The sequence below is a fragment of the Ursus americanus genome, chromosome 33, assembly GCF_024610735.1.
Source record: "Ursus americanus isolate L20-20 chromosome 33, mUrsAme1.1.p, whole genome shotgun sequence".
Lineage (NCBI taxonomy): Eukaryota > Metazoa > Chordata > Mammalia > Carnivora > Ursidae > Ursus > Ursus americanus.
This window is the reverse complement of record NC_142159.1, coordinates 21,066,220-21,345,528: the sequence shown is the minus strand read 5'-3', so window position 1 is coordinate 21,345,528 and position 279,309 is coordinate 21,066,220. Positions and strand designations below refer to the sequence as shown.

Sequence of the window (279,309 nt, the reverse complement as noted above, 5' to 3'; positions counted from 1 at the left end):
GTTCCAGTGCCTCCACCTCTCTGGACCCCCTGTGTCCCATCTGTAGAATGTGAAAGGGTAATAAACATGATACTGGCAGGAGATTTCCCTCCTTGGGGAAACTTCCCCTCAGCCAAACTCCCCCTCCCACCCAGCTTCTTTCAGAAATGGTTGAGAGGTCCCCACAGAGCCACCATGAGATTGTCCTGCTGCTGGGCTATTTCGGTCCAAATACTCTGGAATTGATAAGCTCCCAGTGAGCCAAAATAACCCAGGGAACAGCTGTTGGGCAACAGGCCACCAGAGACCCTGTCCCGGTCCCTGGCCCCTTTATAGACTGGTGGAGGCTTAGATTCTAAAGCCATAAGAGCTAAGCCCCAGCCTTTTTCCGAAGGTACATGCAGTCTTGATGCCTTCCGATGGATCAAAAACCTGAGCCTCTGGGACAGAGTCAACAGCTCAACGGATGACAAGTGTTTGCAGAAGAGCGGTGTGGGTGAAGGGGGGTTGGTTACAGAGTTCCAGGCAACAGCTCTTGGGGTCCTGCAGCTCTTTCCCTGCTTATGCTCCAAGCCACGATGCCAGACCTCCGGAATCCTCTGTCCGTGTCCCTACTTTCCCAGGCTCCCCCACTTGCCTTTATCATCCCCAGGTGCAGGGGTTCAGCCCCCGCTCTGGCATCATCCCCTTGAAGAAGCACATGCAGGGCCGGGAGGGGGGGAGCGGGAATAATCTAAATCCTCCTAGAGTGGGTGAGAGTACCCCAGGCTGCATAAATGATGTATTACTGCAGCGTCAAAGCACAAGCAGGTGGCAGAATAAACAGGTCCCCCTATTGCAACTCTCCAGGAACGCCCTGAACCCATCTGTGACATCCTCCACCTTTCCAGTCTCAGGCTGGGTTCTTGCTGCTCACTCCAGTATGCAGGAGAGCCCGTTTATCACTGGTTTGCGCCCTCAGCATCATTGCTTCGGGACATCTGTGTTTGGTTAGGCTCCCATCTCATATGCGCGTACCCATGCGCCTGTGTGTCTCAGTGTGCACCAGCCCTTCCTGCCAAGGAGTCTGGTTGGCTGTGGCCCTGGCCTGGGAGTCAGGCTCCTGGACCTGGTCCTGGCCCCACCGCTAGTCACAGAAACTTTCACAGGCCACCTGATCTCTCTGGGAAAGCACTTCTTAGCCTGGGGTCCTTGGGCCCCTTGGTGATGAACTCTTTTCAGAATTCAACAAAATCTGGTGAAAACCCAACCTTTACCTGCGAGGAGGCCACCCAGAGTAAATGTGGTGGACTTGATGGTAGCCCTAGTTCTTCTGAGCTGAGCAGAAGCTTGCACTCACGGATGACTTTGAGTAATGAAAACAGAGATGCATTTCTACGTAATAAATGCGGAGTCTTTGGGAAGGGCTATCAAAATGGGGGTGCTTGGTGGTAAAATAATGAAAGGGGTTCCTGCTAATGAAAATGTGGAGAAATACCATTCCTGGCCTGGATTTTTCTCATCTTGCAACTTGGGAGAAAATACCGGCTCTCTCCTCTTCCATAGACTATGTAAGGCCCATGTGGAGAAATACTGGTAGGGAACATGATCTTAAGAGTATTTAGAGAAACACTGCATATAAAAGTGGCCGTAAGTCTTGCTACTGTAGGAACTCCTTGTTTCTTGCTTTCAGTGTCCCCCAAAGTCCCTTGAATCTAAATCTCAGCATTTTTCATTAATATCAGCAGGAGAAGACTCGGTTGGGGTTCATGGGGAGCAGGGAGGGGCCCCCGATGTTCCAGGACTCCTATCCCTTGGGAAAATGAAAACTTCGCCACCTCTGATTTTCCCCAGGCAAGGAAAACATAGCTCTGACCTCAGCAAGGTCACACCATGAGTCAGTGATAGCTGCTGGAAATAGAACTCAGGCATCCTGACTCCCCAGCTGCTCCACTCACCCTGCTCCCCCCCACACACCCCCCCCCCAGGAAGGGGGTCTCTTACAGCAGGATGGGAAAATGTTGCAGGTGACAGGGACAGACCTTCAGAGACTGTTTGTCAGCACCTTCTTTGTGATTCCCATTCAAGAGGCTCAGAACCTGGTGTGGCAAATACCCAGGGTATTCTGATGTTTTCAAAACCCAGTGTCACACCTTCCCCAACTCGCCAAGCAGAGCTCCGCACGCCTCCTGTGCTCCCAGGCTAAAGCTCTGTAGCCCTTCCTGTCTTGTTTCATCAGTGGCCTATCTCCCTGAGAAGTTGGATCTTGGGAAGCTATGTGGACAGTGGCCCCCAGGAAATCCCCTATGTGGGGCCTGCTCCCTAAACACAGAAGCAATCCTTAGTCATGAGGTTTTTCTCCCTTTGGTTAGCAGACTGACCTCTAAATTAGCCCAAATCCTAGGCCCTACATTGTAAACAAGATGATGCCAGTATGGTATATGCAGAAGTCAGCATTGGGGAGCAGATGCTCAGTTTGAGTGATGAGCGTGGCTGGTGTTTGGTGATGTCATTTGGGTTACTGGTGTGTATTGCCTCTGATGAGCCCCTGGCTGACCTGGGCAGGAGGCAGGAGGACACCCCAAGGGCCCCAGGAAAGGAGACACATTCTGGCCCTTTGCCTGGGACAGCCGGACTCCATGGAACCAGCTCTCTGCTCCATGGACACTGCTGTGACTGTGTCCCCCCAATTAACGGGCCAACTCCAAGCTCCTCTGTGTTCTCACCCATGGCCCTTTCTCACGACCACCACCACCACCAGGGGGCATTATCTGCTGCCCGCACTGGTGAGAGCCAAACCCAACTCCATCTCTCCTAACCACTAGGTCTAGGGGTGACAAGAGCTCTGTCTGGCAAGCCTGGACCCACTTAGAAGAAAAGCTCCTGCCCCTAGTTTCATCCTTGGAACCAGAATTCGAATCTTCAACCAGCCTAAATGAGAGGCAGTGAGGTGGCGGTGGTTAGGAATGTGGGTTTGGAGTCAGACAGACCCGGATCAAATCCTGGCTTTCCTGTTCATGGGCTCTGTCACCTTGGGTAGGTTGCTTAACTTCTTGAAGCCTCAGTTTTCCCATCTGTGAAATGGAATAATCCTAGTGCCCTGGGTTATGAGGATTAAATGAGGAATCTATCAAGTGCTTAGCAGCGAGACTATCACAGCAAATGGCAGCCACATAATTATCTACTTCTCTATCTTTCACCCAGGGAGGTGGTATTCTTCAGGTAAAGTATTTAAGTGCTTGTTTATCTGTAACTTATTTGTTCGGAATGCCCTTAAATTCTGGAGTCAGTTTTCAGAAGTCTCCCTTCCCTGAACCATATTCCCCACTCCAGCTGAGAGACGGACAGACACGTAGGCGCGCACACACGCATGCACACACGGGTGCACAACTTCACTCTCTCCAGCTCGGGCTGATTTTGAGCACGGTTATAGGTGAGTGGTTCCCCAACCACATCCCCAGTTCACTGGCTTGCTTGGCCTGAGCGTGGGCAGACTAAGAAGACTGAGGACGTGGGGTCAGTCCCTCAGCCCAGCACAAGGGAACATCTGTTCTCTCCTCTCGGCCAGCGCTCCTAATGCAGGCTAGCCATCCAGCAACTGTGTGACCTTGGGAAGAGCCAGAGGACGATGGGGATAGTGCCACCCCGTCTTTCCCAGGAGGAGAAAAATGCAGAGCACATGTTCCCTGAGTCAAAGGCACCCTCATGCCATGATGTCACAGCTAACTCAGAGGAGTCATCCCCAGGTCCTCTTCACTTGTCCCCATCCCCTCCTATCCATTGGCAAGGCATCCTTGACTGTCCTTCTCTGCCTCTCCACTGTTACCTCCTTAGTCCAAACCAGCATCATCTTGTACAGATGTCCCCACCGGCCTTCCTGCTTTCGCTCTTGCCCAACGCCCGCCCATACTCCCAGTACTCAAGAAAGCTGAAGGGGGGGCGCCTGGGTGGCACAGCGGTTAAACATCTGCCTTCGGCTCAGGGCGTGATCCCAGCGTTATGGGATCGAGCCCCACATCAGGCTCCTCCCTGTGAGCCTGCTTCTTCCTCTCCCACTCCCCCTGCTTGTGTTCCCTCTCTCGCTGGCTGTCTCTATCTCTGTCAAATAAATAAATAAAATCTTTAAAAAAAAAAAAAAAGAAAGCTGAAGGGATCCTTTGAAGATACACCTCAGATCATCTCATCTTCCTGTTTAGACATCGCCAATGGCTTCCTGTGTGTGGTAAACAGACTTTTAAAATGACACTCCCTCCTGGTATTCCCCCCCCCCGGTATTTTTTGACTTGGGGCAAGGCCTGTGACTTACATCTAATGAATAGAATATGGTGATAGATGCCATTTCTAAGATTCTGTTACAAAAGACGATGCCTTCTGTCTTGCTACCAGACTCTCTCTGCTCCCTCTTTGGCTTGGGTGCTCTGATGAAGCCAGCTGCTGCATGCAAGTGGCCCGCAGGGTAAGGAAGTGAGGACTGATGCCGATCATTAGCCTGGGAGGAACTGAATCTTACCAACAACCACCTGATCTTCAAGCCACCCCACGAACCCAACCAACAGCTTGAAGGCAGCCTGTGAAAGCCCTGAAGTAGAGGACACAGTGAAGGCATGCCCAGATTCCTGACCCACAGAAACTGTGAGATAAAAAATGTGTTCTGTTTTAAACCACTCCATGTTGAGGTAATTTGTTACACAGCAATAGCTAGCTAGTACACGGAAGCACTTGGAATAAAACCCGACCAGACCCTGTGCCATCTGGCCCCACATGCCTCTCCCACCCCGTTTGGGACCACTCACCCCTTGGCTCACCACCCTCCAGCCACTCTGGTCCTTTGTACCTCTAATTTGTCATGTTCATTTCCACCCCTGGACTTTGCACATTCTGTGCGCTCTGGCTGAAACACTGCCTCAGTTCTTACCATGGTTGGTGCAATGTGGTCGTCAGGTGTTCTTTTTATTTTTTTTTTAGAGAAAGAGAGAGAGAGAAAGAGAGAGCTCATGTGCATGCACCTGAGCGGGGGTTAGGCAGGGGCAGGGAGAGTGAGAGAGAGAATCTCAAGCAGGCTCCATGCCCAGCATGGAGCCAGACTCAGGGCTCCATCCCGTGACCCTGAGATCATGACCTGAACCAAAATCAAGTCGGACGCTTAACTGATTGAGCCACCCAGGCATCCCAGTCATCAGGTTTACTCAGCGCAACTGTCACTTACTTAGACTGGCCTTCACTGACCTCCCTCTCTCCCCAGTTACTCTCTATGCTACCATTTTGTTTTATTTTCTTCCAAGTGTTTATTACCCCTTGACATTACCTAGCTTACTTGTTAGTCTACTTATTGACTCTAACTTCTGTCACTAAATGGAACTACTATGAGGGCCATAATGTTGATCCAGTTCCTAGAATCAGCCCCAGAACATAGGAGGCACTCAATAAATGTTAAATTAAGTTAATTGCAACCTGCAAGTGACGCTTCTCAACTAGCCTACCAGTTTCTCAATAGCTTCCAGTGGTGTCTCACCTGAAGATGTCCACCCAGCTCTTCTGGGGGAGCAAGGGCCTTCTGGGGGAGCAAGGGCCAAAGCTGGCCTCAGCTATGGTCTCGTGGAGGGAAAGACATCTGTGTGTGGAGCACAAAGTGCTCCAGCGACACCCCTAAAGTAGCCTGGGAGTTTGGGACTCCTCCAAACACATTACTAGTTCCTCTCCACTCCATCAAAAGCATGCAGCACCCCACAAATGGATTTATCCCATCTACCTTCAAGCCTTCACAATACCCTCTTTCTGCCTTGGCTCTCACCAGCTTCCAAGTTTGGCTCAAAGAAACTTGGCCTCCTCCAGGGAGTCCTTGCAGAATTGTCCTGGACAATTCCCTGGTCCCCTTATTCTCCACCCTGAAACAACAGGTGCCATGCTGGGTATGGGGATACAAAGATGGAGCAGGCACATCTCTATGCTTAAGGAGCCCATGGTTTAGGAAAGAGCCATGATAAGAAATAACCACAATTTGATTAGAGCTCATGACTTACATGTCGATCTATAAAACTCCAAGTCATACTGTTTTATTAGGTGCACCAAATAGGGACAGTAAAGTTGGGTAGAGTCAGAGCTAAAAGCATTGGCCCCTGGGCCAGTCAGTCTGCATTCAAATCCTTGTTCATCATTTTTAGGCTGTGTCTCTTCTGCAAGTAATCTCAGTAAATGTCAGTTTCTTTGTCTGTAAAATGGGGACTCATAGCAGCCACCTCGTAGGGTTATTGGGAAGATTAAATGAGATAGTGTAGAAAGCAGCACGCAGCACACCATCTCAAAAGTAGCGGGGTTCTGACACTGTCATCCATTTGGACACTTCCTGCAACAAACGTCTGTTGCCTGCCTAATACTCACAGGAAAGGCACCGACCTGGGTCCTAGAGAGACAAAGATGGAGTAGACAACGTCCATTCTCAGAAGACTCACAGACTCCTTGAAGAGACGGGACACAGCAGCAGCAGACAGCAAACAGTTCAAGCACTCACTGTCTATGGTAACCGCCAAGCAAATCTCATGGTTTCATAAATGTCACAGGCATTTGGAAGAGTCAGGGACGCCTGCGCTGGCGTGAGTGGGGAAGGGTACGTCTTGACACTGTTGGCCATGTTTTCCAAATCAGATCTTGGAGCACATGGCCGTGTGGCTTCATGCTTCTGTACCCTGGCACACAGCATTCCCTCTGCCGGCCCACCTGGCAGACTCCTGCTCACCCTTGAAGACACCATGCATTCTTCCAAGTGGCCTTGACCTTCCCAGGTGCTGCCAAATATTTCCTCCTCTGCATCTCTTTCTCTCCGGGCTTCTATTATTGTTCCTTGCGTGCAATGTGACATTTATTGATGACAGGCTTGTCTCCCCTGCTGGATGGTTAGTGAGCTCTGGTGTGAGAAGAAAAGCGGTCCTTGTGAGCAAGGACAGCAGAAAAAGGTCATTGTGAGCAAAGATCGTGTCTGTTCCATCTTTAAATCTTGGAACCCAACATAGGGTAGGGCCCTGCCTTGGACACCAAACCCAGCTCAGTGTCTTTTCCAAATGAGTGAACGAGTGGACACATGAATGAATGGATGATTCTGCCATATGGACTGATAATTGGACAAAGTATTTGAAGTTTGAACTGCTTTGGAAAGCTTGAGAGGTACGGGTCTCTGTAATCATGCTACCAAATTCTTTGTTCAAGCCCACAAATCCTGCAGCATGCTCGGTGGCCCCGTAGCTTCTGCTCCTTGCTCACACCGTCCCTCACGAGAATAAGCATGGTGATCCCAAGCACTCTCATTAACCATTTATAAGACTGCAAAGCCCCTTATACCCACGATCTCAGTTGGCCCTTAAAGCAATTGTCAGGTGCACAGGCCATGGGTCATTGTGTCCGGTTTACAGAAATCAAGACTCAGATGGCTCCTCTTTTCACAGCTGGTGAGCTCTTTCAAACCAGGAAAGGCTTCCTGTGCTCCTTTTGCGCCTCCCATGTCCTCGAGTGTGGTTCTGTAATAATGGGAGATGAGTCCGTGGTTGCCGAGTGGAGGCACTGATTGCATGCAGGCCCTCAGAGCCTGGTATTTCAAAGTTTATTTTGGACCAGCCACGCATCTCTGATTGCACAGCAGTATTTAAGCTGTCCTCACTAGCCTCCCTACCCTCCCCCCACCGTAGGGCACACAGCCTTGCGCGTGACCCACGTGCCCCCTCCACGTGCTTGTACACTCGCTCGTCCCTCCTTCCAGGTGTGTCTTTCTGAGACAAATAGTATAAAGCCTCCAGAATTCTTTCTAGTAAATGCGGAGGCGCACAGGAGGCTATTTTTATGTGAAATTTGTACGTGATTTGCATAAATCTGCATGTATTTCCCAAAGCCATCACACTGAGCTCATGAAGCAAACCATTAATGGGTGAATCTGCTTCATTCATGCCAGCCAATGGCAGAAGTAGGTACATCTGCTGTCATAACTGCCCTGGCTATTTTTTTCCCTGAAATGTCTTAATTTAACATGAAATCATTTTCAGGGGCCGCCTGGGTGGCTCAGTCAGTTGGGCGCCTGCCTTTGGCTTGGGTTATGATCCCAGGGTCCTGGGATCAAGCCCCATGTCGGGCTCCCAGCTCGGCTGGGAGTCTGCTTCTCCCTCTCCCCCCAGTCGTGCTCTCTCTCTCGCTATCTCTCTCTCTCAAATAAATAAAATCTTAAAAAAAAAAAAAAGAAAAGAGGGGCACCTGGGTGGCACAGCGGTTAAGCGTCTGCCTTCGGCTCAGGGTGTGATCCTGGCGTTATGGGATCGAGCCCCACATCAGGCTCCTCCGCTAGGAGCCTGCTTCTTCCTCTCCCACTCCCCCTGCTTGTGTTCCCTCTCTCGCTGGCTGTCTCTACCTCTGTCGAATAAATAAAATAAAATCTTTAAAAAAAAAAGAAAAGAAAAGAAATCGTTTTCAGTATTACTGAAGACCTCAAAGGGTGGAGAAAACATGTCATTTATATAATGATAATAATTAATAATAATAGTCTTTAACACGGAAGATAAGATAAGAGGGACTGGGGAACGGGGTCTGTCCGGCGGCCAAGGAGGACGGGACAATGGATCTGGGTGGGCAACCAGCAGCCTTTGCCACAGCACGACATTCCCCAGGCAAATAACTCTATTGGATGATGTCACCCAGTGATAAGGGCAAATGAAGAAAGACGAAAGAGGGGAAGGGGCTGGAGGGTGATGGGGACAGATTGTCAACAGTCATGAGTTCTTAATCACCGTGCTAAACTGACCCCCAACCACACCCATGTTCACAGCGATGGTGCTGCAGGCTTAGGAGAGCTCCCAAGCACTTCCTGAGCCAAATAAGGCCAAGTCATGTCCCGCTGAGTAGCCAGAGGCTCTGGCCAAGCCACAGGTTACTGGACTTGACCTTTAGGCAGTCTCTCGTGCCTTTTTTCCGAGGTATTTTTATTTCTTAGCCAGGTTATTCTCATTTCAAAAATTCCTTACGGGGGTGCCTGGGTGGCTCAGTCATTAAGCGTCTGCCTTCGGCTCAGGGCGTGATCCTGGCGTTCTGGGATCGAGCCCCACATCAGGCTTCTCCACTAGGAGCCTGCTTCTTCCTCTCCCACTCCCCCTGCTTGTGTTCCCTCTCTCGCTAGCTGTCTCTCTCTGTCAAATAAATAAATAAAATCTTTTAAAAAAACAAAAAACAAACAAAAAAAATTCCTTACAGTGTCTAGAGCAAGTGTAGTCGTTCTCCTTTGACAATGGGGGAACTTGAAGCTTGAGAGTGTTCAGTTCAGTTAAAAAATAAACTGTATCCAGCTCCAGTGTGCCAAGGAACTGGGAAAAGAAGGCAAATGGGATGTAGTCTCTCCCCAGATGCCATGACAGGTGGCTTGGTGTGGCATACAGACATGTAAGCAAATAATTTCTAAAACATACCACAATCAAAATGTGTACAAAATACAGTGGCACAGAAGAGGAAAGGAATGATAACTCTTTGCGGATGGGCGGGATCAGGCCAGGCATCACCAAAGACGTGATGGCTGACCAAGTTTTTGAAGGATGAGTAGGAGTTCTTCAAGCAGGTGGGGCATCTGTTCTAGGTAAGAAAAAGATGTTCCAGAGGGAACTGTGTATGTGAAGGCACAGAGATCTTACAAAATCTCTCAGAATGTGGCATCAATGCTTGAGAAGGGCTCACTAAACTTCTAAAGTCAACGCTGGGGGAAAGTAACCCAGGCCTCCTGATGCCTAGTCCATGCAAGTATTTGACTTTTAGCAGCTGTCCCCGTGGCGCAATGCCTGGGCGTTGAGTAAGTATTTGGAAAGCTCTGATCAGGGGGCTATTAGTCCCATGCATTCATCCAATAATAGTGACAGCGCCTTCTAAAGGGACTTGAATGCTGGGGATACGATGACATCCCTGGGCTGGCCTGATCCCCATTGTGAGAGGGTGACTCGAGAGGGCCTGGTGGGTTACACCAGGGAGGCCACTGCAACATTTCGAGGTCAGGACGTCTGGACTTTGTTCTAAGCTCTTGCAAGGTTTTATGCCGACAAAAGACAGAACTGAGTGTGCCTTTCGGAGAGATGACTATGGGGATAGTATAGGGCTTGAATTGGAGGGAGGCAAGACTGGAGTCAGAAGAGAGAGTTCTAGAAGAATTGCAGAGCAATTCAAGGGGGAGACGACGTCACCAGCACTCCTAAGAATCTACCCAAGACAACGTAGGTCCACCCCAAACCATCTAGGCTAAAGTTCCCAGCAGCATTATTCCTAAGTGCCCCAAACTGAAAACAACCCAATGTCCACCAACTGATGACTGATCAACAAAGTTGGCATGTCCATACAACTAATCAGCAATGGAAAAGAGTACTATTTAGCAACGAAAAAAGAATGAACTACTGATCCATAGCAAATCCTGAACAGACTCAATGAAGGAAGCCAGACACGAAAGACCATGTATTGTGGGATTACATGACATGTCCAGAAAAAGCAAGTCTATAGAAACAGAAAACACATCTGCCCACGGAAAACAGTGGCAGTGGGGACTAACACACCGGCAGGAGGACACTTTTTGTGATGGAAATGTTGCACAAGTCTATAAATTCATTAGAAATTATTGAATTGTACACTCAGAATGAATGAATTTTGTGGTACGTGAATTATATTTGAATAACATTAATTAAAACAAAGGGTGATGATGGGGTTTGGAACTGGGGTCGGGGCAGTGGGGGATGAGAGGCTGGAAATCTCTTAAGGGGCAGATGTGAGGGATGGGGTGGAGTGGAGGATGGGCCCACCACTGACCCATGGGCCCAAGGCGCTGACCCGCCTTTGGAACCCCAAAGCCCACTGCCCTGCCTTTTCTTGTTCTCACTTCTTGGACCTCATCTTCAAATGGGAGCCTTGAACGAAATGGGCAAGAGTTAGTGCTGGGGGACATGATGCTGCCAAGAGGGCTGTGGGGAGACGGGGGTATGGTTCTAGGGACTTGGCCTTAACCTCACATGGGCTTTGGGCTGGTGGGCAGCTCCAGGCGGCCTAGAGACGCTGAGACCCTGTCATGTGGACCGTCCATGGTCCCCACTTCTTCCCAAGAGACTGCTGGAGCTGGGGAGAGTTGAGTCTGTACCCTGGGGCCATTTACTAGCTGCGAACTAGCTGAGACTGTGAGCCTTAGTTTTCTCTTCCCTGAAATGGGCCAACATCCCTCCTTCATGTGACTGTTGTAAGGATTAAGTCCTTAGGAGGTGCCCGATTTTGACTTCCCATCTTTCGGCTACTCTTAGCAACAGCCACCATTCCCCCCAGTCTTCAGGTGTCTCCAGAAACTTCAGAGGTGCCCGGTTTCCTAGGTCTGCTCGCAGCCATGGAAGCTCTAAGAGTGCCCAATACCCCTTCCATATTCCATGGCTCCCTTCCTCCAACGTTCTCTCCATGGCCACCCTCCATCCCAACCGATTAAATATACCAGTCCCTGCTTTTTGGGAGGACCCACTCATTTTTGAATCCTGCTGCCGGGTAAAATTGGATTAATAAGATTCCCTTAGCAGGAAATGCCTTGGCAATGAATAAGGTCCCTTTGGAGACGCTGACCAAACAGTGTCTCCCAGCACCACGCAGCCCCCTGCAGAACTAACCTGTGGGTCTGCAGGACAGCCACATTTAGTGGCCAGGACTTCACAGCTCTTCCTGCTTACCACAAAACAGAAGTCCATAAGCAGCTTAAAAGCACACGTTTATGTAAAGCAAATGGTCTAGTGCATAGGAGGGGATGGCAAATCCTGACAGGGGTGAGGAAAGGCATGAGTTTGGGAAGCAGCACCCTCGCGGACACAGTGGAGGATTTAAGCCAGTGGGGGTTGGAGACTGGGCAGCCTTGAGGCTGGTGGGCGGATTTGGGGCTGGGGGCTTCTGGGTGTCCCTCGAGGTCACTGCACTTCTTTTTTTTTTTTTTTTTTTTTTAATGATTTTTTATTATATTATGTTAGTCACCATACAGTACATCCCCGGTTTCCGATGTAAGGCTCAATGATTCATTAGTTGTGTATAACACCCAGTGCACCATGCAATAAGTGCCCTCCTTACTACCCATCACCGGTCTATCCCATTCCCCCACCTCCCTCCCCTCTGAAGTCCTCAGTTTGTTTCTCATAGTCCATAGTCTCTCATGTTTCATTCCCCCTTCTGATTACCCCCCCTTTCTTTATCCCTTTCTTCCCCTACCGATCATCCTAGTTCTTATGTTCCATAGATGAGAGAAATCATATGATAGTTGTCTTTCTCTGCTTGACTTATTTCACTTAGCATTATCTCCTCCAGTGCCGTCCATGTTGTAACAAATGTTGAGAACTCGTTCTTTCTGATAGCTGAGTAATATTCCATTGTATATATGGACCACAACTTCTTAATCCAGTCATCTGTTGAAGGGCATCTCGGCTCCTTCCACAATTTAGCTATTGTGGACATTGCTGCTATGAACATTGGGGTGCATATGGCCCTTCTCTTCACTACGTCTGTATCTTTGGGGTAAATACCCAGTAGTGCAATGGCTGGATCATAGGGTAGCTCAATTTTTAACTTTTTAAGGGACCTCCACACTGTTTTCCAGAGTGGCTGTACCAACTTGCATTCCCACCAACAATGTAGGAGGGATCCCCTTTCTCCACATCCTCTCCAACAATTGTTGTTTCTTGCCTTGTCTATTTTTGCCATTCTAACTGGCGTAAGGTGGTATCTCAGTGTGGTTTTGATTTGAATTTCCCTGATGGCTAATGATTTTGAACATTTTTTCATGTGTCTGTTAGCCATTTGTATGTCTTCATTGGAAAAGTGTCTGTTCATATCTTCTGCCCATTTTGTGATTTGTTTATTTGTTTCTCGTGTATTGAGTTTGAGAAGTTCTTTGTAGATCTTAGATACCAGTCCTTTATCTGTAGTGTCATTTGCAAATATATTCTCCCATTCCGTGGGCTGCCTCTTAGTTTTTCTGACTGTTTCCTTGGCTGTGCAGAAACTTTTAATCTTGATGAAGTCCCATAAATTCATTTTATCTTTTGTTTCTCTTGCCTTTGGGGATGTGTCATGAAAAAGGTTGCTTTGGCCGATGTCGTAGAGGTTGTTGCCTATGTTCTCCTCTAGAATTTTGATGGATTCCTGTCTCACATCGAGGTCTTTCATCCATTTGGAGTTTATTTTTGTGTATGGTGTGAGATAGTGGTCAAGTTTCATTCTCTTGCATGTAGCTGTCCAATTTTCCCAGCACCATTTATTGAAGAGACTGTCTTTTTCCCACCGGATGTTTTTTCCTGCTTTATCAAATATTAGTTGCCCAAAGAGCCGAGGGTCCATTTCTGGGCTCTCTATTCTGTTCCATTGGTCTATGTGTCTGTTTTTGTGCCAGTACCATGCTGTCTTTGAGGTCACTGCACTTCTGATGACTGCCTCCTTCACCTCTATCTATGGCTGACCCCCTCCCCCGCAGGAGGTAGGGATGACAAAGGAAGGGAAACATTCAAGGAGACACTGAGGTTACTTGTCAACAGCCAGTTGGTGGTATTTTCTCTCATGGGGCTGTTTGGGGCCCCAGAGACTTTGCGTTCCGTTCGGAGATAAAATGGCCACAGGCCTGCTCTGCCCCATGCCTCCCCTCTCGTGTAGGCAGGACCACCAGCCCCCAGGCCGTGGTCCAGGCTGGGAGGGCAGGCAGGGACTGTGAGCGCCCAACTAAGCTTGGAGACGGGGCAGGCATCTGCCCGCATTCGAGTCCCAGCTCCGTCACCTGCTAGTTACAAGAACTTAACTCAAGTTATTTAAACGGCCTGGGCTTCATTGTCCTCCTCCGTAAAATGGGAACCATAGTACCTCCCTCCAAGGGTTGTGTGGGGATGAGAAAAGATAATATGAGCTTGATAAGTATGAGTTCTAATATTATAATCATTCTTCTCCATTATCATTATTGTGTCCCTGGCTGCTTCCGCTGCTCCCACTTCCACTGACACGGAGGCCTGGCGCTCTCTCGCTGTGTTGCTTGTGTGCTTATCCCCTTCCTCAGCTGACCGCAGCCGTGGTCTGGGAGAGTGAGCCTCATCGTCCTGGGCAGTGGTAAGACATTTCTTCTAGCCGGTTTCCTGTCTTCGGTCTTTGCCACCCCCTAAATCTCACTCAGCATTCCAACCCCATGGTCTTCCAAAGAGAGATCTGATCTTTGCCTAAAGCCTTCTGATGACCAGAGATGTGCGCAAAGACGTTCATCATGTTATTTATAAAGGCAAAAAAAAAAAAAGTAAGAAAAGACTAAGACACAACCAGAAATAGTGTCTTAGTCCATTCAAACTGCTATAACAAAATGCTTATGTCTTACAGACAGCACAGGTTTGTTTCTCCCAGTTTGGGAGGCTGGAAGTCAGCAGTCAGCTCGTGTCTGGTGAGGCCTGCTTCCCAGTTCATAAATGGCCATCTTCTTGCTGTGTCCTCCCACAGTGGAGGGGACAAGGGAGCTCCGAGGGGTCTCTTTGATAAAGGCACTGACCCCGCTGGTTCGTGAGGACTCCACTCTCATGACTTAATTCCCTCCCAGAGGCCCCTCCTCTTAGCCACCATCCCCTTGGGGGTTAGGATTCCAACAGATGAATCTGCTGGGGGGAGACACAGACTACTCAGACCATAGCGAGTATCCGGCAACGGAAGACTGGGTACGTAAATTGCACAATGTCCCCATAACAAACTGCTGCGTGGTGCTTAGACATCTTGTTCCAAAAGATGGTTCAGGGACAAGGAAAATATTACATGACAATGGGCTGCTTACAAAGCTCTGTGCAGTGCGGTCCCAGCTTCACTTTACAGATATGCACCCAGAGAAAAAGAAGAAAATATTCACGGAGCTTATCTCTAAGTGGAATTTAATAATCCAGAAAAAGACATTGAAATCAGAGTGGAAAACTTCCAGGGGCTTACCTGTGTCCTTCGAGTAAGTCCAGACACTTCCCAAGGCTTTTAGGGTCCAGATGTGACCTCAGCCCGAGTCTTTCCCCCTAATCTCCAGCAGCCCCTCTCTCCTGCTCCTAAAGGCGCTGGTCACCCGCCTTCTGGACCTTCATCCAGCAGGTACGTCCTCCTCTCCCTGCTCTGTGTCACCCCCATCCTGAGAGCCCCGCGCCCCCACTGCACTCCAGGACACAGTGACCCTTTCCCTCACCTGGTCTGTGAATGCAACTCAAGCTTCACTGAGTTACAAATATTTGCTTGCATGTCTGTCTCCCACACGAAACCTGTAGGGAGAGAGACCCTGACTCTCTGTGATCATCGGCCCCTGGCACATTTTAGGTGTCCAGGAAAGGCCCATTGTTTTACTATGTAGGGCGCCCCAGTTATAAGCCAGGAGTACCCGTCAAGAGTCTCTGTGGTGTCAAATGCAGAGAGGTGCCATATTCTGTGACCCACAGCAATTAAAATACACCTTCAACCCCTGCTGGCCCTTCTCACATACCGTGAAAGGGGCTGCAAGTAACAAGCCAGGGCAACTCTTGAAAAATCTGTCTCTGGTTCTCTTCTGGCCAATTCTCTCAAATCTGCACAGCTCTTCCAGAAAACCCCATGCTCCAAATCCCTCACCCTGAATGCTGTCGGAGGCCTCAGCCCACTTACCTCTTCTGTCCTTCCCTGTCCTGCTTCCAGCTTTTCTCCACTCCTTGTCCCCATTTGGTATTTCAAGAGCTGAGAAGAGACAGCCCGCTCCCAAGAAGGTGAAGAAGAGGGAGAAGGCGAGCGGGCAAAGACAGAATTGTTCTTCAGCTCAGAGGGCCGTGGAGGTGGGAAGGGACTCCGGTTCACTGGAGTGCGTATTGCAAGTGATGGGTCAGACACGGATTCAACACTGGTTCAGAAAGGGGCACGCTCCTCTGCCTGTTTCCATCATAGGATGTCCACGTGCACTCACATGTAAGCCATCTTTTCCTAAGTCAGCTTTCTTAGTAACAAAGAGAACGTTCCATTCCTCTGTCTACCGACGGTTCTCTTATTCTCAATTGATTAGGAACTCAGGTCGGGGTGCAGGAAGGTATTTTTCCAGCCTCCACAAACCCCACCCCCCCCTGTTCATGCCTCCTCCTTTGTCTGTCTGTTCCCATCAAGCTTGACCAGCACACACTGCATTTCCTTACTTTCTTCTCTAAGCCATACAGGTGTCAGTTCAAACCACCACTCCCCAAAGCAACCCTCTTCCTCTCTGGGCATCACTAATAGTTAGCAAATCCCTGGTGCTAGCTCCTTCCTCCTTCTATCAGTTGGCTCTTGCTTGTTTTCCAGCCGACTTCAAATCTGACTTTTCCTGAAGTTGTATGAGGCTAGCCAGTGGTCTCTCCCGCTGAGCCCTGGTTTGCTCACCTCAAGCACGGTATTTCAGGAACACTGTCTTCTCAAGTTTGCTGCAAGGATCCGATGGGATGCTATCCATGAAGCTCCCGGTAAATTCTGCAACACTTGGCAAATGCGAGGTCCTGTTTCTCCCATGCCTCTGAAGCCCATGACACACCCATCCCTCACTCGAGTGTGAAAGAGCAGAAAGGTTAGACATGCCTGTTTTCCATGGAGAACGTTCCCTTTCTCAGATGTCATGATAAATCAGATGAGTCCCAAGTTCTCTGGGGTTTGGGGAGAGTGCGCTCTAAACCGGTGTTTTTGTGGAAATCCTACCAGATGACCTACCCAGAAGATAATGTGTGTTTCTTGGCCAGCCTGCAAGGAACTCATGGGTTATGCCATGTGCCAAGAGGTTTTATTCTGAATTTTCTGCAGGATATTCTAAACAAGTGTCATTTTGTTTATTCCTTCATGCATCCAACATCCTGGTTCCCTGACTGGACTCTGAGGGACAAGAAGATCGGAAGCCTCTGCTGCAGCCTGGTCTCTGAGCGGGGAAAATGAATTCATTTCCACCGGCAGATGGAAATAAATCACACCAGTTCTGAGCAAGAAGTCGCTTGCTTGTTTATCCTACTTTCTCCGTGCAGTGCCCGTCCCCCTTACCTTCAATGCTGCCAAAATTCTGTTTCTGGGTCTTGATGATAATTTATGGCTCCTCTAGTGGGATGGTCACATTTGGGAGGAGTCTTTGAAGCAATTTATCCACTTAACTTGGGCCCCTTCACGCATAGAAACATGTTAGAGGGGCGCCTGGGTAGCGCAGTCGTTAAAGCGTCTGCCTTCAGCTCAGGGCGTGATCCTGGCGTTATGGGATCGAGCCCCACATCAGGCTCCTCCGCTATGAGCCTGCTTCTTCCTCTCCCACTCCCCCTGCTGTGTTCCCTCTCTCGCTGGCTGTCTCTCTGTCACATAAATAAATAAAATCTTTAAAAAAAAAAAAAAGAAACATGTTAGAGCCAGGAATGGGCTGCTAAATGGTAATCATTTGGCTCTCCAGAAAAAACACGTGACTATTTAGGCACAAAAATAAGTAAAAATTTTGCCGACAGGATGGATAGCACACAGTTTACAAATAACAAATCCCACAATACTTCATTGTAAATTCCATACAGCCAACTGATTCTTACAAAACGTATTCACTGATTTTCGTAGAACTCTTGATGTATAGCAAACCTCTGGTTGCAATTCAACCATGTTGGCAAAATTCCTGCTTGGTCTGACTCAGCAAAGAAGTTGCTTCTATTTCTGATGATGGACTGGATTTCCAACATAATGACTATTGATTGATCTCTTTATTTGCATTAGCGAGCAAAATGGGCTGGTGCGCACGTGGAGGTGTTGGGAGGGTCGTGCCCCAAAACAAAGCTTTGTTCTCATGTCAATGGTACTCTCTTTTCTCCCCAACCTTGTTGCAGGCTCATGCATTTTCCCCAGCCCTTCTTTGAAGTAGATAAGCTTATCAGAGCTTGGAAGAGACAGTGATTCGTGGCTTCTCCTGTGGCCAACGGACTCGCTCTTCCTCTAGCACTTTACAAATGAGGTACATTTCAGTTTGCTGTTGAATGAGATAGAGCATGACCTCAGAAGTCATGAGGTGGTGGATAGAATAGTGAGTGAGCACAGGTAAGCCTAAAATCACTCAAGGAGAGCTAATTATGTGCGTAAAAAAACTATGCCAGCAAGAATATAGAATGGGGTAAAGACAGTCTCTTTAATAAATGGTGTTGGGAAAACTTGGACAGCTACATGCAAAAGAATGAACTGGACCTTTTACATTTTCATATACAAAAACAAACTCAAATGGATCAAAAACTTAAATGTAAAACCTGAAACTATAAAACTTTTGGGGAAAACATAGGCAGTAAGCTGTTAGACTGATGTATTTAAAAGAAAATACTGCAGTATTTTCTTGGATCTGACTCCTTAGGCAAGAACTACAAACGCACAAATAAACAATTGGGACTACATCAAAATAGAAAGCTTTTGCACTATGAAGGAAACCATCAACAGAATGAAAGGCACCTAATGAATGGGAGAAGACATTCATCAATGATATATCTAGTAAGGGGTTTACATCCAAAATATATAAAGATCTTATACAACTCAATACCAAAAAATAAAAATAAAAAACCATCCTATTAAGAAATGGGCAGAGGACCTGAATAGACATTTTTCCTCAGAAGACATGCAGATGGCCAACAGGCACATGAAAATATATTCAGCATCACTCACCATCAGGGAAATGCAAATTAAGACCACCATGAGATACCACGTCACACCTGTGAGAATGACTATCACCACAGTCAGGAAACACCAAGTGTTGGTGAGAAGGTGCAGAAAAGGGAACCCTTGTGCACTGTTGATGAAAATACACATTGGAGCAACCACTATGGAAAAGAGTACCAAGTTCTTTGAAATTTTTAAAATAAAACTACCATATTCTCTAGCAATTCCACTTCTAGGTATTTATCCAAAGAAAATGAAAACACTAATTCAAAAAGACATATGGGGCACCTGGGTGGTTCAGTTGGTTAAGCATCTGACTCTTGATTTCAGCTCAGGTCATGATCTCAGGGTTGTGAGATAGAGCCCTGCGCTGGGCTCCACACTCAGCACAGACTCAGCTTGAGATTCTCTCTCCGTCTCCCTCTGCCCACACCCTCCAAAAAAAAAAAACAAATAAATAAAATCTTCGAAAAGACATACACACCCCATGTTCATTGTAGCATTATTTACAATAGCCGAGATACAGAAGCAACTTAAATGTCCATCAATAGGTGAATGGATAAAGAAGATGTGATACACACCCACACACAAAACAGAATATTAATGGGAAAAAAAGAATGAAATCTTGCCATTTGCAACAGTGTGGATGGACCTAGAGGGTATGATGCTGAGTGAAATAAGCCAGATAGAGAAAAACAAATACTATATGATATCACTTATATGTGGAATTTTTCTTTTTTTTAGATTTTATTTATTTATTTGACAGAGAGAGAGACAGCCAGCGAGAGAGGGAACACAAGCAGGGGGAGTGGGAGAGGAAGAAGCAGACTCCCAGCGGAGGAGGGAGCCCAACGCGGGGCTCGATCCCAGGACCCTGGGATCACGTCCTGAGCCGAAGGCAGACGCTTAACGACGGAGCCAGCCAGGCGCCCCTCATTTATATGTGGAACCTAAAAAACAAAACAAATAAACAAACAGAAAGAGACTCATAGATACAGAAAATAAACTGATGGATACCAGACGGGAGGGGTAGGCGGGTGCATGAAATAGGTGAAGGGGATTAAGAGGTACAACCTTCCGGTTATAAAATAAATAAGACACAGGGATATAATGTGCAACATAGGGAATATAGTCGATAGTACCGTAACAACTTTGTATGGTGACAGACGGTAATTAGACTTATGGTGGCAACCATTTCATAATGTATGTAAATCTCAGTCACTGTATTGGACACCTGAAACTAATACAATATTGTATGTCAATTATTGTTCGATAAAAATAAAGAAAACATGTCAGTCAGTCAGCATTTATTGAGCACTTCCTGTGTGCATGCAGAGCCCTGCACCAGCCCTGGACCGGGTACCTGGGAGGAGAGGATGGCAGTGGAAGGCACAATTCTGAACCACAGACGTGAGTCCTTGGTTCTCAGCAGTCACTAAACTCTAATCTCCTCATGGCTGGCTCATCATGGAAACCCTCTTAATCATCACTAGGTTTAAGGGGGAAGAACTTAGGCAGAGCCATTCAAATCAGATTGGGGATGCTGAATTTGGAAACTCTCCAGTGTCTCTTAGGAGTCCAGCTGTCTGATTCTTTAGGGAGCAAATGACCTCAGGAGACAGTACATGTCACCACCTGAAAGAATAGCAAGAGGTGAGGGGGGATGCCTCATAGGAAGTGACACCTAACTACTCATTTCCCATCCTGTTTCCAGGCCCAACAGGCAAAAGTCCCTCTGGGCATCTGGTCTACCCTTCACCAGCTAATGCAAGGCGTGAGCTTGCACATAGGGTGATGAGCACGGAGGGTGAATCAAGGCCTTTTTCTCAGCCTAATCACAAGCCCTGTAAGAGTAGAAAATGACTGTTCTGCGTTGTGATTCTCCATCTCCCACTCCTGATTAGTTATTCGGAAGCCGTTGATGGGTGACACTTGCCTTGAAGTTGTGGCGACTTTCGATATCCTGAAATGTAGAACATAGAGAGAGAGCCCTCCGTCCAGAATGACAATGCATATTGGAAAAAGAAAATAGCACCATTGCTGCCTTGGAAATAGGAATGTATCTTTGATGAGAAAGCACTTTGCAGATGAGACTCTCAGGAAAAGAAGTTTCGAGGTGATTATTTCTGAGAAATTGTACCTGTGGACAGGCAGCTATTTTCCCAAAAGACATTCATTATCTGATTATGAAGCAATGAATGAACAGAAAGGGGACAAGGGGACCCCTCATCTCATCTGGATACACGTGCCTCTCACTTTAGGGAAGAGATGTGCTCCTGAAAAGTTAACTGCAAATTGGAATTCTTCTAGCCGAAATCATTTTTTTCCCCATTACTTTCCTTGCAAAATGGGTCCTCAGAATATTCTCAAGCTCTAGGATGGGATAAAACCACAGCTAAGTCGGCAGCAAACCTTTTTCCATTATCACTTTTATACTTGGAACTGACCCTTTTCTTATATTAAAAAAATACATTTCAAAAAACTAAAAAACATGAAACAAAATGCTAGGGTTATTTCTCTATATGGTACAATAATTTCAATGTCAACCACCGTTTCCTGACTAGTTTCTAAGTTTGGGGCGCAGGGCGAGACATCTTTACATTGTATCTAAATTAACTCCCACGACAACCTGTGAGCTAGATATTATTATTATTATTCTCCTCTTCTTTTCTTTTAGATGCAATAATAATGTTTCTGGAGCATCAGTCACTTACCTATGTTCACTCGCTGGAAGTGCAAAGCTGGAATTCAGACCAGGTCTGGCCACTCTGGGATTGGTGTATTTTCCCCTCCAGCGCAGTACTTGGTTTAAAAGTCTAGAGTGGAACAGCAAACATGACCCCCACAACAACCTCAGCTGCTAAATGAAACAGATCTCAGCCCCAGATTCTAAAAGGTTTCTTTCTTAAGAGTCCTTTAGAAGGGTAAGAAAGCAGCCTCATCTTTTGCTGCTCAGATCTTGAGTCCAAACCATGTATGAAATCTGTGGGCTTTTTCTAACAGCTCGGGCAACGCTGAAGGGGTGATAGGACAAAGACCCTACCACTCACAGCTCAACTGGACAGGAACAAGAGGGGTGCACATCTGCAGAGCACCTATCAGGAGTCAAAGTCTCCACGGTTAAAACCCCAAAGGCTCGCTGAGTCAGGGGAGCCCAAGCTGGTGGATCCAATCACTGGCTTTGAAATGTGACTTTCTAAGGATGTCCGTGTTCCTATTTGGCCGTCTTGTGACAGCTGGCCTCCAAGATGGCCCCCATGGTTCCCCCCCCAACCACCCTGGGATTCACACCCTTGTGTAGTCCCCTCCCACACTGTACCGAGGTGGTCTCTGTGACCAGTAACATACAGCATATCAGTTCTGGTTTCAGGTTAAGAAAAGACTGTGATTTCTGTCTTGGGCACTCACTTGCTCTCTGTCTCAAATCACTCTCTCTGGGAAAGACAGCTGCCGGCGATGAGGACACTAGGTCAGCCTACAGAGAAGGCCCCATGGCAAAGAGCTGAAGTGTCCTATCAACAGTCAGTGAGAAAGCAAAGCCTCGTGCCAAAAACCACGGAAGTGAGCTTGGACGCCCCAGCCCCAGGTGATGGCAGCCCCATCCGATCTTGACTATAACCTCCAGAGAGGTCTTAGGCCAGAACCGGCCAGCGAAGCCTCTCCTGGATTCCTGGCCCACAGAACCTGTGAGATAATAAACATTTGTGGTTTGAAGCTGCTAAGTTTGGAGCTAATTTGTTTTACAGCCAAAGAAAACTAATACGGGTTTATTTTCTTTCGACAGCTTGCCTGAGGAGTCCTTCAGGGAGCAGCTGTCCGTGTGAATGGCGCCCCCTTGCGGTGGGGTATAAAATCCGCACAGCTCTAGGTGGCGGTCCTGCCGGCACGGAACCAGAAAACGTGCCTGATGCCAAGTTTATCTGCTGGATGGAGCGATGCGGCAATCTCTCCAAAGATTACAAATGACAGAGGTGGTGGTAAGGTGGCTGGTTTTCACTGGGGCTGCAGGCAAATCCCCAGGGTTTAGGTCAGTATCTCTCCTCCTATCTCAGGAAGGCATCTGCAGGGCATGACGGTGTGGTGGTCAAGAGTTTGGGCCCCTGGAGGGGCTCAGTGGGTTGGAACGTCCGGCTCTGGATTTTGGCTCAGGTCATGGGATGGAGCCTCAGCGGGGAGTCTGCTGGCGATTCTCTCTCCCTCCGCCCCTCCCCCTGCTTGAGCGCTCTCTCTCTCTCTCCCTGAAATAAATAAATAAGTCTTAAAAAAAAAAAAAAAAAAAGCTTGGGCTCCGGAGTGGCACAGACGGCTGGTCCATGTCATTAGCGGGCCAGCCAGTAGGTGGCTTCACCTCCCTGTGGGATTTAGATTCCTCAGCAGTCAAATGGTAATCATAGCACCCCCCTCCCCCCGGAGTGGCTGGAGTTCACAGTGAGTTCTCACACATATTGTACCGAGTTCGGTGTCGAGCACCTAAACAACAGCAGGTAGTCTTTCCGTTCACCCAGGCGAGCCCCACCCCCTGCCTGTGACTGCGCAGTGCTCAGCAAGGACTTCTCGAGTTCGCTGAATGAAAGGCTCCATTTCTCCAAGAGGGAGCCAGCCCTGCCCCCCAGTTCTGGGCCAATCAACCAACAACGGTAAGAATAATCATGGTAACAAAGTCATACTTTTTTTTTAAAAAGATTTTATTTATTTATTCGACAGAGGTAGAGACAGCCAGCGAGAGAGGGAACACATGCAGGGGGAGTGGGAGAGGAAGAAGCAGGCTCCTAGCGGAAGAGCCCGATGTGGGGCTCGACCCCATAACGCCGGGATCACGCCCTGAGCCGAAGGCAGACGCTTAACCGCTGTGCCACCCAGGCGCCCCACAAAGTCATACTTTTAACTGAACAGGACAAAGCATGCAGTCCAGTTGGGACCCTTTATTTCACAAGCCAGAGCCTTAATTCAGACATTTTTTTCCACACTGGAGAAATTTCAGAAGAAAATTCTTGACCCCATCCATTGGCAAAATATAGATTCAGAGGCAGCCTCTGTGCAGTTCCAGAGGCCCTTGGAAGGCTCTGGATTATCCCAACCTGGAGTCGCACATGCAAACATTTAGTCAATAACTTAAGCCTGTCTTAACTTGAATCAAGTTGCCGAGCGCCCAGAAGCTATCAACTGGCCTGCCTGGAGAGTAGGCCCTCCCCCATCTCAGGGATCACCTCGGAGAGGCTCCAACGGGGAGAGAAAATGCCATGCATTCCTTCTCTTCTCAGCCTTCAGGACACAGGTCAGATCAACCTCTGACGTCAGAGGGGAATTCATGCCCTCTGCTTTGGTCTAGAATTTCACACTGGCCAGGCCTGGAGGGAGTGGGCACCGTTATGGACACACACTGCTGGCTGGGTAGAGGAGCATGCCTGGCCCGGCCTGTACACGAGTGTCCAGGGAAGATTTAGAAAGAACAGAGAATTACCCACCTCTTCACGCCATGCGGCCCAGTTCCCGTGACACCTCCCGCTCTGCCCCGCTGGCTCACCCCCACCCAACCGCCTGCCAACCCCTGCACCGCTGTGCCCTCCTTCTCTAAAACCCACAGGCACAGGCGCCCACAGAGCCAGCTCTGTGTCCTGAGCGGGGACACTCCCGTGGGCAGACGGCGTGAACAAGAAGAGACAGACAGTAAACACGGAAAGAACAAAACGGTAAGGTCATTTCAGGCATGGATGGTGTCATGAGAGAAATGAAACAGTTCCAGGACCAAGAAAGACCGGGTGGGACTCTTTGGACAGGTGGCCGGGGAAGGCCTCTCTGAGAAGGTGACGCTTGAGCCAAGAAGACTCCAGTAACTAAAGGAGACAGACAAACCAAGAGCAGGTGTTCTAGGTAGAGGCGGGACCTGCGGCGAAATGAGGACGTGGGGCTTGGTTCCAAACTTAGGAAGAATTTCAAGATGGCAACAGCGAGCCTTAAACCAAGCGTAGGGCCCCTCTAACCTCAGCTCGGTGTGACTACAGGGTCATTCGACCGAGAAATAGGCCCTGAGAGAAGGAATACCAGCCTGAGAGCCCTAAGGCTCAGCAGACAGTCACACCTTAGGGCCTTCACTCAACCCCTGCCCTCTGCCTGACTCCTGCACACCTCGTATCCTCACGACCTTTGCCTGCACACTCACACTCTTCACTCAGCTCCGCCTCAAAGGCCACCTCCCCAGTGAAGCCCCCTGCAGGCGGGCCCCACCTATGCACCCCACCCCACCCCCAGCATCTGCTCCTGGATAGCACCTGCCTCCCCGGCTGGACCCGATGTCCTGCAGAGTGCCGGGCACGTGGTGGTTCATGCATGATAGCTAGTTGTCAATTGAGTGAATGAGTTTATTAATTCATGTTAGAAGAAACGGGGCCCTCCTTGCACCCAGCAAATCTGAGCCCAGACCTTGACCCGAAATAGGAGGTTCTATTTCCAAATTCAGCACTCTTCCCTCTCATTAGATGTCTTAAAAAAAAAAAAGTCAAAAAAAGAAAGAGAAGCGCCTGCCATCGGAGCCTGTCGCACCCAAATTGCAGCCTCCGGAGGATTGTTTACGCTATATTTGTCCTGTCTCCAGGCGTCATCCTGGGGGACAGGAAGGAACAGGCCAAACGGGTCCTCCTGGCATCTTGCCTTGCGGCGCCCTCTCGTGGCCAGGACGGACATTGCATATGCCCAGAAGCGGTTTTTCCAGACTGGGGGAGACACAGGATGATTGTGATGATGAAGGATTTAGTCAGCAGGACGGGTGAGCTGCCAGAGAAGCTCGGGGAGCTGAGGGCCTCTTGAGCTGGTGGCCTCCATTAACCTGGGCTGTTATTTATTCTGGATCGTCCCAAATCCCAGGACTGCCAAACTGCGCAAGGACGGCTCTCCTGGACAGGAGACTTGCAGCCCTTGCCAGGGGAAGACAGAACACTGGGCCTTTACAAGGCCTTTTATGGTCCCTTCACAGGGCTGTTTTATTTACCTGCTGCATGGATGAGGCCTAAGAAAAACCCAGATCCACCATATAATTTAGACCTAAGTACATGATAGATGCCCAGAGATTTAAAATTAGCCAAGTAAACTTAATACGGGGCATTATGCTTGCTTTCACGCGCCTGGATGTCTGTGAGGGAGGCATCACTTGAGAAGGACTCTTGATAAAATAATCAGACTCTATCCTCCCTGGAAATTAAAAAAAATGAAAAATAAAAAATAAAAGGACCGGCTCTGAAGGGGACTAGTTATCCCAAATGTCCTCTGACCAAATCAGTGAGTAGAGCCGGGTGTCCATGTGTATTCATGTCCCGTGTGTGGGATTACTCTGTGGTTGCACAAATTACAGTGAAGTGTGGGGTGATTTCCAACAGGCAGATAAGTATTTGCTCTTTTATAAACACATCCCACTTAGCTTGCAAAACCGAGGTCCTCCTCCCTCCCCCACGCTATGGTAGGTGCCTGGAAGGTGGGGGGATGGTCCATGAACAGCCTTGTCCTGCAGCACCGCTTGCAAGTTCGTGATAAGAAAAGAGATGGCATGAATTCACGTGACTAGCCAGCACATGAGGGGACGCTTACCCTTATGTTCTTTACCTGTGTTATTTCATTTAATTCTTAACAACTTTACAAGGTAGCAATTACCTCCATCTACTACATGAAGAGGCTGCCACTTCGCATGGGTAAATGAGTTGCCCACGATCATGTGGAGGACGTAAGGGCAGGGACCAGGATTCTATCTCAGGTCTGCCCGATGTGTGCTCGGCCACCTGCACTATTTCCTCCCCGAGGGCAGCAGAGTCTACCGGGTGTTACCGCTCAGATCCTGTCATCTGTTGGACTTGTAGGCAATCAATAACACCTTTTACTTCCCTTTGGAGGGTAGAAACAACTGAAAAATCAACAACTGTATTAATTATCTGTTTCTGTGTGACAAATTTTCCCCACATTTAGCCCCTTCAAACAACAATACACATGCATTGTCTCCCAGCTTCGGAGGGTCAGGAATCTGAGAGTAGATTGCTGGGTGGTTATGAGACAGGGTCTCTAAAGAGGTTTCGGTCAAGAGGTCAGCCAGCGCTGTGTCAGCTCAAAGCTCAATTGAAGCGAAAGGATTCGCTTCCAAGCTCACTCACTTGGTGTTGACAGGAGGCCTCATTCCTTGCCATGTGGGCTCCTCCCGAAGGGTGCCCGTGTTATGGAAAAGCAACTGATGAGAGAGGGAGAGAGAGAGAGAGAAAAAGAACCCAGGAGTGACCCCACCATTTTTGCCATATGTTAATGGTCACATAGACACCCTCCCCCATACAACATGGCGCTCCAAGAGAGCATGAATACCAGTAGCTAGGGATTACTGGGGCCATCTTGGAGGCTGCCTACCAATACACAGAGAAATTGGAAAGATGGAGAACAAAATGACGGCTTTAAAACTTAGAAAGCCGCCTCAAAGGATGCGGCATAAGATGTGTGGCCACAAGGGCCTTCGTACTACTTCCTCCCTGAAGCAGACACACACACGTAGTTAGCCACCTGTCCCAGCTGCAGCTCCCCCTGCAGGAGTGCAGCAGGTCAGGCAGGCTTAATACATGGAAAAGCAGAGAACACACATTCAGAGCAAGACATTCTGCAAAGAGAATGGGCAGTTGCAGCAGCTTCTCCCAGCCGCCTGGCTCGGGTCACTTCTCCTCTCCCAAGAGGCTGGGAATGCTCCTCTTGCAGACCTGTCCTCACCTGAACCTGGCCAGGGAATGGATTTCTCACTAACACCATCCCTTTTCCAGTCAATTCTCTGTCCCACCACTGCCCGCTACATCTGATGGATATTTTGTGAACCCCTGTGGGCAAGGACATTTCTCACTGTTGCTGGTATCCCCAGAACCTAATGTGGTGGATGACACGTGCCACCATCATCACCACCACATTCATACATCATTAAGTGCCTAGCATGTGCCAAGCAGTGTCCTCTTCCTTCACAGGAATGATCTCAAGCCATTGCCATAACCCTCTGCAGCAGGTGCTATTACTATCCCTACTCTGTGGTGAAGGCAAGTCAGCCCCAGAGAAGTGTATATGTCTGTGGTCACCCAATTAGCAGGTGGCAGAAGTGGCATTTGAAAGCAAGAATTCTGACTTCACAGCCTTGCTCTTTTTTCCTTCCTTTTTTTTTCTTTTTTTTTTTTTTAAAGATTTTATTTATTCGACAGAGATAGAGACAGCCAGCGAGAGGGAACACAAGCAGGGGGAGTGGGAGAGGAAGAAGCAGGCTCATAGCGTTGGAGCCTGATGTGGGGCTCGATCCCATAACACCGGGATCACGCCCTGAGCCGAAGGCAGACGCTTAACCACTGTGCCACCCAGGTGCCCCATCCTTTTTTTTTCTTTTTAAAAATTTTTTAAAATTTAAATTCAATTAATTAATATACAATGTATTATTAGTTTCAGAGGTAGAGTTCAGTAATTCATCAGTCTTATATAACACACAGTGCTCATTACATCACGTGCCCTCCTTAATGCCTATCCCCAGTTACCCAACCCTTCACCCACCTCCCCTCCAGCAACCCTCAGTTTGTTTCCTATGATTAAGTGTCTCTTATGGTTTGTGCCCCTCTCTGATTTTGTCTTGATATGTTTTTCCCTCTCTTCCCCTATAATTCTGTTTTGTTTCTTAAATTCCATACGAATGAAATCATATAATTGTCTTCCTCTGACTGACTTATTTCGCTTAACATAATACCCTCTAGTTCCATCCACATGGTTGTAAACGGCAGGATTTCATTTTTGATGGCTGAGTAGTATTTCATTGTATATATAGACCACATCTTCTTTATTCATTATCTGTCGTTAGACATCTGGGCTCTTTCCATAGTTTAGCTATTGTGGACATTGCTGTTATAGACATTGGGGTGCAGGTGCCCCTTCAGATCACTACATTTGTATCTTTGGGGTAAATACTCAGTAGTGCAGTTGCTGGGTCATAGGGTAGCTCTATTTTCAACTTTTTGAGGAACCTCCATACTCTTTTCCAGAGGGGCTGCACCAGCTTGCATTCCCACCAACGGTGTAGGAGGGTTCCCCTTTCTCTGCATCCTCAACAATATCTGTCATTTCCTGACTTATTAATTTTAGCCATTCTGACCGGCGTGAGGTGGTATCTCATTGTGGTTTTGATCTATATTTCCCTGCTGCCGAGTGATGTTGAGCATTTCTTCATGTGTCTGCTGGCCATTTGGATGTCTTCTTTGGAGAAATGTCTGTTCATGTCTTCTGCCCACTTCTTGATTGGATCATTTGTTCTTTGGGTGTTGAGTTTGATAAGTTCTTTATAGATTTTGGATACTAGCCCTTTATCTGATAGGACATTTGCAAATATCTTCTGTTGGTTGTCTTTTGGTTTTATCACCGTTTCCTTTGCTGTGCAAAAACTTTTGATCTTGATGAAGTCCCAATAGTTCATTCTTGCCTTTTTTCCCCTTGCCTTTGGAGACGTGTCTAGCAAGAAGTTGCTGCAGCCAAGGTCACAGAGGTTGCTGCCTGTGTATTTCTCTAGGATTGTGATGGATTCTTGTCTCACATTTAGGTCTTTCATCCATTTTGAGTCTATTTTTGTGTATAGTGTAAGGAAATGGTCCAGTTGCATTCTTTTGCATGTGGGGGTCCAATTTTCCCAACATCATTTGTTGAAGAGACTGTCTTTTTTCCATTGGATATTCTTTCCTGCTTTGTCGAAGATTAGTTGACCATAGAGTTGAGGGTCCCTTTCTGGGTTCTCTATTCTGTTCCATTGCTCTATGTGTCTGTGTTTGTGCCAGTACCATACTGTCTTGATGATTACAGCTTGGTAATAGAGCTTGAAGTCCTGCATTGTGATGCCACCAGGTTTGGTTTTCTTTTTCAACATTACTTTGGCTACTTGGGGTCTTTTCTGGTTCCATATAAATTTTAGGATCATTTGTTCCAGCTCTGTGAAAAAAAGTTGATGGTATTTTGACAGGGATCACATTGAATGTGTGGATTGCTCTAGATAGCATAGACATTTTAACAATTTGTATTCTTCCAATCCATGAGCATGGAATGTTTTTCCATTTCTTTGTGTCTTCCTCAATTTCTTTCATGAATGTTCTATAGTTTTCAGAGCACAGCTCCTTTGCCTCTTTAGTTGGGTTTATTCCTAGGTATCTTATGGTTTTTGGTGCTATTGTAAATGGGATTGACTCTTCACAGATGATATGATACTCTATGTGGAAAACCCAAAAGACTCCACCCCAAAATTGTTAGAACTCATACAGGAATTCAGCAAAGTGGCAGGATATAAAATCAATGCACAGAAATCAGTTGCATTTCTTTTTTTTTTTTTAAGATTTTATCTATTTATTTGACAGAGATAGAGACAGCCAGTGAGAGAGGGAACACAAGCAAGGGGAGTGGGAGAGGAAGAAGCAGGCTCCCAACGGAGGAGCCTGATGTGGGGCTCGATCCCAGAATGCCAGGATCACGCCCTGAGCTAAAGGCAGACGCTTAACAACTAAGCCACCCAGGCGCCCCAGAAATCAGTTGCATTTCTATCCACAGCCTTCCCCTTAAACTCTAAGCCAGAGAAGTTGTCAGTAAATATTTGTTGAAATACATAGATTCAAAAACAGCTATGACTTGAAAAAAAGGAAAGAAATTCTAAATAAGTAAAGTTGTTGGACCATCGCAAGTTCTAGAGAAAACTTAATGACCCTTAAAGCCCATAGTACTTTTTCCAGGTCCTAGGAATAAACCTGAAAGTGGAAAAAGGAACAACATCTTACAAAATAAATAGTTTCCAAAAAGCAGAAGCATGGGCCAGGAGGTAGCTTCCTTTTCATCTTGGAGATTCTTCTACTCCCATTCACTTCTGTAAGTGTTGCATCCATGGTTGAAACAAGGTTGCTGGGAGACCTTAGCAAAGCAGGAGTGGGTAGGAACTTTGCCCCCCACCAAGTGCCCACTGGCTACCACTAGCACAGTGGTCAGTACAGATGGCTACTGGCCATGAGCTCTAGGAAATGGGAATGTGTTTATATGGACTTCCCAAGAAACAGAAGACCCAAGTTTGTTTGTTTATGAGACAAACAAATGAAAGGCCAAGAGACAAGCTGCTTAGGGTCTTAATGCCTTCACTCCAGTTCTTGGCCTGTTTGGGAACAGCAGTCCATTTGCTGTTACCACTGGTGTCTTGTTAGCCTCTTATGACCCCACTCCAACTTTCAGCTGTATCCCTCTGTTTACAACAACTTGTTTTCATGTCCGAACAAAACAAGGTTTCGTGGGGAGACAAAGTCTTATGGGGAGGTATAGGGAGATGAGATCTCACGGAGAGACACGAAGAGATAAGATCGCATGGCGGGGGGACAAGGGGAGATGAGATCTCCTGGGGGAGGTATAGAGCGACAAGTGTTCGGGAGGAGGTGTGAGGAAATGACGACTCGCAGAGAGATGAGATTTTATGGGGAGTCAAGTTCTTATTCGGGAGATGAGGTCTGGTGGGGGGACATGGGGAGATGTAGGGAGATGAGATGATCTCATGGAGAGCTGTGAGAAGACAAGGTCTCATGAGGGGTATGGGGAGATGAGGTCTCTTGGGGAGACAAAGAAGTATAAGGGAGCACTTTGTGGGGAGCTGGGTTCGGATTTTGTTTTTGGGTTTTTTTGACTGTCCTCAAAGGGCTTTCTTGAGTTTTGGAGTGATTTAGGGGGCATGACACAGACTACGGGGGTGATTAGGGGAGGGAGGCTGAAAGGTGCTGGCCACAGTTCTTTAGTCACTTGGAGGAGGGAGGAAGCACTTGGGGCTGGTTTGAGAAGGAAAGCTTTCAGGGGGGACAGGGATCTGAGGAATCAGGAAGACATAGTCGAGCGTGTCCCAACCCTCATTCTCATATGATTTTTTTTTTAAGATTTTATTTATTTATTCGACAGAGATAGAGACAGCCAGTGAGAGAGGGAACACAAGCAGGGGGAGTGGGAGAGGAAGAAGCAGGCTCATAGCGAAGGAGCCTGATGTGGGGCTCGATCCCATAACGCCAGGATTACGCCCTGAGCCGAAGGCAGACGCTCAACTGCTGTGCCACCCAGGCGCCCCTCATTCTCATATGATTTTTGCAACATTTTGGCTACAGCCTGTTCTACTGTCTAACACCTTGTTTAAATTGAATCATTTTTTCATATATGAATTAATTCTTCTTTTAAAAAGCCTAGGGGCACCTAGATGGCTCAAGTCGGTGAAGCATCTGCCTTCAGCTCAGGTCATGATCCCACAGTCCTGGGATCGAGTCCTGCGTCTGGCTCCCTGCTCAGTGGGGAGTCTTCTTCTCCCTCTCCCTCTGCCACTCCCCCTGCTTGTGCATTCCCGCTCTCTCCCTCTCTCTCTCTCTGACAAATAAATAAAATCTTAAAAAAAAAAAAAGAGCCTATATGGGGCTCCATGCTCAGCACAGAGTCAAATTGTTTCTCTCCCCCCTGCTCTCTCCCTGCTCTCTCTCTCTAAAATAAAAAATAAAATAAAATAAAAAATAAAAAAGAATGGTGAACTAAGATAGATCTGAACAAAGTACCCAGAATGTCAAACAGACAAGGAGATGGAAAATACGAATGATAAGGAAGATGTAATGAGAAAGTGTTATATACACCCAATTAAATTAGTTAATAAATGTAAAGCTCTTAGAACAATGCCCGGCACTTAGTATCAACAAAGCCAAATGTTGGTTCTTCAGAAAGACTGATAAAAAAATTTTTTTAATCTCTGGCAAGATGGATCAAGGAAAAGAGAGACTTTCCAAATAAACAAAATCTGACATTGGTAAAGAAACTGCAGATTAGCTGAGATTAAGAAGATAGAGTATACAGTAAGTGTTATGCCAATGAACTGGAAAATATAGATAGCATAGACAGATTAATAGAAAATATAACTTATCCAGCTGACCAAAGGAGAAGTAGAAAATGGAAACAATCATATAGTTAAGGATATAGAAGTTTGAATTAATAGTTAAAAATTGACCCAAAGATATTATACCAGTCCTAGAGACATTTATAGGTAAAGCCTACCAAACTTTCTTTTTTTAAAAAGTATGTTCTACACCCAATGGGAGTCCCAAGATCAAGAGTTACATACTCTACCAACCGAGCCAGCCAGGGGCCCCAAAGCCTACCAAACTTTCAAAGAACAGATTTGTTGGAGGAAATATTTTCTAATTTATTCTAGAAGGCAAACAAAACTTACATTAAAGCCAGACAAGAATAATGCTAGGAAGGAAAATTATAGGTCAGTTTCATTTAGGAACATAAATGCAAAATTGTAAACCAAACATTACCAATCTCAATTCAACAATCTACAAAAAAGATAGGGAAGACCAAACAGAGTGTACTCTAAAAATAAAGGGTAGTTTAACATGAGAAGAATGCAGAAACAACTTGTCACTGTAACGAATCAAAGGACAGAATCATATCATCTTAGTAGATGCAAAAAATCATTCGAAAAAGCTAATACGTATTCATTATTGAGAATAGAAGGGAATTGGGGTCCTGGCTGACTCATTCAGAGGGAGCGTGCATCTCTTGATCTTGGGGTTGTAAGTTCGAGCTCCGTGGTGGGTGTAGAAATTATTTAAAAAATAAAATCTTAGGGGTGTCTGGGTGGCTCAGTCAGTTAAAGTGTCTGCCTTTGGCTCAGGTCATGATCCTGGGGTCCTGGGATTGAGCCCGTGTGGAGCTCCCCGCTCAACAGGGAGCCTGCTTCTCCTTCTCCCTTTGCTCCCCCCCACTCATGCTCACTCTCTCATGCTCTATCAATCTCAAATTAAATAAAATCTAAAAAAAAAAAAAAAGAATAGAAGGGAATTGCCTACCACAAGCATCATCCTAAATGGAGAAACATTAGAAGCATCCCCTCTTACGTCAAGAACAAGACAAGGAAGTCCACCATTCCTGTTTCTATGTAACATTATACTGGGGGTACTAGCCGCAACAGTAAGGCAAGAAGAAGAAACAAGAGCTTAAAGGTTAGAAAGCAAAAGTGTCAGTATTCCTAGATATCATGATTTATCTGCAAAGATATCGCCCCAAAGATTTTCAGACCTGATTGTTAGAATTAATAAAAGTGTTTAGCAAAGTGGCTGAAAATGAGATCAACATACAAAAATCAATTGTATCTTTAGACACAAGCAACAAATGAAAACATAATTTTTTTAAAGATTTTATTTATTTATTTGACAGAGAGAGAGCCAGTGAGAGAGGGAACACAAGCAGGGGGAGTGGGAGAGGGAGAAGCAGGCTCCCAGGGGAGGAGCCCGATGAGGGACTCGATCCCAGAATGCCGGGATCACGCCCTGAGCCGAAGGCAGACGCCTAGCGACTGAGCCACCCAGGTGCCCCTGCAAACATAATTTTTAAAAAGATGTTGTTTACAATAGCAACAAGAGAGAAGGTGCCTAGGAATAAATATAACAAAATATAAGCAAGAAGTTGATAGAGAAAAATTTGAAACTTTTTTGAAAGACATTTTTAAACCCTAAATACTGTTTTTGGCTAGAAAGATGTAATACAAAGATATCAGTTCTCTCCAAATTGATCTATAGAGTCAATGCAATTTCAATCATAATCCCAACAATTTTGTTGGTTGGTGTTTGTTTGTTTGTTTGTTTGTTGAGAAATTTGAGAAGCCGATTCCCAAATGTATATGAGAGAAGGGCAATTGGCTCAAAATAATCTACAGCCTTTCTCAACAGTTACTCCTTTAACCAGAAAATCAGTTTAGAAATTATGTTCTCAATCGTCCTAAGAATAGGGGTAACCAGTTCCATCCTAGATGCCTGGGGAAGAAGTTAACTTTACATACAATGAGTGTTTTAAGGCATTAGGTGAAGAAAGTCTGGCTGAAAGGTGAGGGTGGAAGAATTTGCCTAATCCCATAACAAGATTTATTATGAAGTAATTAAGATAGTATGATATTTATGCAATTACAGACATACTAGTCAATGCAGCAGAACGGATCCTCAATTTTTGCAAACCTGATACATAAAGAGGAGATAGGAGATACAGCTGTTCTGTGAGTCAAACATTAGGCAACAAATCCCGAGACAATTGATTATCCATCTGGGGTGGGGATGGGGGAACCCCAACCTCACACCACCTACAGAATCAATTCCATGTGGGGCCCCTGGGTGGCTCAGTCGGTTAAGCTTCTGCCTTCAGCTCAGGTCATGATCTCAGGGTCCTGAGATCAAGCCCTGCATTGGGCTCTGCACTCGGAGGAGTCTGCTTGAGATTCTTTCTCTCCTTCTCCCACTGCCCCTCCCCCAACTTACGCTCTCTAAATACATACATACATACATAAAATCTTTTTAAAAAACCAATTCCACGTGGATCAACAACATAAATAACATAAATGTGGAAGGCAAAAATTTTCAAATCAGAAGAAAATATCAAAGAATATTTTTATGACCTTAGAATAAGGAAAGATTTGTTTATGTAAGACTTAAAAGAAAAACTTGAATCAGTAAGCTACATTAACATTATTTCTTTCTGTTCACCAAAAGACATCATAAAGAAAAAGCAAGCCATGAATTGGGGGATATATTTGTACACATACAAGCACAAAGGACGAGTAACATCGATAGAACACATTTACCTATTAAATTCCAGCAAATCAATAAGAGAAAGGTGAGCAACCTAATAATAAAATGGGCAAAAGAGGGACGCTTGGGTGACTCAGTCGGTTGGGCATCTGCCTTTGGCTCAGGTCATGATCCCAGGGTCCTGGGATCAAGTCCTTCATCGGGACTGCTTCCCCTTTGCTCCCCCTGCTTGTGCTCTCTCTCTCTGTCAAATAAATAAATAAAATATTTTAAAAAATGGGCAAAAGATACAAACAGGAATTTACAGAAGAGAAAATGTATATGGTGGATAAACATAATCAGCCTAATTAGTAATCAGATGCTAATTTGCATATAGAACCCCAGGGGACTTGCTATTTTACTCCATCTAGATCTGCATTGTGCAGGAGTTAAAAGAGAACAGACTCTGGGCCAGACTGGCTGGGCATCAGCCTGGCTCCTCCAAGCCTTGAGAAGGCAACACTTCTCCATGCCTCAGTCTCCTCTACGTAAAATGGAACGTTAGCCCAGTAAAACGTTATTGAAAATTGGCTCCCATCATCTGCCCAGCCCTTGCTTCCATTCCACCAACCTCACAATAATGCCGTCTAATATCTTAAACAATTGGGGTTTTGGGACCTCATTTATAGGATTATGGCAGGATTTACTGTAGTAGCCGATTCATAAGGTTGTGAAGATTGCATGAAAATTAGTATATGTGAAATACAGAATAGTGCCTGACATATAGTATAATATAAGAATTAGCTATAGCACTGAAACATCTGATATTAACAAGTGATGGGGGGGTTGGAAACTGGCAGGGCTGCTGGGGTAGGGGGTCCAGTGTCAGTTAGAACATACCTTAGAAAACAGTGTAGCGTTATCTTACAAAATTCATGTCTTAGTCCTTTCTGGCTGCTATAACGAAACACCACACACCACGTGGCTTATAAACAATGAAAGTTTATTCCTCACAGTTCTAGAGGCCATGAGGCCCAAGGTCAAGGCAGAGGAAGGTTTGGTATCTGGTGAGAGCCCACATCTTTGTTCGTCAATGGCTCTCTTTTCACTGTGTCCTCACAGGGCAGAAGGAGCCAAGGCAACTCTCTGGGGTCTCTTTTATAAGGATGCTAATCCTATTCATGACCTAATCACCTCCCAAAGACCCCACGACAAACACCGTCACATTGGGGAAATAGGTTTCAACACATGAATTTGTGGGACACAGAAACATCAAGTCTATGGCAGTTAGACATGCATTTGCATATGCACATTCCTTATAATCAAGCAATTTCACTCTTAGATTTATGCTAGTGGTTCTCAAATTTTAGTGGGCATCAGAATTGCCTGGGGGGGGGCTTATTAAAATGCAGATTGTTAGGTCCTACTCTCAGATTTCCTGATTCAATAGGTGTGGAGTGGGGCCCCAAAATTTGCATTTCTAACAGGTTCCCAGGTGATGGTGATACTGGTCCAGAGCCAACGCTTAGAGGATAATTAGTTTAGAGAGATTCTCTAAAGTGGGGTCCAAGAAACTTGTACAGGAATGTTCATAGTAGCTCTGTTCACAACAGCAAAAACCCCAAAACCCAACCCAAATGTCCATCAACAGGAAATGAAAAATAAACAGAGATATTGCCATTTGGTGGAATATTACTTAGCACCAAAAAACAGATGACCTGTGTCATACACAACAACAGAGATGGATATTAGCAACCTAACTTTGAATGAAAAAAGCCAGCTGCAGGAAAATACATACTTTTGGAAAACTTCTGTTTTTGGTTCAAAAACAAGCCAATTAATCAGTGATTAGATATACATACATATGTGGTAAATCCATTTTAAGAAAATCAAGGGAAGGGTAAGCACCGAATTTGTGATGGTGTTAGCTCTGGAGGTTGGCAGAGAGGCTTGGGGGGAAATTCCTATAGCACTGGTGCTGTTTTTGTTCTTAAGTTATGCAGTTCATTTTATTAGGGTGCTTTATAATTTATGTTTATGTTATCTATTTTTTGCACATGTCAGTTATTCAATAATTTATATAAAGGGGAATTGAAAAGAGAATAACTTTCTCACTGTGATTCATTATTATTTAATGGGCTGTAAAACACTTTGTGTGAGAATCAAAAATTTACACACTTCTTCGCTGGGCTGTGGAGGATGAGGTATTCTTCATGTTTTTGTAGAGTCCTTGCTTCGATCCAGATATTGGGTACTAGAGGAACTTAAACCTTCTCTGTATCACTCATTTGATCTCTTCTGGTTTAGAACAGTCCCCTAACATCAATTCCCAAAAAGATAAATGTTTACGGCACCTGGGTGGCTCTGTCCATTAAGTGCCTGACTTCTGCTTGGGTCATGGTCTTGGGGTCTTGGGATTGGCCCATGCTGGGCTCCCCGCTCACGGGAGAGTCTGCTTGTCCCTCTCCCTCTACCCTTTCCCCCACTCATGTGCTCTCTCTTTCTTTCTATCTCAAATAAATAAATAAAATCTTTAAAAGAGAGAGAGAGAAATGCTTAGTTTTTCAGGACTTCTTTTCCTAAATGATATCTGGGTGCAGGGAAGATTTTCTCATGGGGGCAGTGGTGAAGGCTGTAGTTATTGAACATAGTGTGACAGCTCTGACTCTGTCCTTGGGCATCTAGCTTGCTTTTGGGTTTGACCTCTGTCGTTGCTGAATTGGCTGGTGATGTCATTGGTCCCGACTGCTCTTAAGCTGTGAGTGGGGATCTGCTGTCATCGCTGATTCTCGGCTCTGCTATTTGCTCTGCTCTAAGGTCATTGCTGTCTGAGGTTTCCCTGTCAGGCTTCCATCAGGACCTCTGGTCCTCTTAGCATCTCTCTTTCCTCTGGGGAGACACAAGGGACTTCGCCCCATGGGGAGCCAACTGTGCCATTTCAGGGTTACCTCTCTGGAACCTGTCTGGACACCTTCCTCCTCTATGCCTTGCTTCTTCCTTCTCACTACGTTGGATGGTTCTGGAAGCAGAATGTTGGTCCATGTGTTCTTGGGATGAACCCTCCTCTTGTCTGGGGTTTCTGTCTTCTTGCCATCACCCCCAACCTTGGGCAGAGCCCCAAGGGACCCAGGCAGCATCTTCTCTTCCTTTCTCCTCCTTCTGCATGTCTTGACTCTTCCCTCTCATGTCAGAAGCATCCATTATGTCCTCCTAGCCTCCAGTGTTTCTTTTTGTCCTCTCTTTGCCTGGGTCTCAGAGCCTTGCAATTGGATCAAGAGCCAAGGTATGGAAGAGGCCAGGTCATACAATCAAATCGTCATCACTCTCAATAACTGAATTCAGATTAATCCAACCTGAGTCCGAATACCCCTATTCTAAAGCTGGAGTTCACATTTCACAGAAATATCCATATGACAAAAATGACACAAAGCTCTCCCGTGGGTTTATGGTCCTTTGCTTAAAGGAGGCCGTGCATACACCACCGTTTCGAATTGTCACCTCTTCGTGCTTAGAGGGGTTCTACAGCCCACACATAGTGCACCATTGTACAATTTAGGGTGACTAGATTTGTCTTTCTACAGCAAAGTGGAAGAAAAACGACAAACAGCGCAGCAGAACCATGTTAGCAAAGAGAACACAAGTGAGCTGAGAATTTGAAGATTGATGTTCTTGAAGCCTTGCTGCCCATGTGTGTCACCTGAGAGTCAGCACCCCTCCAGTGGTGTGCAACCCCACTTGTAAGATTGCTCCTCTGCTCCACCGACTTACTGTTTTTTATAACCCTTACCACAACCTCTACCTACCTTATTTACTTCTGTACCTATCATATGTCTCCCCCACAGAATGTAGGAGGCTCAGAAATGACCACCTGGATGCCTTGGACCCTGCCATGTCCCTGGAGCCCAGGACACTGCCTGGCACACAGTGGAATGTACCATAGATAGCAGTTAAATGAAAGAATACATCGTCTGTATTGTAGCTGCCTGCTGTTGGTGCCAGTAATGAAAAGGTGATCAGGTTCCCTAGCTGTGCTAAGGAAAACAGCTAAATCCCTCTAATAACATCTCCCAGTAACCATTTTGTCCTCTCACCCCCCTCGGGATGCCCGTAAATATGCTGAACCAATGCAAGGAGAGTCCTTGCTCTGTCGGAAGGCAGTTGAGGACAGGGTGCGGGGCAGGGGCTCTGAATATTGGACTGCTAACATTAAAGCTGTTTTCTTCCAGCTTTATTAAGTTTTAAGCCTTTTCCTGTTTTCCTATCATGGCCAAACCCACCTCTTGGCAGACACTGATGTCTGAATTTTTTTGAATTAGATTCCTGGACGGTGATTAAAACCGATTTGGGACCTCAACAAAAGATCTCAAAATACCAACAAAATCCAGGCTGTTCCATAGGGATTGTACCCATTGGAAGGAGGCATTGGGAGTGGGGGAGGCTTGTCCTCCGGGCCTCTTGGCCTCATCTTTGGGGAAGGCACTAGTGGTTCTGGGCAGGGAATTCCAGGCTGGGATGGCCCAAAGTCTGTGGTTGGAGGTTTGCTGTCACTGGCCTCAGCGTGCAAGCAGGAGCTGGTGGGATGCAGGATGAGGTTGCTCAAGCCTCAGCACACAGTCATGCCTCACAGGTCAGTAAACTCACTGACACACAGGGGCCTCATTGCCAACATTTCCACAAGCCCAGCTTCAGTTTCCACCCAAGGAAACTGAGGGAGAGAAAGCTGGACATGGATGTCTTCAAGGCCACCAGCCTTCGAGAGAGCAATAAGATAAACACCAGCCTCCCGGCCCTGTCCCTACTCGACTTCACAGCCTCTCACACTGAGGCACATTCATTCAGATTGTTTTCCAAGCAGCGCTGAGTCGCATAATGAAGGGCTCTCTGAACACACCCATGAAAGGAGCTTTCTGTGTGTATCGGTCAGATTTGTGAAACACGTCGCCCTCCCTCCTCCTCGATGGTTGTATGTCCTTTAAAAACTCAGTGTTGATTAAAAAAAAAAAAAACCCAAATAAAACAAAACAAAACACAAAACAAAGAAAAAACCAACTACACTCCCAACCCGCAGAAGTAATCTGTGACCCTCTCCTCCCAACCATTCCAAATACCGGAATTCAAACCGACTGGTGGATTCAGCTAATTTTTTCTTTGTTTGGGGTCTGCGGGGTGGGTAGCATGTAAATGAGCCATTTGTTGTTGTAGAAAAAAAAAATTACCAGTGGCCTGAGTGAGTTCTTTCTGCATTTCTTTGGTGCGGTGGGGAAGAGGCATCAGATTTACTGGACATTTCACCTCCCCGGGGAAGGGGACGTTCACACCCTTAGCCAGGGCAGAGCTCTGTGTTCTCCCAGCATCTGTGGACCTCACCCTGCACCCAGCAGAGAGGCCCAAGGCTTCCCCAGGGCGACAAAGCACACAGAAGCCTGTTGATCCACAGAGTTGAATGTTTTCCTTATTGCTTCAAGCAAACGCCTGATGCTTTTAATAGACTGGTGAAAAACAGAACAGCACACCTAGCTCCTTGTCCCCAGAAGGCTCAGGGCCCTGCCTCGGCAGTGAAGAGTCAATGCTCCTGTACCAAAATGAGGGGTGAATGTGGACCTTTGGCCCCAGGGGCTGATGGCACGTGGTGTCTGTCAGCCGGAGGACAGCCAGCTCCAGCCCAACCCAGGAGATGTCGCAGGCGTGCCGCACCGTGTGTGCCATCAATGGAGTGAGTCAATGAGTTCTATGAGTGACAGCATGAATCCCGAGTGCTGCTTGACCCAGTAAAATGATGAAATGGGTAAAACGTGTCTTAAGTACCCCAAGGCTTTCTCCTTCCTGGCAAATTCCAAGGAGCCAGTGCCCCGGATGCCCAGTTAAGACCTGCTCTTGGTTTTGTCTTTGCACAGACGGGGGGCCTGTGGCACAATCATGTGCCATTGACTCAGTCTCTGGGCTGGGTTGGGATGGACTGGGCCAGGGCCCCGTGTGTGTGTGTGTGTGTGTGTGTGTGTGTGTGTGTGTGTGTGTCCTGGATGGCAAGGATCTTCCAGCAGGCCAGACAAAATCTCTTTCCTTTTGCAACAATTTATGAAGCACAAACCAGAGGCGAGGGCTACAAAGATGAATGGATCAGTAAGCACCCGGCTTCAGGGAGCTCAAGACAGCATCAAAGGGAGTTGGGAAACCATCGCTTAGAAGACATTGAGCTCAATCCTTTATAGCAGAATGGGGTGCGGTGGCCCCAATGCTGGGAGGATGTCCAGCCAGGCAGAGGGACAGGGCAGGGTCTTCAAACTGGGGACACACACAGGTTTCCCCAGGGGCATGCCGGCAAGGGAGCGATTTCTCAAATCCTCAACATCCAGAAATGTTCCTCTAAAACTGCAGGATGAATCAGCGTCTTCACAAACAACCCCTCTCCTGTTTACAAAAGAAAGGCAGCTCCTTATGCAATCCCAAGTTTTATTAGGGAGCATTTTCTGGGATGAAAAAAAATCCGCTTGGGCCCCTGGGGGGCCAGGGTATACACTGGTTTTCCCTGTTTTTGCGTATGTCCTGTTAAGGGTGGAGCTTGGCCCGGGTTGGCTTGTCCGAAGCTCAGGATCAGAATGCCTTATACGGGGGATCAAAATTAACACGCGCCTGCGTTGGTAACTGCCATTCTTGGCCTCTTCCGTGATGCACTGAGAAAACACAGGTCATTCCTGCCGTCCTCCACCCAAAAACGCAGACCTGACTCTAATCGCGAGGAAAGATCAGACAAACCCAGACGGAACGAGCCTCTCGGCTTCGGAAAGCATCAACCTCAAGAAAGACAAAGAAAGGCGGTCTTCCCACATCTGGGGACAGGACAGCCAAGTGCAATGCGTGGCATTGGATTTGATTCTGGGGAAAAAAAAAAAAAACAGAGTCTGTAAAGGATACAGTTGGGACCGCTGTCAAAATTTGAATATGGATTATGGATTAGATAGTAGTCTTGTATTCATTAAATTTTGTGTCTTGCCTAATCCTCCCACTTCTACAAAAGACAAGGTCTTTGTCTTCAAGGAATTCACACCCAAGTATTTAGGGCTAGAGGGCATAGTCTCCATTACCCTCAAGGGATTCCGGTCAAAACCAAAATGCACACGTGTTAGATGCAGAGATAACAAGGAAGCAAAGAAGGCAAAACAGAAGCGAAGTGGTGAATCTAGATAAATCTGAAATTCTGTCAAAAGGAAAAGTTGCAAGCAAACACAAAAGGAAATCTGGACCTACGATTTAATTTTCTATGTTCCTGGTTTCCACATTTTCTTTGATGCACATATATTTTTATAATGAAAAATTGATACTTTTTTTTTTAAAAAGAATATCTAGGGGCGCCTGGTCGGCTCAGTTGGTAGAGCAAGAGACTTGATCTGGGGGTCGTAAGTTCAAGCCCCACGTTGGGTGTAGAGTTTACATAAAAATTTTTTTTAAATAAATAAAAATAATTAAAAAATAAAAATAAAGGAAGAAAAGAATATCTGTTAGTGATGCTGACTCTTTTAACCGTAATTGGAAAGTTTTCCAGATTTCTATCAAAAAATGTCAAAATGTATGGATTAAAATCCATAGATAAAGTTTCCATATAATTTTTTCCTGGTCAACACGTACTCAATGTTATTAAGTCGTATCATGGAGTATTTTTTCCAATTACAGCCAGTCGTCACCTTATTTCCCTTTATGAAGTATTTAATGTGTTCTACTCCCGCTTAGCATATATTTATTTAATTCTGTGATTAAAAATGACTGGTACCTAGTTCCTCAAAATTCTCTTTGGGGGTCCGCAAGCAAAATTGTGTGGACTGCACTGAAATAGGACATGGGTTTGATTCTGACCATTGGAAGGGCAGTCAGCATCGGGGAGGCCCTTAGAAGAGCCAAATCCAAGCCAGCTCCCCATCATTTTTGGAATGGCAGGGTCCAGCCTCCAGGTAGGGTCCTGGTGCCGAACACAAGTTCCCGGATAGAACTGGGAGATAATCCGGCTTCCCAGAGGGGTCCTCAGGGGACCCTGGACAAGGATCCTGGAGGGCTGTTAGGAATAAGGCCCAAGGTGAAGGCTGGACCAAACAGAGGACAAGCTGATGCCAAGTCCTCATGTACTGGTCCAGCTGGGTGTCCTAAGGCAGAAAGGAACCAATTCCATTGGGCCCGTGTCAAGAACCTTTGATGGAGGGGCTAGGTGAGTGTTCTGGTGGGCACAGGGGGGTACAGGGGGGCCCTGGAGGATTCAAGAGGCAGAGAACCAGGCAGGACCTGGTAGAAACAACCATCATAGCAATCACAGCAGTTACACTGCTGGTTGTACCTAGAGCCCTCTAAAGCAGGAATAGCATGCCCATTTTAAAGAAGCAGAAACTGAGACTCGTACTGCCCGAGGCCACCATGGGGCTGAATTGATGGAGCTGTTTTAGAAAACACGGAGGCTCCTTCCAGCCAACCAAGCTGCTGTGAGTTTGTGAGTTCCTGCCGTCCCACGCCAACCCCACCTGCCTTCCCCACCCCCAGCCACATCCCATTCCCGCTAAACGCGTTTTGGACCCAGCTTGTACACCTAAGTGCATGATTTACTCTCGAGTCACAGAGGTGCCTTGGACATCAGATGCCAGCCGAGGTGGTATGTCAGCTCTGGAGCAGTGTGTGATGAGATGCGAGAGGAGATGCTTGGGAAGCCTTCCCGGGCAGCGTGGGGAAGCTCTCGGACGTGCAGGGGCCACGGAACAGGCAGGGAGAATGAGAGATCCCGACATCCACTCTCCGGCATCCGTCAGGATGGAGGGTCTCAGGTTGGGCTCTGGGACTCTGCGTCTTCTCCTTCTGCAGTCTGGTCCCCCACCCTCAGGAGGCTTCCTGCTCCCGAAAAGCCACTTACAGACCTCTCTCTCTAGATCCTTAAGCAAGACACAGCCCTACCAACAGGCTCAAGTTGTGCAATAGAGGGACAGTGGTCCCGCCACTCGCTTCAGATGACCCTGGACTGTTGGCGCTGTCTTTAAACAGGTGGTTCTCCAAGGGGGGCTCCGGGCAAGGGGGGCCCCGGGGCCAGCCTGTCGCCTGGGAACTTGTTAGAAATGCAAATTACCGGGCCCTACTTTTGACCTACAATCAGAAACTCTGGAGTGGGGCCTACATCAGTATTGTAATTTAAAAAAAAAATTTTTCTTTAAGAGGCTCAATGCCCACTGCGGGGCTCGAACTCAGGACCCTGAGATCAAGCTCTACCACTCCACCAAATGAACCAGCCGGGAGCCCCTCAGGGTCTTAATTTTACCAGCCCATCCTCCACACAGATTCTATACACACTTGTTTTGAAAAGCACTCTGGGAGCCTGTTTTCTTATATACAAAATGGGTTTTATCAGTGTTCTTACCCCAAGGATTAATTTGAAGATTGAACGAGACGGTGCTAGAGTTCCCGGTGAACAGGATAGATGTCACTGTTACCTTACCAGTCGCTGTTCTGGGGGCCCAAACTACTTCAAAGAATGGAGGAATCTTCCGGCATGTATTTGACTTGTTTCCTTCTTCCCCTCATCTGGGCTGGCCTCAGGCATCCAAATCCGTTACGCTTTAGCCTAACCTTGAGTCAGTCGGATGCACCCGGCTCCTGCCCCTATGCCCCAGACCAGCGTCACCTCTCTCTCCTCTGCTGTCTGCATTGCTGAGGAAGGTCCCTCCACCAGGTTCCCCCAGCCACTCTCCTGTTACTCAAACAGCATCTAGACCATGTCCATAGGCTCCCTTGGTCCTGCCCCTCTCCCCCTCCCCAGGATGGCCTCCAACAGGATACAACTCCCTATTGCCTCCCCCTCCTCCATCCTCTACTAGAAGGTCAAGTAACCATCCCTGGGCAGGTGTGTGGCGGTGGGGGTGGGGAGAGGGCCATCTCCTTGAGTAATAACCTAGCCCCAAGCACCCCTCAGATTAGCTGATTTTAACCCATTCTCTCCCACCCAGGCTTCATTTCATCCCTGTTTCCAAGTGAAGTTGGTCTTTTTCTTTCTTTTACTCCATTTTCTTTTTTTTTACTTTGGAGTGGATTTGCCTCTTTTCTCCATCGAACAGGATGGACAGATGATGCACGTATCATTCAGCCTGTGAACATTCCTGATAACGCAGTAATAATATGCTGCTAAAAGATGGGGGAGGCAGTCCGATTATCTTCTCTGTCTTATCTTTACACTTTCAACCCCTTGACCCTTGGGTCCTTTTCCTCCCTTTAGGTCACATATCAACTCCTATCTTGTAGCCCCAGGGTAAGACCTTGTCTAGATCTTCAGAAATGCAGACTCTCCCCACCCCAGACCCACAGAAGCCCACCTGCCTTTAACCACACTGCAGTGGTGTTGGGTTTTTTGTTTTTTTTTTAAAGATTTTATTTATTTGACAGAGAGACAGCCAGCAAGAAAGGGAACACAAGCAGGGGGAGTGGGAGAGGAAGAAGCAGGCTCCCAGCGGAGAAGCCTGACGTGGGGCTCGATCCCATAACGCCAGGATCACGCCCTGAGCCGAAGGCAGACACTTAACGACTGAGCCACCAGGCACCCCATACACTGCAGTGTTTTTTACACACTGTTTGAGCCAGTTTTACACAGTTTTACACACTGTTTGAGAAGCGAAGCCAGAGGACGTGGTTTATTAAATACCCCTGTGGACAAGTTCTCCTGGGACAGTGCCTTAACATGTAAATTCCCAAAGGGCCTGATTTAAGGAGTTGGGGGTGGAGCCCAGGAATCTGAGCTTTTAAAGCAACCAACCCCTTGTGATTCTAATGACAAAATAAATTTGGAATCAGGGTCTGGGATGAGGATCTGAAAATAACGAATTTTCATGCTGGTTGGGAGATTTGGGGCTTTCGTCTGCAGGTTTTTTCTGTTGAATGGAATTTGTGGCATGTGGGAAGGGGCAGAGGCCACATCCCCATCTCCACTTCTTAAAAAATTTTCTTTTTGGGGCACCTGGGTTAAATGTCTGCCTTGGGCTCAGGTTATGATCCTGGGGTCCTGGGATCAAGCCACCCCCCTCAATCAGGCTCCCTGCTCAGCAGAGAGCCTGCTTCTCCCTCTCCCTCTCCCTCTGCCTCTCCCTCTGGCACTCCACCTGCTTGTGTTCTCTCGTTCTCTGTCAAATAAATACAATCTTTAAAAATTCTTTCTTTTTAAAAAATTCCAGCAGTTCAGAAGGAAAATTAAAAAAACAGAAGTTTGCCTGTTGCTAACATCCCATACCCGAGATCAGGGCAAGATCGCTTAAACCAGTAAAGTGGGGATTATGGGGCCACATTCCAGGATTAAAGGGGATGAGAGCCGCTGGAAGTGAACACAGATTTGGTGACCAGGAGGGTCCTTGGACGTCCCTGGGCTGCAGACCTCCCTCACCGCGTGCGGCCATCCATCTGTTCGTCCGTCCAGCACCGCGGCGCTGCATCCAAAGCGAGAAGCAGATCTCAAACAGCCTTTTTAAATAAAACTGCCAGAGCCAGGGAGTCCGCCAGACACTCTCAGGCAGCCCCCGAGAGCCCCCCTGCTCGGGTCCCCCAGACAAGGGAACAGTTTACCAGCCCGATCCGCCCCCGGCCCACCCAGAGGAGGACGGCCACTTTTTTTTTTTTAAGCCATCAAATTCAATATTTACAAGAACAATCCCAGGTTCGGTTCTAAAATTACTGGCCACACAAGGAAGAGTTTATTTCTCCTAACAACAACAACAATAACAAAAAATAGGCTTGTGACTTACTCTTTAAAAAACCCAGAATAATAAACTAAAATACTAAAAAAAAAAAAAATAAATTGCTTATTGCAAGCTCCCTTTTCCCCGCCTGCTGGGGCTCAGGGCTCTCTGGACATCCCCGGGGCAGCCCGGCAGCTGTGGCCCTGTAACTTTAAACCTGGCCTGAGGTCATCGTTTTAGCGCTAGCCAAACAGAGGCCGAGGGCGGTCCTAGTGAGCCCCGGACTGAGACCACCTTAGGGCCAGCGGCTCCCGCCCTCGTCCGGGAGAGATAAATGCTGACTCCTTGCAAAGTTTCCAGCTGCAAAGTTTGCTCCTCAGCCGCCGAGGGAGAAGGAAGCTTGGGGATCCCTCCCCAAACCTGGGACTTTTTTGCTCCCCGCATTCCAGCCCCTGTTCTCTGGCTCCACTGGGCGGGGGCCTCTGGCTGCAGAGCTTTCTCGTCTTGCCCCAGCACAGAAACCAAGGGCTCGGCCCCACAGAGGACAAGTCAACCGAGAAGATGTGGAAGGTGCCAGTTCTGCTCTTGGTTTTGGGAAGCGTGTGGCTCTGGGACCCGGCGGAAGGAGGTAAGACCCAGCAGAATGGCTCCCTGCCATCACTGCTGCTGGGGACGAGCGAGCCGAGACTTGCTGGAATGCCTGGGCCTGGTATTTGAAGTCGCCCCGGAGAGCCGAGGGGAGCTGGGAGTGTGTGCGTGCCCGCGAGTCCAGAGGACCCGGAGAAGGAGAGACAGTGACTTAGCTGGTGCCAGGTCCCAAAGCCATGGCTGAGTGGGGTGGGAGGAGGAGCCCCTGCCTCGCATCCACAGGCAGAAAGGGTGGGGAGCAGAGGGGACCTCTCTCCGGGGCTGCCCACCTCCTGCAACCCTCTGCTCAGCTCATGAGGGATAAGGTAGAAGGATAGAAGCTAGGAGCCTTCCGCTGGCTGGACTGGGCTTTCCTATGGGGCTGTGTGTTGGAGGAATGCAGATGGCCTCAGAAGTTGGCCCCATGTATTGGGGGGGTGCCACATTCAGCAGTGCTGGGGTGAGGAGGACTCCCCTGTGCCGCGATGGTCTCCGCCTGGGGGCTGCCAGGTCTTACACCCTGTGCGCCAACACCCTCTGGGCCCTATCAATGGGACGGTCTGGAAGAGGCCTCCGTTATCCTCCTTGGAGAGGACAGTAGCCTGAGACAGTGGACAATGGTTGTGAACCTTGCGGTTTAAGCTGATTTGGGGACATGCCTTGAACTTGGCCAGCGTCAGCGACTGAATGAGTATTGGTGTCTCCTTGGACCTTACCTGTATTAGATGTGATGGTGGGGGTTCCCCTGCCCCTTTCCCCCTCCTGACTCCTACCTCCCCTTCCCATCTGGCTTCCTTCTGCTCTCTGCTGTGCTGGTGGCATCCATGTGTGTCTGTCAACATTTGATTTTTCTTGGGCTTTTATTTTTAATTTGTTTCCCCAATAGAATATAAGCTCTCAAGAACAGAGCTCTGTCTTGGCCTTGAACCCCAGGGCCCAAACAGTATCCGGCACATAGTATTTGCTCACTAAATTATGGGTCAAAGGAACCGTACGCTCCCTAGTGATCTCTGGAGTTGGAGGTTGCTGAAAGGTAAACTCCTACATTTTCCAAATTGAGGAGAGGTGGGTCGAGTACCAGAAAAATCCTTCCGGGAGGGAGTGATTTGCGGGAGCGGTAGACCTGACGCAGGCATCTATAATTCCTGCGCAGACAATAATACCCAGCCCTGGGGAAATTATACAGGGTGTAGGACTCTCTGCCGGGCTGTGTGCCTCGGCCTCAAGCAACTATCTTTACAGGGCCCTGAGCTATTCGCGGCCATCCTATCTTTGGAACTTCTCTTTCCACTGGAATACACACAGCTCTGAGCTTCAGTATTTCCCTTTCGGCGAGACAGTTTGCAGATGGCAGCATTCTGTGCTCCCCAGGGCAAGGTGTGGGAGACCCCCAAACTGAGCCACATCCCCGTTCAGCTAAGGAAAGGCAGCAACCGCTGGGCAGCGACCCCCGTGTCCTCCTTGGAAAGGGCTGGCTGTAATTATCTTTAAGTGAGTTTTTGAAAGTCAGAGGTATCCTACACCGAGTGGTTTGCGGGAGGCGTGAAACAGACCTAAGCATCTATAAATCTGGTCTGGAAAAAAAAAATCATCAGCCTCTCGTTGGTACTAGAAACTCCCCTGCTAAGGAGAGAACCACCCCCTCACCCCACCGCGCCTCCCCAGGCTGTGTGTGTGGGGGGGTGCTGGCTGCGTGTGGATGCTGAGTTGCTGGGCTGCCGGCTAGCAGCTGAGGCCCAGGAGGGGTTTTGTCTGAGGATAATGACCGAAGCTCCGGGAATATGGATGAATAACTTCATTGAGTTGGGCTATTGTGGCTCCTGTGGCTGGGGGTAATTATGGTGATGAATTTGATTGTCCTGGACCCTACTCCCCTCTGGCTTTTCCCGCATCTAGTGCATAATCTGGTTCAGTTTTGTAATCTGGTCCCATGTGTTGTCTCTTTGGAACTGCGTGGATTCAAAGGAGCTCTGTTGTCCACACATCTGGCGTTTTCCTCAATTGTCAGGCCCCGCCCTCGCTCTGAACTTCCATCCAAAGCACGGACTTCGGGGCCTCTCCGTTACTTGGTTTATTTGGTAAAAATTCTGCGGGTTGCCTCTTGCTGCAAACCCGCATGTGATTTTCCGGGACCCGTCCACCCAGGATTAATCATGCGGCGAACAAATTTCCCTGTGATTTCCCCGAAACTCTTGGCAGCCAGTTTCGGAGGCCCTGAGGTCCTCAGGAGTTGCTAAGAGTATTTGTTGCACTGAAGGCATCTACCAAGTATTTAATGAACACCAGGTCTGTTAATAAGAGTCTTTGTGAGGGAGCTCTAGCCATTACACTGATGTATGAGGTCCCCAAAATAGCATTTAATGGAGAAAAAGCACATTTTTAAGAAGTATCCAAGCGTGAGAAGGCGAAGTCGGGACTTGGATAAGGCAGAAGGCTGGCTGAGCAGGGGTATGCGGCCCCTTCTCTCTTTCTCTGGCCTCTGAAATGCGTGGTCCATGAGTCAATCTAGACCAGAGAATTATAAAGACCCCAAACCTTGGCATGATGGTGAGTGGTCTGGCCAAGAAGGGAGAACACCACCTGGCTCCCATTTCCATCCCCACCAGCTGCTAGGAAAGTCACAGTTCCTTCATTTAATTGTTACAGCTCTTAAATTATACATCGTTATCTTCAGACTATGCCAGAACTGGGATTCAAAAATGGGTCTAGGGGCGCCTGGGTGGCACAGCGGCTAAGCGTCTGCCTTTGGCTCAGGGCATGATCCCAGCGTTATGGGATCGAGCCCCACATCAGGCTCCTCCGCTGTGAGCCTGCTTCTTCCTCTCTCACTCCCCCTGCTTGTGTTCCCTCTCTCTCGCTGGCTCTCTCTGAATAAATAGATAAAATCTTTAAAAAAAAAAAAAGGAGACAAAAATGGGTCTAACTCCAAGCCCCAAGCTCTTTTCAGTACGTTACAAAGCCGCATAAAAACTAAAGGTTGCACTTGAAGTTAAAGGTTAATGTCCCTTTAAGCTTCTTACACATGAAAACAAAAAAATTGGGGCACCTGCGTGGCTCAGTTGGTTGAACGACTGTCTTCAGCCCAGGTCGTGATCCTGGGGTCCTGGGATCGAGCCCCGTATCGGGCTCCCTGCTTGGCGGGGAGCCTACTTCTCCCTCTCCTCCCCGCTGTGCTCTCTCTCACTATCTCTGTCTCTCCCTCTCTCAAATAAATGAATAAAGTCTTTTAAAAAAAAGAAAGAAAAAAATTTAAAGGTATAAAAAGTCCTTTATGTCATATACCTGGCATAAGATTCCCGTAAGAGTGAAGATGTCACAGTACATTAAAATCGGATTCATTAATTCATTCCGCACAAGGTAATCCGGCTCCTCCTGAGTGCTTGGTACAGAGCCAGGGGCAGGGTTTGAGCTGTGTGCACCTTGGAGAGAGGCACACCTAACTTTACAAAGCATTCCCGAAGTCTTCGCCAGCAGGGCAACGGACCTGTGCTTTAAATTCCATTGGCTTATCTGAATAGTTGTCATATTTCTGGCTCTAAGAACAGGCATGCCAGGTTACAACTTGTGGAAATGGTTCAGGGCAGGATGTAGAGAGACAGAGACTCAGATACCTAGCAGTGCCCTGGTGAAACTCATTGGAGCAAACTCAGTAAGATCCTGCAAGGCTCTCCAAGGGAGCCCTGCCATTCCTGCCCCCCTGAAACCCCCTCAGGGAAATACAAAGCAGGAGCAAATTGCTGGAAGAGAATCAAATGATGGGGGGGGATGGGGTGGGGAGCACGTCTGTAGGCAAGTCAACAGTCAGGGAGAGAAGTCTTAGAATTCCCATAGGGGTGGGCAAGAGATAAAGCAACTCTGGACTGAAATTTTGAATCCTTTCCCTGTCGATTTCTTCACACTTTTTGGGAAAGGAAAGAGATCAGGCATTTTCTCCGCAGGCTATGAGATGGAGCCAGGTTAGGGAACAACGGGAGTTCTGCCAGCTTCATCCAGGGAGGGAAAACAAGGCGGCTGCTTCTGTCCTTGCTGCAGGCTAGTGCCCACCAACCACTGGCTCCCGGCAGGCCGGCCAGTCCAAGGCAAGCATTCCCTTGAGCTTCAAAGATAGGGGTGTCGGTTCTCCCTTCTTTTTGTCTAGCCCTGTACCTTTGACCAGGAAACTGCTCAGAAGAGGTGGGTTTGTCCTTTGGGGAGAATCTCGTTAAGTCCAGAGGGAAACCTGCCGATCTGACCACCTCATTCACTTAGTGGTCTGAGAAGCTCCAAACTGAAATGGTTTAGGGCAATGCTCAATTTTATGCAGGGAGGGGGAAAAACAAATCAACAAACCTACCAAAAGGATAATCACGTTTCCGGAGGAAGATGGGCTCTCCACCTCTATCCAGGGGGATAGAGCTACCAGTGCCCCAGACAGTGGAGAGAGTATCACTGCGCACACGGGGTCATAATTGATGTTGTCAATGTTCGTAGCATGCACGGGGAGGTCAGTTACATAGACTAGAGATGGGAAGCAGGGAAGGGGCGCTAGAGGATAAGTAAACACATTATTGATGAGAATGCAGTGTTTCCTGCAATTCATTATAATGTCTCCAACCAAGAGAATAAACCACAACTGACATAAAAAGCTGTTGTCTAATGAATAGTATCCTGCCTGAGGAAGAAAGGTGTCCTTTTGCCTAGAATCTAGAAGGGGAGAGAGAAGGGACGAGGATTTGATGACGGTAAACCTGCCCTGCCCAAGGAATTCATTTATTTAGCAAGTCCGTACTGAGTGACGGCTTTGTGAGTCAGGCAAGGCACACGTTATCCCAGCTTACAGCTGGTGTGCAAGATATCCTACGGGGTGGCCTTGGGTGTTCTGATCTCAGTCACAGTGACTGTTCTATGATGAATCAGGGACCCCTGTTCCATCACAGTCTAGAAATGTATTCCAGCCAAAAGCCCTACCCTTTGCCTTTGCTGTACATACACCAGGTAGTTCACTCTGGAGAAGGACATGCCTTGCATAGCAAACGTGTACGGCATTGGAAAAACGTCTCCTGTTCTAAATAAACTATTTGGTTTCCTGGCCTTTTGTAAGTTTGGCTAATGTGAAACAGTATCATCTGAGTTGGATCACCCCATAATAAGATTGAATTTCTGAATCTATAAAGCTAAGGGAACTAGATTCTGCATGGATGGTGTTAATAGTAGCAACTATGTCATAATGGCCAACATGTACTGGGTGCTTAGCACGTTTCAAGCACTTTCCAAGCCCTAGTTCCTTTAATTTGTACAGCAGACCTACAAGGGAGGAGCTATTTGTATTTTATAGACAGTGAAGGCTCAGAGAGGTTCAGTATCTTACACACAGATGCAGGTAGTAAATAGCAATGGTGACTCTTGAATGGAGGCAACCCAACCCCAGAGCCTACGCTCCTAACCACTCCGCACGAGAGCCACCTATGCATGGGGTCGAGTCTTCCAAGGACACCGAGAAAAGTCAGCCAATTGATTTCTTCAAGTACCTCTTATAGCAGCAACACCACTTGTTTGTTGATGCGTATTTCAGATTGAAGAGTGAGGCTGGCATCAGGGTAATGAACTGAAGGACATGGTCCTGCCCCCTTAAGCATTTGCAAGGCATACATGTTATTAAGAGAGAGGCAAGACAGGTGTGTGGTGTATGTGTAAAAAGCACATACGAGACAACATAAAATGCCATGTCTTGAGAAGCAAACACCATTATCTGCTGCTCAGAGTTTGGAGATGAGATTCTTTGGCCATTGATAGCTGGAAAAAAGCTTAGGGCGGCAGATGGGGCTTGATCTTGGCTGTGAAAAGTGGTAGGATTGGTTGGACAAGGTGGAGGGAAGGGCAATCCAGGCAGGAGAGATCACTTGAGCAAACGCGTGGAAGTCAGAACAATCTGTAGTTTGTGTGGGAAGATTCAGGAAGGCTCATTGATCATGGAGTGGGAGTAACTCGGGGAGAAGGATGGGTCCCTGGTAGGTGGAAGAGCTGAACTTTTTCTATCGGCGACAGGCAATAATAGCAAATGGAAGTAAGGTGGGCCATGAATAGCAGTTGTTAGGGGGAAAAAATGATGACAGGAACCATATGGGATTGAATCTAGTTTACGGGACCACTGGGGTGGGGGGTGGGGGTCAGGAGACTAAGTGTGGTGACCACAGAATGGGGGATGAGATCAGATTGGAGAGAATCGGAGCCCAGCATGACTTACAGCTCAGAATTTCCTGATTTCTTATTCTTCCCTCATTTCCTGAGTTCCTACTATTCACCTCTTACAACACATTATTAAAAATTTTTTTTTCTATTGATAGATAATTCACAGATCATAAAATCAACGCTTTGAAATTGAGTAGTCAGGGGCACCTGGCTCAGTCAAAAGGAACATGCAACTCTTGATCTCAGCGTTGTGAGTTTGAGCCCCACGTTGGGTGTAGAGATGACTTAAAAATAAAATCTTAAATGAAGAAATGAATTGAATAATTAAACCATTAGAAGTTGCTGCCATTTCCCCTCTCCCGGCAATCACTGATCTGCTTTTTGTCGCTGGATTTTCCTAACCTAGGTATTTCATATAAATGGAATCAGACAATATATGGCCTTCTGTGCCTGGCTTCTTTCACCCAGCGTGATTTCAAGGTTCATTCCTGTTGTAGTGTGTGTGTCAGAATTTTATTAAACTTGGGGCTGTATGAATAAAATGGCTATGAACATTAGTGTACAAATCTTTATGTGCATGTATGTTTTCATTTCTCTCAGGTTTATACCTAGGAGTATAATTGCCCGGTCATATGGTAACTCTGTGATGAACTTTTTGAGGAACTGCCAAACTGTTTTCCAAAGTGACTGCGTCATTTTACGTTCTACCCACACTGCAGAAGGTTCCCATTTCTCCACATCCTTGACAACACTTGTTATTTTCCTGTTGTTTTGCTTCATTTCGCTTTTTGATGGTAGCCATCCTAATGGGTATGAAGTGGTATCTCATTGTGATTTTGATGACTATTTCCCTAAGGAGTAATGACGCTCAGTGTCTTGTCACGTACTTGTTGGCCATTTACGTATCTTCTTTTTTAAAAATATTTTATTTTGAAGTACTCTCTACACCCAGTGTGGGGCTTGAACTCACAACCCTGAGATCAAGAGTGGTACATTCCACCAACAGAGCCAGCCAGGTGCCCCCATATCTGCTTTGGAGCAATGTCTATTCAAATCCTTTTCCCAATTTGAAATTGAGTTGTCTTTTTATTGTTGAATTCTTTATATATTCTGGATACCAGACCTTTATTAGACATAGGAATTGCAAATATCCTTCCCATTTAATTTCTTTTTTTTTTTTAATTTATTTATGAGATAGAGACAGCCAGCGAGAGAGGGAACACAAACAGGGGGAGTGGGAGAGGAAGAAGCAGGCTCACATCAGAGGAGCCTGACGTGGGGCTCGATCCCATAACGCCAGGATCACGCCCTGAGCCGAAGGCAGATGCTTAACCGCTGTGCCACCAGGCGCCCCTCCCATTTAATTTCTTGATGGTGTCCTTTGAATCACAAATTTAAAAAGTTTTGAAGTCTCATTTATCTATTGTTTTCTTTTATTGCCTGTGTTGTTGGTGTCATACCTCAGAACCCATTGCCTCAGCCAAGGTCTCAAAGGTTTACTCTTACGCCAGCAGTTGTGTGGTTTTAGATCTCATATTTAGGTCTTTGACTCATTGGAGTTACTTCTTGCACGTGATATGAAGTAGAGGACCCACTCCCTTCTTTTGCATGGGGCTGTCTGAATGTCCCAGGACCATTACGTGAAAAGGCAATTCTTTCCCATCAAGTTATCTTGGCAGCTTTGTCAAAAATCAACCACCCATAGGGCACCTGGGTGGCTCAGTCCTTAAGCGTCTGCCTTTGGGTCAGGTCAGGATCCCGGAGTCCCGGGATCGAGTCCCACGATTGAGTCCCACACCCGGCTCCCTGCTCAGAAGGGAGTCTGCTTCCTCCTCTGGCTCTTACCCTACTTGTGCTTTCTCTCTCAAATAAATGAATAAAATCTTTAAAAAAAAAAATCAGCCATAAATGGATGGGCTTATTTCTGGATGCTCAATTCTATTCCATTTTTCTATACATCTATACGGTCTTGATTACTGTAGTTTTGTAATAAGTTTTGAAGTTCGGAAGTGAGTTCTCCTACTTTGCTCTTTTTCAAGATTGCTTCGACTATTATCACCGCATTTTAGTTATTTGTGCACATCTCTTGCCCGTTAGAGAAGAGAGCGGGACCCATGTCTTACTCAGCACTTAAAAGAACACATGATTGGTACGTAGTAAACATTTGTCAGGAGGAAGAGGGAGGAAACACAGTGATCTAAGCCGGGCAGAAACGACAAAGAGGCAGGTGATAGAAATATAAAAATCAGGTTGGAGGGACGATAGGCTTGGAAGCAATGTTATAAGGAGTTCAAGTGTGCGCACTGTTTGAGACACAGGGACTTTGAGGTAATAACAGGACATCCAATTGGATGTAGCTGATGGGTACCTGGAAAGAAAATCAAAATGACAACAGAAGTACGCCCCGGAGACACAGTTTGCTGCCTGAACTCCTCCCTATTCATCGGAACAAGGGGAGGAAGATGGCAAGGAGGGTCAGAAGAGATTCCCCCTGGCTAAGAACAATTCCTTTTTAAAGATCTCCCGAAGCACACTTCAAACTCCGCAGCCGGGCTCAGGATCAAAGCCCAGGGCAGCTAATGGAAACACAGCCACATTCTGCACATTCCTGTAAGGCCTCATCCTCCTCGGTGCACAGCTGGGCAGTCTGCGAGCTGCATGGGTGGATGGTGAGGTCAGAGCCAAAGGGGCTTCTCTTTTCATTCTTGCAAAATCAGGGCCTGCTCGGCTGACAGCCCTGAGTGAATCAGAAGCGCAGTTTCCGAGCAGATGGCCAGTGATTTCCCAAACACTCTGCCACCCTGTTGAGATGCTCAGCTCCGGGGCAGGACTTTCAAAGCAGCTTTTAGTCATTTGATTTTTCATGCACTAAACAGTCCTCTGTATGAGGTGGCCTTTCCAACAGGCCACCGGACCCAGCTAGTTCCAGAAAAGTTATTACAGAGCTGTCGATTCCAGTTCGCAAAGTTGAACTCATTTCCTCTTTTCCCGAGAACATTCTGCCCTTGGTCAACAGAGAAAACCTCTCCCCAGGTTGAGTAATCTTGGTTGAGGTTGTAATCGACAGCCTCCAGTTTTAACATGTGAGGAGTTCTGAGCCCCAAATGCGGTTGGGGGTGAGCGGGTAAGTCGATCTGTGAATGCTGAAAAGTGTGACTATTCACGTATTCATTCATTCAGCTCTCAGAGGTCATCCGGTGGCTGGGCCATAAACCTGTAGCAGAATGGGATGTTGGTCCCAGGAAGCATATAGATGCCAGGAGAGAAAAAGTAGTCAGTGTTGGTGTTATCAAGCCTCGTTCTGGTTTAGGGGAATTACTTTCTCTTGGCACCCTGGGAAGCCTCGGAGGGAAGAAGCATCTCACCTGGGCCAGCTAGGCGCATAGGTAGGGTTTAGATGGACAGTGGAGTTGGAAGGATGAAGCTGCAGGTGCCCTTGGCATCCGGAAGCCCACAGAGCAGCTTCGGTGCCACCCCAGCCCACGCCACGTGGAGGAGAGAGACTAGGAGGGGAGCTGCGGAGAAGTGACCAGTACACAAGGAGCCTGTGTGACACGGAGGTTCGAGCGGGGTTTGGCGTCTGACAGATCCAATGTCCGATCCCTGCGTCACCACTTGCTGCCTACGTGGGCCGTTTACTCTCAGCCTCACCATCTTCAGCTTCAAAATAAGAATGACATTAGTTCGTAAGGCTTTTGTAAAGATCGGGAGGGAGTGCCTGGCACCATGTTTCGTACATCCTCCAAGTTCAAAGTAGCAGTCGCTATTACTTAGAAATGCAAACTGCTGCAGCCACTGTGGAAAACAGTGTGGAGCTTCCTCAAAAAATTAAAAATAGAATGACGGGGGCACCTGGGTGGCTCAGCTGGTTGAGCGTCCGACCCTTGATTTTGGCTCAGGTCATGATCTCAGGGTCCTGAGATCAAGCCCCAAGTGGGGTTCTATGCTTGGCATGGAGCCTGCTTAAGATTCTCTCTCTCCCTCTCCCTTTGCCCCTCACCCTCCCTGCTTGCATTTTCTCTCTCTCTCAAAAAAGAAAAAACTAGAATTACCATATGATCCAGTAATTCCACTGCTAGGTGTTTATCCAAAGAAAATGAACACAGTAATTTGAAAAGATACACGCACCCCATATTTATTGCAGCATGAATTACAATAGCCAAGATACGGATGCACCTCCAAGTGTCCATTCATTAGATGAATGGATAGAGAAGGGGTGGTAGATACAGACAACGGAATATTACTCAGCCACAAAAAGAAGAAATCTTGCCATTTGCAACCACATGGAGCTAGAGAGTATAATGCTAAGTAAAATAAGTCAGAGAAAGACAAATACTATACAATTTCACTCCTATGTGGAACTTAAGAAACAAAGAAAAAAAGAGACAAACCAAAAAACAGAATCCTAACTAGAGAACAAACTGGTGGTTGTCAGAGGGGAGGTGGGTGTGGGGGGATGCGGGAAATAGGTGAAGGGGATTAAGGCTGCCCATACTGTGATGAGCACTGACTAATGTGCAGAATTATGAATCACTAGGATGTACACCTAAAGCTAATATAATATAATGTATGTTAAGTATACTGGACATAAAATAAAATAAAATAAAATAAAATAAAATAAAATAAAATAAAATAAAATAAAATCTACTTGTTGAGTAGTCATGGAAAATAACCTTGAAGGGCACACAGTGGGCCTCAGTTGATTCTCCGCCATCAGGGGAGAGAGGCTGCAGGCGGCTGGGAAGCCTGGTGTCATGTCTAGAGGACTGCAGGTCCTGCTCCCTCCACCTGCCAGGGAATTGCTAGGAGTCCTTGCTAAGGACATGAGAGCTGAGTCCCCAGCCACAGGGGCCCCTCTCCTTTCTTCACTGCTCCTGTTCAGCTGCAGAGACCTTCAGAATACTGCCTCTTTGGGGCATTGTGCATAACGCCCCCTCTCGGAATTCAGAGAACTTTGCTCCAAATCTTTTTTTTAATGTTTTTAATTTATTTTTTATTTTTTAAAAGATTTTATTTTTTCATTTTTGAGAGAGACAGAGGGAGCACAAGCAAGGGGAGAGGGAGGGGAAGAAGCAGACTCCCTGCTGAGCTGGGAGCCCCACAGACATGGGGCTCAATCCCAGGACCTCGAGGTCATGACCTGAGCTGAAGGCAGATGCTTAACCCACGGAGCCACCCAGGTGCTCCCGTTGCTCCAAATCTTAATGTGTAGCATTTCTTCTGATTTCTCCAGAGGAACTGCTGACACTTGTCTGATCTCAGCCTTGACACGTCTCTCTTGAATTTCACGGGAGAGGCACATGTCCCCAGTGCTGACAGGGGGTGATCCCAGCTCGGCACTGGCCTGGGCATTTCAGGGGCTGCCAGGGTGGGACGCAGCGAGTGGACAGTGTTCACTACACATTGAACAGCAAAGCCACAGAGATCGTGCTCAGAGGTGGATTGTCTTGTTTGCAGCCACGTTCGGGGAAGCTATTTAACAACTCTTTGACTGAAGCACAGCGGACAGTAGCAGGAATATCGTCACATAAGGGATAATTCAAAAGCAATGTCTTACTTGGGCATCGGTGTGTTCTTTCAGTCAGTCATTCAACAAACATCCGCTGAATACTTATCATGGTGTGAAGCACTGAGACTATGGGGCAGTGTGGGCGTTAGGGCAGCACTGTGCGTCCTGGAGGAAAATCAGGGGTCCTGTGGGGTACTGAGTGTCCGGGCCGAGCCTTCAAGGAGCCGCCTAGATTTTCCATGGCCGCAGTTTTGATCCAGTAAGCAATTTACCAGGAGCCACGGAAAGGGCGGGTACAGAGGGGAACCCACTGGCCACATCGGTGATTACCCTGACCGCAGCCCAGCGTCTGCCAGGAGTTGAAGGCCGGCACACAGCTCTGGGTCAGCAAGTGGTTTTCAATATTCCAAGGCAAGACTCCTTCACAAGGTCAGAGGATGGGCCAGCCTGTAGGATTCAAAAGATGTGGTAAAGAAAAGCAAAGTCCTAACACCTTGGTGGTAACTGAGGGAGAAGCATCAAACAGCTAAATCTGGGCCATTTGAAGTGAGATGAAGGACACTCTGAAGATCTGAGCATTGACACGGGTGGTCTGCAGGGCGCTAGGTAATGTTCCAGGTTGGCACCTTTCCACAGCACTAGGTGTGTTTATTTTCAGGCTTCTGAGTGCGGTATTGAGACATGATGGAAAGGTGATAGGCACAAGCCTGCCTCTGGGCAAAGGAATAAAAGCCGGCATTTTTGCTTTTGTTTTCCCGATAGATGTTTTGACCTCTCTCCAAAAGCATTGCTTCATCCCAAATGTAATTGGGAGGCGAGAGGGGTGGAAATGCTGGGGTTCATTATTTATTAATTATCTGACAGTCACTCCTACAGGGGAAAACCAGAACTTCCTAGGATGTCATAAGAGAAAAAAAGAGCCGTCTCTTTCTCAGTGGCCTCAAAAACCATTCCGTGGCCACGTCGTCATCCATCTTCAAAGCTTATTCGTGCAGTGAGATGCTGGCACAGCTCAGATGCTAGAAAACCGCAGGCAACATGGAAGATTGCCTCAATCTGTTGGCTGACGCTGCAGGTTTTCTTTGAAAACCCCGAGGGTAACTCAGCTTGTGACTTCTTTATTTTTAAAATCAACTTTCATAAGATGAAATCAGAGAAGGAGGCAAACCCTAAGAGACTCTTTACTCTATAGGAAACACACTGGGGGTTGCTGGAGGGGAGGGGGGTGGGGGAGGGGTAACTGGGGGATGGGCGTGAAGGAGGGCACGTGATGTAATGAGCACTGGGTGTTACATGCAACTGATGAACCACTAAACTCTACCCCTGGAACTAATAATACACTATATGTTAATTGATTTTAAATTTAAAAAATTTTAAAGTGTAGCTAAAAAAATAAAAGTATCATTAAAACTCTATTATCTGAAAAATACAGTTAATTTAAAATAAATATCAAAAGGTGAAACATAAAAAAAAAATCAACTTTCCTGTTTCAAGATGAATGCCACGGAAGCTGCTTCTCTCACTGTCTGATCTTGAGGTTTCGAGTCAGCAGAAAGAGGACAGCGGGGAGCATCTCTCTCACGTGGACATGGAAACAGCAGAGGCTCTTGAACTTACGGAGGGCACATTTGTGGCTCTCTTAATAAAACAAGGGGGAAGTCCAGTAAAGGACTCAGCATTGCATAGTCAGTACATCCATTCATACCCGGAATGTTGTTTCTCCACAGAGCTGTAACAGGTGGGAAAATGAATTCTCAGCTCCAAGATTTTGCATTTATTTCTGAGTATTGGTAGGTGATGACTCTAGATACGTCCTGGCCATTACCTGTCTGCTTTTTTTGCCTTGCCACTTCACTGTCCTGGTGCAAGCGTCAGCCACTCCTGCCGGGACAGCAGGATAGCCCGAGTGGTCGCCCTGCTTCCGTCTGATCCCAGCGCCATCCCTGGTACACAAGCCCATTCACACAGCACTCCAGTAGATGTCATCTACTGGCTTCCCTTTGCACACCAGTTGAAAGGAGAACCCCACCAGACTGGCCCTGCACACCTCCTCGATCTCTTTTTTTCCATCCAGCCCCACTGACCGCTCTCTGTTTCTTGAGTGTGCACTGCCCCAAGCTCATTCTGGGCTTCCAGATTAGACCATGTCTTCCCATCTGGCGTCCACTTGCTCATTCAACAAATACTTACTGAGTGTCTCCTATGTGCCAGGTATTTTAGGCCAGGGGGACATTGAGGTGAACAGCCTTTACTGAGTTTCTGTTCTCATGGGACAGCCAGGTAGTGAAGACACAGCACGATGAGTGGTTGAGTACTCTGGCACGTGCGTGAGGGTGTGTGGCGGGAGGTACTGATTTCAGTGGGGAGTGGGGAAAGGCCTCCCCAAGAAAGTGCCCTTTGAGGACAGATCTCGGGGTGAAAGAAAGAGTGCTATCTTGAGATTTTCCTTGTTTGCTTGTTGCGAGTCCCCACCCCCACCCCCAACAGTACCCAAAACCCTGAGGGACCTCACCTTGTTCACTCCTCCGTCTCTAGTGCCCAGAATGGGGCCCAGCACTTAGTAGGTGAGCAGGGAATATTTGGGGATATAGAGGTGAGCCTTGGGAAGGTTCCAGTCTTGATCACTGCTGCTGCCTTAATTTGCAGAGCAAGGGAGAGCTGCTGCTGGAAGGGAAAGAGGCACACTCTAGTATAGATTGTCACACCTGCCTGCTGTAATCTACCACGTCAGAAAGCTTAGTCCTAGAAGGGACTCGTTGGAGGAAACTGAGATTTTGGTTCCTAAATAATTGGACTGGAAGATTCTAACCAGATGGGATTTCATAGAAGGACATGTGATGGCAGAGGAAGCGGTTGCTTCTGACAACCAGGATTAGAATTTATGAAAGGAATGGGGGGGGGGGCGGTGAAGAGGAAGGATGTCAGAACCCAGGGAGGAGCCAGGGGGCTTTCTGGCCCACTGTGGCCACAGTAGCACAAAAATGTCTTTTGTGGGGTTGGTGAGGACACAGATGAGCTGTTAAAACCTTTGGCTTTGTGTCTGCTCACTGACCAGGTGAACTAGGCAAATCATTTAATTCCCAATGTTAGACAATTATTCTGACACTTGTTTAAATGGTTGGAAGACTTTAAGACCATTGCAATAGGGGAGCGAGATAGGGGTTCATTTTTAAATACAGCAAAGATAGCTGGGGATTTATAACCAAGAAGCAGAGTATGTGGGGGAGGGGGATGGAAAAGTACGGAGAGAACACATCAAGGGTAGGGGGTGGTTCTTACGAAACTGGCTCAACAGGTTCTTGCTAAAGGCAGGCCTACCACTTGGACATCAAAGGTAGGGGATGGGGAATGTGGTCAGGCGGGAGCATTCTCTCTCAACTGACTTAGCAGGGTTCTTGCTGAAGCTAGACTCTTGCCAGGATGGACAGAGAAGCCCAGCTAGAATTTGGTCAAGGAGAGATCTTTGTCGGCCTCACTTTCCTAATCTGATAAAGGGGACAACGATGCCAGTGCAACCCACCCACGGGGCCATTTTGAAATGAAGTCAGTCAAAAAGTAATACACAAATAAACCCTATGTGGTGGTGGGGGGCTGGGGGGTGTTGTTATAAAGCTGGGCTTCCCACGTTAAATAGAACCTACAACTTGGAAAGCCCTCCATGCACTTCTGTCCAAGTAGCCCACTCTTCCTCCTCACTCTCTACACCCCTGCACCCATGGTACTGAATTCACTCAGCAGCAGTTAGCAGGCTTGAGGAGGAAGGGGGAGCAGATGGTGAGGGGAGCATAGATTTAGGAGTGGGTTCTGGGAGCAATCTATAGGCAGAGAGTGGTATGGAAGTGGGGGCAGGAGGCAATGTGCAAGCCATCTGAGCTGGGCCCTGTGCTGAAAGGTTGCTCCCAGGACCGCGATGTGGTATTTGAAAGAAGACATTTGTCTCAATCAATGAGAGCTAGTTTTGAAGCAGTTGGGGGAAAGAGGGCTTATTGGGACCTACTGGTCAATCTTTTGGGGGGAAATCAAATAGGATCCCCATTTTACATCATACTTCAAAAGAAACAAGACAAATAGAACTATTCAGTGTAAGAACAAAACCATAAGGACAATCTAGGTGAATATTCACATAAGCTTGAGGTCGGGTTTCTAAGTATGACATCAAAGGGGAAAACAAGCTTAATGCTTGATTAGGAGCTCAAGACTTAGAAAAGAGAGATGCAAATGCCAACTTATTTTAAAAAAAAGTGTTTGCAGCAGCTCTTACAAAGAATATATTCTTAAGGTACAAACACATACAAAACTATAAAAAAGATGAATACCATAAGAGAAAAATGGTCACAGAAGAGGAAAAAGACATTTTTAACGGCCAAAAAATAAATACTACAGTAACAGTTCTAAATTCTAAAATATTTTAAAAGAAAGGGGTCCCATAAAAATATGTAAACTGGAATAATTTTTTTTAGAGGGATCAGGCTTTAATGAGAACGTGAAAGTGATTCCCAATCAGCACTTTCAAACCCATAAACATCTCTTCAGTTCTTGCTTGTTCTTAAACTTGAGAACCTGAAGGTAAAATTGATTTATCGCATCTTCTCATGGTTAATACAATGTTTGGCCTAGCTTTGGGAAGAGTAACACCTACTCACAAATTCCAAAGCAAATGGATGGGTTGCCACCGTATTTGGAAACTTCCACTGGTTCTAACCCCCCCCCCCCGCCCCCCGCCCCCTCGGCCACCGCCCGGCTGGGTGAGGCTGGGTGAGACAGGAAAAGGTGTTCACGTGAGCATGAGGGTACCCGGGGCAGAACGGACACTGTTATTGTAGGTTCATCACTGCGCTTATGTAAACAGCTGTGTGTGTTGCCTGTGCACACACGTGTCTTCGGAGGAACAAAGAATCGGGGAATGGAGGCATCAATACACCATTTGAATTTCACCCGTCAAGGGAAAATGGGCGTCAATGGCTGGCTGGAAACTCAGGCAGCTGGGCTGGTGGGAACCCTTCACCCAGGAAAGCCTTCAACCCAAATAATAAGGGGGACAATTGAAGATCTCTTGTTAAAGATCAACTTTCCCATGGAGCAAAAAGAATGCCAGGCCAGTGAGACAAAAGCTACGCATCTGAATCATGAGTGTCATTCATAAAACACCCTTTGTCTATTCGCGGTGATTTTAGTACTTGGCTCTGTGGGCCAAGTACAAGAAGGAATTTTTATCCAGTTATGCTTTCAATGAGCTGAACTTTCTATGAAAGAATTCAAACTGACTTTATTCAGCACTTGATATTTTCTTTTCAAAAGCAAGGGTGCTTCGTTTTGTGAAGTTGGAGGACGCCGTATAACACCTTTCTGAGAAGCCTCCAGAAAACATGGCTAAAACTGATGATTTGTTAACTGTTCAAACCAGGAGGGGAAGAAAAGAAAACGGGATGGAGGGTGTGTGTGTGTGTGTGTGTGTGTGTGTGTGTGTGTTCAATAAGGACTACTTGCCTGGCAAAGGGATATTTCCCCCTTGAGCTCGATAAACACATTTGACATTTGCCTAACACCACAGTCATAAATCCTGATGGGAGCCCATCGCTGCCCACCCCACCCCAGGGAGCCGCCAGCGGGGGAGTAAAACTATTTGCATGCACTGAGGTATTCGTTTATTGCGAACTGGTGAAAGCCATTTCCCCCCAGATGAAAAACTAAATGCATATGCTTAGGGAGCTCATCGAAAGCCATTGATCGACAGCACTGTTTTAGGACTCCAGATGCAAAGAGAAGGCTCACAGAACCAGTGAATTTACTCTTGAGACTTTCTCCCTCCATGCATCAGCAAAGAAGTTATGATCCAATATTAATTCGCCGTGCCTTTGGCTGGGCTTTCTAAGCATAGGGAGAAACAAGGTATCTTAAGGCAAGGACTGGATTGCCGACTTGAGCAGAGCCTGGATACAAACATCTACTCTTTAATTACACAACGAACTCTCCAAGCACCCTCTCCCTCTTGCTCCTGGGATGTGTATGCTTGCTTAGTTTGCAACTGTATTTAGCCATGGAGTTTCCAGAGCTACTCTGAGTACGGGGAAGGAGCCTGTGGCCAGTGATTCAGATTTTTAACTCGTGAAAGGGTTATTTGATGAGCTGAGGTGATGCTCCTGCTTGGTCGTGATTCATCTGGATCGTTGCGACAGAGGTTAAAGAAAAGGCCACTGTTGCTATCTGTCCCGCTCCCCACACTCCACCTTGGTGCGGGATTCAACCTGTTATCCCACTCCACCCATCCCCTGCTTCTCTGGGAACCTTTCCCATTGGTACAACAGGGTCATCCACTCAGTGTTAATGCAGAAAAGCCCGGGCCAAGGGCACTGAGGTCCCTTAGTAGCATAGCTCTCTGTGCACTAAGACTTCTGTTGGGTATCTTGGCACCGTTATGTACATTACTGACTCTCCCCCGTAGACATTAACCTCAACTATAAAATTAGAGGTTGACCTTACCTGTGAGGTCTGTGGTCAGAGCCACTGGTTCCCATCATTCAAGGAGACTTCGGTCTCAAAATTAAATGGAGAACAAGCTTGATTTTTAAGAGATGGGATCCGCTTTGGGACATTCTGATTTGTTATGTTTAAGAAAGAGCCTGCAAACTGGTATTTTTAGAAATCTTTCCAGGTGACTCTAATTTAGAATTTTTAAAAAGATTTTATTTATTTATTTTTGCAAGAGAGAGACAGAGCATGAGTTGGGGGGGGGCAGAAGGAGATGCAGACTCCCCACTGAGCAGGGAGCCCCGTGCAGGACTCCATCCCAGGACACTGGGATCATGACCTGAGCTGAAGGCAGATGCTTAACCAACTGAGCCACCCAGGCTCCCTTAAATGATATTCGATTAACCCGAATGCACTAATTGATTGTATGAAATGGCACCCAGAAGAATCTGGTTCGTTACTGAAAAGGTGAGGCTTCTATACCCCTGACATCCTGCCACAGTGGGGAGAGGCTGGTGGCTTCACCATTTTGTACTTTGATCCCCCTTTGCTTTGCTATGGAGACAACCAGACCATTGCCTATGACAGAGGTGCAGCAAGGAGAATGTGGTAAGCTTCACAAATGACACCCCCGCCCCTAAAAGTAATCCCTAAAAGAAATGGTAAAGAAAATAATCTGATTGTAGCTGGTCAGTTAGGTCTGCCCACACAATTTCTACCTTAAGCCCTGACCCAGTCTTTCTTTTTTAGCCAGCACAGTCCGGCCAGAAGATGACATAACACCAGGTGTAGAAGATAACATGGTGACCCTAGGTGCAGAAGATAACATGGTGACGGCAGGCACCAGCGAAGAGCCTTATGAGTCTGGCTTAACAGCTGCGGTGAGTGTTCAAGAAGAGGGGCGTTTGCTCCATAGGCATGCAATCATAGGCAAGGATATTTTATGACCGTCTTATTTCACTTAGCATAATATCCTTATGGTTTATCCATGTGAAAATGTCCTTCCTTTTTTTTTTTTTTAAGATTTTATTTATTTATTCAACAGAGATAGAGACAGCCAGCGAGAGAGGGAACACAAGCAGGGGGAGTGAGAGAGGAAGAAGCAGGCTCATAGTGGAGGAGCCTGATGTGGGGCTCGATCCCACAATGCCGGGATCACGCCCTGAGCCGAAGGCAGATGCTTAACCGCTGTGCCACCCAGGCGCCCCAATGTCCTTCCTTTTTAAGGCTGATTATTCCATTGTACGTCTGCACCACATTTTGTATATCTGTTCACCGGTCATTAGGCATTTGGGTTGCTTCCAACTCTTGGCTATTGTGAAGAGCACTACTGTAGAAATGGATGTGCCAATACCTCTTCCAGACCTTGTTTTCAATCAGGTATATACCCAGAACTGGGATTAATAGGTCATATGGTAGTTCTAGTTTTCATTATTTTGAGGAACCTCCATACTGTTTCCTGTAGTGGTTGCACCATTTTACAATCCCACAGTGCACAATGGTTTCAGTTTCTCTACCTTCTTGCCAATACATTATTTTCTGTTCTTTTGAGAGTTGTTATCTTAATAGGTATGAGGTCATAATCTCATTGCGGTTTTAATTTGTATTTCTCTAGGGATACTGAGCATCTTTCATATGATTATTGACAATTGTACATCATCTTTGGGGAAAGGTCTATGCAAGTCCCTTTGCCCATTTTTGTTTGTTTGTTTGTTTGTTTGTTTGTTTGTTTGTTTTGAGAGATAGAGTGTGGGCTTGCAAGCTGGGGGGAGGGGCAGAGAGAGAGGGAGAATCTTAAGCAGGCTCCACTCTCAGCATGGGGTACAATGCAGGACTTGATCTCATGACCCTGAGGTCATGACGTGAGCCAAAATCAAGAGTCAGACACTCAACCAACTGAGCCACCTAGGTGTCCCCTTTTAGCCCATTTTGAATCAAGCTATTGGATTTTTGTTGTTAAGTTGTGGAAGCTCTTCATACCCTTATCAGATATATGATTGGCAAATATTATCTCCCATTCCCTAGGTTGTTTTTTACTCTGCTGATTGTGTCCTGTGATGCATAAAGTTTTTAAGTTTAATGTGGTCCCACTCATTTAATTTTGGTTTTGTCGCCTGTGCTCACTGGCATATTTGTCGAATGCTACATTGGCATGAACTTTGGAGTCACAGAATCACTTTCAAGTCTTCTTGCTTGTTGGCTGTGTGAGTTTGGGCATGTTGTCTAATCTCTCTAGGCCTCGTTCAGACTATAGGACTAATAATAGGAGTTACTTTGCAGGGTTGTTTATGGAGTAAGTGAGAAGGTCTTTAAAGGTCCTAGCACACAGTAAGCGCTCAATAAAGGCCAGTTATTACTCCAATTGGTGGAGGGAGGGCATTGAAAGATGATACAACATAATATGTACCAAATAAATATGGGGAAAATACCATTCAAAACAGGGAATGCCATTCAAATTCAAGAGAGAGAAAGAATTAAAGCCTAGTGACCTGGTATTTTTTGAAGAATGAAGACCCCATGAAATCAATTTTTAAGATTAGATTAGATTAATCAATTTAGTCATGCTAAATATTTGGTATTTATTTCTGGAGTGCATTTGGTTTCATTCCTGTCCCTACTCTGTCGTTTCTGTTTGTTTTCTTGTTTCCACTTTATAAATTTATGTCACATTTTATATATTTATGTCACTTTAAATCCTTTTCTATTGTAAGTTTGAGTATATATTTTAAAACATTAGATTTTATTTCTCTTTTGCCTCATTTCTTTCTCTAATAGGTGCCAATAAATAGAGAGGGTGTAACAGACCTTCGCTTAGAGGATAGGACGACCGAAAGCACAGTCCGTGCCGAAGAAGAAAGCCAGAGCACCACAACCTTGAACGTAGTGACTAGTCACCCCACAGGTAAGAAAACCAGTTGCCCCCAATAGGTGTTGATCTTCCAACAATATCCACCCACAAATCTACCAACAAATACCCACCCACAAATCTAATGATTAGTAGGGCACGTACTGGAATGCTAAGAGTGAGTTCTAAACCAAGCCTTATGTGCTGGGTTCAGAATTCAGTTCATAGTGTTGCTCAGTTGAATTTGATTTATTGGGTTGCTGAACACAGCTCTCCCCTTTGAATGACAAGTAATTGATAATGTCTCCACAAGGGCAAGTTAGCTACTTGTTTCATGTTGTTGATGGTAAGTTGATACAATGTTACGCTAAGACCTTTGTGTTGATACCCAAGAGTGGAAACCTTGACCAACCTATGTAAGTTGTAATAGACTCTATACTTATATTTACCATCTCACACTGAGTTCATGTCTGTACACATGGAAAAAGAAATTCTAAACCAGTCTTACCAGGTTTGGCTGCTGCACTTTGATTCATAGTTGGCACCTGCAGCAGTGTAAAAGGAACACTGTCTTGGGTCTTCGCCATTATTTGAGGTGTAGACCATCACTGAGAATGAGGAAAAATCATTGCCATTATAGCTTAGCAATAGAAAGAGATAGCCTCCTATTTCTAGAGCTTTCTTAAGAGAAATGCAGTTGTTTGGGATTTTTATTTTAAAATTGCCTTATTTTGTAGTATATGGGGTGGGAGAGGAAAAAAAACAAATCCTCCTATAACTGCAATGAGTGCTTGCTAATGAGCAATTTTAAAGATTTTATTTATTTATGTGAGAGAGAGAGAGAGAGAGAAAGAGAGATAGCCAGAAAGAACATGAGTGAGGGAGGGATGGAGGGAAAGGGAGAAGCACGCATTGAGTGGGGATCCCCACACGGGGCCCAATCCCAGGACCCCAAGACCTGAGCCAGAGGCAGACGCTCAACCAACTGAGGTACTCAGGCACCCCGCTAACAAGCATTTTTATATAAAATTATATATTATTTTATCTAGATAGGCGTTTCCATCTTTAAATGAAAGTAAACATAAAGACCTTGCCTAAATCAATGGTTCCTCAAATCAGTTATGTATCTGAACACCTAGAAAGTTACTTTATTGCTCAATATACATTTCTAGACCCAATCACCACTCTGGTTTTAAAAACTCTATAGCACTTTGGAGGATTTTTTTAAAAATTGCTTTATATTTGGGACACATGGCTAGTTCAGGTTGGTGGAGCATGTGAGTCTTGATCTCAGGGTCATGAGTTTGAGTCCCACATTGGGCATGGAGCCTATTTTAAAAATAATTTTTTAAAATTGCATTATATTTGTTCACACAGCATCCATAGCAGCATCATTCACAATAGCTAAAGCATGATAGCAACTCAGGTGTCCATCAACAGATAAATGAATAAATAAAATGTGGTATATACACTTAATGGACTGTTATTCATCCCTTAAAGAGAAGCACATTCTGACACCTGCTACAATATGCATGAAGCTTGAGGACATCACGCTAAGTGGAATAAACCAGTCACCCAAAGAGAACTACTATATAATTCCACTTCTATGAGTCAAATTCACAGGGACAGAAAGTAAGATGGTGGGTGCCAGGGGGTCGGGAGTTAGTGTTTAATGAGCATGCGGTGTCCGTTTTGTGAGATGGGAAGAGTCCTAAAGCTGGATGGTGGTGATGGTTGCACAAGAATGAATGTGTTTCATGCCACTGAACTATTAAAAAATGGTGAGGACAGTAAGTTTTATGTTATGTGTATTTTACCACAATGGGGGGGGGAAGCTTTATGAATTGCTTTGAAAATAAAGCCTAAAGGTCACTCTGAAATGCTGAAGAAATGGTGAATATTTAAACACCAGATAGAGGGGTGCCTGGGTGGCTCAGTCGTTAAGCGTCTGCCTTCAGCTCAGGGCGTGATCCCAGAGTCCTGGGATCAAGCCCCACGTCAGGATCCTCTGCTGGGAGCTGCTTCTTCCTCTCGCACTCCCCCTACCTGTGTTCCCTCTCTCGCTGGCTGTCTCTCTCTCTCTGGCAAATAAATAAATAAAATCTTAAACAAAAAAAAATAAAATAAAATAAACACCAGATAGAACCAAACAGGGCTAAGCAAAGAAAGAATCATCAATATAATTGGTCATTGGAAAACATTTCAGAATTCTGGAGAAGAATTGATCATTTGTGAAATGAGTTGACAGCTCATTAGCTGCTGAAAATGGAGTGTTCCAAGTTGAGTATTCTTCCCATCATACCAGGATACCTCTCCTATTCCTTTAAAACAAAAATCTCAGTTCTCTGGCAAAAACACATGATTCCTCTCCTGCCCTGTCTCCTGCCCCACCCTGTCACAAAAAGTGTGACTTAGGGCACATTTCCACATAATACGTCAGTGTCCCAAGAAATTTTCACATGTGAGTTAAAATGGAATTATAAGCACTTGGTTTTTTAAGAGGTGATTTTATTAGGGCAGCAGATGTCTTTCCCATGAAACACCCAAGTACGATGATGTTCATGTGTATGACGCACTCTCATGACTACGGTCAGTATAATTGGGCTGGAGCTAAGGAGGATAGAATTAATAAGCTCTAATTTGGTAATGAATCTTCCACATTTTTTGGTAATATGTTTTCTGACCAGTGTTGTCACTGATGGTGAGAATGATGTGTTATAAGTCTGGAAATCAACAGCCGCCATGTTAGGATGTGTTTTGACCTTCTTCTACTGGTAGCTGGCAGCCAAAGGAATGACATTTTAGGAGTGATTCCATGATATATTTGTTCTGGGCTGGCCTCAGACCCACCAGTCTTTGAACCATTTTTTTTTTTTTTAATCATGGGATAGCACCATCAGCTTGAGCTCCATGTAAATGCTCCAGAGCCATGGCTTCAACTCATGCTGGCAGAGCTGGGTTCAGGAACCCTTATCCTAGGGCCATCTTGAAAAGGTGCCTTTTTTTTGAAGAGAGTCTTGGTACAAAGACTTCTTTCAAATCCATGCATTAGAAAAAGTAAGCATCTTGTAGATGATGCTTTCACCTTTGATTTGAAAAGCTCTTGGTTATCTGTAGTATTTGCACGTTGTGAACCACAGTTCTACGGTGGGACCTGATTGACTTCTCTCTGTCGTCCCATTAAATGAAAGCCTCTTGACTTTTCTCCATCTGCAAACCAGGTAAACGACCACCAGCCAAAGGAGTTAAGGACTTGGTATGCAAAGAAGGTGATGGGAAAAACAAAACCCACCAAAAACGTTCACTTTTATTCTTATTATTATTTTTTAAAGATTTTATTTATTTATTTGACAGAGATAGAGACAGCCAGCGAGAGAGGGAACACAAGCAGGGGGAGTGGGAGAGGAAGAGCAGGCTCCCAGCAGAGGAGCCTGATGTGGGGCTCGATCCCATAACGCCGGGATCACGCCCTGAGCCGAAGGCAGATGCTTAACCGCTGTGCCACCCAGGCGCCCCAAAACGTTCACTTTTAAATAGGCATTGTGTAAAATTATCTGAAAGAAACTCACAACTTTATTGCTTACTTACTGTAAGTTGATAACTCAAACCCATGGGACAGGTAAATGAGAATATTCACATTGTAACTATTGGACTATGTTAGGCTGCAGAGAGAAATCCTGACATAACAGTGACATAAACACAAAGGGTATATTCCCTCATTAAACTTAGCTGGGCATATCACTGCCTTATAAGACATGGATTTTGCTACTAAAGAAAAAGCAGGGAACTGATATCACAAGACGAATCACAGTCTGGGCCCCATCTGCCAGAATTAGAGTATATTGCTCTCAAAATAAAATCCTTCAAAATAAACGTTATCGCAGTGGATGAGTTTTCTATGGTCTTGACATTGGACCAAGAATCAACAGCCTTGGCTTCTTTTGTTACCTAAACCTCTGAGACTTTTTGGACATTCCTATAGGTCAATTTCCCTGACTCTGCTCTCTAAAGTAGATGAGAAAAAAGTAAGGTACACCAAAGTACTATGGAACCATAGGTGTGAAGAAACGTTCGGAAATTCAGTAATAATAGTTTTGAAGACAGAATCCTGTCGGAGCTTGCTTAAAAATCCTCTGATCCACTTTATTTAAGAAATTATATTCTTTGCTTGTGTCTTGCTACCTTCCACTTAGGGTAAATTCATCTTTTGCCAATTGTTAAATTACAGTTATTATATCCTAATAATTCTGTATCATTACATCTCTTTCTTTACAGAAAAAGTAGGTGAAGACACAGAGACAACAGTTGAGAAAGGTAGGCTAGATTTTGTTATCAAAGTATTCTTATGGGAGTTTTTAAAAAAATATTTCTTTGAAGCTAATCTTTTAATGAATTACATTCTTTCCTGGATTGTAGTCAACAAGAGCGGTATACAGAACCCTCTGAGAACAAGTTTCAAACCTCTTCTAAGAGAGAAAAGAAAATTGCCTGTATTTGAAAATATGCAAACCACAAATGAGTCTAGTCACTTAATGACAGCCATGGAGAATGGTGTCATATCACAATTTATTGTTATGAAGAATGAAAGTAAGGGCTCATTTAATCCAGCATACAAACACTACCTAATAATTAACAGTGAAGCCACCCAGCATGAATGGTATGCTTGATAGATTCTGAGACCCAGGAATTTTTCCATTCATAAGGGGAGGGGATGAGAGTAGCCCAAATTTCATCTCTTCTAAGTCAACTCCCACTGAATAAGGAGAAGCAAATTAGAACATGATTTGCTCTCTTCAGTGGGGCAGGGCAGGGGTATTGTTTATAAATGACACATTTTATCACAAGCATATCATTTCTCTGGGGCTCATGCTTTTTTTTCCCTCCTCATTCAGATGGCCTGGCGACAGTGACCCTGGTTGGAATTATAGTTGGAGTCTTACTAGCCATTGGATTCATTGGTGGGATCATCATTGTGGTTGCTCGAAAAATGTCAGGAAGGTACTCGTAAGTAAATAACTTATACCCATGTGGTAGGTAAATGAGAGCAGTCATATCTAGAACTCCAACCTTTGAGCTAATAGAAACCTAAATAAGGATCATGTTCAGGGATGTCTGGGTGCCTCGGTGGGTGGAACATGCAACTCTTGATCTCGGGGTTGTGAGTTTGAGCCCCACATTGGGTTGTAGAGTTTACTTTTTAAAAAGTCATTTTTAGAAGCCCCTTACCTCTGTGAGGACTACGTCTGAAGTTTCCCCAGGAAAACAGGTATCTACTTGGTCCTTCTTAGATTCCAAGAGAAGAGAGTTAGAGCCAGAGATGGCTTTTGAGTTGACTCCTACTGAGAGCTAACCAAATTTGACCTCTTGTCCTCATTTTTCAACGAACTGAACTTGAAAGAAAACCCAAGCCAAGTTTCAACTTGTTACCTAATTGCCCGGCTCCCAGTCATCAGAGGGAGGGAGCTGGCTCTCAGCAAAGCATCCATTGCAGAGCCCGGACACCATTCTGATGAGAATTCTTCTGGTGGCGGGGTCCCCTCCCTCCACTCCTGCCCTGCACATACCCACACGCATGGTAGTGAACTTCTAGCAGTGATTATTGACGAAGGGAAGGAGTTCTTTCTCTTTATGAAAATTCAGAAGATTCAAATTCATAACCAGAGGAACACTTTTTCTTATTTCTGTTCGGGAGAGGATATATAATAGGGGGTGGGGGTGGCAGAGAGGACAAGTGCTATATAACTGGGGGTTGAGGGACACAGCCCACGAGACAGTTGCAGATTTATGTGTTTGGAAATGCCTGGGAACCTGACCCTGGCTGTGTGAGGGCCAGGCATGCAGGAGGAGTGAGCGCGGAGAGGAGAAGAGCTCCAGGTTCCAGAATTACAAGATTTGTACAAAAGGACAATAGAACCATGACTCACAGGATCACTATTTACAGTGCCAGTAAGAGAAGTGACAGTCACCTTTTTCATTGTTTTCACAGGCCCTAAAGAGCTGAAGAATTGTGCCCTTCTACCAACACATTTAAAAGAGAGTTTCCGACTTCCCCATCCCTGAACACATGGGAGAAGATGACCCATGGAAATCACTTGGCAATCCCACTCCAAATCCATGGTGATCCCTCCACTCACCAAAAGTAACCCAAGGAAAGACATTCACAAGACTTGCTCCTCTAAGCATTTGTCTTTTGAAAATATTTTTAAATATAAATTTTGTAAAAGATGATTTAAAAGACAAAATGCATAGAAAATGGAGCAAAGCCATGTACACTGATTTGTAACTAAGACAATATAATTTAATCGATGTTAGAAATTATAATCCTGTCTCCGTTCTGACCATTCTGTTATTGTTAAAATGCAATCGAGTCTGGAAATATTTATACCAACGGAGTCCTTGAGTTTAGTGCCAGGTTCGTAAGTGGCATAAGCTTGTGCAATCTCCTCGCTGTTGAAATGTACACATTCCAGTCTAGGCTGGACTGTTTTTAAAGCCCAATTTCATGTGAATAATTAAGTAGAAAATCTGAACTTGTATAATATGTAATGAACAACTGCCTTTCACCGGCCCAGATAAATCATTTCAAAGGCACCCATGTTAGATTATAAACAGGAAGTCTATAGTTTGGAGAAGGGATTTTGTTTCTCACCATCAGGTCATCGGGCAGGCTCTAGGCTGGCTTATTGCCTTCTCCAGCGATGACTTGGCGACTCAGAGATTTGCTCCTACCTGCCGCCTCCTCTTCTCTTGCCCCAGAGCTCCTGGGGCAGCCTTTCTTCTTTCCAGGACCTAAGCCCTTCAGACTGGCTGCTTTGTTCTGGAATATGGAAGTCTTAGCCCTGGATGCCAGGGAGACTGCTGGAGGCCCAACGGCGCCCGAGGCCCAGCTGTTCCAGACACCAAGAGCCATGGTGGTCCCCAAACAGAAGGAAACCCTGTGTGTCCCTCTGGCCTGATTACTTTCTGCCTCCGAGCAAACATGTGGGACACAAAAATAATCCTGTAAGAGAAATTTTAAGAAAGCAGGTGGATTTAAAGCCTGGACGTAAAAATAAAAGAAATTCCCAGTCTTCGTGACATGTACCACACACTTCCGTGGGGTCATCGTTGAAAAGATATCAAAGTAAAGGAGTCCACGCTGCCATCTGGGGTGGGCACCACCCAGCTCAGCACATTTCTTCCCGTAGGTCGGCTGACTTCTTTTTCCCCAAACACAAAGATTTATACTGAGCAGGCTCTGTCACGGTTGTGGTTGTGCAGGTCTGCTATGCTCTCAACGTGTACAAAAAAGTAAACTATCCTTTGGAAAAGCACCGCCCATTCCTCTCTTTCTTGCAGCAACGCGGGGATGTTAAACAGCCTGCCCTTCTGTTACCCAAGTCCGGCTGGTCCACCAACCCAGGGTCCATATTGGAACACCCGCTGATTGAGAGAAGGGGCTCTAGAAGGGCTTAGTGTGCTTACGTATCCTTCTGTTCCATCGCTTAGATTCCTGAACAGGAGTCAGGGACAAAGTCCGTTTTGTCTTTTGTGTCCCTTCTTTTTTTCTCTCACTGTGAACAATAACCGTCCGCCCCAAGTCATACACTGGACCCGCCACCTGCTGGGACAGGACTGTGGGTTTCTTGGTCACATCTGTGTTGGTGCTCAATGCAGTGTAGACGTGTTTTAAAATAAAACAGATGATTGCGTATAACAATGAGTCAGACCTCTGATTGGAAAGATCCCATCTGGGTCACACTTCAGAACAGCTCCAGATTAGATTATCAGTTATGGAAACATCTGCCTCTTCACTTGATCGGGAAGGAATTGTAAGTGGTTACAGGAAAACCTCCACTGGAAAGAAATACAACTACGTCTTTGACGTAGGGCTCTGCCAAAGTGGAGAGGTGAAGGTCACGCTGAGGAATGGGATGAGACTTCTTTTGCCCTCTGATCTCAAAGGGTTAACAAGGTCTTGCCTGGCTCCTGATTTCCCTGCACTGGATTGGAGCCGGGTCAGGGAGCCCTTACACCTGCTCCTGACAGTCCTGGGCAGCCTGTCCCTCCGGAATTCCTGCTCCGGGGACATCTCACTGCCCCCTGGCCCTCGGCTGCAAGTGCTCTGCCTGGTCTAACAGAAAACTAGCCATGTCCACCTAGCCCCAGAGACAGAGAAAGACAACAGGGCTCTCAGCTAGGTCAAGTGCGCAGTCACCCCCTTACCCGCTCCCCCTGCAAGAGAACCGCCCCGCCCGCTCATGGAGCTGCCAGGGCTGCTGGAAGTTCAAGGGAACAACTGCGTCTGCTCTCCCATCAGAGGCGCCTGGGAGCAGGCATGCTTAAGTTAACTGTGCCAGACGAAAGCCTCGTTTTACCCCCTGCCCCGCCCCCCTCTTTGTTTCAATCCAGGAGAGCCCGTTGAAAACCCGAGACTTAGTTCTGCCTCACGGGGCACTTTAATGACCCAGGAGAGAACAAACAATTGAATTCCTTGCTGCATCTATCTGCATTTTCCTTCGTATTTACTTAGTATTCAGGGCATGGGGCTGCTTGGGACAAATTCTTCCATGGGGAAAATTGTGCATTCGGACATTAAACCTTTTTTTTTTTTTTTTTTTTACTAATTAAAAGTCCAGTGAAAGTGGGGAAAGCAGTTCCCCGAAACATGGCTGGGTTGGGCACCTACTTGGAATGCACAGTTGTCCACTTGTGTGTCTGTCTGAGGACTTGCCTTTCGCAAGAGACGGCACTTCTCTGTCCTCTTCCTGAAGCTTAACATCAGGTTAGAATGGGTCAGAGATCCTGGATTCTTAGAGTCAATCAATGTAAATGATGTGGCCGCAGTTAATGGGCAACAATGCAAAAAAAAAAATTTAAAATCTCGGAGTTGGGGGCCCCTGGATGGTGCAGTCGGTTAAGCATCTGGCCCTTGGTTTTGGCTCAGGTCGTGATCTCAGGGTCCTGGGGTCGAGCCCCATGTTGGGCTCTGCGCTCAGCACGGAGTCTGCTGGAGATTCTCTCTCCCTCTACTCTGCCCCTCCCGCTCATGGTTTCTCTGTCTCTCTCTGTCTCTAAAATAAATAAGTAAAACCTTTAAAAAAGTAAAATAGAATAAAATATAATCTCAGAGTTGAAGCATGAAGACTGACCCACTGCTGTGAAGAACATGAGATTTTTTTTGGCCGGTGGCCCTGCGTGCGTTCCTCATCACTTCCGCTGTCTCTGGGGGTCGTCTTATCAGGCACTAATTCAAAACACCGTGTGTTCCGTCTTGACATCTAAGGGCTCCCGGCCATAATCAGACAAACATACAGGCAATTCCGTATGCGATCCTGAGACCTTGTTTCTTCCAGCTTTTTCTTTCCTGCTCCTGTCTCTCCTACTGCCTCTACCTTCCCACTGATGCAAATCTTTCAGAAAAAAAGTCACATGCCAGCCACACAGGGTTTTTTCTGAAGTGATGGCTCCCTCCCGCCGACCAGAGGCTACTAAAGACGTCTGAAATATGTGTTTGAACAACTAAAACCATGTGTGGCTGTAGGAGGGGTAGGAATGTTCTGGCTAAAGCGACTGGTTGAACCCTCCTTTTGCTCCCCACACCCGCTCTGTAGATGTGTCTGGGGCTGTGGATGGCACAGGGCCAGTTGGAAAGGGAACGTATGGTGTCAACAAGGTCTTCCAGGCTGCTGGAGAGAAAGAGAGATTCTCTTGTTGGAGGAGAATAATCTGTTCATTCATTCATTCATTCAACAAACATTTGTTCTCAGACCCTGTTCTAGGTGCTGGGGATACACAGTAAATGAAACCGACCAAAATTCCCACGTGGAGCTTACAGTCCAGCGTGTGAGACAGACTGTACCCCAAATAAGGAAGTCCTAGAGTACGTGGAAACTTCGTGGGTGGCAGAGGCAGTGGAGAGACACAGGGTAAGGGAGAAGAAGTATGAGGAGTGGAGGAGTGGAGCAAGGAACTGGGGGTGGGGAAGGCCTCACCAAGGTTTGGGGAATGCAGGGAGGCTCAGGAGGCTGGAACAGAATGGACTCAGGGGAAAATGGAAGGTGACAAACCAGAGAGGGTGAATGTACTCGTAAACAGGGAGGCTTTGGAAGGCTTTGAGTAGACGTGTGTCATTTCAAATAAACATCTGACATATTAAAAAAAAAAATCACTCTTGGGGAACCTGGATGACGCCATTGGTTAAGCATCAGACTCTTGGTTTCGGCTCAGGTCATGCTCTCAGGGTCCTGGGATCGAGCCCTGCACGGGATCCCCGCTCAGTATGGAGTCTGCTTGAGATTCTCTCTCTCCCTTTGCCCCTCCTCCCCGCTCATGTTGTCTCTCTCTCTCTCTCTCTCTAACAAATAAATAAATAAAAAATTTTAAAAATAGTAAGAATTTTTAAAAAATCACTCTCACTTCTGGTTGGGAACTGGCCAATTAAAAAGCCAATGTGATGGGGTGCCTGGCTGGCTCAGTTGGTGGAAGGCACAACTCTTAATCTCAGGGTTGTGGGTTCAAGCCCCAAGTCGGGTGTGGAGATTACTTTAAAAAAAATTTTTTTTAAAGCCATTGTGATAATCCAAGCTCCGGATGCTGGTGGCTCAGACCAGAGGGCTATAGTGAAGCCGTCATGAGGTGGTCTGGCTCTGGTTGTAATCTGGATAAAGTCAAGAGAATTTTCTGATGGGTTGGATATGGGATATGAAAAAAGCAGAGAAGTCCAAGTGACCCTAAGGAGGACTTTGCCCTGAGCAACTGGAAAGTGGAGTTGCCATCGAGTCACTGGGGAAGGCTGTGGGTATTGTAGGTTTGAAAGAAAGAACAGGGCTTCTGTACTGAACATCTAGAATTTCCTTCCCATGGTTCCTACGCATCACCGGCCAACACCGCCCTGCTTCCTGGCCTCTGCTGATAGATAATTTCCACAAACTCCCAACTTTAGTCACATAGGGGCCAGTGGTGTCCCCTAGACACCTCCACGCTGCCGAAACAGCCGCTCTCAACTTGGGTTTCTGTCCCCACTGGCCAATGTCTGAGGGACCCTGCTCCCCTTGGCCGTGCACCATCGTCTCTGTTGGTCAGCACTTCCTGTGCCGGGTCACCTGGGTCACCCCCACCCCCACGTCATTGCCCATTCTGGACAGTTGGTTCTGGAGGGAAGAGCATGGGAAAACCGTCAGCCTCTGAACCTCCTATTTTTTTTACATGAAAAAATAAAACCCATAAAAAATAATACCTACCTCATAGAGTTGTTATCAGCCTTAAAATAATGGCTGTTTACTGCCTGTTGGAAAACACAGTAACTGCTCCGTCATTAGCAGCAATTATTCTAACAACCCCTTCTTGCTCCACTTATTATAGCCTCATTTACTCTCACTACCTCCCTGTGCAGTAGGCGAGAGAGATTACCCCCATTTTACTGATGAAGACATTGAGGTTCAAACAGGTGCCTAAAATTACAGAGTCACACTGCGCCTGAAGCGTGACCAGGGTGCAGGTATCTTGACTCGTTCTCTGGACCTCCTTGGTTTGGTCCACATGTCTTTTTTCTTTTCTTTTTTTCAAGTAATCTCTCCGCCCAACTTGGGGCTCGAACTCACGACCCTGAGATCAGTTGTCACTCGCTCCACCAACGAGTCAGCCAGGACCCTCCGTATCATTTTTCAAATCAGTTGTTGCCCTATCAGCTCGATGGCAGTGCATTTTGAAGACACAGTTTCCTCAGCCAGTGGAAAATAGGGAACTCATGTTCTAATCATGAAATATTTTACACATACAGAAAAATACTGGGAGTAATAGCAAAGCCCCACATGGCCACCATTCCGCTCTAGCGAACCCTAACATTTTCTCCATTTTTTTTTTTTTTTGAGAAATACAACCCCGCACATACTGTCCCTTGGGTACCTTCCTGACATCAGTTCCTTCCTGCTCCCTTTCCCAGATAGACCGTTCTCCTGAATCAGGTGCATTGCATTTTGAAACAGGTCTATTTTTCTTCTACTCTTCTTATCTTATATGTTGGTGTCCAGAATCAAGATAGAGCATTGTTGCGCATGTTTTCAACTTTTAACTGCATGGAATCCTTCCCTGCAACTTGCTTTCCCCTGCACGTTGTGCTATGGATCCTCTTTGAGCGTTTGTGTAGCTGGTGTGGAGCACTGGACCAAGCCTAGACCATCGTCACTCACGCTTTTCCTGCCGATAGATATTTAGGAAGTTTCTGAATGTTCGAATTACAGAATTCATGCTCTGACAGATGGGGTCATGCTAAAAGAATTTCCGTGTTCCTGGTGGAATCCAGGATTGTTGTCCCCTAGGAACAGTAAAAGTAAAAGTGAGCTCCTGTTTGGGACAGTTAATTATCCAGGTTTGACTACGAATTGCTTAGCATCTCTCTTACAAACGTGACGCTCAGAGGAAGAAGGTCTGAGTTAATTGGATGTAAACGGCTACTAACTTCAAAATGATCTTTTGTCTCTATCCATCTAGTCTCCTTCAGATGACCTCCTGATCTTTTTTTTTTCCCTGTAGGAAAACATTTTAATAAAATACATTTACTGTTTCTTTTCGAAAGGATAGACATGTCTCATCCACCTTCCATGACAACATTTTTTGGGGCTAGTCAATTATTTCTAATAAAAATAGAACTTAGTGAATTTAAAAGTCGGCCTTTTTTTAAGTACGATATGAAATATCAGATGTTGGAACAGATTTTCTAATATACAGCAGAAGAGGAATTTAAAGATGCACAATTGGCTCCTGAGAAAAATCCTTCTGGGGATCCAGAGTCCAAAATCTTTCCGGGGAAGTTGTCAAAAATGGAAAGATTTCGTGATAGTCACCTTCTCTGAAATGAAAAAGACACTTCTAGGCACACAAAATTAAATTGCACATTTTCCTCATTTAAACAGGAAATAAGGAGTACGCTTGGTCCATTGGGAAATTCTCCACAATCATTTTATCAGCATCACCTTCAGAAAGCAACTGGAGCTAACCCCATCCAGACTGGGTTGACTTGTGGCCCCCAAGATGGAAAGTCCAAGTCCTGACCCCCAGTCCCAGTGAAGCTGACCTTGTCTGGAAAAAAGATCTTTGCAGATGTAAGTAAGTTAAGGACGGTAAGATGAGATCATCCTGGATTAACTGGGTGAACTCTAAATCCCATAACAAGGGTTCTTGTAAGAAGAGAAGACACCAAAGAGGAGAAACATGGGAGGAAAGGCCATGGGAAGACAGAGGCAGGTTGGAGCGATGCTGCCACTAGCCAAGGTACCCCCCGAAACCACCAGAAGCTGGAAGAGGCTGGAAGTCTCCCCTAGAGCCTTCAGAGGGAGATGTGCCCGCCAAAGCCTTGATTTCAGATTTGTGGCCTCCAGACTGTAAGAAAATAAATTTTGGTTGTTCCAAGCCACCCAGTTCGCAATAATTTGTTGCAGCTACACTAGGAAATTAACACCCCCCCTGAGCAGCTCATCTGGGGAGGCAGCTCCCCACTGCCCATCCAGCCCATCCCAGATGGAAAGCAACACTGACCTCTTCCACTCTGACCTTGAGCCGTTCCCTCGATTCTTCCAAACAATGGGCTGGCAGCTATCATGCTTCCGGTGTGACGGACAGATGTTGCTAGACCTTCCCAAACTGTCATTCCAATTTTTCACTCATGTTGGAGGAATCCATGGTGAAAGAAATATGTGGCCTAGAACAATAGGCAAAGCCAACCCTTGCTTGATGAGCGGAATACAAAGGCAGACGCAGCGGCACTGATTTCTCCACCCTTCGTGGTGACTAACCCTCCAAGGCCTCCCTCACTCAACACTCGCCCTGCGTGATCAGAAACGCTTTAATGGAAATAAAACACGCATAGCGACCGAGTGAGCAGCCAACATGGCGCACTTTCTGTGAGTCGGGCACTGCCGCAGATGCTAACAGCAAGAAGAATTATTCTGACAACTCATAAAGCGTGCCAATAAAAATATCTCTTTTGGTCTGTGGCTAAAGGAAACACTGTTTGCTTGGGGTCTGAGGAGCACTCTTCATTCCCAGGTCTCCAACGGGATTAACTCTCAATGGCCAGGGTGTGCATGGATTGCTATCAGACAGCCGAGCCCACGGCACTGCAATTTCAAAGACGGTCGCAGCAACATCACGAACTTCTTTGGTGTCCTCCCACCTCTTCGCTAGGCTACTAGTCTGTGCTCCATTGTCATGGGCCCGCCCTCGGCAGGCTGCCAATGACGGGGGCTGAAAAAAGCATGGGGTAGAAGGAGCGTGGGGTCCAAGGTTGGAATACCTGGTTTGCAGTCCATGTACAACGCATTACCTGTCTGTTTCCTCACCTGCAGTCCACGGGCTTGTTTGCGTCTGGAACACAACCCTAGTGCATGTGGAAGTGTTTTATAAATGCACAGCAATGGGGGGCACCTGGCTGGCTCTGTCGGTGGAGCGCACGACTCTCGATCTTGGGGTCATGCGTTCAAGCCCCACACTGGGTGTAGAGATTACTTAAAAATAAAATCTTAAAAAAAATACAAAGCAATATTCAACTTGCTGTTTACTTGGCGACCACTGTGTCCTGGCACATGCTAGACCCTCTACGTGTACCGCGACAACCCGAAAATGTGGGTATTGTTATTGCTCTTTTTTAGGTGAGAAGGCCAAAAGTTGGAGTGGTCGAGTCACCCAAGGTCACCCAATGGTAGGGGAAGGAGCTGCTGTCCCAAACCCACAGCTCTTCCGCGGGGCCTCCGTGCCCCGATATAAGGCACCGTACCTGCAACGGGCTCACTCAGATGACCGCGTTCGTCCCGTCTAGAGAAACAAATTGAAAAATCTAAGAAACAAGTTATTTAACTGCCTCTCTCTTCTGGAAAACTTTGTCTCGCACCCTAGATAGCAATTGGATTTGTTTTCCTTGTATCGTGGTCCCTCACCTTCTTGAAGGGACTAAAGGCGTTGGGAATAGAAGGGGTACCCGGGTGTTGTGGGCTCAGCGGTGGGGTCCAAACAGATCAGTCCACGTCCAAGTCCCCCGAATCTGTGAGTGGGACCTAATTTGGAAAAGGGGTCTTTGCAAATGTAGTTCATTTAAGGATTTTTAGATGAGCTCATCCTGGATTACCCAGTGGGCCCTAAATCCAACGTGTCCGTGTAAGACACAGAAGAGGAGAAGTCACAGGGAGAAGAGGAGGGGGCGGTGTGAGTCCAGAGGCAGAGGTCTGAGTGACCTGGGCCTAAGGCAAGAAATGCCGGCGGCCACCAGAAGCTGGTGGAGACAAAGGACAGATTCTGCCCTGGAGCCTCGGGAGCTACTGTCGTCTTGCAACACCGTGACTTGGGACTTCTGGTCTCCAGAACCGTCAGAGAATCAACTTCTGTCGTTTTCAGCCACCATGTCTGTGGTGCCCTTTGATGGCAGTCACAGGAAACCAACACACTTGACGAATGTCCTCCAGCCCCCTGGACTGAGCATCTCTGCCGTGACCGTAGGCACGCAAGGCCAGTAGGGGAAAAGAGCCATCTTCGAATGGCCCCGAAGCCATCCCCTGGGGGGGCCTCCCCATGCGATCATCAAGCCTCTGATGGAAGCCCGCTGCTTCTCTTGCCCTGGGCCCCGCACAGACAATGTGGCTATTTATCGGGGAAAGCTTGGCTCCCCGGGATCAGGCCGTGCTCAGTGGCCAAGCCCTGAAGTCAGCTCCCCAGCTAACCCGGGATCGTCAACCTGTGGGTTCCGCAATGCTGCCCTGGCGAGCAACAAGGTGAGGAGCATGCAGCCTGGGGGGCCACTCAGAGGAGGTGCCAGCAGTGACAAGCGTCTGAGTCACAGACTTGAGCTGCCCTCTGGCTGCGGCCCGAGCCCACTCGGTAAATAAACCCCGTCACACCAGCTATGGGTCTCTCTGTCTGCATCTGTGGGTCTAGGCATCGGACCAAACCCACAGACCTTCTGGTAACAAACAGCTGGGTCAAAGTACAAAGATTTCCATTCAACCTCCTTGCCTGTTAATCTCTCCATGCCGAGGAGAGCGACACCTAAAATCCTGCAAATCAAATCTGAGGGCGTTGGAATAGGCCAGGCTCTTTCTATGTCATACAGTTTCGGTGTACGTATTCATCATCAGAGGGTGGGCTCACTTGTTTTATCAAAAGCACATCTTCGGGGCGCCTAGTGGGCTCCGTGAGTGAAGCTTGCGACTCTCAATCTTGGGGTTGTAAGTTCGAGTCCCGGGTGTAGAGGCTACTCAAAAAAATAAAATCTAAAAAGAAAAAAGCCATCTGCGGGGGGAGAGCCAACTGTGTGACAAGTTTCCTGAAGTTTTTAGCAGGTCACGGGAGATTAAATGTGTCATCCACAAGCCCATGCTCACGCCTATCACACTCCCAGGCCCTGGGCAAGCACAGGTAGCCACAGGAGCGTGACAAAGCCCCGGGCCCCAGTGTCTTTCCCCGGCCTGTCACCAAGTCCCACCCCGCACCTCCTCCCCCTGCCGGCTCTCTCTAGCCAGCTGTGCCAGTTCACCTGCGGGCCTCAACCCAAATGCGGTAATAATAGCAAACATCCACGCAGCCCTTGTCCCCCGCCGGACATCGTTCTATGTGCTTTACACACCCTGTTTCACAGCAGGGAAACTAAGGCATGGAGAAGTCAAATGGCCTACAGGCACGCAGGGCTATGTGGCAAAGCTGAGATCTGAGGTTTGAGCCAGTAGCTTTACTGCCTCTCGGTGTCCCCACCCCCACCCCCAGACTAGGCCAGGCCCCCTTCCGTACGTTGGTGAGCACCATAATGATCTCCGTGAATGGTCATTAATGTCTGTCTCCTCGGCTAGACTGGAAACTCCCATGGAGTTTCCTTGGACTCATGGGACAGATCACCTGGAACTGGAGGCTAGAAGTCCAAGATCGAGTTTCGGTGGGGCCCCCAACCCTTCCCCTTCCCACCCAGAAGCTTCAGGGAAGAGTCCGTTTCTTGCCTCTTGCAGCTTCTGGTGGCTTTTGGCGTTCGTTGGCTTGTGGCTGCCTCCCTCCTACCTCTGCCTCCATGTTCACTGGCCTCTCCTCCGTGTGGATCTCTCCTCCATGTGTCCATCCCCAAACTCCCTCTGCCTCTTTCTTATTCGTATACATGTGATTGTACTCAGGGCCCACCTGGCCAATCGAGGATAAACCCCTCCTCTCAAGATCCTTTACTTAATCACATCCGTGGCCAGATCAGGTTTCCGGGGATTAGGACGTGGACCCGTATATTGGCGGTGGGGAGGTGCTACCCTTTCGAGCACCCACTATGATTCTTGGAGAGCGGGAAGTGTGTGCCTCATTCCCAGCTGTACCCCAGTGAGGACAGGACTCCGCTAGGGTTCTGAGTCCTCCAGCACATTTCTATAAGCCAGGCAGAAGCCCAGCTCTCTGTGGAAGGGAAAGCTAGGGCTGCGGTGCATACAAGTTCTTTTTTCTGTCTCTTTGGCGGCATTATCATCGCCCTCCTGGGCCGCATCTGCAGTAGCTCTTCGTACAGGAAAGGAAAGTAGATCCTCTCTCCTCTCCAGGACTCACTTCTTGCTGAACCCCATCCGTCCATGTCTATCTGTGAAGGTCACCCGGGTCCCCAGGAGGGGTGTCTGGAGAGTGAATTGGTTCAGAACTGCGTGTTTCCCAGACTCCCTGGCCAACACCACAGGGAGGGAGTGAAGTTGGTGTGTTTCCTGGACCGCAAGCTTCTCAGGGACAGCGGGGTAGGTAGGCACTGGTGTGGCTGAGGTACCGGCTCCAAGACTCGATGAGCAGTGGGGACGATCGGGATCCCTGTGTCTGATGGATACGGAATCCTTCGGAGATTGGGTTTGCCCCTCTCCCATCACTCCTCCCTTCCAAGAGCACGCAGGCCCCTTCAGCTCAACCCCAACTCCCTTCCACAGAACCTTCCAGGCCGAATGACTCCCTTCTTTAAAGCTTGAATGAGTCTTGTCTGCTGAGGAATTCACTGTGAAGACTTGTCATGGAAACTCAAGATCCCAGACTGCCACCCAAGGGGAGACAGTACTTGGGTTTCTGAAGGTGCTGAGCACTCCAGAATAGAGAAGCAAGAAGCAGAACATTGAACATCCCCAAGGGAAGGTTGCAGCCACAAGAATGAATCAACCATCTGTTCCCTGCTTTGTGGACTTCAGGTAGGAGCCCCCGCACAAAGAGCTCCTTACCTCCCTTCACGTGAGGCGTGAGCTCCGCAAGGATGAGTGCCGTCCAGTTCTAACTCGTGGAGGGCAGAAAGTCATTAAAAGCCAATGATTACAAGATAGAGAGTGGACACTTTGATGGCTTCAAGGAGATGGAAAATTATGTTTAATACATTATACATGTGGCACAATCACATTTTAAATAGCAGCTGAAGAAAATACAACTTTGCATCCAAATACAGTAGTCCAAGGAGGTGTCTCAAAGTTTCTCTCTCTCCTTTTTTTTGTTTTAGAGAGAGAGAGAAAGAGCATGAGCGGCTGTAGGGACAGAGGGAGAGAGAGAGAGAATCTCAAGCGGACTCCATGCCCAGCGCAGAGCCCAACACAGGGCTCGATCCCATAACCCTGAGATCATGGCCAGAGACAAAATCTTAAAGTCGGACACTCGACCAACTGAGCCACCCAGGCACCCCTCAAAGTCTCATTTGATGGTAAATAATATATCCCAGCACATCATTGAAACCTGAACTTTGTTTTCTGGACTCTCCAGCTATAATGCTTTCACATGAGGGTTATACCACCTCATTATTTGAGAAGAAAAATAAAGTCTTGACCTGAACCTTGAAAGCCAGTGTCTTGCATTGAAGAGTCCCGCAGAGCCCACACTTTTATGTGAAGATGAAAGCTTGGGGCACTCATTTTGTTTAAAATGGAGCAAGTGATACTGTGTTTTCAGAATTTGTCAGTCACCGTTTATCCTGAAAAGCTGGAATTGTGCTTAAATAATTTTCCAATGAAAGAAATGCAACCTGAATTTTGGATACATTAGGATCGTAGCTGACAGACTAACTTTAAAACGCCCAGTACATTTCAGCACGATCCCACTGTGGATGACTAGCTGGCAGCACGTGCCACACCAGGTAAGATCAGCACCACCAGCATGGTCTACAGTAGTGACTTTCTACTTGCTTCAACAGGATTGGCCCCTGATGGGGAGCTTGGCTATCACAGCAAGGTCAAATTGCCATAAAATGTTCTTGGTGTTTGCTCTCAATTTTTTTTTTAAGATTTTATTTATTTATTCAACAGAGATAGAGACAGCCAGCGAGAGAGGGAACACAAGCAGGGGGAGTGGGAGGGGAAGAAGCAGGCTCATAGCAGAGGAGCCTGATGTGGGGCTCGATCCCATAACGCCGGGATCACGCCCTGAGCTGAAGGCAGATGCTTAACCGCTGTGCCACCCAGGCGCCCCGTCAATTTCTGAACTTTCTGGCCATGAACCGGTAACAGCTTCAGACCAGCACCAATCTGCTCACCAATCTAGTCCAATCCCCTCTTGGTACAGATTTGTTCATTTGCTCGTTCATTAGTTCAGCAGATAGCAGTTGAGCATCAACCACCTACCAGGCACTGGAGCCAAAATAGGAACTACTTCAGAGATAGTCCCACCCTCACGGCATTTTTACCGTTGTGGGGGGAGACTAATTACAAGCACAAATATCTAATATGATTTTAGGTTGTGACAATTGCTATTCAGTAACACAAAGTGAAGGAAAGGGGGAAAGAGCAAAGGGGTGGAGAGGGTCATCGAAGGCCTCTCTGAGCCAAGAAATGAGATGAAGCACGGAGGGAGCCATATGACCTTCTGGGAAAGAATGTTTCCAGATAAAACAGCAGAGGCAAAGGCCCAGGGAGGGGACGAGCTTGGTGTTTTTTGGAAAGGGAAGAAGGCCAGTTGGCTGGGAAGGAGTGAGTGCAAGAGAGAGGGGTTAGGAGGTAAGGGTGGAGAGGTGGCTAAGAGCTAGATCACACAGTGCCGTGGGGTTGGAAGTTTGGTAAGGACTATACATTTCATATTATGGGAGACAGATGGTGCATTTTGAGCAGAATGAGTTCGATGTGCAAAAACGGGGGTGGGAAGGGTCCAGTTAAAGTTGAATAAGACTACAGAAACGGCTCCCAATGACCCTCACCTTGTGGTATTCACACCTTATGCAGACCCTTCAACGTTAACTAGATCTGACCCGTGTAACACCAATAGAATATTGCAGCAATGAAAGAGATCAGCTCACGAAGGGCAGTGTGGCTTCCTAGTTGCTTTCACTCTCAGATCACTTGCCTGGCGCAAGTCGGCAGCCATGTTGTTTGGTGCCTGTGGAGAAGTCCATGGGATGAAGAACTGAGTCCTCCAAACAACAACCCCCTAACTAGTCAGTCATGCAAGCAAGCTGTCTTAGAAGTGGATGGTCCAGCTCCAGTCAATGCTTCAGCTGACCACAGTCCAGCCTGCCATCTTGACTGTAACCTCGCAAGAGACCCTGAACCAGAACCTTCCAGCTGAGCAGCTCCCAAAGTCCCCATCCACAGAAACTGTGATTTAGTAAGTGTTGATGGTTCTTCGAAGATGCTAACCTTTGGAGTAATTTGTTATGCAGCAATAGCTAGCTAATATGGGGAACATTTTTGGAATCTTGGAGACCAGTTTATCAGTGCAGCTGGCAGGAGAATGAGGGGAATCCTACAAGAGAAGTTTTCTGGTACATGAAGGTGAAGAGTGTTCTGAAATGAGTGTTAACCCCATCCCGTGTCAGCGAGAATTCCAGAAAGCAGGATGAAAGGTGCATCAGGGGAGGTAGAGAAGAATATACACTCGGGCTGCCATATGAAATACTTGGCACAGCTCAGTGTGGATTCATTTCCACTGATCCATGTTTGTGTCTTCTTCCCAACAGGGTAACACATCCATGTGGGACATCCGCCATGTCCTGAAATGAGAAGACTGTTGGTTGATGATGGTGGAAGCTAGCGCCCGGAGGACGCTCATTTGCCTCTGCTTGCAGATCAGCGTGTGCTCTGAATCACCAACACCACAGCTCCTCCAGAAATAACACGGCGAGAAGTCTGGGAGAAGCAATTTGTGGGGGGGGCAGCGTTGCGCTGGCTTTCAGATTTGGATGAGAGTCAGTACGTCAATCATTATTCCAGAGAGACTCCTTTAGAGTAAGTGTCTCCAGCCTTGTATTGAGCACTGAGAACCCAAACAAATATTTGCATGTATTAACTTTCCTAAATTAGTCAGATGACTTTTAGTACAACCCATGATGGATGCTAATTTTTCTTCAAAGCAAACACAATTTTTTTTTTTTTGCCTCTGAATGTGCATTCAGGAAACGGAAACCTGATTATTCCTTCAACCGAACTGGGGCTCTGGAAAATTACAACCTCTCGCGCTGTTGTGGAGATAGTCAACCGCTATAGATTTGTATGCCGAAGCAATGGCATTAAGAAATCAATTAGAGTTATATTAAAAGGACTTTGCTATCGGCAGCAATTGTCAAAGCGCCACGCCCAGCTGTCCAAGAAGGCAGAGGGACACAGAGGTTACACTATAGGGCCCTGGGGGCTGTTGCACCTGCTCCCAGCTGCTCGGTGATCCAGACCCCGAGAGTTAATACCGTGGGCTGAGCACAGCTGTAACCACTGGGAATGGTCTGATCCATAATGAGATATTGCACTTTTCTCTGGCCATTTCACTGTACGGACATGTCATTTATAAAGAGAATGGACAATCTGTGGTTGACACCCCAGCATCCATTATCCCTAAGCAAGCCGTCTAAATCAATCATGGATCTCATTCTCTTTTCTGGTGATTGATTTAGAACCGGTGAGGGAATTACTTCTGACTTCTAAGCAGACCCCAGAAGTCCGCTGGGGCTGGCAGCCTCTAGACAAGGACTTTACCCTTGAGACTCCGTTTTTCATGTGTGTCTTCCTTCAAGAGTTGTTGCAAAGGTTAAGTTTCATCCTTATTAAGAAGAGTCTAGAAGTAAAATGAGGTCAAATTTTTCTAGAACAGCAGTTCTGAAACTTTTTGATCTTGGGATTTCTTTACACTCATATATGATGTAGGACCACAAAGAGCTTTTGTTTATGTGATATGTCTACCAATATTTACCACATTAGAAATTAAAACTGGGAAAATTTAAGAATATATGTTTATCTATTTATTTAAAATACAATCATAAGCCTATGTCTATGTTACCCTAAATAGTGCATTTTTAGTGAAAAATAACGACATATTCCAAAACAAAACCAGTTTCCTGAGAAGAGTGGCATTGTCTCACAGTTTTGCAAATCTCCTTCATGTCTGGTGTAACAGAGGACAGCTGGATTCCCGTACCTGCTTCTGCAAACGTCAGTCGGGTTTTGGTTAAAGTATATGAAGAAAATCCTGCCTCACGCAGACAGGTTGACAAAGGAATACCCTCCAGAAAGGACTACCAGGATCCCTCAGGAATTCTTGCACCACACTCTCTAGGGCATACCAGAATCACCGTCTAGAAAACCAAATATGGACCAGTGTATCCAGAAACCAGCTACTGTGTTCTTAGAAGACAGGCATTCCAGGCAGAGGAAAGGTAGCTGATCCACTCCCAGAACAGGAGTCTGAAGCTTCTTTTATCAACCTGTGAACACACTTCCATGAGAGCCTTTGGCTTAAAACTTACATTTGACATTCTGATGGGCAATGCCTGTGCTAAACCGGCAAAGGGTCCAAGCATCCCAGGATCTCAGAGTCAGAAGGGAGCTTAGAATCATCTTCTGTCTCCCTATTCTGCCTCCTGGCTCCTGTTCTGTTCACGCTGCACCCGCGAGCAGACACTCACTACCTCAGGGGACCGAGTGTGTGCAGAAGCAGGGAATTCGGGATCTCCTGGACACTATCTTCCACACTGTTAAGCTACTTGCTAATGATCTTACAGTTCATTACCGGCAGAACCGGGCTCTTATTCCCGATCCAGCACGTTTCTTTACTTACGTTAACTGTTTTTGAGCTCGGGTCATAAAAACATTTGTCCTTCACGTGCCTCTACTGCTTTCTGGGAATGAATAAACCACAGTGTATGTTTCGGACCTGTGGGACACTTTTTGCTAAATGAACCATTTGAATTACCCTGATCAGTTAAAGGAAAGGAAGGTTTCAAAGTAAAATGTTTCTTTAGGGTACAGTGAAGACACAGCTGCTCCCGTGGCCTCTTGGAACACCTCTCATTCCCATCTTTGCACCGATTTCTTCTTTGGGCTACCTGGGGAGGTCACCGTCAGCACCTGTGTGCAGGAAACTTACTGACCAGAAGGTCTATCCTAGGTGATACACGGATCATCTGAAATCTTTTTGGCAAAGTGCGCCAGGATTGTTGTTCTGTCTTTTACATTTTTTTTAAAAGATTTTATTTATTTATTCGACAGAGAGAGAGACAGCCAGCGAGAGAGGGAACACAAGCAGGGGGAGTGGGAGAGGAAGAAGCAGGCTCATAGCGGAGGAGCCTGATGTGGGGCTCGATCCCATAACGCCGGGATCATGCCCTGAGCCGAAGGCAGACGCTTAACCGCTGTGCCACCCAGGCGCCCCTTGTCTTTTACATTTTATTGTGAACATTTTTTTTGGCAGAAGTGCCGCAAATAGGATGATTAACCCATTTCTCTGAATTACCAATTTCAACATTTTTATTTTGTCACAGTGGCTTTAAGTAACCAATCTTTACCCCCTCCCTCCCTTCCTTCCCTCCTGTCTTTTTTTTTTCCCATCGATAACTTAAAGCCTATCTTTAATACCTTGTTGTTTCACCTTGAAATGCTTCTGTAGCTATTTCTAAAATATAAGACCATTACCTAAAATAGCATCATCTCATTTAACTTAAATTAAAAATTCCTGGGGCGCCGGGGTGTCTCAGTCAGTTAAGCATCTGACTCTTGATTTTGGCTCAGGTCATGATCTCACGGTTGTGAGATCAAGCCCTACATCAGGCTCCGTGCTGGGCACGGAGTCTGCTTGAAAGTCTCTCTCTCTCCTTCTCCTCCCCCCCCCCCCCGCATGCTCTCTCTCTCTCTCTCTCAAATAAATACATAAATAAAATCTTTTTAAAATAAAATAAAAAATAAAAATTCCTTAGTGAGAACGATTAGTCAGTTTATATTCTAATTTTACACTCATTAGATTTGATGATTATTATGGCCTGTAAGTCTTTTTTATAATCTGGGACATCCTCCTGCCCCTTCCACCCTATTTTCCTTATGCCCTTGACTTGTTTTAGAAACTGGATGTGTTTTCTACGGGATGTCCCACATTCTGCACGTGTTTGGTGATTTTCTTCTGGAATCATTTAACTTGCTGATTTGTCCCTTGTTTGTTCCATAAACTAAAAGTGAAGTTTATTTGTTTTTTTATTTAAATTCAACTAGCCAATATATAGCACATCATTAGTTTCAGATGCAGAGGTCATGAATTCATCAGGTGCATATAACACCCAGGGCTCATCACGCGAAAAGTGAAGGCTTGATTAGATTCTTTGGCAAGAATACATCACGTTGGTACTTTCTGTTGGACTTTATTTATAGGTGTCCTTTCTGGGCATCCCAGCAACCTGCACATAGCCTGGTTGTTCTACCTGTAGTGATGCTGAGACGGGCCAGTGGGTTCAGGTGGTGACAGCCTGACCCCTCATCGTGAACATCCCTGCCAACCAACATCCCTTAGCTTTTGCATCAGTTTAATCCCTGGACCAATGATTTAATTGGGAGTTGAAAATGGTGAATGGTGATTTTTCTACTGTTTTTATTCTATTTATTAGGTGGAATCTCTAAATTTATTAGCTAGAATTTCTAAATTTATTCGTTGGAATTTTCTTGACCGAAGAAGGTTTCCTCTTCAACTAGAACCATTTAGTCACCTAGAAATACAGTTTACATGGAATAAGAAGGATAAATGCTTAATTCTTTCCCTTTGACCACCAATTCTCAGAATAAAAAGTCAGTCTTAGCTGAGGCTGCTATAGCAGGATACTACACACCGGGGACCTTCCACAATTCTTTTGGCTGGGGAGTCCAAGGTCGCGGGGCGGGCAGATGTAGCGTCTGGTGAGAGCTCTCCTCCTGGCTTGGAGACCGCCCCCATCCTGCTGGGTCCTCCTGGAGTGGGGAGACAGAGAGAGAGCTCCAAAGGCCCCCCCTCTGACTACCTTCACTGCGGTGCTAGGGTTTCAGTGTTTGAATTTGGACGGGGTACAGACATTCCGCCATAGCAGAGTTGGCGCTCTAGCTTCGATAGTGCCCAGTGCATTTTTTGAGCCGGTGCTGCCGTTCCTCTCTCTTCTTCCTGTTCTCACTCTGATTATCACTGTGAACTCATGATCTTCTGTACTTGTTATGTGTTCATCAGTTACAGTCATTACTCTTGTCGATGCTCAAATTGTCCCATTTGGGGCCATGGTGGTCCCGCGCATTGGCTTTTTGACACGACCCCATTAATCTTTGCTTCCTTGCTTTCTGGCACAACAGGAGCCCCCCTGGATCAACTCATACATTTCCTGCCTCCAATTCAGACTTCGCTAGTTCTCTAAAAAGCCTTGTTTATTTTAGCGGGGGAATGGTGTATTCATCGCGATTGAGTTGTTACTGCTTCTGTTAACCGATTAAGAAAACACATATTTTTCAAAAGCAATAACCTAAAGTATTCATAGTGATATTTCCACTTCAAATTTAACATCATTGGGCTTAAATTCTTTAATTTTATGCTTGTGTGTCTTTTCTGTTATACTAAAAATCTTGATTCCTAATAATAATTGTATTGCTGTAATGACTTATTAACCTACAGGACATATATAGTAATTTCAAAATGTCAATATTTGTACTCCCAAAAGACTATTGGATGAAGTTCAAATTTTCTTTACAATTCTTTTCAATTTTAGAATATTCTACTAATGATGTGCAGTCCAAATGCTGCATTCCTGAGTCACTTGAAATAGCTTTTTTTATCCTTGTGGTATGACATCAGTTTAATATATAATTTAGTACTTGTTTGGATTTTTTTTTCAAATTTTAAGGAATGCTTTTTCCCTCCCAGCCTTTTGATTTAATTTTCTTTTTGGAATATGTAAACTATTTCCTGATTCCAAAGTCAAAGCTTTACAGTAAGATTTATTCTGAGAAGTCTCTTTTCTATTTCTTTTTTTTTTTTAAGATTTTATTTATTTATTTGACAGAGAGAGCGAGCCAGCGAGAGACGGAACACAAGCAGGGGGAGTGGGAGAGGAAGAAGCAGGCTCCCAGTGGAAGAGCCTGACGTGGGGCTCGATCCCAGAACTCCAGGATCACGCCCTGAGCCGAAGGCAGACGCTTAACGACTGAGCCACCCAGGCGCCCCTTCTTTTCTATTTCTGCTTTGCCTCCTCATCTCTCCCTCTTCTTCCCAATATTTCCCCCACTGGTTTATCCTTCTCGTATTTCCTTGTGGAAATGTGAGAAAGTGCATATGTGTGTGTTAGAATTCCCTCTCCTCCTTTACTCAAAGGCTGGTGCGCTGTAGGCAGTGTTCTGTGAGTGGTCTTTTCTTTTACCAATATATCCTGCGTATCACCCCATTTAAGAATATGGAGATATTCCACATTCCTTTTTATGACACACTGTGCTCCGTTGTGCGGATTTTTCGTACTTTATTCAACCATTTCCCTACTGATGGCTATTTGGTCTGTTTCCAGTGTTTTACCATTACAAGTAACGTTGCCATGAGTAACTGAACGAATACGTCCTTCTGTGTTTTGCTTGTTTGTTTGCAGATGTATCACTGGGATAGTTTCCTAGAACTGGGATTGCTGCGTCAAAAGATAAATGCATATGGGATTTTGCTAGACATTGCCAAATTCTCCTTCTGTTATTTCGTATTCCTACTAATAATGGATGAGAATTCCGCTTTCCTCCCCACCCTCACCTATGGCGTTTGGTGTCAAAGTTCTGAATGTTAGGGGCGCCTGGGTGGCACAGCGGTTAAGCGTCTGCCTTCGGCTCAGGGCGTGATCCCAGCGTTCTGGGATGGAGCCCCACATCAGGCTCCTCTGCTATGAGCCTGCTTCTTCCTCTCCCACTCCCCTGCTGTGTTCCCTCTCTCGCTGGCTGTCTCTGTCTCTGTTGAATAAATAAATAAAATCTTTAAAAAAAAAAAAAAGTTCTGAATGTTACTCTGATAGGTGAGAAATAGTATTTGAGTGCAGTTTGCCCACTTCCCCTATTATGAGTGAAGCTGAGCATCTTTTCTTATCTTTAACAACCATTTGCTGGGGCGCCTGGGTGACTCAGTCGTTAAGCGTCTGCCTTCGGCTCAGGGCGTGATCCCGGAGTTCTGGGATCGAGCCCCACGTCAGGCTCTTCCGCTGGGAGCCTGCTTCTTCCTCTCCCACTCCCCCTGCTTGTGTTCCCTCTCTCGCTGGCTGTCTCTCTCTCTCTGTCAAATAAATAAATAAAATCTTTAAAAATAAATAAATAAATAAATAAATAAATAAATAAATAAATAAATAAAATAAAAACCATTTGCTTCTCATTTTCTAGGAACTGTTTGTAACTGTCATCCATAAAAAAAAACCACTCTTTTTCTTCTTGACTTTTAGAGGTGTTATCTGTAAATTCCTTCTCTATGATATAAGTTGCAAATACTTTTCCCTCTTTACTATTTGTCCTTTGTCTTTGCGTATAGTTTCACCATTTAAAACGCCTTTGATGTGTTTTGCTCTATTATTTATTTGTTTGTTTATTTTTCAGATTTTATTTTTAAGTCATCTCTACACCCACTGTGGGGTTCAAACCCACAGTCCCGAGACCAAGAGTCGCACACTCCACCAACTGAGCCAGCCAGGAGCCCCTGTTATGTTTTATTTTGGGGAGCTGAATTTACAATCTTTTCTCCTATTGCTTCTGGATTTCAAGTCATAATCACTAAGGTTTTTCTCCACTCCTACATTACAAAGAAATTTACCCACTTTTTTTCTGGTACTTACGTAATATCATTATAACATTTAGATCTTTGGTCCATTTGGAAATCATCTTTTTTTCTTTTCTTTTAAGTAATCTCTACACCCAATGTGGGGCTCAAACTCACGATCCTGAGATCAAGAGTCACATGTTCTACCGCCTGAGCCAGCCAGGAGCCCCTGGAAATCACCTTGACATACTGTGTGAGGGACAGATTTTTTTCCAAATGGAATTGTGATTGATTGTGGGGTTTTGACACAATTAGTTGAAATGACTGCTGTTCTGGTTCATTGGCTAGCCTTAGTTAAAGTAACATAATATCTATCTCACATTTTCAGCACCTTGTCACTGATAGGCTAAAATTCAAGACTAAAAGTTACAAGTCGATATTATAATAATAGCTGTTACCTTCATTCCGCCTGTTGTTTCAGGTTTTCTAAGGACACTACTCACATTCCTTTCTCAACAACAGCACAACTCATGATGTTACACAGGAAGCCAGGAAGAGTAAAGTCTTTTTGCTGGCGGAGCTGTCCACTTCCTCTCAATTTCCGACGTGATATTGTATACCAGCTATAATTGGGGAGAGGAGACTTTCACATTTGCTGTTGACAAACACATGCTGTTGGCTCACGGTGTCACAAAACATTGCCCATGAGAACACTTTCTGTCCTTGATCCCCATTAGGGGGGAACCACTCTAAGTGACCTTTGGAAATGCCAAAGCTGACGCTTTAGTTGTATTAATTCAGAGAATTGCAAGTAATGATATTTCTGACTTATTTCAATGACTTTTAGAATTTTTTTTTTAAAGTAATCTCTACACCCAACATGGGGCTCGAACTCACAACCCCGAGATCAAGGGTCACATGCGCTTCTGACTGAGCCAGCCAGACGCCCCTATTTCAAAGGCTTTTAAAAGCAGAATTTATAATGATGATAGTATAATAAAATGAAACTCAGTTTGTGAAAATTTCTTGAATATTTTGAAAGGTGATATACACATCAAACTGAACCAGAAATTAAAAAATAATAATAATAAAATAAAAATAAATAAGTAAAATCGTAACTAGAAATAGAATTGTCGGCACATTTTTATCAACAGATGAATCTCTTCTTCTGTGCTTTTTCTTTCTTTATTTTGTCATAAAATCTCTGTTCTTCACTTGTCGATGATAACAGAAGTAACTAGCAGATAGCAGGATGTGAGCTTTGTACTGTTTTTCCAGTAATGTGGAAGACCCCACATTTGCAGAGAGGCTTTCAGACCTCTGGAAAGCAGAGTTTTTCTCCATACATATAAATGATCCAGTGTAAAATTGTAAAATAAAAAGAGAGTTCTGGATACCTGTCTAGCTCTGTTCCTTCCTTGGAGGAGGACTTTAACAACACAATTTTGGGGATTCGTATTTTTATTAGGATGCCTCTGTCTTTAAAATCGCTGGCCTCCCAGATGCACCATGTATATGATAAGATTCAGGAATAATCCAAATAACTTTACATGTTGGAAATGATAATAAAATCAGAAAATCCTGGTGTTGGAAGAGACTTTATTTTTATTTATTTATTTACTTATTTATTTTTGAGAAAGGGAGAGTGAGCGCAAGTGGGGAGAAGGGCAGAGGGAGAAGCAGACTCCCCACTGAGCAGGGAGTCTGATGCGGGACTCAATCCCAGGACACTGGGATCATGACCTGAGCTGAAGGCAGATGCTTAACCGACTGAGCCACCCAGGCACCCAAAAGAGACTTTAAAGCTCATCTCATTCAGAAGGAAATCTCTTCGGTATTTGTAAGTGCGGCTGTGGGGCGGCAAGATTGGGGAGCTGCTTTCCTCCACGTTGATAAACCAGATAGCGGAAATGACATAAAGGCATGCCAACCAACAAAGAGGAATGACCCACTTAGGGTGACTAATGGTGGCGGAGTCAATGTAATTGCATGCTTGCTAGTGGTATCCTAGCACCAGCTAGTGGCAAGAATTAATGAAGACATTATATGCCCGGAAAAATAGAACATTTGCATTAAGGACATCTTACATCTCAATTTCTCAACCACTTTTTACAGTACATAATTTTTTTCCTCTTGACTAAACAATACAGACATCTTTATTTGAAATGCCAAAGGGTGCTGTTGGGCTGGAAAAACTGATGAGCAGCTTGCCTGCTACGGTTGTCAGAATCCTGGGAGGTGAGTCCAGGATGGGATTAGGAAAGAAGGGAATAGAAAGTCTTTGTGCTTGGGAAAAAAACACTCTTGCATACGTACAGCTTTCCCAGAGCTTGTGTGTAGCAATGTCTTGTTGTTCACCGTAATTCAGCCTGAAGGACACTCTAGCTGTCCTTGAGAGCGGTTATTAACCATCAGACCCCAGCCCATTTATCACATGCAACCTTGTGTGATGGAAACTGGAATTTCAAGCAGACTCACCAATCACATTCCGAGCCAGCTCTGACAGTGTCTTGCTGGGTCTGTATAGACAAACAGAATTAAGGACTTCTATGGCAAATGTGACATTGGTAGCTACCTTGCTTTGCCACTGTCAGTAAAGCCCACTTTTGTTACTGTTTACACATCCAAAAAATCTAGGGAGTCCACACAAGGTCATGTAGCATTAATTCATGATCATCACGAGGTGATTAAATCAGATGCAATAGCTATCTTCTGTGGCTATAGAGGAAAGAACTGGAAAACACACCCTTGTTATGCAAGGAAAGTTCCTTTAGGACTAAAACCACAGGAATAAGTATTTTCTTGTTGAAGTTAAAACACATTTGAAAAGATCATAATCAAAGAATAAAAACTTCACTGGTAGAGCTTAGAGTAGTCCTAGGATCTCACATATATTTCAAAAACAGACATATAAACCTATTGTGAAATTCGCGTATATTAAGAAATTATGTGTTTATATATGGATATATTTATAACATCCAAACACAACAGAGTTCTTACTGGTGTGCTTTTAGCTGCTGAAAGGTAATTGGCTCAAGTATATTGCATTACCTCCCAAACAATGTCCTTTTTTTTTTTCAAGTGAACTCTACCCAAAACGTGGGGTTCTAAGTCACAACCCCAAGATCAAGAGTTGGCTCTACCAACCAAACCAGAGGGGCACCCCATAGAATAATGTCTTTTAATGACTGTGGCTTCTATATCCCACAAATGTAAGTACTCCTTGCCGGGTTCCTTTGTGACAGTAACCTCTTCCCAGCTCACCTGCTACTCATGGGCGGAAAGAAGAAGCTCACAGACTCGGCATCTCCAAAAGTCAGATTGGTGGGACCTCGGTAACCTGCATGCCTCCCTCCAAGACAGAAATAGTCAAGAGAATTACCAAACACGGTCAGACCCAAAGTCTGAGGGTCTAACACCAGCTGCTGTCTCCCCACCCGCCCCGTTCCCACTGCTCCAAACCAGAACTCCCAGTCCAGAGACACCGGGGTCTACAGCTTGAGCAGCCACAGTTCTGATCACGTCCACACATCCCTTCATTCACTGGTTCACGCATTTTGTTCAACACAGGCTTATTCGAAACCACCATATGACAGATGTCAATGATTCAGTGATGAAGGACCCAGTCACTGCCCTTACGGACCTCACAGTTTAGTGGAAAGAAGGAGATGCCAACTGATAAATAATACAGAGGAGGAGATAAAAGTTCTTAAATTCCTAAATTGTGCTAGCCTCATGCTAAGAGACTAACAGGAATTATCTCATGTAATCCTCACACAACAGTGATGAGGATACCCTTACTATCTTCGTTTTACTTATTTAAAAAAAAAAAAAGGCTTTAGAGAGACAAACAATTTGTCCATGATGATTGCACTGAAGTGGCAGAGGTAAGAGGAAGTCACTTTGCCTCCGGAGTCTAGAAGCTAGCACGTCTCTAACAGGCATCTTCAAAAAATAAAGCAAAAAAGCTTTCTTATCCTCCAACCCAGAATAGATTTATTTATTCTTCCCCATTTATTGATATTATTATGGACTCAGGGATAGTCGTCTTATACTTTGGTTTACAATCCAATACTATCTTGTTTTATTGTTTAGACTGTTCCAGCGATGACCATTGGGAGGAGCTCTTACAGCTGACTCATGTGTCCCTTTGACTCCTCCATCGTTGTATTTTTTGTCTATTTAAGCCCTTTTTTATTTTCTGGAGCTACAAGATGCTTCGGACTTGTAAATTTCCCTGTTGGCTATGCAGAAAAACAAAATCAATGCTATCCGTTTGACCAAGCAAACTATCAGCCACTATGGGTACCTACCTGAGCACAGATCTGTGGTGATACATTGAGTTTCCACAATCCTTTAGTTTTAGATTTTTACCTTTCTTTCAGATGGCATTGGCAGTCCTCTGGATTTGACCACAAATCCATGATCCTGGCTTTGAACCCTTGACCCATACTCCCTCAGCTGTACTGATTTACAAAAATGGAGTTACCTCCGTTCTTTCCCTTGTGCCCAGTAAATTGATGAAATTACCAGCCTCTTCACATCACACTGTACTCTCTATTCTGCTTTTGTGGAACGTTGCTGGGAAAGTGTGGAGGCCATTCCATGGCAGCAACAAGAACATAAAAATCAGTTGTTTCTCCTCCTCTGGTTGGAGAAAAAGGAAAGCAGGGAAGCCTTCTCCACCTTGGTGTTATTGACATCTGGGGCTGGATTCTTCCGTGTCCTGGGGGGCTTCCTGTCCTTGCTGGTTGCTTAGCAGCATCCCTGCCCCCCCCCCACCTGGATGCCAGTAGTACACACCAAGTTGTGACAACCGCACTGTCTCCAGACATTGTCAAATGCCTCCCCTGGCGGAGAAGGGAGAAGGGAAGTGCAATGAAAATCACCATTGTGTGATAACAAACCGAGAGGGTTCTTTTAGCATTACGACAGAAAGGGGACTGGGACATCTTGGAGCAAACAGCCTGGCCCTTTTCCCCTGCCGTCTGATCAGCTTTGATTTACTGGGCAGGACTGACCTGGGCAAGTCTTTGCAAAGGCAACCTCCAAGGACCAACAAGGGTGGAATTTGGGTAATTTGATAAGTGACTTGAAAGTTCAGAAGGTCACTCTGGTTCATTCACTGGAATACCTGCCCCTACGGGGTGAGTTAACTGTGTGGTCCTGGCGCATTTCCAGTCCAGGTGATTGCAGGTTATATTCCCTAGTGTTCCTTCCCATTTCCGGGGCGCATGGTGCCTTTCTTTGCTTCTGTGCAGCACGGCATGACTAAACCATAATTATTCTCTTAGCTTCCAGCGATTAGTTAGGGGATATTAATTTGTGATTTGCTTGTAATGTTTAAGTTGGCAAACCACTGGCGGATGAAAAGGACAACTTGAAGTTTCTCATTTTGGCTCTGTGGGATGTAATAATGGAGAGAGAAACCTCCCTTAAGCTATCTTGCCAAAAGAAAAAAGAATTACCCAATAGTTCATAGATCTGCAAAAGGCTTTCTTTGATGAAGCCCAGTCCTAGAGAAACTAGAGACAAAGCCCCATCACAGCGTCGGGCCATTTGCTGTGTAGACAGTGGAAGGACCTCCTGCCTTTGTGTGTAACTTCCCCCACCCTGCCCCTCCCCTACCCCCAGTCTCTGATCTGATGTCCTACTCACACCTGACCTTTAGGGAAATTGTGCCATCCTCCGGACTTTTCTCAATCCTTGTTCCCGTTTAAACCACCAGCCCTGGGCACCTGGGTGACTCAGTCGGTTAAGTGTCTGCCTTCAGCTCAGGTCATGATCCCAGGGTCCTGGAATCGAGCCCTACATCTGGCTCCTTGCTCAGCGGGGATCCTGTTTCTGCCTCTCCCTCTGCCTGCCGCTCACCTTCTTGTGAGCGCTCTCTCCCTCTCTCTTTCTGTTAAATAAGAAATCTAAAATAAAATAAAATAAAATAAAATAAAATAAAATAAAATAAAAAACATAAACCACCAGCTCTGTAAATTAATCCCAGTAGAGGGTTGGTCTCAGCGCAGCAATAGAGCGATGGAGATAAACCTGGGGGTGGGGTGGGGGGCCAACCTGTCCCGGTTTGCCCAGGCGTTGCTAAAATAGTGGAAGTCCACGTCCCAGGCTGCCCTTCAGTCCCGGACAACCCGACAGTCGGTTACCCTAACTCCTTGACGGCAACCTCCAGAGTTCATCTCCTGTAACCTCACCCCTGTCCTAACACAACTCCCAGCGCCTGGGTCAGGAGGTGACTTTGCATCTTTAAAAAAAGGGCTGGAGCGAGAGACCCGGAAATTAACAGTAACTCTCTGATCGGCCACGAGGGGGCGCGTTCTCCCACATATTGTGCAGTCCAGCCTGGCAAGGGGAGGAGGAACCATCCTGGTTAGGAGGGACCAAGTTAAGCTGTCATGACAGTCAGTGACTGTCCGAGGGATAGAAATAAAAACGGACAGTCCAGTCAGTGCATTTATGCCCCTAACACATGCACACACGCGCGCACACACACACACCCAGTGCTTATGAAATTAACCCTCTGATTCAAGTACCACCAGGTTCCAGCAGCCTTATACCCCTTATTTTCAACCCCCAAAATGACCTTGCAAAGTGGGAACTGCAGTTCACTAGCCTAAAGTCACAATATTGGGTGAAACTTCAAAGACCATCATCTTTTCACTACACCACATCACCATTTAAGAACCATGAAATGGTAGAGTTACAAACTGTTTCCTTGGCTTAGGGTGGAGGGTGGGGCTGGGGGGGGGGAGGCTGTGTGGATGATGCCTAATGAAGACCTTGATCCATGCTCGTCATGGGGAAAAGGGTGGGGTAGTGTCAGGGTATGGACACCAGTAGGAGTCTGGGTGGGAAATGGGAACACACCAGCCCCAGAGTGATGGGGAGGTAGGGACTCCCAGCCTTAGTTCCTTTTCATTTCTAAGGCAACTGAAAGCAGGGGCTATCACTGCTGCACCACAGTAACGGGCTCAGAGAGCCAAGCAAATGTTTAGGCACAACGTAGCGGTCAGTGGACATGAATACCATCCAGCAAGTCCTTCATAGAAACCTGGGCTGGGCCGGACTGAACGTGCCCCAGGCACCAAGCCACCTGTGAAAGCTGCCTGCCAAAAGGAGCTGGTGAAGCCAACCCAAACTAAATTCAGAATTGAAATTCCGAGAATACCCATAGAAGAAAAGCATCTGGCGTTCATCGTGAAAGCAAAGGAAAAGGAAGAGCTTGGCAATTCTATTAAGGAGTTGTCAGATGTCCTAACCCTGGGGTTGGTGCAAAAGACATGCAACGTTCTAGGAAAGGGTTAAGGTGGTTGGGGGGGGGGGATCTTTTAGAAGCGAAATCTTTAAATTCTGTTTGATTTAGATTCCTCTGCTGCTCTTCACAATTTACAGATATGCTCAGGAGTCCTGGGGTTCCTTGTACTTCTCTCTTTCTTTTTTAATGAAAAACCTTAGCAATAGGTTTCATAGAATTGACTTTTGGTTTTTTTGTCAGTGTCTATCATGTTGACAATCAGCTCGGGAGACCTGCTGAGCTGTCAGAAAAAGGACTCATCTTCACATTACTTTGACCAAAACAGATATGGTTTTTACAACTATAAATTAGATTACTATATCTGTCCCAACTTACTTGGCTGCCACCAAATGAACTAGGCTAACATTCCTGAATTGCAAATAATCCTTTCCCCATGGATATATTTTTATCCAGGGCAATATTCCTCTAATTCAAGGCTTGAAAAATGAAGCCCATGTGATTTCAAGATGAACACTTTTAAGTTGTGAAGCATGTGTGGCTTAAAAAAGAAAAAAAAAACATAGCCTTCCAAGAAAATCATCTCTCTAGTAACCCAAAACAACAAAACAAAACAAAAACAAAAACAAAAACAAAAAACAAACCCAAAACAACAACAAAAAACAACCCTGTTGGGCAGTTCTTTTCAAGGGCAGATGAAAGAATGACAGCAGGAAGAGGTTTGAAATCCTCATTCAGATGGATGGTAAATTTGCTCTTTTAATGTAAATATTGATATATAATCCGGCTTTCCCTGTCGAAAATCACTCATGCATACAAACATGCTCAAAATTTAATACACACGTTCTCTGTTCCTTTCCTAAATCTTGTGTTCTTTTCTTTATAATGCCCTTCCCAGAGGAGCAGAGAGTGTGTGATTTACAGGCAATTTGTAAGATAGCAGCTCTGAAGATCACCCGAAAAATCTGCCCATTAACTAGCGAAGGAACCAATATGTTTACATAAGCAAAGGTCTCATCATTTCCCTGTCCAGTTAAAAATGTTTCAACAGGCTTCTTAAAAAAAGAGTCCCAGGCACTTGGGTGGCTCAGTTGGTTGAGCATGACTCTTGATTTTGGCTCAGATCATAATCTCAGGGTCATGAGATTGAGCCCCAAATGGGGGCTCTGTGAGAAGTCTGCTTGAGATTCTCTCTCTCCATCTCCCTCTTCTCCCCACCCCACGCCCGCTCTCTCTCTCTCTCTCAATTAATAAATAAAGAAATCTAAAAAAAAAAGAGAGAGTCCTAAGACATACTTCGTACAGAACTGGACTATCGTAAATACTCTGTGGAAAGAAGGATGGGAAGGAGGGATAACCCTCAGCCAGGGTATCTCAAACTAACGAAATTAGTAAATAATGGGGTTTTGGTGTACAGGCAGCTCTCCGAATGTATTTTAAAATTCAACATATTTGGGGGGTCTGACCGGCTCAATTGGGTGCAGAGATTATTTAATAAATGAACAAATTTAAAAATAAAATTCAATGTATTTTACAATTCATTATAATTCTTTACTATATAAACAAAATAAAATTTTTTAAAAGATTTTATTTATTTATTTGACAGAGATAGAGACAGCCAGCGAGAGAGGGAACACAAGCAGGGGGAGTGGGAGAGGAAGAAGCAGGCTCATAGCGGAAGAACCTGATATGGGGCTCGATCCCAGAACTCCGGGATCACGCCTGAGCCAAAGGCAGGCGCTTAACCGCTGTGCCACCCAGGCGCCCCTAAAATGTATTTTTTAATACAGAATAATAGTTGTTTATATTAGTGAATGGATAACGCTGTTTCTTCTCTTTTAAGAAGGAATCCATAGTTTGTTGATGACGGATCAGTTGAGCCTGAAGTACGGCCCCAAATCCAATTGTTTTGTTTCTTATTTATTAGTTGCTATATTGGCCAGTGTTCTTTCTCTTGAAGTGACAAATATCAAATTAACTTACTTTTTTAAAGGAACTTACCGGCTGAGGTAATCAGAAAATTCAGGGATACTGCTAACTCTAGGCATCGCTGGATGTAGGTGCCCAAATGATGCCATCAAGAACGTGTCCCTTTCCATCTCTTGGATCCCTCTTATCTTTTCTCTTTTATTTTTCCTCTCTCTCTCTCTCTTTTTCTTCCATCCTAGGCCTTCTGTCCATGTGGCAGCAAAGAGCACCCCAAGCTGCTCCAGATTGCATACCTTATTGCCTATGCTCTCAAAAGAACTGAGAGGGTCTCTTTCAACCAAAACCCTATGAAAATCTCCCAAAAGGCAGATTGATTACAAATCCGTCTTCCCAGATCGAAACCAACCACTGTGCCCAGGAAATGCGGAAATCACTGGACAGGCCTGGACTTGTTCCCATCCTTCAAACAGGTTGGCATCCACACGGACCACACAGCCCGAGTGCAGGAAGGGGGTACTTTCCCAAAGAAAATTTAGAATGCCGTTATCAAAGAAGTGGGGCATATGTCTGCTGGGGAAACACATCATTTGTCCACTTCATATACTAAATTCCTCCTTGAGAATGGCAGTGAACATTTGGTGGCTCAGATAGTTATGAATATGCAGCTACAAGAAAGGCCAGAAATTATGGGCAGGTCTCCCAGGGAAGTCTCTTCCCAGTGCTCCATCCCCAGCTCACCCAACCAGCCTGTCACACGTGTTCTGGAAGTTTCCATTTCAATTTGGGTAGGAAGCGAGTGCGAATTCCTGTCTCCTGTTTATTGTCGTTGGCATAGTCAGTATTCATGTTGTGTTATGCATTTGAATGTGGTGTTAAGATTATTCCCAACTACCTATCATTGAGTTGTGTCTTCATCGATGATGAAAAAACCAAACTCTTAATGATTGGACCCTGTGCACCAGAATTTGGTCTCCTTAAAAATCCAAATCCTTTGTGCACTGTGAAAACCCATGCAACCTCTTATTTAAGTGAGAGATTCCAGCTTGTGGGCTATGCCACTTAAGGCCAGCACCGGTCATGGCAGAAGGGTCTTCTTTGGATCATCAACGTTGTGGACAAACATGTTCATTATCATTCAGCTCTAAGAATTTCTTAATTTCCCTTTTTTATTTCCTTTGCAACTATAGGTTGTGCCTTAATATTTCGTGTTCCAGACATATGGCATTTTTGTGGTCATCCTTTAGTTAAATTCTAATTTTATTGTTTGATAGCTGAAGAACATGGTCAATATGGCGTACGTGGTCCTGTTCCTTTGGAATTTATGAAGGTCTCTTTTATGACCTAATGTATGGTCTACGTTTCTGATATTTTTTCCATACGCACCCAAAAGTGTGCAGAAAAAAGATGGTGTGTTCTGCTGTTTGATACATAAAGTTTTTCGTCTCTCTCACTACACATATACCTAGCAAAAATCTGAAAAATACAATTAATACATTCAAGCTATATAAAAACACGTGTATATATGTGCATATAACATACACATATGTACGCATTATATATGCATGTAGGCACCCACATACACTAATATGTATCAACTCCTAAGCCCAGCAGGGACTTGTGGTGCCTGATTCAGATGCCGGTGACCTGGGATTTCCGTGGTGAAGGGGGAGAGGCAGTTTGGGGAAAAAACAAGAGAACTTAAGGTATTTTGGAGTGTACTTACTGCTCATTTCCTTTTACATTATGTTCAAAGTATGTAATTCCAGAATAGAGATTTGATTGTCTTTGCCATTCAAAAAATGAAATGCATAATCCCCATTCCATCAAATTCACTTTTGTAAAGCATACAATTCAATGATTTTTAGCATATTTGCAAAGTTGTGCAATTACCACCAACTATGGAATTCCAGACAACTTTCGTCACCCCGAAAGGAAACCTTATACTCATGACCTTCTCCTCTGGCAGCCACTAACCTGCTTTCTGCCTCATGGGTTTGATTCACCTACTCTGGGTATTTATCATAAATGAAATCTTACAACATGTGGTCTTTTGCGTCTGGCTTTTTGCACCTCGCGTAATGTTTTCGAGGTCCAGGTTGTTGAAGCGTTATTCATATGGAAGCATGAAGCATTCTTGATAAAGCAGTGCTTTACGACTGACTAGTATTCCATTGTATGGTTATAACTCATTTTGGTTATCCGTTCATCAACTGATGGGTGTTGGCACTTTGGGATATTATAAATAATGCTGTATTGAATATTTGAATGGCCATTTTTGCATGGACGTGTGTTTCCAATACTCTTGGGTATATAGCTGGGAGTGAAATTGCTGGGACCCATGGCAACTCTACCTCTAACTTGTGTAGAACGGGCCAGCCTGGTTTCCAAAGCTGCTGTGCCATTTTTGTATTCCCACCAGCAACGTATGAAGGTTCCAGCTGCTTTAATCGTTCTTTGCCTACATTTGTTTTTTGTCAGCCTTTTCTTTTTTTTAAAGATTTTATTTACTTATTTGACAGAGAGAGACAGCGAGAGAGGGAACACAAGCAAGGGGAGTGGGAGAGGCAGGAGCAGGCTTCCCGCCAGGCAGGGAGTCCAATGCGGGCTTGATCTGAGGACCCTGGAATCGTGACCTGAGCCGAAAGCAGACGCTTAACGGCTGAGCCACTAGGCGCCCCTTGTCTGCCTTTTTGATGAAAGCATTCTGGTGGGTGTGAGTGGTATCTTGCCATCGTTTGGGTTTGCATTACCCTATGATTCATGATGTTGAGCACCTTCTCATGTGCTTATTGGCCATTTGTATATCCTGTTTGGAGAAAAATCTATTCAAATCCTCTGCCCGTCCAAAAAAATTTGGCTATTTTTCTTTTTATTGTTGAGTTGTAAGCATTCTTTACATATTTTGAATACTAGACTCTTATCAGATCCATAATTTGCAAATATTTTCTCCCATTATCTGAGACGCCTTGCACTTTCTTGATAATGTCCTTTGAGGCTCCAAAGTTTTAAATTTGTGGCTCATGCTGTCTGCATTAAGATATTCAAATAAACACATCACAATCTTTTAAAAATAAAATTAGGCTCATACCTTTGGATTTCAAAACTTGCTACAAAGCTGCAGCAGACAAAAGTGTGGTACCGGCATAAGGACAGACGGAAATCGATTGAACAGAATTCAGAGTCTGGAAATAAAGCCATATTGCGGAAAGGTATGAACTTTAAGTCGGTATGTCTGGCTGTGCAAGGAGCTACGGCAGAGCGGGGAAGTGGGAGCAGATCCGTGAGTACAAAGTCATCAGCAGAGCCTCAGGAAAGGGGAGAGTTTGGGATGGGCAGGAAGGTGACCAGAAGGGGTAGATTTCCACACATGAGGAAGAGGACTGTCAGGGCTGACAGCCACTTCATTATTGACTTCCTGAAGGTCATCAGGGTCTGGAGAAGGCAGGAACCAAGGGCCAGAAAAGCTCCGCACCCTTTCGGTTTAAGGTTACGGATCCAGACTTCTACATATGACGGAGGTATGCTTAATCAGAGCCTTAAGTATTTACGGGAAAACAGGATGAAAAGTTGCCATTGCAAACATTTACACCCCAACTCACTTTGCAGATCAGACTGAATGAGGTAAGTGACTTGCCCAAACAAATCACTAATTAATTAAGTTATTCATCCCATAAGCTGTATCTATTGTGGGCAGGGCACTGTGACAGGTGTGATCACAGAAATAAATAGCCTTGGACCCTGTTCTCAATTAATTAACAGTCTAGTGGGAGAGGTAAGATATAGGTACAAATAAAGAGAATTCTAAGGCAGAAAGTTTGAAATGCAATAAAGGAGGCCGATAAGCTCTAGGAAGGATACAGAGCTCAGGGAGTATAAGAGAAGGAGGAATTTCTCCCCGTGGGCAAGGGGCTTCCCGGGGAAAGGAGAAGTTAGGAGAAAGCCAGGATGACGGGGCAAGGGTGAGTTACAGGGAATAAAGGTAGATGAAGCTGAAAGGTAATGTGGTGGCCCGCAAGGCCTTGACTTTCCGGCAGGATAGACGGTGCCTCGATCGGCAGACTATCAATCCCAACCCTGGGAGAGGCAGGGCCACACTCCGTCTTGCTGGCACTCAACCTCCCAAAGCTTGCCTGGTGCTCCATAAATCTGTGCCGAGTGACTGGATGAAACCGGACTAAACTGAACCTCGCCTTGACCCCTAGTCAGCTTAGTGATACAGACAGCAATATTGTCACAACTTGGGATCAATGCATCCGAACATGAGCAATGAAATGACTCAGATAAAGGAAAAATAGGAAGGTAAGGTAAACCGGTTCTGTTCCTACAGAACTCTCAGGAGAAAGGGGTTGTTTAAGGGAGAAAATCATTTTTACACTTGATGTCATATTTGTATCTTCTTTAAAGATTTTACTTTTGGGGTGCCTGGGTGGCTCAGTCGTTAAGCGTCTGCCTTTGGCTCAGGGCGGGATCCCAGCGTTCTGGGATCGAGCCCCACATCAGGCTCCTCCGCTGGAGCCTGCTTCTTCCTCTCCCACTCCCCCTGCTTGTATTCCCTCTCTCGCTGGCTGTCTCTCTCTCTCTATCAAATAAATAAATAAAATCTTTAAAAAAAAATAAAGATTTTACTTTTGTGTCATCTCTACCCCCAACGGGGGCTCGAACTCACAACCCCGAGATCAAGAGTCACATGCTCTGCCAAGTGAGCCAGGCAGGGGCCCCAATGTTATATTTGTATATTTATCTTTTGCTTTTAGATTTAATCTCATATGATTTTTTCCCCCAGTACGTGCTCTGTGTACGTGTGTTTATACGTGTATATGTTGAAACAAAAACGTATTTTCCTCTATGAATTTGGAGGTGCCTTAGTAGAAATCCATTTCCTTCTACTGGTTGATAATGTTCCTTAAAGATGTTTATATTGAAACTAAATGATATATGTTATAAAATAGTACTGAAGTAGTGACAGAAATTCCCAGACTTCACGTCAAGACTTGCTTGAATGCTACACATTAATCTATAGCTAAAGACATGGAAATATAAAAGATCTCTAAACACGATTGAGCTTGTCTTTTCTTTGCCTTAGTACATCTTTTTTCCTTTTCCTAGGAATAGTCTTCACTCAGAAGTTCACAGGCACAGAAAAAGTGCAACCAAATGCAGAAGACTCAACAGCAAGCATTTAGTGCTACCCTTTAAAGAGAAATACTGTACATTTGTGAAAATCCAAGCTTACCTATAAGCATGGACTCTAAAACAGAAATCACTGACAGAAAATAAGAATTCTATCTGAACATTCTATCTAATTAAGATTACTATAAAATACTTGGGTACCAATGCTACATTTCCATTAATACTAGTTTTATTAAAGTCAGATTCTTTTTTATAGTATTACTCTATCTTCGTGATGGTTAATCGTATGTATCAACTTGGATGAGATCTTTTGGGTGAGATTAACATTTAAACTGGTAAACTTTGGGTTAAGCAGATTGCCTTCCGTAAGGGAGGGTCTTATGGAATGGGTGGGTTTAAGAATGGGTGGGCCTCATCCAATCAGTTGATGGCCTGAATAGGAAAAGACTGGTGTCCACAAGTAAGAAGAAATTCCTCAGCAGACTGCTGTCAGATTTCATCTGGACTGGGGCTTTTCTGGATATCCTGCCTGTTGGCTCACACTGTAGGGAGATATATATCTATGAATATATATATTTATATTTATATATTTATTTATATCAGGTGTCGGAGACACACTATGTTTAAACCATAAGGACATTGTTGAGGTACTTTTACAGAAACTTCTGCTATACTCACCTCTTTTTCTTCTTCCGCTTTGTTTTCTTTATCTATTTTTAACTGTATGCACAAGCTTCACCCACCTGTATTATTTTAAAGATGAGGAGAAATAGAAATAAATAAATGACTATATTAATGACATTCCCTTTATATATTTTGCTCAGAAATCTTAGCAGAAAAGAATTCAGTGAAGCCAGAGAAGATTAAAACACCATTACAATATTTATTAATCTTGTACATAGCATGCTTATAATTATGCTTTCAGAATTATAACTACTTTTAAAAGAGACATTGCACATTTAGAGAAAATTACTTTTCTTGCTATTTTCAAGTCAACTCCTATTGTTGGGTAATCTTCCAACTCGGGGAGAATTTGTAATAATTTCTTTTAAGAGATATTATGTTACATTGTACATCTAAGGGAATATAATGTTATGTGTCAATCATATGTAAATAAAAAAGATCATTACATAAAAAGATATATAAGTGATCATGTTTTTTCTTTGATTTAAAGTAGAGACCTTTGTATATATATATATATATCATATAATTTATATTATATAAATATATTTGCCCATTTCATATTAAAGGCTGTATTGTATCTATTTGTCTCATATGATATATTTTATATAACATGTATATTTACATATATATTTTTATATGTTCCCATACATATGCTATCAAGTAATGGGTTTGGTTTTTTGGTCACTGAAAGAATATCCCTACCCCGTTTAACTGTAAATGTCCAAATTCCGAAGTGACATTTCAAGAGGATACAACATGAAGTCTCAAGTTATACAATATTATGGTCTTCTTTGTATTGCATTTCCCCATATGTCACCTGTAATAGAAGGCGAATTGCAAATGATCTTTACTTAAATCATTGTTATTGTTGAAAAATGCCTGAAGTTTAAAAAATGAAAGTTTATAAAATTAATTTTGTTAGAGTGTTTCTTACAAAGTAAGAGATATCTCAACTACACTATTTTTAACTCAAAATACCTCCCATTGTCAAATATTATGGTTCAGTTTTTTATAATGAAACTTTCCAGGAGAAGGTTATATAAATACAATTAGAATAATCAATTTTAGGACCAATAAGGATCTTAAGGGTTTGATCTAGTTCCTTAATTTTACATATGTAAAAATCAGACCCAGGGGCACCTGGGCAGCTCAGTCAGTTCGGCATCCCACTCTTGATTTCCACTTGGGTCATGATCTCAGGGTCATGAAATCAAGCACCACGCTGGGCTCCGCACTGAGTGTGGAGCCTGCCTGGGATTCTGTCTCCCTCTCCCTCTGTTCCTCCCTGGTGACTCCTACTCACATGAGTTCTCTCTCTCATTCTCTCTCTCCCTGTCTCTGGGCAAAAAAAAAAGATCCAGAGATACTAGGCATCATAATTAAAGTCATATAGTTTCTTAAAAAAAAAATTCTTAACCATAAATTCTTTTTTTTTTTAAGATTTTATTTATTTATTTGACAGAGTGAGAGAGCACAAGCAGGGAGAGCAGTAGAAAGAGGGGGAGAAGCAGGATCTGTGGCAAGCAGGGAGCTTGATGTGGGGCTCGATCCCAGGACCCCGGGATCATGACCTGATTCAAAGGCAGATGCTCAACCATCTGAGCCACCCAGGTGTCCCGTTAACCACAAATTCTTAAAAACAAAGACAAAGGACTAAAATAACTTCAGAGTCTAAAACAAATATTTTTAAAAGAAACCTAGGAGTCAGTTTTACATTTAGGACCCATGTATCGTCTTGCATAAAATGTTAGGTTATTCCCTGCTAAAATATTTGTTTGCTCACCTTGCAACTATTGTCATAATCTTCCATCAAACTCAACTATAAAAAGTGCTTGAGGGTTGTGGTTTGTGATGTCACCTCGGTAAGTAAGGAACAGCTCATAGGAATGTCTTTTGCTAATTTCAATCATCTCAGAAGAGAATGTTTGAAAAACATTGCCTGGGGCGCGCCATTTCCTCACACTTGGGTCTGTCTCTCCGGAAGTAGACATAATCCTGACTGGCGGAAAAGGAATAAACTTCAGCAAACTTTTTTGGACATTTGCTCTCAGAGTAGAATACACAGAAAGAGCATGATTAATATAAAGCTTTCCATATTGCTATCTTTATGCCTTACATCGTGAGATAAATCGAGAAAGAGGCAAGGTGCCTCTCCAGTCCAAAGGAAGCCTGAATTTGTTGCTATATTTAGATTAGGTAATCAAAGTATGAGGAAGCGAAGCTTTGGTTTTCTCCGTGTTGTTTTCTCCTTGTTCATTGTTGGGCATGCTGCCGTTTTGGTTTACTAAAGCACAACCCTGATCTTATAATGAAGAGCCATTTGGCACGGAAAACATTCGTTAGTAAAAGTGATTGGGGAAATGCTATCTTACGGATACAATATCCCTATTTTGATCAATGTATTCAACCTTTCTACTAGTGAAATTTTTCTCCCATAATAAGGATGTTATTGATTTGAGTTATGTATTCTCAAGGGGCAAAAATTGGTTCTGGTGGGGTACAGAATCTTAACTATAAAACATTTAAATATTCTTGGCCATAAATTCTTAAAAACAAAACAGAACACCCAAAACTTTTCCAAGGCTGAAACAGATATTTGAAGAAGAAACATGGGAGCTGAATTTATATTTAAAAGCTGCTTACGTGCCCAGAAATACACTCCCACATATATGATCAAATGATTTTCAACAAGGGTGCCAAGACCATTCAATGGGGAAAAGACAGTCTTTTCAACAAATGGTGCTGGAAACACTGGTTATCCACATGCAAAAAAAAAAAAAAAAAAAAAAAGTTGAATCTTTTCCTTGTACCATATACAAAAATTAAGTCAAGATGGATCAGAGATTTAAACATAAGAGTTAAAACCGTAAAACTCTTAGAAGAAAACATAGAGGGAAAAAACTCTGTGACACTGGATTTGGCAGTGATTTCTTGGATATAACACCTAAAGCATAGGCAAAAAAAAAAAAAGGTAAAAATAGACAAATTGGACTACATCAAAATTGAAAACTTCTATGCATTAAAAGACACAATGAACAGAGACAAAATAACCCAAGAATGGGGAAAAAATATCTGTAAATCATATATCTGATAAGAAGTTTATATTTAGAATATATAAACAACTCTTACAACTCAATAACCAGCACAATTAAAAAGTGAGCAATAAAGCAAAGGGGGAAAAAAAAGAAAGAGAAAGAGAGAGAGACAAATCAAGAAACAGACTCAACTATGGAGAATAAACTGATGGTTATCAGAGGGGTGGGGGTGGGGAATGGAGGAAATGGGGGATGGGGATTAAGGAGCGCACTTGTCATGGTGAGCACTGGGTGTTGTACAGAAGTGTTGAATCATGATATTGTACACCTGAATCTAATATTACACTGTATGTTAACTATACTGGTATTCAAATTAAATCTTTTAAAAAATGAGCAATGAACTTGAATAGACATCTCTTCAAAGAAGATATATACACACCCAATAAACCCAATAAAAATGAAAAGATGTTCAATATCCCTAATCATTAGGGAAATGCAAATCAAAACCACACTGAGATACCACCTCATATCCACTATGATGGCTACTATTCAAGAAAGAGAAAATAATACGTTTTGGCAAGGGTGCAGAGAAATTGGGACCCTTGTACACTGTTGGAAGGAACGTAAAATGGTGTGCAGCTACTAAATAAAATTGGGGGGCTCAGTCAATTAAGCGTCTGACTTGATTTTGGCTCAGGTCATGATCTCAGGGTTGCGGGACTGAACCCCGAGTTGGACTCCGGGCTGAGTGTGGAGCCTGCTTAAGATTCTCTCTCTCTCTCTGCCCCTCCGCCGCTTCACACTCCCTCTCTCTCTCTCTAAAAAGAAAAGAAAAAAAAAACAGTATGGCAGTTCCTCAAAAAATTAAAAATGAAACATCCAGCATCACCCTCCTGGGTATCTATCCAAAAGAACTGAAAGCAGGATCTTGAACAGATATTTATACACCCATGTTCATAGCGGCATTACTCACAATAGCCAAAAAGTGAAAGCAACCCAAGTGTCTTCTGACAGATGAACAGACAAAATGTGGTCTATACACACAGTGGGATATTACTGACCCTTAAAAAGGAAAGGAATTCTGACACCTGCTACTACATGGGTGAACCTGGAGGACATGACACCAAGTGGCATCAGCCAGGCACAGAAAGACAAATGCTGTCTGATTCTTCCAATTATACGAGGTGCTTAGAGTCGTCAAATTAATAAAGACGCAAAATAGAACGGAGGTTTCCAGGGGCTGGGGCAGAGGTGGAAGGGGGAGTGATGTTTTCATGGATGCAGAGTTCCAGTTTGGGACAACGAAAAGAGTTCTGGAGGTGGTTGGATGGTGGAGATGCCCGCACGCCAGTGTGACTGTGCTGACTCACCGAGCCAAACACTTAAAAATGGTTCAGATGGTAAATTTTATGTTATGGACATTTTACTACAATTTTTTTAAAAGCTGTTCATAATCGTACCTAAAAGATGAGTATAATCTCAGCTGAAATATGTGTTTGCTCTTCAGTGACGATGGCTGTAGTATTTCACCAGAGTGTACAAAAGACAGATACACACATAGTACATAAATGGAAAGACAGTATATTTGTGATATTAACATTTCATGGTGAAGGCGGCAATTTGAAAAAATTGTCTAAGAAGGCTTTTGGGATGGGGACGGAACAACAACAACAATAAAGACTGAGATGGGACGCCTGGGTGGCTAAGTCGGTTAAGTGTCTGCCTTTTGTTCAGGTCATGATCACGGAGTCCCGGGATTGAGCCCCACATCCCGCAACCGGCTCCCTGCTCAGCGGGGAGCCTGCTTCTCCCTTTGCCCCTCACCCCGCTTGTGCTCTCTCTCTCTCAAATAAATAAATAAAGTCTTTAGAAAAAAAAAGACTGAGATATACTCCTTTTCCTTGACATGTTCCTGCTCCACATTCCAATTGAGCAGACATGTGTCAAAAGGTAAGACTGGAAAATCAGATGCAGAATGATCTGCAGTAGGATTTGTCAACATCTTGACATTTTGGCCAAATCGTTCGTTGTCGTGGAAGGGGGTGTTGTGCGTATCATAGAAGTTTTAGCAGCCCCCCTGGCCTCTACCCATTAGAGGCCAGTGGTATCCCTCACCCAGTTATGACAACCCAAAGTGTCTCCAGACATTGTGAAATGTCTCCTTGGAACCCAGTCTCACCCCAGTTGAGAACCACTGCTCAACAATTAGTTAAAGTTAATCATAATTTGGCCAATGGGTGGGTTTTGAGTAGAGGCTCCGACAGGTTGATTACGCTGTGTATGAACCCAGCTTAGGTGTCTCTGCCCTGGTAGGTGCTATCTTGGCTGTGACATTTGTATGACTACTTTATCCTGTTTAAATGATGACCTCTGTGACAAAGGAATGCCATGCCTTCTGACCCTTTTGTGAAGCTTTAGAAAGGTATTATTATTTCTATTGTTAGCCAAAGAATCTTGTGAAGGCAACAGAGCTTAAGTATGGGGGGGGAGGGGAGGAGGAGGGACACAGAGCCAAATTAAATTGGAAGAAAAATGAATTCAAAGGGCAGGTCCAAAGTTCTTGATAAACTGTGGTTAAAGCCTTCTACAGATCAGATTTAAATTGCAACACAGTGCGCTGGTCTCTATCAATTTACAATATCGATCAAAGGAAGACTCTTGTCTACCCTTGTTTGGATAATGGAAGCCTGTATGACTCTGTGTTCATTCTCATGGGCTTAGAATAGGTTTGGGACTTGGGACGTGCATATGCAGTACTTGGACCACAGTGGGTTAGAGCATATGGATAATTGCTGATGGTGTATATGCAGGGTTTCATACAGACAGAAAATGATCAATGATTGAATACTGTGTCTCCCCACCCCCGCAAAAGTTCATGCCCACCTGGAACCTCAGAAGGGGACCTTATTTGCAAATACTGCCTTTGCAGAGGTAATTAGTTAAGATGAGGTCGTACTGAACTAGGGCCTTAAATCCAATGACTGGTAATGTCATAAGAAGGCCATGTGAAGACACAGAGAAACAAGGGGAGGAAGGCCATGGGAGAGGGGTGCCTGGGTGGCTCAGTCAGTTAAGGCTCTGCCTTCGGCTCAGGTCATGATCCTGGGGGCCTGGGATCAAGCCCCACGTCTGGCTCCCTGCTCAGTGGGGAGCCTGCTTCGACCTCTCTCTCTGCCCCGCCCCATCGCTCATGCACTCTCTCTTTCTATCTCAAATAAATAAAATCTTAAAAAAAAAAAAAGAGTTGGACTAAGAATCACTAACACATGATCCCTAAAAAAAAAGAAAAAGGAAAAGAAAAAGAAGGCCATGGGAGCCTGGAGACAGATTTGGAGGGATGTGTCTATAAGCCAAGGAACACCAAGACGATCAGCAGAATCTAGGAGAGAGGCGTGGAACAGCTTCTTCCTCAGAGCCTCCGGCGGGAACCTACTAATTGTGCCAGTGCTTTGATTTCAGACTTCTGGCCTCGGGAGCTGTGAATTACATTTCTGTTGTTTTGAGCACTTTGTTAAGGCAGCCCTGGGAATCCGCTGTAATTCCTAAAGGAAAATTTCATCGAAAAGCTGGCTTCTGAGGAGATGCAAAATTCGGATGGAGGAGACAAGGGGTGATGGGTGAATTCCGGAGAAAAAGCAAGCTGAAGAAAAACAGAGAGCGACGCGTTTCCAGAACAGAGGTGGGGGCGATGAGAAGCGTAGCACCTGGTTCAGGAGGATGATGAATGAATGAGTGCCCTCTAGGTAGAGAGGATGGGCCAACCTGTCCATAGACAACCCTGTAAAGGGACACACGGAGCTTCAATCTGGGGAAACAAAGGCAGACTTGGGGCTTCACCACCTCAGTGCTTTCTGCCTATTTCTGTACCCGATTTATCGGCTATTCCTTCGCGTGCTGCTTGCTGTCTCCTGCTGAAAAATATTTTCACTCTGTGTTTTTGTTGCCAACCTAGATGTTTTATTCATGGTCTCATGGTGGTGTATTAGTGAATTAATTCTGCCTTCAAGGAAAATGAAGACTGTAATAAACTTCCCTTTGTGTTCTCTAGGACCAAATTGCATCGGCCTTTGAGCTGCCTGTACCAGGGGCTTGGAAACGGGAGTAGATCTGCTACTTGGGGACCTTTGCCTGGCAAATTCTGAACTTTTTAACTGATTTATTAGTATGTTTGGTTCTAAACATGTGGTGTAAGAAGTACGATGGAAAAATCTAGAAAAAGTGCTCTGAATTTTCTCATAGGATAGAATACACTTATTAGGGAGTCACGAATTTGAATTGGTTAGAAATGTTATCATCTTGGCATTGGGTTTACTTGTCTTTTTTTCTTTGTACATGACTCTTTGTTGTTTCATTCTAGGACAGGTTACTATACAAACCACAACTGTATAAAATCTCAATTCATTTACTTTTGTCCGGCCCCTCCTCAACACCCCTCCCCAACACCCCACCTTTTTAAAATAATGATTTGGTATTTTTTAAAAAGATTTCATTTATTTATTTGAGACAGAGAGAACATGAGCAGGGGGAAGGGCAGAGGCAGAGGGACAAGCCAACTTCCTGCTGAATGGAGAGCCTCATGTGGGACTCAATCCAAGGACCCTGAAATCATGACCTGAGCTGAAGGCAGATGCTTTACTCACTGAACCACCCAGGCGCCCCTGATTTGGTATTTGTATACATTGTGAAACGATCACCACAATGTCTAGTTGACCTCTGTCAACCATACGTAGTTACAGAACTTTTTTCTTGTGTGGAGAACTTTTAAGATTTACTCTCTTAGCAGCTTTCAAAGATATGCAATATAGTATTATTAGCTATAGTCACCATGCTGTACGTTACATCCCTATGACTTATTTATTTCATAACTGGAAGTTTGTCTCTTCTGACCACTTTCACCCATTTTGCCCAGTCTCCAACCCCTGCATCTGGCCACCACCAATCTGTTCTCTGTCTCCATGACTTTGGTTTTGTTTGTTTTAGATTCCATATATAAATGGGTTCATATGTTGTTTGTCTTTCTCTGACTTATTTCACTTAACATAATATCCTCAAGGTCCATCCGTTTGTTGCCAATGACAAGATTTTGTTATTCTTTATGGCTGAATAATATTCCACTCTGGTTACATATCTATCTACCTATGTATTTATCTACCTACCTATCTATATCTGTCTCTATATTATACTATATGATATATATTGTTATATATAATATATGTTATATATAAAATGTTATGTTATATATAATAAAGATAGAAAAAATGTGATATATATATATATCATACATTAATGATTTAGATGGATATCTATATATATCCACTCATCTACCAATGGACACTTTGGTTGCTTCCATATCTTGACTATTGTAAATAATGCTGCAATAAACATGAGAGAACATCTATTTTTTTCAAATTAGTGTTTTCATTTTCTTTGGATAAATACCCAGAAGTAGAATTGCTTCTTCATATAGTAGTTCTAATTTTAATTTTTTGAGGAACCTCCACAATGTTTTCCATAGTGGCTACAGCGATTTCCCTTCCCGCCAACAGGGCACGAGGGTTCCCTTTTCTCCATATCCTCACCAACACTTGTCATTTCTTGTCTTTCCGATAATAGCCATTCTCACGTGTATGCCATGATACCTTATGTGGTCTTCATTTTCATTTCCCTGATGATTAGTGATGTTGAGCATCTTTTCATGTACGTGTTGGCCATTTTTATGTCTTCTTTGGAAAAAATGCCTATTCAGATCCTCTGCCCATTGTTTTTAATGTTTTTTTCTCTTCAGTTGTATGAGTTCTTTAAATATTTTGGATATTACCCCCTTATCGGATACACGATTTGCAGATATTTTCTCCCACTCAGTAGGTTGCCTTAAATTAATATTGATAAAAAAGGAGTGGGGAGCAAACCCAGATGGAGCACGCACGGAGCGTAAGGATGCTGTTCTGGTCTTACGCTGTGCTCTGTGGTGCTTTTGTAAGCAATCCCAGACTGCTCCACTAGACCCCAAGTTCTTGGAGGGCAAGGGTGGTGGCTCTGTCCCTTTGTGTTTTCCCCAGTGCCCAGAGATTGTAGTGCTAAGAGCACCTCGATGACTAGGAAGCAGTGGCCAGTAAACCGATCACAGACTTGGTTCTTGAGTCCTGCCTCTGGAGCTCGCCAGCTGCGCCCCTTTATAATCTGTGCTTTTGCTTCTTCATTTGCAAAACAGCTGCCATTTTTTGTCTCATTGGAAATAATTTGCAGCAGGAAAGGAGACTCAGGGTTTTGTTTTGTTTTTTTAATAAGTGATGTGTTATTCGGACAAAATGTGAGTTCATAGGATGCTGTTGCCCTTAGACACCCAGTCCCCTCTCCCCTGACCATGAGATGTTCTTGCCCGACAGTCCAGGGGCACTATTCAGAATGGTCTCCTGATGCAGGTGCAGGAAGGACTAGTTGAGAGCACGTAGTGGCAGAGTTACCTGTACCAGCTCTCAGGCTTCTCAGTGTGTGCATGTGTGTGTAGGGAGTAGAGTTTACTTGGTAAGCTTGTAGAGTTTACTTGGTAAGCTTGCAGCTTACGAGGAGGCTAAATCGTCGAGGTTGAAAACCTGGTTCTGTTACTAACTGGGCAGATTCTTTACCTTTTGCTGGCCTCGGTCTCCTCAGTTGTAAAATGACGACAGTGCTCATCACATAGGGTTGCTCTGAGGATGATTAAGACTGTCCATGCAAAATACCTAGAGAAGCCAGTGGAGAATAAGTACTGTTATCATTAGAGGAACTTTAAGTCCACTTACACTCCCATTGGTGATGTGTTGTAAATTCTTTAATCTTGGTTGTAAAATCTTTCATCTTTTTAGGAGCACGGCTGTACGTCTTCTGGCTGCTCTGCTGAGCAGGAGTTCTGTGGTTCCTATTATAACCATATGCTGTCTTTTAAATGCATCATGTCTTTGGTCCACACAGACTTGCTGTAATCCAGCCACTTCAGAAGAGCCATTCCCCTGTTAAAAACATCTATCTAGTGCTTACCATGTGCCAGACAGTTCTGGGTACGGGGATGTTGTAGAGAATGATGATATGCCCCCTGTAAGGGTACTGCACCCCAAAGGACAAAACTGGCCAGTACCTATACTAGATGTACCTGTGTAGAGGGGAGTTTCATTCGTGTTGTAGATTTAGACAAAGAGTGCATTTTGTACTTCCATCCCAGTATAGAAGCTGCCCGAGATGTGATGAAAATGTCTGAATTTCCTTCCCTCATCCTTTAGCGATATATTTTACCTTTCCAACAAGGCAAAAGAGTAATATTTAGCATATCGGACAGATAATAAACACCCATGGAACTACATTGTGTTCTCGACAGATAGCATCTTTTTTCGATTAAGGTGGTAAAATATACGTATTTATCCCGACAAGTGGCGCAGGTTGAAAAATATAAACACGTTCAAGAAAAATACACAGAGGAAAAAATACGCAGTGGCTGCGTAGCGGGTAATTTAGGAGAGTGGAGGATATACACAGTGTGGTGGGCTAGATAATACCCCCAAAGATTTGTCCACATCCTAATCCCCATGTGGAAAGAGGTCTTTGCAGATGTGATTATGTGAAGGGTTTTGAGAACAGGAAATTATCCTGGATTATCTGGGGGGATCCTACATGCAATCACATATATCCTCATAAGAGGGACATTGATGGAAATCTGAGCACACCCGGAGGAGAAGGTGATATGGAGATGGAACAGAGATTTTTAAAGATGCTGGCCTGGAACACTGGAGTGATGTGGCCACAAGCCTACGAATGCTGGCAGACACCTGAAGCTGGAAGAGGCAAGGAACGATTCTCCGCTAGAGCCTCTAGAGGGAATGTGGCCCTGCTGATGCCTTGATTTTGGTCCAGTGATACTGGTATTGGACTCACGGCCTCTAGAACTGTGAGAGAATCCATTTCTGGTGTTTAGAGCTACACAGCTTATGGTAACTTGTTACAAGAGCCACAGGAAACTAATACACCCAGTCATTTTAGATTAACGATGGAAGGACACCACTGACTACTCTGTCAACCCTGTCTTGGCATGATGTTATCTAATAGATGTCTACTATATGTCACCGTGTTGCCTCTAACCTGATGTTCCTTTATTTTCCTTTGCATTCTATTGAATGCCAGATGGCATAGAGTTTTTTTTTTAAATTTTTCATTTGTATGTCAGTGTTTTGTGGATGGAATGGTGGCATCTCTCTCTCTTTTTTTTTTTTGCAGATACTCCAGATAATTTTAATGCGTGGATCGTGTTGCAAGGCATTGATTTAGGGAAGAGATGGAAAGTCTGATGTCTGCTTTGATCCACAGCAGAGTCCACTATTTTAGGAACATGGATAGGAGTATCTCCCAGATTTAGGGTCTCTTTCCCTTGAATGATAGCAGAAAAAAGCAAACGCTTGAGGTTTGATTTTTTTCCCTCCTTAGTCTCTGTGCTGACCCTGTCACTTTTTAAGGCCTCGATGAAATTTACTCTGATGAAGTTACCTCGATTTTTTTTTAAGTATACCTGACTAGGTCATTGGTTACATGATCCTTTTGCAATATTAACATGACACATCATGTTTTCTTAAGATTAAACCCCAGTTACATAAATGGTCTTGCACACCTGCCTCTAATTTAATGTCTGTTCTTCAGGGTGGGTCTTTTCCACGGAGGCCTAATGTTACCCATTACATTTTGATTCTTCCTGATTATCTTGAAGCGCTTACGGCTTTCAATACTACCCACATGCGAGAACCTCCAACGTTCTCTCTCTGACTCCAGACTCCTTTCCAACTGCCTGCAAGACATCTCCAATTCAACGCTGTCCTCCTCCTCTACAGCATTTATTCCTACCCACCCACGCTTATCGATTTGCTCCCTCGTTTGTAAATAGTAAGTTCCACCAGGACAAGGCCAAGGTCATGTTCTGGGCCGTAGGTAGCTGCGGCACCTAGACCAGTGCTAGCTGGGCACATGGCGGGCGGGCAGTAAATACTTGTTCGCAATGAATAAGCAAATAAATCCAGGTGTATCTGCCCTCTTCGCGCTTGGGCTTTTTGGGTGATGCTAGACTGGTCCTTAGGAGATGAGTCAACAATGGGATCTATGTTTATTTGACAGAAACTCAGGGATAACCCATTTTTTTTCTCCCTCCAAAGGCTGCGGATTCCTGTAGTAACTTTTAATCGCGCAAAATTCAAACCCCTTGGTGCGGTCAGACTGGTCGTGGCGAGCCGTGGGCGCTGGCCGCCGGAGTCCGCGGTGTCCCCGCCAGTATGGCCGGGCCAGCGCGAGTCCGAAGGGCGGCAGCGCGGCCCGGGGTCGCGGCCGCAGCGGCCCGGGGTCTTCCGGGCGTGTGCGTCCGGGGGGGCGGGGACCGGCGCGGCCCGGGGTCCCGGCCCTCGGCGACGGCGCGGGCGGTGCGGGTTCCCGGGTCCGCGGCGGGAGCCGCCCGACGTCACTTCCGACCGGAGCCAAGATGGCGTCGGCGCGGCCGCGGACGCCGGGGCGGGCGGAGCGGCGGCAGCGGCGGCGCGGGCGGCGGCTCTCGGCGCTCTGAGGCGCGGGGCACGGCGGGGGCAGGTAAGGGGCGGGCGGGACGGGAGGCTTCCCGGACGGTGGCGGGCTCGGCGCCGGCACGCCCGTCCCTGCCCACGAAGAGCGAGGAGGCTGTGGCGGCGGAGGGGGCGACCCGTGGGGACTGGGCGGGAGGGCGGGCGGACGCGCCCCCTCCGGGGACCCGGCGTCCCGGGCCGGCGGGGGTCCCGGAGCCAGGCGCGCACCGCCGGGGCTCCCCGCTCGTCCCTCCCGCGCCCGAGCCCTCGGGCAGACCTTGCGGCCCGCCGCGGCGAAGTTGTGCGGTTCGCTTTGTGGCCGTTGGATCGCCGCGCGCCCCGCCAGAGGGACGCGTGTGCGCGGCGGGGCCGGGCGGCGGCTGCAAGTCCACCCGGGACCCGCGTCCCCGGACGGGGAAGGCGCACGCGGAGTCCCAGGGCCGCGCCAGTTTCCAGTCGCTTTGCTTTTCTCTTTTGTGTTCAACGCGAATGTGTCTTTCACACTTGCATTCTTAATTTGTTTTGTGTCTTGCGTCTTTGTGTTTCCTAAATAGTTTTTGTGTGGTTTAAACCTGGAAATTATTTCCTTTACTGTTTCTGTCGCAGACCCACCGGTGTTTTTGTTTTTGTTTTTAACAGACGTGCACTTATGTATTAATTTTGCTACCAAAGATACCAACGAACCTATTTTTGATGGTGGCAAGTCAGACACGAAGTATCCCTAACAGGTCAAGGATATGCCCAAACCTCGGTGCTTCCTTCCGACCCATGCGTGAACCGCGGAACCACAACTGGCCCCCTTCTGTCGGGCTGTGAGTTTCGGGAACAATCCCACAATTTAACGGGGAAGCCCAAATTCCTTTACGCAGCTGTAATTTCCCCTGAGAAAGGGGATTCATGCTGGCCCCTCATTTTCCATTCAGTGTTGTATTGGGGTTTTGGTTTTATTTCATAAGTGGAACGCCTTTTGGTGAATTCCAGTAGGTCTTTGGGCCCCTTTAATCAGACACTGAAATGGTCGTACCCAGAACACGACTGAAATATTTCATAAAGTTTTTGTTTACTACAGGTTTATTGTTAAAAGCAACGATAAGCTAACAGGAAGCGCAACCTTTCAGTGAATTTTTTACCTCCCATACCAGACTTCCTATCCAATCGATCAGTTATGGCCAAGTATTGGGAAAATGTGGGCCCTCACCATTTTTTTTAACGTGTTATGAAATTTGTTGTACAAATATTGAGGAGGAACTGAGACACATAATCATGTTCTGTTTTAGAGGGTTTTGTTTTTGAGATGGCTTGCAGCTGCCCCATCATTTTCTAGAAGCTTCCTTAGATACAATTCAACCGTATTCATTATGTGTAGAATCTCATTGTAGCCCGGAGAGGACCTTTAAAGATCATTTTATTAAGCCCCCTCATTTCAATCTGTAGAAACCGAGATTGAAATTCATAGTGAGACTAAGATGGTTCTCAGCTTCTGTTTTTCCAGGACTCTTTTTTCATATCTTTTTTGGTTTGATTTAAATAAGTTAATACGTTTGAAGTGTTCAGAAAAATACCAGGCACATAATACCACTCAGTGAAAGTTAGCTTTTGTTGATTCTGAAGGTTGATTCTGAAAAGTTGGCATATTCGGATTTGTTTTTTCTCATTTTGTGGACAGTTCCTGAAACAATACGGTTTACATTGTATTTGTAATAATCTATTCGTTTTGTGAGTACAAAACATAACAAACGATTCTCACTGTGGGACAATATGAACATAGAGAAAAGTACAGAGAAGGAAATCAACCCCAATCTTCCCACTCCTCTGATAACCACTGTTAACTTTGGCATACTTCTTCACCTTCCTGTCTCTCTTGTTGTGCATGTGTGTATTTCTTGTGTATATTCACTTTTATGTATATTTTATACAGAATTGATACCATTGTGTATATTATTCATAACCTGTCTTACTATATTGGGAGCATATATTCATGCCATTATATATTCTTCAATATGATTTTTAGTGGCTGTATAATATATGGGTGGGCCATTATTTATCAGTTCCGTATTGATCAGTAAGGTTTCTATAGCCCGAGATTCTCTTTTCATTAAGATTTGTTTAGGTTTTTCTGTTGTGAATTTTAAAGTTTTGTGATTAAAAAAAAATACGTGAAAATGTAAATTCTGTCTTTTAGCCTCTAAATATGTATTTTTCCTGCCGATGCAGTTATAAGAAGCAGCAGTCAATTTCAGCTTCCTTTTATTTTCTTCTCCCTGAGCAGGGTCTGTGCAGTTCCATATATATATCTGCACACATATTCTTTTGATGATTATTTTACGTTAGATGTTTATTTATTCATGGGACTGTTTCTTTAAGCTGCCGATCTCTTTTCAAGTTCCAGATCTGATTTACAAACCTTTTAAGTCTTGTTAAATCATAGACTTTCCGGGATGGAAAGCACCTTAGGTTATTTACTATTTTCATGTCTTCCAACTTGCTTTTCATGCTATTTTTAATACCCAGGCAGAGAAAAAAAGCCTGTGGACTGCATGAGAAAACTCCATAGTGGGAGTGAAAAAGGAGTAGGTGGACAGTGGGGGGGGGGAATTGTCAAACTTGTGTGTCGATGTGTAGATACAGGGAGTTTCCAGATGATGGGGACATTACCTGACAGTCATTACTACTGATAATGCTGACGTGTGGCCATCACTCCGTGGTGTGTGTGGTGCCCATTGGTTACGCTGTCACTCCTCCTAGCATTTGGTTAGAGGTCTGGCTCTCTCCTTTTGAAGTTAGAAGTTTATAATGAGAGCCGCTAAAATCATCTTCCTGGAGTGACTGAAAGCTATGGACTCCATTCCTGAAAGCATTACTTTGGTTCCATTAAAGCAGGATTTCTTAACTGTGGCACGATTGACATTTGGGGCTGGATGATTCTTTGTTTGGGGGGCTATCCTGTGCACTGCAGAATATTTGGTGGCATCCCTGATCTCTACCTGTGAGATGCCAGTGACACTCCCTTATAGTCTGCACTTCTACTCAAGTCTCCAGACCTTGCCAGATGTCCCTTGGTGCGGACCCAGTTCTCAACTACTGCATTAAAGGAAGGCCCATCTGACTGGTGGAATCAATGAAGCAGTTGATGGAATGTCTTTAGTCAAAGAACTGTAAGAATAGACTCCATGGTCTACACGAAATCCACCTTGAAGCGGGGGAATGGGCTTAACTGGCCTGTGGCTGTCCCTTCCTGTGTGTGTCTTTATGATCTTCCTGAGTGGTCTACTTTCATCAGTTCTGTGGCAAGAGATAATGCAATTTGAGATAACCTGGAGACTATGAAGAAAGAGTTTTCATGGCATAGGATCAACATTCCCTGTATTTGGTTAAATTATTATAGATTTAAATAAGTTTGTATAGAGTTGATGCATGGTAAATCATGTAAGCTTGTGGTCTATTATACGTGCATAGCACAGGAAGAACTGTCTTCTGGAAAATGAGACTCAGTGAAGCAACCCCTTGAAGGTTGATGGTAGAGGCCAGACTAGTTTTTCTGAAATCTTTTTTTCTTTTCTTTCCTTCCTTCCTCCTCCTTTTTTTTTTTTTTTGCAACCAATTCAGGGTTATGCACTGAAAGTGATGAATTTGTCCTGAGGAAATAGTTTACTTTTAAAGTACTTATCTAACTTTAGCTTATTACTTTATAGCTTAAAGATCACTATTGATCTTCAAGGCATACATGCATCATTAATGCAACTTCCCCTGGGCGAAGAAGTGTAGGTTGTCAGATCTTCCCTTGTAGCCTTAAGTATAGATAGCATGGATTGAATTTTTATTGTGGCATAAGTGATCTTTAGTTAGAACTCAGTGATAAGTAGAACATAAGATAAGAGCTGCCCTGTTAGACCACATTGGTAATGGGGTGGCTTTCTCAGTTACGGAATACCTGCATAATTTCACTGGACTGGAATGAATGCATGTGTTATTTAAATACTCTTTCTTAAAGGGAATGCCTTTCACTCCCCACCCCCACTTCCCTGAAGCGTGAATTCGTTATTGTATATAGTAAATCTGGTTCATTTGGAGTGAAATACGCTTACACTATTTTTCTCACTACTGTATAGTATTTATTCTTAGAGTCTTGGTTCAAGTCATACCTATGCTGTGTTTCATTTATTAGTCTTTTGGAACATGCAGTAAAGGAGGTTTCACTGAATTACTTATATATTTGCCAGCCATTTTGGTGAAAAGAATATTTTGTAGCTCTTGCAATAAATCATCTGATAGGCTTTGCTTTGAAAGAGCTAAATTACTTCTTGGCACAGCTTGCCTGAAATATGTAAAGCGAAGTGCAACTGTTAGTTTGATTACTGTGGGCAGCCTGTCTGGGAATTGGTAAAACCTACAGCTTTTACGTGTGCATGTAAGTCGTTCCACTAAGACTACATTAAACTCTGGTGGGAAAACTCAGTGGCATTTTCAAGTAATTTAAATGATGCTGTTAACATTGAAAAGAAATCTGAGATTCACCAAACCCTTACATACTTCAGTATGAATCCTGTGCATTACCCAAGGGGTTATTAAGACAGTATAAATTAAGCATAATTTGGAGTAACAGTATAAATACGACATTCTTAACGTTTCTTACTTCGTGAGGCTTATTTTAGGGACTTCTCTGTAATTCCGAAAGACCTTAAGTTTTGAAGTACATCTGAAAATGGGAGTTTTAAGAAGGCGGTCTCTCTGGCGATAAATTCAGATTTTTTGATTGTGAAGCTCTGTTACCATTTGTTAGAGGACATTGAGCGAGTCAGTTTACCTGTTTTGGGAGGTAAGTATTGTGTCAGTGCAGTCCCCTAGTAATTTAATTGAGCCCTGCCTCAGTGTATGAAATAATGCATATCACAGATCACCACAGGGGCTTGCGTGATTTCTGGCAATGGTGGGGCAGGTCAGTTATCCTCTCCTCCTCCTATTTGTAAAGTGGGACAACGATTACTTCTTTCTTTCACTGGGATGTTTTGTGATGAATAGATGAACGAAAGCAATTGAGATACTTATAGGTTTCTTCAAAAATATTAATAGCATTTTTCTTAGCTACTTCTCTTAATATAATAGGTCTTGAGGGATAACATGGCAAAATTATTGTTGAGAGAAACCCTTCCAAATTATCTCTGAGTCCTTAGGCTTTTTGGTTCCCCCACCCCCCAACATGGTAGAGGGGACACGTTTTTTTCTAGTCACTTCCATGCCTGTCACAAAGCCAAATCCTTAGTCTTCTCTTCTCTTTGGATATTTTTGCCTTTGGCAGTTTCCCTAGGCACCCCCTTGCGGCTGAAGACTTCTAAATCTCCATCCCCAGCCTTGAAGGCAGTCTGTGCTAGGGCTGTTTTTTTCCATTTGACGGATGCAGCTTTCCATGTGGATGTCTGTTCTCTCCCCAAAGTCTAAAATGGAGCTCACCACCGTCCACTTAAATATCATCCCTACTCCTGGCTGCTCTATCTTGAAAATATATTCATTTTTCCATCAGTCACATTCCGTATTTTGGACTCCTCTTCACCATCTCTTTTTACTTCCTGTTCAGTTAGAAGACACAGTCTGTCCATTCTTCCTGGGTGTAGTATTGGTCATATTTTTTTGTTTCTTTTCTGCTGTCATCTGTGGTTCACACCCTTATACCCTTATCACTTATCATCTCGGATACTTAACCAACTCGCCTGGTCCCAGTCTCTCTGACTGCCCTTCTCCCCCACCCCGCCAACTCTTTCCTGTCAATTTAATCTTTCTAAACTGTTAGACATTATTTTGTTTGCGGCCTTCCTCAGTGAGAAACTGCTTGTGGCTCTGCGTTGCTCATCGCAGGTGGCCAAAGCTGCTTTCCTGATGGGCAGTCAGGAAATCAGGCTCCTGCCCTGGTCTCCGTTGCATGTGTTCGTGGGCTCTGCCTTTAAATAATTCCTCTTGAATCTTTCCCTAAAGACCTTCGGGGCTTTTGGGGTGGTTTGGGAGGGAGGCTGGGTGGGATAATGACTCCTCATATGGCATCTGGGGAGCCCACCCCACAAGTTTGCATTTAACCTGGGACTCAAACCCCTCCAGAACTGTCCCATTTAGTCTACTGCTGCTCTGCACAGACCCTCACTTGAGTCCCGCTCCCTGGTTTACCATTGCTGATAGTTCCAAGAGACAGTCTTCCATTCTTTTTATCGTAAGTGGGGAGGAATGTATCTTTACCTTGAAACAAGAACTACAAATAATTTATTTGGAATCCTGCTTTCCTTAAAAAATAAAAACTTAACGTAGTACTGGAGCTACTTAAACTGCAGAGCAACACACAAGCATTGCTCTGCAAACAGTACGTGTTGCTATTATTTTTAAATGCTCTTGAGAACAGAAGTACTTACACATTTAGAGGATAGACCCTAAACCTCAGACTTTATTTAAAGTAGAGTGAGTCACTCCCTACCAGAATAATAAATACCTTAATAAACTCTTGGGAGAAGACCTCGAATCTTGTAGCGACAGAAGTGTGCCTGGGATCTTAGCAAAATATAGTTGAAATTGTCAGTCTGTCTGGGATAACTTCCAATTTTGCTTTAAGGTTCTTCACTTGTGAATTCAGGAAGTCTTGTCATTTATGTGTAGTTCGTGGAAGATGAGTTTTCTTATGTATTTTATTGTGTAGGCAAGATCAAAAAAGCTCCGAGCAGCCACAAGTAAGGTGACTGTTAATGCTTAGAGAGACTTTGTGTGAGAAAATGAATACTTGGGTGCTGGGAGCTGGGCACCATGTTGCAGTTTTCTTTCCTTTTTTAGGAAATTCAGAAGTATTTTGTAGGCTTCCTAAAAATCTCTCAATTTTAAATGTTTAATCACAAAGGTAACGTCTGTATTGGCAACGCCAGTGGAGAAACATTAACTCAAAGTGGTCAACTGAGAATTCATTTTATTTCGGGGATTGTGAAATGAATGAGGATGTGGCATCTTGCTTTAGAAATTTTGTGTTTGAGTTGGAAGCTTGACATTTGAGTGTTAGGAAAGAATTGACTTAATTTTCCTTTTAAAATAATTTGAAATTTTTACATGTCTAATGTAGGGAAATATCAGAAAAAGTATCATTCTGTAGGAACTTCTTTGATTTGAATGCTGTTTGGGAGAATGTACAGTCAGCGGTTGGTTACGCTGGACTCGGAGAGATGGGAGCTGAGCCGTACTACAGATCTTGAGTGGGGCACAGTTTTCTTCACGGAGCTGGGACTGGCTGGAGAGCATTTGTGTTCTTACCTACCCATCTTTTCATGTGGATTTTTACATCTATACTTTTTGTCAATTAGTCTTGAAAATAAGGAAAGGAAATTAACTTCTTAGTTGAAGGATATTTTGTTTGGATGGAATTACTTCATCCAAGAAAATTGACTGATTTTTTTTTTTTTGAAGATTTTATTTATTTATTTGAGACAGAAAAAGGGAGAGTGAGAGTGAGCATATGTGGGGGGGGGGAGCAGAAGAAAAGGGACAAGCAGATTCTCCACTGAGAAGGGAGCCCCACATGGGGCTCATTCCCAGAACCCTGGGATCATGATGGGAGCTGAAGGCAGACACTTATCCGACTGAGCCACCCAGGCGCCCCGACAGTGATACTTTTGTTTTTGGTGCCATGAGGAAGAATATCAGAGTAACATGTTAAATTGAGAGTAATATGGGGGCGCCTGGGTGGCACAGTGGTTAAGCGTCTGCCTTCGGCTCAGGGCATGATCCCGGCGTTATGGGATCGAGCCCCACATCAGGCTCCTCCGCTATGAGCCTGCTTCTTCCTCTCCCACCCCCGCTGCTTGTGTTCCCTCTCTTGCTGGCTGTCTCTCTCTCTGTCCAATAAAGAAATAAAATCGTAAAAAAAAAAAAAAATCTATAAAAAAAATAAAGTGAGAGTAATATGTGTTAACTTCCTTAGAGAAACTGAGTTTTTTAAATTGTGGGGTTAGAGGGGATTTTTGTAGCAACCCTAAACAAAACCTGAAATTTATGATGTAATAAATTCTGTGTTCAGTGCAACATAATGACATAGATCTATAAATTTAATCAGAAGAAAGGAGAGCATATGTTAATAGCTGTCCATAACATAAACCACATAAGTGGTAAATAATCAGCATTTGCTATACATTTATTGCTAAGCCAGCTCTTTATTAATGACTGCTTGAAGCAGTCTTTTGTGAAAAAGTTTTCTTGATTTTCTCTCTTTCTCGCTCTCGTTCTCTTTTTTTTTTCTGTAGGGACATTCTAGAGAAGGAAAAAACCCCTAGAGTGCTATAGTCTAACTTTGGGTTTATAGTACTTTCCTACCACATCTGCAGATCTCTTATTTAACATTCTTCTATTGTGTTAACTCACATATATATATTTTTAAAGATTTATTTATTCATTTTGGGGGGGGGGCGGGTAGAGGGAGAGTCCTGATGCAGACTCCCCGGTGAGCTCGGTGCCCACCCCAGTGCCCCATCCCAGGACCCCAAGATCATGACCTGAGCCGAAATCAAGAGTCGGATGCTTAACTAATTGAATTACCCAGGCACCCTAACTTACATATTTTAAACAAAAGTTCTAATCAACCTCATTTTCTCATTGGATTTCTGCAGCTCTGAAGCCATTCAGAACAACAGACTTCTGTTTTTCCCCTCCATTGTGTGCAGCCTGCTGTCAGGATCAGATTCTCCCACCTGGAGTAAATTCGTTGGACTCTGCTTCCTTATTTAGGTTTGTGTCTCACGACACCCTGTTCCAAGAATTTGGAGAATCAGGCCCTGGGATATTTGTCCGCGTTGTTCTGTGCCACTTGAGGGAGACTGCTTTATTAAAATGGGAGAAATACCAGGTTAATTTGCGAGCATTCTATTCTTTGTATGTCCTCACTTACTCTGCAGGTAGGGAAATGCCTCTGTATGATATACTCCGCTAAACAATTTTTGCCTTGGGTGGAAATTGTTCTAGAGGCGGAGAGACGTGAGCATCTGGTTTTGATAAGCAAGAGTTCACACCCCCGAATCTTTGCTGTATTCTCCCTCAGTCTCTTTCTCTTTTCACACACATGCACACGACCTTTATTCTTAAAATGATAAACATATCAGGTTTGATTTTTCACTTCCGCTAATTTAATTTGGTAATATCGTCTGCCTTTTAAAAGGGGAGTTGGGGTGTATTTTTTCGTGCGAAACTAGATGTTCTAGATGATTATTTTTGTGAAGTTGTATTTGTTATTTTAGAAAAGGAAAATGAGTGATTTTGCATTTAGCAAATTCCTGGGCGGATTCTGTGTTTATGAATTACGTGTTTTTGCTTCATCTGAGTAAGTGCTGAATGTTTTCATTATTCATATCTAGATTGTAATTTGGTGATTCCATTCTTCTGGTAGGAATTATGAGTGGTAGTTTTTAATAACAAAAACACTAGCTGTGTTTGTAAGTTAATAAGAACTGCTTTTGAGAAGTTGGTGTAGTTTAGATATTTTTACTATTTTTCTAGAAGTTTCTGGATTGCAAGATTCTTTTGGTCAGAGCAAGTTATTAAGATCAGTGTTAAACACTGTAAATCTACTCCACTGAAAGCTTAATCATCTCTCTGTTTGCTATAAAGATAACTTATTTACCATGAAAGATCTACTTTATGATTAGTTTTAGAATATTTTTCTTATGCTATGAGGCTATAAGTTTTCTAAGATTTCTTTCACAAATTCGTATTTTTAAAACTTGTCTGCATCTAGTCCACGTTTTTAGTGCATTTATGATCTTTTACATTTTGATATACCATTATAGTTCTCTTATTTCCAGTGACTCTGAATGTTGCAAATTTAATTGTTTTCCACAGAGTCCAAAAGAGCTAAACTGACCCAGAAGAACAATTGGAAAATGGTATCAGTGACTTATAGGTGAATATACGAATCAGATCAAATAATTATCTTCCTAATTCTTTCCCTTCCTTCCAGATTTAAACTAATATTAAAGAATCTGCTATTGCTTTTACTCTGCCTCTTGTATAATTTTGTAGATTTTACAAGTCTACAGAGGGCAGATGTGACAATTTAACCTGTTATATGTGTTGCATTCATGTTACCTTGCGTCCCTAGTTTAATCTGCCTTATCTTAGAGGATGGGTGATAGCGAGATGTGGGGGGCTGCTGAGCTCTTCTGACGCAGGGACCGGGTGTATCTCTCCATTTTGTGGCCCCTGGTGCTTCATGTCAGGAGACAGCAGACTAACAGTTGTTGAGGTTGTCTTGACACTTTAAGGAACCAGTATTGGAATAAAGACCCTAATTATCGTTGCTGTATTGATACTGATCATGTATAATCAAATCATTTTTATGGCATTATTAAATTAAATATTTGTAAGGATGATTTGTCCTAGAATTTGGAAGCAGTATCTTGAAAGGTTAACTGTGTATATATTATTAAAGCCACAGATATGTAAAATCAGGACCACGCTCTTACTTTTCTAGGAATGTATGCTGTTAGCAAAGTATAATTGGTGATAAAAATTCACAAGCTCTAAATTTGTATATCTGCCTATGTACTTTATCTGATAAATGTCAGCAAGCTGGAATGGAAGGGATATGTAGAAAAATTCAAGGCGGTTTGGTCAGGTATAGAAATCGGAAAAAGAAACTAAGGCATAAGCCAGGGTAGGAGAAGCCTTAGTGATATTAAGATTTTCAGTATTTACCATTGAAAAACCAGAGGCACTTAACTGGTTAGCATTTGAAAAAAAATTTTTTGATAGAATTATTAAGTTTCAGTGATAGGTATGGAAAGATTCCTCTCTGCCTCCACACTAATAGGATTGTTAGTTCAGGTTCTCACATATGATAAAACTTGGACCTTGAATATATTAGTTAAGTGGGTATGTGAAGACAGTGCTGTTGAATTCAACACTGAATATGAAAAATATGTAGGATTGCTAGGTGGCTTTCACAGGGGTTTTGCACTGGAGGAATCTTAAGGAAGTTACTTCAGTAACAACTTTTAGAGTCTGCAGTTGCTTTAAAATATATTGTCATATTGCAGTTAGTTACGTGATTGTTACAGTTGAGAGGTTCTCAGGTGGGAGGTTGTTTGGGGAGGTGCGTAGGTATTTTCGATTTTCAAAATGATCAGAGGCACTGCTCTCATTGACGGTGCAGGGCAGTGCTAGGTGGCCGTAACAGAAGAGACAGACAAGGAGTAGTTGCCCCGTCCAAAATGCAGTGGTCTTCTGTTGAGAGACACTGCCAGATTCTCAGTTCTTGTGTTTAACATCCCTTGTTTTTAGTATAGTTTAGTAAAGGATTTAATTTTTTAAATACCATCTGAGAACTCAGTGTTGGATTTGCAATGCTTTTGACATTGTAAAATATTTTAGATACATGATTTGACGATGTTGTGAGTCAAGAGAGAAAAAAAATGAGAGGCTGGTTTTTGGCAATTGGGATTAGTTAGAAGTGATGGAGAGGAGAGGCCAAGTATACACGTATACAGTGAACCATTGAAAAAAAAAAGATGTTAAGATCATTTTCTCTGGAAAGAAATGATGAGTGCATTCCTATTAGGACAAAGAGGGAACAGACAGGGCAGAAAGTCAGAGAGGTTATTAATCATTTAACAACCTGAATTAAGTCGTAACTTTTTATTAAGAAAAAGTGAGATTCATTGAGATAACAAATGAAAGACTAAAATGTTGTAAGTACTTTAATTTTGGGATTAGAGGCCAGATGCCGTGGTATCTCAGTTGTTTGAGTTGTGTCTGTGAGCCAGCAACTACAAAAGGGGAGGAAGGAAAGGAGGAAAGTGTTAAGTGAAGGGGAAAAAAGCAATGACAAGCAGATGGGAAGAAGCAGGCAGTATCTCCTTTGATGAAAGAAAATGGCAGCTCCATCCTTTGGTGTCCTTAGGATAAAAATCTTGGTATCCTCCCTGACTTCCTCTTTTTTCATACCTAACATCTACTCTGACAGCAAATCTTAGGGACTCTGTTTTTAAAATATATCCAGGATTACTTCTCACCTCTCTTCTACTATATGGGCCAAGTTGCCGCCGTCTCTTGCCTAGGTGAGGGCATTAGCCAACCCCCTCCTGAAAGGTCTGCTTGTCCCCACCCTGCTCTCTTAGGGTCTCTTTTAAACCCAAGTCACATCAGGTGTGCCACCTTGAGCCTCCCAGTGGCTTTCCATCCCTGGATGGAAGAGCTCTAGCCGTTCTGGTGAACAGTGCTTACCTTGCAAAACCCATACTTTACCCCTGCCCCCCCATCCCCATCTCGCTCCCCACACGTTTCTGAATCACCTCCTCCACTTTCCCTTTCATTCACTGTGCCTCTGTCACCATCCTTGCCCTCCCGCAAACACCCAGGCCCGCTGCTGAATGGGGTTTCTCACTTCCTTATGATGCTCCTTCCCCACCTTGGCTCTTCTGGCTTTTAGGCAGATGTCTCTTTCTTACTGAGGTCTTCTCTGACCTCACTGTTGGAGTCACAGGCAGAGAGACAGAGATTGTAGTTCCTATCTCCTTATCTCCCTCTCCCTACCACCTCTTTATTTTTTCCCTAAAGCACTTTTGTTATCTGACCTCCTGCCCACTTTTCTGATTTGTTTATTTCACCCTCTGCCCCGAGGAGGGCATTGATTATTCTGTTTCTTGTTGAAAACAGTGGTTGACACATAGTAGGTGTTAAGGGAAGGCAGGAGTAAACAGTTGGTGAAATATGGTTAAGAAGCTATGGCAGAAACCCATTATGAGAGTGGCTGAGTTATCCTGACCTCCGTGAACTTGTCTTGTGAGTTGAGGATGCTAGTACCTCCCACTGTAAAAATCAGCTGGGCTGGCTTACGTGAAGGTGTAGCACAGTGCCGCTGGTCTTAGAAGGCAGGTCATAAGTGATAGTTGCAATGATGATACTGATGATTCTCGTAGGAAGGAGAGACAAGCTGAAGGAAATGGTAAAGCTTCATAGCTCTGTCCAAAGATCTTTCATGATAGCATTTGCATTTCCCTGCAGTTTTTAAGTTCTGTTCCTTAAAGAAAACTCCCTGTGGCCAATGTTAGTAAATCCACCCATAAAAGTTTAGTAAGAGGGCAAGTGAAATCGCTGACATTTTATTCACTTCTGAGTGCCAAGTTGTCCGTTGTCACCGTCCTCCCGGTGGACCGTATGGCATTCAGTAGGCACTGATGATAGAGGCGGCAGCGTGACAACCAGATGCACAGTTTAACTACCTAACGATTTTAAGTCTCATAGAAAAGGATCGGTTCTGCTCAATAGGAGATGTATACTAAAGAAAGGCATGTTAAATATATGTGAGAGAGATGTTCAGTATTAAAATTTAAAGGGATGGACTTCATGGGTTAACCTCCCTCCAGTTATCTGAAATCATATTCTCGGAGTATTTCCTTACTGAGAGTTTACATGGGTCTGGCTAGCACTGAGCTCTCTAACAAGACGCAAGCCCCATCCCTGTGCCAATTGTGACTAAAAACTAGTTCAGATGACCAGGTCCTGCCTGACTTACATAGTGCCTTTGATGGTTAAAGGTGATCAGGTGAGTGTGGTTAAATAGTTCAAGGGGAAAAAAACCCCAAACTGTCCTTATTAATGAACTGGGGTAAAAATGTCAAAGCACTGTTTTTTATGATAGCGGGCAGGCCATATATTCTTCTAAGATGAAGAATGTCAAGAAGTCACACGTTCCTTGGTTTATTAGCAATTAGAACATAAAAGTTGTACAATGCGAGTGGAGTCTTGTGGATCTGGGAAGGAGGGAGAATCTATTAAAGCAAGTTCACGAAGAAATAAAAGACCTATGCCTGATGGTATGTGTGCGTATGTGTACCTGCTGGAAGCATTTAGAATGTCACTGTGGAAGTGCCGCTTAAAGTGGTACAACTTTCATTTATTGTGAATGACTTCCAGTGACTCCTAGGATGTCTGTGACAGAAAGGACCATCTTCACAGATTGTCATTTAGAAATAAGTATGTCATACGCATTTACAAGAAATGATTTTGTCTGATCGTTTCAGTGTACTATAAATATACTGAATAAAAATTTTAAAGGAATAATTGCAGTTCTTTCCAAACAGCTTTTATTAAAACATTTGCCTTTTCCTGCAAGGGTTTTGTTTTGTTCCTCCCTGTGGAAATGTTAGCCAATCCACTTTTGTACTTCCGGAACTTGAAAAACTAAATAATGTAAAGGGTCTAATTGTGTTTGCATTCAACACAGTATTGATATAAGTGAAAGAAGGACATTTATTTACATTGCCAAATAAATTACTCAGCAATGCTTTGTGTTTCTATTAACAGAGCTAATCTGTTTCTTCTTAGGAATGATGCAATTTCACAGCAAAAATTGGATGTCATTCTAATGAGTCTGCTTTCAATTGTAGAGTACAATGAAGGCCTAGTAAAGATTAGTAAGAAATCTATTTTATTGTAGATAATAAATCTGTGAAGTAAGCTCTTAGCATAGATTGAACTTGATCTGGCATGGAGTTGCTTTATGAATAGCCCTTTGAGCAAACCCTACAGTTCTGTATGTGGTTTTAAATCCCTGTAAATTTGTAGGCAGGTACATATTACAATTGTCTGTTTTTCTTTTTAGGGCTCATGTAATCAAAGAAGTTTCTTTGTTGTGTGTATCTTTTCAGAACACAACAGGAATTGAAAATGAATCAGGTGAGTTTAAAAATAAGAATTTATACAAATACATTACCTAGATGTTAGACCAGTTTTTGAATTTTAACAGATCAAAACACACACATTCATTTCTCCCAGATTTTGTTTTCTGTTTCTTAGTACCATTAACCAGTTCATTGTTTTCATAGTGTGCGTTTGTTCGTGGAGTGGCGTGTGCACTGTTGTGGCGTGGGTTGGCATTTCCGTGGAACCCTGCACGGGGAGTGATTCTTTGAGACCTTAGTTCTTTCTGTTCAGACTACCTTTCCCCTGCCACACTGTTGTGTTAATTTTTTGTTTTTGTTTTGAAGCTTATTGAGCTTTTCTTTTTAATACTTTTTATTTTGCAAATTATCCATTGGATGAAAAGGGAAGTTTGAAATTTATTTGTTTTTAGTGACTGAAACTGATCAAGTGGGAAACTTTATAAGCGTTCTGTGCTTGAAAGCCTGTGGATAGAATAAAAAGAAGGCAGATATTAAAATGTAAGATGTGTTTCTCCTTATAGGAGGGTGTGGGACTACCTGGGGATTAAACAATTCAGCTATGGAGATTTCTGTAGCCTCAGGGGTGTTCTGATAAGTACTATCAGTTATGTGGACTTAATGTATTCTAAAGGATTTTAAGGATTCTTATTTTCTGGTCTTAACATCGTTTCACTTGTAGTTACAGAAATTCATGGGTGTTAGAAACACTCTCCTTTGAGATCGTAATAAACACATTTAAAACATATGAAAGACAAAACTTGAAAATGTGAAGTCTAATTTGTAGTGCTTAGCTTAAAACTATCAGACTTGAAAACGTTTTGTGTCCCTCATTATCTGAAATTTTGGACACCTTTTTATTATTTACAGGTGCTTCTACTGGAGTCCCAATTTTATTAGGGTGGCCACATTTAATAAGTTCAGTCCTGTGTTGCATTGAGAGATGTGAAATTTTTGGAATGGATTCTTTTGATTTCTTTTCATTACTTTCCTTTATCAAAAATACGTTTATTTTAATGTGGAGGACCATACATCATAAAAAATGAATCTGGTGAACACATGGGGCACATGGTTTCTATTATTTTACAACTTGCAGATCTACTGACATGCTTTTGAAGCCAAATTATTTTTTGAAATGGTGAGATGGGGGAGGGGCGAAGAGAACAGAGTGGATTTTCATAGTCCTTGTTCATCAGAGTTGTGTGCTTATATATGTCATACATTTCATTTATTTTTCTATCTGAAGACTGATTCCATATATATGTGAACCTGGTCACCCAAAGGAACTTTTCTTCCGCCTAGGAACTGTTGTTAGAAGAGCCTTGGGATTCTGGATTAGAGCGATTGTGAACGCTTCCAGAGTGGAATCCAAATATTGACATTGCTTTTGGGGCATCACTGTTCAGCAGTCAGTTATTTCAGGTGGCTACAACTTTACCCGTAGGCTTAGTAAGGCTTTAATTCTTACACCGTATTTGGCTACTCATATTTTATTTCTAGCGTCTTTTGACCTGTTTGACACCTCACACTTTCACTTTATGGTTCCTTTTATATCAAGTGACCTTGTGTTCAGAGAGTCCACGTGCCCTTCGAAAGAGTTGTAGCCATAACCTTTTCTTTTTTTGGCTCTTTTACAATTTCATTTTGTTTTTGACAAGTTTTAATATCAGATCTGCAGAGGACTGCCTTTGATGCCAAATGCCAAATATCAGTGGAAAAGTGTCCTCTTATGTTTCTAATGGTTAGCACATTTCTGATTTGGATGTAATTTAAGTGGTCTGGTAGTAATGAAACTTTTATTTGGATTATAAAAATTGTCCACTTTTTATGAGTAAAATTTTCATCATCTTTAGTTATATTTTCCTTATCTGAGGGATTTTAGTTGCATGATGTTACTATGTCATGGCATAAAATCGATGAGTGTTTTCAACAACTGTCTCAGTAATTCTTAAAAGTTAAGAATTGTTTCAGGGCATTTTATGTTTTTCCCTCTTATATTCTCATTTTCAGCCAGTGAAAATGAGAAATCAGAAACTTGAAAGTAACTACACAAATATTTGGATATTAAAAAAGTTTTAACTTGAACCAGATGGATTTTTTTAAGCTTATTTATTTAAGCAATCTCTGTACCCAGTGTGGGGCTCGAACTCAGGACCCTGAGATCAAGAGCAGCATGTTCCACCGGCTGAGCCAGCCAGGCGCACCTGAACCGGAATGATTTTTTTTTTTCCTCTTTTAAGTAGGCTCTGTGCCCAGTGTATAGCCCAACCCAGGGCTCCAACTCATGACCCTGAGATCATGACCTGAGCTGAAACCAAGAGTCAGATGCTTAACTGAGTGAGCCACCCAGGCGCCCCTGAACCAGATTGATTCTTAATTAAAATCTTAATGGTGATGTTAGGGTCAGATGATCCTCTCTAGGGACTGAGCAACTGTGCTTACATGAATTTTAGCAGTCAGATCTCTCTCTTATGGTGGTCATGGTCTTCAGACAGCAGCACAGTGTCATTCATTCATATGTGTCTGCTGGGTGAGGTTTAGGGACTGAAGGACCCCCAGAGTGAGCAGATCATATTGTTTGCAAACAGGTTCTTCAGAGGAAACAGCAGACTCGGAAGTCTCACGGTATTTTAGGAGCTGACTACTGAAGCAGTGTTCCGAACTGCTCAGTCTTACCAGTGGTGTTCCAAGTTGCTCCTGGTGTGGTGGCTCCCCAGGCTGTCTCTCTCACCCCACCTCCAGGCTCCACAAAGCCTCTGGCTCCACATGTTCTTTGTCCTTCTTTCCCTTCCGGTTTGTTCTGTACTCAACACTTAGCCCTTCTCTTATCTTCCCAGCTTGGAACTCCGCTTGCTTTGCCTGTGAGCCTTTGTTCCTTCCAGCCGGGTGCAGGCCTGGTTGGCAGGCGAGAGGAGCGCTACTCTGCTCCTCCACTTCATTCTCCCATTTTCTTTTCTCTCTGCTGTAAATCACAGATACCCTTTCCTTGCTTCATTAGCATTCCACCCTCATCCCAGTATTTAAGTTGGGAGATGTTCCATTATTTCCCTCCTTATCCCCCCCTATATTTATCTAAGAGAATACCAAACTTTAAAAATGACTTTCTCATTGAATAAAGAAAGAGTTTAGAGTGCTTTACTTTATAGAATATCAAGGGTGAGCAAAGTTCCATAATTTGAATATGCTCATGGTAGTTTAATATAGATACACTGGAGTTTACTACCACTTCCTGTCTACTGAGTGCTTAACCAACATGCCAGGCACTCCATTAAGTATTTCACACGTTATTTTCTCACTCATTTAGTCTTTGCAACCATTCTCTGAAGTGTAGGTATTACCTCCATTTTATGGATGAAGGCATGAAGGCCCAGAGAGGTGGCCATAGCTTACCCACGACCACTCAGAGAGTAAGGGGTAGAGCTCTGATTCACTCCCTTGCTTGTCAGATTCCAAAGCCCAGCTTCTTGGCCACCGTGCTATACTGATGTCTCAGTCAGGAAAAGCTGTGTTCTGCTGTGCTAGCAAACAAGCAGCTCCCAAAGCCCAGGGGCTTAATGTGGCGTATCCTGTTATTTCTTGTTCTTGCTCCACGTCCTGTGTGATCTGCTGTTGGACTTGCTCAAGAACCAGAGGTGATGAAGGCTTTGTCTCAACATACATCACTTCTACTCATATTTAGTTAGCCTAGGGTAGTCGTATGGCCACATCTAACTTAACTAAAACAAGGGTGTTAGGGGCTGGCCGGGGGACGGTGGGCAGTGCAATCCTATGAGGTGCCTGGGAGAAGAAGAGAACTGTAGTATTTTGGGTATAGCCTCAGGGAATTTTCCCCAGCTTTATTGAGATATAGTTGACATGGCGCATTGTGTAAGTTTTAGCCCTAATGAGGTAATACAACTGCCTTGATTTCAGATTTATTGAGTCACAGTTAGGTTTTTTTTTTTTTTTTTTTTTTTTTTAAAGAATCTTTGGGTAACTCAAGTTGTTCCTGATATTTGAAACTTTCTATCAACATAGTAGCTTATGATTGCAGCATCTCTACATCCTGGTCAGTGATCTACAGTATTGCCAGTAGCCTCTAGCAAAACAGTTTAGCGACTTAGCCTTCCAGACTTTTAAAAAGTTTTATGTAGTAAAATAACAAAAGCAGCTTTTAATCACTGGGTGCTGCAGATCCAGCCCCAAGAACTGTGTTAAGCCACCATAGTTGCATTATCTTGGCTGTTCTGGGTGTTCATTCGTTCCCTCCTTCCTCCTGTGTATGCTGCAGCCCGGTGTGTTGTGGGTTCTGCAGTGAACCAGACAGGCAAGGGCTCTGCTCTGCAGCTTACCCAGTCAGAGTGAGACAGTTGAAAAGCAGAAGACCTGACAATTTCAGGTAGTGAAAAGAGCCATGAAGACAGTGAAACCCGGTAATGTGGTAAAGAATGATGGATGAAGGTAGGGGGAGGTTCTTTGGATTCCACGCTCAGGGATGGCTGTTCTGAAGAGGTGACTAACAATTAAAACAGAGACTCAAGTGATCTCCAAGAATCAGATACATGAAGATCCAGGGAAAGAAAATTCTCAGTAGAGTGAGCCAATAGTGAGTGCAAAGGCCCTGAGGTGGGAGTGAGCTTGCTGGTTCAGGGACAGACAGAACAGGCTGGGGGCTGGAGCTTGGCAAGCATCAGGGACTCTGGGACAAGATGAAGTTGGGGAGAGGCAGGGGTCAGATTCATAGAGCCTTAAGGGCCATAGAAAGAAGTTTGTATTTTATTCGAACTGCAGTGGAAAGCCACTGGACAGTGACATGATCTGTTTTCCATTTTTTAGAGCATTACTTTTATCTTTATTGGGCAAGAGGATAGCAATATGCTTGTTTAATATTGAGATTAACACTGTATTTGAGGATAGTTTCTTCAGTTGGACAATTTAATGGGGCTGCCAGCTTTTTGGAAGAGGGCACTTTTTTATGTGATTCAGAACTCTTTGACTACTGTTGTTTTCCAGAGACGGTGTGGAGGTTTTCTTGTTCTGTGTCCTCATCTCTGTTACTAGAGTCATACTCATTCCTTAACCAAACATAATTTAATGCTGTTTCAATAAGCTGAAGCTTATTTCATCCCCTCCCCCCATTGTTTGCTCCCGGAATAGTAGCTGAGAGTCTTGTTTGCAAGTTTAAACAAAGAAGAGTGGTTCATAGAATTTGAAGTGTTAGCCCTCTGCTTCTCGGATATCTTCTGCTGCTAACAGCAATTAACTGTGGTGATTATCATTAGTCTGTTGCAGAATAATATGTGTCTTAGTGTGAATATACTGTGACACATTCTCAGTGCGAAGCAATGTTCAGTCTAATCTCTTGTGCCAGCCACTGCTGTTGCTCTTCAGTGTTTTGATTAAGTTGAATATTTAAGAAACTAGGTGCTTTAATTAAATAGATTAAAACAGATACAATCATTTATGGTCATTTTCTGGGTGGTGTATGTAAAAAGAGTAACAAATTTAAATGAAATACCAGTAAAACTTGCTTATGTTTGTATTTTTAAAAATAAAGATATCCATGCGTTCTGCCTGTCTCAGACGGTACGTGCAGCCTCATGTCACAGCAGCCAATGCCAGGGTCATGCTACCTGGTGCTGTGCAGCGGAGTTACCTTCCCACTTCCAGTGGTATCTGTGTAAGAGGTGGGGGTGTGTGTAGGGGAGCGGAGCAGGCTGGTTCTAAGGCTACCGTGTGTCTGGAGCAGAGCAGATGAACGAGGAATGAGTGGGCAGAGAGGTGTGGGCTCAGCTCCATGGTCATTGTCAAGATCAGAGTAGACTTTGCCTGGGGAGATGGGAAATTGTTGGAGGGTTTTGAGCAGAGGAATGCTTGAGTTAGGTCAGAAAAAAATCTTGAAGAAAAATTTTTTTTTCTTGGCATCAGTATTTTTGTCCTTTATTTTCTGGGACCATTGAAGTTTCATTTGAACATGATTTAAAGAGGAGAGTGTGGAAGTCATTTACTTATTTTACTTTATAGATTTTATGTATTTATTTGAGAGAGAGTGGGAAGGAGAGGGAGAGAGAATCTGAAGTAGACGCCACGCTGAGTGCAGAGCCTGATGTGGGGCTCGATCCCACGACTGCGAGATCATGACCTGAACCAAAACCGAGAGTTGGATGCTTAACCGACTAAGCCACCCCTGAGCCCCTATTTTACTCTAAAAACCTACTTTGAAGTATACTTTTTGTGTAGTTAAATGTACTCATTTGCGGTGTCTAAGTCTTAAGTTTGACAAGCACCTACATGCGCTGTTCTCAACGTAGACTACTTCCACTAGACCGAGAGCTCTTTCTTGCTGCGGTGCCGGTAGCCCCCCGCCCCCCAGGCCTCGGGCCAGGCAAGCACTGCCCGGCTTTCTGTCCCTGTAGTTGCTTTTTCCTGAATTTCCCACGAGTGGCATCATCAGCACTTGCTCTTTCGTGTTTGTCTCCTTTTGAGCAGCGGAGTGTTTTTGAGACTCATCCGTGTTGTTGGAGGTGTCGGGATGTTTATAATTGTATTTCTAAAGATTCGGTGAAAACTTGGATGGCTTTTTGTCCTTCATTTTAGGTTATCTTCCCCATTTTTCTAGTCCTAGATGTGTGTATATACACACACACACGAGGTATAAAAAATGAAACCACTTTTGCGGTTTTAGCGTATTATTAATACAGAATTACATTTTTATAAGTCATTATAAATGCAAATTTGATTTTTCAGACTTTTTAAAAAGAGACTTCCAAGTAAGGTGGTTCCTGTGTGTTGGGACTTAAACTTCAATTTATGAATGTATGGTTTAGAAAACTAACGTGTTTAATAATGGTGGCGCTTAAATCTCATTTTGAATCATGTATTCTACTAGGTAAATCAGCAGTTTTCGTGAGATCTGGGCCCTTGCCTTTGTGAATGAAAATATAGTATTTCTGAAATTTGAAGAAGAATTAGCAACTTGGATGACATTTCCTTATATAACTGTGGAAGGAACTGGCAAGAAGGTTTATATTTTTCGTTATTCTGATATTAATGCTTTGGTAGAGAAAAAGGTTATAGGATTGTTCAGCTCTTCCTCACCTTTGCTGTCTGGTGACTCACATTCTACCTTCAGTCCTGGCTTGGCCACTCCAGCTGTGTGACCTTGGGCAAGTCACTTGACCCCTTAGTATTTGCCTTCTTACCTGTTAAGTAGACATAGTAGTGGTGGCCACCCCACACGGTTGTGGTCAAGAGTGAATGAGTTAATAAACGTAAAGGCTAGCGCCTGGCATATAGGAAACACTGTGCAAGTGTCATCATCGTGATCATTATTGTTTTCAGCCACTGACCAAGTGTGGATTCTGCCCAATAACACACTTTCTAAGCACTGTTAGTGCTTTCGTTCAGAGCAAGGCATTGCTTGTTTGGGCTATCACAGAAACCCCCTCATTGACTGCTTTGCTGACCTTCCTGTGGGACCATTCTCCGCAGGCCTTGAATTCTGTATTCATACAGCATAATCTTGACCATATAGGAAGTCAGAAAAGTGGGCATGAGTTGTTTGGAACGTCTTCAAGGATGAACTGGGGTTTGGACTTGGCCCGGAAGGAGGTAGAAGATACTGACTGGTCGGGAGAATTGAGGGTGAGAAGGGTCAGTGGTCTGGGAGCCCTGTCAGCTCAAAGCCTGACTCGTGAAAGACCCCAAGGAGCAGGAGGGCCTTCAGAGAGGGGTGCCTGTAGGGACCAGGGAGGACCTTTAAGAGTAAAGTCAGGATTTTTCTGTGATTTCTTCCAGTAGAATTTTTTTTGTCTTAAGGCTGTAGATAGACCGAACAAATTCCGTCTGACTCGAGAGGCTGTGGCTCCATAGTTTGCTGCCATGGAGAAAGGTGCTTTGACATTTTGCAGGTGTCTCAGCGGGAACAGACTCACTAGGAGGCAGTAGAACCCTCCTTTTGGACAAAGGGAAGGGCTGTGTTAGGTTGAGAAGAGCTCTCAGGTACCTAATTTACTTTGCCTCCCTCAAACCTTGAAAGACCTAAAACCAGTAGAGTAACTACTGGGTTTTATTTCAAAAGTTTTTACAAAGAATTCTGAACCAGATGCTTTATAGAATGATTGATCAAGAAGGCAGGGGGGTTTAGAGAAGTTGAATGTAGAAGAGACTGGAAACCAGAAAACCTTCCCATCATATTATGTCAGTCCCCTGCCCAAGACCCTCTGATGGTGTCCCACTGCGCTCCAGTCGCACTCCAGTCACACTTCAATGTCTCTGCCCCGGCCTTCACGGTTCTGCAGGTTATGCTTTCTCCCTGGCTCACTCTGACCCCACCACAGTGGTCTCATTTGTTTCTGAACATGCCAAGCCCTTTGTCTCCTCAGGAGATGTTTCCCTGGAGTGCTCAGTCCTTAACACATGGGCATTGCCATCTTTCAAGTCCCAGTGTCCGTGTGTGTGATCTTCTCTACGATGCCCCCCACCCCCATCCCCACAGCTACCCTAACTAGGACAGTGTCCCCTTTTTATCTGTTTAGTACACTCTGTTTCATGGGTCCCAATGGGGCACCCCATCAGGTGGGTGCAACCCGTCTTGTCTTCGCTGCTGCTTTCCTCAGGTGGCACGGTGCTGGCTCATGGGGCACGCATTGGACATCTGTAGGATGAGGAGATTGCTGGGTTATGTCAGATTGGAAGGATGATGGAAGCAGTGGGAATTGGAGAAAGGGATAGGATACGACCGTACTGCAAGCTCTCCAGCAGCATTGGACCATTGACTTCTCCCCCTTCCTTGAACCTTTTCCCCAGCCTTTCTGACATCATGTTCCTGGTGCCCCTTCTGCCTCTGTGACATTGCTCCTGGTCTTGTCTTCCACTTTTAGATAGTGGCATCCTGAGGGCATTGTTCTTGCTCGTGTCTCGTCCTCTGCTCTCATCCGCTCTTCTGGACTCCATTACCAGTTGAGTCTGCACCTTCGCACAGCCATCTCTGTGCACCCAGGCTTCATGGTGCTCAACTGCTTGATACGTGTTTGTTTGTTTACAGCAACCACTGCTCAGAGCGAGGTCTCCTGTGTCAGGCACGGCGTGCGGTAGTGAGTGACAGAACCTGCCCCCTGTGTCTGTGGTCTAAACTTACCTCCTGTGGAGAGGCCATTAAACAAGCCCAGCAGTCAGTGCTTACAAAGTGCAGAGTGCCCCAGACAGGTGGAAGGTGTGCTACTGGAGCCTCGGGGGAAATTCTGCTTGGTAGGACAGTGGGAGCAGGCTTCCTCAGGGTAGGGCGGAGGCGTCGGGCACGAATGCCAAGTGGCGCCCTGATGGGTCTGGCCTTGTTGGGTCTGGGCCCCACCATGCTGGTGCTTAAAGTAAAGGGGAGGAACTCTCTGCTGCTTTTCTTTCCCCACCTGTGCAGGAGCTTGAAAGGGGCACAGACAAGAAGTTGTTGCCTTTAGGGGCGCCTGGGTGGCACAGCGGTTAAGCGTCTGCCTTTGGCTCAGGGCGTGATCCCGGTGTTGTGGGATCGAGCCCCACATCAGGCTCCTCCGCTGTGAGCCTGCTTCTTCCTCTCCCACTCCCCCTGCTTGTGTTCCCTCTCTTGCTGGCTGTCTCTATCTCTGTCGAATAAATAAATAAAATCTTAAAAAAAAAAAAAAGAAGTTGTTGCCTTTAATTGCCTTTGAAGCTACTTATCCCAGCTTATTCTGATACATTTTGCTTGTTCTCCTTTAATGATTCACAGGGAAATCCTTAACATGAAAAACCCCCCTTGTGCTCATAGGGAACAGCCCGTCCAGTTGTAGTTGAGAAGTAGCGGAGGCCGGATACGGATGTGCAGGCCCAGCCCTCCTTCCTCGCTTTCTTCTTTGGTCCCTACGTTCTCTCCATGTGGTCTCTCAGAATCTCTCTTGTTCTCTGCTGCTCAGGCGTGAGGTGGGAGGTGCTGGCGGAGCAGAGGTGGTCTGTTTAGCGCAGCAGTCCTCCAGCTGTTTGTCCGTGTGGCTTAGATCGGTGGATATTTACCATGTTAGAAATTGAAACACATTTTTTTTTTTTTTTAAAGTTTAACTTGGGGCTTAAACTCAAAGACCTCGAGATCAAGAGTCCTGTGCTCTACCGACTGGCCAGCCAGGCACCCCTTGAAACAAAAATTTTAGTTGGAAGTATAGATTTCACAGGAAGTTGCAAAAGTCGTACAGAGAGTCCTTGGACTCTCCTTCACTCAGCTTTACCCAGTGCTGTAACATCTTACTTTATTACAGTATCAGAACCAGGAAATAGACTTAGTTCGGGAGTTAGTTAAACTACAGGCTTTATTCAGAAATCAGAAAATTTTAAAACACAAGATCAGAAGCTACTTATCCCAGCCATCTCATGTCCATTAGCTAGTGGAATTGATGACATCATCACTTGTCATGACCCCTGGAAAACTCCTCTCTACACGCCTGAGGATGAAAAAGGCAAGTGACCTCTTGGCATTATTGTAAAAGTAGCCTTAACCTTGTGGCCCCCCGACAGGTGGCCCTAGATGATCGTGCGAGGCCCCTGCTGGCTTCGTGGTTGGAATGTGGACTCTGGAGTCCATCTGGATTTTGTCTTGGCTCCGCTACTTTAAAACCATGTAGCTTGGGATAGTGACTTGACAGGACAGCTCTGTGGCACAGTATTTGAGCATCTAGACCCTGAAGTCTGACTGTCTGGGTTTGAATCCTCGCTCTGCCACTTACTAGCTGTGACTGTGGGCAGGTTTCAGTTTCATCTGGAGAGTGAAAGTACCCACTACTGGAGTGATGGTGCGAATATTAAATGAGGTGATGCATAGAAAGAGCTTGGAATCATGTCCGAGTGGGGTCCTGAGTATCCATCCATGTTAGTATCCATCCATGCTGTGATTATTGTGAGGTAATACAGGAAAAGTGTTTAGCCCAGAGCTTGGCTCAGAGGAAGGAGTAAATGTCCTGCTCCTGAAGCGGCCCCACCATCCAGCATGGGGAGGTCATCCAGGGCCAAAGGGAAGGTATTAGGTATGAGGGAAAGGAAAAGAGCAGTTCGTCTAAAAGAGCTTTGTGAGGAGGGGGCCTGGATCAGCTTTATTAACCGTCGTATCTTCACTGCCCAGCGCAGTGCCCGCCTGGAGCAGGCTCTCAGGAAGTGTTTGTTAGTGATCAAATGATGGACTGAATGAATGAAGGAGAACTGCTCCTGGCCATGAGCTGGGGAGGGTAGAGGTGGGGGTATTGACTTTCTTTGAGTTTGAGTTAGGAAGTTGGAGACATTGATTTAATGAGATCAACTGATAGTTAATAACTAATTTAATGCATTAAATTTAACATATACTGCCCCAGATCAGTTCACTGATAGATGTTTGGAGGCTGTACTTCACTAAGCAGTGAAATAACGAGTTCTTACGTTTCCTGTTACGTAATAGGAAAGTAGAGAAGTCCTTGTAACGTCCTCTATGCTTACCACAGTGATCAGTGTCAGAATCCTTGAAACGGGAATGTGCCTTTATCCTGGGACAGCAAGGATGGGGTGCTGGAGGGCTGTTGGTCACCCCAGAGGAAGGAGCAGCCAGGGTTCCTTCCTTGCAGTTTGGCCTCTGGTTAGTTACCTTCTACTCCTCATAGTCTGTGCCGTTCAGCAGGTGATTTATTTCTCATAAGACACTATCTCTGCCCACCTCTCCCACCTCAGCTCCAGCTGCTTTTTCCTCACCTTCTCTGCTCCGGGCACATTTGTCTGTTCTCTGAGCACACCAAGCTTGCTGGATTACCAGGGTCCTTGCTGATTACTTTTCTGGGCGTGTTTGCCCCCCATACTCTCACACGATGCCTTTCCCACTTCTAGAGAGCTCTTCTTGAAACACTCTGTCTAAAATAGCACCCTATCCATTTCCATCACTATGTCCCCTTCTTGTGCTTGATTTTTCTTCAGAGCATCAGTAAGTACCAGGCATTGTATATCCTTGCTTGATTTTGTCTGTCTTATTAGAGTGACGCATTGTTAAGGCAAATGAGATGTTTAAAACATTGCCTGGCCCATTGAAGGGACTCAGCAATTGAGTAGATGCTGCAGTTTCTTTTAGAAAAAAATTAATCTGGGAAATATTCCCAGGATCTAATTGTGATCTTTAGTGTAAGAACCAAGATGACCTTGTTTAGAGTGTGATATTATATCTAATACTATAAGGATATTCACATATATCTATGTATGTATATGTAAATGAGATCCCAGTTTATAAGTGTGTGGGAGTGAGAAATTTTCTTTTAAATATTCTTTTGTTCCAAAGGTTTACTTGTAAATTGGCTGCTTGGAATTGAGAGCATATTATCACATTTTCTAAAAATTCTTTTATTGACCCAGAAATATACCTACCTCAAATTCAAGAAATTCAGGCACACATGGAAAAAATGCTTTCTGATTGATGACCGTGCTATTTTATTTCTAGCCCTCCTTTTTCTAAAAAAGGGTTAAGTCCACTTACAAGAATTATGTATTCATTCAAGTATTTAAGTGACAACAAACATGTCATGTCTACAGCTAAGCGTTGGGAATGCAACATTGAATAAGATAGACACCATCTGTCTTCATTGTAGTTTATCAGGGGAGGTACATTAAACACATAATTATACAAATAATTACTTAAAATTGTGGTAAGAGCTATGAAGGAAAAAGAAGGAAAAAGAGAGGCAATTTCCAGCCATAGGCACTGCAGCTGGGAAGGGGAGAAGTTCCCGGAGCTCGCAAGGGTTGACTTGGTGTGGTTTGAGGTCCTTGAATTTTAGTTGAGTCTTGTGTGAAGGATACTAAAATAAACAGAAAAAAACCTTTTCCTCCACTAGTTAAATGAGCCCAAATTTAAGAACATGGGTTTACTGAAAGCAGGTAAATAAATGCACAGGAATTCGTCTTACCTTTTTTCTAGTGGCAGCTCTGCTGAGAGGCCTTTTATATGCATAGGTGTATCAGAAATGTAAACATACGTGGTCTCCATATTACACTGAAGTCACAAACTTCCTGTGGGAATGACCATTCCTACCGTAGCAGCCATCTCCTGCTGATACTTCCATGGAAGTTTGGAGGTTTTAGGGCACAGGTTCTCAGATTATATTCCAGCAGAATCTTTTCTCTTTTTTCCAGCTTTATTGATGTATGATTGACAGATTATAAGATATTTAAAGTGTACATAATGGTATTTTGATATATGTATAACCATCTAGTTAATTAACACATCCATCATCTCTCATATTTATCTTTTTTTTTGGTGAGAACATTAAAGTTCTACTCTCGGCAAATTTCAATTCTATAATACAGTGCTATCAACTATAGTTAACCATGTTTTACATTAGATCCTCAGACTGTATCCAGGAGAATCTTAACTGGAAATAGCACAGTGGTTATGAACTTGGGCTCAGGGTCAGACAGAGGTTCAAATCCTGGCTTCGAGCAACTTAGACAACTTCTCTAAGCTTCATTTTCTCCCATTGTGTGTGTGTATTGCAGGGGGTGAGGGTTGGGGGAGAAGCCAGGGGCAAGGGGCCACAGTGACAGTCCCCTCCCCTTGAGCTGTTTGGAGTAAATGCCATCATGCGTGGAAGACTGTTAGTACAGTGCCTTGAACTGAGGCCCCAAGGAGTTTCTCAGGAAATACTAGCTTGTTAGTATTATTGTCATAGTGCCTGGAAGGATCGGTTAGAATAGCTGACACACTGTCTTTTCAAAGCTCTTGGGGAAGTTAAATGGTGTCAAGTCCTTTTTAAATCTTAGGCTAGGGTCCCATCTGAGGAAGGAGAAGAAAACTCCCTCACTCTGCTTTATGGGCACATGCTGATAGGATTTGGAGCGTTGGCTAAGTACTTTTTAATATTGCTTAATTTGTCAGTGTTAAAAATAATTATTATATAGTCTAGGATACTGACTGCCAGTATAATACCTTTTCCTCCTCTGGAAAAAAAATTATTCATGTTGCCAAAATAACCATTTATAGATGAAAATTTAAAAAATCGGGGTACTGTATTTAACAGTGAGAAATTTGTGTGCTAAATTTATTCACATTTTAGCTAACTAAAAATACCATACGACCCATTTTCTGATCCAGCAGGATCAAAGCATTCATGCTTCTTAAGGGTCCACACTGTCGGCTTTGCCCTGTAGGAGAAATGAATCTCAGTGTGTAGGAGCCCACTTGTGTGCGTTCCAACTCAGAGCAGACCAGGGAGCAGACCTTCATAATGAGTTGCTCATTGCCATGGGATTGATTTCTCTTGAAGCAGCCTATTGATACTTAAAAAAAAAAAAAAAAAAAAAATCGAAGTGTTGGAAGTACACAAATTTGGATGATATTCTCGTCTTTGCACAAAACATTCTTAAAAGCTATAAGAGCTTCATTGTGGGAAAATTAACCTCTTTAGGTTGGAATTTGCTTTTTGCCTAATTTGGTTTCTTTGAAAGTCCTTGAGAAATGATTCCCTTGCAGTGAAATAAAAAACACCTAGACTATAGAACCCATCATTATTAGTGGTGTTGTGATATGCACATCAGTTCTTTGGGGTACATGGGATAACAGTTATAAGACAATTGATTTTCCTTTCATTGAATGTTATTTTTAAAATAATAGTCATGTTTTACCAGTTGGCTCAGATTTCCCCTTTCTGTTCTCTTATATTCATACCCAATAGTAATCTTATTTCTTGAGGTTAAAGTCAAAACTGGTTAGTAATTGTATAAAATTCTCTGTTTCTTAAGATTGTGATGTTCTGATGATTTTGCTAATTAGTGACTTTATAGAAGTGGTAAATTTCAGTTTCCTGGAAAGGTCATATTTCCATTGAGGGCCCAGAAGCTGCAGTGTTCTCGTCGGAGTATTCAAGCCCCTGTTAAAGGGGGTGTTGTTGCTGGAGGGATGAAAGCATAGATGGGGTGGGGTCCAGCCGGCTGGTAGGTCCTTTGCAGTGTGTGCCAAAAGTATTCTTTTAAGTAGGGAGTGTTGATCTTTACTTTTTAAATGTTCTAAAATGCTGATGGTAGCCTTTGACTTAAAAGTAAGCTTTAAGCTGTATTTTACCTCCAGATTCTGTGGGAGTTTAAAATAGTATGGTGCCAGATATTTACATATTTTGAAAATGACTACAGGTGGCTGGAACAAAATAGATGAACACAGACATGTTTGAAGATGGCAGTAGTTTCCTTTGGAGACTCAAAACCATCACAGCAGCTCCGGAGATGCTCCGAGGGACGGCACGGCCGTCTTGGTCTGGCTTTGCCCACTTCAGGTTTCAGTTACATTTTTGCATATTTGCTTATTGGACCAGAAAAGAAAAAAAAAAAAACACAACAAAACAAAACGCTATCTGGGTTTGCTTCCCTCTGCTCTGATCCTTCTGTTTCTTGACTTGCAGAACACTGAGCCTGTTGCAGCTGCTGAGAGCCTGTCTGAGGTACCTGAACATGTGCTTCGAGGACTTCCAGAGGAAGTGAGGCTTTTCCCATCTGCTGTTGACAAGACTCGGATTGGTGAGGACCAGGGGCACAGAAGGAGACGGGGAGGGGATGGGAGAGCCGCCTGTGTCCAGGCCTCCTTTGGGAGCGTTTAAGGTAGGGAGCTCGTCATCAAAGTGACAGGTTTACGCTTAGACCTAGAAGGTTATGTGGTATTTCTGCATTTTCCAGTCAAGAATCCAGGGTGGACATAGATTATAAAACTAAACCAGAAATATCCACACTCCTACCCACCATCCTTTATGACTTAGCCTGAGTATTCCCTTCCACTGTCTCCTCGGGGCTCTTCTTCCTGCTGTGAGTGTATTGTTCCCTCCTCTCTGATTTCACTGGGACTTGAGTGTGAGTATGCTGTTATATTTAATTTCAGTATTTTGTATTTGTTTTCACATCTGCCCCTTTCATTGATTGTGGGTGCCTTCATTTCTTACTTATCTTTGTGTCTCCAGTACCTGACTCGTTCTGGACCTCAGTAGGTATTTGAATGAATGACGACCTGAGTGTATCTGAATGCTTCTGGCTGGATTTTCTCATTGAATACAAACCAGCTTTTATGTATTTGATCTTGTTTTTGTGCCCCAAGCTTTAGACAGAAGGCCAGTAAGGACCTAGTAAATTATAAAAATTTAGTCAAAGTACAGTTGTGGAATATATCATGTTTGGATCCCTTTTTGTTTTTTTTAAGATGTATTTCTGATATTCCAGTTTATGTGTATATGTGTGTGAATAAATTGTTAATAAATGCTTTTCCTAATTCTCACCGAAAAATTTTTCAGCAAGTCACTTGAGCACTTAGATTGTATCATTCACGTGAAAGTGGTTGATTGTACAGCTCCACTAATTGATTGTTAGCTCTGTTATCAAATTGGATTCATAGACCTACAGAAGAGTGAGATTTGAACCTCCCAGCTGGACAGGACCGGCTCAGCCTCCACCTTCCTTCTGTGCCTCTTCTGAGAGCGGGAGATGAGGGAACTTGTCCAGAGGACTGTTGTCAGTGAGCGGCACCCCTGGGTGCTGGTTCCCTTGACTCCAGGGCTGTCGCCCGCATTTTGCCCGCTGCTTCTTCAGCTTGTCCTTCTGCCTTCTGGTCAGTGTCCAGAACACGGAAACAGCTGAGGAATATGGCGGAGCAGCAGCAGGTGTAACTCTGGGCTGTTGGAAGCTCTGCAAAGTGAGTTGTTACAGCAGCTAAGGTGTCAGGAGACACCTCCTTAGCTGGCGAGGAGAGGGTGTTCCACTTTGAGCAAACAAAATTCAAAAATACTGTTCTCAAATCGGCATTTCCAAGCCTTTATAAAAGCAATTCATGGTCATTGGAGACCATTTGAAATCTGCGGAAAACTAGAAAGAGGAGTTTAAAATTATTTCTAGTTTCACTCCTTTCTCTTCTTTTTTCTCTTTAGTTGTGATCGTGCTGTTCTCCAGGTATTTGTGATTGTACCATCTGGGTAATTTTACATGTAAAAAAATAGAAACAAATATAAAACATTTCTTTCCTACTTATAAAACCATGTAGGTTCTTTACAGACTATTTGGGAACTACAGAAGGATATAAAGAAGAAAAATAAAAATCCTCGTGGAAGACTTGATGTCATTTGCCCTCCGTTGATCTAACATTATCTTGCTAGCCTTTGAACTATTGTGAAACAGAATTGACTTTAACGCTTCAATCTTTAAAATAACCACAATAACATTATAAAAATATTGGTTTTATTTTCTAGGTGTCTGGGCCACTAAACCAATTTTAAAAGGCAAAAAGTTTGGGCCATTTGTTGGTGATAAGAAAAAAAGATCTCAGGTTAAGAATAATGTGTACATGTGGGAGGTAAGAAGAAATTCTGGTTCTTTGTTTATCAGCGTTCTATACATTTAAAAAAAATCATTCTCTTCTCTCAGGATTTGACATTTTGAAATTAAAAGTCATCTTAATATGTTCTTTAAAAATCAAGAATATATATTTTTTAAAGATTTATTTTAGGGAGAGAGTGTTGGGGGGGAGGGGGGAGGGGCAGAAGGAGAGGGAGAAGCGAAGCAGACTCCCTGTGGAGCGGGGAGCTGACCTGGGGCTCCATCCCACAACCCCGAGATCATGACCTGAGCCGAAACCAAGAGTTGGGTGCTCAACTGACTGAGCCACCCAGGCGCCCCTCAAGAATATTTTTCCAGCTGCTGTTTACATTTGTCTTTTGAAGCTGCTTGGCTGTCCTCAACAATAAACGTCAAGTCCACTTTTTATATGACCTTGTTCAGGGTGTTCGGCGTGACAGCCAAGACTTTGGGCTATCGCTTGGAGGCTTCCAGATAGGTACCGTAAAAGACACTCCTTACCGGCCACAAACAAAACACCGTTAGGGTCTTCTCTGTGCTTTAGAAACTAATCTCTGTGTTGCTGGAATATTCCAAGTTGGATATATTTAGCACATGGCACATTTGGACAGGGCTTTGGACTCCTCAGAGGCTTTCATTTTGTTAATTTCTTGTTCTCACGAGGATGCTGGAGGGCCACGCAGAGCGGTAGCATATTCCTTGCAGAGGTGAAGCTGTCAAGAACAGAGGTGCATTGTTCCTCCCGTGTTGAGAGTGGTATTGATAGAGAACCAGAGCCCATGTCTCCTGCCTCACAGTGAGGCATCTAAAAGTGTTTCATTGGATTGCCCTGCTTTAGATCCTACCTTTAGCTTTGTGACTCTCTGCGTACTTAACCTCTGAGCCCCCAAACCCTCAATTTAAAAATGGGATTAATAAAAAATACCTCATTAAGATCATCATGAAGATGAAGCAGGTTGTTACTGTTTCCTGGAGCGCTGTGTGCAAATTTGGCGTTTATGTGGAATTTGGTTCAGGTCAGGTGCTCCGGGGAAGCTCCTCGTGTTCTGATAGGATCTCAGTTGGTGTGACTCCTTTTCAAAACAAGTGAAGTTTTTCGGTGGTTAGAAAAGCATTTCTATCAGATGGTCTTAAATTGACTCACATCTGTTTCACACGTAAACATACACAGGACTAAAAATAAAATCTGCCTAGGAAATGTCTGGATACTTTCCATCAAGAAGTTCTGTGACATTTGTACATCTGAGGTATGTTGATATTGTTTTCAGTGTGACCAGCAGTGTTTCTTAACTTGAAGATTCCTTCAGTTTCTTCCAGTAATTTTGACTTTCTTCGTGTTTTGTGAATCCCTTACTTTGAATCTGATGACAACCCAAGGGGCGTTAGGAAATGAGGATTTAGCATGAGAATAATCACATTATGCTGTTTCACTACTTCTGAGGTAAAAGAGTGCTATATTTGTAGGAGAACTGCACAGCCAAAAAATATTAATTACTCAAGATAATGTCTGAATGGTTAAAAATGTCTTGACCACAAAATTATGCCCCCAAATAAATGGCATTTTTAATTTTAGAAATTTCCCGAGGGAGACTAACAAATATGTTCCACAGGTTAGTGCTAATCTTAGATAATGTCTGGAAACCAGGAAATGCATTGTCTAGTTCTGTGTGTATAATGCTAAGCTTGAACAAATGTCACGAATATTAATAGTACACCTAAGTTTATTGTACCTATTTTACCCAGCGTAACAACTGGGAGATTTTTGGGCATAGTATGTAAATTGTTAATAGTGTCTTTTGTAAATTAAGTTTCATGTATATTGAAATTCATATGTAGTGTGAGTTCATACTCAGCTTGCTGAACCTTGTAATTTGGAGCCCTGACCTATTAGGGATTTGACTACTTCTTATAAACGTGTTAATACTACATTGTTAACTTAAGGTATTCTACTTGTATACCACTACGATTGGTGAATCTTATGACATTGCCAGTTCTTGTTAGATTTAAAGATTTAGTTCTTGTCAAGGTTGGCTTTTCCTTCTTGCAATTAAAAAAAAAAAAAAAGAACTGGACGTCATTCAGATAGTTCCGCCTACAAGTATATGTATTCCATACAGAAACCTGTAAGCCTTCCTCTCCGTTAAAATAAAAGTAGATATATCTGACATATATGTAGAAGTACGCATTAGGCAAAGTATAGGAAGCATCAGTTAGAATGTATCTATTTCTTCTAAAGAAAAAGCAACACCAAATAAAATTTAGTGTATCTCCATTAATTTATTCCAACCTTGGTCTTAGCCTCAGACTTGCATCAGAATGCCTCTCATTAACGTAACAGAAACTGCTTATCAATAAAATCTCATCTTGGCTTTTGTTCTTCCATTAAAGCCCCTTAAGACTGGCTTATCTTTTAGCAGCCTGGTCTCCTGCCCCAGCTAGAACTCCGTTTTAAAGCTAATCTAAGACAAAGTGTTAAATTGCTTTTCTTGAGCCCTTGATTATCTAACACAGTCTTAAGTCCTCTAAGCTTTCACTGAAAACATTGTATTAAAGCAGAAACAACGGGAGAGAAACAGTCAAGTATCCTCAGGGTGAATGCACAAAACAGTCAGATTCTCCTGAGAGGAGAGCATTCTTTGAGCAGTTTCTGGGGAGGAACTGCTTGCTAGCCAGCTTAACTGCTGGACTTGGTGTAAGACTTGCCATGACTACCCCCACACACGCGGAGCCCTCTGCAGTATTCTGACCACTTCTGACAAAAGCCTTTCAGATTCACTTCCATGGGTTTCAGATCGCTTCCCATGAGATGCACTTCTGAGTTGTTTGCCTATGAATTGTTCGAATAAGTTTTTTTTTTTTTAATAGACTTTATTTTTTATGAGCAGTTTTAGGTTCACAGCAAAATTGAGCAGAAAGAACAGAGAATGCCGCACACCGCCATCTCCCCCCACTATCACAGCAGAGCGGTGCATTAGACATTCGATGGACCTGCACTCCCACATCTTTATCACTTAAAGTTACTAGTTTTCATTAGGGTTCATTCTTGGTGTATGTTCTAATAAGTCTTTTTTAAATTATAAATGTAATACATGGTCATTGTAAAGTAATGTAAACAATACTGAAAACTATAAACAAGAAAGTAAAAATCATCTGTGAATATTTTGGCGAACGTTCTTCTAAGTCTCTGCCTCTCTGTCTCTGTTTTTCTTCTGTCTCTCACGTGCACTGGCGCATATACAAACACCATATATAGACACTTCATGCAGTTGAGATCCGCAGCACATGCGGTTTCGTGACGTGCTTTTCTCTTTCAGTATGCTGTGGACATATGCATGTCAAATCGTGTCATCTACATCGTTATTTCTTACGGGCCTCTAGAATTCCAGTGCTTCCTTCCACTGTTTAACCAGTTGAACATTTAAATAGTTTTAATCTTTTCATGATATTAACAGTTCTGAGTATGAAACTCACTGTTGTGTACATGTATGCTCACTTGTCTGGTTATCTTCTGTTAAGTCCAAAGTTAACTACATTTTAATCTCTGGTGAAGTTTGCTAACAGACCTCCAGAAGGATTGCACTTTTACATAACCACCAAAAGTACATATTTTTTCCTAGCTTTTTAAAACCCAGTATTGTTAATCTTTTTTATAGTGCTCCCCCTGCCCCTCCCCAGCCCCATTCTTATAAATGAAAACCAATAGTTCACTGCTTCTGTTTGCATGATATTCGTTTAGGCAACAAATTTTGAGTCGGGGATCGTGGGAAGATGTAGAATTGTGTTTCAACCAAAATTGATAAGTTATTTCTCTATAACGAGGGGACTTTAATTATTTCAGAAGTGAAAAACTTTTTATCGGTCTGCACTGTTAGCATTAGATGTTAGCAAGTGCATTCCCTAGTCTTTGCTAGCTCAACACTTCTAATTTCAGATTATTTCTAAGTTAAAAATGGGGGTGAGAAGAGAAAAGAAAGTAGTCAGTCAGCTGATCCTGTAGAAGCTTTTTCCAGAAAGTACTATTCAGCTCTTCTTCCCAGCTTCTAACCCACACCAGAGTAGTACCAGACGAAGAAACCCAGGTCACATGGAAATGCAACCGGCCACCTGTTCTTTACAGCCCTGCAGCTACGAGTGGTTTTTACATTTTTAAGTGATTTAAACAAAAAAATCAAATGTTTCGTGACACATGAAAATAATATGAAATTCAGATGTCAGCTCATGAATCAAGTTGTACTGGAACATAGCTGCGCTCATTTGTTTGCATGTTATAGATGGCTGCTGTGGCCCTGTGGTGGCAGAATTCAGTAGTTCTGACAGGGACCGTATAGCTTGCGAAGCTGAAAATATTTATTGCTGGTTCCTTACAGAAAAAGTTTGCTGAGCCCTGGTCTCAGTATGTAGAAAGGAGAAGCAGCAGGAGTGAGCGTGGCAATGTCTGGTGTCTTAGGCTTACTGTGATGCTATGTGGTTAATAGTAGTGGGAAGATTTTAAACTTGGTACTTAAAAGTGGAGTAGCTGTAGAGTTGGTCATAGAAGCTTCTAGACCAATCATATTCTTTTCTGTGGAACTTCAGGACAGAGGAGTGGGTCGAAATAGAATGAAGTGACCTTCCCAAATAAGTTAACCTGTGGTCAGATTGGCAGGTTAGTCTGGTGAAAAAAAAATCTCTTTGGGAGTGTATTTATTCCCTTATTTAACCCTTGTTTCTGAAGCTTTTACCATGTGCTTTTACCACTGTCCTATGTTCTGGAGAACTGAGTTTGGCATATAACGTGTGCTATTGTATAGATTACCAGTGATATAGCCCATGGAGATTTTTGTGGAATAAAAGAATACTGGAAATGCCCTATATCTTTGCACAGGTGAGAAATCTGAGTGTGAAGTGGTTTGCTTGATGTCTTAAAGCTGTCGGTCCTGTCTGGCCTAGAGTCCAAGCTTCTTGGTTGCCTAGTCTGTGCCCTTCCTGCTAGCAGAGCCCAGAGGTTCTTATTCTTTTTTGTGTTGTGGGCCCTTTTGAAAATCTCCCCAGAAAATATACATATGCCATATATATGGCGCATATATATATATATATATATATATGGCATATAGGGTTATATGGAATCCTTAAACAGCCATAGTTTAGTGTTAAAATTTTCTAATTTAAGAATAGAATTAGTTATCTTGTTGATCCATTGAATGTTGATTGGGGTACCTACCTCAAACCTGGGAACATTTATTAAGCATCTGTTGTTGGGAGATTTTCCAGATACATCTGTGTAGTTGTAGGTATGAAACTTAAAGTAATTCCAAAAGAGAGGTTCGAGGGTTAGTCAGTGCTAATGTTTTGGTAACGATGACAGTGGTACTAGACTTTGCAGGCTTGAGAAGCCCACCTGTTTAGTTTTTAAATTTGTATTTTAGGATTGCCTACAAATTTGCTTATTGTAGTAAAATGTGCCACCACCTATTAGATTCCCTTTTATTTCTCTTCTTCTAGAATATTCAGAATATTTCAGATACAGTGATATATTTAAATAGTTCTAAAAAGAAGCCTTTGGTTTTCTAAAGCAATCTGAGGAGTGAAGTAGTTGGTACCAAAGATCCATTTTTGTCTGTAGCCTCCAGAAAGTTATTTCTGTGGGGGGGGGGGCAGTTTTATGGGCCTTAACTAGCCCTCCAAGTGTCTAATTCTGTGGCTCAGGAATAACTGGAATGTGAACATACCAAGAAGAAGGTGTGGTATTTTCCAGGTAGCAGTGTTAATGACTTAGGAAGATGTAACTGTCATTAAATGTTTTCACTGAAATGCTCACACACCAAACGAGGCTGTCTTTTTCTTCTTTATCTTCACTTTTCGGTAAGGACAGCAAGCTCCTCATAGGTTTGTTTGGCCCCAAATTAGATGACGTTTATGAAGTTACTTGACGTAGATGAATTTGGCTCAGTAAATATTAGTTGAACTTGAACATAAAAACACTTGAATGATCTTATGGAGATCTAAGAACATTTATAATATATATTTATAGTTGAATACTTTAAAAAAGATTACCAATCTTCATTTTTGCTTAGAATTTCTTTCTCTTCTAATGTTAGAGAGCATGGGCTATATTTTGAACCAAAAACCTAGAATAACTGTGTGGGGGCAGAAATCTTGAAATTGACTTCTGCAAGCTGAGTTATTGTTTACTTAGGGAGACACATTGGAGGTAAAAGCTCTGCAAGTTGGGCTTGTAGAGGTGTGAGCCTCCTCTCTCCCCTTGACTCCTTTTGTCAGTCTCCATAAATGGTAATAGATACTGTCTGTCTCCCAGGAACAGGCAGGGAAAGTGGGAAATGGTGTATAGATCAAAACATTGGAAATTCCAACAAGCTAGATCCCCAGAGGGATAAAGATGGAAAGGAGCCTCAGTAGCGTGAACCTCCAGGAGAAGTTCTGTCCCACCATTAATAATGTGTTAGAGCTCTTTGAAGGGCAAGTCCAGAGAACAGCCAAGAGAATGGCTTTATCACTGTAGACGCTTAATTGTGTGTGGGGGTGCTCTTTGGATGCATAAAGGACGTATCTCTGCATGAGAGTTGATTCAGTCTAAGGAGGGTTAGGGTTAGGGTTAGCCTCAGTGCCCTGTCTTAATTTCTGGGAGTGGTTTCTTTCCAACTAAGTTGGTTACTGTAAGTTGAGAGTGGGTAAGGACCTCATAGGCAAGCAGTTGAGGATTTGAATGATGTATGTTTGCATTAACTGAATGAGAATTTTTTTCAGTTTATGAATTTGAATTAACATGTGTAGAATAGAACAAGTAAATGCTAAGGAAGGATCTAAGTGAAAACTCTAACCCCCAACCCATGAGGTAAGTGTGTTTAACAGCTTGGTTTGTTCTTTGCAAAACGTTCTTTATGCATCAGGAGGCTTTAATTTTGATGTGTTTTTAAGTTGGAGCGGTACTAAATTTTGATTTTATGACTGTTGCAGAATGACTGGATTAAATTGACAGGAAGTTGAGTGGTACGAAGATTATGTTTTGTTTGACAAAGAGTTAATACCCAGTCTGTGTTCAGTGGTAAGGGCAGAAAGGAAGTCTGGCCTGGATAATGGAGGGAAGGTGAAGGATGGGAGGAGGGGTTTGGAAAGAGGAAAATTGAAATGGAGGCATAAATGAGGGGACCAGATTTGAATCTTGGCTCAGACGTTTAGTGACTTTAGTATTCTAGTAAAATTACCAACCTTCCCTAGTGTCCTGTTTTAAAAAAGGGGCTTAGTAATGTTTCATAGGGTTCTTGTAATGGTTAAATAAAATAGCACATTAAGCATCCAGGCCAGTGCTTGGGGTGGAGGTGTTCCTCCTCCGTGAGTTCTTTTTCTCCAAGTAGAGAATTTCCATTTGAAAGTTAATTTGTAAAAACTGGTTGTATCTACATAATCACTACCCTTGCTTTGTTAGAAGGGACTGTTTTATAGATTGGGTCAGGAAAAATTATTGATTCTATGAAAATATTTTTTGGTCATTATAAAGATTTGGAAATAGATTTGTTGCATATCATTTGTTGAGTCTGAGCTAGAGTGGGAGTTTTACCTGCCTTTGCGTTATCTTTGTGTGAAAGGAAGGGATTCTGGTTGGTTCTCTACTACCCTCGCCTAATGGTGCTACAGCACTTTTGAGGTCTCAAAGTGGTAGTTAACATTAAGCGGAGTGCTGTCACATCTCAACATTTGGGTTCTATGTGTCAGTCACTGAAGTGAATTCGGATTGGAAACCAAGGTTTGACCAACTAAGGTAGAAATGGTGTAAAAACACGTTTTCATCCCCGTTCCTAATTATGGGTTAGACTCTCAATAAAAATGACAAAGCTACATACTTTAAAAAAACTGTGCCTGTGATGATGACGGCAGGAGGAGGAGTGTCAGCAGGCCTCGGCTTCCTTTAGTCACACTTGGGCCTTCATGCTGGAGACTAACTTGCTTTCCCCGCCCACATTCCTTTTTACTTAGAGATTCTACTAAGTCAGTGGAGGAAAGGCAGAAAATTCAGATAAGCAGAAGAAAAAATAAATGATGGGTAATTCCACTTCTCGGAGAAAACCATTACTAACATTTTCATGTATTTAGTGTCAGATTATTTTTCTCTTCATATATTCCCATGTTTTATTTTATTTTATTTTATTTTATTTTATTTTATTGAGATTTATTTGTTAGAGAGAGAGAGTGAGAGCATAAGCAGGAGGAGCGGCAGAGGGAGAGGGAAAATTAGACTCCCTGCTGAGCTGCGAGTCTGATGTGGGGGCTCAATCCCAGGACCCCAAAGTCATGACCTGAGCCGAAGGCAGATGCTTAACCATCTGAGCCACCCAGGTGCCCCTGTATTCCTGTGTTTAAGACAGAAATGGTGGGGCGCCTGTGGTTCAGTTGGTTAACTGTCTGCCTTCGGCTCAGGTCATGATCTTGGGGTCCTGGGATCGAGCCCCACGTCGGGCTCCCTGTTCTCCCTCTCCCTTTTCCCCTCTTCCTGCTTGTGCTCTCTCTCTCTCTCTTAAATAAATAAAATCTTAAAAAAAAACAAAAAAACAAAAATGGTATCATCTTAAGCCATACTTTCTATAAGTGGCTTTATTCAGTCATCAGTAGTATTCTGTCTTTTTCACCAGTAAAAATATTCCTCCAGCTTTTCGTTGCCTCTGTTTTCTTCCAATTGTAGAAATAATGTGTGTTCATTGGAAAAATTCTTAATGGGATACAGAAATATATAACAAAATAAAAGATTCCACATAAACCAACTAATTGTTTACACAAAAGTACTTTTTAATGCCTGCTTAGTATTCTTCTATGTGCATGGATTATCATCCTGAGCTAATCCATTGTGTTTTCCACTTAGCAATTAATGGGAAACAGTCTGTAATAAAGCATACTGTTAGGAACGTTCTTGTACATACATCTTGGTATAATTGGCAATTGTGTCATGAGAATAAATTCCTGTAGGTGTATATGCTGGCTAAAGTGTGTGTACGTTTTAAAGTTCTTTTTGTCATGGACTGCTAAATTCCATCCAAAAAATGATACCACTTTATTCTCTGATCAGCACTGTTTGGGGGGATGTTTGCTTTCTATTTTTTTCTCTTAAAAATTTCTTTTTACTAGTTTGATTAAGTAAAAATTATTTAATTTAAAGTTATTTTTTGATTATTAAATTTCTAGTTTAATTAGTTTAACTTAAACTAATTAAAAGTAAGCATTTTTTTATGATATTTTGGCCATGTATATTCCTTTGTGAATTATTTTTGTACATTTAAAAAAATTGAGGTGTTCATCTTTTTCTATGAAATAAATATTTTAGTTTAAGTATGACTTAGTAGATGCTTTCATCCATTTTGAAACAAAATGAACCATAGGTAAATAAGGAATTCACTTAAATGGGCCACAGAGGTCTGTGTCGGCCTGGGAGCCAGGAAATTCGGGCATAGCTGGTATTGTTATCCTCAGGTTGGTGGGCAGACTTGGTGTCTCTCCCCAGCTGCTGCCTTTGACTGTGTGGGTTTTCCAGCACCATCTCTGTTCATCCCGTTGATTTCTGGATGTGTGTCAGTGAGGACTGAGTAGGACTCTGCCATCCACTGTGATCAATCGAAACAACACTTTTGATCCCTAAGTTGGTAAAAAGTAACCAAGACGACTGCCAGTGTGAAAGTACAACTACTCCTTTTCCCCTATCCCGTCACGCTGGCAAACGTGACGGATGTCTCTTACACATTTTAAAGTAAAGCCCCTTCTATTATTTTGGTGTGTGAAGTTTCACTTTAAATCTTGCATTGTGATGCTGTCTCTTTGTAACATACCATCTGGGGACTTCCCTTTCTCTGTTTGCAGGGAGGAGAGTGTGTGTGCGTGCACCAGTGTGTGTGAGCAGAGGGTGAATGATAGTTTGAAAAGAGGTCTAATGCGACACGGATAACTTTTCTTTAGAGTGTGCAGGTAGTGTTCAGTAGAGAGCCGATTTCTGAATAAACTCATAGGGGACACTTACAGGACAGTGGAAATACTCTCCTTGGCATGGTACCTGTCACGTAGTCGGTGCTCGTTAACTGATGGCAGTGACACATTCACGCATAACTACATCCTTTCATCCTTTCCGTCGTTATTCATTGAGAGCCTACTCAGTGCCAGGCTCTGGTCAAGTCTTGGGAATGCTCCCGTGAGTGAAAAGGCTGATGTGTTTTTTTTCATGGAGCTAATGCTCTGGCGTGGGGATGTAGTTACTAAATAAAATAAGGGAGTAAGGAGATGATCTCATGCTTTAAAAGAGCATAAGCGCTATGAAGAAAAATAAATCGGGGGGTATGGCTGGGGGTTGATGGGAAGAGAAGGATTTGCGGTTTTAACTCAGATGGCCAAGGAAGGTGCTGTTAAGTATGGTCAAGGTCAGGCAGATTTGGGTTTAATTAAGTGGGTGACTTTGGGAAAGTCCAGTTGGACTTTTGATCCTCAATTTCCACATGTTAAAAAAAAGGTAATAAGGAACCTGTTACATAAGGTTAAATGAAATGATAGGAAAAGCATATGGTGTTGTGCCTGACATCTGACTCCCAAGAGGAAAGAAGAGTGGTTAGTACCTAGTAAGGTGGGTGCTGCCTCCTGACAGCCACAGGCTGGGAGATACAGGCATGCGCAGAAGGGCTGGGAGTAAAGAGTGAGAGCTTTGTTCCAGAGGGAAAGCTGCAGTAGAGAAGAGTGTGTAATGTGGGTAGGAGAGAAAAGAAGAAATGAGTAGGGGAGTCTTGGCTGTGTATGTGGAGGGAAGAAATGGGAGCATTGAGATTCTTTCCTTTCTTCCTAAAGAGAAAGTAAGAGACTTAGTTCTTTTGCTTTATTTTTGACAGGTCTATCGTCAGTTGACCCTGTGGTTCTATTTCAGTACCTAATCAAGTGTTTTACAGTCTAGTTTAGGGGAAGTAAAAGTGTGTGTAACATATACACACACACACGTATGTATATGTATATACATAAAAGTAAATATATGTATGTATATATATTTATATATATGTATATATATATGTATGTGTATGTATACAAAGGTAAAAGTTAAAAATAGTTGCTAAATAGATTTTCTTTAAAATGAAACAATGAGAAGTGCTTGGAAGCATGGCAGGGATGGGTGGGGACATTGAGAGCGGATGAGTAGGTTTGATCTGAGTCATGAAAGAGGGGTCAGGTTTCCGGGCTTTTCTTTGGAAGGACACCTGTACTTCCCAGAGTATGTTCCATAGCACCTTAGTCCTAACAGATGATCAGGGAGAGAAGGTTTGGAGGGTCAGCTGAGGTTGCAAAAGCATTGTGTGCCATCACCCATGCTATATGTTCACTTACGGAAGCAAAGGGGCCCGCTGAACCGTGTAGTCTGGCCCTCACATTCGACCTGCAGAACAACCCAGAACACTCAGGGGACTTGGGTGCGGTGCAGTGCTGCCGGAAGCTCGCTCTTCATTAAAGTTACATTTAGGGAGTTGAGTTCTCACTTGTCTTCGTGTGCAGACAGTATTTGCAGAGCATTTAGAGATCATTACAAATATTTGCTGTAGTTGAAGTTTAGGGGAAAAAAATGACTCCAGCACAGATAGAGAAATGACTTTAAGAGGATTACCAGTTTTGGATCTCCGTTTTCATCTTTTTCTTTTTTCTGTTGCTTGTTTTGTTTCTGTGAGATGTTTTGTAGAATATTGCATATGATGGGGGTACCTGGGTGGCTTAGTGGGTTAAGCGTCTGCCTTTGGCTCGAGTCATGATCCCAGGGTCCTGGGATTGAGCTCCACGTCCGGCTCCCTACTCAGCGGAGAGCCGGCTTCTCCCTCTCTTCCCTACCTGTGCGCTCTCTCTATCTCTGTTACTGTCTCACTCTCTCTCAAATAAATAAAATCTTTAAAAAAAAAAAAGAATATTGCATATGATGAAATTGTTTTGAAAGTTGGAAATGGAAACATTTTAAAGACACACCTATTTTAACAATGGTGTTTCCTCCCTTCCTCCCCCAAGGTATATTACCCAAATTTGGGATGGATGTGCATTGATGCCACCGACCCAGAGAAGGGGAACTGGCTACGATATGTGAATTGGGCTTGCTCAGGAGAAGAGCAGAATTTATTTCCACTGGAAATCAACAGGGCCATTTACTATAAAACTTTAAAGGTAAGAGTGTTGGAGCTGGTCTGCTGTCAGTTACTTTGGGTGAATTTTTGTGACTGACAGTAATGACTCTGGCAACCTTGAAAGAATTTTATTTGAAAGTCGTTCATCAGCACATCACAAGGTCTTTGTTTTAAATACACGTTGCCACTGCTCTGTGTGCACCAAGGCATGAAGATTGTGTTAAGTAATTACATGCTGCATCTTTATAGATACTGAGGAGTTAGGTGTGTGGCAGCCACTTCCCTTCCCTTAAGATACAAATGCACCAGCAAGTGTCGGACAGGCAGGTTTGTCCACGTGTAGGAAACCATCGATAGCTGTGGTGCTTCCGTGTTAACTGAAAACACAGGCTTGGTCTTCAGTGTCATGTAGCCGTGGATTAGTTTTTCTTTTTCCTGGATTTTACTCAGAATGGAATTTCAACAGAACGGGTTTCTTCTTCCAGTTTTTGATTTGGAGACATGAATCGCCGATATGAAAAGAAGAGGAAAGTCATTTTCTAGAGTTTGTGGTGAGGTCCGAGGTCACTGATACATGCAGGCCAGTTAGCATTAGGCAGCGTGGAGTGCTGCTGCATTTCTGCAACAAGCAAGTCCATGGCTTTGTCCCTGTCTTCATATTCTCTGGGAAGGCAAATCTGCACTGATCCTGCGTGGAAATGTTCTCTAAAGAGGAGGCTTGAGGTACTAAAGATGATTGTTGCTTTTTGGAATAGATACATTTACTAAAATTGCTGCAATTCAAGTTTCTGTTTATTCACATCTATTTAAAAATGTCCTAGATTGGGGGACAGTCCATGAAAACAAATGATGTCCATGGAGTTGAAATCTCTTGAGCAAGCATTGAAGACAGTGGTCAGCATGGTGAATTTTACCTGTGTGGTAGTGCTGGGACTTCTGGAAGTTTAGTTAACACAGAGCGGTTTAATTTTCCTTTGCTGTATTTTTCCTGTCGTCTTTAGCCAGTTGGACAGACCTTTACTTCACATATACCCAAGTCCTTCTAGTCCCTATAGGAAATATTTTTTTGTGGTATCTTCTCATGTAAAATGTCTACCACCTTCCTTCTCATTTTCTTTCTGCTGGATTGTAATAGCAGGATCTCCTGGTAGTTGTTACTATGCAGTGTTGTTACACTGCAGTTTGAAATTGGATTCAGAACTTGATTCAAGAATTCATTCATTGTTTCTCGAATTGATTTAAAGTGAGATCTACCTCTGGTTAAATTGGTGAGGCAGGATCCTGGTGGAGATGAAATAGCAGTGAGGGGATGAATGGGAGGGGATCAAGGGAGTGGAAATGAGGGTCCAAGGGAGAGCACGCCCAGGGTGATACTCAGACACTTTGCAGTTCCTTCATCAGACTTCCGGTTAAAACGTGTTCGTCTCTGGTAACAAATCTGAGAAACACTGAGAATGGAGAGAGAATAGTGTTTGCGAGAGTGAGCTCTGAAGCCGACTACTGGATTAAATCTGGGCTTGCTTTGTGACCCAAGGCAAGTCATTAGGACTTCACTAGCTGTGTAACCTTAGGCCAGTCACCTTTCTGTTCCTTCGTTCCCTTTTTTGTAACATACAGGTAATTATAGTATTGACCTCATAGGGTTATCATGATGATTGTGTAGGTTATTAGAAGTAGAGCTCTAGTGCCTAATAAGTGCTAAATGCTAGCTCTTATTTTTGGTGAGGTGGTATAGTCCTGTGGTTAGGAGTGGGGACTCTGGAGCAGATTGCCTTGTGAGCAAATTCTGGCTCCTAGATGTGTGACTAGGAGAGGTTACTGAAACTCTCTTAGTTTTCTCATCTGTAAAAATGGAGGTAATAGTACAATTAATACAGTTGTTGTGAAGGTGAAACAAGCCACTAGTTGTAAGATTCTGTGAACAGTTCCTAGCCTAACCTGAATACTCCCAAGTGTTAACCAACTCTACCATTCCTATTCTTTTTACCTGTGTCTTTGTCTGAAGTAACATAGTTCTGTCTTTGCAGACATCTCCCAGTCCTGACCTTTGATGTTTGCTCACGTACGCACAAGACCTTTCCGATTCCTTGCTAGCGCTTATCTCACTATAATCTTCTAGATTAAGCTTTCTGTGGGTTAGGTTTTGTAAATAAATTACATGTGATGTTCCTCTGGGCTCTATATAGCCTTTTCAACTATCACCCAGATAATTAGGAAATCTCAACCCCAGTCTTGTTTGTAGTAGGATTAAAAACTATTTTAAATTCCTGAAAGTTAGATGTTAGTTAGCCTGCCATCTGTTCATTCATCTCCTCATTCGTTTGAGAAATATTTATTGAAAGTCTGCTATGTACCAGGTATTCTTCTGTGGTAGTGAACAGAACAGACAAGGTCTCTGGTCTCTTAGAACTTCAATTTATGGATAATAAACAATGAGTAAAATTATAAGTTTACAAAATTATATAATTTTATATCTATCCCCTGGGGGGTCAGGGAAGACAGGACATATAAACCCTCTCCTCCCTACCCCCCCAGCTTGGGAAGGAACCAGTCACGCAAAGATCTCTGCAGGAAGAGCAGTCTAGGAAGAGGGGCCCAGTAGAAGCAAAGGCCTTGACGTAGGAATAAGCTAGATTTTTTTTTTTTTTTTTAAAAGGAATAGAATAAAGCCCAGTGTTTCTGGAGCAAAGACAGGAATGGTAGATGAGGCTGGTGAGGTGGCCAGGGGTCAGATCCGGTGGGGCCTTATGGCCCACAGGGAGGAAGAGGAATTTCAGTCTTCAGTTCACCCGTTTGAGAGCTGAGGCTGTCTGACCTGTGACTTTGAAGAGATCTTGCTGGCGAATAGATTGTAGGTGGCTGAGCGTTGACGTGCTTTGTGTATTCTTGTAATTCTGGAGTATTTCTCTTACTTTGACCTAGTGTCAGGAATATTTACTGGAACCCTTGCCTCTTCTTAATTGGTCTGGTAAAATTTCAAGTTTATATTTGCTGATATTTAGATGAGAGAGTATGCTTGGTTCTGTAAGCCTGTCAGAACTCAAAGGAAAAGTTGAAAGATCTTAAAGTCTTCTTGTTGTTCTGTTGAACATCACAATACAATACATAAAAAAGAAGTTGTTTGGACTTTCAACTTTATTTTTTAAGATGTACATTTATAGTTCCTGTGTTTAAGGACATAATTTTTCTTTTCTGAAATCTGACTTACAAAATCTTAAATGTGCTAAGGAGTGCAGAAGAAAAAACAACGTAGTACTGAAGCAAACAAGCACTGATTTAAAAAAAATATTATTTTCCTCTTCATAAAGATTTATTAGTTGTGTCACTGTTTTACTATGAGGTGGGGGAGGTAAATAGCTCAATAGTATAATAATCATCTCAGCTGCTAACAGTTTTGAAGGTTGTTCAATAGCTAACAAACCAGGTTGCTTTGAACTATTCACCAGTTCATTAGCTATTTAGAAATGTTATATTAGATTTGAGTTAAGAACAGATTGTTGGGTTTTATATCGTGTTTTGCAACAATAAAGGAGTACCCTCCTAAATAAAGAGTTTGTGCTGATACGTATCTTCACACAGTTGCTAGTACAGTCAGTACTCTGCAGAAGATTGCAGTGGAATGAACAAGGAAGCTTTAAGCTCTGAGTCTGGGAGGTATCTTGAAAATATCCAGTGGGTGTCTGGTAGCCAGTGTTCTGGTTATGCTGTTTGGGTTAGGGACATATCGGGAATACATTTTCCTCCCTTTTCCTCCCTCCTTTCTGTGTTTCTTTTTTTAACTTTGGCTTTATTGAAGGCTTCCACTTACTTCTGTGAACGCTAATCATTTCAGATATTATAGGATACCACCATTCCATAACTATGTGACTTATAAGAAAAAGATAGAGAAGCAAACTATACATTTGGAACTAGAAATAGTTTACTTATATAAAAAGCCTGTTCCTTCAGCAGAAACAGAGTTAGCTCATCAGAGTGCCAAAAGACATCTGTAATGGCTATTTCAACTCATTAAAAGATTATATATGACATTTAGTTTTTTGGTTTAGGTGTAACTGATTCAAGAAGGCAAATAATAGTACATTGGTTTAAAGATAAGAAAATGGCAGGTTTTAGCCATCCTTGGGGGAGCAAAGGAAACAGTAGCTTGTTCTTTTAAGGAATTTAGAATATCTTAAAATTCGGACTACATAAACTGAGTTCTGCAGAGAATGAAACAAAATAAAGTTGACTTTCAAAGGCTTTATTTAGACGAGAAGGTATGTTAAAATGAGGAACTATGCTGTTTCTAAACTGGCATCTTAGATGGAATTCACCTGTACCTAAAACCAAGGGCCTCCTCTTCCATAATCCTAGTGCAGTGATCAAAAGCAGGGAGCTAACACTGACACAGTATTTCATTAGCTAATTTATACACCTTATTTTGTCAGTTGTTCCAACCATGTCCTTATAGGAAGAGAAAGCTCAGTTGCATTCAGTTGTAATGTCTTCTCAGTCTCCTTAGTGTGGACAGTACGTCAGTCTTTGTCTTGTATAGCCTTTCAGTTTTGAGAGAACTGGTCAGTTATTTTGTAGAATGTCCCAGAGTTTGGGCTTTCCTTATGTTTCCTCATGACTAAGTTACGGTCATGTGTTTTGGGCAGAGATCTCCAGAAGTGATGATAATCTTTTCTGTGCGTGGTATCAGGAGGCACAGGATGTTGATTTGTCTCATTCTGAGGATACTGTTTTTACCTTTGTAATTCATATTTTATGGGGAGATGTTTGGAGACCATGCTAATACTCTGTTACAACCGAAACTTCCACCTACTAGTAGCGTCTGTCGATGAATCAGTTATTACTGCTGTGATTGCCAAGTGGTGGTTTTCTAATTCCATTATTTTTCATTGATTAATTGGGATCTACTTTAAGGAAGAGCTTTTTCCTTCTTACCTATTTACTTGTTCATTCACTGTATTTATGTCAGAATGGACTGATGGATTCTTATTTTATTTGGTGGGTTTTCGGTGCAATTTTACTTGTGTTGTTACCCTTGGAACTTTCTGAACAGATGAGTCATTGTGAAAGAAGCCAATAAGCCATTTCCTTAAATTCTATTTAGGAATGTGATCTTTCCACTCAGTTTTTTCTTCAGGATCTTATTCTAGGTGTACGTGGTGGTGGTACATGTCCTCACTACTCTCGTGGCTTTTTCAGAGTTAATGTTTTAGGAGCATAGTACCTGTGTGGTATTTTTAGGCATTTCCTTCTGCACTTAAAAGTTGCCTGGTACAGAGGGCAAGGCAGTGGATACTCTTTGGGCCGGACCAGGTTTGTGGCAGGGCATAGAGCATAGAGTGCGGGGACGCCTGGGGACGCCTGCGTCCCGCGCCCTGCCTCTTCTTTTAGCATTTCCGTGATATCATTAGCAGTGCGTTTATAAATGTGCAGTGACTTAGAGTTCTTATCATGCTGAACTTGCTCTCGGCATCCGAAACGTACGCTGGTAATTAGCTTTCAACACTTCTCTTTCCAAACCGCCGGGTTCTTTTACATTTCTCATGAGCCTAGGTTTCGTGGGCAAAATGGTTCCGTGTTTTATTTTTCCTTGTGCGTGGGCAGTCGTGAGGCTTTGCACAGTAAGATTCGGTAAGGTACGGCACTTCGGAGTTGACAGCGGAGCCGCAGGTCCGCCCGCGCGGGCCGGGGGGGGGGGGGTGGGGGTGGGGGGAGAGGAGGCGGGCCGGGAAGTGAGGTCCTCCCTCCAGCAGAGGGTTCCTGCCCGCGGTCGCCGAGGCCCGCGGCCGCCAAGGGTTAAGGAGCCCTTCCTGCCGGGCTGGCCTGGCTCGCCGCCCCAGCTGGGAGCGCCGCCCCTGCCCCGCCCCGCCCCGCCAACAACCGCCGCTCTGATTGGCCTGGCGCCTGTCTCTTCTGTCCCCGCAGCCAATCGCGCCGGGCGAGGAGCTCCTGGTCTGGTACAATGGGGAAGACAACCCCGAGATAGCAGCTGCGATTGAGGAAGAGCGAGCCAGCGCCCGGAGCAAGCGGAGCTCCCCGAAAAGCAGGAAAGGTAGGCGCCCGCGCCGCCCCGGCTACCCGCCGCCGCCGGACCGGGCCCGGGCCCGGGCGGCGCCCACGGCTCTCGGTGACCTGGCCTGGCCCCAGCCCGCGATCCCGGCCCCCGGGCCGCCCCCCCTTCCCCCGGGCCGCTGCTGAATCACGGCCGGACGCCGCGCTCGGGCTCTTGGTTAACTTGCGGCCGAGAAGCCGGGCGCGCAAAAGTGAGCGGACCGAGCGCGGGGAGGGCCGGCCGAGGGCTACTTGTCACTTCGCTCGGAACCTCCAAAATAGCCGCACTCGCGGGTGGGAGCGGCGGCCGGTCTCTCCGGAGCCCTGCACGCCCGGTATATTCTTAGCTTTTTTGTGCCGTTCGCCAGCGAACGCGTCATGAAGTGTGTTCCGAGAGTGACATTTCCAGGTCCGCAGATTCGGCGGCCTCGGGTCCACCCGGGACCGTGCGGGAAGGGCCGGACGCCGCCGCTCTGCCCCGGGCCGGCGCCGGACGGGCCCCGCGCCTCCGCCCCGGGCCGCGGCGCGCCGGGCTCTGCCACTCCTCTGGGCGCGGGGCCGGGCCGGGACAGGCCCCGCCACTCCTCTCCTCTCCTCCCCGCGCCGGGCCGCGCCGCGCTGCGCACGATTGCAACACCCGGGGTGGGCGAAGGTCTGAGCGCGGCGGACCTTCTCGAAATTAGGCCATTAACAAAATGGAAGTTGAAGAGTGTGCTGTTGTGTCACTTTTGACTCAACTCCCGTAGTTTTATTTTGTTTTACGATGTTTTCGAACAAAAGATAAAGCGTAGTCACACTTAAAAAGGGGAGGGGATAATTTCTGGGTAGGAAAAGAGTTTGGTTGGATGTGTCCTATTTCCAGCTGGCATTCGGACACGTTGGGGTTTTCTTTCTTGCTTTTTTTTTTTTTTGTAATGAAGAATTTTAATGTGAATTCGTGAATCTTTCATAGAGCCCAGTTTGAATATATGCCAAGGCACAGTATGGTAGTTTCTTAGTCCTATAAATCCTTTTTTGTTTTTGTTTTTTTTTTTTTTTTTGCTTGCCTTAGGTCTTATGTAAATTTTTGTCGTCATCAGAACTTAGGGGTCCGTCCTTTACTCAGAACATTGCCCAGTGAGTTGTGTAAGTCCTACTGTGAATGAAATCATAACGTAAAACTTGATTTTGGAAGAATATAAAAAGAATGTTTAAACATGTAGGCAAGAAGTCGATTGTGATTTTTTTTCCATTACATATTCTTTCTATTTCACAGTGTAATGTGAATACTACTAACTCATCCAAGAGAAAGTTGGTGGGGTCTTTTCCTAAGTACATGTTTTCTGTTTTTCAAATGTTATTTCATTATCGCTTTAGGCCATTAAATGCTTTGATCCTGCATCAGATGATCAGGGTCTAGAAAATTCCCAAGTGTTTTTCCTACTGCTGTAAACTGAGTATTAAGATTTTTGTTGTTTTTAGGCTTAGTATATAACTGTTTGCAAACTGTTATTTCAGTTTGTTCCTTTATTTAGTATTCATTTTGTTTATAAATAATGCCAGCAGCCTCTCCAGGTAAGTTGTGATTTATTTGCAGGGGCAGGAGTTGGGGAGGGAGGGGGGAAGATCTTTACTCTGCTACCAAGTATAACTAAAGATATATTTAAATATATTCATAGCTTTCTAGCAGCTTCTCTCAGGTTTTTCTCTGTTCAGCATACTTTGGGGTGCGTGTTTAGAACTTTTCATCACTTTCTGCTTTTTTTTATTGATCCCTAAATTTTTGTTTTGCTTATTTAGTTGGATGTGGAGAAAAAAAACTGAAAATAAACTTTTTGTCTTCTTAGTGGTACATGAATTTACACATTAACATTTTTATACTTGCCTAGATTGCTGGGTTTTTATATTGAATTAAGTAGTTCATGTTATCCTGTTATTATTTTTGTATTTACTCTGGGAAGTATATAATCCACTGAGTCTTAGGTTTTAATGAAAATACTTGCATGAAGCTCACTCTGGGAACTTAATAGTCTGTTTTGAGCAACTTACTGGTAAAGAGTCCTGAAGTTTAGAGAGTTTAAATAATGAGTCAAACCTTCTTTGCTTTTAAATTAAATACTCGGTGAAAGCTAATTTATAGCTTGCAAAGACCTGAAGCAGAGAGCTTTTTATTTTAACTTTGTTCTGTTTAGGTCTTACGTGCGACCTCAGACGTTTAAATGTTTTTTCAGGCAGTGATGTCAGAGAGTAAATCAACATAAATTTCATTCAGTAGCATGTTAGCTTAGTAATTCTGAAAGCCAGATGTTGAAGACATGCAGCTGACAGGTAGACAGACAGCGGACCTAACTTCATTTTGGTTACGAGGCAGGCAGAGAGAAACAAAGGACTGAATTCTTCAGAGTTCTGGGCCTCGGCTCCTTTGCGGGACAGCTGCTATGCCTACAGCTGTGCTTTGCATGTGGCGCCTTTCCAAATTCATCATATCGCCGGTGGATCGTGAGGCGTGTTCTGGGCAGTAAAAAGCCCTGCTTCCTTTTCAGAGTGGCCTCTTCTCTCTCCCTCTGTCTCCCTTACTCATTCATTCACTCAGTTCATGTTTGTTAAGTCCCTGGCGTGTGCCAGGCACTCTGCTAGGTTGAACAGTGCAGTGGTGAGCAGAAAGAAGCAGTGACTCTTCTTCTCATGTCGCCTGGAGTCTAGCTGGGGAGACCGACGTTTAATCAGGAAGTTCCTGATCCACACCTTGATGCTTGGCATGGAATAGGCCCTCAATAAATGTTGGCTGATTGGCAAACAAAGACCCACACAAACCTTGTAATGAAGGAAGAGAACACAGTGCTGGGAGAACACAGTCCATATTGTCTCTTGCAGGGCAGCATGCAGTTTTGCCGTGGGCCAAAGATGTGCATACTTGAGGTGTTTCAGACGAGAATTTTGGATTCTCAGCTTTGTAATTCAGCCTAACTTCTTACATGTCTGAGCAGCCCGTTATGAGATGGAGCATGAAAATTTCTGTCCCCTTGGAGGGGACAGCAGGTAGAGAAGGAAGGAGGGTTTCTTAGTGTCCGATGCTTTGGTTATTTTAATTTGAACCACAGGAAGATTGTGATCTGAGAAGTAACATAGAAAGGCCATAGTTAGAGGAATTTACCATCTTCTCGATTTGTGTCTTGTTTGTTACTGTGAGAAATAAGAGATTGAATTTGCTGGTTAGCAGTAAATAATGACTGTTGGCAAAAGTTCTTTTAAAACACAGACTATAATAGCAAATTTGGTGTTGCCCTGCTGTCTCCTGGCCACAGAAGAGCCTTACCTGAAGTTCTTTTACCCTCAAGAAACAATAGTGGCTCATACCCACGGGCTTAGTGGAAGGAATGTGAAACACGGGACTCCTGGGTTTCTACCAGGTGTGTGACTAGGGAGGTCACGTCACCTTTCTGGGGTACAGTTTCCATAGCTTTAAAAATGGGTGTTTTAGGGGCGCCTGGGTGGCACAGCGGTTAAGCGTCTGCCTTGGCTCAGGGCGTGATCCCAGCCCCACATCAGGCTCCTCCGCTATGAGCCTGCTTCTTCTTCTCCCACTTCCCCTGCTTGTGCTCCCTCTCTCGCTGGCTGTCTCTATCTCTGTCAAATAAAAAAAAAAAAAAAATCTAAAAATGGGTGTTTTAACATGGAATGGTTTCTGTACTGCCTGGCCTCATGGGGTTGCTGTCAAGAGCAAACGAGATAATAGGAGTTCAGGGCAGCATGCGGGTTCCTTGTAACAGTAAGTACCACCGACAGAGTGCAGCTGACAGTTCGTGTTTCTTGCAGAGGAACTCTGAATTTGTGACTCATTTAATCAGCCGGTATTTATGGAGGATTTCTGTAAGCCCAGAACAAGCAGTGGGCCTCGCCACTCTGCTTTCCCATGGCAGAGCCTCACCCTTGCCGATTCACCCTGATTTTTGGCCTACTTCTAACCTATTGACTTTTCCATTCACAACAAACTAGAGAGAGAGGAGTTATTTATAGCAGCAGATAGTTTTTATTTGTTGATAGCTGGACTGTAAAGAAGGCGGTTTATGACAAAACTGACAGTGAATTGTGAAGAGTATGTAGCTCCTTCAGGTTACTCGAGAGGTTTAGATAATCCTTATAAAAACTGTAAGTAAGCCCTGAGAATGCCAGCTAGCTTATAGTATCTGTCTGGGTGACTTGTAGTTATCACAGAACAGTTAAATTATAATCAGCTTAAAGAGGAAATGTTTCATGTGTCTCTGTTATCGGAGGTGTTCAAATAAAAAAATCTTGGTACCGTGAAGAACACCTCAGTTTTCTTTAGTTGCACGTTTTTGAAATGCCTTCTTCTCCAAAGGTGGCAGAGTGTATACACACTTGCAGTCAAGTTAGGGAGGTACGAGATCCATGTGCAGAATGATTTGGTCTGAGGCAGTTGAAGGGAAAGAAGTAAGTGCTGACCTACTGGTATGGGCAGCAGGGACTCCCGACGCCAAGGAAAGGGGGAGGGAACTTGGCTGGGCTCGCTGGGTGGTCTCTTTAGAAAGGGTGGCAGGATGGGGGGATTTCAGAAGGTGGAGAGGAGCCTTAGGGGACTGTCAGAAGTGGCAAATGGCTGGAGGGTCTGCGCTCAGCCTTAAGTGCTGGGCATTTGCCGTGTCTGTCCAACGCTATGGTAGATGCCGAAGGTATAGCGCAGAGCTAGAACGATGAAGGTTCCCGCTCTCACAAAATGTATGTTCTGGAGAGCAGGGGCATGGCCAGCCAACAGAGGAACAGTATGAGTTTTAGGAACATTACGTGCGTGTTAGCTGGTGGCGCAAGAGTGAGACAGGCGTGACCATGGATGGGTAGCCAGGGATGGCCTTTCAGAGGCTGTGACATGACTGACACAGGGGTGGGCCCCGTCAAGTTCAACTCCAGGAAGAGGGACCGATTTGGATGTACTGTCAGCAGTTTGGGGAATTTGTTCCCCGGGTTGGGGTGGGGGCATGGAGGGGCTACCTAGAAACCCACACAAGTGTTTTTGCATCATGAAACTCAGTTCTCCAAGTAGACGTACCAGGCACTGCATTGGGTGGCTGGATTGGTAGGGAAAATTAGATGACTAAAACATTTGGGGAAGAGCTTATCGCCCGTCTTAATGTAGCTCGGGGCAGGTCAGGCTTCCTAGGTGTTCTAGTTCGTGTGTGTTTGGGGTCCACAGTTGGGGGGGTGGTAGGCAGGAGCCCCTTGGGAGAGGACATGATGCTGCTTTGTAGTGACAAAGCAGAGCACAGTGGGGAGGACTCTTGCAAAGGATACTGAGGAGGGGATGAAGGAAGGACCTTGCGTGAGTTGGGGAAGGAAAAACTTGGAGGGACATGAGAGGTCACAGGTACCGCCAGACAACAGGTAGAAAACAGGTGTAGCAGGAGGCTCTGATGGAGCTGGAGAGGGTGCTTGGGGCCAGAGGCATGTGGGTCACGAGCGCTGCGCAGTGCTGGGCACTCTCCTTGGGGCGAATATTCCCGTGTAGCCTCTGCTACTGCGGTGTGCACCCCGCCTGCAGCTGAGCCAGCTTGGCTAACCTGTCCAGACTCACTGCCGGGGGGCGTCAGAGTCAGAACTTGGACCCAGGTTTTCTGTGCCTTTTCTTCTACAGGATCTACTGCTTTTCGTCCGCTTTTCTGTGAGGTGGACAACAGCAGCAGATGGGACAACACTGATTCCATTTAAAGTTACAGTTAGAGGATGCGTGTGGTAAAAGCTGAGAACAGGGGTGCCTCAGTGGTGTTTGCTGTCCTGGTCTCTCCTAGCAGCCGATGGCTCTTTTTGAGGCTCCTTGGCCAAAGCTGAAGGGCAGAGGCCTGGCCAAATGATGGAAGCCTGGCCATGGTGCCTGAGGGTGATGGCAGATGGGCCCTGAACCTTCTGGGCATCTGGTGGGCAGGTCCTGTGCCCACTTCCTTGCAGGGTGCTCCTCGGTAGCTCTTGTTCACAGGTGCTGGCCCAGGGCACGGGGCAGTGGGAGGTCGTGACATTCCTGTGGAAGCGTGGCCCCAGGGTTAACCTGTTGCATTGGACCCAAGAGAGCAGTGTCCTGGTTGGTCCCCACTGTAGCTCTCACTTCCTTCTGGCTGAGTTGTGCCTTTGCTGAGCGTTGGGTCCCATCTCTGATGGTTGCCTGCCAGGTTGACCGATGCTGCTGTTGTGGCCTGTTTTTAAAAGCTTGATACAGCTTTGATATTTTTTTCAACAGTAGGAGGCAGGGGCTTTTTTTGATTTCTAATTCTACTTCTGCTATGGACTCGTTCCAAATTTAGATAAGAAATTGGTGAATAGTTTTGTGCCTTTGATGTGTTTGCTGTGTATAACTTGTTCATAGGGAAAGTGTGTGGATTAACTAAAATTTTTCAAAGCATTTTGCACATTTTTCAACTGTAGTTCAGTGGATGAACTTGGAAAAAATCCTAATGCATGCCATGATTCAAAACTGCTTCAAGCATTGTGACTGATTGTATACTTAGGCTGTTGTTACTCTGGTTCTCCTGTCCATGTGTAAATCAGAAGGTGAGACTTGCCTAATCCAGAAAATAGGTTTGATCATGATTAAATTTTCTAAAAGGAAAAAAGCAACGAGACCCTTCATGTGATGAGTTCAAACTAGTTTAAGATTTTTAAAAATTTGGTTGTAATTTGAAAGTAAAAAACAAAAACAAGCCCCAATTTTCTGTGCCTTCCCTAAATAGGAGTACTAGGTTCTTTTTCAGAATTTTGGATTAATTGTTTCTGAAACTCATCGAGTGCTTCCTTTCCCTAGGCGGTTTCCTGTTCTGGTTTACAGAGGGGCTGCTACACACACGAACTTGGCAGAATTTCAGAAAGGAGTGTAGCCTTGTATTTGAAGTTGCCTGTGAAGAAGTGAGCGGCTGGCCAGACGCTCCAAGGGCGCTGTGCTGCGGGTTCTCCACACAACCTTAGGCTCAGAGGAGCGTGGGCCCGTTGCGGTCGCCGAGAGGCTAGCCTGGTAGTGTAGGCGCTCACGCGACCTGTTCACACTGTTCATGCTGCCGAGGACAGTCCTAAAGTTTGATTTGATTAATGCTAATCATCTGGGTGACGTAGTTCAGGGACTCTCAGTGACATGGAGAAGCACGAGTTGCTTGAAAAGGCTACTGCGGTTTCTCCACGTGAAGAAGGTGAATACCGAAAGCAGCCGTTTGTCTTTATAAGCACTCCCATTAAACCAGCGTCAGACAGTCCGAGGGCTCTCGGTCGAATTCATTCCTTATGGTGGACTTCGATATGGACGTCTCTCGTCATTTGACACTTCTCTGCACATCCTGTCGTTATGTGATGAATCACTGCTTTCTGTCAGTGGTGAGGTGACAGCAGTTCCTTGGTCCGCATGTCGCACGTGTGCCCGGCAATGTGCTTGTCCTCCGTGGACAGCACTGCCGATGCCCCTACTGGTGGCGCTGCCAGATGGGGAGGATGCTTATCCTCCTTTGTAGAGGAGGGAACTGGTGCTCCCAGCGGTTCCGTGGTTGGCCCAGGTTCACCTGGCTCCTGCGTTCTTCGGCTCCTCCTTGCCTAAATCCAGTTCTTACTCCAAATGTTTTTGAGGAGGACAGTCATACTGATTAAGTAGCAGTGTTTTATAAGGCTTTCCTCATTAGCCAAGATGAATTTTCACTGCTCACTGTAGAATTGCCCACTTTAATCCTAATAATAAGGCAGAGTGATTAAGTGAAGCCTTTGGTATTAGAAAGCTAACTTGTGCTGAGAACTAATGCCTTCACTTATTTTTGCCTTGGGGGTTTTTGGATTGAATAGATTTATTGTATTCCTTTGAGCACCCCAAATAAACAGTTCTTAAAAACACTAATAGATTACATTTTTGTCCCTTGTTATAGCCTTCTCTGTTAAGTGTTGTTGTTGTTGTTTTTTTTTTTTTAAATGGCATTTGTTGGTTTGGGCTTCTTCTGACTATTTCATTTTTCTTAAGGTTTATATTATTTTTGAAATCAGTTTAGAAACCGCAAGAACAGAGTGAGACATTGCCTTGGCCTTAGTCCCTCTGCAGTGCAGACCGGTGGGGGGAGCGGGAATCACTTGCAGGACCAGGGAGCTCTTGGTCTTCCCGTGAGTTCAAGAAGACGGTGATGCTTGGCTTCCTTCTCTGCACCAGTGTTCTTGGGTTGAGAATGACTGGCTATTCCACCGAATACAGTATGGTTTTGAAAGTTTTCTTAAGCTTAGTGTTAGAGATCCTGAATATGTTTTAATTTACATCCACTCCAAAAATTAAATCTGGCAACTGGTGGTAAGTGCAGTGCTGATTTGTTGTGTCGTTAAGTCATGCTTGTTACTTTCTTTCACTCCTAGGATGTGACACCAAAAAAAAAAAGGTAGGGATTTTGTCTTTTTTTTGTCAGAGTGTTTCTTGGGGGGGGGTGGCTTTTTATTTTTTATTTGTTCCTTTAAGAGGAGCTCATTTGAACTGTTGGAAGCAGCACTTTCTTAAGAGGTTTTGTTTGCTCTTAAAGCTGTTCCTTTTCTGGTGGCTTGAGTCATTCAGGAGGAAAAGCACGAAAAGAAACGAGGAAGGAGCTGCCCTAACCTGCCTTTGTGCTCTAGTGAATTTTCCTCATGAGGGGCAGGGGTTGATTCCTTAATTGTATTTACCCCGCTGTAGAGTCTTTGGAATATGTAAGAAGTTTTGAAACTTTTTGGAAACTTCCTGAATTTGTAGCAAACCTAATATGGCCTTTTCTACCTGAAGCTTTTAATGAGTTTTTTACTCAGTTCCGTAAAGATTTGGTCTTTAACTAAGGTCATTAACGCCCTACCCCCCATGCCTCAAACACACACGGTAGACTGGACAGAACCTCTGCCTAGTAATCTGTGCTTTCATTTTCCAAAAGCAGTTTCCTTTCTTTTCTTTCCTTTCCCCTAAAACTTAGGAGGTAGCTTTGTTTTAAAAGGTTAAAACTTGGCACATATATTAAGAAGAAAAAGTTCTGAGGGATTATGGGTAAGAGATGAAAATTCTCAGCATTCTGAACCTTCTGTTGTACCGATTTCCTCTTCCCATTTTTGTGGTCATGACCCTGAAATTTAGAAATATTTTTTGATGGGAATTTTCGTACTAAGCTGGTACATGTATAGTTATTTTAAGTATTATATATCAATATATTTTAATATACATGGAGTCTTTGAATAGTTTCAGAAGCTAGAGACTTAGCCAAATGATAAAATAATGATATTGTATGTGTATGATATATAAAAATACCAGTTTCTACAATAAGATGATAACATCCAAAATCCTTGCTAATTTGATACTTGGAAAACTTTTCCATTTTATATGTTCTTACTAATTTAATCAGTATCTGAATGACCCAAACCTAATTTCATCCTTAATAAATTAACTGTATGTTACCAATGTGTGTGTAGTTGCAGAGAATTATCTTTGCTTTGGTAAAAAGAAAACCAGTAAGTACCTACTTAGTATACCCCCCCCCCCCACCATTTCCATTAAAGCTGCGGGTGATAAACAGTCTTTCCCCTTGTACTTCTAATCCTTCCTATTGGGGCAGTCTTTTGTAGGTTTCCTGAGACACCACATGCCACAAAAATGAAGACAAACTGGTTTGTTCACCCCTGTTTTGAACCCCAAAACCAATTGTGTGCAGTGTTTGAAGTTGCGATAGTTTAGAATGGGCAACGATGCAAATTCCTGTGCCTTTTGTTATTTTATATTTTTCTACTGTTTGGCTTCTTAGGTTCAGTTTTCATTCTCTTGCCGGTTGGAGGTGTAGAATATGCCTTTCTGGTTCTGTATTTTTGTTTTTAACATTAGAGATTTCTAGACGCTGTTTCTCTGTGCAGTCAAGTGACTGCTGGTTTTAGGCAGAGTATCTGAGGGTCGATCCCTGTGAGGAATGAGGGCCTCCACCTCCCCCTCCTGCCTTGGGTACCTTCTCTGTGAGTGGACGGAAGCCTCACGTTCCTCTCTCCCAGGTGCATGCAGCAGGCAGCACGCTGCTGGTCTTTCACACACGGTACCCTCTCCTCTTGCGGTTACACGTTATGGATTGTAGCTTCTGTAGGATTGACGGTGGGGTTGAAGTTACAGTTTCCTCTCACTGGCATGCCAGACAAATAATAACTAAAAGGAATAACTAGATATAGTCTCAGTCTTGTTTGGATTTTGGAACAAGAGGCCTAAAATCCCAAATTTGCCTGTTTAAGCAGTTTGATTAGCTGCCGAATATATTGTCACAGGAAGTATCTTCCTTGCTGCGTGTGAGCTTGTCGTTGTACGAGAGCAGATTTGGGTATTAAGTGTAATATTTATAGTTTTGAGTCCATCAAAATTATAAAGTCAAGAATTCAGAATATAAAATGTAAATTGCTACCTGTGTGCCAACATAAATTCAGTTTATGGTTTCACGAGAGTGTAGAAAATGTTAAATCAAGAAGTGATGCTTAACTCATGCTGTTCCTGGCCCTTCTTCAGTCTGAGAGAGACAGGATCCCCTAAATCTCGTGGGCAGTTGTCAGAAAGTACGTGGAGTTGGTAGATGTTGTTTTCGCGGTGAGTGATTATTGTGCTCCTCCAGCTTCCAGCGTCTGTACTAATGTACGTGAGTATACTGCCCGAGCTTCACTGTTGCGCCTCTGTTAACTGCAGCTTGATCAGTACCGTGCACATGGGGTAACCTGTTTAAAATGAGCCTGCACTGTGTGTCTGTCGTGGGGAGGAGAGAAGAGAAGAATTGCTGGCCCAGCTATACCTCAGAGTTCTGGGAGCTGTACAATGTGCAGACTTCATTGTGGCATGCCAGAACAAGGCCTTGGAATTAGGAGGCCAGGTTCATATCCCAGCTCCACCAGTTAATAGCAGTATGACTTTGGACAGGTTACTCCACATGTTTTGATCTTCAGTTTACCTGTCAGTAAAATGGGGATAAGATCTGCCTTGCAGGATTACTGCGAGCATCAAGCGAGAGCCTTGTAGGGATATGTCTGGCACACTGACCTTGGTCCGTCCCATTTTAATTGCTGGGCACTGGCAAAATTAGCTCTGTGGTAACCCTGTCCATCCTTTGGCTTATCGTAGCCCTTCTGAAAAAATAAAGGGATAGTTCCAACATCTTCTAACATGGCTTATTAAAATCCATATTTTGGTTTGATGACACAAAGTGAATTAAGTGGATTGAAAATTAGGTAAGAGTTAGGACGGTCTATGGTTCTGCAACTAGATACACATGATGGCATGAGAGAATTCCTCGTGGGCTGGAGACCCGCTTCTCTCTCAAAAACTGTCTTGTTTTTATTAGTTACTCAAACTAGGACCCCTGTGGTTACATGGATTGGTGGATTAGATAACTCCTGGAATTTGATTTGTTGCATGTGCCTGGGCAGAAGTAAACATGTTTAACTGTTTGCATGTTGCCCACATGGTTTGCTGTTTTCTTCTTGTTCTTCTGTCTTACCTAGCTATGTGGTCCAAACCATTCGTGACTACCGTACTGTTGTGACCAAATTATGTGTGGTTGACATTTTGGATGAATTTTGGGTATGTTTTCTTAGACATTAAATTATCAGACAGCCCTGAAAGTAACTGTGTGGGAGCAATTTCTGTGCTGCACATGACAGATTAGGAAATCTGTCATTTTACATCTTTCTGGATGTGCAGTCAGGAAAGAACAAAAATGTGAAAGAGCCATTTTCTTACAGGTTACCAGTGAGGCTGACAGTACCAGTTTTCAGGAAACAAATGTCCCGATTTTCTGTGCAGTATTTTTATTGAGCAGTGTAAGGAGTGGGGTCTTTTTTGGGGATCACACAGGTGTACCCCCTCAATATGCACAATTTGCATGAATTTAGAGCTGGACTCTGTGATGACACAGAGGGCCATGTGTGATTATGTCTCTTTGTGACTCCCAGGGGAGAGGGGCCTTAGGTGTTGCCTGATTTTCAAAGGGGCCTAAGACTTCTTTCCCAAAAGATTAAGAACCACTGAGTGAACTGTTAATGTTTAGACAGTTGGTTAGAAGCAATAAAATCAGTAGGTTACAGATTAAAAAAAGTGAAATGTACTCACAGCGTCTGTTAGAGCATTACTGTATATTGATGGGAGCATTAGTGAGTGTTTAAAGCACTCAGTTAAACTTCTGTCCTCATTGGACTTGTACATTTCCATAGTGATATTTGGGTGGGATCGTGTGAATCACTGAAGAACAAATGAACAAAACAAATGGATTAATTCAGAATTGTTAGTGGAAGCAGAATGTCATTGTCTTCATAAAAAGGAACATATGCTGACAATTAAGACTTGCAGGCGTGGGGTTTCTGTAATTTGTTTTGTAGAATCTACTGTGGGTAATCCTTGCAGTTGATTCCATTGATGGAGCCTGTGTCAGGCACTGTGCAAAGTTCTTTTTGTGCATTACCTGATTTATTCCTCCTGATGACAGTATCAGGTAGCTGTCACTAGTGTGTATTACAGTTTGTTCCTGTCTGCGTTAGCCAGGATTATTTCTCCTATTTCTCCTTAATCAGATCATGGCCCAAGGCTGCACAGTATAGTTTCAGTTTTGTGAATTTCAGTTTTTGTGGTTTTGTGCCCTTCAAGAACCTGTGTTATTTGGAGTACCAGCCCAACCCCGGGGAGGGACAGGAGAGCCTGTTCCAAAGTCTCGTTTAAGTTGGGATCAGCTCTTTGCAGGAGAGATGTATGACTTTGGGGGCACGGGAACCTTTTGGGAGCAGGTGAAATGAGTGACTGGAGTGAGAGGGAGACCCTTCTCCAGCCTTGGGCACTGGCCTAGGAGGCAACTGTTGAAAATCCTAGTCCTTGGTGAGCCCTTGCTCTGAGGCTTCTTTTTTCCTTGGGGGGGGGGCGTTATTTTATCCCCATGTTAGAGAAATAGAGAAGCATCAACTCAGGATAATGTGGCATAATCCTGGGAGACGAGCACTGAGAAGATTTCATGTTTCCAAAAGGCTGCGGTGTCAGTGCTTGGAGGTCCATGGCTGCAGGCGTAAGGAGGGCCCCAGCTGTGCATGTGTCGTGGCTTTACCTGGCTGGATGGAGATTTACTTCATCCCCTCCCTGTCTCTCTCCGTCCCTTCTCTCCCTCTCCCTACCTCCCTGGCCTTCCCTCTTCCTGCTTTCTTCCTCCTCCTTCCTTCCCCGCCCTCGTTTTTATTTTTAATGAGATTCAGATTCTCTTGAACTTTTTTCCATTCAACATTTGTTTCTTGTTGACATTAGGTAGGGCCTTTCTGCAAAGGGACTTGCTTTTCACAAAGTTCGATGTAACTTCACTTTTCAGTTCCTTTGGGGCAGATATCTCTGTAGATGCATATATTCCCTATAGCTTTTAACAAAGTGCCTTGTAGATAATAAGCACCCAAGAAAAATCAAAATACTTCTGCTTCACCATGGTCCGGAAACTTCACAAAGCATTTAGAGGGCAAAATTCTAATCTTACAAGATTTGAGCTTGAGCTAAATTTGAACAGTAGAATGATACAGGCTAGTGCATCTGAATGTGAGATGTATTGTTAAATAGGCTAGTTAGTAGGATTTTGTTTTTTTGGTGCAGATCTTAAAAGAGAAAAAAATCTCGAATTTAAATGTAATTTGTGACTTAAAAATAATTATTTTATGAGGAGAATACACTTTAGTTCCTTCTCTGCTTGAATCTGAGAGACAGTGTTCTGAGTTATCAGAGCGGGCAAATTTGTGTGTTACCAGTTTGCTGGTCTCTGCACATGCATAAGCCTCTAGAGGTCCAAGGCCTTCCCTGGTGGAGCAGTGATGTGTCCGTTCATAAGCTCTGATAGAGACATGTCTGCAGGTGTGAAGGAGGCCAGAAGACCGTTGAGGTCTTGGAAAGAAAAGAATGAGATTGCTTAGCAGTAGTAATGCATACTTAAAAATTATACTTGGAATAAAAGTGTCCCGTGGTAGATCCAAGTGATGAGTAGTTTAGTATCCCTGTAGATTGTCTTATTTTTATAACCTTTTTCTTTAACCTCTATCAAAATGTGGCATGTTAATTTCACATTTTTAGGAGAAGCAAAATAAAAGCCAGGAAACAATACTCTCATGATGATCATGGTTGACTGCCAGCACATTGACCCTTCGCTTGTACCTGGGAGGCACTGAACATGGTTATTTAAATTAGATTTTTGATTTAAATAATGAGGGGTATAATAACCAAGTGCAGTGAAATAAGAGAAAGAATACAGAGTGTGTCGCTGCTCAAAAGGAGGAGGGAAATTAACTTTTTGTTTGAAGTAACATGATGCACAGGGAAATGAGTTGAAGACGACCTGCCAGAAGGTTAACAACGGTAATTTGAATGCTTGAGCAGTGCCTCTTCTGACTATTTTACACCCCCTTTCAATGAGTGTCTGTTGTGAATTTTGATGTTTTTTTTCTGGACACTTAGACTAGGTAGGAGATAGGGAGAAGAGAAGCATCTCAATACTTTCTGCTGTGTATGCAAAGTAGACCATTGAGAACTTTTCCAGATTGTACTGTTATAAAATTGCATATGTTAATCTCAACCAATAGTGGCCATTTTCAGTTGCCTCATTAATTTTGCCTTTGTTAGGTACTTCTTTCAAAAATAACGTATTCATTTCTTTTTTGCATACTGTAACCACATGTTCATTTGAAAAAATATGAACACATAAACAGGTATAATACCTTCCTTAGTGATGTGGCTTGACCACTGTTCCTCTGAGCATTTCTGTAAACAAATGTAGATAATGATTTTATTTTATTTTATTTTTTGAAAAGATTTTTATTTATTTATTCGACAGAGAGAGAGAGAGACAGCCAGCGAGAGAGGGAACACAAGCAGGGGGAGTGGGAAAGGAAGAAGCAGGCTCATAGTGGAGGAGCCTGACGTGGGGCTCGATCCCACAACGCCGGGATCACGCCCTGAGCCGAAGGCAGACGCTTAACCGCTGTGCCACCCAGGCGCCCCAATAATGATTTTAAGTGTTGTAATTGTGTCTTCTCTCAGATTTATATCTAGATCTCACTTCCTGAAAGTATTTTTAATCTAAATTTCCCAGTTAATTCATCACGATATAGTATTATAAAATTTATCATAAATGACTTTCCTTTCAGCTGAGGATACCAATTCTCGAGGGTGTGGCTCTGCGCTCTGTTTCAGGGGGTTGCCAGGCGCAGGCCACACACCCCTCTCCCTCCCTAGCTCCCAGTCCCTGTTTGTTTGGCCCCTGGGGACTGACTCTTGAACTGGAGTTAATATAGTTGCCGACTCACGTTTTCTGTGCAAGGTTTTCAGGCTTTAGATACATTTTTCCCCCCTTTAAAATAAAAGCTACTGGAGATCCATGAGAAGAACCCTAGAAATTAAAATAATTATAAAGTAGAACAGGCTGGCAGCTTGTTTAAGTTTCAGAGGTATTTAGTCTCTAAAATCATTTTGTTCATGCCACAAGACTTTGAGGTTCCAAAGAGTGAAAGGAAATGTAATGCTTTCTCAATTTGAATTTATTAAGGTTTATTTGGGGAGCCTTTTCTGGTATTTGGAATTATCCACTCAAAGCCACTAAAAGCCTTTTTTAGAGAAATTCAAAGCTCCCTTCAGGTGTGATCCTTGCTGTTCCTCCCTTGAGCTGGCATGTGGAAGAGTTGTGGGCCAGACCCTCCACAGGGGCAAAGGCTGCGAACACCCCCCCCCCCCCATGATGAAAGCATCCCAGGAATTTACACTGGGATCTGCGGCACTGAAAAATCCAGAACTTTTCCATTGTTTCTGTTGGAAGCAAAGCCTCGAGTCCTGTTTTAATACTGTGAGCAACTTAAAACCAGAGAGGTTTTATTTTTATAATTTGTCTCCAGGATTACAGACAGCTCTCTTGGCGAGTCTAACTACAGAAAACGGTTGAAATTGTGCCCAAGCTGCTTAAAAGAATTTTTTTTACTATCAGGTACATTTTCAAGTTATTTTAAGTGTAAAAGTTATTTGAAGTATAAAAGAAATGTATAGAAAATGTATAGCACGTTACTGTCATGAAAACCAGTTGCTGGACGGCAGCTTGCCACTTCAAAATGTTCTCTCCCAAACACTGTGGAGAGCCGGGGTGAGGCTCTGAGTGGCTTGTGTTCCCCCAGTGTCACCTTGGGCAGCCGTAACGGCCACTCTGACCATCTGATGGACACACCACGTCCCGTGTGCAGCTGGGCTGACCTTTGCCGGAGCCTTTCTGGCCGTGGTTTCGGAAGCTCTGCTCTCGGCCTCAGTCCTGCTGTCCAGTTCCTGTGCGCCCTGACCGTGACTTCTGCTGACTTTACTAAGTCATTATCTTCTGGTTCCCTTTTTTAAGCATACCTTGAAATTATTAAAATGGACTGTTAATTCCTTGTGGAAAATTTATTTGCATATATGTTTCCAGCTTCCTTCCTCTGTACTCAGCAACACCAACTGCAGAATGTTAGCCACCCCCACAGAGAAGACTGCTGGGCTCTGACTCCGCCCCCTTTACCAGCTCCCACGGAACACCTCAGGCACCATTCTTTCAGCCCGTGACTTGGGTATCATACATCGATGCCCCTTCCTCACCACCTGGTCTGTTAGAGATGACGCGCGTGCACGTGTGTGTGTTTTAATCCCGTGGAGAAGTCATTTAACATGAACTTTATGCTTTTTAACATTTTTAAATTTATTTTATTTTATTTTTTTTTTGAGTCGGCTTAATGCCCAGCGTGGGGCTTGAACTCACAACTCTGAGATCGAGAGTCATGTGCCCTACCGACTGAGCCAGCCAGGTGCCCCTGAACTTTATGCTTTTCTCCCAGCCAAGCATTTCACTTTGCCTGTGGAACTCGGACTTCCCTCTCAAGCTGGTGTTCTGAGTGCTGCTGTCAGGGCCGTGTCAGCCTGCTGTCATGAAAGCTACATCCTTGCCTTTCACAGATTTGAAAAGCTCTATATGACTTTATGTTTTTATGATAAATTTCTCAAACTTGCCTGCAATGCAGATGGCACCATTAATTATCTTAAGAGTAAAAGATTCTTAAGAGTAAACAATTTCTTAAGAGTAAAAGAGTTAGGGCTCAGAAAGTGTCACTCACAGCAAGGCCTCTAGAACACAGTGGACAGAATAGTGAATCAGGTGGGAATAAAAGTCCCAGGTTTGCTACCAACTTGCTGTGAGATTTTAGGCAACTCCTATAATGAGATAAAGCTTCAAGAGGCATGTTTGTGGAGTTTGGGGAGCAGATAAGACCACCTTTGAGTCTCCTGCTTCACATTGTAGGTTCTTCCTTCTTCCCTTTTAACATAGCCCATTATTCCTGTGTCCCATGTCTGTTCTGTTCTCTAAGATGTGTGCCCTCAGCTCAGCCTTTCTTCAGCCTTGTAGGAAAGCCTCCAGTCTTTAGATTTCTTACGAGGGCAGGGAGCAGAGGAAGATCCTGCGCAAGAATGGTCACAAAAGGAGGAGATGGTAGATGGTGGTGTCACGAGGCTGGGGAGAGGAATCTTAGGAATGTCAGATCCATGCAACTGTCAGACACAGAGGGGAAACCTGGGGCACATGATGCCTAAAGAAATGTAGGGTTTTGTAGTCACGAAATCAGAGGTAACCATGCCAGGTGGGGCTCCAGTGGAGGGGAGTAGATGGAGGCACAGTTGCCAAGATGAAGGGCTCAGCGAGAGGTGAGGCACTGGAGGCAGCAGGCACAACCCGTCCTTTAGGGGAGTCCTTCCGGGGGGGTCCTTTGGGGGAGTCCTTCCGGTGGGTCTCTTTGGGGGGTCCTTTGGGGGAGCCCTTCGGGGGAGTCCGTGAGGCTCCTGTTCAGGGCAGCTCATGTTCTCAATGATCTTATGTGGTAAGTGCTCAGAGATGGGCCTCACCTGGTGTGAAATCAGCTGGGTATCTGAGATGGTGAGCTCCCTATGCAAAGATCGGATAGACCTGCTTCTGTGCACCAGTACTGAATTCTGATTTTATACCTAGGAGTTGGGTAGCTCCCCAGTGAGGAGGCAGCGCACGTAGAATTACATAGGGTTCTAAATTTAATTCACTGAAATCACGAAATGCATGAGCCTTCACTGTTGTGATGAATTTTTAATGTAACTTGAGCACGTCTTCTAGAATTTTGTGTTTTCTCTGAAGCCCGCACATTTTTAAGTGAAACATTATTCTCTAGAATTTGCTAGTGTTTGACCAGTTTTATTAGACTAGTAGAACACAGTCCAGACCTAGGTTAAATTATTTACGTGATGCTTTAGGCAGTTTTGATTTTGCAACTTGCATCCCAGGCACCAGAGGAATAATGCTAGACATTATCTTTAAAGAGTAGTCATTATGACTGTTGGACTTCTCTATATGTAGCTGTTTCACTAGAAAGCCCAGTTTTATTTATACTATTTAATGGTAAATCATATTTGCTTAGATTGAGGTTCTATGCTATTGACTGATAAGTGTTTCTGGCATCAGATAAAATTGAAATGGGAAAAAAAATCACTCCAATTTGGTTCTTGTTCCTTTTCTATAAATGCAGCAGAAGTCTCTACCACTTTTCTTTCATTTGCCCTTGAAACCAAGTGAGATAAAGCATAGAAAGTGCTTCGTAGGGGCACCTGGGTGGCTCAGTCGGCTGAGTGTCCGACTCTTGGTTTTGGCTCAGGTCATGATCTCAGGGTTGTGGGATCGAGCCTTCCGTGGAGCCCCATGCTCAGCCGGGAGCGTGCGTGGGATTCTCTTCCTTTCCCTCCACTCCCCCCTGCTCATGCGCATGCTCGCTCTCTTTCTAATAAAATCTTAAAAAAAAAAAAGTGCTTTGTATAGAATACGATATTTTTAATTGTGCCATTACTGATCTTAAGAAATGTTAGTAGCAAGAACACTTTTAGCATCATCATCCTTGTGGGTTCATTCTGACTCTAGAGCTAATTTAGTTGCGTGACCTTGCGCAGATGACTTCACTCTCTGGTCCTTTGGTATCTGTAAGGTGAGAGGTGTGGATGGGGACTTCGGGGTCTTCCAGCAGAAAGTGGTAAGAGCGTCTGTTTTTGCAGCACGGTCGTGGCACAGGCCTGAGAGTAAGTATACCGAGCGGGTCCTCTTGTCAGTGGCTGAGAACACAGTTAAAGATTAATTTTTTTAATTTTTGTTTTTGTGTGTGTAAATCTTGATGCAGTAGGTAACTGCTCTTTTCCTTCTGTTTCATTCGATTTTCTTCATAACTGTGTGTGTATTTCTTTTCCTTATATACATGAAGTTTGTCCTGTCCTCCATTATGTTCTTTGTTGGCGTTTCCATTTCACTTTCCTTGTGTTTCATTCCTGTATCTTTCTTGTTTAGACCAAGTGGAGCACGCAGCTGGCAGTAGCTTCTATGTAGGACCCTTCAGGAACCTGATGGTAAGTGCACACGTGTACTTACCAGGCTCCCAGTGGGCTCTGCCGGACCCGTTCTCGAGGCCCCTCCTGCCTCACAGACCTGAACAAGCCCCCACGCCCCTTTGTAAGAGTCCTTAGAAGTTGTTTGTGGTGATTGGCTTGTTTTTGTTTTCTCTCTTAGTTTGATTACAAATAGAACAGAAACCAAGTATCAGGAAACGAAATTTACTTATGTGAGGAAATGTAGCAGGTTCCCCCACCTGTTGTACTGTTATCTCAGTGTTTGGCTTTGTGAGTGACACCAAGCATGCCTAAGTGTGGGTTGGGACACCAGGGTCCTAATTTCTGTTCTCTCATAGACTGATTAGTTAGTCCCTCTGGGGCCCTGGCCTTCATTTGTCTCTCAAAATAGCAGGTAGGACAGGTGGTTTCGATAGCCCCTTCATCTCTAGTCCATGGTCCTAATGGGAAGTAACTGAAGTGTTACATGTTTCTGATTAAGATTGTGAGGATCATTTCATGTGTCTGGTAATCTCAGTCTCATGAATGATAATTAGATCATGATAGACTCATATCCACGATATACTAAGTCTGTCAGTGTTTACCAGAGGTACTTGGGAGTACGTTTAATTGTTCTATCCTTTAGTTTTTGCAAGTGGTTTATTAATGGTATTCAAATACTTGAATAATTCTTAAATATATAGACTGCAGAGCCCCATTATGTCTTTCATGACCTGTATTGTATTGGTTCAGCCCAATGGTTCTTAACCTGGGGAGACCTCCCACGCCCACCCCGGACATTTGGCCATGTCTGGGGACTTTGGCTTGTCACAGTTAAAAGTGGGGCTGCTACTGGCATCTAGTGGGTGGAGATCAGTGATGCTGCCAAGCGTCTTCCAGTGCATAAGACGGCCCCACAACAGAGGGTGTCATTCATGGGACGCCCAGGCAGTCTGTGGCCCTCTGAATAGGGTGCATGTGTCCTTACTTCAAGTGGTTTCTCTTCACAGGGAATCAAGGTTTCTTGGTCTCATTTTTAAAAGAGGGCACCTGGAGGTGGTGGTGGTGGTGGGGGGGACACTTCTCACCGGTTAGGTTTGGGGAGGTCAGAAGTAGACATGGGTATTCGGTATCAGTTAGATGTTTTAATATTCTTTTAGGCTGGGAATAAAACTTAAAAGAGTACTTTTGCCTTTTGGATAATTGTGTGATTTCAGTCTAAATACGGATTAGTGAATGGTATTATTAACGTTGTGCTGTTTTATTATAGTATAAATCTAGGAACTTCACTTATTGAATACTCTGTTTACATACAGGCCAGTTTTTTTGTAAGACCTGCTAACCAGTTTTGTATAGCACTTGAGAGGTGGCAGAAAATCTTTTAATTGCTTTTGTAAGGGATTGTATTACAATAAATTGACATCTGTTTTTCTATTAAATTTCACAGTGTGTGACTCGTTTTAACGTATGTAAGATTTATGTGTAACAGGCCAAGTGTACACTATACCTCCATTTTTACTTATTTCAAAAGCTCAGACCTGTACAAAGTAGAAAGTAAGAGGTAAGGAAGGGTTATTCCTTGGGCTATTTGGGTTACATGAGGTGGTACATGATGTCTTACCACACTTTCGTGTTTGTGATCCAGGGAAAAACTCTTCTGAATATAACTTTTGAATGAAGCGTCCTAGAGCACCCGGAGTCCTACATGGTTCTCAGCAGGCACGAACCTGCAGCGTTAGAGCAACTGTGTTAGTAGCCAGTAATGAGTTCTCCTTGTATTGTTTGCCACCAGTGATTGGATAGGGACTGGGTATCACACGCAGGGAGGGGCATCTGTCACCGTGAAGATAAGAAAACTGGCTGGAAGACGTCCTAGAGCACAGCTGGATTCCCCAAGAGCCTTGTCCTCATCAGATTGAGGTTTAATGCCCGTCAGTTGACAAAGAGAGAAAGAATTTCAAGAGGAGGTTACTTCTTCCTGTGAAAAAGTGTTTTCGTGTCCTTGCCCTTCACGGAGGGGATTGGTTTATAATCTTTCCACCTGCAGGCTCTTGGCTTCTGTTCCCACCAGAATGTGGTTTCATTGAAGTGCTTGCTTGGGTCCTGAGTTCCATTTTAGATGCCTTTGGAAATGAGGGATGGAGGTGTTATCAGGAATTTATTTGAGTGAACTCTTACATCATGGCAGAAAGCATCAAAGCATCTTTTTTTTTTTTTCATGGACTGAAAAATTAGGAGTTTAAAATAGTATTTTAGAATTTGCTGAAGACTGACAAATGGCTGATTATTGAGTATTTTGTGCTTTCCCCCCTTGTTCATCTCTTAATTATTTGTTAAAATCTGGTGGTGCTTTTTTAGGATTAGTATTTGCTTCATATTATAATTGGTGTTTCCATTTTTAACCATTATGAACTTTTCAATGTTGTTTGTGTCTCTCACCTCATTTTCATGTATTGTCTATATTTTAGTTGATTTTGCTCCTCTGTAATGATGTTCTGTTACGGAGAATACCGTTTTCCAGGAGCAGTGAGTGGTTTCCAGTTTGTCGTCTTACTAGTTCAGACAAAAAGGTGTCAGGTTTGTTCTGAAAGAGAAAGGACAGCTCTGCGAGGCCTGGTGGGGAGAGTGTTGCAGGAGGAGAAGGAAGAAGTGTTTGGGGGAGGATGAAGAGGAATCTGCTCTGAATCTGAACACTGAAAAACTAGAGCTACCAGGAAAAAGAAACTTGGAATTTAAAAAAATAGAAGAGGGCCACAAACTCTGCTTAAATCCCAAAGAGACCGAGCTTCCAAATCTTCAGTACTAGTACTTTCCTAGAGAATTACTTATCCATGTGGAATATCTTGGTTCAGTGACCTGAGCTCATTGTTCCAGCTTGTCAGACATGCACTGCATTTTAATCTTACCTTCTGAACTGTGGTATCGGTCGGAATGCAGTTAGTGTTTCCTGAATTCCATTCTTCCAGTTGTTAATGAAATCCCGAATTGTACTGGACCTGGAGTCAGGTCTCTGGGGACCCTTAGAATTCATGCCGACTTGACAGTGAATTATTCATAATTACTCTGCATTTGATATTTGAGCCACTGCACACATGCATCCTTTGCAATTCAACCTGCTTCTGGTGTTTCGCTTTGACAGTTATGGATAAGCATGTCTTAACTAAAAGGGACCCAAGTTATACCGTCTTGTTTTTTCCCAGTGTGCTTCTTACAGTCAGACTTATGCCAGTCCTTATTGTTTGTGTGGTCTTGAGACTCAGGTGTTAGTTATCTCTCTCATTTTCCTCTGACGTCAGTATTACTAACTTTTCGAGAATAGATGATCTGTTAGTTTGATAGGGGAACTAATGCCCAAGAATACAGGGTTTATGGGTTTCTTTTTTTTTTTTCTCTGACATGACTTAAAAGTATTCTTAGTCATCGTCAGTTCCTTTCTTTAGAAATCTGATATGATAATTGCCTCGAAATCTACAGTTTGCTGTCATTGGATTAATAATTGTCTTTTTCAAGAATTCAGGGTAATAGTGAGTGAGTCAGTAAGTAAATAAATCAATGTTGTGTTTTAGGGAAGAAAAAATCCCAGGAAAGTAAAAACAAAGCAAACAAAACCGAAGACCTACAGCTGAAGACAAGCGAGCCAGATTCTGCTTCTGCAAATATGAGAGATTCTGCGGAAGGTAAGCTTGGAAGTTGGACTTGTATGATTTGGGTATGTATCACCAGTTACTGTAAATCTCCTTGGGATGCCCTTCTTAGACTTCATCCAAGAACTGGAAAGGGTTAACAGCAAAAGGCTGCCTGTTAATATGATGAACTGAGCCTTCCACATCCCACCTCCCCTTCCAATTAGTATTAAAGACCTTTGTTAAAAACGAAATTATTCTGGTTAAAATGAAATGAAACATACTATATGATTACATTTATAAATAATTTATAAAGTTCAGAACCATCAAAACAAATCTCTGGTGATAGAAGTCAGAGTGGCAGGGACTTGAGAAGGTTTCTGGGACACTGGCACTAGTCCATCACTGAGCTGTGGGGCGGGTACATCAGTGTATTTACTCTGTAAACGTTTTATCTAGCTGTACACTTATGATTTATATACTTGCATTGTTATGTTTTGCACTTCAGTTAAACATTTACTTGAAATATCAGACACCTTTGATTTTATATGTCGGCATGAAAAGTGTGCAGCGTGAAGAGTATTGTTTTTTTTTTTTTTTTTAAGATTTTATTTATTTGAAAGAGAAAGAGAGAGAGGGAGCAGGAGCAGGGGGAGGGGCAGAGGGAGAAGCAGACTCCCTCCGAGCAGTGAGCCTGCCTTAGGGCTCTATCCTAGGACCCCTGGATCACGCCCCTTGTTTTTTGTTAGAAATTAAGTTCCTATTTTATTTCTTCCTGTTTCTCCCCACCAAATTTTCTTCTTTATCATCCCTTCTAAGGATTGATACTCTAGGCCCTCAGTGATGTGAGAATTCAGAGAGAGGCATGGATTGAAAGTTCATCAGAAAGGCAGATTGCTCTGAGCTCCTTGCACTTGAGCGACTATATTGAGACCGTCGATAATAGAAATGAGGGAGGTGTGTTTTAATTCGTTATGTGGCAAAATATATGCAGAGACCGGAGCTTTCTAAGAATTGTTTGTAGTGACCCAGACAGGCAAATTTCAAAATAATAGGCTTGTGACTCTTTCAAGAAACATTTGTAGAGAAAAAGAAACCCAACAAAACATTTTTGATGCCTTTAAAAAGGGTGAAGGATTGATGTGATCTGAAGAGAAACCAGAGTATTTGGATGCCTTTTATAAAACCACTTTATTAGCACTGTTTGCAGTGATGACATTCATAAACGGTTATAATTTCCTGTAGCATTTTATGAAGCAAGAACAGACAGGTTGATTTCCTAGAGCCTTTTAAAACTAAGTTCTGCATGCTGATAGCAGATTTTGCTAATTAAGACTTTTGTTTGAACAGCAGCACAAATACTTAAAGAATCTCAGTGCCTTTAGTGGCAGAATTAAAAAAGAAAATCCAGCAGCCCTCTCTCCCCTTCAGTAATTGAAGACAAGTTATTTATTCCTGAAATAACATTAGGTCCTATGAAGGAAAGTATCTAATATTTACCTGTTTGTGGAATAGCTGGTCAAAGTGTGATTGGTTCCTTACAGGCTAGTTGTCAGCTTCTCCTGAATGTTCTGCATTGTCCTCAGCAAGTGGTCTGTGTACTGAGCAAATAGTCCAGACTCTTCCTTGTGTTCCCCAAACCTTCCTCTATTTTTAAAACTCAACAGACCTCATCGAGTGTGTGGATACACGTTGCTGTGGGCCTTACTAGTAATTTAATAAGGAGCTCTGAGTGTTTTGCCCCATATTACTTTGGACAGTTTTAAGTCTGGGATTGTTTACCAATCACAGGGAAAGAATTTTTTTTCCCTCCAGTAACAGAAAGCCACAGATTTTGGCTAATAATGGGATCTAAAATCTCTAAGCCTGGGGCGCCTGGGTGGCGCAGTCGTTAAGCCTCTGCCTTCGGCTGAGGGCATTATCCCGGCGTTCCGGGATCAAGCCCCACATTGGGCTCCTCCGCTGGAAGCCTGCTTCTTCCTCTCCCACTCCCCCTGCTTGTGTTCTCTCTCGCTGCCTGTCTGTCTCTGTCAAATAAATGAATAGAAATCTTTAAAAAAAAAATAAAATTTCTAAGCCTTGGAGGTGTTATTTTCATTTTCTGTTGTCTCATGTTGACTTTTTTAGCAAGATGCTGGGTCTTTGTTGAAAATGTATTTGGAAAGGGAGTTAGCTCCTCCCACCATCAAATGACGAGTGTCCCAGTCTGTGAACTCTTGGGATTAATGAAGTTTGTCTTCGGGGAGAGAAGGCTGGTCTGTTGGGAGAGAGGTAGCGGACAGACAGGTGAAAGTAAAGCTGAATGACCAGGGGGCTAGGACTGAGCAGGTGAGCTTGCCACAAATACCTGGTGTTTGCAGAGCTGGGAAGGTTGGCCTTTTTAGCCCTTCCTTCCCACATCCAGGTGGTCACTAGGTCTGTTGACAGGTCTCTTATCTTGACAGTCTGGCCACTCTTTGTCCATTGCTTCTTTCCATTTCCGTCTCTTAGTGTAGGCCCCATCCTCTCCCTTCTAATACCCCCGCCTTGGAATTCATCTCCTGCCTCCAGGAATGTCCCTTCTCCCAACCCTGTAAGCCACATTGCAGCCAGATCTCCCAAACAGCACTCTCCCTGCTTTAAAATACCTTAATGGAACCCCACTGCCCCCAGGTGAGTCCAGACTAATTTCTAGGGTGCTACATGTTTTGATTCCTCCTGCTTGCTTTTCCTTTTCTGTCCTTGACCTTCAGGTTCAGCCTGCTCAGTCCTTTCTCTGAGAAGCCTTCCTTCCCTGATTAACGAAGTCGTTATTAGGTGTTTGTCCCGCATGCTTCCGCAGCAACCCGTACTTCAACCCGTACTTCCCCAAAGCATGGCCATTAATTCACGACAGTATTGTTACTCATACGTGGCTCCCGTTACAGTGAAGCTCTGTGAGAGTAAGGATCTTGACAGCCACGTTTACCTAGTACTGGCATATAGTAAATATTGGCTCAGTGAATGAAGAGCCAGAAGTTAGAGTAGCTCTGCTTCCTTTACGGAGCCTTTCTTAATGCTTGTTTCATTTTCTTAAAAGGGGCCTGATTCAGCAGGGACTCAGGTGGTACTGTGGAGAAAGTGCGGCGGACCATCCCCGTCGTCATTAAATGGGCTTGTGACAGTGCCTGTCTTAGAGTCCCTTGCTGTCCCTGTGATTCTTTCCAGCCACTGCTCCACATCTCTGCTTTCCTTTCTAGCTTCACTACAGTCTCCCTGTCTCCCTGCTCTGTCCATTGTCTTAGGAACTCCATTAGGCATTTGTCCCCACTGCTCTGCTAGAACTGTTGTCACCACCGCCCCCACACCTCCACCTTGGTAAATTGGTTGTTTAGCTCTCTGTCCTCCTTTAGCCAACCCATTCGTAGTTCCGGACACAGCTGATCTTTCTCCTTTTGAAACTTTCTTTCCTCTTCTTGGCTCTCCAGATAACCTCACTTGCCATTCTTCTGACCTGTAAGTGCTGGAGTCATCTGGGGGACTGTCTTCCTGCTTCTCATCGGTCTGCATTCATTCTCCAGGTGGCCTCGTGCAGTCCCATGCTCCAAATACCACTTGCAGTTTGAGGACTTGTACAGTCTGGGCTCAGCTGTTTGTTGAAATTGAGTCCTGTAAAACAAATGACTTGCTAATATCTTTACTCGGGGGTGTGTGTGTGTGTCTCTGTTTGTCTGTCTCTCCAAAGTAACTCTTGGTTCCCCCTCGACACACACACTCACGGGGGTGGGGGTTTGGGGGGGGCTCAGACCTACTTTTCCCTCAGTCTTTCAGTAAATAGGATTATTCCAGTTGCTGTGGAATCCTCCTTGACTCCTCCCTCTCTCCCTCCCTCTCTCTTCCTACACACTACAGCCAGTCAGCACTCTTGTCAGCCTTTTATCTTCAAAATATATCCAGTGTCTGACCACTTCCCATCACCTCTCCCTGCCTCCATCTTTGTCCACCTAGAGTTTCTTTTTTTCAGTCCATCTCCACCCCAGCCTTTCTGACTTCTTGCTGTTTTTTTTGAACACATCTAACTTGTTGACTCAGAGCTTCTGTGTCTGCTGTTTCCTCTGTCTGGTGGGCTTCCCTCTCCCAGATATTTGTGTGACTCATTTTCTTTAGGCCTCTGCTCCACTATCATCTTACCGGTGAGTCCTTCCTTGACCACCTGTCTGCTGTCTACCTCAGGTTGGGCTTGGGTGGGTTTCTTCTGGGTATAGAGACTCAGAAGTCACTTCAGGTCTTTATTTCCTTCTTCAGGTGCTCCTGAGTTCTTTTTTCTTTTTCTTAAGCTTTTATTTTAATTCCGGTGTAGTTAATATAGTGTTACATTGGTTTCAGGTGTACAGTGTATAGTGATTCAGTAGTTCTGTGTGATGATAAATGTGCTCTTAATCCTCAGCATCTGTTTCACCCATCCCCCCCGCCAACCTCACCTCTGGTAACTACCAGTTCTCTGTAGTTAAGAATCTGTTTCTTGGTTTGTCTTTTTCTCTCTTTTTTCCCCTTTGCTCATTTGTTTTGTTTCTTCAATTCCACACTTGCGTGAGGTCATATAGTATTTGTCTTTCTCTGACTGACTGACTTTGCTTAGCATTATACTCTAGCTCCATCCATGTTGTTGAAAATGGCAGGATTTCATTCTTTATTATGGCTTAATAATATTCTTGTGTGTGTGTGTGTGTCTGCACGCGTGTGTGTGTCTGTGTGTCTGTGTCTGTGTATATACCACATATTCTTTATCCATTCAACTATGGATGGACACTTGGGCTGCTTTCATGGTTCGGCTGTTTTTAATAATGCTGCAGTAAACATAGGGGTGCATGTATCCTTTTGAATTGGTGTTTTTGTATTTTTGGGGGCTAAATACCCAGTATTGCGATTGCTGGATCTTAGGGTAGTTCTATTTTTTATTTTTTTGAGGAATCTCCGTACTGTCTTCCACAGTGGCTGTACCAGTTTGCATTCCCAGCAACAGTGCGTAAGGGTTCCTTTTTCTCCACAGCTCCTGAGTTCTTAATAATTTGATTAGGCTTGGAAAATGTCCTAGTTTCTAAATACATAGTTTTGGTCAGGAAGGAGGGAGAGAATCATTCTATTCAAGATAGCCTACGAAGAACTAACCTGGTAATGTGATTAACAGTTTTCTAGTTTCAGTTTGGAATCATGAGGAATTAGAAGTCACGGCAAGACTCTTGATATCCAGTATCACTGGATGCTGGATCTGAATCCAGTTTTGAATCCAGTAATCTGTCGATATCCAACACAGGTTTCTTTTCTTTTCTTTTTTTTTTTTAGGTTTTATTTATTTGAGAGTAGAGAGAGAGTACTCGTACTCGTGCGAGATAACAAGCATGGGGAGGGGCAGAGGGAGAGAGACAAGCAGGGAGCCCAGTGTGGGGCTCGAACCTAGGACCCTGGGATCATGACCTGAGCCTAAGGCAGACGCTTAACTGACTGGGCCACCCAGGTGCACCTCCAACACAGTTCTAGGTCCTACAGTTTTTGTCAACAAAATTGTATTTATATGTGTGACTGAACACAGAAGAGATTCGAAGCTCCACGTGGGCACACGGCTCACGTATGTATCCTTACCGCACAGAGTGTGGCCTGGTATGTAGCAGGCACTCTAAATATTTGTTGAGTAAATGAACAGAATGGATTCCTATCTAGTATAGCTTTATAAATGGGGAGGTAGAGCTTTCTATTGCTGATCATAGTCTCCCATACACATCTTCGGTGATAAGAGAAATGTCTTGAATAGTAAGAATTGATAGTAAAGTCGCTCGTTTTTGACCTCATGCTCATGCTTATGTTTCCCTGTGCTTTCTAGGTCCCAAAGAAGAGGATGAGAAGCCTTCAGCCTCAGTAGTGGAGCAGACAGCCGTTCTTCAGGAGGCGGTTAGTCAGGATGTGCTTCCGGAACTAGTAGTCCCCCCCACTGCCTGTGAGCCCCACACAGAACCAGACGAGAAGCCAGAAGCCACGAACTGTGAGGTGAATGATTTGGAGGAGGAGGAGGAAGAGGAAGAGGACGAAGATGACGAGCTGGAGGAAGAGGGGGAGGAAGAAGCTGACGTGACAAATGAGAGTTCTGTGAAAGAGCCAGAAATACGATGTGATGAGAAGCCAGAAGATTTATTGGAAGAACCAAAAAATGTTTCAAAAGAAACGCTTGTAGGCTCTCTAGAGGTTCCACCTGTTACCAGAACTCCCAAAACTAAAGAGGAGGCCAACGGCGATATATTCGAGACATTTCTCTTTCCATGTCAGCATTGTGAGAGGAAGTTCACGACCAAACAGGGCCTCGAACGTCACATGCACATCCACATATCCACAGTCAATCATGCTTTCAAGTGCAAGTACTGTGGGAAAGCGTTTGGCACGCAGATCAACAGGAGGAGGCATGAGCGGCGCCACGAGGCGGGGCTGAAGCGGAAGCCCAGCCTCGCGCTCCAGCCGCCCGAAGACCCGGCTGATGGCAGAGTACCCGGCGACAGCGCTGCTGCGAACGATGACTTGCCTCCTTCTGGCCTTGGGCAGGACGCTCTGCTCTCGCATTCAGAGAAAGCCCCCCTGGAAACTGTCAATTCTTCTGTCGTGGAAGAGAATGGGGAAGTTAAAGAGCTTCATCCGTGCAAATACTGTAAGAAGGTTTTTGGAACGCACACTAACATGAGACGGCACCAGCGCAGGGTGCACGAGCGCCATCTGATTCCCAAGGGCGTGCGGCGGAAAGGGGGCCTCCTGGAGGAGCCGCACCCGCCCGCAGAGCAGGCCCCGCCGGCCCAGAGCGTCTACGTGCCCAGCACAGAGCCGGAGGAGGACGGGGAGGCAGATGATGTGTACATCATGGATATCTCCAGCAATATCTCTGAAAACCTAAAGTTCTATATTGATGGCAAAATTCAGACCAGCAGCAGCACGAGTAACTGTGATGTCATCGAGATGGAGTCCAGCTCTGCAGACTTGTATGGGATAAATTGTCTGCTTACTCCTGTTACGGTGGAGATCACCCAAAATGTAAAGACCACACAGGCCTCTATAGCAGATGATCTTCCTAAAGAGCCTTCCAGCGGCACAAACAGCGAGTCCAAGAAACGGAGAACCGCGAGTCCTCCCGTGCTACCTAAAATCAAAGCCGAGACAGAGGCCGACCCCTCGGTGCCCTCGTGCTCCTTACTGCCTCTCAGTATAGCCACATCGGAGGCAGTGTCTTTCCACAAAGAGAAAAGTGTGTACTTGTCATCGAAGCTCAAACAACTTCTTCAGACCCAGGACAAGCTGCCTCCTCCTGCAGGCATTTCAGCGAGCGAAATACCGAAGTTAGGGCCTGTTTGTGTGTCCGCTCCTGCATCGATGCTCCCCGTGACCTCGAGTAGGTTTAAGCGGCGGACCAGTTCTCCTCCCAGTTCCCCACAACACAGTCCTGCCCTTCGAGACTTTGGAAAGCAAAGCGACGGCAAAACAGCATGGCCTGATGGAGTTCTGGGTTCCAAAAAGCCCAAATTAGAAAGTCATAGCAACTCACCCGCGTGGAGTCTATCTGGGAGAGAGGAGAGAGAAGCTGTGAGCCCGCCATGCTTTGACGAATATAAAGTATCTAAGGAGTGGGCAGCCAGTTCTACCTTTAGCAATGTGTGCAACCAGCAGCCCCTGGATTTATCCAGCGGCGTCAAACAGAAGGCTGAGGGCACAGGCAAGACTCTGGTCCAGTGGGAATCTGTATTAGATCTCAGTGTGCATAAGAAGCCTTGCAGTGACTCCGAAGGCAAGGAGGTCAAAGAAAACCATTTGGTGCAGCCAGCCTGCAGTGCCGTAAAGAAGAAGAAACCCACCACCTGCATGCTGCAGAAGGTTCTTCTCAATGAGTACAACGGCCTCGATTTACCTGTAGAGAGTGCTGCAGATGTGACCCGGAGCCCGAGTCCTTGTCAGTCCCTGGACCCCCAGCCAGATGCTGGCCTTGGCCCGGACTCCAGTTTATCGGCCCCTGTGGTTGAGTCCCCACCCACTGTCTCTCCTTCCTCGCCTGCCCTACAGACCTCTTCCCTTTCTTCTGGGCAACTGCCTCCTCTCTTGATCCCAACACACCCCTCTTCCCCCCCAGCGTGTCCTCCCGTGTTGACTGTTGCCACGTCACCGCCGCCACTCCTTCCTACTCTCCCTCTTCCGGTCCCCTCTTCCGAGGCATCTCCCCGTCCATGTCCCTCTCCGCTCTCGAATGCCACCGTGCAGTCCCCACTTCCCATTCTCTCTCCTACAGTGTCTCCGTCACCATCTCCCATCCCTTCCGTGGAGCCACTCACGTCTGCTGCTTCGCCCGGACCCCCGACCCTTTCCTCGTCGTCTTCCTCGTCTTCTTCCTCTTCTTCCTTCTCCTCTTCTTCTTCCTCCTCTTCCCCCTCGCCGCCACCGCTCTCAGCAGTATCATCTGTTGTTTCCTCTGGGGATAATCTGGAAGTTTCTCTCCCCATGATAACTTTCAAGCAGGAGGAACTAGAGAATGACGATCTGAAACCCAGGGAAGAACCCCAGTCAGCAGTTGAACAGGAGATTGTTCAGGAAACATTCAACAAAAACTTTGTCTGCAATGTCTGTGAATCACCTTTTCTTTCCATTAAAGATCTAACCAAACATTTATCTGTCCATGCTGAAGAATGGCCCTTCAAATGTGAATTTTGTGTGCAGCTCTTTAAGGCTAAAACTGATCTGTCAGAACATCGCTTTTTGCTTCATGGAGTTGGGAATATCTTTGTGTGTTCAGTTTGTAAAAAGGAATTTGCTTTTTTGTGCAATTTGCAGCAGCACCAGCGAGATCTCCACCCAGACAAGGTGTGCACCCACCATGAGTTTGAAAGTGGCACCCTGAGGCCCCAGAACTTCACCGATCCCAGCAAGGCCCATAGAGAGCATATGCAAAGTTTGCCAGACGATCCTTTAGAAACGTCGAAAGAAGAAGAAGAGCTGAATGATTCCTCCGAAGAGCTTTACACAACCATAAAAATAATGGCTTCTGGCATAAAAACGAAAGACCCAGATGTCCGACTGGGCCTCAATCAGCATTACCCGAGCTTTAAACCGCCCCCATTTCAGTACCATCACCGAAACCCCATGGGCATCGGCGTGACGGCCACAAATTTCACTACACACAATATTCCACAGACGTTCACCACTGCCATTCGCTGCACCAAGTGCGGGAAAGGTGTCGACAACATGCCGGAGTTACACAAACACATCCTGGCGTGTGCTTCTGCCAGTGACAAGAAGAGGTATACCCCTAAGAAAAACCCAGTCCCCTTGAAACAGACTGTACAGCCCAAAAACGGTGTGGTGGTTCTAGATAACTCCGGGAAGAACGCCTTCAGACGAATGGGACAGCCCAAAAGACTGAACTTTAGTGTCGAGCTCAGCAAAATGTCCTCGAACAAGCTCAAACTAAACGCGTTGAAGAAAAAAAACCAGCTTGTCCAGAAAGCAATCCTTCAGAAAAACAAATCTGCGAAGCAGAAGGCCGACTTCAAAACGGCCTGCGAGTCGTCCTCGCACATCTGCCCGTACTGTAACAGGGAGTTCACGTACATCGGCAGCCTGAACAAACACGCCGCCTTCAGCTGTCCCAAAAAACCACTCTCTCCCTCCAAAAAAAAAGCTTCCCACTCATCCAAGAAAGGCGGGCACTCCTCACCTGCAAGTAGTGACAAGAGCAGCAGCAGCCACCGCCGCCGGACGGCGGACGCAGAGATTAAGATGCAAAGCGTGCAGGCCCCTCTGGGCAAGACCAGAGCGCGCAGCTCGGGCCCCGCACCGGTCCCGCTGCCCTCCTCGTCCTTCAGGTCCAAGCAGAATGTCAAATTTGCAGCTTCGGTCAAGTCCAAAAAGCCAAGCTCCTCCTTAAGGAACTCAAGCCCGATCAGAATGGCCAAAATAACTCATGTCGAGGGGAAAAAGCCCAAAGCTGTGGCCAAGAACCATTCTGCTCAGCTCGCGAGCAAGACGTCCCGGGGCCTGCATGTGCGGGTCCAGAAGAGCAAAGCTGTCTTGCAGAGCAAATCTGCTTTGGCCAGTAAGAAAAGAACAGACCGGTTCAATGTAAAATCTAGAGAACGGAGTGGGGGACCGGTCACCCGAAGCCTCCAGCTGGCAGCCTCTGCCGACCCGGGGGACAACAGGAGGGAGGACAGCGGTGGCAAGCAGGAGCTGAAGGACTTCAGGTAAGCCGAGTCTTCCAGGGCCAGAGGAAGTCCGAGCTGACGAGCGCGGGGGGGAAGACGGTTGGAAGAAAACAATATTCTTGCCCAATGGCCATTTTTTCCTTTTTCCTGTAGAATTTTGACATAAGCATTTAAAGGAAGTAGCTGTTGGTTCAGTTGGAGGCACGAAGAAGGGTCACTGCTTTGGCTGCCTCAGACCTGAATTCCCAGCTTTTGTGTCAGACCTAGGACTCACCGAGTGGTACCATTTCTTTAATGGGGCTGGTTGTGAATTGAATTTGAAACCATAAAAAAGCTGTCAAAAGATAAAATTCTATTACGAAAAGATGAAATTCTCTCACACTTCCTTCATATCTTGGGTAATATCTCAGTGTCACTTTGTATTATTTCCGGATCATAGATCTTGCTCGTGGTTAAGGTTGGATCACCGAGTTCGTTGAAACCACATTGCAGTCTTGTTTAATATTTTTGTGACTGGAGCATAGTTATAGTAATTGAGCAAGCTTTTATTATTCATGCTTTCTTTTATAGTGTTTTAATTTGAAAAAGTTGCCTCATTGGTTAAAACAAACACATGAAAACACCGTACTCCTTTTAAGATGCCTTAGGTCCCCCCCCCTCCTGTCTCCAGACGTAGGATAGGAAACAGGCCAGATTCCAAAGAAAGGGGAGGAGGGAGCTCTGAGAGCCTTGCAGTGGGGGCAGAACCTGGCAGGTCCCACAGGCAGGTGTGGCAGCCCAGGGCAGGTCGGCTCCACATGTCAGCGCGTGTGTTCCCCCAGTAATGGCGGAAGAATTCATCTTCGGTTGGAGGTGATTTCACTGTTTTATTCTGTGTCCTCCCTGTATTAAGAACTGTTCTCCGTGACACATTAAAAACACAGGGCAATAGTTAAATTTGTCATACTGACTTTTCAGACTTTCCAAGTTACTCAAGTAACCCGAGCTGATGTGCGTTCTCGGAATCCCTGTTTCCTGGATAATGGCTCCAGGTGAATCCCATGTAAAAGAGTCAACATCAGATAGAATTTCTGCAAAATACTTTAAATTCTTGTCCTTTCAGAGTGATGAGCTGCTCGGCTCTGGGCTTTCTTGGCTCTAACTTTCCGTGTCTGAAAACTCTCTGGTGTTTCAGGCAAATCGTTAGAATGAATATTCTGGAGAGTGACTGCCATTTTGGAGAGGTCATAAGGACTCAGGTGCTGTTACCACTGCACACTTGATGCGTGAAGTTCTTGGTGCTGGTGTGCCTTAAGTCGTGGCTAAAGAAAGGTGTAGATAAGGGTCATCAGCCAAGGCTGATTGGAATGATTGACTAGGAATGAAGGGTCACATTTTTAAAAATGTGGTGAGTGAACTAACAAATCTGTCACGGTAGTTCCGATTCGGCGTCTGGTCTCTGGCCGTGGCGTATGCATAATATAGCATCTTGGAGCTTAGCCCTGCTGAAAATACGCACCTGTTTCTCAGCTGTTCAAGCTGCCCGCCTGTAGCAGTTTAACTGTGTACCTGTTTGTACTCTGTGTTCTGGAAGTTCCACAACAGGACGTTCTTGAACCGAGTCCTTTTCAAGGTTAAAGAACCAGAAAATGCCATCATTTTCACGGACTGTACTAAAAAACATCCCCCGGGTGGTTGATGCTTTAGAATGTACTATGTGCATCCTTTTTTGTCTGCAGTGTTAACCTGAAAGAATCACTCATTTTGTACTGGATCCCATTTATACAATGCAAGGGTGAGGTTATGAAAAATTAAAGTACTATAAAGTTAAACTCTGTGAGTAAGTGTACACGTATGAAGTTCATTCACTTGGCCTCTTACTCATCCAGTGCTTTTTGAAGAACTCTGAAAACTGCAAAGGACCAAAGTGCCTAATAAAATTGTGTCTCTCTTCTTTGCTCCAGTTAATTTTCATTATTTTGCTTTATTTGATAGTTAACAGAGGGTTCCATTGCTGGAATGGATTTGGCCTAAGAGGAAACACTGAAGAGTCTGATAAGAAAACAGCTGTTGTTTCTAACGGGTAGATGGTGGCAGCAGGCCTCCCCTCCCCGGTAGCAGCCCCTGGTGGCAGGAGTCGCTGGCATTGTACTGTGGGCACATCTGAATGAAGGACGTGTGTCTTGCACGGGGGGCTGCTTACAGGTGACCATAAATTTGTGAAGTGTTTTTGGGAAGTGAAAAAACCAGCACGTTCCGTAGGACATCATTGTTTAATTATCTGCACCCAAGAGTGGGCATTCCTTCCGAGAGTTTGTTGTGGTCTTCTTCGCACCTTGTTGTGCATTTACTCTAAAACTGGGATTTCTAAGCTCCGGCCTGGGGAGGGTGGGGGTTCATCACTGTCCAGCCCAGGGCTTTTAGAAAGCCGACCTCATCCTCCCTCCTTGTTGGGTGTATTACACTGGAAAGGAATTGTTTTTGCGGTATTCTTCGTCCCTTCTCAGTGTATTTCTGCTCGTAGATTTTATTCAGGGATGATTTCATGGTGCATGTTTGGAAGGAGTGGCTTTGCCTTAGTTTTTTTTCAGTGATGTTGCTTTACTTAGCCCGTTGCATATTCAAGGACTTGCACCAGCCTGGCCGCACATCCCTTTCCTGTGTGTCTCATCCTAACAAACTGTGATTAAGAGCTAGTCCCCAGCACTCAGACATATTACATTTGAATGCCAGTTGAGGATTCCACAGTTTCTCAAGCCATGTGAATGAAGTCAGAGTTTCCCATTGAATGCTGAGGGCTCAGCAGAATTGGCCAGTTGGTCATTTCCTGGAGCACAAGACATTGTGCCAGTCAGGGTGTAAAAAAGACATGTGTTTCCAATCCTCTTCTTAGCACAAGGCAGCAGAGGACACCAGGCATACCACCCATCTTTAGATTGTCCCAGGACAACTGTCAGCCCAGCGTACCCTACCCTGTGGTGGGCTCACCTCTCACAGTCAGCGGCCAGAGCCCAACTGCATGTTGTGGGACTGGAGTTAGATCTCTTGCTGAGGGCTCATTTCCACCGATGGAAAGACGAGGAAAGAGATACATTCTCCGCTCCTAGCCATCTTTGGTCTTTGTAAATTTCAAGGTGTTCTTACGTTCTTTACTGCTCCTTTTAGAGCAACTTAAAAAAAAATACCGTGTTCCCATTAAACACTTAAAGATGGAGAAGCAACATGAAATACCAGACTGTGTTTTCCTGTTGGCCATGAATAGATTTAAAAAAATACCATGATGCTAAGTTTTCACATACCTGCCTCTGCCACACACAACTCCAAAGAGACCTGCTTGTGGTCCCTCCTAGCCTCTCTTGAGTAGGATACCCAAGTTCCCGTGTACCTTCAGAGCCCTTCTGTTGCTGTCAAAACGACATTTGTTGAATAGTCTATGCACCGTTCCCTTAACACCGTCAGGTCATGTCAGGTGATGTTACGTTGCCATTCATCTTCAGTTTCCTTATTTTCTAGGAGCCTCCTGTAGAAAAGCCCCCCAGACAAAGCAAACTGTAATTGACTAAATAAAGATATTGCATGCTTAACTTAGGATAAGTACTACGGCCAAGGATATGAGATACACCACGCTTGCAAGACCAGTTGAAGCTGACTCAAAAATCCTAACACACGACTGACTGTCAGCAGGTTTTTTGCTGCCCTGGTTAGGGTTGGGTCTCTGCTGCTTTGCTGGAGCCTGGCACGTGTGCTGGGCTCCCGGGCGATCGGGGTATGAAGAGGAGGGCATGTCGCCACGGTACTGGGGGCTCAGATCGGAGCGCAGCCCTGGGTCTTGGCACACAGCAGAGAAAGGAATGATTGGAACTTAACTTTGCAGACCAGGTTCTGGTTTATGAGTAGTTCTCTGTAGATTTCAGGGATGACAAATTCTGATGCACTCATTCTAAAATGTTCTGGTCACACACCAGCTCTTGATGCCTTTCTTTTAAATGAGTTATATACAGAGAGGCATTTAGCTTCTCTCAGCTTGTTTGTTCTTCTTTTATTTTTGTTTTTTAAATATATATCAGAAGCAGATTGCCAGCATAATGGAGAGGAAACCAGATTGGATATGGACTTTTTTTTTTTTTTAATGCTTCTTCCAGTGTCGTGTTCATATATCCAAATGGACATTATCCTCTCAGATGATTATCTGGCACTAACTTATAACTATTATATTATCGGAGACTATGTAGCAATATGTCCGCAGCCAGGATACGCCACAGGCCTCTATACATGTATGTCTACACGTAAGTATGTGAATGAATTTACATGCCAGGTTTTACACTTCCGTCTCTAAAAGAGAGAGCAAAAAACCTGCAAATTGGCCTCGTCCTGAGTGGATGTGTCATTTCTCTGTGCATTCTATGCCTTCCCCTTAATTGATGACTGAGTTGGTGGAAAATGGCTTGGTTTTATTCATGTTGTTTTTTGTTCTCAACTTTAAAAGTAATCTACCTCTGAAAATGTGTAGTTTGATGCTTGTTTGGTGAATTTGTGCCACTTTAACCCTTTCGCGACCATTCCCATTTTGTTACATTTCTGTTATGGGGACTTTATGTTGAAATGTTGTACAAAGCATTTGTAGCAGTTTAAAAATAAAATATTTAAAATTATTTAAATTGTTTTGGACACTTCAATTGTATTATATGTGATTTACATTTTCCATTTTTGTTGGAGTTGTTAATCTGGAGAGTGTTCTTGTATTGAAGTTTGCTGTTAGTTATTTTATTGTTTCTTGTTGGAGAGTGATATAAAAGACTATTCTAATGAAAACATTAAAATTTACAATTTGACATACAAAAGGGTTGTCCGTTGATTTTAACCAATGTAGCCTTGAGAGAGAGAGGGAGGGTCATTATAGACAGGCATGCCCGTTGCTCTTCTTCCCTTCTGACATGAAAGAAATCATTGGAGCTTGTCAGATGTATAAGAAGTGTTTTTATGTTATTGCTAGCCAGCACTTAATAACTAGAGGGAATTCAAGTGATACGTTTTATATAATTGTAACCAATAAAAACACTTTCTAAACCCTTGTGAAAGGACTGCTTTTGTACATCCTTGGGAGCAGTTGAGGAAGAGGAAGGGGGGCCGTTCAGGAGCGGTCGGGTCGGAGGCTGCCCTCGGTAGGAAGTGCGGCGCGTAGAGTCCACCCAGACGACCTCTCTTCAATGGTTCCAATTTGGCATTCACCGAATGTTGGTTACACTGCTTATATCCCATCGAGAGGGTAGACATGCAGTCGGGACAGTGGTGCTGAGAAGTACCTTGTGAACTTACTTTGCTAAGAGGGAAATAAAGAATTTCGTGTGTGGGGTCTCGGCTTCATCTGTGCTTGTTAACAGCTTGCTTTGGGGATTTTTCTTTTTAAGAATCCCTGGAAGAAGAAACCAGTTGTAACGTTTGTATTAAGCTTATATGGAATTGGTGGTTTTTTTTTTTTTTAATTAAAAATGAATATAAGTTTCATAAAGTTCAAAATTCCTTTCTCTGTGAGTTACTGCATCTGAGGGAACGGTGGTGAAGCCGAAGGTGTGATCAGCCTCCTTTGGCCACATGGTCCTGTCTCTGGCTTACCATCCTTACCGTACTCCGCTGTTAGTGAAACCCAGGGGGAGGGGGCAGGTGTGGAGGAGGCGAGGGCTTGACGGAGCCTCAGAACGCCTTTCCAGAGCCCTTGTTTCAAATGTTCTGCTAAGCTGGGTGCTCAGGTCACCCAGTGCCCTGTTGACGAGTTGGGCCTTGTGCCTTGTGAGATCGAGCACCAGACAGGAGAAGTGGGTTTCCATCTTGGCCCGAGTTCTCGCCATTCATCCATCCCTCCACGTGCCAGTGAACAGGCATGTGACAGGTGACCTCTGTGTCCCTGCTGTGGCTGGCTTCGCCTTGGGCAAGTTCTTTTACTTTCTGGATCTTAGTTCCCAATCTGCTTAGCAGGGAATGGGCTAGATAGTCTCTGAGTTTTCCTTGCAGAAGGAGGAGGTCTTTTTTTTACTGGGTTTGGTTACTCACACACTATCTCACTGGACCGAAAGAGCAGGGCCAGGTCTGGCTCTTTGGGACCTGGGTGCTGACAGCAGTGCTGGAGCGTGACAGGCGCGCGGACATCGACTCAGTGGAAGAGTCCCCAGAAGTCCAGTAACTCCCACCCCACCAGGAACAAGCTGCCCCCCGTCTGCTTGCTTTTACTCTTTGTGGAGGCAAACATTTTAAAAAATTCAAAAGGCTAGTAATCGAAGCCTTATGTTTCTGCTCTTTTGAAGCACCTCTCACTGTTTCTGATTACAAACCCCTCTCTGGGCTGGCTGTTTTAATTTGGTTGATTCAGGTGCTTTCTAGCAAGATGTTACACAGAATCACATGAATTTATCGAGCACCTACCATATACCAGGGCTGTGTTCGGGTGCTTACGTTATATCAGTGGACCAAAGTTGCGGCCCTCGTGGAACTTAAGTTTGCTTGGTGGTCTCCCCTATTTATACTTCCTATTGAAAACGTTGTCACTCTGTCACAGTTCTCCAAAGGCTGGGTGGTTAAGAAGCCACCTCTGGCTTCGTATTTGAGGGTGGATATCTAGAGGACTGCCATCTTTTAATACTTACTTTAAAGTGACTCTTTTAAAATGATAGCTCATTTCCTGTATTTGAAACTTAGGTGGATTTTGATTTGCTATCGAACCTTCAAACGGATTGATTTATATCCATACAAGAAGTGTAAATGGCCCTTGACCCTGAAAGTGGATTGCAGTGCAGGTGAGTGACAGAAAGACGGCCTTGGATACCAAGGCCACATTTAAAGACCTGGCTGAAGGTTAGAGGAAGTGGTTTGCCATTTGTCATTTTTTTGGAGACCTGCTGGCCTATGTCCTCTTCCCTACCTGGTGTGGCCCCAGCCCTGCTGCTCCCACTTCTGGATCTCATCTTTCAGTGACTGTCCCCCTGAAGCACCATTGAGGGTGTATTCTAGAGCGTGGGGAGAGAGGGAGTCATCCTGAGATAGTTGGGAGGTTGGAGCGGCAGTGACTGGTACGCTGGTTGGGCGACAGGCATGGCTGTCATAAGACAAGCCACAGCCCTGCCCTCTCGTGCAGTGGTTCTCCCACAACCCCCAGAGGTGCTAAGCTCCCAGCTCCAAAGCCCCGCAACCAGCTTTTTAAAGTAGACCACGGGCAGGGCCTGGGTAGTCTGTCGTTTAAAGCCTCAGGTAATTTAGTGCAGGGTGCAGACTTCTGAAGTGAGGTGGGAGGAATGATAACGAATGTATGTGGCTCTTCATTGCTCAAGCACTCGTGTGCTTCCTGCGTGCTGTCTCTCTGCCCCATTTTTCTGAAGGCAGGGGTGCGGTGGGGTGGGGAGGGTGACAGGCTCGAGCCCTGGGCTGTAGAAAAGTATGTGTACTTAATGGAAAGAAGAGGTGATAGGCCACGAGGGGAAGAGGAAGGCTGGAGGGTTGTGCAGTTTCTTAGCTAGTATTACAAGGTGGTAGCCCCTATTGGGTCCCTCCCTCTGGACGCTTTGACCTTTTCCTGGGAGTTTGCCTATAAGATGCAGGACCTTTAAGTGCACAGTGCTAGGAGATAAAAATATAGTAGGAGCAAGGTCCGGATTGGTGAGCGTGATGACCTCCATATTACTGTTAAAATTCTTTTTATACAAAATGAAAACTGTCAAAAAAAAGATTGGAACAGAGCTTGAGGTTGGAGTGGGTGCGACAAAGGGGAAAATGTGAACTGCTCATTGACCCGTCCGTTGGGGCCATAGGGCCCAGTCTCCTGCTCGGGAACCGTCCAGGCTTCCCCACCGTGGATCCCCCCCATCCCGCTTCCATCCACGTAGTACACCCCAGCTCTTCCTCCAACCTCCTGCCCCTGTGCTGCTTCCTCTCCAGGTGGTTTTGGAAATGACCTGATAAGGCTCTTTGTGTTTGTTTTAGCTTTTGAGTGCTTTCTGTGCTTGAGGGACTGTGCTAAGTAAGCGTCTTTCAGACTCGACAGTAAGACCTTGAAGTTGGTATCGTGTGCAGATGGGGAAACAGACCCCGGGGTGGGGGAGCGATTTTGTTCAGAGGTCCTACCACTCTCAAGTAGCAAGTTGGGATTTGAGCTGCCATCCTTTTGATCATGTTTATAGTTGTATATATTTCTTAAAGCTTTATTTCTCTGAATGTAGAATACAGGCCTTGATACCTTCTCTACTCAGGGCTTTCTGGCTTAGTGAACAAACAGAATCATCACTGAGGGTAGGGAGTGTTCCTGGTGCAGCCAGAGTGCAGATAGTCAGGAGCTGCCCCCGACGAGCCGCGTCCAGCTTCACTCTGACTGTGGAATATGCCTCTACCCGCTGTGGACCTTGCAGCTCCGACCGGCTTTGTAGGTCATTCTGCTTAATCAAGAAAAATCTGCTTAATAGGAACCGAGCTTGTTACAATAATACCCTTTGATTTTGAAAGTGGTCCCAAGGAAGGCACCTGGGGGTCATCAGGAGTCCTCCTCAGATGTCACTGGAGAACCTTGCCCTGTCGGGCATTAGCTCAGGAGGATAGTTGATCCAGACTTGCCTTCCCACCTCAGCCCAGTGCAGAGCAAAGGGTTAAGTTTCTGCCGGTAGTTACTTTTGAAGTATAGGATTAGAGCCTGGAGGGTATGTGTAGGTTTTATTTACTTTCTGCATTAAGAATAAGAATTGGGGAAAACTGTCATGACTCTGCATTAAATTACTTGCAGTTGCAAAAGTGACTTTCTGTTGTGAGCCACGAACATGGTCTTGGAAGTACTTTTATTTTAAGAGAAAACTTGCTGAACTGTTGGGATAATAGCATTTGTACATGCTTCTGTTTTCTGCCTCACTGGGACTAGCTGGATTCCCTTTCAGCTGCCTCATATAGAAAGTGACCTGAAATTGAGGCGGATGTTCCAGAAAACAAAATATTTTATGGAAGGAGTTAGTGCCTAAATGTGCCTTCCCATGTCCTGCTAGTCACCCACTGCAGGAAGCCAAAGCACCCGCCCGATGAGGGGGACATTTCACTGATGAGAGAAAGCTACGGATGGATTTTAAAGTATGGGTCTGTACCCTGAGTCAGAACACGTTGAAGTGAGGCGTATTTCCGTATCCATCCGTGGTTGGACAGGCACCTACGGTATGATCTGGAATTGTGCTTGGATAACTCCCAAGTCTTAGTGTTGAATCTAAACGTAAATTTTAAATAGGAATCATTAAAAAAAGACCTGGTGTCTGTTGTACAGGTAAGTTAATAACCAAAGGGGATTAGGCCTTAGGATACAGTTGTGGCAATTTTAATTTTTAATTTAAAAGTAAGAATTCAGTTGAAGATAATTGTGTTTGTTTTAGTATTTAATAATTGCCCAGAATATACTATTTTAATATTCTCTCTTGGAATGGAGTTATTTGAGACTCACGTGGGTTTGATTTTCCCTTGCAGTAACATTCTCCTCTCACTTGCTTTTTATAATCACATCCAAACCTTGCCAGCCCAGCTCGAGTTCAGGAACATTTTCAGATGGCTTCTATTTCCAAGCTATTATTGGACTTGAGAATTTAGGCACATTCTCCTGTAGTGTTTCAGTGGGTCAGCCATTCAGAAAACCTCTTTAATGGCCAGTGTGTGTCATGAAGGCATCGGGCTGCAGGTCTGATGGACTCTGCCTGCGTCCCGGGCCCCGAGAGGGCCCTGGGGTGTAGCTGGCCGCCTCAGGGTGCAGGAGGGTGGGTGCTCCTGGCCGAGCTCATGTGCCAGCCCCGTTCTGAGTGCTTTGCAGGGCTTACCTGCCCTGAAGCTCTCCCACCATGTGAGGGACATAGCGTTCTCATTTACAGATACATCGACCAAAGGTGAGGGGCATCGGCACCTGGATTATGTCCCAGAGCTGTAAGTGGAGCCCACAAACGGCCATGTGATTCCAGTCTCTTCACCACAGTGACCCCACCCGCTTCACTGTGCCCCTCGGTTTTACACAGCTGTGGTGTCTCCCAAATGACCGTTGATGATGTCATCGCCCCAACGGGGGTTTTGTTGAAGAGGTTGTATAACACAGTGGGAATAAACATGGGCCTTGAGCCCTCGTGCGCTGTCTTAATACCCCCGGGTACCACTCGTAACCCAGGTGGGCCTGCTGCTGGCTGAGCCTCGGCCGCCTCGCCTGAGGGTGGCTGTATCCAGAGAGGTGGGCTGTGTGCCAAATAGAAGGATTGAGTAGGTGACGGCTGTGCTGATGCTGGTGGTTGTGAGTTCTCCCCGCCCCACAAAGGAGGCCCAAGGCCTGGTGGCCATCCCGGGTGGAAGGGGTGGGACTTGCATGATGGTGATCCTTGTGGAACTTCTAGAAGAGGCTCCTGAAGAAACTTATTTTATTTTATTTATTTAAAGATTTACTTATTTGAGAGAGAGGGTGGTGTGGAGGGGCACAGGGAGAGGAAGAGAGAGAATCTTAAGCAGGCTCCATGCTCAGCACCGAGCCTGACACGGGGATCAATCTCAGGACCTTGAGATCACAACCTGAGCCGAAACCAAGAGTCGGACATTTAACTGACTGAGCCACTCAGGAACCCTCCCCCCCCCTTTTTAAGATTTATTTATTTATTTATTTGAGAGCGAGAGAGCTGCTCGTACTTTTAAAGGCTGTGGAAGAAAAGGATTCCTTCATGGCAGCTGACAGACATCAGTTCCTATTTCCCAGAACAGATGGTCACTACCTTTGGTGAGATTAGAACTTTTGTCAGAATTTTAGAAACTCCTAAAGCCTTCCTAGGTGGGCACCTTCCCTCCATTGGGGCACACGCACCCTGGCCTCCTGGGAGCCCCTCATGGGAGCTGTGTGGGCCCATGTAGGGCTTCAGCCCAGGGTGGCCAACCATGATCACGCAAGAATGGAATTCAAGGTTCAGAACTTTCTGATGGCCTCTGGTCTTCTGCACAGGATAGTGTGGTGCAGGCCAGCAGTGGCCTGATTTTGAGGTTTCACTGTGATTTCATCGCAGGCGATGGAATGTATGTAGGGGTGTTGATTGGATCTGGATCTGGAGCTGCTGAGCAGCTGTCACCTCCTCCAGGAAGCCTTCCCTGACCATCCAATTGGACATACTGCCCTGGGTCCCGGTTTTCCTTTCTGCAAAATAGCAGTAGTGATCCGACCGCAAAGGAGGGGTGTGAAGACAGCAGATGAGCCTGTGAGGACCACAGATGCGGCCTGCTGTAGTATGGGGCGTTGTACACGGTGGCGGCTAGACAGTGAAAGACGCCCTCCCGAAGGTCCACTTGAATGTGACTGAAGGTTGTGGCTGGTGCTCAAAGCTCACTTGCCACGTAGGAGATTATATATGATGGCACAGGGTGCGGAAGCTGGGTCACTCCCTCGTCATGCTCTGCCTCTGCCCAGAGGGGTGAGGAGCTGCCGGCCCTGCTGCCACCGACCCCCGGGCCTTCGCTGTGTCTGAGCCAGGCCGGGGCTGCGTCCTTTCTACGTCAGGCACCCCCACGTCAGAAATAAAGAGACGGAGCTCTCAGGACAACGATTTTTCAAATCAGGGTGAGGAAAAAGCAGACTAATTTTATCACATCTCCGCATAAGGTTATTTCTCTTAGTTTTGAATTTCAAACCCAACATGGAAATTTTTAAAAGCCAAGTTCAGAAGAAAACCTTCATTAGCTCTGTAAAATCATGAAAACCCAACCAGGGAACCCCAGTTCATTGAAATAATAATTATGTAAGAACGATCGCTGTTAACTTTAACGAGCTTGCTAGCCACTGTTTTCAGGGCTTTTCATAGATTCTCCCATGTGATCATTACGACGACTCTATGAAGTCAGTCCTTTTGTGTTCTCCCATTTTACAGGCAGGGACCCGTGGCACAGAGAGGTGAGGCCGTTTGCTGGAGGTCACAGCAGTGTGGCTCCAAGTCTGTCAGGAGTCTGTTCCCTCTCTTCCCCGCAGGTCTGGGAGTGAAGCCCCCACCCTTCCTGCTTCTTCCTCCAATGGCCTGTCCTTTAAGAAGCAGGGAGGAGACATGCTTTATTAGTCCGCGGCTGCCCACGTGTGGACAAGAAGCACCCGCTCACTCAGACGTGCTAAACCTGATGGAGGGGAGCACAGCTCTGGGCCCTTCCTGGCCCCGCTGTGTTTGGTGTGTTGGGAGACAGGACTGAGTAGTGGCAGCTAATCTGGTGTTCGGCCCATCTGCACAGCTTGGTTGGGGAAGGAGCAGACCCACATGCTGACTGGTTCAGACAGTCAAACCTAGCTTCCTAGTGTCCCTCTTTGTCCCCTTCTATTTGCACGGAAATCTTCCCAAGCCGTGGTTGGCAAGTTAGGGTTCCCCTATGTGCGTGGGGAGCAGCTGCCTCGTGCCATGCAGGCTTGCCTTGGAGGTGGGGTCGCGCTTGGGGAGAGGGCTGGGCTCAGAGCCTGTTGTCTGCCTCAGATGCAGGAGGGGGTGCTGGTGCCGGGAGTTGGCTATCTCTGGTCCCACCTATCTGCTGCTTCCCTGCCATTAGAAACTACACTGGACAGAATTTCACCTTTCCGTGCAGGCTGAAGGTAACCAATTACTACTTCGTTGTGGAAAAGTGATGCCCTTGGAGACAGGTCGGGCATACAGGACGCTGAAGCTTCTTGAGAAGGATGTACTGCTCACCGTCCCCTTTCCTGTCCTTTATGGAGCCTGTCTGCACTCCCCATGTCCCCAGCTAGGCTTCTGTTAATCGTCTGTGGGCAAGGAAGCTCGATAGCAGTCCTGTTGATACTGTATGCAAACAGAGAGGTGCTAGGCCCTGACAGAACACCCAAGGACCGACCTCGTGTGCACAGTGCGCTAGTGCCAGAACGTGGCTTTTCTGGCGTGACTTGGCTACTCATTTAAATAGGTCTTGGCTCTTGGTTCTTTGTGGGCGAGTGATGTTGCTGGACAGCTGACCTTGGGAGAGGAGAGTGTTAGGTGTAACAAACATACAGACAGCTTTTTCTCTTGAGCTCCTAAAGCACACGTGAGTTAGAGAAATGGTTTATGAGAGAACGATGAGAATGGGTGGTGTCTGCACACTCCTGGGCGGCCGAGGTGTGCTGGCAGGCTCTGGAACAGAACAGTTTTCTCTTTACCTGATGCCCGCCCTTTATGTCTGAGGACGTACTTTATCTAGTGGTAGGTGCCAACCAGTGGTTGGCTCACCATCTCCTCACTTGGCCCACAAGCTTTCCTCTTTTTCCAGATCCTGCTCCGGAAGCTTTCCAGAATTTCTCTAATAACCAGTGCAGAGGTTTGTGGGTATTTTATACTCCTCTCTATCATTTATATTTAGATTCTTGACTGAATTTTACTAGCAAGTTCGGTGAAAACCTGTGTTAACTGCTTTGGCGTAGGAACCACACTTTTTTTTTTTTTAAGAGAGCGTGAGCAGGAGGTGGGGTCTCGGGGAGAGGCAGAGGGAGGGTGGGGGAGAGAGAATTCTAAAGCTCCACGCTCAGCATGGAGCCTGACTCAGGGCTGGATCTCACAACCCTGCCATCATGACCTGAACGAAATCAAGAGCTGGATGCTTAACCGACGGGGCCACCCAGGCGCTCCCGGAACCAACCATTTTGATGCATCTCAGTGAACTGGTGCCGGATACTGTAGTTGAAGTAGGTGCTGTTGTAAATGACGTCTTCACCATAATTAGTATGCGTATGTCCTTCATAAAGATCCAGATACAGCCTGTTCGTGCCAGCTGACAGCAGGTGTTGTATTAAGGCGCTGTCCGGAATTGTGTTGGGCAGGGCGTAGCTGAGGCCGGGGAGTGTTCTGCTGGCCGTCTGTGTATTGTCTTGTTAACTGCAGTTTGAGGAGCTGCGTTGCCTCAAGATGTTCCCAGGTGCGTTAAGGGGCCGGAGTTTACCTCTCCAGCATGTTCCCTTTGTGGACCCCTGCGTCAAAACCCACCCGGGAGGCTTACTTAAAATTCCCGACCAATTAAACTATGATCTCCTGGGTGGGTCTTTGAAATCTTTTTTATCAGCTGCTCAGAATAGTCTTAGGCAGACTCAGGAGTTCTCCTCTGGGTCTTGAAAAAGCACAAGTGACATGGTATCACCCCATCTCGTTATTTCATTTGCTTCCAGTCTTCATTTGAAATTATTTTGTTTATAAGCAATATCGTTGATGTAGCATCTTCCAGTTTTCAGAAACTTCTTTTACATTTCTCCTTCTAATAACCACCCCATGACAAGGAGTAGGGCTGCCCCACAGGTGGGGACACTTCTAAGTGTCAGAGCCCCGGTGGAAGTGAGAATTTTCTGCCTTGGCCATTGTTGCTCTTTGTGTATCTTTCTGAGGGGGAGAGATGACCCTTGGCTCTTACCTGGTGTAGTCTTGGTACCTGCCAGTGCGCGTTCACTGGTCCCCAGCACCTGTGCAGCACCGAGCACGTATGTAGTCGGTGCTCACTCAGTGTCTGTGCAATAAAAAGCCGGGGGGGGGGGAGGGGAGAAAAAATCTCTAGGAATAATAGAGTTAAAGTTACCACTCCGCTTAGCGGACCCTAACTTAGGACTTTTTGGCTTCAGGTATGAATTTGGGGGCACTTAATTGTCAGCAACTGAATAGAGAGCGTCACTTGCAGAAGTAAATGACGAGTTGAGGTCAGGTTGAAAGAAAAGGATTGGTTATTTGGCGATAATTAGTCAGCATTAAAGCGTTGCCACCTCACTGCATCGTCCTCCAGGTTAAGGATGCATAGCGAAAGCTGATTGAGAAACCAGAGGCCAGAAAGAGGTTGTATGCTGAAGTCCAGTGTAGCTGCCAGCTCATTGATTCAACGATATTAGGGAAGTTCTGCGCCAGTACACACACAAGCTGACTGTGACTGTCGCCGAGCATCCTGAACTTGGTGGGGGGTGGAACTATCCAAATATTCCTTCACGTTTTTAAAAACTTCCTTCAAATTATTGGCTCTGAAAGTAGGGTCACCCTTCCTCTGTCACCAGCTTTAATTCTGCCTCCTGATACCCAACGTCTCCTAAGGGGTCCCTCACTTGTAGAACCTTCAAAATACACGGCAATGGAAGATACTCTTGCGTGTGTTGTGTGTTTTTATTTTTGTTTAGAATAGCGAACTCCTTCCTCTTTGATTTCCCCGCGTCGTACACATGTGATGGGGTTGTGCCGAACCAGGCTGTTCCCCCACCGGGTCTCAGCATCACTCACCATGGCCTTTTCCCCGCTCACTGGCGTTCAAGCTGCTGGGTGATGTGATCCCGCCGCCGCCGTCACAGGATGGTGCGTGCTCCATGAAGGAGGCCCTGGGCTCTCCCGTGTGCTCGTCCGTCTTCGCGTCCAGTGTGGTCACCGCCACCTAAGGAATGGCGTGAGGACGTCTTGCAGAGTGCCGGGCCTGCCAGGGCAGGTGCTACCAGGAATCTTTCAGAACTTCTGGTACGATACCAGCTGGGGATCAACTGAAATACAGTTGAAGTTCAATCAGTGTTTCATTGAATCAACCCTCCCTGTTGACGGATGCTGTGCGTTCCCTCCGGAACGCATCGTGACGACACCCGCAGGGAGAGCCCTTGCTCTTCCTTCCCAGCGGTCAAGTTCAGTGCCGCCAAAAGTCAGCTGTGTCTGTTCCCAGCCCTGTTCCTGCCACTGTACTCCTGTGACTCATTGACATAGTATCCAAACCGACACAGTATGAGCATGGAGCTGTTACGCTTAGAAAGGCGCACAGTAATGCGCTTAAAAGTTGTCAACCAGTTAGGTGTGGATGAGAAGCCATTAAGAATTTGCATGAAGGCATAGGAAGGTTTTGCTCTCTGATTGCTTTTATAAGTGACTTAACATTTTTGGCCCCACTTTAAACAGTATCCGGAAATCACAGGCAGTGTATCACGGGTGCAATTTAGTCGGGAAAGACAGTGCAAGTCTTGGGCCTCCATCCATTCCTTCCGCTACCCATCCATTCAGGAGCGGATGTCGGGGTGCTGTGTGCCAGGCACTGTTACGGGTGTAGCAGTGTCCGAAGCTGGTGTTCTGTGGGGCAGGGGCGGGGAGGCAGACCGTGGACAAGCAAGGGGCTGCATGGAATGTCGGGAGGTGAGTGCTGTGGACAGAAGTACAACAGCGAAATGGGGATAGATCTGAAGTCAGAATGGGGGCTACCATTTAAAATGGGGAGGGGTCAGAGAAAGCCTGGCTGAAAAGGGGAACATTTAAGCAAAGACTTGGAAGTGAGGAAGGAAGCGTGGGGACCTAGGGAGGAAAGCAGTTGGCAGAAGGAATAACAAGTACAAAGGTCCTGAGGCAGAAGCATCCCTGGCATGCTCCGGGAACCCTGGGGGAGGCCAGCTTGGCTGGAGGGGAACACGGGAGAGGAGGGGAGTAGGGGGTGAAGTCAGGGAGGTAACCAGGAGCTACTGCAGCCGTTGTAAGGACTTCCCTTGTACTGAGTGAGTGAAAGGCATTGGAGGGCTCTGAGGGGAAGAGTACTAGGGGATGGCTTGCCTTTGAAAAGAAGCTCTCTTGCTGATCTGTTAAGGATCGACGGAAAGGAGCCAAGACTAGACATAGAGACTAGGAAGGGGATGCTGTGACCCAGGTGAGGAATGTTGCAGTTGGATGGGAGTGTGGCAGTGGAGGTACGAGCAACAGTGGAGTTCTGGGTGAGATTTGCTGAGGATTGGCTGGGATTGGATGAGAGAATTAAGGATGACGACAGGTGTTTTTTGTTTTGCTTTGTTTTGGCCTATGTTTTTAGCATCCAGGTGCTTTTTTTTTTTTTTTCCCCATTAAGTGATGGAGTGAAGACTAATTGGAGCCAGTGTGTGTGGTGCGTGTGTGCTGGGAATTCAGGTTTGGGCAGATGAAGTCTGAGATGCTACGAGGCCATCAAGGAGAGGTGTGGACGGGGTAGATGAATATAGAGTTTGAAGTTCAGAGGGAAGGATCCCGCTGGAAATGTAAATTTGGGTGTCCTCAGAGTGCACACAGTCTTGAAAACTACAAGACCGGAACCCCCAAAGAGTGAGTGTAGATAAAGAGGAGACGCCCAGGAGTTGAGTCTGCGGGCGCTCTAGCGTCGGGGACTTGGAGAGATTGGGGAAGAGTCCAGAGCTGTTCTGGGCCGAGGGTGTGCAGGGGACCGATGTGATATCTGACAGTGGTGGTGGGTTCAGACCGGGTTCCGTGTGCTGGAGGCCCCTCTCCTGGACTTTTACAGAGGCAGGCCTTGTTCTGCAGCTCTCAGAGGCATTTCTCTGGACCCCCCATAGCTCGCCTCTGGGCCTGCTCAGCAGGTGGAGATGCCCCTAACATCCCCAGGGAGGCATCTCCACCACAACCATCCCCAACTTTCCTTCCATTTCTCCAGGGCTGTTTTCTGTCTGAAACCCATCTGCAGCAAGCCAAGGGTGACCCATTGAAAATGCAGGGACTGTCCTTGGCTGCTCGCAGATTGTCACATCTGCAGCTTGTAAAAAGCAAAAGATCCCCGTGCATCCAGATCTATTCACAGTTCAGAAAAGGCCCAGGGTAGAGACTGGATGAGTTCCTACCCTGGGCTTGTTCTGATTTGCCATCTCCCCAAATCCCCTGGTGTAAAACTTGCTTTGAGACTCAGGAGGACAGGAAAGAATTGGGGGTGTGAATTGGTAGTAACAGTTCTCGCCCCCACCCCTGTCCCGGAGGAGTGGCCTTACGGGACAGACAGGACCTCTTTGGGAAGTCCTGTCTCTTTTCTTCCTGGAAGTAAAGTAAGTTATGCAGTCTATGCTCTTTTTCTTCTATCCCTTCCTACCCCATAAAATAAAGCAAAAGGCAATGTGGTAAAAAGGAGCAAATCCTGAAATGCATTTCGGTTGTGTCCCAGAGCCTAAGTTTCAGGGTATAAACAGAAACTGTGCATGCAGACACGCACACACACACACACGCGCACACACACACACACACACACACACACACAGTGTTTCTATGGTCCGTTCCCTTGTTCTGAGCTCTGGTAGTGTCTGTTTTTCACACTTTGTAATTATGTATTTACTTCTGTATTATACAGATGATGACCTTCCCCTTCTAGGACACATGCCCCATGGGAGCAGAGACCAGGTCTGTTTGGTTTACTGCTGTGTCCCCAGGGCCTACCACAGGGCCAGGTGTATAATAGGTCCTTGACTGACTGATGAATGCTGATAATCACTGGAGTGCCTGGTTTTGTTTGGCGTGGAGACAAGAAGGCTGGCACCCCTTCATAAGTCTCAAGGACGTCTCCCCACGAAGGCACATGACAGCCCATATACATGTGCAGAGTGGGGAACCTGACTCCCAAAGTTTACACTGAATCAAATTCAGGACACATTGCTTCATATGGCTGATTTTATTTTTTGTTTTTTAAAGATTTTATTTATTTGACAGAGCACAAGCAAGGAGAATGGCAGAGGGAGAGGGAGAAGCAGACCCTCTGCCAAGCAGGGAGCCTGACGCGGGGCTCGATCCCAGGACCCTGAGATCATGACTGAGCCGAAGGCAGACTCGTAACCAACTGAGCCACCTAGGAGCCCCTATATGGCTGATTTTAGAAAATTTCTGTTCAGAAAGGCTAAATTAAGTTTTTTTTTTCTTTGTGGTGCTCTGAGGGCCCCACCCAGAGGCTTAGCGTAGATCAGAGCTATCCCCTTGCAGAGTCTTGTGCCTTCAGAGAGCACATCCGCTTGGCTCTCCACTATGTTTTGTGTACCTGGCACAGAGCAGGCCTCAATAAGTAGTTATCACATCAATGGGGGAAATAAGTTTGGGGTAAATGACAGCCTGCGTCCTCCTCTTGGGAATTTATACCGCCTGTCAGCACATTAAAGGCTCAGTAATCCTGCAGAGACACGCCTGTTTGGCTTCATGAGCTCTGGAGGTGGGTGGCTCAGGCTTTGATCCCAGCTCTGCCTCTTGCCAGCGTTGTGTTCTTGGGCAAGCTGCCGACCCTCTCTGTGCTTTTAGTTCCTTGTGTATAAAATGTAGTAGTCCCCATGTCACAAAGGTCTTGTGAAGATTAAATGTGTGATTCCAAGTCAAACACTGGGCCCAGCACTTGGCACATAGGAAGCATGGAAGCATTGGCTGCCAGGATGCAGGTGATAACGTGGACACACGTGGCATCCGGGGGAACCAGTTCTGCTGAACCTTGGTTTGGGAAATGCCAGTTACATGGGAGATGCAGTAGGCAGGTTTTCATGCCATATCTGTCACTACCTGGCTATGAGTCTCTGGGCCGGGAGGTCTGTCCCCTGCAGGGAGCTGGCCTGTTTGCATTGCACAACTCACCGTTGTGAATGAGTGGGTCACAAACTAGATGAAGTGCAGGGTCCTGGGGAGGCCCAGGTAGCCCAGAGCGGAGTTGGCTGGCCTAGGTCCAAATCATTGAGCACCTGCAGAACTCCTCTGCGTCCCTGTCGATAAAACAGGATGAACTGTCCCAGCCCTCCACGCTACGGCCTGAGGCAGCCAGGATACAGGGTGAGGGCTTGGGGGATGGCCGACTGGTGGGGGGAGGCGGGGCAGGTGCACCAGCAGACTCTGCCACCCAGGCCCCTGCACCCTGTGAGGATGAGGCCTCCGGCCCACAGTCCACAGCACCCTTGCCCTTTGGGCTGTGTCATTGTTGCTGACCAGCGCTCCGTTCACGCTCCCAGCAAGCTCTTTCCTGGCACACCCAGGCCTCCCAAGACGAGCTGGTTGAGACGTCTTGGTAGCAAAGTTGCCCCCTGAGCTCCCACAAGCCTTCTCCCCTAAGGCGGCCACATCTTCTCGTTAGTGCCCTGGGACAGGCACCAGCATCAGGATGTAGAGACCCCATTCGCAGGGCAGACCCACACAGGGCTTTACGAGACTCTCAGTCCCAACCGCTCCAGACCATGTGAGGGTTTGTCCCTGGAGCTGACTTCATCTTTTTTTAAATTTGACTCATATCAACTTTAAAAGACGGAATGGTCACAATAATGAAGAGTAGGCGTCTTTACAGAATTTTACCATTTAAAGGAGCTTTTCCATGTGGACCTCAGGGAAGGCCCATCCGCCCTTTTTGTCCCACGATGGGAACATGCTTTGTATGTGTTCATCTGTCTTAACCCACGTGTATTTGCTCGTGTTCCCTTCTGGCCTCCCTCCTGGTTGTGGGTGTTTCCTTGGGTGTTAGCAGCCTGTTGCTGCCCAGTGGGAGGGGAGAGGGGACGGCGCGTGGGGTGTACCAGAGCTCAGTGGCGTCGGAGCAAAGTGCGGTGTGAGGTGTCCATGCCCGAGGAGCCACTCGTCTGTCCATCCTGCTGGGTCCTGCCAGGGCTGCTCGGGCCTGAGCCGGCCTCATCTGGGCCACTGGCTGTTCTCTGCCCGTGTGGGGCCTCCAGACTTGAACCTCTGCACTGAGGGGAGCAGGGAGGGTCTGTCAGGGAGGCCTGAGGCCTGTGGAGTCGTGTTCAAAGAATTATAGAAGTGGGGACTTGGTCCCACAGTTTGGGTGGGGCCTCGGTAGTGAGAGGAACCTACTGGGAAGTTTTTTCCCAGGGTGATTTGGTTTTCGAGCAATGTAGACGGGCATGTTTGGGGGTCTGGGCTCCAGGTTGGCCATTTTCTTGTTCAGGGAACATTCTCCAAGCACCTCTTGGTGCCAGACGAGTGGGTGAGAAATGAACACAGATAGTGGTCTCTGGGGCTTGAGTTCAGTCTCACCTATGGGGCACCTGCTCCCACAGCTCCTTGTCCCAAGTCTGTTGGGGCTTCACTCTGCCCTTCCTCCCCATTTTTGTGTCCCCAAATAGGCAGTGAGGCCACTTGTGTCCCCTTGCTGCTTCCCCAGAATGACTTGCCGTGTGACCTTGAGTGAGTGACCTCCTCGCTTGGCTCAGTTTCCGCACCGAGAGTGAAGGGCTGCTTGGCATGGCCGCGGGGGTCCCCTGCCCCCGTCCTAGGCTGGCAGGGCGGAGGCGCCACCCTGGCAGGGATCTCCCCGCTGGCAGCTCCCTTTGGCTGAGGTCACCACAGGCCGGGCCAGCCTTCTTGTTGACTGAGTCGTGTTATGAGTTGTCACATGCTGGGTATTTGGAGTTCAAGCCAAACAGGTTTGGGGAACTAATGGCCTCCGAAGTCCTCAGATCCTGGCATGAAAGCCCCACGAGGCAGGGACGTGATTGGTCTTTTGGATGCATGGCAGCCAAATCTGGAGCCAGCACGGGCACGTGGCTGCCTTCAGAGCTGGAGAGAGGGAAGGAGAATCTGTGTGCTGAGAGGCGGACTTCAGGTCTGGATCAGATCTGTGAATCCCGGCTCTCTCCCTCCCTGCCCTTTCCCCATCTCTTCGCACCTCTCTGTGTGACTGCAGTTACTTGTCTGTGCTACTGTCCCCTCAGCCAGAGAAAGAACACAATAACCCTTCCCATGTGGTTAGAGGGAAGAGTAAATGAAAATACTATCTAAGCACGGAGCTGCCAGGGCCGGCGGTGCCCACCCGCACGTGTTAGCTGCAGGACCCCCCCCCGCCCCCGCCCAGACCCCAGACCCCAGTGTCTCCACTTGATAGAAGCTCAACGACTGTGCAGGCCAGTTGCTTCAGGCCTTTGCTCCTGTTCCCCAGGGGCCACTTGCATTGTCCTCGTCCAGGCTTCAGAGCCAGGCCCCTCTTAGGCACGGCCACCTAGCACTTGGCCTGCGTTGACGGCCTGCTGGAGGTGTCCCCAGCCCCTCGCTCCCCTGACTTCTGTGCACACAGACCCCCTGTGCGCCCCCGGGAGCTTGGTAAAACGCAGGTTCCTGACGCAGGAGGTCGTGGGAGGGGGAGGGCTGAGCAGCGGCGTTTCTAGCAAGCGCCCAGGGACTTGGGGAAACAGATCTAGACCAGTGGCTCCCAGACCTGGCTTTTAAAGTGTTCACCGCCTGGCATGCAGACCAGCTCAATCAAAGCCTGTAGGGCTGAGGCGCGGGCTGCAGGCTTGCTTTAATCTCTCAGGTGACTCCGGTGAGCGCTGGAGTTTGCGACCCCTGCCCCCCACCCCCCTCCTCTCGATGCCAGGGTTCCTCTGAGCTGACATGGTTCGAGCTCAAAGCCAACTCCTGGCCTCATGGGTGGCTGTCCTGGGGGCAAACGGTGAACCCCATTTGGCTTCTTGGAATATTGAAAAGCACTCTTTGGGTTCCCATCGCTGCAAGAACTGCCTCAGGGAGGGGCACCCAGCCTTTGGGGTTAGATGGTCCTGGATTCAGAGTTTGGCTGCACCCCTGTTGGCCAAGAGAACATGAATGGGATGTTGGGCTTCCTCACCTCTGTGAACCTCTGTCTCTTCTTCTGTAAGACACAGATCGCCCTAGTCTCTGCCTCAAGGGCTGCTGGGAATATTTGAGGAGCTCCCATAAAGCACCTGAAGTGGCTCCGGGCACATAGCAGGTACTCAATAAATGATACCATTGCATAGTTTTCCTTGCTTGACATCCTCCTTTTATGGGTGGGATAGCTGTGGTTCAGCGAGGCGGAAGCATCTTCCAGAGGCCACACAGCAAGTCAGCCGCAGATCTAGGGCTGAAACTCCAGCTCCTGCATGCCAGTGTTGGGCCACTTTTCCTGCCGCTGACTCCCAGCCTGGGGCCTTCATCTGAGGGGGAGGGCCTCCGTGGAATGGAAGGGGCTGTCTGCTTGGGGAAGGTGGAGCCAAACATGCCACCATTCCTGAGGTGGCCAGTGGCTGGTGCCAGGAAGCAGGCGGTGACTCCCACAGCCCGGACCTGTGGGGCTTCACCCAGCCTCCAGGGAATTTCAACAGCATCTCGGGCTGTCCCACCTCGGCACTGGCTCCCACACACTTTGCCTCTCCCTTCACCTCTGTCAAGAGGGCAGAACATCAGACACTGACTTCAAATGAATTGCACTCCGAGAATTTATGGAGAGTTGTGTAAGACTCCTGTGTGGCCGAACCAGCTCTGGGGCCTACGTTCCAGGACATCCCTCCTTGCTCCTGCGAGGGACAAGGCAGGCGGGGGACTCTATTCAGCATGTCCAGGCAGCCTGGCAGGGGGCATGGAGACTCCTGTGGGGACCAGAGAGCCCCTGGCCTCCTCCCCTCCCAAGCCTTTTCCCCTCTTGGCCTCCCTTGACAGAACTGTCCTTGAGGGAGCTCTCTGGACCCTCCCGCTTTGCCCTGGAGGCTTCTGTTACCGGGTAGCGGTAGGCCCTGGGCCGCTGAATACAGCTATGGTTCTCGGTCATGGCCTCCTTGCCCTGGACTCTCCCTGGACAGGCTTGCCATGCCTCTTTCTGGGCTCCCTCACATCACCACCTGCCCCTCCCCCATCCCATCCTGGGTCCCTCCCCTTGCTGAGCCATCTGGGCCACCCAGATGCTGACCAACCCGATTCATCAGTTCCATTTCAGCCACCCACTTGACCTCTCTTTTGGGTCGAATAAACACTTCAAATTTAATCCTTTTCAAACTGATGTCTCCCTGAAGCCACTCCTGCTATCTTCCCATCTTGGCTAAAGGCAAACCATCCTGCTCTGGAGTCAGGCGAGACTCTGGTGTCTTCCTGGCCCCAGCCCCAGCCCGGACATCCAGTTCGTCAGCAAATCCTGTCCTCAAGGCTTCCAAACTGTATCTGGAGCCAGCTCCTTCCCACTGCTGCCCTGAGGCTCAGGCTGCCATCACTAACTTGTTCATCCCCCCCCCCCCCCGCCCATTTCATTCTTGTCATCCTACAGTCTGTGCCAGGTCATGGCCAGGTCATGTCACTCTGCTGCCCAGAAGAACGACCTGGCTCCCACCTCGCTCAGGGCTCACAAGATGCTCCCTTCTGCCCCTTTTCCTCTGGCGTTCCAGGCAAATTCCACCTCAGGCCCTTTGCTTGTGCTGTTTGCAACACCTGCAGTGTGCCATGCCCAGGTGTTCAAGCAGATCCACCACCCACCACCTGCAGGTTTGGCTCACAGGTCTTCCTCTTTTACCTTACAGCTCCCCCTCGCCCACCACGCACTCCTGAGCGCTCTCCTCTGCTTCACTTCTCTCCGTGGGGATCACTGTGGTCTGGGAAGGTGGGGTTGTGACCCACTTGCTCTCGCTGTGTCTGCAGTGCTCACAGGGTGCTGAGTGGCAGTAGCGGTTTCTCCCCCCGGCTGGGGTAAGCAGCTCTGAGAGGGACGAGTTGAATAGGCTCTCAGGAGGTGGGGTGGGGTGCTTGGCCCTCAAAGTGGCAGGGAGTGGAGGGTAGTCTGTGACCCGGTCACATCCCCTCACCTGCAGGCACCGTGTTTGCGGGGCCTGTCCCCAGTCTGCCCAGTGACTGTGGTCTGTTGTGTTAACAGGCTCTTCTTGGACTCCAGCATCTTTCCATATCCATCAGCTTTGGATTTCTCTGTAGATCCCCTCTTCGTGTCATTAAATTATCTGCTCACTGATGGGATGGCTTTGGCCCATCTTATTTTTAGTTGCGCTGTTACATTGTTCCATCTCTCTGACTCCCACACCCCGTCCTCAGAAGGCCCCGGAGATGCTCAGGTGTGACTGCCACTCCATGACGTCACCTTCCCCGCAAGTCCCCTGGGCTCAGTGGCGTTGGGGCACCAGAACCCCATGCGAAGAGACAGAGCCCCCTACCCCGTGACTCATTAGCTTGTGGAGACGCCCCCGGCAAACAGACCAAGCCTGTTAGGTCCTGGGGGTCCTTGCGTAGCTCTCTGCCCAGGCCTGGGCCCTCCACTCTTGGAATCCTCCCCCGGCCCTGGCCTTCACTCCTGTTTCTTCAGTTCTGTTTTTTGTGTGTGGTGCCACATGTCCCGGTGTCTCCTTTACCAGGGACCCGTGGGGGCTGAACGAGAACGTGGTGGCCTGGAGCCGGCGGCCTGAGTGTTGGCCGCACGCTGGCATCAGGCTCCCCCTGCACGCGAGCATTTCTCTTCTCTGGGCTACACCGAGTCGCGCGCAGACTGGGTGAGGGGAGGAAGTGTGTCTGTCTGACTCCCCACAGCGTCCCCAGCCCCGAGCCCAGCAGGTCGTGGACTCCCTTCTGTGTGTCAGGCGAAGGTCCGGGTGCCGGGGCTGCGCGAGAAGCCGCCTCTGGAGCCAGGGGACAACCAGGGGGACGCAGAGTGTGTTGGCCGTGGTGGATACCGTCGAGGGAAGGGGCTGGAGGCAGAGAGCGAGGGCCTTTGCGGTTTCCGTGCAGTGCTGAGGGCACGCTCGTGGACGGGAGGGGAGGGGTAGCCCCTGAGCGAGAACTTGAAGGAAGGAGGGGTGAGCCCTGTGAGGATGGGGCCGGCGGCTTCCTTGGCCCCACATAGTATCCCTGGGGAGCTTACAAATACTGAGGCCCCGTGCCACCGCCAGAAATGCCCATGTCACGGGCCCGGCGTGCAGACCTGGCCTCCCGTGAATGTAGTGAGTGGCCGGGGCTGAGGGCTGCCAGGACGGCTGTGTGTGGACACGCTGAAGGGAGCCCAGCGCAGCCGGGGCACCGAGGGGGCGGGGAGGTGGGGGGCCGGCCTCTGTGTGTTGAGGAACATGGTCAGTGTCCTGGGAGCCCGGGATTGACGGTTGCAGCCGGGTGCGTCGTGATCCAGTGTGCTTTCGGGGAAGGGGCAGGTTGCTCTTCTGTAGAAGGGTTGGGAGTGAGGAGGCCAGTGAGGAGGGGCGCTCCTAGGAGACCCGACCGGGCCCATGGAGGGAGGGCACTGGCCGCCCCCCTGCTTTGACCCCCCGCGTCATCGCCACCAGGAGCATCCCGCAAGTGCTGAACTCTCGGAAGGCGACGTGCCCTCGCATCCCAGTCCCCGGGCTCTTCCCAGCCCAGCTCTGCCTCGGCAGGCCAGCAGGGCTGGCCTCTATTTACAGATGAGGAGGCCAAGGTTCGGAGCCTAGGAGGCAGGGCTTTACCCTGGGCCACACGGCCAGTGAGGATGAGGATCGGGACTGACAGCCATGCCGCTGCCTCCTTGGGATGCGTCACAGCCCCTGGCATCCCCTTGCTTGGCCGGCCCCTGGCGTCCCCGCCGACTGTCCCCGTGCAGACACGTGCAGGTAGATACTCGAGTGCCCACATGTCCTGTGCTGAGAGCTTCCTCTAAATTTCATCAGCACAACCACCCAGTGAAATTACTGCTCCCGTTTTGCAGATGGTGAAACCAGAGCCCAGAGAGGCTCCTGACTTGCCAGGGTCACACAGCCAGGAACCTAGAATCAGGTCTTTGTACGTTAACCACTACTGTACTGAGAACTGGAGAGACACTGTTTCTCAGCACCTGACATCTCAGCTCCAGGCAGCCCCTGGGCTCTCAGGAAGACTTCTCTGACCACAGGAGGGGTTTCGTGGTCAGGAAGGAGACTGTCCTGCTGGACATCACTGCTCTACTCCTAACAGGAGACACCTAGGTGGTGATCTGATGTCTTCCCAGAAATTGTGGCCCTGGAGATGAAAGGCCTGGGCTCTGCTTCCCCAGGAAAGTCTCGGAATCTGTCTGAGCCTTAGTGTCCTCATCTGTGAAATGGGTATTAAAAAATGCTTATTCTCCCCACTTCCTGAGGTGCCGGGACGGTCCGGAGATAACAGCTGAGAAAGCACTTGAGAATTACAAGGGTTGTGTGCATGCCAGCTGGGGTTGCCCCCACTGGGCCAGGCAGGTGGTGAGAGGAGCCTGCCTTTGGGGGCTTTGCCTCTGATCATAAGCTCTACCAACCACAGGGATGCCAAGGGCTGGGGAGAAAGCTCGCCCCCTAGTGGAAGTGGGTGTGGTTGCTGCGGCTGCAAGAGCCTGAGCCTGAGCCTGAGCCTGAGCCTGGAACCTGTGCTCAAGGGAGCAGAGAAATGCCGGACAGCTAGAGGCCAGGGCTGTTACCTCTGTTGGACTGATCTGGTTTTTGAGTGGTTAATAGGTGTGCGATGCTGGTAACAGAGAGGGGACGTAGAGATTAATGATGCAAGGCCTGCTTGTCTTCAGAGCTGCTGCTCGTCCTGCTCTGCTCTGTTAGAGACGTCTGCAGACGGGACAGTGTAGGGGACCTGCAGTGTGCTCGGACTGCCCTTTCTTCCCCGACAGGACAAGGGCGTGCAAGTCGTCCCAAGTGTCCAGGCAGCCTTGCAGCGGACTGTCCCTCCCACAGTGGGGTCGGCTGGCTGAGGGGCTGAGCTCACGTCGGGGTCCCAGCCAGCCCCCAGGCCACCTCCTGGGCCTCATGATTCCGGAGCTTTGGTGGTCCATCTGGGGCACAGGCTTGCCGCCGAGCGTGGGCTCGTCTTTAGTTTCCTGCCTTGGATCTTGCTCAGCTGGTAGAAGCAGCTGACCACAGACCTGGGTCGCACAGCGTTGGGAGGAGCGCACACAGGGGCGGCCCTGCACCTTCACCCAGAGCCAGGCCCTCACTTGTCTGTTCATGTGTCTGTTTGTATGTTCACTTCCTCATTTAGTGTAATAGGTTATTTGTCGATAGCTGCCTTTGCCAGCTTTGACACGGTTCACGTTTCGGGTCCTTCCCTGTCACGGGGGCTGTCTTGAGCATCGTGGAACGTTTGGCAGCACTCCCTGACCCCATCCACTAGATGCCGTGGCAACATCCCTCCCCTCGGAGGTGACCACCAGAGATGTCTCCAGATGCTGCGAAATGCTTGCCCTTGTTGAGAACCACTAATCGAAGCCCTGACGTGTCAGCTTCGAGACTGGCCCCATTCCCATCTCTTGCTCCCTCAGACAGAGCTGACTCTGAGCCAACACCTGATACAGGTGAGGTTCCCGGAAGTGTTCACCCTTCCCGCTTTCCCTCCCGCCTCACCTTTCTCCTCTCCTGACCGGAGGGCCTGCTCACTTCCATTCTATCTGGGGAACAGATTTGGGACCTGGGACAAGGTGCGTAGCCTCCTGTGGCCTGTTGCCCCGTTTGTAAGTCAGGGCTGACATATTGGTAGCTGTACGTAAGAGTAGGATAGTTGGTGTATGTAAATCCTTGGCACGTTTCCAGCATACGTGTTCTTATTGAACAACTATTTATTTTTGCTGTGCTAAGATGGGGATGCATCGGTGAGCAGGACAAAAGCCCCGACCTTGGGATTTCAGAGTCTGTGAGGGAGGCAGATACGTTATCCTGCAGTTGGGATTCAGTGTAACAAGTGCTGTGGAGGGGAAGGACCAGGGGGCAGTGGGAGCCTGCAGGAGGGCTGCCCCATTCAGGAGTAAAAGAAGGAAGGCTTCCTGGAGGAGGTATCCCAGCCAGGACCTGAACGATGAGTCCGAATTAGCTGGGTGAAGGAATGGTCTAAGTTACCTATCTTTTTAAAAAAAATTCTTAAATGCTTTCCTGGAAGAAAAAAAAAATCTCATTTAATGAGCTCTGGTAGCAGAGAGGGCCAAACTGGCACAGGATCTGGGCTTACACTCCCCTCGAGATTCCCGAAATGACAGTGTTTGGTGCAGTGAGGCTGGGATGGGGGACCGAGTGCAGAGCTAGTGGCCTGGAGGAGACCCACTGCAGGTGATGGATGTAACGTGGTACCGGAAACCTCCCCAGGCACGTGGGGGCACAGTACAACTGCTATCCGCACAGCACCCTCCATTCCCAGCTCGCCTGTCCATCTGTGGGGCAGTTGTCAGGACAGCGCTGCTCAGTGCAGTCTCACAGAACCCGGCTGGGGGATGCTTCTGCTCGCCCCACTCCTTGCAAGGGGAGGCAAGGTGGTGGGCAGAGGCTGGTGGAACTCCCGTGGGTCGTTAAAGCCCACATTTCGGGGGCCTCAAGGTGCCGTCTGGGGCTCCTGGGGGGTCCCCTGCTGATGCTGTGTGTTGTTCCTCTCAACAGCTACAGTCTCCGCCTGGCGTCCCGGTGCCCTCCGCCAGCCGCCCCGTACATCACCAGGCAGTGTAGGAATGTCAAGGCCACGGCAGCAGCCCAGTTCCAGGGACCCCTCTTCAAAGAGTAGACACTTCGCCTGCTCCCTGACAGGTACAAGGAGGGAGGAGCGGCTTCTGGGGCCGTTCGGGTGGCTCTGGGGGCCGAGGAGTTGGGTCTTGGGGTGGGCTGGGAAGCAGGGAAAAGGGTGGGCATGACCGCCTGGGTGCCAGGTGGTACACGGGGCCTTCCTGCAGACAGGTGCGGACCGTGGCGCACCTGGGCACCAACCCTGGCTCTGCCACTTCCTGGCTGTGGGACCTCAGCAAGTCACTCAGTCTCTCTGAGCCTCAGTTTCCACCTTGGTGAAGTGGGGATGACAGTGGTACCTCTTTCACGGGTTGTAAGAATTAGAAGCGTCGCAAGTATGCAGAGCAGGCAGAAGGTGCCTGATGCACGGAAAGCACTGGCTTTCGGCTCTTAGCTGTTGTAGCTCCAGCCGTTAGCTGTGACTGTTGAATAAGAACAGCAGGGACCATGACAGCGGCACTTCATCAAGACCTTCAGCGGCTTTCAGCCCAGAAAAGATGGTCTAGTCTTTATTCCCACAGTGTGTTTGAAAGTGAAAGTAATAGTATTGTGCAAAACATAAAACTTAAATTTATGTTGAAGCAGAAGTCTCTTTCTAGATTTCTGATGGTAAAACCTGAATTCATTCGTAGAAGCTGGTCTTTCCCTCTTCAGGGGGCCTGGGCTGCTTTGTTGGTGACACGGCATGTCTTCTGTCACTGTGTCCCTGAGACCGTGATGGGAGGACCCCGTGCCCAGTACATCGGGGCACCAGTTAAAGACACAGACCCCAAGGTGCGGCACCAAACTTACCAAGCAAGCGTCGTGGTGTGCAGGGCCTGGGAATCTGTATTAGCAGATGGCCCGGCGATTCTGGGACACACCCAGGTGTGGGGGTGCCTGCTTGATGCAGCCAGGGTTGTTGAGGATGAGAACGCAGTTGTTTCGGGCAAGATTGGGCTAAGCTCTGAAACTTTGGGGTCTTCTGTCCTGTACGGTCGTCCCTCCGCCTGCCCTGCGGCCCAGAGAGCTCACTCCTCCCTTCCTGAAGCTGCTGGAGGCTCTGGGCGCTGGGCTCTGGGGATCAGGGAGGGGCATGGAAACAAAACCCGCTTTCCCCAGAGACTGTGTTGTCTTGAGCCAGAACGCAGCCCGCGTCTCCAGCACAGGCTGCTGAGAGGGCACGTGCCCCTGAGCCGGGAATGCTGGGGAGCAGAGTTGAAATGGTCACTCAGCGCAGAACGGCAAGGGCCGAGAGACGGGAGGTCCGGCTGGCGTCTTCCGGACCATGGGAGGCAGTGCCAGGACAGTTCTGGATCCAGGCACGTCCCGGGCCCCTCCCTGTGGTGGCCGCTGCCGTGTGGACGTCTGTGTGGATGGGCGCCAGGGTGTGGCTTCCAGCCCAGAGCAGGTGTTCTTTGCAGCCTGAGGGAGAGCCAGGTGCACCTGGACTGATTGGGCCACAGACCGGGCCGCATCCATCGGCCACGGCAGTCTCTGGTGGCCATGTGGTGTTTGCCAAGCATGGCTAACTCAGGCTCTGCCCGGGGGCCAACGCGTGACCCTGGACGGATGCGTTCTCTTCCCTTACTTCCAAACACGTGCAGCTTCCCAAGCAAGGTGCTCCGATGAGCAGTGGCCCAATGTCCTTCGTGTCTGTGACTGATAATATATATATATGTTATATATGTATAAATGATTAAAAACTTATACTGTTTGCCTTGGTTCAGGCTGCATAACATACCACAGACTTTGGGGCTTAGACAAGACGTTTATTTCTCATGATTCTGGAGGCTGGACATCTGAGCTTCTGAGGTCAGGGTGCCAGTCTGGCTGAGTTCTGGTGAGGACCCTCTTCCCGGCTTACAGAGGCCACCTTCCTGCTGTGTCCTTGGTAGGGAAGAGAGGAGACTCTGGTGTCTCTTGTGAGGGCACTAAACCCATCATGGGGGCCCCACCCTCATGACCTCATCTAAGCCTAATCACCTTCCGAAGGCCTCACCTCCAAATTCCATCACACTGGGAAGAAGGGCTCCCATAGCAGTTCAGTCCATAGCAGCGTTCCACACGTTTCCAGAATGGTGTTTTAAGTGCTGTGACAAAGGATTTTAGCATGGGAAGGATGTGGGGGTCAAGATGCCCATTTTACAGGGAGGGAAACTGAGACGGGGCAAGTGGCAGAACAGGAGGCAGAACTTGAGGCATATGACTCCCAGAATGGATGGTGGACTCTGAGGGGTCTGTGCTGCCCCCTGAAATTGTACGCGAAAGTGCCCGTGCGTATGGGGTCTGTTCTGAGAAATGAGTGATGTCCTCGGAGTGCCCGGGCGCCAGGACTGTGCCTTCCTGCTGCCCTTGCCGCTTAGAGGCTGGTTTACTCGACGGTCTGAACCCAGCGAGGAGCTCCCCTTTCCTCCGTTGCTGACTCGTGGCGTGCCTCCCCCTCTGGCCTTTATCGATGTCGTGGACAAAGCCCGGGGCTTTCTGGTCACTTTTCGGCATAAAACATGCCACCCCATCTAGTCCCATGAGAAGCTGCCCCCGCATGTCCTCTGTGCCTCTGTCTCTCTCCGTTGCATGAGGCCAGCACACTTGGTCCCAGAGTCTTTGAGGGGGCTGTCCAGGGAAGGGACTGGCATCTCTCACTCATCTGGCCACCTCCATGATCTTCCCCTCGGCTGCTGCCGGCCTTGGGGCAGGCTTCCCAACACTGGCCCTCTCGTGGGGTCCCGGGAGCAGGGTGGGCGGGGTGATAGGAGAGCCACCCTCTCAGCTCTAGCCCCAGTGGTCCAGCCCACAGCTCCTGCTGCTGGGGTCCCCACCCTGGAGGGCTGCCCCTCGGGCTAGGGATTGGCAAGCTGGCTTCTTTTGTGGATCCCACTCGATGACCCACAGGTGACACACACCAGCCACACCAGACTGTGGGAGTGCAGGCCACTTCACGGCTGGCCCCTGTCCCTGTGTTCTTTTTCTCCTCCGGCTTGTGCAGGGCACTTGCAGGCCTCCACAGGGAAGGGAGGCCCGCTCTCTTGAAGGTACCCTCACATACTGCCCCATCAAGAGATTTCAGGGGCTTGGAATGGACCTAGTGTAGTGGTTAAGTGTGCGTTTTTTGGAGGTGAATCCTGGCTGCCGTAATCCTGGTAGGTACTTCACTACCCTGTGTTCCAGTTTGCCCATCTGTAACATGGGTTACTAGTAATACCTGTCTCGTGGGTATACCATAAGGATGGCACAGGTTAGTATATGAAAAGCCCTTAGGAAAGTGCCTGGTATGTCATAAGCCTGCTGTAAATCAGCACTGCTGTTACCATTGTTCTCAGCCGGTCATCACAGTAGTGGTATAGTAATAATAATAGTAGTTAGTGGTAGGAGTGGCAGTTACAGTAATGATGACCAGGTCCACGGGGTGAGAGGACGGAGTGCCTGAACGTGGCCCAGCACGATGCCATGCTCATTTTCAGCCCCATGCAGCAAATGTTATGAAGTCCTGACTCCCGTGCCTGGCTGTGTCAAGTCCTGTGGGTGGGGTTTCTGTGGAGGAAGCATACAGGCAAAGCTGTTCCCCCATAACAGAAAGCATACACAGGCTCTGAAGTGGGCTTGACCTGGGTTCAAGTCCCATGGCTGCCACTTGTCATCACCCTGGTCTTGTAAAAGTCACTTGTCCTCTGTGAGCCTCTATTTTTTCCGTGCAAAATGGGGATCTGGGGATCTGTGTCACCTGCTATGAGGGTCGTCGGAAGCATTGGAATGAAATCAGGTGGTTGTGTAGTTAACTATGGCAGAGTCTTTGGCAGGACTGATTGAAGCTCAACATACGTGTCCCCCAGACCCAGCAGTTATACCACCAGGGAGACACTCGGCGGGAATGCGTGCACACGCACACCAGAACCCACACACGGGAGAGTTCGTATATGTGCACACCCTACTACCCGGCACTTCTGCTCAGCATAACTATGCACGCGTGTGCACCATATGTGTCCTCCAGACACGGATAAGCGTGTCCCGGCAGCATGACTCATGGTGGCCCCAAATTGGAAACTGCCCCCTTGCCCTCTGCAGTGGACCAGCTGGATGAAGGTGGCCCGATCGTCCAGTAGACTCCCATAGCAAGGAGGTGACGGAGCTGCACGCACAGGCTCGGGAGGGATGAATCACAAACGTGTCGTGTGGAAGGAGCCGGACACAAAGGATACGGACTGAATGATTCCATTTATTTAAGTTAAAAATGGGCAAAATCAATCTATGGTGATCGAAGTCCGGGTGTTTATTCTGGGGGGTGAGGGTTAGTGGTGGTCCTAGAAGGGAGCATGGGCCGGAGGCGAAGGGGAGCTTGGTCCCATTCTGTTTCTTGATCTGGGGGCTGGTTCTGCATGCGGTGTGTTCACTGTGAACATTGTCAAGCTGTGCTTTTCTCTGTATGTGTAGTGTACTTCAGTCAGTCCTTTAATTGGAAAAATTAAATGAGGTAATGCTTCAACAGCCCAGGGTAGGCACTGAGTCTGCGGCCACTGTTACCATTTTTCTTTTCTTTTTCTCCTCAGCACCTGAAGTGACCTGGAATCAGTGAAGCCAAAGGGACTGGCCTTCTGCCCTGCAGGGAGTACCGACCTATTCCACTTTGATGAGCCTGCGAGAGAAAGGAAGGGAGTGTGTGTGTGCGTGTGCGTGCGTGCGTGTGTGGTCTTCAGACGAGGGTCCCAAACCCCAGGGAGACAGGAAGGCAGCTGATTCCACACCGTGGATGACACTTGGGTGCAGCCCCCGGGACCGTGTTCTGCAGCTCAGCCTTCCTGCTGGGGTGGGGCCTCCCCTACTATGCAATTTTTCAAGAGCTCCTTGATCCTGCTTTTTGCTTCTCGAGTTGTCTTTTGCCATGGTGGGGACTGTGGTCTGGCTCAGGGGTCGGCTCCAGCCCTTTCTGAGGAAGGCCTTCAGGAGGAGGCCGAGTTTCCCTTCTAATCACCCCACCTTCCCTAGCCTTCCACCATCTCTGGGAATCAACGGCGTGTGGACACGTCGGAGCCTCGCTGATCGACCCTCCTGGCCTGCGCACTTCAAAAACCTCCCTTCTTTGCCTGAGCTGCTGGCTGAGTCGTTTTCCAGATTTAAAATTCTAGGCAGTCCATTTCGTGGGACAAAGTCCCCATCCCCATTTGCAGATCTGGCTCCTCCTTTGGGAGAGGCGGGGGATGGGGCGGCATGTGGGGAGAAGGGGAGGTCTCCCCGGTGCTTCTTTTGCCTCCCTTGGTGGGACCATCAACACCTTTAGCGGCTGACCTTCTCAAATTAGTTGAAAAGGGAAACAAAAATTGGGAAACGCAAAATAAGTTGGAGGATTAGGAAGCACGGGGGGGGGGGGGGGAGAAGAGATTTCCAGAGGCCACCAGTTGCCTGCCAGGGAGTGATGGAGCTGGCTTCCGCTTTGCGCAGGAGCAGTCCATGTCTCGGAGAAACGGGTGAGCTGAGCAGTTCAGTGAGGGTCTTGGGTTTTGTGCCTTTGGGGCCGACCCCAGACACGGATGTCTGCGACCACTTTGGCGCTGTTTTCTCAGCTCTGTTTTCAGTCGTGATGTATCAAACCCACAGTGGAAGGAGAGCACTTGGAAGAACGTGAGTGGTCACACACAAAAAGGGACTTTTTTTTTCAGGGCTACTATGGTTGATCTTGCAACTCTGTAAATATGTACGTAGACACTTTTAAAAGCACGTATTTATGTCCCTGACTGTAAATGCCCCCTTTTTAAAGTTTTATAACTTGTGTTATTTAATTAATCAGTCGACTGGCTGCAGTGTAGGGTCTGCTGATGGTCCAGGAGGAAGGTCTCACGAGACCCTCACATGGGCAGAAAAGTGCCGATTGCTGGCCTCCACCACAGTTTTCCACTTGCCACCCAGCTCCAAACCATCGTTTGTTTTCGATTTCCGTAAGCTGGCATTCTCTTTCCCACTCCTAAAGTTAACCCTCACAAGCATGAAAAGCTGTGGCTGTTCCTTATCCTAAGATACAGTTTTGTCCCATAAATGTCGACACTCATGAACTGTACCCCAGCCTCTCAGTTCTTGAGGGTTCCCCTTTCAGCAGCAAGGAAGGCTCAAGAATCCAAAGCTTCGAAAGTTGCCTTCAGCCGATGGTGAATTCCAGAAAATGTGGGGGACTGGGGGACACTCATTTTTGCATGTGCAAACGTGCCGGTCAGCCTTCGACCCTCTCAGACTAGCGGAAGGGGCGGCGAGTGTCCCGATCACGAAGACGGGGGTGGTCTTCTAAAGAGTGGTGTTTCCTGGTCAGTGGTGGTTTTCGGGCGTGGGTGTGGATCACGGAAGAGAACGGTTCTGTATCTGCCATGTGAAGAAAATTAACAATAAAAGTGTGAAGCGCGATTGTAAAGAACAAGCCTGGGAGTGATCATTTTGATTTCTGTGTTTTGTGTCCATTTTGGCAATTTCTGTGGGGGTCGGGTCGGGACGGGTTGAGGCAACCTCGAAGGCCCCATTCCGGCAATGAGAGCAACTCAAGGTTTCGAGGAGGCTCCCTGTGGAAATATCCTGCCTGGTGAGCAAGGTTACTCTGCCTTCAGATCACTCTCCCACCTGCCAGCCAGTAAGCTAAGCCATTTCACTAAGGCTAGAAGGACCCCTTGATTGTAAATACATTCTTCTCTTTAAACAGCTTTATTGAGATTGCATTCACGCACCGTACAGTTAACCCGTGTAAAAGTGTACACATCGGTGGGTTTTTTTGGTATATTCAGAGTTGTGCAGCCATCACTGCATTCAATTTTACTTCAGTCACCGCTAAAAGAAATCCCATACCCATTAGCAATCACTCCCGGTTTCTCCCCCGGTTGCCCTAGGCAGCCACAAGCCCGCTCTGTCCCTATGTTCACCCTTCCTAGACATTTCACATAAATGGAATCACACAGTATGTGATCCTTTACAACCAGCTGCTTTCACTTCATTTGTTTTCAAGGTGTACCCAGGCTGTCGTACGTATCAGCACTTCATTCCTTTTTGTGGCCTAATATCCCATCGTATGCATAGACTTGTGCAATATTTGGGACATCCTTATGCTCAAAGAATCACTCATTGTTATCTGGAATTCAACTGCAACAGGTATGCTGGATCTTACCTGGCAACGCCACCTCTGAGCAGTGACTCCAGGCCCAGGGCTATGCTTCCAGGGACCATTTACCGCAAACTGCCATGTGCCAGACACTCCCCGCACATTCCCTCCCCTATCACGGCATCCCAGCAGGACAGGTGCCTCGACAGACATCTCACAGATGAAGAAACAGGCTCAGACACGTGAAGCAGTTTGTCCTGGGGTCACCCAGCTGGCAGATGGAGGCCAGGAACTGGACTCAGCCCTTTCGGGCCCAACGTGCCGTATTTCCTACTTGCCTCTGGCAGCTGCCTCTACTGCTGGTTCCTCCAGCTCTCCAGCCACCTGCAGGTGGAAACATTACAACAGAGGTCAGTCTGCAACTGCCCAGAACATAGCAGTCGGCTGCTGGACTTCTGTTCCACCCCAGATGCATGGCTGTATGAGAAGCATGTGTTTAAAACTATGGGTTAAGTCCCAGTTCTGCTCCCTGTTGGCCGCGTGACCTTGCTTGAGCTCCCACCGGCCTCAGCTTGGTTCCTTGTTTGTACAAGGGGATGATCACCCACCTGCCTGTATTCTAGCTAGGGCTGTGTTTGCTTAAAGTTAACTTACCCGCCTCTGGGATCACCTGGCAGATTGTTAAAGGAGAGGTCCTTGGCCTCCCCCCTCCCCCCCATCTGCTGCATCAGAAGCCCTGGGGGTGGGGGTGGGGGGCACCTGGCCGACCAGCTCTACACGGCCCACTAACTTTAACGCCCGCCAAGGCTGAAGCATGTCTGGAAACAAGCGTCCGGGCCTCAGGCAGACCACTGAGTCAGGGGCGCCCCAGGGGTTTGCATTAACCAGCCTCTCCGGTGCTTGTTCTGAGCGTCAAGCTGTGCCTGGCGCCAGGTCGCCACCAGGATTGGGGCGCGGGCTCCAGAGACGCACACCCACCAGGTGCTGGGCAGGTCCTTAAACCTGCCCCGTGCCCCGGGGAGGGCGGGGAAGCGCGGCGCTGGGGGCGGGGGCGGGAGCGTGCAGCACGGAGCCCCGCACGCCAGCCCCGGGGCCGCCGGGGGAGGGTCCATGTGTGGAGAGCGCCCTCTGATCCCCCCCACCCCACCCGGGGGCGGGTTATGGCTCCGACTCCTGGGCTGGCCACGTTCCGGTTGCCCCGGCAACCGCCACCAGAAAAGGGTGCTCCTCCTTCTGACGTCGTGTGTCAGGTCACGCACGAGCAGCCTGGCGCTGCGTCACGCCTACGTCATGCGCCTTACGTAGCCGTGTCACGTGGGCATTTCATCGTTCACGTCATGAGGGGCAGGGTGAGCGCAGAGCCCGCAGGTGGTTTGGGAGAGGGCAGGAGCAGGCTCCCGCCACGATTCCTACAGTACGTTGTTATAATTGTTTTACTGTGTTATTAGTTGTTATTAATCCCTCACTGTGCCTGACATAACAACTTAAGCTTTCTGATTTAATAATTGGAGCTTTATCCTGGTCTGTACCTGTGGGGAAGCGCGCAGTCTGTGCAGGGTCGGTCCTGTGGTCTCCCCGGAGGATAAGGGGACAACTGTGAGCACCACTTTCCAGACACAGGTTGGCGCCGGGGAGGCTGGGCCACCGTCTTGGGGTCCTCCTTAGGCCCCGGGGGTAAGCCGGCTGCCCCTCGTTATGCTAAAGGAGCCCGGAGGCCACGGAGCCGCTTGCTGGAGGGGTGGGTGAGCGGGTTCCTGAGCTCCCTGCCCTGAAGTGGGTGGCTTGGCATCTGCCTATCTCCCCCACCCCCGCTCAGGTGTGAGCTGAAGGCAGGCTCTGCTCTGCAGTGGGGTGTCGAGCTCCTGACTCGCCAGGTCCCTGAGGGCGCAGATTCTCTAGGCTGGGAGACTGGAAGCCTCAGCCTGCCCCACCAGCCTTGCCTTGCCATGGCTCAGCTGGAGGGGACCTCTGCTCCAAGAGGGCATCCTGGCCCAGGCTCTGTGCCTTCTTTGCAAGAGGCTGGCCATTGGGGCACGAAGCACCTGGTCCAGTGGGAAGTGGCCTCTGCCCCAGGGATGGAGCACAAAGTAAGTGTCTTTCTTCTGATCCACGTCTACCGCAGCAGAGTCAGTGGAGGAGCAGGTTTGCTGGTAGGGTGAGGTAGGGGACGGTCACCGTCATGTGACTTCCAGTCAGCTGACTTCCATGCAGGGCGTGAGGATGGGAGCAAGGGGGCCATTGAGAGCACTTGCAGGAAGCTAAGAGTGTTGGTATCCTTTGATTTTGTACCCTGAAGTTGCCCCATTTGTGTCTTCTTAGCCCTGGTCTTGGCAGCCTGTGATGCTGTGTGTTTCTGTGGACTCTGTACACGTCTGTGAATCAATCACGTCACTATAAAAATCCTCTGAGGATTTTTTGTGAGCTTAGGATAAAATCCAACTCCTTTTTTTGGTTTAGAAGCCCCACTGTCCCCAGCCTCACCTTACACACCACCATCTTCCTCCTTGCTCTCTCTGTTCCAGCCATATCAATTGTATTTTTGCTTCTGTCTTCTGCCACAGGGCCTTTGCACAAACTAATCCTTCTGCCTGCAGTGAGTTTCCACCAGCAGTCACATGGCTCTCAGCTTAGGTGTTGTCCCCTCAGCATCCTTCCCTGACCACTCAGTCTAATTTGGCATCCCTGTCACCTGTTATTTGGCCTTGTTGATTTGATTCACTCCCTGAGACTTTCTAGTTTCTCAACTTCTCTAGAATGTCAGCCCCATAGGAGCAGACAGACCTCATCTATCTATTCCCTTGTTGGCTACTGCATCCAGCACCCAGTAGTAGCCTTTAGGATTCACTGTGGGATGCGTTGAAAGACATCCTGGGGGAAATGTGACTTCAGAGCAGGCCTTGATGAGTTGGGGATTGAATGCAGCTGTGTGAGATTGGCTGGTTTGCAGCTTGCCTACCTGTTTGGAACGTCCGGCCCAATTCTCAACCATGGCCTGCTTCTGTGTAGGAGTCTATGCACTGTTTTCATGGCCAGAGGGGGGAATATGGTGGCTTTTATTTTAAAAAAATATTTATTTATTTGAGAGGGAGAGAGAGAGAGAGTTGGGGGGAGAGGTGGAGGAAGAAGGAAAGAGAATCTCAAGCAGACTCCCCACTGAGCATGGAGCCTGACGTGGGGCTCCATCCCAGGACCCCGAGATCATGACCTGAGCTGAAATCAAGAGTGGACACCCAACTGCCTTAGCCACCCAGGCGCCCCAGGGGGCTTTTATTTTAAATGTCACTACTGTAGAGGTGCGGTTGCCAGGTAAGACCCTGCGCATTTGAATTTCAGATAAACGGGACCGATTTTTTTTTTAAGTAAAAATATGTACCAAGTATTGCATGGGACACACTCCAACTAAAAAATGGTTTGTTGTGGGTCTGAAATGAAAATGTAACGAAGCATACTGTATATTTATGTGCCAAATCTGGCGACCCTATTCAGAGGGCTAAGCCCCTCAGCTGTGCCCTTCTGGGATGTCCTGTCAGTTCCAGCTGTTCTCGCTGAGCTTGTCAGCCAGCCCTGGCCCTCAGCCCAGCAGCTGGGGCAGTGGCTCCCCCTGCTCTTAATTATAGCTCATGGCTTTGGATGTGAAGGCCACCGATGTCAAGTGGGACCCCGAGGACTCTAAAGAGTGTTCAAGTGGCTTTTGACGCCTGCCTGCATCATGGGGTCGTGGCTCTGACTTTTGCTTGATGCATAGGATTTTTGTTTTTTAAACCATCTTGTCTTTCTTGCCATCTGATGTGAAGGATTCCTTGACAGTGGGGCAAACAAGTGGACCACTTTTGTCATTGGCTGGTGGGATGTTGCCAGATGCCATCATTCTTGGGCAAGGAAGGGTTTCTACAGCTGTGGGCCCCCTGTCCCCTCCCAGGGCCATGCTGGGTGAGCCCTTCCAAGGCTGCTGACACATGGTTCACACCTGCTTCATTTTACCTAAGTGCCTTCAGGTGTTGCTGGCTGGACTAAGACATGACCAGGAACAAAGCAGGGGCATCGGGCACTCAGATGCTCACCTTGGGGCCCAGGGAAGCGTGGCCTGCCCTGCGGGCCATCCATCCCTTCTGTGACTCTGTAGGCCTAGGGGCTGTGCCCAGCTCCTAGTGAGCACCTAACCGTTGTGTTGCCTCAGCACCTGAGGCATGGGGCCAGTTCTCGTGTGATTCCTTAAACACCAGAGTTTTCATTTTCTAATTGGAAAATGTACAGCGAAGTAACCTGAGAAAAATAGAATCCAGAGAAACCCCCAGATACCGAGTGACCCTTTAGTGTGTAATCCTTCGGCTTTTTATGTAGGCAAAGATCAGCTAACTGGCCGTGCCTCCAACCTACCAGTGTGACCTTGAGACGCTGTTGACCCTCCCTGTGCCTCAACATCCTCATCTTTAACGTGGAGATTACCGTGGACCTTCCCTGGAGGTGTTTGGGGAAAATTAAATTGATTGCTATATCAAAGGCATTTAGAAGAGTGCCTAGCTCTGGGGATGGACTATAAGGGTTCATTATGATGTCATTCATATGGGGCTTTTACACTTCAAGATGTTTACTAGTACATTTCTCTTAATGATGGTCATGGTGGTGGAGGGCACACATTATAGCCAACATTTGGATTACTTCTGCATTTTCCCATGGGCATCCTTGTACTTGTTTGCCCATAGTAGGATTTTTTTTTTATTGGAATGGAGGTGGAATGGCTATGTTAAAAGGCAATAATTGATAACCCTAATTATTAAATATACACTGTGGACCAAGCCTGGGCTACATGTTTGCCTTACGGAAACCCCATGGAGGTAGGCTCCATCATTTGTTCCAATATTTATGGAGGGAAAAAACCACCTTAAAGAGGCTGAGCACCTCTAACGTCGCAAATGGTGGACGAAGCCACCCATTCTTCTTTTTAAATTTTTTTATTTTGTGTATGTGTATGGCATAAGATAGGGGTCCAGTTTCATTCTTTTGCATGTGGCTGTCTGGTTTTCCCAACACCATTTATTGAAGAAATCATCCTTTCTCCATTGTCTATTCTTGGCTCCTTTGTTGTCACTGAATCGACCATGTATGTGTGGGTTTGTTTCTGGGCTCTGTATTCTGTGCCATTGAGCGATGTATCTATTTTTATGCCAGTACCATACTGTTTTGATTACTAGAGCTTTGTAAGAGAGTTTGAAATCAGGAAGCATGACACCTCCAGCTCTGTTCTTCTCTCTCAAGATTGCTGTGCCGGTTTGGGGTCTTCCGTTTCTATGCAAATTTTAGGATTGTTTGTTCTATTTCTGTGAAAAATGCCGTTGCAATTTTGGTAGGGATTGCATTGAATCTCTAGGTGGCTTCAGGTAGTATGGATATTTAATAGTATCAGTTCTTCCAATCCATGAGCAGAGTAAGTATGTCTTTCCATTTGTGTCTTCATTTTTTTTCATCAGGATCTTATAGTTTTCAGTGTACAGGTCTCGCACCCCTTTGGTTAAGTTTATTTCTAGGTATTCTTTTTGATACAATTGTAAATGTGATTGTTTTCTTTCTTTCTTTTTTTTAAAAGGGTTTTTAAAATTTATTTTAGAGAAGAGAGAGCATGGGTGAGTATGGCAGGGAGGGGGCGGAGGGAGAGGGACAAGCAGACTCCACACCTAGTGTGGAGCCCAAAGCGGGGCTCAATCTCACGACCCCGAGATCAGGACCTGAACTGAAACCAAGAGTTGGACGTTCAACCAACTGCCCCACCCAGGTGCCCCGGGATTGTTTCCTTAATTTCTCTTTCTGATAGTTTGTCATTAGTGTTTCGAAACATAACTGGTTTTTGGATCTTGATTTGGTATCCTGCAGCTTACGGAATTTGTTGATTAGTTCTGACCACTGGTCTGTTCTTGAAGGTTCATGGGGGAGAGATATCCTGTGCCCCAGTCTCCAGGCAACAGCCTCCAGTTGCTGCAAATGTGTGAGCTCCAAGGCTCTTCCTTGCCTTCCTAAGGCTCTTTGGTTTGCCTGATGCCACCCAAGGCCCCCACGTCCATCCCCTCTAAATCAGCAGACGCTACAGGACTCCTGCTGGGAGAGGGTGGTGGGGGTCTTTGGGAGGGTCTGGGATCAGGGCCCTCCTGGCACAGGGCAGGGGTTGGTGAAAGCCAGCTGCCCGGGGCTCTGTTTCCAACTGGGTTCTGCAGTCTTGAGGAAGTCACATCTTTGCCAGAGTGCCCCTCAGTCTCCTCCAAACAGCCACCTGGACATGGGTGCTGGGGGGGGGGCAGAGGCTGGGAGGCACAGGGTTGGGGACAGAGGGTGGGGAGAGCTCAAATGCAGAGTGGTGGCCTGGGTGCTCTTCTCCCGTTGCAGTGACAGCCTCCCCAACCAGCTGTCTCAGGTGGGCTTCTCTGGTGCCACCAGTGCACTGCAGACCCTCTGCTGCTTCCAAAGGTCTAATAAAAATCCCCCGACTCAGCATCCCCTTGCAGGTGCCAGCGGGGGATTAGACTGGATGTGAAAAGGGAAGGGAGCCTGCAGAAGGTGCCGTCCGTGTGACAGAAGAGCCATACCTTGGATGCCAAGGCCAGATTTAGTTGCTTTACCCCAGCTTCCCTCTGTCCTGCCAACACATATATACACCCACTGCTCTGGGGGAACCTTTTCCAGCCATGTGCCAGCTGAGACACCGTGTCCCTTGCCTCACTGTGCTGAGCTGGTGGTTGGAAGATGACCCTGGTTTTACCCTTCCTGCCAAGGGGATGGGCCTGGGCTGGCTACAGCTCCAGGGCTCCATCCTCTCCTCCTGACACCAGGCCTGTTCTGTGCTATGTCTCTTCTGAACATGGTCCCTCTGTCGCTCCCCAGTGATGGCGTCAGTCCATGGTCCACGTAGGAGTGGCCACTGTGGGTGGAGCTGTGGACCTTATAGGGGAAATGAAACTTTTTAATGTGGAGAATAATTGTGACTGTGCAGGAAGGAAGGGGGCACTTAGGGTGATAGAAGGGTATACTTGTCCCCAAATGCTAGCCATATTTCATCCATAGAACTCCAGGTGTGACCTCAGGGCAGGGTCAGGACCAGTGGCGTAGAAAATGCTTTATGTAAAGGCTTGATTGCCTTTTAATCTAAAAATATGCCAGTGATAAAGTCTGTGATGGGCCAGTCCCGATACAGCTTTCCCACCATCCCGACTCCTCCCTGAGGTCAGCGCCATCCCGTGGCCCACCTGTGACTGGGACCGGTCCCTGCCTGGCTATAGGATTTTGGGTGGAGCTGGGGTTTGAACCTGGGGCTGGGGATGTTTCTGCTCAGGATCCCCAGGAGCAGCTACGTGCATTTCTTTTCAGCCTTTCGTGGTTTTGTTTTCGTTTTTGTTTGAAATCAGTCTCGGTCGGCATGCAGGCTTGTTAACAGACACTTATGTTTGGGATGCATTCAACCCTCTGGAAAGCGAAAGTACCTCTTTGTGAAGGTGTGCATTCCCCAGTGGCTGGACAAGTGAGTAGGGTTAGATGACTGCTTGGGGTGTGATGTGGGACTGGGCGACTTCCTTTCTGGGTCAGAGAAGAAATGGGGGGCAGGAAGGCTTTTCTTCCTGCGATCACACAGGGGGGACATTCCCACGTTGCCCCCAACAAGGTCTGGCTAACCTCCTGAGACCTTGGTGGACGTAGGGGCCCTTGAGGCTTGTCAGAGCAAGCTGCATGGCCCCCACACCAGGAGGGGCTCTCCTGGAACCCGTCTGCATGGATGGCTCTGTGTGAAGTCTGGCTGCTGGGCAGGGGGCACGCTAGCCCACTCTGACTCTGGACATGTGGAGGCAGAGGGCTGCTCTGTGGCTGCCCGTCCCTCACGGGGCAGGGAGACCACACAGAGCCGCTAGAGGGGGTTCCCTGCTGGCGGAACCGCTGCCACGGGAATCCCCAGTCATGTTCATGCTCAGGCGGGGTTTTCAGAAGTCCTCCGTGCTCCTTCCAGTCTCCCCGTTTATCTTTACCCCTGTTCGGTCATGCACTGATGCCCGTGTTACTGCAGCCCGCCCCTGCACCACTTTGCTGCCCTTCTGGGGGAGGCCCAGAGAGGACAGGCTGCAGAATGGTGAGGGGCTGGGCTCTGGGGGGCCCCGGGTCTGATCCTGGCTCTGCCCCTGTGTGGCCTTGCACAAGTAGCCCCCTGTGTGTCATCCCTTACGGCCAGTGGAGGGGGGGTGTCCTGGGATCCAGAGAAGGCCGTGGAAGGTGCTGGCTGGCATCTGTCCTGCAGTGAGCCCTTGGGGGCTGGGAGGCACTGCTAAAGCTCCCTGGTCTGTTGTTGGTGCGCCATCATCTGACGTTTTAGGGGCGACGTCTGTTCTGGATTGTCGTAGTTTGCGTGGTTGTGGTAAAGTACCCCACGGTGCAGCCTTAAGCACCTCATTTTTTTCTCAGCTCTGGAGGCTGAGAGTCCAAGATGAAGCTGTTGGCAGGGTTGGTTTGTCCCCAGGCCTCTCCCCTTAACTTGCAGGGGGGTGGCCTCCCCTCCGTGCACATGCACGCATCCCTGCTGTCTGTCCTCCTCATAAGCACGCCAGTCCTATAGGAGTAGGGCTCACCCTATGACATGTAGCCTTAACTACTGCTTTCAAGGCCCTAACTCCACATACATTCACATTCTCAGGTGTACTGGGAGTGAGGATTCCGACGTATGAGTTTGGGTGAGGGTACAATTCTGTCCATGATATGACTATTCGGATATTTTTCTGTCCTGGTGAAACTGCAAGGGAGATCCACAGAAGAGATGGCTGAGTCTGTAGTAGGTGTGGGCCTTGGTGTAATGCAGGGAATTGGTCTGAGTCTTGGCCCCTTTTTTTTTTCTAAGTACTGTGGCCAAGTGTGGAGCCCAGTGCAGGGCTTGAACTCATGACCCTGAGATCAAGACCTGATCTGAGATCAAGAGTTGGATGCTTCACAGACTGAACCACCCAGGCATCTCTGAGTCTTTGCTTTTTTTTTTTTTTTTTTTTTTTTTAAGATTTTATTTATTTATTTGACAGAGACAGCCAGCGAGAGAAGGAACATAAGCAGGGGGAGTGGTAGAGGAAGAAGCCGGCTTCCAGCGGAGGAGCCCAATGTGGGGCTCGATCCCACAACGCCGGGATCACGCCCTGGGCCGAAGGCAGACGCTTAACGACTGCGCTACCCAGGCGCCCCGAGTCTTTGCTTTTTAACCTCATCAAACAGCCCCGCCCATCCCTCTCAAGGGCACATGGGCATTCGTTGCTAGCTCAGTGTTGGTAATGCATCCCTAGGTTCTGGAGTCCGGGTAACTTTGACCTTTGTACTCAGTCTTCTGCTGTGTGTGTACCAGTCAGGGTGGGCTCTTTATGCTGCAGTAATCAACAGAATCTTCGCTGCCAAAGGCAAATGCCTCTTTCTTGCTTATGCTACATGGGGATTGTGGACTGGCTGGGAACACTCCCCCACGTTTGCTAACTCCTGGGTGGACACAGACAGAACCGCTGCCATATAGACATATGGGTGAATTATATGAAGTAAACTCCCTGTAACTACCACCCAAGACTGGAATGGAACTTTGCCAGTCACCCAGGACCAATTACAGCTGCCCTCTCTCCCTCCTGAAGTAACTACTGTCCTGACTTCCATAGCAATTACTTTCTTGTATTTTGTTCTTAATGAAACTTTAAAATTTGAGATTCATTGTAGATTCATGTGTAGCTGTAAGAAAATAATACAGAGATCCTGGGGACCCTGTGCCTAGTTCCCCCCAGTGATGACTGTAGTAGTCAGCACCGCAGTGGGATATCGACATTGATTCGGTCAAGATACAGGACATCTCATCACCATGGAGATCCCTCACCTCACCCCTTTATAGCCACATAACTTTCCTCCTTTCTCCTTCTTCTTCTTCTTTTTTTTTTTTTAAAGATTTTTATTTTATTTATTCGACAGAGATAGAGACAGCCAGCGAGAGAGGGAACACAAGCAGGGGGAATGGGAGAGGAAGAAGCAGGCTCACAGCGGAAGAGCCTGATGTGGGGCTCGATCCCACAACACCGGGATCACGCCCTGAGCCGAAGGCAGACGCTTAACCGCTGTGCCACCCAGGCGCCCCCCTCCTTTCTTCTTAACCCCTAATCAGCTGTTCTCCATCTCCATAATTTTGTCATTTTGAGAATGACAAAATTGCTTTCCCTTGGGGGTATTGCTCGTTTGTTCCTTTTTATTGCTACATAGTGTTGCACGGTGTGGAGGCTCCCCAGCTAACACTTGACCAGTGGGAAGGCATCTAGGTTGTTTCCAGTTTGGGGCTGTGGTGACTAAAGCTGCTGTAGATACACTCTTGCACGCAGATTTCGTGTGTGTGTGAACAGTTTTCATTTCCCTGGGATAAATTCTTGGGAGTGCAATCAGTGAGATGTATAGCTAGTTTTGTTTTATTTTTGAGAAACTGCCAAACTGTTTTCCAAAGCGGCTGTACTGTTTTACCTTCTCTGTGTATGAGTGATCCAGAGAGTGATTTCTCTGCATCCCTGACAGCATTTGGAGTTGTCGTTATTTTTTATTTTAGCCGTTGTGGTTTTAATTGACATTTCTCTAATGGGTAATGATGCAGATCTTTTCATGTGTTTATTCGCCATTTGTATATCCTCTTCCACGAAATGTCTGCTGTCTTTTGCTCATATCCGAATTGCATTGTTTGTTTTCCATGGTTGCGTTTGAGGGTTCTTTATATATTCTAGACAATAGCTCTTTGCTAGATATGTGGTTGCAAATACTTTCTTCCAGTCTGTGGCTTGTCTTTTTGTCCTTATAACAGTGTTTTTCACAAAACAAACAAAAAACCAATTAAACCTTTTTTTGTTTTGTTTTGTTGAAGTCCTGTTTGTTCTTTTATGGATCATACTTTTGGTGTCAAGTCTAACAACTCTTTGCCTGGCCCTAGGTCCCCAAGAGTTTCTCCCATGTTTTCTAAAAGTTTTCTGTTTTACCTTTAAGCTGGTGATCCATTTTTAAGTTAATTTTTGAATAATGCATGAGACTTAGGTCAGGGGTTTTCTTTTCTCTTCTGTACGTGCATTTCAGTGTCATTTGTTAATAGGCTGTTTCCTTCAATGAATTGCTTTTGTATCTTATCAGAGGTAGGGTGGGCATGTTTGTAGATACTCCTGGATTCTCTGTTCTGTTCCCCTGGTCTGTGCGCTTCCTGCTGTCTTCCTACGGCAACACCGTCTTGATTATTATGGCTGTACAGTAATTCTTGAAATTAGGTAGGCTAATTCTTCCAGCTTTATTCCTTTTTTCAATCCCAAATTGCCTAGATATTATAGTTCCTTTGCCTTTCTATATAATTTGAGAACGATTGTAGAATTTTAGGGTAATCTTGTCTGTATGTGCAAAAAAAAAAAAAATCTCGCTAGGGCTTTGACAGGAATTGTGTCAAACTTATATATCAATTTGGAGAGAATCGGCATTTTCACCATGTTGACTCTTTCAATCACGAACATGATTTATTTAGACATTATTCGATTTATCTGCATTGTGTCGTTTTCAGCCTAAAAGCCCTGAACGTGCTTTGTTAGATTTTACCTAAATCTTTTATCTTTTGAATGATTTTAAGTGGTATTGGATTTTTAACTTTGATGTTCACGTGTTCCTTGCAAGTGTAAGAAAGTGTGGTTGATTTTGTGTGTAGATCTTGTATCTTGTGACTTTGATGAACTCATTTGCTAGTTCTAAGAGTTTTTGGCAGATTCCTTGGGATCTTCTATATACACAGTCATGGTATCTGCAAAGAGGGACAGTTCTTTTCTGATCTATATGTCTTTTATTCCCTTTTCTTGTGCAGAGTTGGTATTCACTCTTCTTTAAATATTCAGTAGAACTCTCGAGTGAAACCAGTTGGGCCTGAAGATTTCTTTTGTGGGAGTTTGGTATTATGAATTCTGTTTCCTTAAGAGCTACAGAGCTATTCGAGCGATCTGTTTCTGATTGGGTGAGTTGTGGTCATTTGTGTTTGTAAAGGAGATTAATTTCATCAAGTTGACAAAGTCATGTGTATACAGTTGTTCATAAGAGTCCCTTATTACCCCTTCAGTCTTCTTGTTTCATTCCTGATACGTTCTGGTTTTCCTTTGTCAGTCTTGCTAGAAGATCAATTTCATCAATCCTCTTTGAAGAACTAGCTCTTTGTTTCATTGATCCCCCCCCCATTGTTTTCCTCTTTCCCATTGCATTGATTTCTCATCTGTAGTGTTTCCTTCCTTCTGCTTGCTTGGGATGTAATTTGCTCTTATTTTTGTAGGTTCTTGAGGTGGGAGCTAATAATATTGATGTGAGACTTTTCCTCTTTTCTAATTATGCATTTCGTGCTATAAATTTCCCTCTCAGCGTGTGCTGTGTCCCAGAAATTTTGATATGTGGTATTTTCATTTTCATTCAGTTCAGTGTATTTTTGATTTCTCTTGAGACTTCCTCCTTGACCCATGAGTTATTTAGAAATGTGTGGCTTAGTTTCCAAATCCTTGAAGATTCTTCTGATACGTTCTCTTTCAATTTCTGGTTTGAGTCCATTTGGTCAGAGAATCTACTCTGTGATTTCAGTTCTTTTACATTTGCTGAGGTTTCTTTCTTTCCACTTTCATGAAGCTATAACTGACACATAACATTGTCTGCATTTTAGACCTACAACACGATGACTTATTTATCTATATGAAGCAAATGCTTACCACGACAGTTTAGTTAACATCCATCACTTCCCATAGTTATACATTTTTTGCTTCTGATAAAAACTTTTAAGACTTACTCTCTTAACGACTTCCGAGTATACAATATAGTATTGTAAACTGTGGTCACCGTACCTTATGTCCCCAGGGCTTATTTATCTTATACCTGAATGTTTGTACCTTTTGACCACCTTCAATCATTTTGTCCACCCCCTGCCCCCTGCCGCTGGTAATCGTGAGTCTGTTCTCTGTATCTATGAGTTCAGTATTTTTAGATTCCACATACAAGAGAGATCCTACAGTGTTTGTCTCTGTCTGACTTGTTTCGCTTAACGTAATGCCCTCAAGGACCATCCGTGTTGCTTTAAGTGGTGGACTTTCCTTCTTTTTTATGGATAAAAATATTGCCCTGTGTCTATAATATATTCCACTGTATACATACACCACATTTTCTTTATCCATGCATCTGTCCCTGGACGTTCAGGTTGTTTCCCTGTCTTGGCTCTTGTGAATAATGCTGCAGTGAACATAGGAGTGCAGATCGCTCTTCAAGATCCCGTTGGCTTGATCATAGGATAACTCTATTTTTATTTTTTTGAGGAACCTGCACACTGTTTTCCATTAATTCAGACCAATTTATATTCCCACCAGCAGTGCATGAGAGCTCCCTTTTCTCTACATCATATCCGGCATTTGCTTTCTCTTGTTATTTTGATAACAGCCATTCTAACAGGCAGGAGGCGGCATCTCAGGGTGGTTTTGATTTGCCCTTCCCTGGTGGTTAGTGATGTTTAGCACCTTCCTATGCACCTGTTGCTTGATCACATATCATGTTACTTGATGCTATTATTTTTATACCTGTTTTGTTTTTTTCAGAAGTTTGTAGGATCTTCTTTTTATCCTTGATGTTCAGAAATTTCACAGTGTGACTAAGCATTTTTCATTTGTTATACCTGGTGGGTACTCTCTTGGGAGTTTGAAACTTTTTTTTTTTTTAAGATTTTATTTATTTGAGAGAGAGAGAGAAAAGAGAGAGAATGAGCAGGAAGAGTGGCAGGCAGAGGGAGAAGCAGACTCGACTGCCCGCTGAACAGGGAGCCTGATGTGGGCTCCGTCGCAGGACCCTGGGATCATGACCTGAGCCGAAGGCAGACGCTTAACCAACTGAGCCACCCAGGTTCCCTGGGAGTTTAAAATTTGTACGTCTGAAACTAATGTAACATTGTCAACTCCACCAAAATAACAAAATTAAACTGTTGCCAAATTTATCCAAGTCACTCATGTCACTGATGAATGAGTGACGTTCCAACACCTATCTTTGTTTTTCACTTTCCTGTTAATCATTAACACCAATGGAAATATTAGCTAAAATTCTTGTCAAAATTATACTTGTTATTTACATTAATAGCTGCCTACAGATAAAAACGTTCACCAAAAACCGATGAAATTTAAACATGTATGTACAAAAAGGCTCCCCATTCCTCCCCAGAACTTCTGTTGATTTATGTTTAGCTCCTGGATTGACTTTAATTTAATTTTTCTATCTTTTTTTTATTATTATGATATGTTAGTCACCATGCAGTACATCATTATTTTTGCCTTGGTCTTGATTCTTCTGTTTTTGTGAGACTCTCATGGTACTCTTGCTCTTCTGTTTTTAACTTTAGTCATTTTTAAATCTTAAGAGCTATACGTTTTTTCTGTCCTTTTGTATTAATATCCCATAATTTTATGGGAACAAAATTATCTCCGCATTTTTTTTCAGTCGTCTTATACATAATGCATTGCCTGACTGTTTCTACAGAGCTGCTTTCTCAAGCTTTTATTTAGACATTATATAGTTGTTTTACATTCTAGGCACTGTTCTACATAGTTTTACAAGTGTTTATTTAATCCTCCACCCACGAACAGTCCTTTGTCTTCATCCTTTGTCTGCAGCCCACAGCTGGCCAGGGCAGAGCTGGGGTTTGAACCTTGGCCTCTGGCTTCAGAGCCCACCGTGTGTAGATACTAGGTGGTCACTCTGGGGTCAGCTGGTTTTGAGCCGTCTTGTCATACTTGGGTGACAATATCTGGATGCTCTGAGGGGTTAACTTGTCCCTCGTGTGGGCAGTTTAAGTTAGGAGAGGTCCAGTTCTCTGCTTGCCTTCTGATTTGTTGCTGATGGGGCATGTCCGTCCTTTCACCATCCTGGCCTGGGTAGGAGCAGGGGACCCAAGCTCTGCCCAGCAGATGCCCTTGTCTGAGACTTTGACTCCTGAGAGAGTAGTAAAACACCAGAAAAAAACACACACACAAAAAACACAAAACGGTTGGCAGTCCTGCATCTCAGCTGCTGTTCCCTGACCAGATACTTGTGCCTTGATATGGCTCTTAGATTTTTGCTTCCAAGTGTCTGGAGATGTCTTACATGTTTTTGTATCACTTAGAGTTCTGGTTGTAAGTTAGAGCACTGACCGTTCCTTTCTTCAGTAAGAATAAGAATCTATTGGAAGGCTGTGGAGGCCAGATTTGAAACATGGGCACTGACCAAGGCTGTTCTGGAGGGTTAAGAATTCAGAAGCATGGGGCGCCTGGGTGGCACAGCGGTTAAGCGTCTGCCTTCGGCTCAGGGCATGATCCCGGCGTTATGGGATCGAGCCCCACATCAGGCTCCTCCGCTATGAGCCTGCTTTCCTCTCCCACTCCCCCTGCTTGTGTTCCTTCTCTCGCTGGCTGTCTCTATCTCTGTCGAATAAATAAATAAAATCTTAAAAAAAAAGAATTCAGAAGCATGAATTACCTGCTAAGATGTGCTGTTACATCATCAGGCCACCCCCCTCCATAGCCCTGGAATTAGTCCTAATTGTCTCTTTGTTTCTTCTACTCTCTCCAGATTCAGAATCTCTGTTGGGAGGGTCGGGAGTCAAGTTCACATCACATACCTGCCCACTGATTGCCAAGAGCTGGGGGAGAAGAAGGAAGATTCCCCTCCCTCCTTGGCTTCTATAAGTAAAGGTTGAGGCAACTCAAATCATGCCTATTGGGTATTGCCCCAGAATAAGGAAGTCAGATTCTAGACAGCCCCAAAGTCAGATTCTAGACAGAAGAAGGAAGTCAGACTCTAGACAAGCCCACCATACTGGTGATTTCCATTCCAAGTTTCCCCACTTTTATATGGGTTCTGTGAATTTCCTATTTCTTTCCCACAAGTGGTCTTTGGTGACTAGCCAGAATCCTGTGGCTTGTACTCGGAGATCCCTAAGTGAATTATGTCCCATGGCTCCCATATGATCTTTGTTTTTTTGGTGCATCCTAGAAGTTTGGGGACCTTGAGGTCTAGACTCGCAATTTGTTTTTGTCTCATTAGCTTGATTATAATGTTTAGGGGGATAAATAACCTGCAGGTCTTTTGCTGAGAGCAGCTTAGTGAGGACTGGCCATGAAGAACATTTTCCATATTCTTGGCTCAAGAGTTAGCTGTTCTCATTGACGTGTCAGTATTGAGCCAAAGGGCCAGCCCTTGGAGACGGGGCTGTGGAATGAGTCAGTGTGGCCAGTCCATTCTAATTTGGCACATTCAAGCTTGACTACTTTTCATCAAGGAGTTCATTATTTGGGGCTGGGAGGCAATTTCACGTGAGCATGCATACGTAAGTCCTTTGCCCACTGCGGTGATTTGGTTAAGGGGACTTGGCCAGCTCTGGGGGTCCAGAATGCCCTGCAGTTGTGTTTAAAATAGAGAGTCCATGGTTTTCAGGGGCTCACAGGGGTCCACAGTACTCAGAAAGGTTGAGTCATGGACTTGTTTCCTGAATTCTGAGCTGCTTAACAATGACCTTTTAGATAGGGTGGTGGTTGTGTAACTAAATTTACTAAAAACCATTGCGTTGTATACTTTGAATGGGTGAGTTGTATGGCAATTGAATTGTATTTCAAAACTGCTAAAAATGGACCTGTCACTAACCTGTTTTTAAGTAGGGGACCGCCTGAACAAGGGACCCATCTTGGGTGCTCAGTGAATCTGGGCATTATTGAGCTCGTTTGTATGTAATTGCCCATTTCTGTGTATTACTTTGGCTCGAGGTGCACCCAGTTATGATAATTTTGTGGTCCTTCTAAGTGAGTTATTTGGCCTCTAATATTGCACTGAGAACCATGTCTAGACCTATGGTGGGTTAAAAGCCGGAGCTAATTTCATTTATTGCCCCATAAATTGCAGTGGTTATACTTATGGGAGAAGACACAAGCACAGTGAAAGTTCAGCCAAGTTCCCTTACTTTCATGACCCCCATTGGTATTTTGCACCCTGTTGAGGGATTACGTGGTTAGTGATGAAGTGCTCAGGACGTTAAGGGGGAAGTGCTAAGCCGCGATGTTGGGGCTGCAGTGCTGTAATCGAAGCCACAGCAGAAGAATGGCTGATGTGATCCCCACCTGAGGTCCCACTGCATCAGAAAATAAGGTCGCCATGGAAAGCATCAAGTAAAAAGAGTTCAGTCGTACCTTGCATATAGCCCTCCAAAGGCAAGTCTGATGGTGTCCTGTTCCTGGCTGATTCTTGGGTGGCTTCCCATCACTGCAGCTGCAAGCCTGTGCCCATTTCCACAGTGTGGGGGCCCCTGATTCCTAAAGGCTGAAGGCCACCTGCTCTGGGTAGCTCAGAGTGCTGTGTTGCAGGTTGCTGACATGGCTGTTGATAAGGGCAACTTAAAGGGGAGTGTGTGCAGGTCAGGGACCCGTTGGTCCCAGTGCACAGTTAAGACTTGCTAGTTAGCAGGATGAATAGAAAGGGGGCATGAAGGCCACAGGTGGCTGAATGTCTGCTGCTGAGGTAGGACGTGAACAGGACTTTCCATGGTACATTCTAGCTGCTCTGTTGATCTACCCCCTGAGAACTGTCCCATCTGCTTCCATCTCCTAGGGGAGCTGAGGGAGTCATTCCTATCCAGGAGATCAAACTCCATTCATCATCTTCAGGGTTCAGCAAACCTATGTGGTATGTACGTTGTTCTGTACCTATGTTCTGTAAACGTACGGATGTTCCTCAGGCGAACTGGTATTGATACAGTTGAAATGTTCTGTTCCTTCCTGTTGTGACCAACCGTCCCTGAGCTCTTGCTAGGTGCCAAGCTGTGTGCTAACTGCTTTGACTAGGTTATTTTTCACTCAACCCTCTTAATCCCATGAGGCTGGAAATGCCCATTTTTTTTGTGTGTAAGAGAAAGCCAAGGCTTAGAAAAGTTAACTGAATTGCCTAGGACTAGACACATAGCAAACAAGGTAATAGAATTCTGTTCTGGGTCGAATTCCATAGATTTTAACCATCGCTGCTGCACCCCCTATTCTAGACTGTATTTCTCTCAGTGCCTACTTGGTTGGTTTTTTCTTTCTGTGCAGGTGTTTGGGGTGCTTTAGCTGGGAAGGGAAGTGAGCAGCTGATGTCTGTCATCACGTGCCATGGATTAGCAAGTCAGTCACCATCTAGATGGGGCAAATGTTGGGCTGTGGGTCAAATATAGCCTACAGCTCTAGAGCGAAGAATGATTTTTTTCAATTTTAAATGACTGGGGAAAAAAATCAAAAGAATGATACTTTGTGATACCTGAAAATTATATGGAATTCAAATCCAGTGCCTATAAATAAAGTTTTATTAGAACACAGCCATGTCCATTTTGGTTATGTACTTAATGGCTGCTTTCATGCTACAATGGCAAAGATGAGTAGCCATGACTGAGACAGGATGGCTTGCAGAGCCTAAAATATTAATTTTCTGGGTCCTTGTAGGAAACCTTTGCCAACCCTTGATCTAGATGATAGTGTTTGCACTCCCAGATAGGAATGACTTCCTAAGCTCTTTTGGGAGGTGGGCAGAGACGGGATAGGGCAGAGCAACAGGACAGCTACGTACAAAGCCAGATCAATGTTACGTATGCTTATCAGTGCTGTTGTGTAACGTTCTTTGTGGCCACACTGTGTGTGCTCTCCAGTGGGTCCTGGTGACCCAGGGTACCATTCATGTTCTGGACAGCTATAACTGCAAGGCTGGAACCCCAGGTCATAGCCTTCTGTGTATGACTCGAAGGGGTTCAGAGTATACAACTCCAAAATATGCCCCTTTGACCTAAGGGTTGTTTTGAGCTGAAGGCAATTGAGAGAAAGCAGACCCAAGAAAAACACTCTGCCCTCTCCTCTCGACTATTCTTAATCACTGGGGACAACTCTTGATTCTTTTGGGCACAGAGATAACACCTGAGGAATCCCATAACAAACCTTAGTAAGCAACTCTTATTTTCCGTTAGTCTCCCCTAAAAGCCTGAACCCGTTTTCCTGTTTTTTTTTTTTTTTCCTTCTCTACAAATGTATTGTCCTTTGTTCAGGTGTCGTATAAAGCGCAGGTTCTAACCACCCCTTTGAATTCCTCATCCAAGTTTCTCCCCTGCGCACGTGCACTGTGTGGGTTAATAAACTTCCTGTTTGTTTGTCCCTCGTTAGTCTGCATTTTGCAGGTCTAATTTGCAGGGCCCCAGCTGGAGAGCCTGGGAGGGTAGAGGGAAAAAGTCTCCACTCTGTTGCAGACACGAGACTAGGTAACTTAGATGGAGGGCTGGGGGCGGCAGGCTTGAATGAAGGATCTCCCTGCACACCACCGTACCACCTTAGGGAAGGAGGGGAAGGTTGGGCCTGCCCTCTGGCTAGAAGGGAATTGATACACCCAGGACACGGACCGTGCTGCACGTGTTGCCTGCTGTTTCATTGAAGCCTCAGTAGTCCGGACAGGGAAGGCCATCATCTCCCTGTAAAGATGTTGAAGGGGAGACTGACGTTGGGGGGATATACACTGAGGTGCCATTCGTGAGTACCTGCCCAGGTGTCGTGCTGTGGATTCGAGGACTAACGGGCCAGCTCCACGCCCTTGGGTTCTGGCTAACAAGTTCTGAGGTTGGTATCCAGGTTCAGACACATGTGCCTGGAAGCCTGACGTGTTTCTCCTCCATCACGTTGGCCTCTCGGTGCTTACACCTTGAGCAGCCATGTGGATGTGTTTCCTGTCAGACTGACCGCTCTGGACACAGCCGATCAAAGAGGCATGGCTCCGTGATGAGCGCAGGGAATTTCCACTCAGTGAACTGGTGAGCAGTTGCCGTGTGCCAGGCCCCATGTTAGGTGCTGTGGGTATGAATGTGAGGGACAGCCACCTTTCTTAGGCTGTTTCTGTAGAGCGGGTGGGCTGGTGCAGGACCTCAGGGGTTTGGGTTGTAAGCAACAGAAGCAGACTCTGGCGAATTCATCTGAAGACAGTGCACTGGGGGGGTGTGGGGATGGTTCACGGGATAGGAGGAGAAGCTGAGCGGCTGGGCCCACAGGTGTGGGCAGCAGCCTCAGGGGTCTAAGAAGTGGGAGGCATAGACAGCTGATACCTTTGGGACAGAATGGTTCTCACCATTTTCCTTATCTCAGTCAATATCAGGTTGCCTTTGCATGAGAATTTCACTTGACTTTGGCTATTTCTTTGACTCAAAGTAGACAGGATCATGGATGGGCAGCCCACCAAGGCTGTGTGCAGTGGTAGAGAGGACCTCCCAAAGAACACTGAGTTTCTGTTACTGGAAGAAGGGGTAAGTGCTGTTGGGCAAGTGAAAACCAGGGTCGCTATGTGTCATGGGCTATGGGAGTATAAAGGAAGTTGCCCAACCGAGCCCCAGAGGTCAGGGAAGAGTTTCTGGAGGAAGAAACCTCTAGGCTGAAACCAGAATGACAACTGAAGTTAGCCATAGGGCAGGAAGGACACAAAACATTACAAGCTAAGGGCAATGCAGGTGCAAAGGCCCAGGGGCAGGGCATGTTTCAGGCTCTTGCATGTTGGTCTCTAGGAATGACAGGTCATTTTGCCCAAGGACTTGTGCTTTTAAGGATCAGGGTCCATCTGTCTTTGAGTTTCCCAAGGTCAGCTGAGCATCATGGAAAACCTCAGGCCATGATTTCCTGCTTCCCAGGGAGTCTGCAGCATTAAATAAAATCTTGGGCCCTCCTGCACGGAGAGCTGATAGGAAGAAAAATGCCACTGCAGCCCTGAGCACTTTTATTTTTCTACCTTGGCTGCAGTCGGGGAGGCCGCTGGTCATGAGCTGCCCGACCTGATTTGCACCGGCGTAAGTCACAAATTGTGGCTTGACGTTTATAGCAGCTGTGATCCACACATATCGATTATTTAGGAAAAGGAATGAAGCCGAGACGGCCGAGCAGCTGTCTTGTTAAAAATCTGCTCTTGTTGCATTTCATCCCGATGGGAGAGGGGGCACAGACTCGGAAAGGGGGGAAAGCACTATCTAGCTTAGATCTTGTTCATGTCTCGGTGGATAGCAAGCGGCTTTTATTCACCATCTTTGATTAATCAGCTCCCTTTTATTCATGTGAAAAATCCAGACACCCAGGAGCTCCTTGGAAGGAATTATTGTTCTTTGCCTCTTATGCTCAATTGCTTCTGTATTGTGTTCATTGGGCTAATGAAAGCTGAGCGAATGTCTCTATTGGCTGTGCTTGGATGAATTAGCACTTTGCCTGCAAACTGTTTCTCTGATGAAGCTGAATTTGTTTCTTCCCCCCGCCACCCCCCCCCCCCGCCACGATGAGGTTGTTTCTTCCATGCTGATGACCGTGGGAGCCACGGGAGGCGTTTGGGGCCCTTTCCGTTCAGGGATCACTTGGCCTCTCCATTGTAGTCCGGAGTCCGAGGCAGCCAAACTATAAGAACAAGAGCTGCCGTAGCACCAGCTCCAGTGTGGGCGGACGCCCGGCTCGTGTCTGCGGTGGCTGAGCTGAATGGCATCGGGACCTGCACGGATGGTCCTTCGGCCGGGGTGGGAGGCAGACCGACCCCAGGCCGGGCGGGAGTCCACGCGGAGGCCTGCTAGAGCCTAGACGAGCTGCGGGCTCTCTGAGCTGTGCCCTGCCCAGTGAGAGGATTGGGCTAGCCGAGTCCGTTAGGCTGCTTGGGCCGCCATGACAGAATACCACAGGCTGAGCGGCTGAAGCAACGGAAAATGATTTTCTCACCTTTCTAGAGGGCCGAAGTCCAAGATCAAGGGGGCTGCAGGGTTGGTTCTTCCTTTTTTAAAAAAAGATTTTATTTATTTATTTGACAGGGAGAGAGAGAGCCCAAGCAGAGGGAACGGCAGGCAGAAGGAGAGGCAAAGCAGGCCTCCAGCTGAGCAGAGAGCCTGACGTGGCCCTCGGCCCCAGGACTCTGGGATCATGAGTTGAGCCGAAGGCAGACGCCCAAACGACTGAGCCCCCAGGCGCCCCGGGGTTGGTTCTTTCTGAGGGCTGTGAGGGAGAATCTGCCCCAGGCCTCTCCTAGCTTCTGGGGGTCGCTGGCCATCTTTGCCATCCCTTGGCCTATAGAAGCCTCACTCCGACCTCTGCCTTGATCTTCACATGGGTCGTCCCTCTGTGCATGCTCGTCTGTGTCCAAGCTTCCCTTTCTTAGAAGGACATCAGTCCTGTTGGACTAAGGCCCATCTTAAGGACCTCGTCTTAAACTTGATTATGTCTGTGAAGACCCTGTGTCCACATCAGGTCACATTCTGAGGTACTGGGGGTTTGGACTTTAACACGTATGTACTTTTTTTCCAGTGATGGGGGGAGCAATTTAACCTATAAAACCTACCTTGGGACTAGTTATGTGATGATAAATTTCCTTATTGTTTAAGCCGCACCAGTTGGGTGATGGTTACCTGTAGACCTGAATGGCTGACAGAGACCACAGTTAGCCCCGCTGGGTCTAACCTGCGGTGACATGGGTTTCCCACCACCATGTCCCGCTAGGAACGGTTTCATTTTCTTGCTGTTGGAGATATTCCTGGGTCGGCCCGGGAACCAGAGTCCTGCATGAAGCTTCCAGCTCAGGGGAGAGCACACACAGCTACAGCGGTCCTGAGGGAGGAAGGAGTTTAGAGGGTTGGAGAAGCAAAGCAGTGAGATAGCACTGACGTCTGCTGGGAACACCGCCCCTCCTCTCTGTGGTTGCCAGACCTCGTCCTGCTGGCCCCATTCAGAGTGGCTTTCTCCAGTGTGTCCCCCAGGTGTTTTGTTTATAACCTGGTCATGGTGCTTGGTGTCATTGTGGTATGGTGAGGCTGGACCCTTGCTCTGAACTCTGGAGTCCCTGCCTGGTTTGTGCTTAAAATGTATGTCTACATGGAGCTTCTTCCACTGGTCTAAAGGGGCACGAAGCTTAGGAGCCAGGTGAGGACAGAGCGGCGGCATTGGGATGAGAAGCACAAGCTCGGGGCTTGGCAGGAGGAAGGGATGGGGTGGTGGGGGAGGGAGGGGACAACAGGAGAACCCCAAGAGTGTTTGTAAAGCTGTGCATGTTTTTCTGGGGAAAGGCTCATGTTTTTCATCAGATTCTTAGAAGGAGGGCTAGTACCCTAGCTCTGCCTTGGGCAGCGTGGTGGATGGGATGCTGGTCTACACTACATGCAGGATTTTGGCTCTTCGTGTCATTTAGGATACAGATCTCAAGGAAAGTGTGAGGTCCAGCCATTTCAACATGGTACCATGCAACATGGCTGGTGCACACAAGGATTGCCCAGAGCTCAAGATGAATGCAAACCAGGTGATCCCTATCACGGAAGAACCAACACCTGTCATCTCTTCCCATGGAAGACAGTCCGGCCTAATGCTCAGTTCAAGGCACTGCTAGTTCAGACACAGAATCTGGAGTTGATTCCAGGCTCTTCCCCTCTTAGCTGTGACAACATGGGCACTCACTGTTCTTCTGAATCTGTTTTCTCGTGGAAAATGGAAATGAAAATAGCTTCACCGAGGATGGTGTTGAGGTTGACGTACGACCACGTACGTGAAGGGCTTGATTCCGTGCTTGGCACCGAGCGTCTGAAATGTCAGTGTTATGAGGGGAGGGAAAGGTGAGGTGTAGAGGTTACTGACCTCTGTCCTTGTCCCTGAACCTTGCCTCTGTCCCTGACCTGTTAGTTTTATGGCTGTAAAATGGAGCTTCATTCTTCCATTTTGTGAAAGAGAGCTGAAATGTCCTTTTTGCAGAGCCTTTGGGAATGTTAGTGATAATGTGCGTGAGAGGCCCGGCTGAGATGAGTTCTCTTGTAGCAGACGTGAGCATTATTCCTGTGCCAGGCTCTTTCAGGTGGGGAGTACGTCTGTTTTCCGTGGCTACCACAGACTCACTGACTTAAAGCTACACATATTTATTTTCTTATAGTTCTGGAGGGCAGAAGCCCGAAATAGTTTTACTGGGCTAACCTCAGGGCGTCCTTAGGGCTTCTGGAAGCTCTGAGGGGGGAATCCCGTTTCCTTGCCTTTTTCTAGTGGCTACCATGTTCCTTGGCTGGTGGCCCCGTCCTCCATCCTCAAAGTGTACCACCCCTGTCTGTCATTACATCGCCTTCGTTCATGCAGGGGAAGTGGCTACTTTGGGACCACCTGGATCATGCACGCTAGTCTCCCCCATCTCCAGAGCCCTAACTCAGTCACATCTGCAAAGTCCTTTTTGTCACAGAAGGTAACATCCACAGGTTATGGAGACGTGAGGATGTGGGATGTTGGGGGGCCATTGTGCAGCCTCCCACAGGGGGTTAGCCTGTCAAACGTTGTCTACTTCATAGTTCTGCTCTTCTGCCCATTTCTGCTCATGGCATAGAAGCAGTTGTTTTTCTAGACCTTGATGTGGGGAGGAGGTAGGAAGTGGGATGAGTATACCCCAAAGCAGTGGTTCTCAAAACGTGGCCCCTGAATCAGCAGTGGCAACCTCACTTGGGAACTGGTGAGAAATGCAGATTCTTACCCCCTCCTGAGACCTCCCCAGTCACTCAGGGATAGGATTCAGCAATCTGTACTTTAACAAGCGCTGCCTTGCGATCCTGCCTTTATTTTAAATTTTGATATTGTATTCGTTGTGAAATTTTTTGCATTCGTTTTTTGATCTCTAATAATATTGCAGTAAGATATATTGTTTTGGCTATATATTATTTGGTTTGCACCTGAGGTTGAGTGTCTCACTGGCCTTACCCTAGTTCTGGCCCTGGAGAAAGCGTGGTCATCAAGTCTCACATCAAGATCTGGGTCCTCACAGGAGGTCTGGGTACTGAGTAACGGAGACACTCAGCCTACAGAGGCATGTATATCGGAGATGTATTCCATGAGACAGTGAGGTCAGAGCTGGGAGCTGAGGGTCAGGGGAAAGGGTAGCAGCGTTTCAGGCAGAGTGGCAGGTGCAAAAGCGAGGTCCTTGGAGGGGGTATAGCATGTAGAAGGGACCGGAAAGACCACTGTGCCATATGACTCCCTTAACAAATGTTTACTAAGCTCTTAAAGCTTTCAGCAGTCCAGAATTTCAGCCTCTGTATTGCATGGAAAGAGCCCGGGGGGGGGGGGGCAATTAGAACAGAGGTTAGGTCTCAGCATGCCTGTGTGACGTTGGTGAAACGTGCCCCAGGCAGTCTTCCTCCCAGAAATGGTATTTGGCACCCAGCAAATAAGGCAGGGAAAGTACAGAAGGCCGTGTGTCTCATAAAAGATGCATTTAGCACCGGTTTCTATTTCAGAGCTAATAGCATTAGCTGTTATGTAGAAAGTAAGAAACACAATTACCCTGTTTTAATAACAAGGTTGACCGCACAGGCCTAATCCCGGAGGAGCCTTGCTTTACGTTTTTGAGTTTTCTCCAGCCATTGAGTTCTGAGTCCCAAGCCAGCTTGTAACCTTACGTCTTCGTTGCCTGGAATGGTCGTGGTTTATGCCTGACATACCAATATAATTGTTAATAGCGCTTCCTTTCACCTTCCAGTGCCCCGGTTTAGGCAATAAATGACGTGAGCACCGTGGTGATACAGAACTGAGAAAACTAAGCCCGCCTTGACGGTGCAGCTCCTGACCAGCTCCTTGGAGAAATCCTCCCTGGGGCAAAATCCACAGAATCTCAGACTGCCCATTCATCCACGGTTGGGGGGCCGGCCATGCCGGGGACTGTTACAAAAACAAGGTAGAAAGACATCTTAGGAACCGATATTGGCGTTTTTATCGGATATCAGTGTTTTTATCGTACTCAGGAAAAGCCGAAGCGGAATGAGGGGAAGGGTTAGACAGCACTAAGATAAAGTCGTGTTTGCTCTCATTTAACAGCTCCGCAGATGTTAAGCTCTTTTCCAGTAACAGTGGTTGGGGAATAGAAAACTTTCCCAGTGAAAGCTAATATATTGCCCCAACTTGATGTTTAATTAGCTTAAAAAGTCCAGCTGTACAACTTTGTTCTAAATAATGGGAGGGAAAAACGGAAGTCCCCTCGCTTGTCCTGTTGCTTGAGGCTGAGAGCTAAGTCTGGTGTGTATCCATTTGGACCTTCAAAAGTGACTTTTCTTGAAGTACAACAGCACGGAGCCCATGGTGGAGCTCCTGTGTTGAGAGAACGTTGCAAGCCCCCAGGTGTCCTCTGGGATCCTTCTAATGACCCCCTTCTCCCTAAAGATGGCCGGTGTCCTGACCCCTTACACCAATGATTACATGAAGTTCCACAAGACTAACTAGATGGACTCTTCCATGTAGTTCATCCTTGAAACCTTTCCCTTTCAACTTTCATCTTGCATTTTGTTTGTTCCCTTCCATTCCTGAGTGTATGGAATATACACATTTATCTTGTATGGCTGTTGAGAAAAATTTGGGTTGTTTGCAGTTTGGGGCCGTTCTGAGGAATGGATGCCTCTGTGAACGTTCTGGTAATATGTGGCATGCATTCTGTTAGGTGTCTACCCAGGGGTAGAATTTCTAGGTCAGAGAGCAGGGGGGAAGGTCAACTTTAATATGTCAGACAGTTTTCCAAAGCGTTTGCACAACCTCATGCTTCCACCAATAGTGTGTGAGAGACCCTGCTGCTCTACGCCTTTGCCGACACTCGGAATTGTCAATCTTAAATTTTGGCTCTTCTGGTGGGTGTGGGATAGTTATTTCATGGTGATTTTAATTTGCCTTTCCCATTTTAAATAACCTCTTTCGTGAAGTGCTTGTCTGAGTCTCTTGTCTGTGTTTTAATTGAGTTTTTACACGTCTTACTGATTTGAGGGAGTTCTTTCTGTAATGAGAGTAGGGATCTTTTCTTGGCTATCGGTGATGCAAATTTCTTCCCTTTGTCAAGAGTCACTATTAAGAGAGTGGAAAGACAAGCCACCGAGTGGGTTCAGTTCTTGACTTTCATGTCTAATTATCAATCTTTTTCTTTATAGTTAGCACTTTTTGAGTCTTATTTAAGAAACCATTGCTCACCCCAAGTTCATAAAGATATTCTTAATTATCATCAAGCTGTTTTGTTTTCTTTTTCTTTAAAGATGTATTTGGGAGAGTGAGAGAGAAGGAGAGAGAGCGTGAGCATTGGTTGGAGGGGGCAGAGGGACAAACAGACTCCCTGCTGAGCATGGAGCCGGGCTAGGGGCTTGATTTCACCACCCTGTGGTCATGACCCATGCCAAAATCAGGAGTTGGACCTTCAACTAATTGAGCGACCCAGGCATTCCAAACAGTTTTGTTTTAATTTCCCATTGGAATCTATAATCCATCTAATAATTGATTTTTGAATATGGTGTGAGGTTGGGGCCAAATTTTACTTTTCTTTTCCCATATGGATTTCCAGTTGAGGACCACTGAGGATCTGTGTTGCTCTGCTGTGGTGAGTCACCTTCTGGACCCTCTACTCTTGTCTCTCAGTCTATTTGTGTATCCTTGGGTCAATACCATACTCTCTTAATTACTGAAGCTTAAAAATCTGGATAACTTGGTAGAGCAAGTCTTCCCATTTTTTGATGGTCTTCAAGAGATTTTGGCCCTTTGCCTTTCCAATTAAATTTTAGAATCATTCTGTCAGTTTTCATAGAAAATCTGTTCAAAATTTAATAGGATTAACTCTTAAATCAATGTGGGGAGAATTGAACATTTTACAACATTGGATCACTGAATCTATGGCCTAATGGTGCATTTCTTCATTTGTTTAGATGACTTTCTCTCCATCTTTTAGAGTTTTCTCTAAAGTGGTGTTGAGTATTTTTCATTAGATTTAGTCCTAGTTATTTGATATGTTTCAGTGCTATTATATTTAAAATTTTTTATTTTCTGTTTTATGTACAGAAATAGAATTTGTTTTATATATACCTTATATCTAACAGCCTTGCTGAATTTATTCTAATGATTTATCTGTGGGCTTTTCTTTTTGGATTTCCCTACAACAGTCATGTCATGTGCAAATAGGGACAATTTTATTTTATTTCAAACCTCCAATTCAATTTTTTTTTAAACTTCCAGTATAATGCTGAATAGAAGTGATGATAGTGGTCATTTTTATCTCAGTCCTGATTTTAGGGGGGAGCTTTCAATATTTTACCATTATGAATTATGTCTTTCTGCGGGGTTCTTTTTGTTCTTAGTTTGTTATGTTGCCTTTTTATGTATTTGGCTATTTCTGTCCCTATCCTGGCTGGGAGGAGACTGGTTAGATTAGTTTTTTTAAATAGGCTTTATTTTTTTAGAGCAGTTACGGGTTCACAGAAAAATTGAGAGGAAGGTACAGAAATTTTCCATAATCCTTCTGGTCCCCCACATGTATAGCCTCCACCATTATCAATACTCCCATCAGAGTAGTACGTTTGTTAAAATCGATGAACCTATGCTGACACATCATTACACCAAGAGTCCATGGTTTCCATTAGGGTGCATTCTTGGCGTTGCACATTCCATGGGTTTGGAGAGCTTTATAATGATATTATCCATCATTATAGTGTCATATAGGGTCTTTTCATTGCCTTAAAGCCCCTCTGTGCTCTGTCTATTCATCCCTCTCTCTATGGGCTTTTAAAGTATGTACTCTTCATCAGTTGAAGGAAGGTTCTTTTTATTTCTTTTGACATTTCTTTGAAACTTGAATTAAAGTCTGGCATAGGGACAATTTTTGTAATGTTCTACATTAAAAATGTATATTTGGCAGTTGTTGAACTCAATAATCTGTGCCCATTGGTCCATATGTTAATTATGTTCCATTTGTCAATATTTTCTGCTTTTTTTGTTTAGTTTTTCTATTTTTCACTCGTGGGCTTATTTTTCCAGATAGTTTATCCATTTTTTTTTTTTTTTGGTCTTCTGTTTTGAGCCTTCTAGAATTGATCATTTTGTTATTAGGAAGGATATTTGTGGTTGCTAAAGCTGCTTTTCTTCTGTCTGATAATAATGGAGGTAGGCCAGCTTTCTTTTTGGTTGCCTCTTCTCTCCTGACATCTTTTGGACTGCTTATTTTGATATTCATTGTCCCCCTCTATTAATCTGGTAATCATATACCCTTTTCCTGGACTCTGTGTGGTTACACTAGAGATCCCAACATGCATTGTTGTCTTATCAAGGTCTAGTATACACTAACACTCCTGTGTTTTCCTGGACAATGCAAGGATCTCAGAACATTCTAATTCCATTTACCCTCTCTCCATTTCTACACAATTTTGGTCTTATATTTTATTTCTATGTGTACTTTAAACACTATAGTACATTACTGATATATTATTAGATAATCTTAACCACTAATAACTATAAATGTGTATGATTATACATTAATATTACATGTTAATATTAATTTTTATCTAATTTAGATTTAGCTACAACTAGCCTTCACTTCTCTTTGTTCCTTCCTATAGCTCCAAGCTCTCATCTGGGGTGACTTCTCTTCTCCCTGGAGAAACTCCCTTTAGTATAATTTTGACTGGGTCTGCTGGTGATCAGTTTTCCCAGATTTATTTAGTCTGAAGATGTCTTGATTTCATTTTCATTCTTGGAGGATATTTTCACTGGGTGTAGAATTCTACACGACAATTATTTTCTTTCAGCACTTGGAGGACATCATCCGAGTAACTTCTGGTTTCCTTAGTTTGTGTTGATGGCATGTGTCTGTCTCTGATGCACTTTAGAAGTCAAGAATGAGGGGGGGGTAAACAGAAGGGGAATGAACATGAGAGACTATGGACTCTGGGAAACAAACTGAGGGCTTCAGAGGGGTGGGAGGTGGGGGAATGGGATAGGCCGGTGATGGGTATTAAGGAGGGCACGTATTGCATGGTGCACTGGGTGTTATACGCAAGTAATGAATCATGGAACTCTACATCAAAAACTAAGGATATACTGTATGGTGACTAACATAATAAAAAATTATTATTAAAAAAAAGGTAATCTGTTCTCACCCTGCCGCCAGCTGCTTTTAAGACTTTCTCTGTTGCTGGTTTTCAGTATGTTACTGTGATCTCTCTAGGTGTTATTTTCTCTTTATTTATCCTGCTTAGGGTTCATCGAGCTTCTCAAATCTTAGTTTTTCTAAAATATATCAGTGATCTCTTCTGATAGTGCTTCTACCCCATTTTCTCTTTTCTTTCTTTCCAGGATGACAGTTATACCCATTTGACCTTTCCACTGAATCGCTCTGTCTCATTCGTCTCTGTGCTTCATTCTGACTTTCTTCTGTTTTTCCAGCTCGTGAATTCTTTCTACCTGTGTCTAATATCAGTTTGGTTACTTACTTTTTCAATTAGGTGACTTTTTATACTTTCCATTTCGCTGCCAAAATTCTTTACCTTCTCCTGTTTCCTTGATCATCTTAAGCAAACGTGTTGTCGTCTGCATCTGAGATTAGAGTTATCTGGATTACCTGTGATTGTCTTATCTTGATGCTTTCTCTTATGTTTTGATCGTGTTGTCTTTTTTGTGGGTGTGGTTGTTTTTCCTCAAACCTACAGAAAAACTGCAAGAATAGTACAATTAACTTTCCCCTCCCATACCATTTGAGAGTATGTTGTAGACATGATGCTCCATTACTCCCAAATATTTTAGGGCGCATTTCCTGCACACCAGGGACATTCTCCTCTTCAGCCACAGTGCAACCATCACACTCAAGAAATTAACACCGATCCATCATTACAATATAATCCATAGACTCCAGTCAGGTTTTACTGGACCAGTTCGGGATCACAGGTTGCATTTGGTTTCCCTGCCTCTTGAGTTACTTTTGATCTGGAATCCTTTTTGAGATTTTTCTTAAGGGTTAATGACCTTGCCAATTTTGAAGATTACAGAAGAGTTATTTTACAGGATGTTCCTCAGTGTGGACTTCTCTGATTGCCTCATGATTAGATTCATATAATTGATCTTTGTTAGGGACGTTGCAGAAATGTGCTGCTGAGTTTGTCTTATCACCCTGTTCAGTGGTACATGACTTGGTTATTCTGTTACTAGTGATGTTACCTTGGGTCACTTGATTAAGAGAGTGTCTTCATTGGGTTTCCCTGCTGTAAAGTCACTCCCTTTTCACTTTGCAATTAATAAATATTTTATAGGGACATAGTTTGAGACATTAAGTCTACTGTTCCTCATCAAAGTTTCATCTACAGTTTTGGCACTCATTGATGTTTCTTGCCTGATTTATAACTTCAGATGGCTGTCAAATGGCAATTTTCCAGTTACATTATTTAGAATACATTTATTGGTTGGCATTCTGCTATAAAGAGCTTTCTCTGATCTACTTATGCATTATTTATGTATGTATATATGCATGTATTATGTATTCGTCCATCCATCCATCCATATGGATTCATAGGTTTCTATTTAATGAGTTAAATACATTATTATCATTTTTATGCTCAAATTATCCTTGATTTGGCCACTGGGACCCTCTTTAAGCTGGCTTTCTGTGTGTTTTTTGGAATGTCTCCATCCATCTTTGAGCATTTCTATACTTTCTGGCTGATCAAGACATCAAGTGTTGTGTTTTCCTCATCTCAGCCTTGGAATCAACCAGCTCTGTTTCCTTTTAAGGAAGAGTGGTATTTAGAACCTATGAGATCTCGTTGCTACTGGGTGTCACAGCTTCTGGGCACTCCCAGGGGACAGAATTAGGGAATATAGTAGGGTCTATGTACTGACATACTATACGTGTACACACACATCTAAATCTGGATTTATTTCTTTGTATATATACTTATATATTAGATAATACATATATTTGTGGATGTTGGCATATCTATACCTATATCTATACCACCCGTGTGGATGCCTTCCTTGCCTTTTTTGGGCTCTGACCCCCCTGCCTTCCCTCCTTACCTTACAGATGCTCCCTCATCTTGCTTGTGTTCTGACTCAGCATTGGGCCCAAGCACCCCCAACCTCAGGCATGGATTTTTATCTATCTTGTCCCCTCTTTTGGATTGAATTGAATTACTCAGGAGGGAAGGAAAGTAGATAGCTGGTTATTTTTGATTCAGTGCTAGAAAGTGTGTATGAAATTAGAGAAATGATTTAAGACCTGGGATTGATGAGACTGAATTGAAGTCCCATTCCTCCAGAGGAACATTATGCTTACTTCTATAGGTTTAGTTGTGATAGAATAAAAGGAGCGTGGTCTAGATTTACTGATCAGTGACTTCTGCAGCGAAAGAAAAGCTTACCCTTTCTAAATGAGTCTGTTTAGATATTTAATTAAGCTCCTTTTGAGCCAAGTACTATTTTTGCCTTTGCCACCTTTAAGGTTACTAGGATAATTTAGTGCCTAGTACTGCATCAAGACATGATTGTATAACAAGTGTTCTAAGATTCAATTCGTGTGAAAGTCCAGAGTAGGGACGTTTATAGAGACAGTGATTCATGGTTACTTAGTTGAAGGGGGTGGGCGTTTAGGGGTTGATAGATAAAGTGTATGGGTTTCTTCTTGAGGGGATGAGTATGTTCTAATATTGTGCTGATGTTTGTACATATTCGTGCATACACTTAAATCCATTAAATTGCACACTTCAAATAGGTAAGTTGTATGGTATTTGAATTCTGTGCCACGAAAACTTTTGAGACATTTTGTAAAAATGACGTTGATTGTGCCTTGCTTGGAACCTTGAGTCAACATTGAGAACTCTGTGGACTGCACACCAGCAACACAGCTTCTCAGTGAAGTCAGTAATAACCACAAAGCAGAGACCCAGTAGAACTGCTTATCCTGGGGATCACCTGTTCACGACTGTATAACCTCGGGCAAAGCACCTGAATATCCCTAAGTGCAGGTTTCCTCAGCTGGGAAGGGGGAATGTTAGTATCTGTTATTAAGTAAGAGTGTCCATGGAGCTCATGGCATGGCTCATGGCAGGGAACAGCCTCTGCTGAATGGTCTTTTGCTATGAGACATGAAGCATCATAAAATAAGTTGAACAAGTTGCTCTGAGTTCAGGTCCCATTTTCCTAAATTGTTCTTCACTTTGCCTCTACCTGTCTGTGATGCCCGGCCATGGTAATCTGCGCCTTTTGGGAGCCGTGGGTGATAACAGCTGATGGGTTGAGCCTGATCAGTCAGAGAATTGATTTTTAACTCCTCTGGGAGTGTGAGTCTCAGCAAAGTCAAGGGAGCCCTCTGGGGCAGATCAGTTTAAAGCCTGAAAAGGTACCAGGGGAGATTTTTAAAATACAGATATGACCATTGATTCGAAGTAGAGCGAATTTGTATCTTTCCTAATCTAAAGAGCCCTAAGTGGCCTTTGGAAACTTTTCGGTATAACAGCATTTAAACGAGCATTGTCCACATGACTTGTTTGTGCCAACCCCTCGTCCCAGCCCAGTCTTTTCCTTCTACTGATGCAAAGCCGACTTCTGTTCTCACATCCAGTTGACATAGTGCCCCCCCTTAAAGGTTTCCCTGAAGGTGCTAACCCTCACCTATACTGGAATGGCAAGACCTTTCATGATCTACAGTTCATAGTGTCGTATGTTTTTCTGCTTCGATTCATCATTCTCCGTGTTTATCATGTCTGTACAGACTGTGTGTTTCTTCTCTCACTCTTTCCTCATTTCTCCCCTCCACCCCTTTCCATGTCCAACCTCTACGCCATCTACCTGTGGCTAGCATCGTGTCAGGTATCAAATAGATAATTAATAAATGATCTTGATTAGCTCAGATGTAACAGAAGCCCCGAGAGGCAGTAAAGTTTTTCTCTAATGTGGTTTTCTTTTGACCTTTGCCTTTGGAGGTGTTTTTATTTATTTATTTATTTATTTATTTATTTATTTATTTATTTATTATTTATTTATTTATTTTAAAGGTGTGTTTATTTATTTGTCAGAGAGCATGCGCACAAGCAGGGGAAGCAGCAGGGGGAGGGAGAAGCAGGCTTCCCACTGAGCAAGGAGCCTGATGTGGGGCTCGATCCCAGGACCCTGGGGACCTGAGCCGAAGGCAGATGCTTAACCAGCAGAGCCCCCCAGGTGTCCCTTTGGAGGTGTTTTTTAATACCTGAACCACATCTCTAGGAGAAACGAGCTTGTATCGTAAGTGAGTACAGACTAGGTTTGGTGTAACGGGAAGGCATGCATCCCACAGAAAGGGGTGTCTGCTGCTCCGGCCGCTTACGAGCAAGACACACAGATGCAGCACCATCAAATCTGACATGTCTTGAAAAATTGGAAATCTGGGCTTTTTAAAATGTTGGCCCACTGACTCTAAAATGTTACCATTGACAGCAGTGTGGGGGGAACTAGCAGAACAGGAGAGAGCTCAGGAAGAGATCCATGGGTGTGGGAACTCGTCAGATAATAGTGAGGTCACGATGGGGAAAGGACAGGTTGGGAAAAGATGGTTTTGGGAAAACTGGTTCACAGTCTCAAGAAAGACAAAGCTGGACCCTACTTAATACCAGATATAAAAGTAGGCTCCAGATAGACAGGGCCTGTGTGTGAAAGGTAAAGCTATAAAGGAGGCTGACTTTGCCGCCTTGGGGAAGGAGGTTTTAAGCAAGACCCTCAGAACAGACTGTAAGTCCAAGAAGCCATGAATCTGACTACATTAAATTGAAATATTTCTTGCCAAGAAAAGATACCATGCACAAAGTTATCAGTCACATGACTGACGGGGGCAGATATTGGCAAGGTCTAATGAATAGCTGGCAAGGTCAAGGGAACCAGCACGAAAGTCAGAAACGAGAAAATGGCTGGAAAAGCGGGTAGAGGCTGTGAACAGGAAATTTCCTGAAGGGGAAGCCTCAGTGTTAATAGGCTTTCCAAGGAGTGCTCAACTTCCTAGTAATTAAGGAAAGCAAATCAAAAGGATGATCTATGACTTTATACCTGTTAGGTTGCCCGGCTTCCTCATTTTTGCCAACAGTGGTTATTGGTAAAGCTGTGAGAAAGTGGGGCCCCGCGTGCAGCCCTGGGGAGGGTGTGAACCAGTCCCTGCCCGTTGATAATCATTTATCCTGGTGTAATTACCAATTTGTTCTCCATGTCCAGACTTGGGTGACATATTGATGACTGGCCATTAGGTGGCATCATTACTGTGTTGTTTACAGTCTCAGGACGCTGGAGGCAACTCAGGTGTCTCCTGCTAGAGAGTGAGTGAGATGTGGTAGATTTCCTATATGGAGCACCAGGGAGCAGGGAGCAGCCGCAGGCTAGGTGCGCAGAGAAGGGAGGAAAAGAACCCAGGGTTTTCTAAGCCAAAGACATCTACAGGTTGAATTAATGTATAAAGGTTTACCTTGGATTTTTTTTTAAAGGTAATTTTTTTTAGAGCAGTTTTAGTTTCACAACAAAATTAAGAGGAAGGTACAGAGATTTCCCATAGACCCCCTCGTGCACAGCCTCCCCCGTAGTCAGCATCCCCCACCAGAGTGGGACATTTGTTTCAGCTGATGAACCCTCAGAGACACATTGTTCTCAGCCGAAGTCCATAGTTGGCGCGAGGCTTCACGCTTGCTGTTGTAACTCTCTGGGTTTAGACAAGTGTATAATGACACGTATCCATTCTTAGAACATTATACAGAGAATTTTCACTGCCCTAACCATCCTCGCTGCTCCTCCTGTGCATCCCTGCTCCCCACAGCCCACCTGGGATTTTTCGTCGGGGCAGCGTAGTACTTTATAGGTAGGATGCATTAAAGCCCGGGGAGCTGCCAGGGCGTGGGGAGCTAATCCAGCTCCCAGCCCGCGTGGGGTTTCTGCAGTTCTCAAGAAGTCTGGTCTCCTCCTTGATTGCGTGCCTCGGTCATCAGAGGGAATGGTCTCTGATGTTCTGTAACGTCACGGCCTGGAGAAGAGCCTCTGCCCTGCAAGGAAAGGCCTCGTCGGGCATCCAGGCTACCTCAGCGCGTGAACATGAAGTCGACTTCGTTTAACTCTTGGAAGTTTGTCAGGGCTTCCTGTGCCTCGCCTTGACCATCCCACCCAGCCGTCTGAACATCACTGAGCTGTGCGACGTGCTGGCCGGGAGCTCCAGTGGAAAAGCTTCTGTTGGAGAGCCTTTCTGGCCCGCACGTCAGTTGGAACTTTACTCTC

At 45.6% G+C, this 279,309-nt stretch overlaps 2 protein-coding genes and 1 long non-coding RNA gene across 9 annotated transcripts; all 3 read left to right on the top strand.

Annotated features, from left to right (window-relative positions):
* Window positions 1-23,996: 23,996 nt before the first annotated feature.
* Window positions 23,997-39,369, top strand: LOC123779617 (uncharacterized). The gene is made up of 3 exons (XR_006776242.2): window positions 23,997-24,296; window positions 38,759-38,914; window positions 39,020-39,369. It is a non-coding gene; the product is annotated as an uncharacterized LOC123779617 (long non-coding RNA).
* Window positions 39,370-47,135: 7,766 nt separating this feature from the next.
* On the top strand, window positions 47,136-76,192 carry PDPN (podoplanin). Of its 2 annotated transcripts, none has more exons than XM_045777944.2 (6): window positions 47,136-47,486; window positions 66,381-66,511; window positions 68,406-68,532; window positions 72,751-72,789; window positions 73,368-73,473; window positions 74,462-76,192. In XM_045777944.2, exons 1-6 carry the CDS (start codon window positions 47,420-47,422, stop codon window positions 74,466-74,468), a joined length of 477 nt encoding a protein of 158 aa, XP_045633900.2. In that variant the 5' UTR covers window positions 47,136-47,419; the 3' UTR covers window positions 74,469-76,192. The 2 variants fall into 2 exon arrangements, with proteins under 2 accessions (XP_045633900.2, XP_045633899.2); XM_045777943.2 differs by having other exon boundaries at window positions 73,368-73,479.
* Window positions 76,193-123,904: 47,712 nt separating this feature from the next.
* PRDM2 (PR/SET domain 2) lies at window positions 123,905-242,581 on the top strand. 6 transcript variants are annotated; one of them, XM_045777938.2, is made up of 10 exons: window positions 123,912-124,011; window positions 138,592-138,665; window positions 154,027-154,141; window positions 155,851-155,954; window positions 167,957-168,109; window positions 173,989-174,115; window positions 197,053-197,163; window positions 202,946-207,326; window positions 236,083-236,226; window positions 240,729-242,581. In XM_045777938.2, the coding sequence occupies exons 2-9, from the start codon at window positions 138,657-138,659 to the stop codon at window positions 236,201-236,203; spliced, it is 5,121 nt and encodes a 1,706-aa protein (XP_045633894.1). In that variant the 5' UTR covers window positions 123,912-124,011; window positions 138,592-138,656; the 3' UTR covers window positions 236,204-236,226; window positions 240,729-242,581. The 6 variants fall into 6 exon arrangements, with proteins under 6 accessions (XP_045633897.1, XP_045633894.1, XP_087714461.1 ...); XM_045777941.2 differs by lacking the exon at window positions 138,592-138,665 and having other exon boundaries at window positions 123,905-124,011; XM_087858335.1 differs by lacking the exon at window positions 236,083-236,226.
* Window positions 242,582-279,309: the final 36,728 nt, after the last annotated feature.

Excerpts from the sequence above, each read along its gene's own strand:
- PDPN (XM_045777943.2), top strand. The coding sequence starts at position 47,420 with ATGTGGAAGGTGCCAGTTCTGCTCTTGGTTTTGGGAAGCGTGTGGCTC. Across the intron at positions 68,533-72,750 it reads AGTGACTAGTCACCCCACAG|AAAAAGTAGGTGAAGACACA; the intron begins GTAAGAAAACCA and ends CTTTCTTTACAG. Across the intron at positions 72,790-73,367 it reads AGAGACAACAGTTGAGAAAG|ATGGCCTGGCGACAGTGACC; the intron begins GTAGGCTAGATT and ends CTCCTCATTCAG.
- PRDM2 (XM_045777938.2), top strand. Across the intron at positions 174,116-197,052 it reads CTCCCCGAAAAGCAGGAAAG|GGAAGAAAAAATCCCAGGAA; the intron begins GTAGGCGCCCGC and ends GTTGTGTTTTAG. Across the intron at positions 197,164-202,945 it reads TATGAGAGATTCTGCGGAAG|GTCCCAAAGAAGAGGATGAG; the intron begins GTAAGCTTGGAA and ends TGTGCTTTCTAG.